At 44.1% G+C, this 288,358-nt stretch overlaps 2 protein-coding genes across 4 annotated transcripts; one reads left to right on the top strand and one right to left on the bottom strand.

The window, feature by feature from the left end:
- Positions 1–84,231: 84,231 nt before the first annotated feature.
- Positions 84,232–175,098, bottom strand: REDIC1 (regulator of DNA class I crossover intermediates 1). 3 transcript variants are annotated; one of them, XM_083182941.1, is made up of 6 exons: positions 174,924–175,098; positions 153,144–153,183; positions 141,022–141,154; positions 133,172–133,295; positions 87,341–87,407; positions 84,232–86,190 (listed from the first exon to the last, which is right to left on the bottom strand). In XM_083182941.1, the coding sequence occupies exons 1-6, from the start codon at positions 175,061–175,063 to the stop codon at positions 85,789–85,791; spliced, it is 906 nt and encodes a 301-aa protein (XP_083039067.1). In that variant the 5' UTR covers positions 175,064–175,098; the 3' UTR covers positions 84,232–85,788. The 3 variants fall into 3 exon arrangements, with proteins under 3 accessions (XP_083039067.1, XP_083039068.1, XP_083039069.1); XM_083182942.1 differs by lacking the exon at positions 174,924–175,098 and adding an exon at positions 157,774–158,130; XM_083182943.1 differs by lacking the exons at positions 84,232–86,190; positions 87,341–87,407 and adding an exon at positions 131,604–132,061.
- Positions 172,346–273,516, top strand: ABCD2 (ATP binding cassette subfamily D member 2). Its single transcript, XM_083182940.1, has 10 exons — positions 172,346–173,481; positions 178,892–179,072; positions 186,165–186,286; positions 188,151–188,316; positions 189,547–189,641; positions 202,665–202,810; positions 237,730–237,875; positions 242,746–242,830; positions 249,931–250,056; positions 270,116–273,516. The coding sequence occupies exons 1-10, from the start codon at positions 172,567–172,569 to the stop codon at positions 270,324–270,326; spliced, it is 2,193 nt and encodes a 730-aa protein (XP_083039066.1). The 5' UTR covers positions 172,346–172,566; the 3' UTR covers positions 270,327–273,516.
- Positions 273,517–288,358: the final 14,842 nt, after the last annotated feature.

Genomic DNA, 288,358 nt, shown 5'->3' with positions numbered 1-288,358 from the left:
ATAAAGCAAACGCTTTATCTTTATAAATTGTTCAGTGTGTATGCTACATATTGTTCATGCTGTAGCACTGGGAAGTTTAAGGAAAATCATTACAGATATTGCTATACTGTATATACAATTCCTCTAGGTGCTTAGGGATACATCTACTTAAGACCAAACACTAAAATGTTAAGTCAAATAGAAGTGCAAAACATAGGTGCACAATCATATATGACCAAATACACCATTAATTTGTCAAAATAGTTGTGAAAATTGCCAGGCAAACAAATTTTTATTCATCATACTGACCTGTAATGATTAACCAATATAGGAAATATAATCTTTTTACACAACATTTTTTATTTTAATTTATAAAACAAATGTTAGCGACATTGATATTTTTAGCAGATACTTCTTTGTACATCTCTCACAGAGATGTAGGCACTCAAAGGGTTAAACTAGTGGATTTCACAGAGACATTCATGAAACACAAAAAATGACTTAGATATAGCCATGCTCATCAAAGCTGAGTTATGGGCGCTAGTGTCCACTTGGCAAAGCAAGTTGCTTTTCAAGGAGTCACAGGATTGACATTGATGCATGAGCGTGACGGCGGGTCCACACCTTTTGCCAAGTATGCCGCACCTGTTGCATTGTGGAGCTCCGATTGAGCATGGCTACATCTGTACAGTTGTTTCTGCAAACATGCAGAAAAGTTGACCTCTATTCATTTTGTGGTTTTCTATTATGTGAGGTTCCCACAATATGCTGCTATGAGGCTTTCTCCCCATAGCAGCGTATAGTGACTAATGATTGGCAGCTGCGTTTGGCCAATCAGGAGCGGCACATACTTGGCGCTCCACGACTGGCTGCTTATTCCTTTAGTGAAAGTCACATAGAGGCTGGCATTGAGGAAAGGGAATATATATGTGTGTAAACACAGACCCCCCCCCCCCAAATCCTCTGGGAATAGGGTAATATCTTTATTTTTTTACACCTGGATGACTACTTGGACTGAAGAGGACCAATCTACACTAAATACTGTAGGTCAGGATTTTTTTTTTTTAACAGGTGATCTGGATTTTTACTGGAGAAGAGGAATGAGATGTCAATGGGTGATGTAAGTAGGTATGTGTGTGTGGATGTATGCATTAAGTTGTACTTTGTTTGCTGTGTGTGTGTGTGTGTATTGCAATATCTCTTACAGGGGTAATAACCCTACCCTTGATCCTAACACCCATTCCAACTACCGTCCGATCTCTCTATTCTACCTTTTGCGTCCAAACTCCTTAAGCGCATTGTCTAGCACTGCCTTTATTTTATCCAACTCCCTGCTTGATCCATTTGAGTCTGGTGTCCGTCCTCTCTACTCCACTGAAACTGCCCACACAAAAGTCTGCGATGATCTTTATGCTGCCAAATCTAAGGTCCAATCTCTCTGCTTATTCTTCTTGACCTATCTTCTGCTTTTGACACTGTGGACCACCCTCTCCTTCTCCAAATCCTTCACTCGCTTGGTCTGTGTTATCCTGCTCTCTCTTGGCTTTCTTCCTACCTCTCTGACCGATCCTTCTGTCTCTCATGACCACCAATCCTGTACTTCTAATGACATTAGGTGCCCCCCCCCCAAGGCTCTGTTCTTAGTCCTCTACTTTTCTCTCTGTATGTCCTCTTTAGATGAGATCATTTGATCAATATCACCTCTATGATGATACTCATATCTAACTCTCCTGATGTCTCTACCTTTCTCCTCACTCATATTTCCAACTGTCTCTCTATCTCTTCTTGAAAGTCCCAGCACTTTCTTAAACTTATCATGTCGAAGACTGAGCTAATCATCTTCCCACCCTCCTGCATAGCCTTGCCTCCCACAATTTCAGTTTCTATTGATGGAACAACTATCTCTTATTGCACCAAAATATACAAATTAACAACTCTCAAAATCCTGTTGTCTCCACCACGAAAAAAAAAATCCAGGAGAAGACACTTTCTCAGGAAGGGTGCTCGAAAGACCCTCCTCCACTCACTGGTCATATCCAGACTGGACTACTGTAATCTCCTTCTTTCTTGCCTTTCTAACAAACACCTATTTCCACTCTAATCTATCCTCAATGCTGCTGCCTGGCTCATCTTCCTCTCCATATGTACAATTACCACCTCTCCTCTCTAACATGTCCTATACGGACTCCTCTTTCTCTTCAGAATACAATTCAAGGGCCTCACAATAACTTACAATGCCATCACCCATTCCTCTCACACCTTCATATCTGACCTAATCTCTTTACACTCCCTTCCACTCTATTCGCTCCACAAATGCACGCCACCTGTTTTGCCTTTTACTTCCTCCCATTCCTGCCTTCAAGACGTTGGCTGTTGTGCTCCTTATCTCTGGAGTTCTCTACCCCTCTTTATCAGACTCTCCACCTCGCTACAAAACTCTAAGCAGTCTGTCAAGACCCACTTCTTCATTAAACCCAGCCATTTATCATCCTAACCTTCTGTTTATGCTTACTTCTACCCCTTCTATGTCACTCCTGTCTGTCTGCTCCTCCCCTATAGAATGTAAGCGAGATGAGAAGGTCCCTTTCTCCTCATGTGCTTTTCTTAAAATATACAGTATATATCTCTGCCACCCTAATAATTGCTTCAGTGTCCAGTCCCCAGATAGACTGTTCTTTATTTAACATGTGCTTGTCCTAAGTTGCCAGTTTAAGATTCAAAAGTCAATGTCCTCCCTGCCCCAGATCACTAATGAAGAGCTAAGGCCACTGTAACATAGTAATTAAGGCTGAAAAAAGACATTAATCCATCTTTGACTGAAGACTTTGTTATATGGATCCACTATTGACCACTAAAGGTTTTTTTTTTGGTCAGGAAACAATTACATACATTTCACACACACACACACACACAGACAGACACAAAACACACTCAAATGAACTAATAGATTGGAATAACCAGGCATCAATTCAAAATTCTCTAGTCACAAGAATTGACAGGGATACTCCCATATATATATATATATATATATATATATATATATATATATATATATATATATATATATATATATATATATATTATAGCAGAGGTTGGGGTCCGGCACTCCACCTAGAAGTCAATTACCGCGGTGCCTTCCACAGGGTAGTCAAATAGCAGGTATATGTACCAAGGTACAGGGGCGGCACTCGACGGACTTCACTTAGAACGAATGAACTGCACACCACACTGCAGTGAGTTCTAACGTTTCGATAATTTAATATCGTTTTCAAAACGATATTAAATTATCGAAACGTTAGAACTCACTGCAGTGTGGTGTGCAGTTCATTCGTTCTAAGTGAAGTCCGTCGAGTGCCGCCCCTGTACCTTGGTACATATACCTGCTATATATATATATATATATATATATATATATATATATATATATATATATAGTATGTCAGGAGATACTTTATTGGACTAAATATAAACTGTCTAAAAGAAGCTAGAGGAGAACCTTACACTAAGCTCTTTCCTGCTAACTAATCTAATCTTTTTGACCGTTTATATTTAGTCCAATAAATAATCTCCTGACATACTATTTATCAGGGGAGTATCCCAGACAATTCTTGTGACTAGAGAATTTTGCATTGATACCTGGTTATTCCAATCTATTAGTCCAATTAAGTGTGTTTATGTGTTTTGTGTCTGTTTGTGAAATTTATATAATTGTTTCCTGCCCCCCCCCCCCCCCCCCCCCCCCCAAAAAAAAATTGTACTGGTCAATTTTTTAGGACTTTATATTATTGAATTAAAATTAAAAGTTAAGTTTTAATATAAATACATTTCTCTTTCCTCCACTAGGTGACACTGGAGAGTTACAGTGGGGAATAGAAGGCGACCACAGGGAGCTTGGGCACTTTAGAATAAATTAAGAGTGACTAACTCCTCCCCTTCTACTTCCTCTCCTAGGCAGTCTTAGCATGTGCCCTGCGGGAGCTGGGTGCGTTCAAGGCTCACTCCTGAGCTATATATATTTTTATTGTAAAATGATGCTACAATCAGCAAGAGGACAGGCAGGTAGCTCCCTGTCCCTACCTGCCTGCGACGAGGGCGCTGTCGGCGGGTCCGGTCGCAGCTGCATGCAGCTTGCCTCCGGTACCCGGCTGCAGGATCCACAGATCCTGAGGTCCCGTCGCCGCTGCTTGCAGCGCGCCTCGAGGACCAGTCAGCACGCCGCACCCGACAGCCATGGCAGGGGTAAGTATAGCGCTGATCTCCCGTTAGCGGGGGATTCAGTGTAAAAAGCCGCGGCAGCGCACTTTTTAAATACAGCGCCATTCCTGAGGAGCGAGAGCGCGGCATGCTGGGTACTTCCGCTTCCTCCTTCTTTGTGGGAGCGGCAGCCATTGAAGCAGCAGCGTGATCCGCGGCTCCCTCGAGGCATCTGAAGTGCCGGTGACCCTGGTGCAGTGAGTCACAGCGGGACATAGGAGGTCAGGGCGGCTTGGACTGTGTCCAAAAAGGTCCCTTAGCCGGCGCAAGTTATATTTATATACAGTGCGCGTATCGGGCTTGTGGCAGACTCTCGCCTTTTTTCTATACCTCCTCTCCTGTCCGGTATTTCCATCTTTCTCTCCTCTCTGTGAAAGATTGCTGAGTGTATGATGGCTGGTAAAAAGATTGCGTGCCAAAAGTGCAGCAATAAGTTCGCGCCACACGCGGAGGGCGCCATTTTATGTCCCTCATGTGCTGCATCCCCAGCCCCCAATCCATCGACATCGGGGCAGGATACGCCTGTATGGGCTTCCCAGTTGTCTGTAGTGATTTCTCAGCTAGCTTCTGAGTTATCTTCGGCCAGACAAGATAGGGATGCAGCCAGGGATCAGCAGGCAGAGTTAACCTCTGCTGTGGAGAGTCTGTCTAGAGCATTGCAGGCAGAAACCTCTACACCCCCTCCCCCTAGACTGGCTTCTGCTAATAGGATGTTTCCTCAGGTCCCTCTGTTAGACGATACAGATGATGACATGCCAGCTCTAGAGGAGGGTGAATTTCATGACCCTGATGCTGAGCCTGATGCTCCGCTTATACAGGACACTGATGTCCCTTCTCAGGGTTTAGAGGACTTAATACAAGCAGTCCGGTTAACCCTCAATGTCACAGAGGAGGTGAGACCGGCTGCGCGTCCCTCAGTGTTTGCTAAAAAGCAGAAACAGTCTGCATATTTCCCAGCCTCAGAGGAGCTGGATGAACACTTGCAGAAAGCCTGGTTACACCCAGACAAAAAGTTTCAGGTGTCCCAGAGATTTTTCACTGCCTATCCTTTTCCTAAGGATGCTAGAAAGTCTTGTGAGACGCCACCTGCTGTTGATTCTTCGGTATCACGCTTGTCCAAAAAGACAGTGTTACTCATTCCAGGAGCCTCTACCCTTAAGGATGTGTCTGATAGGCGGTTAGAGAGTGCTCTGAAGAATATTTATACAGCCGCTGGTCTTTTACAACGTCCAGCACAAGTGGGTTGTTGGGTCAATAGGGCCATGGAGGTATGGGCATCCCAGGTGGCCTCCTCTCTAGACCCAGGGGCAAGTGATATGTTGCTCTTAGTGGAACACATACGGGAGGCTGCAGGTTATTTGGTTGAAGCCTCTTCAGATGTTTGTATGCTTGCGGCTCGTATCTCTGCCCTCTCAGTTTCTGCTCGCCGTACTCTTTGGTTGAGACAGTGGAATGCAGATGCCGACTCCAAGAAGGCGTTGGAAGCATTACCCTTTGCCGGTGAGGCCCTCTTTGGTCCTGAGCTGGACAAAATGATTTCACAGGCTACAGGGGGTAAGTCTCAGTTCCTGCCCACTGCAGCCCCTCCCCCACGTAGGTCATTTCCTACTACTGGAGGCCAGTCCTTTCGGTCATTTCGGCCCACCCCCAGATTCAGGGGTAGGTCTAGGGGAGCGGCTACTAGCTCCAGAGGCTTCCGAGGAAGAGGCAGAGGTTGAGCCAGTGCTCCAATCCTGGATGCAAAGGTTACCTCAAAGCCCTCGGCATGACTCCCCCAGCTCCTGTCCAGATCACAGGGTGGGAGGCCGGCTGCTGTTTTATCATCAGGTATGGGCCAGTTCATGTCAGGATGCATGGGTAAAGGACCTGGTAGCAGTAGGCTACAAGATAGATTTCTTGTTGCCTCCTCCTCAACGTTTTTTTCCCACAGGTTTGCCAGCTTCACAGGAGAAAGGCAGGGCTTTGCAGGCCGCCATTCAAAAGCTCAGGGACCTAGGGGTGGTTATCCCGGTCCCGGAACAGGAAAAGGCAAAGGGATTCTATTCCAGCCTTTTTCTGGTTCCCAAGCCGGACGGCTCGGTAAGACCCATCTTGAACTTGAAGCAGCTCAATCCCTTCTTGCGGTTCACTCGCTTCAAGATGGAGTCACTACAGTCTGTCATTGCAGGCCTGGAACCAGGGGAGTTTCTTGTATCCATCGATATCAAAGATGCATACCTGCATATCCCCATCTGGCCCCCTCACCAGGCATACTTGCGGTTTGCTGTCCAGAACTGTCACCTGCAGTTCCGAGCCCTCCCATTCGGCCTCTCCTCTGCGCCCCGGGTGTTTACCAAAGTGATGGCTGTCATGATGGAAATACTCAGGGCTCAAGGAGTTACAATTGTCCCTTACTTGGACGACCTTCTGTTGAAGGCTCCGTCCAAGAAGGTTCTTCTGCACAACATCCACCTGACACGTCGGACTCTGGAGTCCCATGGTTGGATGCTCAACATCCAGAAGTCACAGCTGACCCCATCGCAGAGGATCCTGTTCCTAGGGATGACTCTGGACACGGTCCAGAGAAGGGTGTTCCTCCCCATGGACAAGATCTTGTCCCTGCAGGAAGCGGTTCGACTGGTGCTGCAGCATCGAACAGTCACAGTTCTCCTTTGCACAAGGCTGCTGGGAAGGATGGTGGCCACGATCGAGGTGGTGCAGTACGGGCGGTTTCGATCTCGCCCCTTCCACCTGTGTCTGCTCCGCCAGTGGACAGGCTCACACCTGTTTCTACAGCAGCGGATCTCTCTCTCCCATCAGGCTCGAGCATTACTGGCGTGGTGGCTCAACTCCAGCAACCTGCAGGAGGGGCGGAGGTTCGCCATACACAATTGGATGCTCCTCACCACGGACGCCAGCCTCAGGGGCTGGGGAGCGGTCACGCTGGGCCTCCACTTCCAGGGACTGTGGACCCCGGAGGAAGCACAGATGTCCATCAATGTGCTGGAGCTGCGAGCAGTGTATTATGCCCTGCTCCAGGCGGAATTGGTCCTCTGGAACAAGGACATCAGGGTGCAGTCGGACAATGCCACGGCTGTGGCTTACATAAACAAGCAGGGAGGCACCCGCAGCCGTGCAGCGATGAGAGAGGTGAAGAGGATTCTGTGCTGGGTGCAGGAGCACGCAGGGGCCGTGTCTGCCATTTTCATTCCAGGCGTGGAAAACTGGGAGGCAGACTACCTCAGCCGCCGAGACGTCCACCACGGAGAGTGGTGTCTGAACCCTCAGGTCTTCCAGACCTTGACCCGTCGGTGGGGTTGTCCGCAGATAGACATGATGGCCTCCAGACACAACCACCAGTTGCCCCGGTACTGCGCCCGGACAAGAGATCCTCAGGCAGTGGCAGTGGACGCTCTCACGGCACCCTGGACGGATCAGTTTCTTTACATCTTTCCTCCAGTGCCTCTCATCCCTCGGGTTCTGCAGAGAATCCGACGGGAGTCGGTGACAGTGCTGTTCATCGCCCCAGACTGGCCTCGCCGGTCGTGGTACACGGTCCTAACAGGCCTGTTAGTAGACGAGCCATGGCCTCTGCCTCTCTGCGAAGACCTGCTAACACAGGGTCCGTTCGCCTGTCCCAACTTACAGCATCTTCATTTGACGGCATGGCTGTTGAGAGGTCCATCCTGAGGAAGGCAGGGATCCCGCAGGCGGTGATTCCAACCATGATAGGAGCCAGAAAGCAGGTTACCTCGGTGCATTACCACCGCATCTGGAGGGCTTATGTGGCCTGGTGCGAATCCAGGAGGGTCTCTCCGGTGAACTTCAAGTTGGCCAGATTGCTGCTGTTCTTGCAAAAAGGCTTGGCCTCAGGACTCCGGCTGGGGTCCTTGAAGGTTCAAGTATCCGCCCTCTCCATTTTTTTCCAGAAGAAGCTAGCTCTTCTTCCTCAGGTACAGACCTTCTTCCAAGGGGTGTTGCGGCTGCAACCTCCCTTCAGACCTCCTACTGCTCCATGGGACCTGGATGTGGTACTGGCTTTTCTCCAGTCCTCTGTATTTGAGCCTATGGAGGAGGTGGAACTGAAATATGTCACTTGGAAGACTGTCCTACTATTGGCTTTGGCTTCAGCTAGAAGGGTGTCGGAGCTCAGTGCTCTTTCTTGTAAGGCACCCTTCTTATGTTTCCACGAGGATAGAGCGGAGCTGCGCACCTCTAGTGTGTTTCTCCCAAAGGTGGTCTCGGCATTCCACATTAACCAACCTATTGTGGTGCCGGCCTTTCGGGAGGACTCACAGGAGTCTAGGGCGTTGGACGTGGTCCGGGCCTTGCGTATTTACGTGGCCAGAACAGAGTCTGTACGTAAGTCAGATGCCTTGTTTGTCCTCTATGACTCCTTGCGTCCTGGTTGGCCCGCCTCCAAGCAGGCCCTGGCCAGGTGGATCAGATTGACAATTCGTCAAGCTTATGTGGCCTCCTCTAGGGTGCCACCTTCTTCTATTTCCGCCCATTCCACAAGGTCGGTGGGTACCTCCTGGGCGGCTGCCCGTGGAGTTTCTATACAGGATCTATGTAGAGCGGCTACGTGGTCTGGTCAGAAGACCTTTGTCCGCTTTTACAAGTTTGACACTTTTGCGGCAGCTGCTTCGCGGTTTGGCCGTTCTGTGTTAGGGGGCTCTCAGCGTCATCCCACCCGTGTTGGGAGCTCTGGGACGTCCCCACTGTAACTCTCCAGTGTCACCTAGTGGAGGAAAGAGAAAAGGGGATTTTGTACTTACTGTTAAATCCTTTTCTCAGACTCCATAGGTGACACTGGACGCCCACCTGACGCTGTCTCTCCTGGTTACTGTTTGCTTTCAGGTTGGGTTAATTACCTGCTGTTAAAGAGACTGTTATACTTAGTCTAAGTTCTAAGTTTTACCAAGTTTTCATGAATGAGTTCATTCTGTTATGACTGCTGTTCTTTGAAATATATTTTCACTCTATGTGAGTGTGTGTGTGACTTGTTATGTTATGTTTGACCTCCTCTCGGAAGTGTGTTGTTTTCCTTTCTTCCAGCTCCCTCCGGGCACATACCTAGACTGCCTAGGAGAGGAAGTAGAAGGGGAGGAGTTAGTCACTCTTTAATTTTCTAAAGTGCCCAAGCTCCCTGTGGTCGCCTTCTATTCCCCACTGTAACTCTCCAGTGTCACCTATGGAGTCTGAGAAAAGGATTTAACAGTAAGTACAAAATCCCCTTTTTGATCAACACCATTCTCAGTGCCCCCAACAAAAGTCTTCTTTTCTTGTGTAAATTTATACTATTGGGAGCACCTCCAACCCTGTAATTAGCAAATCTTGCTCATATAAATAAATGGGAATTGGAGTCTTTTATTGCCTAGAACAATTTACTCTCCTATATTACTAATAGGTACAACTGGCAAAATTTACAGTGCGAAATCATACAAAAAATACTTCTAGTTCCATAGATTGGTCAACAAATTTGGAATGAATCTCTCTGCCTTAAGTCAGATATGCGGTCTGCCCCAAACACCTAAAGCATTTTAAAGCCCCAGGCCCTGGCTGTTGACCTAGGGAATGCTACAATATATTGATTGGATATTGACACTGTGTAATGTTTATAATGCTATTATTACTGAAAAGAGGCTTCTTTTATATTACTGTAATTTCTCTTAAATATTGTCTGACACTCAAACTAATATTGCCCAGTGTGAACATTAGGATCGAACATGCTTGTTTGCTGCATGACATTCGGTTGTTAACATTTGCAGAGTTAGATTCTCCCTCACACCACAAAAACATACTTGTAGGTGAAATAAATTCTTGTGTGGGCTCTTATATTGGAGAATTTAAACTATAAGCTCTACAGGCTTTACCGACATCGTTCTTCAAGGCACACTAACAGTGCAGGTTTTGGTGATATCTAGACTTCAACACAGATGTTTAAATCAAAATAACTGCGATACTCGTGTAGTCACCTCTGTTCAAGCATGGATATCACTAAAACCTGCACTGTTAATGTGCCTTGAGGACAGAGGTTGGGAATACCTGTTTAAAGGTGGGAGACTGATATGACTGATGAACATTCTCTGCACAGTGCTTCATAAATTGAATACATTATATAAATTAATGATAATATACACCAACATTTATCATACACATTGTTCAGAAATAAGAAAAAAAAATTTTTTTGAGTCCTACAACTTTGTCCATTATATCCTAAATTACACAAAAAAATATGGTATGGTATTATGCTTTAGATAATCAACCTGAATCAAAAGAATACTGAGTCTCATGAGTTTTAAGTTTAGTCATTGAGATTCACAAATTCAAATCACTAGTTGAAAGGCTGCTTATTAAATGCTAGCCTGTATTAATTTCCCAAGAGTTCTACTGGCCTCGTTCTGCCATACATTTATAAAGCCACTGGTAGCAAGGGTGTTACGGTTCTGTAGGTGGTCAGAAGACCTGCTCCCTGACTCTGTTGCCCCAGCCTGACGTCCATGAGATACGTGCGGAGCTAGTCTTCTCCTGTACCCGTCTCGGCTGAAGGGCGAATTATGTCCGCCCCACTCCGCTACAGGCAGGTTTTATGTTCAGGACAACGTATCTGAGGAGGCAGACCAGCAGCAAAAGGACCTCTAACTAAACCTGACGTGCAGGACTGAGACCCCTACAGGGATGGCAACAATGCCCAAATGGTGTAATATAACAAAATATAAATGGCAACAATGCTCAACGATGGAATATAATGAATACAATACTGCAAAGCACAAGGGTAACTGGCAGGGTGCACCTCTGACTTATCTGCAATGAATGCTGACAGCGGGTTCAGGCTAGGACACTGCAGGCTGGATGAAGCAGGTACTGCGGACTGAGGTGACCAAGGACCAGGTACACGCAGACTGAGGCACAAACAAAGCTGGCACACACAGGACGCTGGATACAAGGTGCTGGGATCGGGAACACTCTGGAAACGAGGGCTGGCAGCAGGTTCTGGCAAGGACACTGCAGGTACTGAGGACTGAGGCACAAACGAAGCTGGCACACAGGACGCTGTACACAAGGTGCTGGGACCGGGAAGACTCTGGAGCTCAAACATAGAGGGAATACCCGGCAGGATACACAAAGCTATCAGTAAGCTATAACCGGCAGTGACTGCATGCTGAGAACCTCACTAAATCACCTTGCATGCAGCCACACCCAAGCAGCAGGGAATGCAAGAAACTGAGGAAGCTGGATCCACAAAACCCGGAGTACAGATCCAGGGAAAACATACAAACTGCAAACAGAATATGAAAAACTGCACATTTACATCGATCCGCTGGAGGCGGATCGTAACAGTACCCCCCCTTGAAGAGGGGTCAAGGGACCCCGATACCAGGTTCTCCAAAACCCTGGCAAGTGGGTACAAACAAACAAAAACAGGAACAAGCTGTGGCTGCAGCTTGTAACAGTGCCCCCTCTCAAAGGTGGCCTTCGGACACAACATGACCAGACAAACAGATAAGACAAACAGGACAAAGCACAAGGTCAGTGCATATACTTCTTTTTCCTTCTCTTAGAATGTTTGGTACGAGAAGATGTCCCTGGTTTTAAACAGGCTTCTTCATAAACCATAGGGCCTGTATACACCGGATACCCATCAATCTCAGACACAAATTCTGAGTCTGAATCTGAGAAAGCATCAAACCTGGATTCCAAAGCTCTAGATGGTAATAATTCAGGAAGATCTCTGTAAGAGGGAGACAGAAAGGCACACCCAGTGGAAATAGCTATGGGCTGGGCCTTTTGCACTGACTGGCTCGAGTGCTTCACTGGGGTAATGGCACCAGTAACCTCACATGAGACCCTTGAGGCTGTGACTTTAGGGACCCCCTTAGAGATTATGGCCTTCAGTATCTCTTGTAGTTCTAAGACCAGTGAGAGCCTTTCTGAAATAGTGGCCTTAGGGACCTCGGCAGAGGCAGCGACAAACTGAGGCTGTGGGCCCCCACTTGGGGCTACAAACTGAGGCTGTGGGCCCCCACTCGGGGCTACAAACTGAGGCTGTGGGCCCCCACTCGGGGCTACAAACTGAGGCTGTGGGCCCCCACTCGGGGCTACAAACTGAGGCTGTGGGCCCCCACTCGGGGCTACAAACTGAGGCTGTGGGCCCCCACTCGGGGCTACAAACTGAGGCTGTGGGCCCCCACTCGGGGCTACAAACTGAGGCTGTGGGCCCCCACTCTGGGCTACAAACTGAGGCTGTGGGCCCCCACTCGGGGCTACAAACTGAGGCTGTGGGCCCCCACTCGGGGCTACAAACTGAGGCTGTGGGCCCCCACTCGGGGCTACAAACTGAGGCTGTGGGCCCCCACTCGGGGCTACAAACTGAGGCTGTGGGCCCCCACTCGGGGCTACAAACTGAGGCTGTGGGCCCCCACTCGGGGCTACAAACTGAGGATGTGGGCCCCCACTCGGGGCTACAAACTGAGGATGTGGGCCCCCACTCGGGGCTACAAACTGAGGCTGTGGGCCCCCACTCGGGGCTACAAACTGAGGCTGTGGGCCCCCACTCGGGGCTACAAACTGAGGCTGTGGGCCCCCACTCGGGGCTACAAACTGAGGCTGTGGGCCCCCACTCGGGGCTACAAACTGAGGCTGTGGGCCCCCACTCGGGGCTACAAACTGAGGCTGTGGGCCCCCACTCGGGGCTACAAACTGAGGCTGTGGGCCCCCACTCGGGGCTACAAACTGAGGCTGTGGGCCCCCACTCGGGGCTACAAACTGAGGCTGTGGGCCCCCACTCGGTGCTACAAACTGAGGCTGTGGGCCCCCACTCGGTGCTACAAACTGAGGCTGTGGACCCCCACTCGGGGCTACAAACTGAGGCTGTGGGCCCCCACTCGGGGCAACACCAACTTGAACCCCTTCTGGGGCAACACCAACTTGAACCCCTTCTGGGGCAACACCAACTTGAACCCCACTCGGGGCTGCGGCCTTCGGGACCCCACTCGGGGCTGCGGCCTTCGGGACCCCAACATCAGACTCGCTCGGCGGGCTGCCAGAAACTGAGTCACACAGCGGACCCCCGGTACCTGAGTCGCTCGGCGGGCCCCCGGCGTCAGACCAGCTCGGCGGGCCCCCGGCGTCAGACCGGCTCGGCGTCTGAGAAGTCTCCTGGGGTAGACAACTCAAACGACGTTTTAGCAGCTACAGGACTTGAGGCTTCCCCTAGGGAGATAACATCAGGGATCTCCCTGGCGCTGAAGGAGTTACACTCCTTCAGTTGGTTCCCAATATTTATCTTGGGGCTCCGGGTCATGGGACCCCAGTTATAAACTAGGCCCACTTGGGAACCTTTGATACCTTTTGTGGAAGAAGGGGTGCTTGGAAGCACTGTCTGAGGTGACTTATCAGACAGTACCTCAGGACCAGAAGCATCACTTCTTCCTGACCTGCGGAGAGAACAATCCTTAATTAAGTGAGTAGCACATCCGCAGTACATACAGAGACCGTCCTTCTTTCGTCTCAGGTGTTCTGCCTCAGAAAGTTTAGGACGCAGGATACTCCGAAACCTTCCCTGAGATAATGGAGTAGGAATCACCTTAGAATTAAATAATTCTAACCCTGCTATCTTCTCTGCTTTAGAGAAATGTAAATCACCTCCAACTACGGTAGTCAGCTGACTTTTGTCAGAGGGTGATTTTGAGAACTGCTCAGCCACAGTCTGCATAACTACTGATTGCTCAGGACTCTGATTCCTGGCAAACACAGAAGGTGGAGAGCAGTCATTCTTAAAGGTGCCATTACCTCTTTTTTGCATGATTGGCAAAACTTTGATTTGTCCAAAAACTCTTCTCCTTTAATAGAAGTTTGCTGCTGCAGAGAATCCACTCTAATGGACAGCCCCAGGAAGGCTTGTAATATGAGGTTCTGCATGTCCTCATAGGATTTCAGTCTGCTTGACAGGACAATAACAGAATCCCCCTCCATTCTCTGACTGGAACCAGAAAACTGGACTGAATTATGCGGAGCAGGAATCATGCATATGGACTTTAGCAATGGCTGGACTGGACTGACAAGGAAAGCTCCAGAAATCTTTTGTTTGGCCAGTTATAATGTTACGGTTCTGTAGGTGGTCAGAAGACTGACTCTGTTGCCCCAGCCTGACGTCCACGAGATACGTGCGGAGCTAGTCTTCTCCTGTACCAGTCTCGGCTGAAGGGCGAATTATGTCCGCCCCACTCCGCTACAGGCAGGTTTTATGTTCAGGACAACGTATCTGAGGAGGCAGACCAGCAGCAAAAGGACCTCTAACTAAACCTGACGTGCAGGACTGAGACCCCTACAGGGATGGCAACAATGCCCAAATGGTGTAATATAACAAAATATAAATGGCAACAATGCTCAACGATGGAATATAATAAATACAATACTGCAAAGCACAAGGGTAACTGGCAGGGTGCACCCCTGACTTATCTGCAACGAATGCTGACAGCAGGTTCAGGCTAGGACACTGCAGGCTGGATGAAGCAGATACTGCGGACTGAGGTGACCAAGGACCAGGTACACGCAGACTGAGGCACAAACAAAGCTGGCACACAGGACGCTGGATACAAGGTGCTGGGACCGGGAACACTCTGGAAACGAGGGCTGGCAGCAGGTTCTGTCAAGGATACTGCAGGTACTGAGGACTGAGGCACAAACGAAGCTGGCACACAGGACGCTGTACACAAGGTGCTGGGACCGGGAAGACTCTGGAGCTCAAACATAGAGGGAATACCTGGCAGGATACACAAAGCTATCAGTAAGCTATAACCGGCAGTGACTGCATGCTGAGAACCTCACTAAATCACCTTGCATGCAGCCACACCCAAGCATCAGGGAATGCAAGAAACTGAGGAAGCTGGATCCACAAAACTGGAGTACAGATCCAGGGAAAACATACAAACTGCAAACAGAATATGAAAAACTGCACATTTACACCGAAAGGGCACCATAAAATACACTTATATACCACTTATATACCCCCCCTCACAAATGTGCATGTGTCTACTCAAACGGTCAGAAACAGACCCACTGCAGCTCTTAAACCGTAAATTTACATTTTTTTTAGCCTTCTTAAACAGGTAGAGCTGCAGTGGGAAAGCTCCAGGTTGCTTTACTTGTTTAACAAGTAATGGGTAAAAAGCAGTGTTTTACCCATTTTAGAGCCATTTTTTTGCCAGTGGGAAAGGCTCTTAAACTGTATATAGGACTCAGGCAGTAGCTTTGAGAGTGCAGTGCATATGTAATGAGCCACTCATTACATGTGCATATGTAATGAGGGGCTCATTACATATGCACTACGCTGTCTTATAGCTACTGTCTGTCCTGCTTTCACACTGCAAACCTGCTTGAGACCCGGCATTTATGTGCAGTGTGAAAGGGGTTTAAAACGGTAATATACCGTTTTAAATACCGTTTCAAAATACAAGGGTCTCAAACGTTTAGGCAATGTGAAAGCAGCAATAAATGTATTACCGTAACCTCCTTTTGAATGGTCAAAGTTATATGACAAGTAATAGTAGATTATTCTTAACCATAATGGGTACTTGTTTATTTTCACGGCGGCCGATATATCGGATGCGATATCGGCCGATGCGATACGATTTTTTTACCTGTTCATAACCCCACTATCCACTACGCATGGAGTTGATTTTATATAGTGTGGCGAGCCCGAAGCATCATGAGCATACGTGGATTACTGCTCTCGCCACACTATATAAAATCAACTCCATGCCTAGTGGATAGTGGGGTTATGAACAGGTAAAAAATCAGATTGCATCGAATCGGTCGATATATATCGGCCAATATCTTATCCGATATATCGGCCGCTGTGAAACTAAACAAGTACCCCATAATGGTATGTTATAGTTCAATTAAAATAAGTATAATGTTCTGTTATTGAAACAAACATCCTTTAATGAAAGTGCCTCTTCATGCATATGCTTTATCTATCTGTTTAAACTACATTGTATTGAGAACATCTTTATTTATGTACAAAGCGCGTAGTGATATAAAACAAAAGGTAGAAATCTTCATGCACAAATAAGTTTGCAATTTCATACATTTCTAACTTTATTTTTTGCATAAAGCCTTACAAAGTCAAAGTTATACATATAATAATCATTATTATTATTAATTATTATAACATTTTATTTATGGAATGGAATCATTCGTCAGACTGCATTTAGGTCTACAAGCATTAGGTCTACACCATTAGGTCGACTTGCATTTAGGTCGACAGGGTCATTAGGTTGACCGGGTCATTAGGTCGACAGTGAAAAAGTCAATTTTTTTTTCAAGCGTCGACAGAGTCAACATAGCACTGCGTCCCCTCGCATGGCTCGCCATGCTTCGGGCACACTATTTTATCCTCCCACCACGCCCTAGTGGATGGAAGGGCATGAAATACCGCCTGTCGGCACATGTCGACTCATAAAACAGTCAAATGACCCCATGTCGACATTTTGCCTGTCGACCTTCCCCATGTCGACCTAATGACCCTTTCGACCTTCAGTCATGTCGACCTAAATGAAGGTCGACCTAGTGGTGTACACCTAATGCTTGTAGACTTAAATGCTGTAGACAGTATGACCGTATCCCTTATTTATAAGGCGCTACAAGTGGTTCGCAGCGCCGTACATATGGCACACATAATACAGGATAAACGGAACTAAACCTTACAGGAAATGAAAAATAAGGAATTTGGTACTCACCGATAATTCCCTTTCTCCAAGGCAGCAGGGGACACTGCAGAGTCATGACGTATGGGATAGCGTTGGTGCTGTGGAGTCAGCACTTTAAGATACTTTTGAAGTGGCTGGCTCCTCCCCCCTCTATCCCCACCAAGCCCCAGTCTTAGTAAAACTGTGACCGAGAGAGGAAGAGAAAAAAGGCAAGAAGAACTAGAAGGAGGAGGATACAAGACATGACATAAAACATAAATCATGTAATATTTAATCAGATGAACAATCTGAGCGTTAGTAAGGTATAGATAACAGAATCACCCAACGTAACTACAACAGGTATGATACACACTTGGCAAACTGTGTCTTCCTGCGGAAAGACCAACTTGTAGGAACATGGTAGTTACCTATATAACCTGGCAGGAAAAACAGCGCTGGGAGGGCGTGCAGTGTCCCCTGCTGCCTTGGAGAAAGGGAATTATCGGTGAGTACCAAATTCCTTATTTCTCCCTCGGCCAGCAGGGGACACTGCAGAGTCATGACGTATGGGAAGAATACCAAAGCACTACTCCCGGGTGGGAGAGCGCTAAGATTCCCCCAAAACAGCTCTGCCAAAGGATGCCTCAGCTTTGGCAAAAGCGTCGAATTTGTAGAACCGGGCAAAGGTGTTTGCACTAGCCCAGGTCGCAGCTCTGCACACCTGGGAGAGGGACACCCCTCTTGCCAGGGCCCATGACGTGCTAACTGACCTTGTCGAATGAGCCGTAATGGCTGAAGGTACATTCCTGTTTGCATGTCTGTAGGCCTCTTTAATGGTGAGGCACATCAAACGAGCCAACGTTCTTTTGGATGCAGGCCACCCCCTGCGTGCATGACAATAGAGAACAAAAAGACTGTCAGTCTTCTGCAGTGCTGACGTTTTTTCTAAGTATATTCGCAATGCCCTTACAGCATCTAGAGAAGCAGAGTCTTTGGTAAAAGCTGGAATGATAATCGGCTGGTTTAGATGGAAAGATGAAACCACCTTAGGGAGAAAAGAACTATTAGTCCTTAATTCCGCCCTGTCAGTGTAGAACTGCAAGAAAGGGGGGCGACAGGATAAGGCCCCAAGTTCCGATACACGACGAGCTGACGCTAATGCAACTAGCATAACTGTCTTCCAAGTGACATATTTCAGATGTACCGATTCTAACGGTTCAAAAAGGTCCGACTGCAAGTATCGCAAAACCACTGATAAGTCCCAGGGTTCAGTGGGCGATTTGAAGGGAGGTTGAAGCCTCAACACCCCCTTTAAAAGCGTCTGTATCTCTGGAATGATCGCCACCCTGCGGTGAAAAAAGACAGATAATGCCGCCAGTTGGACCTTCAGAGAGGCTAAACGAAGACCTTTCTCCAGCCCTTCCTGGAGAAATTCTAGTAACCTAGGTAGGTTAACCCCTTCCTGACACAGCCAGTTTTTGCCTTCCTGACAGAGCCCTTTTTTTCAAATCTGACATGTATCACTTAAGTGGGGATAACTTTTTTTGCTTTTACTTATCCCAGTGATTTTGAGATTGTTTTCTCGTGACACATTGTACTTCAAATTAGTGGTAAATTTGGGTCGATACAGTCTGTGTTTTTTTGTGAAAAATACCAAAATGTCGTAAAAAAATGGAAAATTTAGCAATTTGCAAAATGTTAAATTTTCTGCTTGTGAGACAAATAATCATACCACTCAAAATAGTTAATAACTAACATAGACCATATGTCTACTTTATGTTTCCATCATTATTTCAACTTCCTTTTAATTTTTTTGGACACTAGGAGGCTTACAATATGAATAGCAAATTCTCAAATTTTCAAGAAAATTTCAAACACTGATTTTTTTAGGGACCAGTTCAGTTCTGATGTGACTTTGAGGGACTTGTATGTGAGACACCCCCATAAATGATGCCATTTCAAAAACTGCACCCCTCACAGTATTCAAAACAGCATTTTGGAAGTTTGTTAACCCTTTAGGTGTTTCACAGGAATTAAAACAAAGTGTAGGTGAAATTTCAAAATTTCATTTTTTTTGCAGATTTGCAATTTTAATACATTTTTCTAAGGAACACAGTAGATTTTACTAGAGAAATGTGACTAAAAATTGATTCCCCCAATTCTTTTGTTTTCATAAATATCCTATATGTGGCCCTAGTGTGCACGTTGACCAAACCACAGGCTTCATAATAGAAGGAGCACCTACTTGATTTTGGAGCCTCCTTTTTATGAGATTATTTTTTAGGCACCATGTAGGTTTCTAGGCACCATAAGATGCTAAAATTTAGGAACCCCCCCACAAGTGACCCCATTTTGCAAACTACACCCCTCAGAAAATTCATCTAGGGGTATAGTGTACATTTCAAACCCCCAGGGGTTTCACCAATTGTGGTACAACTGTGCAGTGAAAATGAAAAATTAAATTTTTTACACAAAAATGCAGTTCTGGCTCAAAATTTTTCATTTTCACAAGGAATGAAGGAGACAAAGCACCCCAAAATCTGTGCCCCAATTTCTCCCGAGTACGGCAATGCCTCACATGTGACCGAAAAATACCACTTGGGTGCATGGCAGGACTCAGAAGGGAAGGAGTGATTTTTGGATTTTGCAGCTCAGATTCTGGTGGAATGTTGGTGGGTGCTATGTCGCATTAGCAAGACCCCCCAAGCACCAATACAGTGGAACCCCCCCACAAGTGACCCCATTTTGCAAACTACACCCCTCAGGGAATTCATCTAGGGGTATAGTGTACATTTCAAACCCCAGGGGTTTCACCAATTTTGATACAACTGGGCTGTGCAAATGAAAAATTACATTTTTTACACAAAAATGCAGTTCTGGCTCAAAATTTTTCATTTTCACAAGGAATGAAGGAGACAAAGCACCCCAAAATCTGTGCCCCAATTTCTCCCGAGTACGGCAATGCCTCACATGTGACCAAAAAATACCATTTGGGTGCATGGCAGGACTCAGAAGGGAAGGAGTGATTTTTGGATTTTGCAGCTCAGATTCTGTTGGAATGTTGGTGGGTGCTATGTCGCATTAGCAAGACCCCCCAAGCACCAATACAGTGGAACCCCCCACAAGTGACACCATTTTGCAAACTACACCCCTCAGGGAATTTATCTAGGGGTATAGTGTACATTTCAAACCCCCAGGGGTTTCACCAATTTTGATACAACTGGGCTGTGCAAATGAAAAAATACATTTTTTACACAAAAATTCAGTTCTGGCTCAAAATTTTTCATTTTCACAAGGAATGAAGGAGAAAAAGCACCCCAAAATCTGTGCCCCAATTTCTCCCGAGTACGGCAATGTCTCACATGTGACCAAAAAATACCATTTGGGTGCATGGCAGGACTCAGAAGGGAAGGAGTGATTTTTGGATTTTGCAGCACAGATTCTGGTGGAATGTTGGTGGGTGCTATGTCGCATTAGCAAGACCCCCAAAGCACCAATACAGTGGAACCCCCCCACAAGTGACCCCATTTTGCAAACTACACCCCTCAGGGAATTCATCTAGGGGTATAGTGTACATTTCAAACCCCCAGGGGTTTCACCAATTTTGATACAACTGGGCAGTGAAAATGAAAAATTACATTTTTTTACACAAAAATGCAGTTCTGGCTCAAAATTTTTCATTTTCAGAAGGTATGAAGGAGAAAAAGCACCCCAAAATCTGTGCCCCAATTTCTCCCGAGTACGGCAATGCCTCATGTGTGACCAAAAAATACCATTTGGGTGCATGGCAGGACTCAGAAGGGAAGGAGTGATTTTTGGATTTTGCAGCACAGATTCTGGTGGAATGTTGGTGGGTGCTATGTCGCATTAGCAAGACCCCCCAAGCACCAATACAGTGGAACCCCCCCCACAAGTGACCCCATTTTGCAAACTACACCCCTCAGGGAATTCATCTAGGGGTATAGTGTACATTTCAAACCCCCAGGGGTTTCACCAATTTTGATACAACTGGGCAGTGAAAATGAAAAATTACATTTTTTTACACAAAAATGCAGTTCTGGCTCAAAATTTTTCATTTTCACAAGGAATGAAGGAGACAAAGCACCCCAAAATCTGTGCCCCAATTTCTCCCGAGTACGGCAATGCCTCACATGTGACCAAAAAATACCATTTGGGTGCATGGCAGGACTCAGAAGGGAAGGAGTGATTTTTGGATTTTGCAGCTCAGATTCTGTTGGAATGTTGGTGGGTGCTATGTCGCATTAGCAAGACCCCCCAAGCACCAATACAGTGGAACCCCCCACAAGTGACACCATTTTGCAAACTACACCCCTCAGGGAATTTATCTAGGGGTATAGTGTACATTTCAAACCCCCAGGGGTTTCACCAATTTTGATACAACTGGGCTGTGCAAATGAAAAAATACATTTTTTACACAAAAATTCAGTTCTGGCTCAAAATTTTTCATTTTCACAAGGAATGAAGGAGAAAAAGCACCCCAAAATCTGTGCCCCAATTTCTCCCGAGTACGGCAATGTCTCACATGTGACCAAAAAATACCATTTGGGTGCATGGCAGGACTCAGAAGGGAAGGAGTGATTTTTGGATTTTGCAGCACAGATTCTGGTGGAATGTTGGTGGGTGCTATGTCGCATTAGCAAGACCCCCAAAGCACCAATACAGTGGAACCCCCCCACAAGTGACCCCATTTTGCAAACTACACCCCTCAGGGAATTCATCTAGGGGTATAGTGTACATTTCAAACCCCCAGGGGTTTCACCAATTTTGATACAACTGGGCAGTGAAAATGAAAAATTACATTTTTTTACACAAAAATGCAGTTCTGGCTCAAAATTTTTCATTTTCAGAAGGTATGAAGGAGAAAAAGCACCCCAAAATCTGTGCCCCAATTTCTCCCGAGTACGGCAATGCCTCATGTGTGACCAAAAAATACCATTTGGGTGCATGGCAGGACTCAGAAGGGAAGGAGTGATTTTTGGATTTTGCAGCACAGATTCTGGTGGAATGTTGGTGGGTGCTATGTCGCATTAGCAAGACCCCCCAAGCACCAATACAGTGGAACCCCCCCCACAAGTGACCCCATTTTGCAAACTACACCCCTCAGGGAATTCATCTAGGGGTATAGTGTACATTTCAAACCCCCAGGGGTTTCACCAATTTTGATACAACTGGGCAGTGAAAATGAAAAATTACATTTTTTTACACAAAAATGCAGTTCTGGCTCAAAATTTTTCATTTTCAGAAGGTATGAAGGAGAAAAAGCACCCCAAAATCTGTGCCCCAATTTCTCCCGAGTATGGCAATGCCTCATATGTGACCAAAAAATACCAGTTGGGTGCATGGCAGGACTCAGAAGGGAAGGAGTGATTTTTGGATTTTGCAGCTCAGATTCTGGTGGAATGAATGGTGGGTGCTATGTGGCATTAGCAAGACCCCCGAAGCACGGTGAAATGATGAACCTAATAATCCATAGATGTGTGGTATATTTTAAAACACTCCTTTATACATAGGCCGGGTTTGTCGGGGCAAGTTTCACAGTGGAAAATAGTTTCCTTTCTTATTCCCTTTTTATAGCAAACTTTGCACCTTTTTTGTGTCCTGCCCTTTCTTGCAGTGGAGGGGATTTCGTTAGGAAAATGCTGCCCTGGTACAATACGGGGGCCAGTACTAGAAGTACTGGGGCCCTCTGCCTGCTGGTTCCCAAATATTAGGCCCTTTATGACTTCCTCTTGAAAGTGCATAAATGTCCCCCTCTGGCTGGTAGAACGGAATAGCACGTAAGCGTTATACAGTGCCATCTGGATGATATACACGGCCAGCTTCTTGTACCAGATTTTTGTTTTCCGCAGGGCACTGTACGGCTTCAGTACCTGATCTGAAAGATCCACTCCGCCCATGTACCTATTGTAATCTAGGATACAATTAGGTTTTGAGGTGTGGGTACTGGTACCTCGTACAGGGATGGAGGTGGTACTGTCTCCATAAATTGTTGTCAGTATAAGGACATCCCTCTTGTCCTTATATTTGACCAACAACATATTTTCGGTGCATATTCCCCTGCTTTCACCCCTTCTCATTACTTGGGCAATGTGCGTTTTTGGGAGGCCTCTTTGGTTCTTACGCACAGTACCGCAAGCTGCTGTACCTCTTGAACCAAGGGCCTTAAACAGGGGGATGCTAGTGTAAAAGTTATCCACATAGAGGTGATAACCTTTATCCAGGAAGGGGTGCACTAAATCCCAGACAATTTTTCCACTAACACCTACGAGGGAGGGGGGGCATTCTGGCGGTTCAATTCTTGAATCCTTCCCTTCATATACCCTAAACCTGTGGGTGTACCCTGAGGTGCTTTCACACAGCTTATACATTTTTATGCCATACCTTGCCCTCTTACTGGGAAGGTACTGGCGGAATTTAACCCTTCCTTTAAAATGTATAAGGGACTCGTCAATACAAATAAATTTTTCAGGGATGTACATCTCTGCAAATTTGGCACTGAAATGATCAATGACCGGCCTGACTTTGAATAGCCGGTCAAAGGTGGGATCATCTCTGGGTGGGCACAGTGTATTATCGGTGTAATGTAAAAATTTAAGGATTATCTCAAAACGAGCCCGAGTCATGGCCATACGGTAAAATGGGGTGCTGTACAGAACATCTGTACTCCAATATTGCCTAATTTCTGGCTTTTTTACTATGCCCATATGTAACACCAGACCCCAAAACGTCATCATCTCTACTGCATCTACAGGGGTCCACCTAGCAAATGATGACGTGGGGTTTTGAGCAAAAACTGCTGGGCATATAAATTAGTTTGGTCCACCATTAAATTTATACAATCATCATAGAAAAATAATTTGAAAAAGTCAATTTCTCTGAGACCTGCTGAATCAAATTGGATTCCTGGGATGGCCAAAAACTCAGGAACCTGGGGCTCAAAATTGTCTGGTGGTGGGGTCCATACGGGATCAATCATTTGGGGGGGGGTCTCAGCTGCTCTACGGGGGCATCTTTGAGGGGGTCCCTCATCAGCAGAGGAGGAAGAGGAGCTTAAGGCGAATCCTTCAAATTCCCCGCTTGCATCACTGGCTGTGTCAGAGTCAGAGGCAAGCATGGCATATGCCTCCTCCGCTGAATACATTCTTCTGGATGACTGGGATGACATTTGGGATGCCATTTTTATTTTTGTGTTTCTGTAAGTGTAATGTTTCAACACGTGTATAGTGTAGGGGGGGTACAAACTTTATTTCAACACGGGGGGTATGTAGTGTGTATGTAGTGCAGAAAAAAAAAATACTTTATACAGGAATTTGATCCCAATAAAAAAAAAAAATTGAAGGGGTTAAAAAAAAAAAAAAAAGGTCCTGCGCCAAAAATTGAGCACAGATGTTGGTCAGTAACGTCCGTCACTGAACAGCGCTCAAAGGCAACAGGAATTTGATAAAAAAAAAAAAAAATAGATCAACCCTGTGCCGAAAAAGCTGATCAGTGATGTACGTCACTGATCAGCGCACAGTGGCCACAGGACACCCACAAAATCACAGTGTGTGTAAAAAAAAAAATCAAAAAAGACCCCACAGCACCCTCAAAAAAAAAAAAAAAAAAAAGGTGATCAGTGATGCGACACTGATTACCAGTGAGGGGCAGCAGGTGCACAACCTTTGGTGCAACTGACAGTGCAACTGGCAGCAACTGACAGGTATATATTAAAAAAAAACCCTGCACCCCCAAAAAGTTGCTGATCAGCACAGATATACTGATCAGCACAAAAGGGGGGGTAGCAGACACAAATTATAGCACTCTCTATCACTCTCTGTCACTATCTCTCTCTATCTCTCACTCTCTGTCACTCTCTGTCACTCTCTGTCACTATCTGTCACTATCTGTCCCTATCTCTCACGATCTGTGACTCTATGACACTGCTGCAGCAGCACACACAGAAGTCACAAGATCCAGGAAGTATCCAGCTGCTGGCAGCACGCTACCAGCGGTGATCAGCGGTGATCAGGTAAGTTTCAGGCAAGGATCAGGTATGTATCACGACAGATTGGCACGGTGACCGCTCTGCACGCAATTCCAGACCGGAATGGCGTCTGCAGCGCAGTCACCGTTAGTTTAAATCACGCGCCTTGGCTGTGATTGGTCCGTGGGTCCCACGGACCAATCACAGCCTTGGGGGCAGGTGGGGTGAGGTGTCGTCGTCACCGATGACCCCCTCATGCCCCCTGATGCCCGGCGGTGATTGACACCTGTGTTACCGAGCGTCTGATTCGCCAGTAACACAGGAAAACGCTGTGAATGGCTGTTCACACTGAACAGCCAATCACAGCGATCGCCGACGGGGGGGGCGGCATCGCAGCCCCCCCTGGGCATGCAGGGACATGTCTGCTGTCAGGGACAGCAGACATCGTCCCTCTGTCACTGCGTCTCGAGACGCAGTGGCACTTTGAAGTCATGACGTATATATACGTCATGTGTCGGGAAGTACATCCCGGCCATGACGTATATATACGTCAAATGTCGGGAAGGGGTTAAACAACGCCTTAGGATACCCGAGCCTTTCGCACAAGGAAATGTAGGACTTCCAAATTCTGTGGTAATGGGCCGAAGTTACACTCTTTCTTTTTTTTTTACTTTTCTTTTTTACATTTTAATATTTTTATTTTTTCATATAAAAGAGCAGAATATTTATAGCGAACTCCATAACTGTATGCAAACAGCGTGTAGAGTTAATTTTGTCACTTGAAAATCCATTCTGCCTTGACACACAAATAAAATAACAATTACATACAAAATTCACATACTAACATGTACAACATATATGAACAGTGAAGTGCCTGATTCATTAACCTCTATTTGCCAGATTATTAATGCAACCGTATCGCAGTTGCCTTAAGCCCCGTATACCTGCTGATAGAACTCCCACTGGTTCTCATAACGGCTTGTCTTACAGTGTAAACTACCCACATATATTCTCTGTATTATCATGAGGGTATCTATATGACAAAGTAACCAACCTTTTACTTATACATTTCTACTTATATCCTTGCCGCACATTACCACATACATTTTAATCTAAATCTTATACTACAACCATGTGCCTTTTACTATCTTTTGTGAAACTAATTGTTTATATTGCTTTTGTCCATTCGCATATACTGTGTCAGAAAACAATTACACGTGTTACTTATTAGTACATTATATAATAAAGACGAGTACTTTCTTCTATGCTGTGTTTTGCTGTTTTGCCAGCTGAAATTCACCCCCTACATTTACTACTTAATTGTGTTACTGTGCAAGAAAACCTGATGGCATATGCCCAGAGTTATGCTATCTGTGCCATATTTTTATATATATTTTTATTTTTTTGCCCCCCCCCCGTAGATATATATATTTCTCGTGCATAACCGTAGAGTTCACTATTGGTATGAATGCAGCAAATTCTGGACCTTCCTTTGCTAGCCAGGACCTGGCTATCAATAATTTAGCCAATGCACATATACTGGTTACGTATATTTTATCATACTTGTCTACTATCCCGCCTGAACAGATGTTTAATATACAACATTTGGGGCTTAACACATTACTAGGTATTCCAGTACTAATCAGGACCCTTTTTACCTTGTCCCAAAACTTAACCAGGATTGAACACTCCCAAATTAAGTGCCAAAATGTACCTGGCAAACATTTACATTTAGGGCATAATGATGATGTTCTGCTTCCCATTTTCACCAACCTTGTAGTCGATAAATATGACCTATGCAAGATATACAGTTGCACTTGTTGTACCTTTATAGAGTTAGTGGCCAATTGTATTGAAGCCATTGCCATACCCCATTCATCATCTACCATGGTACCGATGTCTACTGCCCATTTTAGACGAAGTTTACTTAGCCCGTCTTCACTCTTTGCGTCTTGTAACAAGTTGTATAGCCTAGAGACCCCTTTTTTCTTACTTTCATCTTGTAAAACTTTTTTTATGGGTGATATTGAAAAGCTGGGAACTGCGTTGTTAAATTGGGCCTTTAAGGCAGTCCGTAGCTGTAAAAATCTAAAAAAAAATGACCTGGGAAGCATAAACTCATCAGTTGCATATATGACTTCAACCCACCAGAGTCGTACAGCTGACTTGAGGAATCAATCCCATATTGTCCCCATACCATCTCTAGCTGTAGTTCTTTAAGTGCGTTAAAACGTTTATAATCCGGCATAGGATGATCCATTTCTATGTCAAAAAATTTAATTATATTATTAGCCTCCCGCCATACTTTTATCGCTTGCACTACCAATGATGGGTCATCTTTCGATATAACACCCTTCAGTAAATATTGCAATAATGTACATTTAGACTCTGATTAACCAACAGCCTAACCAGATTATTTTCTTTATCATTGTTTACCCAATCTCTCAAGTGTATTAACTGTCCCGCTATGTAGTACTGTCTAAAGTTTGGGAGAGCAATCCCACCCTGCCCCTTTTTCCTCATTAAAGTATGCAGCTGTATTTTAGCTCTTTTATTATCCCATACAAATGAAGAGATTAAACTGTTTAGTTTCTGGAAAAGGGCTAGCGGTAAATATACTGGTGCCTGTTGTAGAACATACAGGAATTTCGGTAGTACGACCATCTTTAGTAGGTTAACCCTCCCCGTCATAGTGATTAGTAATCTACTCCATGATTTAAGTTTTACAATAAGGTCATCTATTAGTGGTTGTATATTAAGCTGGACAAATTCAAATGGGTCATTTGAGATCCATATTCCAAGATATTTAAATGTCTTGGTCCATTTGACCTTCAATGTCACTCTGGGGACAGATAACTCCTGCTCCTTCAGAGCTAGCACGCTAGATTTATTTAAATTCACTTCAAAGCCAGAAAAGCTACCATGTATTTCTATCAAATAAAATATAGATGGAGCGGACTTAGTATAATCTGACAGAAATATTAGCAGGTCATCTGCGTATAAAGCGACCGTATCCCTGGATTGCCCAACATCAAACCCACCGATTTCTGGGTGCGCTCTTATTGCACACGCCAGGGGTTCGATGGCTAATGAAAATAAACTCGGGGATAGGGGACATCCCTGTCTTGTCCCCCTAGATAGGGGAAAGGCAGTAGAGGTCCAACCAATAACTGACACTCTGGCTGTTGGATTCGTATATATAACAACTGTACCCATTTTAGATAGTTAGGCCCAAATCCGAATGCTTTCATTATGCCCCATAAATATTCCCATTCCACTGCATCGAATGCTTTCACTGCATCCAATGACATTATTGCTGGATTATTCGCCCTGTCCTGAGGCACCTGTAAATGTCTAAACACCTTCCTTATGTTAATTGAGGTCGACTTGCCAGGCATAAATCCCGTTTGGTTTGGATGAATAATTTTTTCTATATGCCTATTTAGCCTTGTTACTAATATTTTGGCCAATATCTTAGCCTCCGAAGGAAGCAACGATATTGGCCTATAGGCTTCAAGGTCTGTAGGGTCCTTGCCTGGTTTAGAAAGAAGAATAATTTTCGCCTCCATCATGGTGCTCGGACATACACCGGCCTCAAAACAGGATGAAAACATTTCTAACAGCATTGGAGCCAGGACCTCTATATATTTTTTGTATATGTCAATGGGGATACCATCTAATCCTGGGGCTTTTCCCCCTGGCAGGGTTTTAATTGCCCATACTATCTCTTCCAACCCTATGGGGGCCTCAAGATCCTGACTATCCTCTGCTGTAAGGGACGGAAGATCTATTTTATTTATATACTCCTATATTTGGGCTTCATTATGTGGTGATCTTGATTCGTACAGCTTGCTAAAATACTCCCTGAATGTTGTTCCTATGTCTGTTGTCCTACACTGAAGTATTCCATCCTTATTCATGATCTTAGTTATAGAGTTTATGGGTTTGTCTGCCTGGGCCAAATATGCTAAATAGCTACCGGACTTGTCTGAATTTGCATAAAAATATTGTGAGCTATAATTCATAGCCTTTACATTTTCTGCTTTAATGTAATCTAGCCAAGTTTCTTTGGCATTATCCCAGGTTCTTTTGGCTTCTATAGTTTTTTCAGTAAGATATTTAGCTTCACTAAGGTTACAGGCCTTTTCTAGATCTGATATTTTTTGCTTCTTTGCTCGTTTAATTTTCCCCGTCTTTTTTTTTAGTGTACCTCTTATAAATGCCTTGAAGGCATCCCAGATTATAGCGTCAGAAGATGATCCTCTGTTCACTGCCCAGAACTCGTTCCATTGATCCGACAGTATACCTGTATCACCTAGGCTGGCTAACCAGGAGATATCAAATTTCCAGAATATACACCCTTTGTCAATAGACTCTGAAAATTCTATTACTAATGGGGAGTGATCTGAAATACCCCTTGTTTTATACCCTACTTCTGATACCTGCGGTAGCAGCTTCCTAGATATTAATACCATGTCTATTCTAGAAAATGCAGTATAAGACGTCGAAAAACAGGAAAACTGAATTAATTTGGGATTATTTTCCCTCCAGGGATCCACCCAGCCCATGTCTTTTATAAAATTTGCAAAGCCCTTACTACCGCTATTACATTTACTGCTACCCTGATCTTTTTTCCATCTATCTAACCGGTGGTCTAATACGTTGTTAAAATCGCCCAAGCAAACAACCGGGACATCTGGTGATAATGTTACAAAGTCTGCTGCCTTTACCAATATATCGAAAGAAAACGGGGGTGGTATATAGACCACAAGAAGATGAATATGCAACTTATTGATAATACAATCTAAGAATATATACCGCCCTCCTGGATCGATCTTGACTTTGTTACAGACGAATGTTACTGACTTTTTAATAAGTATGGATATACCCCGTGCTAAAGAAGTGAAGGGGGCGTGGTACACATGGCCCACCCAAGCCTTTTTAAGTGTCTGCAATTTTGCTCCTGTCAGGTGAGTTTCTGTTAAGCACACTATATCTGCACCACTTTGCCTGATCTGTCTTATGACAAGTGAACGCTTTATTTTATCATTCATACCCCTAGTGTTCCAGGTTAGAATATGAACCATTTGTTACTTAAGCAATCTATTTTTAATGTATACCAGGCCCCCCACACTCCCCCTTTTGGGGAAACAAATATTATAATATTCAGGCACCGCACTGTTCTCTTGACTAACAATACATGAAATACACTACATTTACCCCCCTCCCCCCTCCCTGTATACCATCCCTCCCTCGGCATACCTATACAACACCCCCCCCCCCCTTTCCCTTACACAATTGCACCAACAACACTGAGATACTTTGCTAAAGATACAATGCTGAGGCTGTTTACCCCTAGACCACGTAACCTGAGGAGACAGTTGTAAACCTCCCCGGCAGAGCTAAGAAAAAAAAATGTAAATTTTTACAGGATACATATTTATGGAACTAATTGACGTTTAGCTGGAGCTGTTTTATCTAACCATTCTCCTGCCTCTCTTGGAGTAGGGAAAAATACTGCTTCCCCATCTACTATAACCTTTAACCGTGCAGGAAACATCATGTAATACTTTAGACCGAGGTCCCTTAGTCGTTTCTTAATCTCAGAGAATTTTGTCCTGCTTTTTTGAACCTCCAATGCAAAATCGGGAAAGGCTGACATTTTAGTCCCCTTATAATCCAGTTGTCCTTTTATGCGTGACAACCGCAAAATTGTGTCCCGATCCTGATAATTCAGCATTTTAAAGATCATAGTGCAGGGTGGAGCCCCTGGTGGAGGAGGCTTAGCTGGCACCCTATGTGCCCTTTCAACTGCGAACTGTTTTGAGAAGGAGGTGGCATTATAGTTATCACATAACAACTGTTCCACAAATTTTGCCCCTTCATTCCCTTCTGCTCTCTCCGGAAGCCCCACCAGCCTGATGTTGTTTCGTCGCAATCTCCCTTCTGCATCAGATAATTTATACTGTATATCACGGATTTGTCCCGCCATCACATCTACTGTGCTTTGCATCTTAATAGTGAAATCCTCCAGTTTGGATACCCGGCTTTCTGCCTCTTTCATCCTGTCTTTCACTGTTTTAACATCTTGCTTGATTTGAGCTATGTCAGCCTGCACATCATTTATCTTTTCTGTCAGACGTGATTCACTGCTACTTATTGCTTCAAGAATCTGCTGCAATGTTATATCAGGGGTGCCGGCAGGGTTGGAACCTTTTGCAGGTGTGGTTTGGGGGGTGGTGAGTGCAGATTGAGATGTATTGCCTGCTTGTGTTCTGGCGTATTTTTCCAAGCGGGCTGCCGCTGCTGTATTGCCAGTTTTGCCCATTGTATTTACAGCAATTATGCTTGTGTATGGATTTATCAAGTCACTTAGCACGCACACTCCTGGAAACCAACTACACTTTTATTGTACCTTGCCACGTGCAGCTTTAACATGGGTTGCATACAGACACTATTTATCACAAAGATCTTGTACTTTATCCTGCCGTATATAGCACTGAAGAGTCTGTCCCATGCACTTATACACAGTCCTGCAATTTAACTGTGTTACTGCAGCACAGTCCGCTGGCTGCCAGTATTCCCAATAAGCAACCCCACTCACCACCACCGTGCTCCACCAGTCTCAGTCAGCTTTTTTCCTTCTTTACAGTCTGGACCAGGTTTGGCATCCACTCCCTTGCTCAACCGCCCTTCTCACCTGGCGGGAGCACGCCGGATCTTTACCCCTGATTTCCAGCTGACAGGGTACCGCACACTACCACGGAGGCTTACACCTCCGACCACCAAGCCTGACGCTGCCGGCCCCCTCCTCGTCACCAGATATCTTTTGTCACGCTGCAGCCGCCGGGAGACAAGCCGCGAGCAAAGGCTTCACCTGCCGCAGACGGAGACCTTTTTTTTTTTTACAGCCGCCAATCAGTCCATACGGAGGACGCCGGGGAGCAGCTACCTCGCTCACTCTCCTGCTTCCCGCTCAGCCATGGCCCCGCCCCTCGAAGTTACACTCTTTCTAGCATGTAGCATTGTTGGAATAACCCTGGATGGGATACCTCTGCGTTTCAGCAATTCGGCCTCAACAACCATGCCGTTAAATGCAGAAGACGTAAGTTTTGGAAGGTGAATGGTCCTTGGAGAAGTAGGTCTTCTCTTTGAGGTAGAAGCCAAGGGCTGTCTATTGACATTAGTTTTAGATCCGAGTACCATGCCCTCCTTGGCCAGTTCGGAGCAATTAAGATGGCTGTTGTTGTTTCTCTTTTCAGTTTCTTCAGGACTCTTGGAATCAACGGGAATGGTGGAAATATGTATATCAGTTGGTAATGCCATGGTATCGATAGGGCGTCGACTGCCACCGCTCCTGGATCCAGGGACCTGGCACAGTATAGAGGAACCTGATGATTCAATCTGGAAGCCATCAGGTCTATGTCGGGGGTCCCCCACCGAAGTGTCATTTGATGGAAGACCTCCGGGTGAAGGGACCACTACCCTGGAAGAAAGGTCTGGCGACTTAGATAGTCCGCCTGCCAATTTTCCACTCCCGGAATAAATATTGCTGAAAAGGCCTTGGCATGGGCTTCTGCCCATTCTAGGATGGGACGAACTTCTCGCATGGCTGCCCTGCTCTTGGTGCCCCCCTGTCGATTTATATATGCGACCGCGGTCACGTTGTCTGATTGTATCCTGATCTGTAGACCTCTAAGCAGGCTGTGAGCCTGCATTAGAGTTAGTCTGATGGCTCTCAATTCCAAAATATTGATCGGGAGCTTTGCCTCCTGCAGCGACCAGCGTCCTTGGAACCGGTGGCCTAAGGCGACTGCTCCCCAGCCCTTGAGGCTGGCGTCTGTTGTGACGACTGTCCATGTGCAAGGGCTAAAACTGCGTCCCTGAAGCAGATTTGGGGAGTGAAGCCACCAAAAAAGGGATGAGCGAGCCTTCTAAAACAGGATGATACGCTTGTGAATCTGCAGGTGTGAGCCCGACCATTGTGATAGTAGGTTTTCTTGGAAAGTTCGAGAATGGAAGCGACCGTATGGAACCGCCTCGAACGCAGCTACCATCAGACCTAAGAGTTGAGTGCACAGATGTGCTGAGGGTTTTTGCTGATGCAGAACCTGTCTGACTTTTGATTGTAGAGCTGTGATCTTGTCCAGTGGTAGGAAAATCCTTTCCTCTACTGTGTCCAATATGAGGCCCAGAAATTGTAGGCGTTGCGATGGGTTGAGTTGGGATTTTTTGAAGTTTACAATCCACCCATTTTTCACTAAAAAGCTGCAGGTTGTCATGGCATCTGCCATGAGCTTTTCCCGAGTTGGAGCTTTGAGGAGGAGGTCGTCTAAGTAGGGGATAATAGTTATCCCCTGCAGACGAAGGGCCCTGGTCATACAGGCCATTATTTTTGTAAAAACCCGAGGAGCGGAAGAAAGTCCGAAGGGTAGTCCCCTGAACTGGCAATGACGATCCTGCAGAGCGAATCTCAAGAATCGCTGATGAGGTTCCCAGATTGGGACGTGCAGGTACGCGTCCTTTAGGTCTAGTGATAGGAGGAATTCTCCTTTTTCCAAAGATGCAATACTTGACCGAATCGATTCCATCTTGAATCTGTGGTATAGAACAAATTCGTTCAGGGGTTTCAAATTTAGAATGGGTCGGGCAGATCCGTCTGGCTTTGGGACCACGAAAATGCTTGAATAGTATCCCGTGCACTGCTGATGTACTGGCACCGGAATAATTACTCCCGACTCGAGCAGAGTTTGTATAGCTCCGTATAGGCTCCGACCTGCCTCTACTGATGGAGGACGACCTATTGGAAAGAATCTGTTTGGAGGCTGTGTGGCGAATTCCAGTTTGTACCCCTGGGAGACAATCTGGAGAACCCACGCGTCGGTGCAATGAGACCTCCATTCCTCCGCGAACAGTAACAATCTGGCGCCCACCTTGGGATCCCCCAAGTGAGCCGGGAGGCCGTCATGCCACTGGTTTATCTGTGGCCTTAGGGTTGAGAGAGAGATTGGCAGAGGTCTGGGGGGCTCTGGCCCCTCTGCCTCGGCGGCCCCTGAAGGAAGAAAAACCTCCTCTGGCTCGCCCCCTGAAGCCCGCATTACCCCGAAAGGAGCGAAAGGAAGGACTTACAAATTGCCTCTTCGGAGCAGGAGCCGAAGAGGGCAAAAAAATGCGACTTCCCCCCAGTGGCCTGAGAAATGAGCTTGTCCAATTCAGGCCCGAAAAGCATATCTCCTGAGAAGGGGAGGGCTTCCACTGCTTTTTTAATTTCTGTCTCAGCCTGCCAAGAGCGTAGCCACACAGTGTGTCTAGCCAGGACGGCAGAAGCTGAAGCCTTTGCTGCTAAAACGGAAACATCAGAATCTGCTTCTCCAACATAAGTAGAAGCGTCCCTGATACATTCTGCCAAGGGTAGTAATTCTTCCTTGGGAGTATCCTGTTCCAGGCCCCTGATCAAATCAGCGGCCCAGGTCTCCATTGCCCTGGCCACCCATGAGGAGGCGAGAGCTGGACGTAAAATGACACCTACGGTAGTATAAATATTTTTGAGAGCACTGTCAAGACATTTATCTGGTGCTTCTTTAAGCGATACCGCTCCCGGAATGGGGAGGGTGGTTTTCTTTGATAAACGTGACAATGAAGCATCCGGAGTGGGAGGAGTCTCCCACCTAGCTCTAGACTCGGCCGAAAATGGGTATAAAGAATGAAATCTTTTAGACATCTGAAACTTTTTGTCAGGTGTCTTCCAGATTTTAACTAAGGGGTTATCTAATTCCTCAGAATCTGGAAAAGTTAGCGGTTGTTTCTGAACCCTGCCAAAAATGGATACCTGAGACGGGGTAGGCGAGTCAGCAATATTAAGAGTAGATCTGATCTCTCTTATGAGACCCTCAATGCCTTGAGCATCCTGATCATCTAGATCATCAGCAGGTGCTTTCTGATAGGGTTCGTCTATGTAGTCAGGGTCCAGTTGGGTATCATCATCTGGGACAAAAACCACTGAAGTAGCCTTCCTCTTCCCAGTTCCCGGAGAGGATGGCCTAACCTGTACTGAGGCAGTCACAGACTGCTGCAGTGAATCCACTGTGGAGGAGATTTGAGTCAATTGGGACTGAAAAACCTCCCTATCCCGCTTTGATGCCGCTAGTTCGGCTGTGAGGTTAGCCAGAATAGCCTGCCAAGCCTCTGGGGACTGTAAGGGAGACTGAGGTAAAGGAGAATGGCTCACACTGGTTCCCTGCTTAGAGGCATAGCGTGACTCACAAAGGGATACTCCCTTTACATGTTGAGTGTACTGACCCTTGCAAGCCTTACAGGTGTAAACCTTTTGGGCTGCCTTAGAAGAAGTGGTCCTGTCAGCCATGACAAACAGTATATAACAAATACCACACACTCACACAGAAGTAGAAAGTACAGGACAGCTGAAGCTTGTGCTTCGATAGGGAGAGAGGAGCCACAACCCTCCCAATAAAGGCTACCAATATATATAATGGTGCCCCAAAATACCCCCTTAAGACACAGTGTCCCTGTGATCGTCGGGGAGAGCGCTGACAACCGCAGATGCTGGAAAACCAGGTGCTGCAGGTCACAATACACAGACGTGCAGGAGACTTGCTGCTTGTTCCGAACAATGGCGCCGCCGGAGAGAGGAAGAGTAAACTCCACCCCTCTTCTGGCGCGTCCTTCCCGCGCCGATTCAGTGGCGTCAATTTTAAAAATAGCAGTAATGGAGAACGCCGCGAGCACTATAAGCTGCGGCTGTCTCCGTCTCCGTCGCGGCTGACGCGCTCACGTCAGCCGGCCCCCTGCTAATGGCGCTCTGCGCCGCTTACCCGTAGGCAGCTCCTGGAGTGCGGGGGAGAAGCCTTGGACCCGTCTTGCTAAGCTGCGTGCAGCCGCTACGGGTCCCCAGAGCGGTGGCTCTGGTGGCCTGGGTACCGGAGGAAACACTGCGTGCAGTGTCGACCGGACCCCTCCAGGTCCCACGTAGCAGGCAGATGCCTGTCCTCAGTTGAAAAATAAAAGTTAAAAATCCATTTCTTAGATAAAAAACTGAGTCTCCTTAAGGAGACTCCCACGCAGTGACCGACTCCATCAGGCACTTTTACTAAGACTGGGGCTTGGTGGGGATAGAGGGGGGAGGAGCCAGCCACTTCAAAAGTATCTTAAAGTGCCGACTCCACAGCACCAACGCTATCCCATACGTCATGACTCAGTGATGCAGTGTCCCCTGCTGGCCGAGGGAGAAAGAGCACATGTAACAATTAGCAGCACAATTCTAAGCAAACAATACAATGGAAATGTAGGGCAGCAGAGTTGTCCTCTTACTACCAGGGGCAGGTTGTCATTGGTACAGATGAATAAACAAAAGTGAGAAGAGATCAGAGTATAGATGGTAGGTACGAGAGTTATAATTGAAATACAAGAGGGCCCTGCTCTACAGTCTAGAGGGAGGGATAGACAGACAGGCAGCAGGAAGTGCAGGCAAGGAGGCCTGAAGGCAAGAAGTGAGCATGGCAGGACATGAGACTGCAGGTAGGGAGAGCAGCCATGGTATTAGGTTATGCAGGAGGGTATGCGAAGAGTCTAATAATGCAAGGGAGTTCATTCCAGGGAAGGGGGCAGTGCGGCAAAAAAATCTTGGAAAAGCACATGCGATCCATTGACTAGTGTAGAGGAGAGGCAACAGTCATTCATTGGTCAATGAAAAAAGGGATTTTTGTAAGAACTTACCGTTCAAATCCCTTTCTCTGATATGATCCTGGTGACACAGCTCACATTGGGATGAAGGAGGGTCCGGAGAAGCCAGGCACCTATGCTAAAAGCTTTGAGAGGTAGGCTCCTCCCACTGCATCCCAGAATCCTCAGTTCAACTTCCAAATCCGACTGGAATACATTAACTCAGTACAACGCCTGAACATATTATATGCATAACATTAACATAACCATTATAACATGACATATCATGAAAACAGCAATACTTACTGAGCATAAGGGAGGGATCGCTGTGTCACCAGGACCATATCAGAGAAAGGGATTAGAATGGTAAGTTCTTACAAAAATCCATTTTTCTCTTTCGATGGTCCTGGTGACACAGCTCACATTGGGACGTTCAAGAGCCGATCCTTTGGGAGGGTAAGCTCAGGTTTGCAGTACTCATCACTACTCGCCCAAATGATGAGTCCTCCGACGCAAACTCATGGAACCTATAGAATTTGGTAAAAGTGTGAACAGATGACCATGTGGCAGCCCTGCATACTTGCTCAGCTGTAGCTCCATGGCGCACCGCCCAAGAGGCAGCAACCGACCTGGTGTTATGTGCGTTTATCCTGGCTTGTACTGGCCTACCAACTTTAGTATATGCAAAAGCAATCCCTGATCTAAGCAACCTAGCAATGGTCTGTTTTGAAGCGGGCTAGCCTCTTTTTGTGTACGTCGTACACCAGCAAAGAATCCGTCTTATGGAAACCCTTAACTCTGTCCACATAAATACGCAAAGCGCGAAAAACATCCAAACTCTTTAATTTGTCCCTCTTCCTGGACCCCTCAGGGGGTTGAAATTATGGAAGAACAATAACCTGGTTTAAAAAGCAGAAACCACTTTTGGCAAAAACTTAGGGACAGCCCTATAATCATGAAAAATCAGGAATGGAGGCTTACAAGACAATGCTCCCAACTCTGAAACCCTCTTATTCAGAGGAAATCGCTATCAAAAAAGTTAATTTCCAAGTAAGAAATTTTAGGTCAACCGACCTTAACGGTTCAAACTGAGGTTTTTGAGGACCTGCCAGCACCAAAGATAAATCCCATGGTGCTACAGGTTGTTTGTATGGAGGTTTTAATCTGTTAACCCCTTGCAGGAAAGTTTGTACCTCCGGAATCATAGCCACTCTTTTCTGAAAGAAAATAGATAATGCCGAAATCTAAACCTTTAGAGACTGAAGACTCAGTCCTGAAGAAAAACCGTCCTGTAGGAATTCAAGCAACTTAGACAACTTGAATCTAGCAGTGTGTGAGCCTTTGCCACTCACACCATGGAATATAAGTCTTCCAGACCCTATAATAATTTGTTGAAGATACCGGCTTCCTAGCCTAAATCATAGTACTTATAACCACCTCTGAAAATCCTTTTTTTCTTTAAGATGGCGGTTTTAATAGCCAGGCCGTCAAAGTTAACCGAGCTATATCCTGATGAAAGAACGGGCCTTGTCTTAGAAGGTCTGGTTGCAGAGGTAGGCGCCACGACTCTTTGGCCAATCCGGCCCTATCATTATGACCACAATTCCATGGGACTTGAATCTCTTCAGTACCCTGGCAATCATAGGAAACAGAGGAAAGATGTATGCCAGTCTCCCTTTCCACGGTACTGTCATAGCATCTACTGCTGTCGCCAGTGGATCCCTGGTCCTGGAAAAGAACCTGGGCACTTTACGATTGAATATGGACGACATTAAGTCCACCTCCGGGAGACCCCAACGAGCCACAATCTCCTGGAACACCTGTGGATTCAGGGCCCATTCTCCTTCCAGAAACTTCCACGTTCCGTAAACCTGGAATGAACACTGCCGATAAGGCCGGAACATTCTTTTCTGCCCATTTCAGTATCTGGGACACTTTGAGCATTGCCATCTTGCTGCGTGTGCCCCCTTAATGATTCAAGTATGCCACCGCCGTGACATTGTCCGACTGGATTCTTAAAGGTCAACCATTTAATCTGTCTTCCGCCTGGGACAACGTCTTCCAGACTGCCCGAAGCTCTAGCACATTGATAGGGAGAGCTGACTCCTCCCTGGACGACAGGCCATGAAGTCTCAAATCCAGCACTACCGCTCCTCAGCCCCTGAGACTGGCATCGGTGGTGACCACCAGCCAGTCCCATGTCTGAAGGGACCGGCCCCATTGAAGGGAGTCCACCTCTGTCCACCATAGCAATGAGGACCTTGTTTCTGACGTTGGTTTCACTGATTCTGTCTTCATGGTCTTTGAGGTCCCCGACCAACCAGCCAATATTTTCACCTGAAACGCTTGAGAATGGAACCTGGCGTATTGAAGAGTCTCGAAAGTTACCACCATTTTGCCCAGCAACTTCAAACCGATGGATCTGGCAATTCCAGAATTGATGCCACCAGATGACAAATGTCCCTGGCCTTTGATTCCGGGAGAAACACTCAATGTAAATGAGTGTCCAGTATGACTCCCAGGAACTGAATCCTCTGGGAAGGGACCAACTGGGACTTCTGAAGCAGACAGCCGTGATTCTGTAAAAACAGAATAGCCTCTGCCAAGTCCTGCTGCAATTTTTCCACGGACTCTGCTTTGAACAACAGATCATCCAAATAAGGGATAACTATTATTCCTTTTAATCTGAGAACGGCTACCATCACAGACATGATTTTTGTAAATACCCTCGGAGCCGTGGCAAGTCAAAAGGGTAGAGCCTGAAACTGGAAATGTAAGTCTCCTATTGCGAAACGTAGTAAAGACTGATGTTCCCTGCAGATGGGGGACTAGTAAGTATGCGTCCTGGATGTCCATTGATGCCAAAAAATCTCCTTGGTCCAGAAACGACCTCAGTGACTCCATTTTGAAATGATCCACCCACAGGTGAAGATTTAAAGACTTTAAATTCAGAATGGGTCTGAAAGATCCGTCTGGTTTGGGGACTAGGAAAAGAATGGAGTAAAATCCCTTCTTTCTCTCCTTCCACGCTACAGGAACCACCACACCTTTTTCTTGATGAGACTGAGTAGCCCCCAAAAGGGCTTTTCTGTGACGTGCCTCTTTTCTTAATGGTGTAGGTAAGAACCTTGTTGATAAGGTGATAAGTTTATCTTGTATCCGAGAGAAACTACCTCCAGGACCCAAGGATCCTGTTCCAATAAGGCCCAAGTGTCCCGATATTGCAGGAGGCAACCCCCCACTCTGAAGACAGATAGGAGAGTCTCCTGGTTGTCATGCTGAGGATATATCCTCACCTTTTCTTATTGAAAGCACCAAAGCGGGACTTTGGGCCTTCCCCTTTCCCGACTGGAATTGTCCTCTGTAGGATTGTCCTTTAACCCCTTCCCGACATTTGACGTACATTTACGTCATGGCTTGTAACTGTCACCGCGTCTATAGACGCGGTGACAGTTTCAACATGTCTGCTGTCCCTGACAGCAGATATGTCCCTGCATGCCCAGGGGGGGCTGCGATGCCGCCCCCCCGTCGGCGATCGCTGTGATTGGCTGTTCAGTGTGAACAGCCATTCACATCGTTTTCTGTGTCACCGGCGAATAACGTTCGCCGGTGACACGCGATCGGAGGTGATTGGTGCTGTAAAGTACAGCACCAATCACCGCGGGGTGTAAGGGTGACACTGGTGTCACCCCACCTCACCCCGCCCGCCCCCAAAGGCCGTGATTGGTTCGTCGGACCGACGGACCAATCACAGCCATGGAGGGGGGTTTAAACTAACGGTGACTGCACTGCAGACGCCATTCCGGTCTGGAATTGCGTGCAGTGCGGTCACCGTGCCTAGCTGCCGCAGTATACTGACCTGAACCGAGCAAAATACTTACCTGATCACTGCTTCATCACTGCTTGTAGTGTGCTGGATGCTTCCTGGATCCTGTTACTACTTGTGACTTCCTGTGTTGTGAACTTGTGCTGCTGCAGTGTAATAGCGTTAGATAGAGAGAGATAGATAGAGAGAGATAGAGAGATAGAGAGAGATAGTGTCAGAGAGTGCTATATTTTGTGCTGCTGCAGTGTGATATAGTTATAGATAGAGAGAGAGAGAGAGAGATAGAGAGATAGTGACAGATTGTGCTATATATTTTTTATATAACTGACTGCTGCCCCCCCTTTTGTGCTGATCAGTATAAATTAACTGATCAGCAACTTTTTGGGGGCGCAGGTTTTTTTTATATATATATATATATATATACCTGTCAGTGCTGCTGCTGCAGTGTCATAGAGTGATAGATAGTGAGAGATAGAGAGATAGAGAGAGATAGTGACAGAGAGTGATAGAGACTGCTATATTTTGTGTCTGCTGCCCCCCTTTTGTGCACCCCCAGCAACTTTTTGGGGGTGCAGGGGTTATTTTTCATATATATAACTGTCAGTGCTGCTGCTGCAGTGTCATAGAGTGATAGATAGTGAGAGATAGAGAGATAGAGAGAGATAGTGACAGAGAGTGATAGAGAGTGCTAAATTTTGTGTCTGCTGCCCCCGCCTTTTGTGCTGATCACTATATCTGAGGTGATCAGCAACTTTTTGGGGGTGCAGAGGTTTTTTTTTTATATATATACCTGTCAGTTGCTGCCAGTTGCACTGTCAGTTGCACCAAAGGTTGTGCACCTGCTGCCCCTCACTGGTAATCAGTGTCGCATCACTGATCACCTTTTTTTTTTTTGTGGGTGCTGTGGGGTCTTTTTTTAATTTTTTTTTTTACACACACTGTGATTTTGTGGGTGTCCTGTGGCTACTGTGCGCTGATCAGTGACGTACATCGCTGATCAGCTTTTTCGGCACAGGGTTGATCTATTTTTTTTTTGTTTTGATCAAATTCCTGTTGCCTTTGAGCGCTGTTCAGTGACGGACGTTACTGACCAACATCTGTGCTCAATTTTTGGCGCAGGACCTTTTTTTTTTTTTTTTAACCCCTTCAATTTTTTTTTTTTTAACCCCTTCAATTTTTTTTTTTTGTATAAAGTATTTTTTTTTTTTTTCTGCACTACATACACACTACACACTACATACCCCCCGGGTTGAAATAAAGTTTGTACCCCCCCCTACACTATACACGTGTTGAAACATTTCACTACCAGTAACACAAAAATAAAAATGGCATCCCAAATGTCATCCCAGTCATCCAGAAGAATGTATTCAGCGGAGGAGGCATATGCCATGCTTGCCTCTGACTCTGACACAGCCAGTGATGCAAGCGGGGAATTTGAAGGATTCGTCTTAAGCTCCTCTTCCTCCTCTGGTGATGAGGGACCCCCTCAAAGACGCCCCCGTAGAGCAGCTGAGACCCCCCCCCCAATAATTGATCTCGTATGGACCCCACCACCAGACAATTTTGAGCCCCAGGTTCCTGAGTTTTTGGCCATGCCAGGAATCCAATTTGATTCCACAGGTCTCAGAGAAATTGACTTTCAAATTATTTTTCTCTGATGATTTTATAAATTTAATGGTGGACCAAACTAATTTATATGCCCAGCAGTTTATTGCTCAAAACCCCACGTCATCATTTGCTAGGTGGACCCCTGTAGATGCAGTAGAGATGATGACGTTTTGGGGTCTGGTGTTTCATATGGGCATAGTAAAAAAAACAGAAATTAGGCAATATTGGAGTACAGATGTTCTGTACAGCACCCCATTTTACCGTATGGCCATGCCCCGGGCTCGATTTGAGACGATCCTTAAATTTTTGCATTACAACGATAATGCACAGTGCCCACCCAGAGATGATCCCACCTTTGACCGGCTATTCAAAGTCAGGCCGGTCATTGATCATTTCAGTGCCAAATTTGAAGAGATGTACATCCCAGATAAATTCATTTGCATAGACGAGTCCCTTATACATTTTAAAGGAAGGGTTAAATTCCGCCAGTACCTTCCCAGTAAGAGGGCAAGGTATGGCATAAAAATGTATAAGCTGTGTGAAAGCACCTCAGGGTACACTCACAGGTTTAGGGTATATGAAGGGAAGGATTCAAGAATTGAACCGCCAGAATGCCCCCCCTCCCTCGTAGGTGTTAGTGGAAAAATTGTCTGGGATTTAGTGCACCCCTTCCTGGATAAAGGTTATCACCTCTATGTGGATAACTTTTACACTAGCATCCCCCTGTTTAAGGCCCTTGGTTCAAGAGGTACAGCAGCTTGCGGTACTGTGCGCAAGAACCAAAGAGGCCTCCCAAAAACGCACATTGCCCAAGTAATGAGAAGGGGTGAAAGCAGGGGAATATGCACCGAAAATATGTTGTTGGTCAAATATAAGGACAAGAGGGATGTCCTTATACTGACAACAATTCACGGAGACAGTACCACCTCCGTCCCTGTACGAGGTACCAGTACCCACACCTCAAAACCTAATTGTATCCTGGATTACAATAGGTACATGGGCGGAGTGGATCTTTCAGATCAGGTACTGAAGCCGTACAGTGCCCTGCGGAAAACAAAAATCTGGTACTAGAAGCTGGCCGTGTATATCATCCAGATGGCACTGTATAACGCTTACGTGCTATTCCGTTCTACCGGCCAGAGGGGGACATTTATGCACTTTCAAGAGGAAGTCATAAAGGGCCTAATATTTGGGAACCAGCAGGCAGAGGGCCCCAGTACTTCTAGTACTGGCCCCCGTATTGTACCAGGGCAGCATTTTCCTGATGAAATCCCCTCCACTGGAAAAAAGGGCAGGACACAAAAAAGGTGCAAAGTTTGCTATAAAAAGGGAATAAGAAAGCAAACTATTTTCCAGTGTGACACTCGCCCCGACAAACCCGGCCTATGTATAAAGGAGTGTTTTAAATTATACCACACATCTATGGATTATTAGGTTCATAATTTCACCGTGCTTCGGGGGTCTTGCTAATGCCACATAGCACCCACCATTCATTCCACCAGAATCTGAGCCGCAAAATCCAAAAATCACTCCTTCCCTTCTGAGTCCTGCCATGCACCCAACTGGTATTTTTTGGTCACATGTGAGGCATTGCCGTACTCGGGAGAAATTGGGGCACAGATTTTGGGGTGCTTTTTCTCCTTCATACCTTCTGAAAATAAAAATTTTTGAGCCAGAACTGCATTTTTGTGTAAAAAAATGTAATTTTTCATTTTCACTGCCCAGTTGTATCAAAATTGGTGAAACCCCTGGGGGTTTGAAATGTACACTATACCCCTAGATGAATTCCCTGAGGGGTGTAGTTTGCAAAATGGGGTCACTTGTGGGGTGGTTCCACTGTATTGGTGCTTTGGGGGTCTTGCTAATGCGACATAGCACCCACCAACATTCCACCAGAATTTGTGCTGCAAAATCCAAATATCACTCCTTCCCTTCTGAGTCCTGCCACTTTTTGGTCACACATGAGGCATTGCCGTACTCGGGAGAAATTGGGGCACAGATTTTGGGGTGCTTTTTCTCCTTCATACCTTCTGAAAATGAAAAATTTTGAGCCAGAACTGCATTTTTGTGTAAAAAAATGTAATTTTTCATTTTCACTGCCCAGTTGTATCTAAATTGGTGAAACCCCTGGGGGTTTGAAATGTACACTATACCCCTAGATGAATTCCCTGAGGGGTGTAGTTTGCAAAATGGGGTCACTTGTGGGGGGGTTCCACTGTATTGGTGCTTTGGGGGTCTTGCTAATGCGACATAGCACCCACCAACATTCCACCACCAAAAATCACTCCTTCCCTTCTGAGTCCTGCCATGCACCCAACTGGTATTTTTTGGTCACATATGAGGCATTGCCATACTCGGGAGAAATTGGGGCACAGATTTTGGGGTGCTTTTTCTCCTTCATACCTTATGAAAATGAAAAATTTTGAGCCAGAACTGCATTTTTGTGTAAAAAAATGTAATTTTTCATTTTCACTGCCCAGTTGTATCAAAATTGGTGAAACCCCTGGGGGTTTGACATGTACACTATACCCCTAGATGAATTCCCTGAGGGGTGTAGTTTGCAAAATGGGGTCACTTGTGGGGGGTTCCACTGTATTGGTGCTTGGGGGGTCTTGCTAATGCAACATAGCACCCACCAAAATTCCACCAGAATCTGAGCTGCAAAATCCAAAAATCACTCCTTCCTTTCTGAGTCCTGCCATGCACCCAAATGGTATTTTTTGGTCACATGTGAGGCATTGCCGTACTCGGGAGAAATTGGGGCACAGATTTTGGGGTGCTTTGTCTCCTTCATTCCTTGTGAAAATGAAAATTTTTGAGCCAGAACTGCATTTTTGTGTAAAAAATGTAATTTTGCATTTGCACAGCCCAGTTGTATCAAAATTGGTGAAACCCCTGGGGGTTTGAAATGTACACTATACCCCTAGATGAATTCCCTGAGGGGTGTAGTTTGCAAAATGGGGTCACTTGTGGGGGGGTTCCACTGTATTGGTGCTTTGGGGGTCTTGCTAATGCGACATAGCACCCACCAACATTCCACCACCAAAAATCACTCCTTCCCTTCTGAGTCCTGCCATGCACCCAACTGGTATTTTTTGGTCACATATGAGGCATTGCCATACTCGGGAGAAATTGGGGCACAGATTTTGGGGTGCTTTTTCTCCTTCATACCTTATGAAAATGAAAAATTTTGAGCCAGAACTGCATTTTTGTGTAAAAAAATGTAATTTTTCATTTTCACTGCCCAGTTGTATCAAAATTGGTGAAACCCCTGGGGGTTTGAAATGTACACTATACCCCTAGATGAATTCCCTGAGGGGTGTAGTTTGCAAAATGGGGTCACTTGTGGGGGGGTTCCACTGTATTGGTGCTTGGGGGGTCTTGCTAATGCAACATAGCACCCACCAACATTCCACCAGAATCTGAGCTGCAAAATCCAAAAATCACTCCTTCCTTTCTGAGTCCTGCCATGCATCCAAATGGTATTTTTTGGTCACATGTGAGGCATTGCCGTACTCGGGAGAAATTGGGGCACAGATTTTGGGGTGCTTTTTCTCCTTCATACCTTCTGAAAATGAAAAATTTTGAGCCAGAACTGCATTTTTGTGTAAAAAATTTAATTTTTCATTTTCACTGCCCAGTTGTACCACAATTGGTGAAACCCCTGGGGGTTTGAAATGTACACTATACCCCTAGATGAATTCCCTGAGGGGTGTAGTTTGCAAAATGGGGTCACTTGTGGGGGGGTTCCTAAAATTTTAGCATCTTATGGTGCCTAGAAACCTACATGGTGCCTAAAAAATAATCTCATAAAAAGGAGGCTCCAAAATCAAGTAGGTGCTCCTTCTATTATGAAGCCTGTGGTTTGGTCAACGTGCACACTAGGGCCACATATAGGATATTTATGAAAACAAAAGAATTGGGGGAATCAATTTTTAGTCACATTTCTCTAGTAAAATGTACTGTGTTCCTTAGAAAAATGTATTAAAATTGCAAATCTGCAAAAAAAATGAAATTTTGAAATTTCACCTACACTTTGTTTTAATTCCTGTGAAACACCTAAAGGGTTAACAAACTTCCAAAATGCTGTTTTGAATACTGTGAGGGGTGCAGTTTTTGAAATGGTATCATTTATGGGGGTGTCTCACATACAAGTCCCTCAAAGTCACATCAGAACTGAACTGGTCCCTAAAAAAATCAGTGTTTGAAATTTTCTTGAAAATTTGAGAATTTGCTATTCATATTGTAAGCCTCCTAGTGTCCAAAAAAATTAAAAGGAAGTTGAAATAATGATGGAAACATAAAGTAGACATATGGTCTATGTTAGTTATTAACTATTTTGAGTGGTATGATTATTTGTCTCACAAGCAGAAAATTTAACATTTTGCAAATTGCTAAATTTTCCATTTTTTTACGACATTTTGGTATTTTTCACAAAAAAACACAGACTGTATCGACCCAAATTTACCACTAATTTGAAGTACAATGTGTCACGAAAAAACAATCTCAAAATCACTGGGATAAGTAAAAGCAAAAAAAAGTTATCCCCACTTAAGTGATACATGTCAGATTTGAAAAAAAGGGCTCTGTCAGGAACGCAAAAACTGGCTCTGTCAGGAAGGGGTTAAAGGATGCACCTCCTCTAGGGGAGGGACGAAAGGATGGCCGAAAGGACGAAAATCTTGAGTTCTGCTTAGTGGCAGGGGTGAGCAGAAAGGTACTTTCCCCCATGTAGCCTGTTTAATTAGGTCTTCTAATTTGGAACCAAATAAAAGGTTCCCTTTTAAAAGCCAATGCTTCTAAGGACTTTTTGGACTCATTGTCCGCCTCCCAGGCCTTGAACCACAGAACTCTCCTAGCATTCAGACACAGCAGAAACTCTGGAAGCCATTTTGAGTGCCTCTTCTCCAGCCTCCAAATTATACTCTGCCGCAGCCTTTAATTTTTCAGCCAGAATTAAGGCCTCTGAGTCTGAATGTACCAATGCACACATAGCATTTGCCAATATAATCACAGCCTTTGATACCCATGCAGAAGCAATAATAGGTCTAAGGGTAAACCCACGCCTTTAAAAACTGGTTTAAGATTCCCTTCCAGTTTTTTTTCTCTACCGGGTCTTTCAATGCAGCACCCCTTGAAAGGGAAGCACAGTATCTTTTAATAGCCTAGCCACCGGTGCGTCAACCAAAGGGACCTTTTCCCAAAGATTTACGTGCTCATCTGGCATAGGGTAAAGGTTTAAAAACCTCTTTGGCATCTGGAGTCTCTTATCGGGCGTTTTCCAAGCCCCCTCCAACAGGTCTTGCAAACCTTCATCTGATGGAAAAGTAACAACCTCTCTGCGCTGTCTCTTAAACACCCCCTTTGAAGGAATCTTGCCATCATCAGATAAGCTTAAATCTTGTTTTACAGCCAAGATCAAATCTTCCGCACCAGAGACAGATCTATCCTCATCACCCTGCTCCTAGGGTAAATCAGAACAGCACTCCCCCTCCTCCCCTGAATATTCTAAGACAGGAGGAGAGGAATAGGAATGCTTAAAAGCAACCTCAGGATCTGTGTCCAGCTTATCCAAAAGTGCATTAAATCTGTTAATACCCTTGGCTGTATCCTGCATCACTTGTAGCAAAACTGGTTCTACCTGTGTTAATGGGAAGGAGCCAGCAGAATGTTGAGAGGATGACACCATTTCATCCCTCTGTTTATCCAACAACTGCACTAAAGCAGTGACCAACCTGCCTAGGGCCACAGCCCACGCTGGTTCTGTCTGTTCTACCCTCTGAGCTGTAGCACCCATGGGTCTCACAGCTGCGCAAACAGGGCCCATATCCCCTTGAGTCTGTTCAGGGGTTAATGGTAGTGCACAAACTTTGCACGCGCTCAATCTGTTAAGGGCTCCCTCCCCCAAGGCTGCAGACTGCCTTTCTGTCCTGATTAATAATCACACAGTGCAAAATGACAGGCGTATAGTACTCAGTCAATGTATAGCCAGTACTTATCTTGTCTGAAGCCTCCGGAAACTTCCTCCGGATAGTGGGGGGGTAGCGATGCCCAGGAGAATCAATCACTCTGCAGGATACAGCGTTTCAGCTCCGCATTCAGTTACTCCCAAAATGGCACCAAGCAGAGTGAGGGAAGAGACCATCTGTCCCAGCTACAGCGGGGTCTGTGGTTAAATGGCGCCAAACAACCCCCTGTAGCTGCTCCTAGTATGCAGATTCTCCTAACTCAAGTGTTTCCCCTCCGTTTTGGGACCACTTGGATTTGCCCGCAGGCCCTGTCGCAAGCTGCTATCTCTATGGAGAATTCAGCTTGCAAGCCCTGTGTAAAATGGCCCACGCCATCACAGAGCGCCCGTCCCCCATGATACCTCATGCGAGGAGCCGGTTCAGGGACAATCCAGGGCCCAGGTAGCCTCTCCAAAGCGGCTGAGAAGCACTGCACAAAGAGCCCAGACAGTGACTGTCTGTGCACAGGGAGCTGACAGGACGCGCTTCTGTCAGCCCCTGCTGCGCTGACAGTGTGTGGATTCTAATAGAATCCTCACACTGTTTCCTACCTGACTAAGTGTAAAATTAATAAAATAAAAAACGCCTAACTGTCTCTAAATCTTCTGGCTGCCCTGCAGCCCTTACAGCATAGCACCCACTCTCCGGTGGGCACCTAAAACTGAGGATTCTGGGATGCAGAGGGACCCTCCTACATCCCAATGTGAGCTGTGTCACCAGGACCATTGAAAGAGAAATATATTTTGGGAAATATAACCTTCATCAACCTAAAGTAATCTAAGCATCAACACTACCAACTTAGACTTATACCAGTAATTGCATAAGGTTAAACAGAGTGGGTCTTGCTGCAGTAGATGCAGCAATTGATATAATCTAATGGGGTGCTGCTGTCAGAGGGCCTTATTCTAGCTCACTCTCTGACAAATTCCTTCTTAGATGGACAAAACCATGTGCACTGCAGGGAGGAGATGTAAAATGTGCAGAGAGAATTAGATTTGGGGGAGTTATTTTCTTTCTGTGCAGGGTAAATATCTCTCTGCACAAGTAACATCTGCCCCACCTGCAGTGCACATGGGCCCTTATTCTGATCGGTGCGGATATTCCCGAATTCTTACGGTGCGGGCCGCACGCCACGCTGTGCGGCAGCGTGCGGGCATCGTCCGTAGAAACGCCCACGTGTCCTCCGCATTCGGACGGACTCACTCTTTAAGAACAGGGCGCGTGTACGGACGACATACAAACCATGCGTGTGCGGGGGAAACACTCCGATTCTGCACGGTCTGACCGCGTATGCACGGCCTTCCCGCGTCAGAACGGACGCGAACCGGCCACTACGCACAGATGCGGTGTACTTACGCAAACAACAAGACTACTGTTATCTGAGTTCCCAAATAGATCACATGACACACTTATGCAATTATCAAACCACTTTGAGAACAGATTGTTGCTCCTGGTCATCTGTTATTTAGCTAATTGATCCTTAAACACTTACAAGCACTATACATTAACCCTAACATTCCCTATGTGGATAAAAATGTTATCTACCCTTTTGCTGTGTACATATCTAAACATCCACATGGTTGTGTTTTAAATGCTTTTTATACTTTTAATGTTAAATACTAAAATAACACACAGACCACTTCTTAAACAACGGCAAACTTTTATTCAAACAAATAAAACAAATGGACCACCATCACTCGTCCAGCAGCAGGACACAGAGGTCCTCCACATGAGCGGTCATCCCCCTAAGGTCCTCCCTTAAGCTCATGAGAGCCCCTCTTACTCACTGGGGTGGCTCCTGGTAATCTGTGTGCATGAGAAAGGGGGTACAACATTAATTATGCTACTCACGTACACCTTGTACAGTCAATCCTAAGTACCTACACCACAGGTCTTCAACCTGTGGCCCTCCAGATGTTGTGGAACTACATGTCCCAGCATGCCCTGAGGTTTTTTGGCATGCTCTTATAGGAAAAAATGTGGCAATGCATGTTGGAACATGTAGTTTCACAACATCTGGAGGGCCAAAGGTTGAAGACCCATGACCTACACCATGAGAAATCAAACATACAAAAAAAGCCTTATCCACTCTTGTATGTTATGTCATCAAATATATGATCATGATGCTGCCACCACACACACACACACTTGTGTGACATATACATTTCACAATCTATATATCAAAAACACAACCACACTTGAGGATCACTCACACTTCTCCTGGCCAAAGACTCCTCACTCATACACCCACAAAACATACACCCACTACAACATGCCACATTGACCCATACATATGGGTCACATGTTACTGCTTAATAGCTAAACTGCATGATAGATATATCGAATAGATAGAATAGATACCACAGGAAAATGCTAGGCTACTCCCTCTTCCCATTACTTCATGATTCCTTGTCACATTTGCCACATAGATGAAAGTGCAGCACTAATCCGCTTCCATACACCAAACAATATCTAAGGTCAATCCATCATACATAATACCTTACAAAAATACATGACAACAACACGGGCACACTGGCTAGAGGGGGGCCCATGCAAACTGCCCACATGGGACTCCAGTATAAATCAGGCCTGTTCATATTCCATTGATGTTTTATTGTTGCTTCTATACAAAGAGCATCCATAAATTAAGACTCATCACCTACATGAGCATCCAGATTGCACGTTTGCAGCATGGGCCTATAAGACCAAAGTGTGTCTGTTGTTTTCCATTTTTTGGGACTACTCTTTACTATATTATAGGAAAATTGAATCAGCTGTGCGACATAACAACCTGTACCTAACTCAGTAATGAAGCATTATGTCTACTTACCCCTGCCAGGCAGCTCCACCAGGTCCTCATCCTCCACATTGGGAGGTGGTGGCACATCGTCCAGGGGTAGGGGCACCTCCTCCTCCTCCACTTCGACCTCCTGGCCGACCTCCTGTGCCTCCTCCGTGTCCTCCTCTGTCACGTAACTGTGGGCCTGTGACTCCTCCTCAATGGCCACCTCCTGTCTGGCCTCCTCAATGGGCACCTCCTGGGAGTCCTCCTCATTGCCCACCTCCTGTCTGGCCTCCGCACTGCCCACCTCCTGGGCCTCCTGACGGGCCTGTCTGGCTCTCTCCCGCGCTGTGGGTTAAACAAACAAAATGGGTGAGTGTCATTTCACATTTAAATTACTCTAACAAGTACATCTCATAACCACATTATATATGTGTTATATATCACACATATAGTATATGGCTTTTCTATGTCATAAACACCCAATTGACCTTATGTAATATTAATATTAAATAATGTTAAAATGCAAACACTCACAGGCCTAGATGCACTAGCCTTCAAAAGTGATACAATGTAGAGTGATAAACACGCAGCCAATCAGATCCTTCCGGTCATGTCACAGACTGTAGTTGTAAAATGCCAGGTAGGAGCTGATTGGCTGCCTGTTTGTTACTCTCCATTTTAACACTTTTGAAGCAGACCGAATCCTGGCCACTGTAATTTATAGGTATTTGGCGAAAATACTTACAGCGTTGCAGACGCCGCCTCAGAGCCTGCAGACGATCCGGCTCCCTCCTCCGCACATGAGTGCGGGCGAATATGCGGCGCCGGGCCGCAACATATGCCCGGCGCTTATCCCTATTGGAGATGAAGGGGCCTGCCTGCCCCAGTCTCCGCTCCATCACTCCCACCAGCGCCAGTAGCTCCGCAGTGGAGAAGGGTTCTGCACGCTGGTAGGCAGCCATTTTAGGAGTGGCACTAATCAAACAATCATGTGCTGTCATTGGTTGGTTAGAGTGATATTTGGTATTAACTTTATTGTTCATTTTTACACTAACAGCGTGTATGCGCCCGAACATACGGCTAACCCATTGCATCGCACCCCCATCCTAAACACACAGTCTAAACTAAGATGTAAACACATTATATATAATCTATAACATTCACCAAACATGGGTATAAGCACCAGGTGAAATAGTCTGCATCACTAGACACTTACACCTAACTCAACAAGGTACTAAACAGCTATTTTATAATGAAAGCTATGCAACAGAAACATAGCAAATAGTGGCAGACCTTTTCCCAAAATTACGCCATGGTGCCATGTGTACACTTACCTTCTACTGGGCCATACTACAGAGGTGGAATGAAAAGTAGCTAGCATCCAGCCTGAATTTGGAGTGCTTTCACATGTGATTTGGATGCTAGCACTGATTACTTGTGGCTAAGTGGTGGACTGGATTGACATATGGAATGGGTAGTGTCAGTTGTACTACATAGAAAACAAGTGCACAGTACAGAAGTACATTCAAATATACATGTCATGTCTGACCTCAGTTGTATTTGGTCATTGGTGTTTGAATCTGCATTTAGCTAATAAATCAGACTTACTGAGTTTGCCAGGTTTTTTGTAAATATTTTTCAACACCAAGGGGCGGCCCGTATGCGCCGCACGGTTGACGCTGGCGTACGAGACGCGGCCGTACGGAACGCAGGTTGCAGCTGATTAACGCCAATTACAGAAATAGTATTTAAAGTAGTCCTAGAAAGGCAAACACTTGTTGCAAACATGCCAGGCTCAGAGTCAGAGGAAGACCAGGTGGTGCAGAATCTGTTGTCCCGCATGGAGGCCAACACCACCTATGTCCCCCTCAACCCAGAGGACCCAGATGGCCCATCAACATCAGGCCAATCAGCAGCTGGGCCATCCTCAGCTTCAGCAGAATCATTGGGAACACAGCAGGTGGCTTCCCAACAGAGTAGCCAGCCCAGCACTTCAGGTACAGCAACCGGTGGCCGTGGCAGTGCCAGTGCCCGTGCCCGTGGCCGCAGTGGGGCAACACGGGAACCAACAACACGAAACATGGCATATGAACCGCGGGAGCTTGACATCCTGGTGACCCGGGCACGTGATTTAATAGAGTGTCCAGCGGTGAAGTTGAGACACACAAGGAGATGGTAGATCTGGGAGGAGATAACGGCAGAGATTAATGCAGTGGCTCCACAAGTTCGTCAGACGGAGCATGTTAAGAAGAGGCAAGTACATGTGTGTTACATTAGAGTAGTACAAGTCCAGTAATGTTTACATTCAATATTAGATGGAGTTGGGCAATGGGTGTTCACGTTGCTTGGAGGCACAGACATGTTGGCCATGACATTGAATTGATAGTTATTGGAGGGTGACTGTTTTTGTATCTTCTAAGGGTTGGTATGAAAAATGAATATAATGTAAGTTTGGTGTCAGTAGGCACATGTTGTATTATGTTTCAGATTGCAATGGGTGCTACAGCAAACATGAGGAGTTACATGTATTAATATGTACACTTTGATTGCAGGTGGCACGACTTCAAAGGCAACCTCAAGAAGAAATTGACCGAGCGGTGGCCACACAGCCAGACCTCTGGGGCTGGCCCCATGCCATCCAAGCTGGAGCTCACCCCCCTGGAAGAGATGGCCCAGTGCTGTATTGCAGTGGAGGAGGTCCGGGGGGTGAGCACTATAGACAGCGAGTCCCCAGCGGAAGTGATGGCTTCTACTTTTGAAGGTAATTATTTGCCAGGCCATAAGTAGATGTTTTAAATTTGGCATGGAATGTGTGGTAATTGGTAATTTCTCGTTCAACAGCATCGCCACCGCTTGGTCAAGATTCTCTTGAGGAGGTTGTGGAGTCTGTGCCACCTGGCCCCAGTAGCAGGCCCGTGCAAGCTATTGCTGGTAGCCTGCAGGTGCTGGCTGATCAAGCCCTGCGGCAAAACGACCTCCTCCTCCACCATAATGAACTTATGGTGGAGCTAGTTAACAGCAATAGGGCCCTAATGTCACCCGCTTCGGGTGCATTACCAACCTCATCACTCCCTGCTGCCAGAGGGGGAAGAAGATCCACCCCCTCACCAGCATGTGCTCCACATGAGCCACCATCGGACTCTGGCCGTGGACGAGGCAGAAGAGCTGCTGCACGTGGCAAGGAGCCTGCCAGGGGCAAACGTGCTCGCAAATGAACTTGTGTCCCCATTAATCTCCTCCGTTATGTCTTCCCAAATCTTCCATTGAGCTGTGTGTGTCAGCATCCTGTGTCCAAATCCGTGCCCAGGGTCACCACTTTTGCCCGCGGTTCAAATGTCATGTTTGGTTCACCTGTTGCCCTGTTTCGGCTACCATTACTGTGTGCTGTACTTGAAGTGTTGGTGCTGTACTTTTGTTGTGAAGCCACCTGATGTGTTCCCAATGATTCTGCTGTGGCTATTTATTATATATTATGTCATTTTTGTCCTGGTATGGTACCATTTGTTTTGTTATGGTTTTGAAATTTGTACCAAAGTTTCTTTAATAAATTTTATGTTGGCCCCCCAAATGTCTGTATTAATTAATACATGCACAAGTGCCATGTGTATTAGTATTATTAATATTAAGTTGTGTGCATTATTTGCAGTGTAAAAGTGTGTGACAAGTGCAGCATGTAAAGTTCCCTTTAAGCTGCAATGCTTCCAATTGTAGCAGTGAGAAGCGTGTAATTAACAAGTAATGGGTAAAGTATGTGATTGTATTGTGTTCAGGTGACATTGGTTGAGGTGCGTTCGTCCTGATTAGGCGTTCCGATTGCCTAGCGCATGACCGAGTGGTGTCCGCAAAGCAAGAGTAACCTTTTGGACACCGCACATTTCTTCCCTTTTTGCTCGCATGCATTCGGCGTGCTGTCCGAATGCACGCCTACCAAAATGTGTGTACTCCCCCGTGTCCGCCCATGTTTCCGCCCAGTTTAGCCCACTTTGAAACTACGCCCCTGTGTCATTCCGCATGACGCCCATAACACACCCATATTGCCCGAATGATTGCGGTGCACATTTCTGTACGGTATTAGTGAGAACAAGTACGGAGACCATGCGTGGCACATGCGCGTAGCGTTCTCCACGCATGCGCAGACGGCTAAAAAACGCCATCCGAAAGAATTCGGGAATATCCGCACCGATCAGAATAAGGGCCATGGTTTTGTCCATCTAAGAAGGATTTTGTCAGAAAGAGTGAGTGAAATAGAATAAGGCCCATAATGTCACATGGGCCTGATCAATTTGGAGCTGAACTCCCTTGGGTACTTGGACCTGTGAAAAAATGCTGCTGCCTTCTCATGATAATCAAGCAACCCTCTGCCAAAATATTGGCACATTATGGTGTAAGTATGGGCAGTCTGCAGACTGCACTTACACTTGCTGTAGAGCATGGGTCTTCAACCTATGGCCCTCCAGATGTTGTGAAACTACATGTTCCAACATGCATTGCCACATTGTTTCCTATAACAGCATGCCAAAACTGTCAGGGCATGCTGGGACATGTAGTTCCACAACATCTGGAGGGCCACAGGTTGAAAACCTGTGCTGTAGAGGCTACCGGTGACTAACATAACAACATGTAATTGCTCTGCACAGAACAATGTAGATACAAGCACTCTATCACGATTCCAGTAATAGGCTCAGCAGAAAAAAGTAGCAGAAGTGACCAAATTTAATAGCCCCGAGTTCGGCGGCCGCTTGGGATGCCGGACGAACTGAATGTTTTTTTTTAAAGGGGCAATCATTTACAATGTGTGATTTTGCCTTTTAACTGTCTGCCCCATTAAAAAAAATGGCCGTGGACCGCTGAACTCTGAGGCTATTACATTTGTCCGAAAGTGTCTGTAGAAACAGGCAGCAGTGCTGTGAAATGCGTAACATAGTTTATGCATCTTATAACATGCTTTACCAGATGATCAAGACCTTTTGTATTGATTTCATACTATGGAGGAAATTTACTAAAATGGGAGTTCTATTTCACATGCAATGTTGCTATGGGAATCTACTACTTATTTATGAAGTACACTCTAGGAGATATTAGAAAGAATCTGATTGGTTGCCTATAGCAACATCCCATATGAAATAAAACACCCATCTTAGTAAATTTCCCTCAATGAATCTTTAAAAAACTATTCAGAAATGATACTAAATATTCAGTTGGAAGTACTTGTACCAGAATGGTTTGTACCAGTTTTATATGTAAATCCCTGCCGAGTTGTGATGTCAGCCACAACACATCAGGCCGATATTTGGTAAGTGTGTATACACTTAAGAGAGCTTCAGATTGATTGGTCAATCGGTTGATCTGCCAACCTATCAGTCTAGTGTGTAGTGAACTACCAGCAACTGGATTCTATAACAAAGTCTCTGCCTGCTGATCCGCACATACACAAGGGCAGTCAGATGTACAGTCATATACTGGGTCACATGTTGCCTATGTCCTGTTCCTCACACTGAACACTAGGGGGTTAATTCAATTAGGGGAGAGAAACTTGCATACAACCCAGCAATGTATACACCCAAGATCTACTTTGATATGCCAATTCACAATACCTTGATAGTTATATACTGTAATTCGTTTTTTTTCTACAAAAAAGCGACCTTGACGCCGTTTATGAAAAAGTGGGGAACCATCCAGGACCCAAAAAAGTGGCAACTGAGATAGTCAAAATACATTATAGAAGGTTTTGAGTGCACAAAAGGAAAAGTTACTGTTTTTTTTTTTTTTTCTTTAAGGTGTCAAATGGCTGATTTGGGCATGTTTTCTTAATGGTGGTAAAATGCTCGCAGGTTTTTTCATCAAATTAAACTCCAGCACTTTGGGGCACGAAAGAAAATCTATAAAACTTAATTTATTTTTTTGTGATTTAATACTATTTTAATAAAAAACTTATTTTAACCTTGGCAAATTACATGTAATCAGTCACTATAATGTCTAAAATCTATTACAGCTAACACACTTATTATTTTCTGTACATTTTATTGGAATACAAATTTGCAACAGTAAAGTAAATTTTTTTCACATAATTTAAAAATATTGTGCAATAGAAACAGTTACATACTCTAGATAGATGTAGGCATTGTGAGTATATTCTTCTAATGGGTATTTTGTATTATTATGCATATTGAATTGAATGTAAATACAGTAGTAAAAGTCCACATTTGTGGACATTTAGCACTCATGGGTATTTTTGTGTCGCTGTATATTCTAAATGTTTTTTTTTTTTGCCAGTGCCCATGCAGTTAACTGAGTGTGGAACTGTGACATTTCTGTGTGGCGTTATAGCTAGCTGCTGTTGCAGGGGTAAAGGCTGTGCTCTGAGAAAATGTACAATGCCAATCACCCTAGCACAGGGGTTCCCAAACTTTTTTGAATCACGGCACCCTAGAGTTTCAGATTTTTTTTCACGGCACCCCTAGGCCAAAAATAAATTAATTAGATTGGGTTTATATGCGATTTTTAGGGTAAGTTATGTGGTAAATGGTAGGATTTGCTTCTGTTTGTACACATTTTATGATTGGCAGCCACCAGCACTGGTTTTGCTCATAAATAACTAGCCATTAATAATTTGAGCTAGTCCTGGTCCACCAACCCAGGGCACCCCTGCATGTGTCCCGAGGCACCCCAGGGAGCCACGGCACACAGTTTGGGAACCTCTGCCCTAGCAATTTTCTCTTTTGCCTAGCAGCATCCTAGAGAGGGGAGAGTCCAAGCCAAATTTTTGGCTGCCAACATCAACAGGCAATGTGACAGTTCTACAGCGGGCAGACAATAATGTTGAAACAGATGTGTCCAATTATGTTGTTGCAGACAGCGTGGCACAACATTCAATTTTCCACGCCCGCACCCTCTCGTGTACCCCTTTTTCCAGGCATAAGTGCTGCAGCGTGCCACAGCGCAAGCAAAGGTGTAAAAGGACACATCTGTATGAACTCTATGTATGCAGAAATAGAACCACAAAATTTAGTCTCCAGATGGGACAGAGAACAAAAGGCGTGCATGGGGCGACCGGTGCCGCAGTATGGCATACTGTGGGGCATGTGCACAGAAATTTTCATGCTGTGCTGCACTGCAAGCCAAGATATAAAAATACACATCTGTATGCACCAGTAACAAGGCCATTTACGGTCAACCAAAACAATAAGTTTATGGTGGGAGTAGATAAATGCCATATGATTACGTAGTAATGTTTCTAGAGTAAACACATGAATATTTTTCAAATATGGTGAGGAAACAAACATGAGATTACTTGGATTCTAAGCGAGAATTGCAACAACATTCATTGAAATGGGCAAAAACACCAAAAAGAGGGAAGACCTAACTCTAATATGGAAACACCACTTAAAGTAGCAAATTATTCGCAGAATGTTGTACATGCAATAAGATTGGATGGAGGTCGACATTATAACCGAAAAATTGTTAAATTCTCCTTAATGCCACAACAAAAATTGTACCAGACACAAGTGCTACATTTGTGGAAAATGAAAAGATTCAGTGTGGACAATCGGCCGTATTGGGTGAGCCGCAATACAAATGTCTACGAACGGGGTCGAAAGTATATTTTCAGTCCTCTTTGGTCCGTGGTAGGCATCCAAGGGGTTATATAAAAATAAACTCAAGTACCTGAACCACCGGAATGCCAAATCAGGCTGACGGCAAAGTCAATTGAGGTCAACCACAAAGATGACCCCAATTGACTTTGCGGTCAGGCTTATTTGCCGGTTCCCACCATAAATGTCCATGTTAAATTCTCAACAAAGACTTCTATGTTGAGAACCTGCCATAAATGCACATGTTAAATTTATAACGCCCATCTGTGGAGAAGAGCACAGCCTATCAGGCGCCGAGCTCTGCTGGAGCTTGCACCTGATAGGCTGAGGGGTGAGTCCCACTGATTGACAGGGAGGAGCTGCATGTGTAAAAATGCAGCTCCTCATATCCGGTGGTCGTGTTCGTACATATCTTTATTTCATCCTTTAAGATGCCTCCTATGGACTAAAGAGGACGCAAACTACACTAAAAGAGGTAAGTGTTTTTTTTCTCCACACAGGTCAGCCATGGATTTCTATTGGACAAGTAGATTAAACCTAGGGGGTCAATATACCATCAACATACCATCACGAATAATATACAATAAATAAAGTTTTATACTTGTGTGTGTTTTACTAAAGTATTGGTCTTGCTGCAGAATTACAAGTCCCAGCGGGCCTATTAATGCCCGCATGCTGGAACTTGTGGTTCTCCAAGTCCCTGCATGCGGGAGATTTGCTGGGAATTGTTTTTCTACAGCAGAACCTAATACTTTATTCTTTTTATTTCACACTTCAGCTGCTATCCTCCACCCACCACACAGGGGTGCCGGCAAAAACTGAAGCACTAGGCATGACTTCAGCCTCCACAGAAGTGCTGTGGAATGCAAACAAGCACTGTTGAAGTGCCAAGCCAGTCATTCCTTTTATTATTCTCTCTCTTGCCTACCCTTTATGAGAAATTCAACAACTATCCCTTGTGATTGGATCCTGATGTACCTAGAGGGTCTGGAGAAAGAACATTACTTGTAGCCAAATAGGATTCCAGCTCCTGCACACCATTGTTTTTGTATTCCATTATAACTGTTTGGGGTGTTTGTGATGATCTCCACTTCAAATGTGTGGCAGCAAGAATCAAGAACGCACCTTGGGACTATCTTGTTTTGTTTGAGTTTTTTTACCCATATCAAAGTCTTAGGCTGCAGTCATGATTGTGCATTGTGCTAACTGCCAGAAACTTAATGTGGTTTCAACAGAAAACACAGAACCCATTAAGATTTTGGATGATAATGTCCAAATTAGAAACCATATTATGAAAAGAAAATCGGTTGTGGTGTGAGATAGTATCTCTTGAAAAATAAATATCAGCCAAACTAATACCTAAGGGGTTACAGATAACCAAAAATGTATAATTTAATAATGCTTCAGACACTTTTATTAAAAGATGTAAGCATACTTTGTAATCCTGTTCCATTACTCTAATGGAAATTATTATTTGTGAAAGGAAAAATTAGAAACTAGAAGATGAAATTTAAAAAAAAAACTTGAACCTTTTTTAGAGACCAGAAACTTTTCAAAGAGCTGGAAGATAGAGTAAATCATAAGAAAAAAAATAATTAAACATAAACAAAAAAAATTCAGAGGGAACTTGCTTTAAGCACAGCAAACCATGGGAATGAGGATGCTAGGAGACCCCGACCAGGGCCGCTTGATGTCGCTTCCCAAGTGACCCTCAGAGCTCACGCATCATTCCCTCAAAATCTATGTAAAATAGAAAAAAGAATAAGATCATATATTCAGATATAGTGCTCTCTGACACCTCACATACCATCACGAATAATAATAAAAAAGTACAACCATTTGTTCCACCAAGAACACAATCAGTTATGAATTTCAATAATGGGAGAAAACCCATTGATAACCACCGTTTAACCTACAACAACCCTAATACCTCCAAAAATGGATGAAACCTAGGGAGCAGGAACCTAGATATGATTGGGAAAGGAGACGAAATCTCCAGGTATATCCTGAAAGGCAATCCGATACCCGATACGGTACGCTGACTCGGTTATAGGAGAACAGATTCAGAGAGCACTGAATTTAATTTAGATAATAGATCTGCTCCTTTGGAACAGTTCCAGGAGGATTTTTTTAGTCAGGAGACAGATGTCATGGAGAAATGTATAATGAAAATAAGAGGCAATCGAGGTGGTATCCATAAACGTATCAGGAAGAAAAAACGTTACCTCAAACTAACTACCAGTCCATGTACCCAGTAATAACATTTTTAACCTAAGTGATCATAATTTAACTCCTGACGAGACATTGGTACTAGAAAAGGGTTTAAAATGTTTCCCTAGTAATCAAATAAACTTATTTTTAACTTTTTATAGAAATACAAAAATTCATCAAATGATCATTAAAAAAAAAAACCTACCATAGAACCCGATGCCTCGGAGAGAAACCCTTTTAAGAAAGCATATTTCTTTAATCCGAGTAATATAGAAGATTATTTTATTGGTATGCAGTCATTAGATCTACAGTGTTTAGATCGACAGTCAAAAGGTTGACATGATTTTTTTTTTTTTGACAAAATTTTGAGCCGACAGGCGGTATTTCAATGTCCAACCCCTGGTACTGAATAACAGATCGCATTTAAGGTACAAAAGACGTTCTTAATACAATTAAAAGCATAGAATAGAAAGAATGACCAGAGGAAGCAAATGACTTTTGCTAATTGTTAGTGCAGTTGCGCGTGATGCCATCCTGCAGACATGGATCGACGCTACCCCCCCCCCCTTCCTTGCAGCTGTTCAGGACCAAGTTATTTCATGTTTTCAACATGGAATGGATTGAGTGTCTACTGAACAAAGAACTCCATAAAAAGAAATTATTTGACACATGGGAGAGTTATACAACAGTGCTCCCATTGGAAATAAGGACAAAACTTCATAACTCTTTTAAAAATACCCAATGGTACTTGTTGAGAATTATTTCCGGGGTTGCCCCGGTGGTTTTGGATTATTAGCCGTAAGATATTCTTGCACAATTTCTGAAATGTGTCAGCCCTGGGCCATATTGGTTGACTGTACTGTATACTTAATAATAAGAAACGAAGCAGACACATCTTTTATTTTTCCATTGCACTTCTTTATTGCTGACCATATATGTTTACATTTGTAACTTTGAACAACAATGTCAATGCCCAATGCCCATGCTGACTCTGTTAAAATCATTTTATTTGTAAACGAATTGTAAATGGTTATTTACGGTGTTTCAATAAAAAATGTAAATAAAAAAAAAAAGGTACTTGTGTAGTTTCACGGCGCCAGTAAATCGCATACGATTTGCATGCGATTCGATGTGTGATAAGATTTATTACCTGTTCATACCCCCACTATCAGCTACGGCATGGAGTTGATTTTATATAGTGTTGCGAGGCCACCAAGCCCGAAGCGCGGCGAGCGGACACGGATTACTTGACATGTATTGCACGGCCGCTCGCCACGCTTCAGGTTTAGTGAATACATGTCAAGTAAGCAGTGTCCCCTCGCGGGGCTCACAACCCTTCAGACTTGGTGGCTCGCTGTGCTCGCCACACTATATAATGCACACACTATATAATATCGACTCCATGCCGTAGTGAATAGTGGGGGTAAGAACAGGTAATAAATCGAATCACATGGGATATCGCACTACACAAGTACCAAAAAAAAAACAGAATGGAAGTTAAACGTCTGTACAGCAGATGTAACTTCGCTGTACACCGTCATTAACCACCAGGATGGTTTAGAAGCTATCAGAGAAACTGTGAACTCCACTAATATGGAACCTAATCTTCAAAATCTTATAATTGAAGGCATTATCTTAATTTACATTTTCATGGTACATTTTATTGTCGGGAAGTAATGGGGATAAGGTTTGCCCCAGTTACGGTAACATTTTCATGACCCGCTGAGAAGACAAAATGGTCTGACGTGGCCATGAGTTGGGCAAACCTGGTACAGTGGTGGAGGAACATAGATGTATTTTTTTTTTATCTGGTGCCGAGACAGACTGATTTTAAATTATTTTTGTTCATTTAAAAAAATTCAAACTACAGTATCTGTTATGATTTAGAGGATCCGGAAACACAGTTGTGCTTGCCAAGTGATCCTAAAACCTCCTGCTCCTACACTCAAAAGCTTCACCTATAGCAGCTGCCTTTCCCAGGAGAATTAGGTCCTCCCGGTACTCAGATGTCCCCAGGTTTTAATATAGACAATAGGTAACCACTGTCACAGGGACAGATTTTTACAGGCGCTACATTAGGGTTTTTTCTCAAAAAAATGCAGCAGATAGGTAAAGGGATAGTCAGTCTCTTATAACAAAAAAAGATAGCAAAGTGTATCTGCGCTTGGAGGAATTACTGATAAGTGCCTCGCTATGCTCGGCACACTATTTTATTCTCCCTCTATGGGTGTCGTGGACACCCATAGAGGGAGAAAGTGCCAGCATTGCTGCGGTCGAGATTCCGTTGTTGGTATTTCGACCATCGGGAATTTGACCGCATCCCATTTTAAAAACATATACACATACAAACAATATAAAAATGGAAAAAATGAATAAAATGCACAATTCGTGCTTTGATTAGATTTGAATAAAGGGGTAGGCATCCCTATTTTCTTCCTATTCGGGATCCTGTTCCTATATCGGGGCTGTGATGATGGAACTTGAGCAGTTTTTTGTTTTGTACCACTCACGATTTTGGGTAATGAGTCCTTCGCTGAATTGCAGATTTCTTTGGAGAAAACCCTTTGGAGTGGTGACAACAGCTCTATATCCTGCTGTGCAGGTTCTGCTCCTTAGATGGAAAAATCAGTCCTGGTTCAGGGATCCTTATTTCTAATTCCCCTTGGGTTCTTTGAGGAAAGGGGTGTCTGTGTCTGACATGTTTCGCTAGGAGGGTTCCCAGCTTTTTTGTTTTTTTTAAAAGCTGGGAACCCTCCTAGTGAAACACGTCAGCCACAGACACCCCTTTCCTCAAAGAACCCAAGTGGAATACAAAGATAACTTAGCTTTAGCAAGGCTTGCAACCTTCAGAAAAGCAGACTGCCCGGCTTCAGGCAAGGGGACCGGTGGGACTGTAGGCTTTAGCAAGGTAACAGGAACAATGCAGGGAATGTCACAAACAGGAAAGGAAAACCTATAACTGGCGCCTGAGGTAAAGACTAAAGGAAATATATAGGGAAACCCTGTCCCATGAAGCTCTGGGCAGTAATCAAGGTAATTGGAAAAGTGTGCTAATCAGCCGGGATACAGTGTAAATCCCGGCGGTCGGGATCCCGGCGTTCAGAATCCCGACGCTGGAATCCCGACACTTTCTCCCTCCGGGGGTGTCCACGACACCCCCGGAGGGAGAATAAATTAGTGTGCCCGCTGCGTGGCGAGCGCAGCGAGCCCGCAATGGGGGGTGATCCACGTCCCCCCCTTGTCGGGATTTCGGCGGTCGGGATTCTGAACGCCGGGATTTAATACTGAATCCAATCAGCCGCCACTCAGAACTTTCAGCCTTTTACACAGACTTTCTGTTGTCCAGGCAACCTTGAAGCGGAAAGCAACAGGATTGATTTGCTTAATGATAAGGAAAGGATCTATAAAGCAGGGTCCTAATTTTTGTGAAGGCTGTTGTAACTTAATGTTTCTTGTAGACAACTGCACCAAATCCCCGTTTTTGAAGGTACATGGTTTCTTGTTCCAATCAAAAAAAATTTTTTTATTTGAATGAATCTGAATGTAACGCCTGATGGACCTTTTTCCAGAACCTGCTCTGATGAAAAACAAAAGAAGAAAATCCTGCCTCCAACACAGCGGGTTCAAATGAGTTGACCTTCGGATGAAATCAATAAAAGGGTGAAACTTTAGTTTCAGCATGGAAGGCATTATTGTAGGAAAATTTGGCTAGCGGAAGATGATCTGCCCATTCACTAGGAGTTTTAGAGATGCAGGTATTGCTCCAGTGATTAACACGTTCAGTCTGCCCATTAGACTGTGGGTGATAGCCAGAAGATAAACTTAAATTAATATTTAAAGAATTACAGCAGGATCTCAAGAATTTAGCTATAATCTGTACTCTCCTGTCAGAGACAATATCTGTAGGTAACCCATGAAGGTGGAAGATATGTTCAATGAATAATAGCACTAATATTTTAGCTGAAGGCAATCCGTCAAAAGGAACAAAATGTGCCATTTTGCTGAACCGGTCCACTACCACCCAAATAGTATTGAAGCCTGAGGACCTGGGAAGGTCCAGGATAAAGTCCATAGATAGATGGGACCATGGTATTGTTGGAATGGCTAATTGAAGCAGCGGATGCCTAGTGGTCAGGATGCCTCATGGTGTCTTATTCTTGTTGCATATCTCGCACTCCAGGATGAAATCTTTGATAATGGTCGGTCACCAGACTGCCTGGGACATTAACATTAGAGTTTTAGAGATTTACAGTTGCCCAGCAGTCTTGCAGAAATTAAACTCAGAAAAAAAATTGCGAAACATCTTGGGAATAAACAGAACTCCATCGGGAGTCTTGGAAGGAGCTTGATCCTGAACCTTTAAAACCACAGATAAAAATCTTATGTAATTGTGGCAGAGATCAGAGAAGCCAAAATAATGGATATGTCTCTGAGGTCCTGGATAGGAGAAAGACTATGGGATAAAGCATTAGCTTTGGTGTTCTAAGAGCCAGGGTGAAAATAAATAAGAAAATTAAACAGAGCAAAAAATTATCCCCAACGTGCTTGCTTGGCATTCAGATAGTTGGTGGACTCCAGGTATGCCAGGTTCTTATGGTCAGTAAAAATGGTAACACCGGTATTTGGCCCCCTCCAACCAATGCCTCATTCCTCCAAGGCACATTTAATGGATAACAACTCTTGATAGCCTACATCATAGTTAGCCTCCGTAGACAAGAATTTTCTGGAATAAAAAGCAAGGGATGAAGCTTATTGTCAAGTTTGTCTTCTTGAGAAAGAATAGTTCTGATGCTAATTTAGCGGCGTCCCGCTGTTTTGGTTTCTAATAGTTTTTAAAGTTATTTGTCTTACTACCTCTTTACTCCATTGGTGGTCAGCGGGTGTGCTTTCTGGGATGGAGTACTATTGGTGACCCTGCTACGTGAGTAACACCGCTCTTCGTGCTGCAGTAACCTCGATGCGTCACTCTCTGTCTATAGGGGTTTCTGCGGACCGTCGCTCCGGGCTCTCCACGGGCCCGTTACGGTGACTGCACGTATCCCACTCTCCTCCTCCCATACCCTCAGTGGATCTCGATGTCCGGGGGGGGGTCAGCGCTGATCTTCTCCGGCTTCCATTCAGCGTGTGCACATGCTTGCTGTATGTGTTCTGGAACTCTGGTAGTAGTTCTTCCGTTTCTTACTGGGTTGGATAAAAGAGGTTGTCTGGATTGGTGGTGTGCAGCGGTCTTCCACCAACGTGTTTCGGCTTTTGCCTTTTTTAGGGAGATACATGCTTGCTGATTCTTCTGAGTTTAAATAACCCTCCATTTCCATGTGGCTTGATTCGAATTTGCTAGTTGTTCCTTTTCATGATTGGATTTCCTGGTTGTCTATCAAGATGGCAGTGTTTGGTTCAATCTCACTTCTTGTCACATTTTTGCAGTGTATGTGATACTGGGATTGTCTCACTTATCATAGCTGAATGGTTTTGCAAGCTGCAATTTTTTTTTGCCCATAATGATTTCAGCATGTATACTTAAGGTACTTGTGTAGTTTCACGGCGGCAGGCTACACTACGTTGTGACTCTGCGGCAGCCCTGCCTAGTCAGCGTAGTGTCCCCGTCAGCTAGTCACTGTACTGTCCTCGGGAGCTGCAGCTCTGTCCCCGGTGTCCCTGGCAAGCCTAGTGAGTGCCTCTCACACAGCGCCGGTAACCGCTAGATCCCCTGTGTTGGCGGACACCGGCAGAGGGGATCATGCGGGCGCTGGCGGAGAGGCGCTCCATGTGTCTGAGACACAGGAGCATTTCAGACGCTTGTGCGTCTCAGTAATTATTGTCTCAGGGTACGGCAACCCTACCTGTGTCCGCTTCAGGGAGACAGACACGGTTAGGGGTTCGGTAGTGCATGCGTCTCCTGCACAAAAGGGGGGGGCGTGCAGTGCGCAAGTGCGTCTCATGTACAATAAAGGACTTTGCCACTGCTCCATGTTACATACTGTAAATGCCTCCATTTCAAACCCCCACTATCCACGCCAGCTCTAAGCATGGCGAGCAGACGCAGTATGCATCCTCCCGACTTGTTCATACCCCCACTATCCACGTCGGCGTGGAGTTGATTCTTATAAAGTGTGGTAAGCGCAGTAAGCGGACACGGATTATTTGACGTGTATTCCACTGTGCTCACCAAGCTCCAGGCTCAGTGGCTCACAACACTTTATACAATCAACTCCATGCCGACGTGGATTATGGGGGTATGAACAGGTCAGGAGGACAAGTACAGCTTCCATGCTTCGGGCTGGCGTGGATAGTGGGGGTGTTTCAGGAACACATTCACACCTGTCATGTCAGGCAGGTTAAAATGGTCAATGGTTCCCACACAATGTAATAAGCGCTGACTGACTACGCTAACTATGTAAGCTCCAGTTGGCCACGAACGGGAGGGAACATGACGCTGATATTGACAGGGACGCCTGACTATGCTAACGACGTAAGTTCCGGCTAGCCGCGAACAGGTGGAAACACTACGTGGATACTGACAGGGACGCTGACTACACTGGCCACGGGAACACTACGCTGATTCTGACGGGGACGCTACACTAACTACGTAACTGCCGCCGTGAACTACTCAAGAACCGAACTTAATATGCAATCAGTAAAAAAATGCTTCCATAATATCTTTATGTATAATGATATCAATGTCTGTGTTCATTATACATTGGCATTAATGCATCCATAATCTCTTTATGTATAATGCTAGAAATGTCTCCGTGTAAATTATACATTGGCATTATTGCTTTTAGGACTATTTCTTTGTATCTCAATCTTTATATAAAACATACAATCTTATTGAGGTCTCTGATGCTGGTAATTCCCTATATCTTTGCATAATTGAAAAATATTGCCTTCACCTCATCTAAATTTAGACCTTGTGGTCTTAAGGTTTTTAACTTGTACATCCATTTTAATTCTAGTTTGTTAATTTTTGCTGAACTTCATGAATGCCTATAAATCGCAATGATCTTGGATCCCCACTGTGGCAGTCATTAAAATGTTTGGATAGGGGGGGTCGGTGGCCTGGACATTGAAGCAGCAGGACGTGCTTCACCTGGGCTCCTGCCTATCTCACCTTTGGTGCCTCTTCTTTGCCCCACTTACCGACGCTACACCCCCAGCATCTGGCCCTTCTGTCCCTGCACATCTGGGGGATGCCTGGGGACCGAGCTGTGGAGCCAGAGAGTGCATAGGTTGCAGCCTTCCTCGCTCCCCAAGTCGGAGACTGCCGTTAGGGGGCACCGAACATGACTGCTTCCCAGATATGCAGCGCCCCTCTGCTTACGTGAGTGGCTCCTACTCCGGCTGGACCCTACTCGCTCTCTCCTCGCTGGCACATGGACCACGGTGGCCAGGAGTCTGGTGAGGAAGGGATCCTGGATCCCTCGTGTGGCAGCCATCTTGGAGGCCCCGGCTTTGCTCAGGTGCCAGGGGAACAGCTGCCTGCCACCCTGCAGCCCGGCACTTCCCCGAGTGGCTCGGCGCAGGAAGGGTCTCACTTCCACATGGCAGCAGCTATCTTGGAGGCCCCTGCCGCGACCGGCGGGGGGGCCGTGACTGGCTAGGACCCGAGTTAACCCTGCGCCTGTACGTGGCTGCTGGGTGGGACCGGTGCTGGCGAACCTGACCGCTGGTTGGTGGGTAGTCTCCAACCGCCTAGTGGATTTTCAGCTGCAGATGCTGCTGCCTCCTGTGCAGCCCTGCATCATTGCGATGCTGTCTGGGGGCTGTTGATTGCCTCACCTCTCAGCTCCACTCCCTCTGTGCCCTTCTGAACCAGGTACGGTGTGTGGGGGGTGTAAAGGGGCCCCCCACTCATACAATTCAGTGTGCTGCCTATACAGGGGTGTAATCCATGGCTTAGAGTGGTTGTCTGCTGGCTCTGGAGCTCCACTGGTCTCTGGGACATTCCCACTTCCCTGCTCTTATCTTCCACCTACACTGCAGCACAATCTTGTGGCCATAAGGTGTACATTCATTCATTTATATTGGTGACACATCCAAGCTCCCTCACCCACAAAGGCCTGTGTTTCCCCTCCTGCTGGACCCTGCAGGACAACAGAATGGTATAAAATGGCCATGATGTAACACACTGCCCATACGCCATGCCTGCTTGACTGCATCCGGTGAGCCTGTTATGACACTCTAGATTGGCACTACACTGGCACAGTATTACATATCTCTACTTTGTCTAATATAGCGTGGGACTACCCACTCATCTATGGGTGTGATGCCTCCCAAACGCTATAAGAGCTCCACTACAGTTCCCCCGGTGAGCTTCTTCAAGCAATCCTCCCCATCTCAAGGCAATACAAGTAAACCTCCTTCTAATACAACATGGAACCCTCCTAATTCTACTAATAACCTGACTAGTTCTGCCACTTCGACCCCTCTAGCAAAGCCCAAGATGGCAGACGACGCTCCACTGACTATTAGCACTATGAAACTGCTATTTGCTTCATTCAAGTCAGAAGTCTCACAAGAGTTTAAACTGGCCCTGCAAAGCTGCAAACACTCCATTGATGCTCTAGGACAATGCACTGATCACCTAGAGAACAAGCTGAATGAGGTGGTCAAATCCCACAATAAGCTCATCTCACTCCATGACTATCTCCAAATGGAATTCCGGACTCCTTGTCAAACTCTGAGTTGACACAGTTTGTTCCCGACGTCTTCACGAAACTGCTCCCAACAGTTAATTTGTCTGATTTTCTTCTGGACCGAATCCAAAAAAAAGATGCACCCAGAGATACCCTTATGCGTCTTCACTATTACCACATTAAAGAACGGATTCGTCAAGCGGCCAGAACAGCGGACAATGTAGAATCTATAACTGGCGACTTCCAGATCTTCGGGGACCTGTCTGCCACTACATTGGCCCTGAGACAGTCCTTCACTCAAGTCACGAATATACAATATCGTTGGGCTTTCCTACTCGTCTGATAATCAGGCATGATGGACTCACCACAACCGTCTCCCCCCCTGCTGAGGGTTCCCAATTGCTGTCCTCCTGGAATCTGAATATGACATCTGATGATACGCCGTCCATGCCAAAACTAGCCCAGGAATGATGCGACCTGAGTAATAATATCCTTTGAACTGTATATTTCTCAACACCACTTCTGTTGGGGCCCTCTGATATGTGGGCCCATATATAGTGGCCTACGATAGGGGATTTTTGTAAGAACTTACCGTTAGAACCCCTTTCTCTGAGTCCATCCTGGTGACACAGCTTGAGCAAAGGCACCTATGCTGACTTCTTTTGGTAGCAGGCTCCTCCCTTCTGCATCCCAGGATACTTAGGGGGAAATTTACTAAAGAAAATTTGTAAAAAAATAGGTGTATTTGTATCCAGAAATACACTCATTTTTGACATTTACTATCCCGAAAATACAGCAATTCGTATTCGTAGTGATGTACTATCAATACGAATATGAATTTCCGTATTTTCGGTGTAGTAAATGTCAAAAATAAGTGTATTTCTGGATACAAATACACCTATTTTTTACAAATTTCCTTTAGTAAATTTCCCCCTTAAGTTCAACTTTTAAAGCACACTAGGATACATAACTCAATGCAACGCCTGAAGATCTTATATGCACAATACATATAACCCAGAGGTTCCCAAACTGTGTGCCACGGCTCCCTGGGGTGCCTCAGGAAACTTTCAGGGGTGTCCTGGGTTAATGGTCCAGGACCAATTCAAATTATTTATGATCAATTATTTATGGACAAAACCAATGCTGGTGGCAGTCAATCATGAAATATGTGTGCAATCAGAAGCAAATCCTGCTCATTAACACATAACTGAACCTAAGATGCACATATAAACACAATTTACTTAATGGTATATATATATATATATATATATATATATATATATATATATATATATATATATATATATATATATATATATATATATATATATATATTTGGACCTAGGGGTGCCGTGGAAAAATTCTGATACTCTAGGCCAGTGGTTCTCAACCTTGGTCCTCAGGGACCCCCAACAGTGCACGTTTTCCAGGTCTCCAAACAGAATCACAGGTGAAATAATTAGCTCCACTTGTGATCTATTAAAATGTGCCAGTGAGTAATTAGTGCACCTGTGTATCTGTGAGGTGACCTGAAAAAAACATGCACCGTTGGGGGTCCCTGAGGACAGAGGTTGAGAACCACTGCTCTAGGGTGCTGTGATTCGAAAAAGCTTAGGAACCCCTGATATAACCAATAACATGACAAAACATGAACGGTATAATTCACTGAGCGTATGGGAGGGATCACTGTGTCACCAGGATGGACTCCAGAGAAAGGGGTTTGAAAGGTAAGTTCTTACAAAAATCCCCTTTTCTCTTTCATCCATCCTGGTGACACAGCTTGACCTTGGGACGTTCAAGAGCCGGTTCAGTAAAGGTATGAACAGAGGACCAAGTGGCAGCCCTGCATAACTGTTCCGCCCCATGACGCACAGCCCAAGAGGAAGCAACTGACCTGGTGGTATGGGACTGACCTGGTCTACCTATTTTAGTGTAGGCAAAAGCAATTACTGATCATAACCACCTTGCGATGGTCTGTTTTGAAGCAGACCACCCTCTCATGTACATCATACAGAACTAAAAGCAAATCTGTTTTGCGGATATCCTTTGCCCTTTCAACGTATATTCGCAAGGCGCAAACAACATCCAACTTTTTCAACTTGTTCCTATTCCTGGCCCCTTCAGGAGGGGAAAACACCGGGAGTACAATGTCCTGATTTAAATGAAAAGAAGACACTACCTTAGGCACTGTTCGAAGGACAGTCCTATCTTCATGTAAAATCTAAAACAGAGCCTTGCATGACAATGCTCCAAATTCTGAAACACGTCTGGCAGAGGCAATAGCCAGCAAAAAGGCAAGTTTCCAAGAAACAAATTTAAGGTCTTCTGACCTTTAATGGTTCAAAAGGAGGGTTTTGTAACACCAACAAAACCAAAGACAAATCCCACGGTGCCACCGGCTGCCTATATGTGGGTTTAATCCTCATAACTCCCTGTAAAAAAGTGTGAACTTCAGATAACAGGGCTACCCTCTTCTGAAAGAAAATAGACAACGCAGAAAGTTGCACCTTTAAGGACTGCAAAACTGAGCCCTGCAGAAAAACCATCTTGGAGAAAATCCAACAGCCTTGAAAACTTGAACCTGGAAGTGTGTACTCTCTGACGCTCACACCACCTGATATAGATCTTCCAGACCCGATGGTACCGGCTTTCGAGCCCTAAGCATTGTCTGGATGACCGCTTCTGAAAAACATTTTCTTCTTAAAAGGGAGGAGGTTTCATAAGCCAGGCCGTCAAATTGAGACGAGCTAGGTCCAGGTGTAGAAATGGTCCTTGTCTGAGTAAGTCCGGCCGAAGAGGAAGGCGCCAAGAGACAACCTCCGTATGTCCGAATACCACGAACTCCTGGGCCAGTCTGGTGCAATCAGTATGGTTTGTACTTTCTGGGATCTTACTCTCTTCAGTACCCTCGGAATTAAATGTATGTTGAACGGTGGAAACACGTAAACAAGGTTGAAATGCCATGGCACTGTCATGGCATCCACTGCCCAAGCTGTCTGATCCCTGGTCCAAGAGCAGAACCTGGACACCTGACAATTGTTCCTGGACGCCATCAGTTCTATCTCTGTCAGCCCCCAGCGAGACACTAACTCCTGAAAGACTTCCGGATGAAGCGCCCATTCCCCCTCCAGCAGTTCCTCCCTGCTGAGAAAATCCGCTTCTATGTTCCGGATCCACAGAATGAACACGGCTGATAGGGCAGGAATGGTCACCTCTGCCCACCTGAAAATCCTCGAAACTTCCAGTATTGCCAACTTGCTGCGAGTTCCACCTTGGTGATTTAAATAAGCAACGTGGCATTGTCCGACTGTACTCGCACTGGAGATCCTTTAAGGAGATCTTCTGCCTTCAGCAAGGTGTTCCAAACAGCAAGAAGTTCCAGTATATTGATTGTTAGACTGGATTCTTCTCTGGACCAAAGACCCTGTAGTCTCAAATGCAAGACCACCGCCCCCCAGCCTTTGAGACTGGCATGTCGTCACAACCAGCCACTCCCACGAGCAAAGGAAACGTCCCAACTGCAGCATCTCTAGATCCGTCCACCAAATCAGTGACTCCCTTGTCTCCTAAAACAGTAACAACCTTTCTTGTTTCATGGTCTTTGGGGTCCCTGACCAACACGAGAGAATGTTCCACTGAAAAATTCTTGAGTGGAACCTCGCAAACTGCAGAGACTCAAAAGTTGCTACCATCTTTCCTAAAAATTTCACTCCCTGACAAACAGTGGGGTTTGGAGACTGCAGAATCAACCTTACCAGATGACGAATGTCCACCGCCTTGGATTCTGGTAGAAACACACAGTGCAAGTGTGTGTCCAAAATTATCCCCAGAAACTGAAGTCTCTGAGTGGGAATCAAATGGGACTTCGGTAAATTTAGTAACCAGTCTTGATCCCGAAGAAACTTTGTCGCAACCGCCAAATTATCCTGTAATCTCTCAGCTGACTCTGCCTTGAATAGAAGGTCATTGAGGTAAGGGATAATTACAATTTCTTTCAGCCGGAGGGCCACTGCCATGACCGCCATCACTTTTGTGAAGACCCTCGGCACTGTGGCTAGACCAAACGGCAGAGCCGGGAACTGCAAATAGGTTTCCCCTATAGCGAACCGTGGTAACACCTGATGTTCTTTGAAGATAGGTACATGCAAATAGGCATCTTGGATGTCCACCGATGCCAGAAACTCTCCTGGTTCCATGCTTAACAGCACTGACTGAAGAGACTCCATGCGAAAATGATCCACCCAGAGATGCAGATTTAAAGATTTTAAATTTAGAATAGGTCGGAAGGATCCGTCTGGTTTGGGGACCAGGAAAATAATTGAATAGAATCCTTTCTTCCTCTCCTCCTGAGGTACCGGGACCACAACCCCTTTCTCTAGAAGGGACACTGTGGCTCCCAATACAGCCTGTCGCATGCAGGCTTCTCGCGGCAAAGGAGTAGGGAGAAATCTTCTTAGAGGGAAACCCTTGAAATGTATCTTGTAACCCTGGGAAATTATGGTATAAACCCAGGGATCTGAAGTGGCAAGGCTCCACTTTTCCTGAAACTGCAGGAGGCGACCCCCCCACTCTGAGCCCAGAATGGGGAGCCTCCACCACGTCATGCAGAGGACTTATCCTCTCCCTTGGATCCCTGTTTCTTGGCGAAAGCCCCAAAATGGGATCTGGGAGCCCTTCCTTAACTGGCTGGGAACTTACCTCTCCCAGCCTGTCCTCTGTTAGCGACCCCCGCTCGAAAGGAGGAGCGAAAGGATGGCTTTAAAACCCCAAACTTGGTTCCTGAATGTTTTGAAGTAGTGGGAAGGAAAGTACTCTTCCCACCTGTGGCCTGTTTAATGATGGTTTCGAGCTCTGATCCAAACAGAAGCTCTCCCTTGAAAGCCAATGTCTCAAGAGACTTCTTGGATTTGCTGTCTGCCTCCCAAGCTTTAAGCCAGAGGGCTTTCTTGCAAATACAGTATAGAAGTGGCTGATGCCATCCTAGCCCCTTCTTCCCCAACCTTGCAGATATATTCCGCCACACCTGAGCTTCTCTGCAAGTGTGAAAGCTTCCGAATCAGGCTGGAGCTGACTTCCTAAGGCCCATTTGCTCATAGCCTTGGAGACCCAAGCAGAAGCAATAATGGGGCGAAGAGTAAAACCCACCCCTTCAAATATTGCCTTAAGGCATCCTTCTACCTTTTTATCCATCGGATCTTTAAAGGCCGCACCGCCTTGGACTGGTAATGCTGTGGCCAGGCTTTCAAAGGGGATTTTTTCCCATAATGTTACATGTTCTTCCGGCATTGGATACATGTCAGAAAACTTCTTTGACATAAGAAGCTTCTTGTCAGGAGACTTCCAAGCCTCACCTAGCAAAGAAACCATACCCTCATCCGAGGGAAACGTCACAGTATCCCGACGAACCTTCTTAAAAACACGATGTGTAGGAACCTTATCCTCCTCAGACAAGTTTAACGTCTGCTGAACTGCATTAATCAAACCCTCAAATCCAGGAACAGCAGATTCGAATTCCTCTGACTGGTACCAAGTGGCATCCTCTGTATACACTCCCTCATCTGTCTCAATATTTAACAGCGGAGGTGTGGATAAAGGGTGTCTAGGAGAAATATCTTTAGAGGACTTGGTAAACTGCTGCATTTAATTTATGGATACCCTGAGCAGTGTCCTGCATGACTTGCAACATCAACGGGTCCCCCTGAGATGGGGCCACAGATCCCCCAGACGTCTGTGAGGGTGAAAACTGACCAGGAGATTTTAATAGGTCATCTCTCTGTCTATCTAAAGCCTTAACTAAGGCATTCATAGACCTTCCCAACTCGGCTGCCCACGCAGGTTCAGACTGCTCAGGCCTCTGGGGCTGCGCTCCACTGGGGACAGACTCACATGAGACACAAATCCCCTTGGTCCATCTGTTCACATGTACATTTTACACCACAATACCTGCAGTGAACTAACAAAACAGGCGCTCTCCCACACAGCAGCAGGACTACACCCCTCAGTCATGATAAAATCACAGTGCACAATGTCAGGCAAATTGCACAAAGTAATATATATAGTGTACTTATCTGCTGCAGAGATCTCAGCGATCAGCTGGGACAGCGCTGTCCAAATGGAGAAACTTTTTCCTTCTGTACTGTGAAAAGATAGCTTTCAGCCTTGTCTCAGCTCCGCACCAGCAAGGAGGAATGGCGCCAGTACCAGGAGCAGATCAATTTCTTGCTTCTGCGGGGGAAACAGTCAAAAAGACGCCTTTTCATCCTTCAGCCATGCCCCCTGGTGTTTCTCCTACCTCCTGTGCCTCCCCTTCTTATAGGGATCACTTGAAGGGGTCCAGCAAAGTCTGTAATGAGCTTCACCTCCCTTATAGGGATTTCAGCTCATAAGCCTTTCAAGATGGTGGCTGCCATCGCAGGGGGTCCGTCCCATATGATCCCCCATTGTAGGGAGCCAGTTGTAAACCCCCCAGAGCCCAGGAGAACCTCTCTTCAGCTGAGGTTAAGCGCTGTGCAGAGGGAACAGCCCACAGAGCGGTGACAAGACGCAATTCTGTCAGCCTCTGCTGCGCTCTCAGTATGTAGGGACTTCTAACAGAAGTCCCACACTGGCAAAAAACCTGCACTAACTATTGTTAATAAAATAAAGAGGAACCTAACTATCTTAAGCCAGAAAAAAAAACAGCTTTCAGCACAGCACCCACTCCTGTGGGCACCTAAAATGAACTGAAGTATCCTGGGATGCAGAAGGGAGGAGCCTACTACCAAAAGAAGTCAGCATAGGTGCCTTTGCTCTTGGAGATCCTCCTACATCCCAAGGTCCATCCCACCAGGATGGACTAAAGAGAAACCTATTTTGTCACTGTAGGAGTTTTCTCATCCTAATATGTGAATTATATGCTATAGAAATATGTGTCTTTATATATGTTTAATAATATGTTCGGTTTCCAGTTTACTGCCTCGCTACAATACTTAATACAGGCCCTACTGCTCCCGTTGTATGGGTTACTATAATTTTTGGGCCAAGTTATACCCCATGGTACTACCCCCGGTATTCCCATTTATAGCTACAGTTCAATATACTACGGGTAGCGTGGTAGGTACATATATATATATATATATATATATATATGGGTTGTAGTGGTACTAGCGCTGTTTTCTCCCCACTTCTTGGATTTAAAAGCCGTCCTTAATGATACACTGTCTGGTACACTCCCCCTATCTTATTTCGGGGTGGCAGCTCCTTCTCCTGTGGGTTCCTGTTTCCTGGAGCCCCGTGTGTAGGATCTAGAAAAAAGAGAGTGAGAAGGGCGCCTCCTAGTGTAGTATTATAATTCTCAGTATCCCTTCACCACAGGTAAAGACGTACAGGCACCCCAATGTTAAAAGGTGTACCGTAATCAGTGGCCTTTCACCACTTCTTATGAGCGAATTCCCAGTTTTTTTCACAGGGTATTTTCTAACACCAAAACTGCTTTCCCTCTGGTTTTCTTCTCCCTGGTGACTCACACCGTGGTCCAAATGCATAAAGGATATAAAGAGCAGAAAAAGAGGAACAAACTAGTGTAATATAGTTTACACTTTTAATGGTTACCGCAAATGATACAATAAAAACTCGTACAATAAAACAGAAATATGAGGCTTATCTGATGTTGCTCTATACAATCATCCTCTCAAGGTCTGGAACTGTGTCCCCTCAACGCGTTTCATCCCTTTAGGACTTTCTCAGGAGTGGGTTTAGGTTAGCTCCATACCCTCTATTTATAGCAAGGGGACTGATTCAATAATCAGCCCCATTTCCCGCTTTTTTTCAAACTAATTTCCTGTTCCTGTACTTGGAATGCATGAAATGACGTCATTTGGAACGCATACTTCCTGTTTCTAAGATTCCACAACTTCCGTTTTTTTTTCCTTTTATTTAGGCCTCTACAGACGTATATAACGTCTGTGGCTTCTATCTTAAAGGAGCGCATACATGCCTCCTCCTAGAGGTCCATATTAATATGCCCGAAGTTTTACTTTACTTCAGATGGATTCCGCCGCGCTTCATATGCGGCTTCCGGAATTTGGAACGCAAGTTCCGCCCGCGGGTGGAACGCAGGGCTCTTCCGGATTGTTTTGAGTGGATGGATCACGCCGCACTTCATACGCGGCTTCCGGGCTTTGGAACGCAAGTTCCGCCCGCGGGTGGGATGCAAGCTCCCTCCAGGTTACTCCTTCGTGTATCCTGTCTATTGATTGTGTTGTCATAGCGACAACACAACAAATCTGATCCTCACTTTGCATGGTTTTTAATATACAACGGATGATGCTACTTAGTATAACATTGGAGACTGTTTTCACCAGTCCCTAATTAGCATTAATATACCGATCCCCATTATCTTAGGTTCCGGGATTGCAGGTTCGTGCGTTACAGACTTTACGGTTACAATGCCAGATCTGAGAACCGCATTTCCCCCGCATTCCTTTCCCTATATAGGTTGCCCACCCTCATATTGCACTATAAATTTCATAAATATGGGGCTAAGGTACCAAAATACAATACAATATACAAACATCAAAAAGAATTTTCAAGGATCTGTCATATAAAAAAATAGTGAAAAACATGATAAAAAATGATTAAAAAATATAATAAAATGTGTCCCTAAAAAAATCACCCCTGCAAGTATTCGTTTAGAACTGCTGGCATTTTTTAGGGACACATTTTATTATATTTTTTAATCATTTTTAATCATGTTTTTCACTATTTTTTTATATGACAGATCCTTAAAAATTCTTTTTGATGTGGGAATTCGCTCATAAGAAGTGGTGAAAGGCCACTGATTACGGTACACCTTTTAACATTGGGGTGCCTGTACGTCTTTACCTGTGGTGAAGGGATACTGAGAATTATAATACTACACTAGAAGGCGCCCTTCTCACTCTCTTTTTATATATATATATATATATATATATATATATATATATATATATATATAATTTCAAGTGTTCTCTCTTCCCCTTTAGTAATTTGTGGAGTAGGGGGTGGCGGGTCTTGCTGCCACTTTCCCCCAATATGTCGCAGATTTTGGCGGTCCAAAGTCGCTCCTAAATGGTGCATGATTTTGTTCTCGCCCTGACGGACATCTCGCCCTGACGGAGATCCACAGAAATGTATTTTGTTTGAAGCAAAGGTATTAGACCCAAGGTGACAGGGTGGGTAGATTATTAGCTAGGAAGTTGAGAGCAAAAACGGCAAGGGATCGAGTAAATGTGGTAACCAACCATCATGGGATGAAGGTATCTGACCCCGCGGATATTGCATCCGCCTTCACCAAGTACTACTCATAGCTGTATAACCTAAAATATGATGCTATACCCCACAACCCCCTACCCTGACTAAAAACCACAGATCTCCATAAATTAGATCTTCCCTGGTCAGAGAAAGAACTCCTCCAAGTTATCAAGTCTCTCCCACAGGACAAGGCCCCAGGCCCAGATGGGTTTATTAACAAATTTTACACTAGCTTTCAAGAGGTTTTGTCCCCAGTGCTGCTGCCGGTTTTTAATGAAGCTTCGGCAGCGGTCTCATTCCCCGCTGAAATGTTGGAGGCCAGAATAGTTCCCCAAGCAGGGTAATTATCGTCCGATAGCCCTCCTGAACATAGATGTGAAGATCTATGGCAAATTAATAGCTAGCAGACTAAATCCTTTACTCCCCTCCTTGGTCTCTCGAGATCAGGTGGGATTCATCCTTGGTAGACGGTCTCCGGACAATACCGGGAGACTCATCAATGTCCTGGATGCCTTCTCTGCATCTACGGAACTGCTCCTACTGCTTTCGCTGGACACAGAGAAGGCTTTTTGTTGGTTGCATTGGGGCTATCTCAATGCAGTGTTGGGGAAATTAGGCACTCTCCTCTATTTCAGCTATATATTCCAACCTCACCACTAGAGTATATGTGAATGGCGTCCTGTCCTCCCCTTTTCAAATTTCCAACAGTACTCGACAGGGGTGTCCATTATCCCCATTGGTTTTTGCTTTGGTGATAGAACTCCTTAAAGGAAGCTATTCGATCCGATGAGATGATCCAGGGACCTACCGTATTCAACAGGGAATACAATATTAATTATATTAGTGGATCCAGACATTTCACTACACCATTTGCATTTGACTCTGACGGAGTATTCTGCTGTCATATTATAAATTAAACACCACCAAGACAGAAGCCCTACCGATAAACTTCCCCACTGATCTCCTTCAATCTGTGAAAATCCAGTATTCTTGGCAGGATAGGAGCCTAAAACATCTTGGGATCCATTTTACCCCGAAAGTCTCAGACTTAATATCCGCCAACTACCTCCCTCTCCTTCATAAAATCTCCTTATACTATCTGATTGGACGATGCACCATATATCGTGGGTTGACCGCATTGCTTCATTGTAAATGATGGTTCTCCCCAAATTGATGTAATGTTTCGCACGATCCCTATCTTACTCTCTAAAGCTATGATCTCTAAATGTAATGCATCCCTCATAAAATGTCTGGAGAGGGAAAAAACCTAGGCTGGCTCGCTCTACAATGTCGCTCCCTACATTTAAGGGAGGTCTAGCCTTCCCCGACTTAAGTGTATCCTCTCCCCTCTTAGTGCTTGGTTTGTAGACAATGACCCCAAACCGTGGGTCCAACTGGAAATGGGCCTAGTCGCACCTCTCCCATTGGCTGATGTCCTTTGGCTCCAGAACCAGAGGGTCATCGTCTCATGGCTCAGTCGGTAGTGGTTCATTCAGCGCGGAGGGCATTGCAGGAATTAGTCTCTAAAATAGATAACGCTCCCCTTCCTTCCCCTAACCTGTCGATGACTTTTAGTACCCATGATCCCTGACTTGAACTTGGACTCTTGGGTATCGGGTGGCCTGGTTTCACTTAACGAGGCGACCACTGATGGATGCCTCATGCCGCTCAACCAACTCCAATCCCGTTTCACCCTGCCACATAGGGACTTCTATAAATACCTACAAATCCGCCATGGGCTAACCAGTGTAACTCAACCCCCTCATAAAATTGTTGCATCTCCAAATTACATGAGACTTATTACATAGAGTGGATAGTAAAGGGGGAATTAGTAAGTGGTATAACTACATCATAGACCTCTATTTTCCCTCAAAATTGAATGCCATGGCTGTGTGGGAATCTGATCTTTCCTGCTCATTATCAGATGAAGACTGGCAGGGGGTGTACAATATATGCTTTAATGTATCTAAATGTATATCTCATGTGGAGCATTTCTATAAATTGCTCCATCGTCTATACCTTACCCCTGCCAGACTCCATGGTATCTGGCTATCTCAATCCAATGCATGCTGGCACAACTGTGGGGGTTGTTGGTACATTATATCATATTTTTTGGTCCTTCCAATGCCCTTGCTTCCCTCTGGACAGCGGTTTTTGCCCTTATATCCAACAACCTAGGCTACCATGTACTCCCTCTACCTAAATTTGCACTTCTACATATTTATGTTGATGCTCTCTCCCCGAGTGATAGATATGTGATGGGCCATATATTAATATCAACTAGGTTAATAATTGCACGACAGTGGTGCACCGCCCAAGTCCCCACTCTAGCAGCGGTAGAACAAGCAATTCAATCTCACTATGAATACGAAACTGCGGGCCTACTTTTCTCCGGTGGCCCATCCAATCATGCCCTCCGTTGGTCTTCGTGGTGTACATATAGGTCCCTCCACCCATAGGGCCATTATGTTTGCAGTCCTATTATATACCCCTTGAAGTGAGTTTCTAGATAAGTTAAAAACCCCCGGCTGTCAATGCCCTAAACTGAAACAGTTTCTCTATTCCTATGACCAGCACATGTATGTGAATAACTGTTTGGATATATTTATATATTGTCTGCTTGCAATGTTATGTATTATCTCTTTGTCTCCTGATAATGTATTGTGAACCAATGACTATGTCCTCCTTCCCCCATTGTCCCATTAAAAAAATCTAATTTAAAAAAAAATGTTTTTATAAATTTTGCTCTTCGTGTTTTTTCTTTATATTTCGTATGTGCTCACTTATCCTTGATTTTAGCGGTCTTATTGTTCGTCCTACATACTGTTTTTGACACCCACATTCCATCAAATAAAAAACGCCCTTACCATTGCATTCATGCTGATGTATAATGGACACTAAGACATTTCTAGCATTATACATAAAGATATTATGGATGCATTTTTTCACATATTGTATATAAAGTTCTTATACGTGCAGAAATTCTTATGGACAAAAAGAGAAGATTAGCGCTAACCCGACATCGAGTTCCACAGAGGTGAGTACAGGATGAGGAGAGTGGGATGTGTGCCGGGGGACCTGCAAGGAGGCAAGCAGTCACCGCAACAGGCCCATAGAGAGCCCGGAGCGACGGTTCACAGAAACCCTCTATGGACGGAGAGCAACGCATCAAGTTTACCGCAGCACGGACAGCGGTGTTACTCACACAGCTCCCGGTGCGAGCGGACCAGAGGCACAGCTCAGTAGTCCAGGACCAACTGCGTAGGGTCACCAATAGTACTCCATCCCAGAAAGCACACCCACTGACCAAAAATGGAGTAAAGAGGTACCTGACGACTAAACAAGTAACTTTAAAACTATAGAAACCAAAACAGCGGGACGCCGCTGAATTGGTTTTACAAGAGAGAGACAAAACATTGCTAGGAGGGTTGCACCCTAGCTTAATGACATTTAATGCTGAAGTGAAGTGAAATTCCGCTCCCTTCACTCATTTGTTTTATATGTTTTTCATTTTTTTGCATATCTTTTTGCTTATTTGTTTGATATAATTTATCCCTGTGTATACATATTCATTAATTGATTCGTGTTAAGTGCACGCAGAACCCAGTTATCACTTGCAGAAGGTATTTGCATAAGATATTATTGTGCCACTACTGTATACAGTGAAACAACCAAAAAGTAAATTAAGTGTTTTTAAAGAACTCTTGCTCATGTATTAAATTTAGGTTATAACACACAGTACTTTACTGAAAAACACTGCAAATAAAATTATTGGGAAAATTGAATTGTCTCTACACAAACACGCAACGTAAATCCCCACAAATAGGCAGAGCGCAAACCAAATTTACTGAGGTGCTAATTACTGTAAGTCACCTGTGGCCAAGCATGGATAAACTTAAGATCTGCTGCCAAACGTAATAGCCTCCAAGTTCAGCGGCCTTGTGGGATGCTGGGTGAACTCGGAGATATCTTTAAAGGGGCAGCAGTTATAAAGCAAAACCGTGCCTGGTAAATGATTGCCCCTTTTGGAGGCTATTACATTGGGCCACTGGATCTTTTGGGTGCTTAAAGGTCACGTATGAAATCCTACAAACTATGGGGATTTATTAACAGCAGTATGAATTTTTTATATATATTTATATTTTTGTGATTTATTTTTTTTTTTTTTTTCAAATCAAATATTGGCTTTTTTGAGAAAATCAAACTTTTGCTGAGCTGCAGATAAAATTAGAAAAAAATGTTAATAGCAAATTTGGTATTAAAACATTGATACTTTAAAGGCATATAACTTGAAGACCGTTGGACATACTGTATGAGCCTAAGATTTGGGGGTTTTATAAAAATCTGAAACCTGTTTATTTTGGCGTGGAATAACCCTAATATTTATTTCATAAGCTTATGTAACTAATCTTTTTTTATTAGTTTCATGTCAAATGCCCTTGAATGCTGGCAAGGCTATAGTGCAAATGAGTTCAAAAAGAATGGGCAGTGTACCTAGTTGTGGCTTGGCTTACTAAATCACACCCATTGCTCAGCACAGCACTTGTGCCCTGGGGGCCAATTTGAATGCATGCACATTTTAATGCTGGGCAGTGGCTGAGCACCCGCTCAGACGCTGCCCGGCTTCTCCCGTCTACAGCTGTGTGGGTTTGCGCTGCGTGACGTGTTCAGAGTCCACCACCGATCCCAGTAGAACTGCCACTTCGCTCCCAGCCGCACCTCACACGTGAGTAACTGAGCAGTGCGAGGGTGGGTTTCTTTTATAAGGGAGGCCAATCCCAATTCCTGGGATTGAAAAAATGTCCCGTATATTGCATTCCTATTTGAGCCGATGTGATGGGTAACATCAGTATTCCCATGTATATGGAGAGATATTTTATGTTGTATTTGGCTGTTGTATTTACTTTCTCAATTGATGCCTCACTGTTTTGCTCTAGTTAATCTTCTTGGTGACAGTCTCTTATGTTATATTTATGATCGTGCAATCTGACATCACTTATTTGTAAATATGGATGTACAGATGGAGTCACGCTTGTTTATACCGCCGGAACGCCATAGCTTAACATCTTGTGCAAGTGTCTCGCATACTCATGCGTCCATTGCTGCTAATGGGGCATGCAAGCATCTCCCGTGCACCCCATTCTGGTGTGCCTCGCCAAATGGTGCACCAAGAGCGGCATATATAAAGGTGGTTCCATCTGTACAGGTAGAATTGTAAAGTTGAAGGAGAACAACAGATCATTGCTATGAGTTACAATGCATTTATGGCATGTTCCAGGGGAAGGAAAAGCCAATAAGAAGCAGAGTAACAATGTAGCAGGTGCACTTAATGCCAAAAGCAACTTTAATCCATGTAATACAGATACACAGAAAAGCAACCAGCTGGATTTAATTAGATTTGGAGAATAGACCTGTCCGTAGATAGATTTTAATTCTCACCTCTGTGGTAATCTTTAAACCACCAATTCCAGGTAGGATTGCAAAGCTTAATAATTTTGTTAGTTAGCCGGCATGAAATGCCAAGGAAATTTGTGATCAAACTGCTCACTGATATGGGCAAAATTAAATACTATTTAGAAAAATAAAGAACAGTTGCTATTAAAAATGTAAACTACAGTATAATCTTTAATTTATTAAATACACTGACATTCTGAGAAAAAACTGCATCGTTAAACAGTCTGTTACATTTCTATGGTGCCATGAAATAATTCATAAAATATAGCTGAACCTTTGTTCAGTAGTTTAGTCTTTATTACAATACAGATAGTATTTGAGGCCATTCTTTAAAACTAAGATTGTAGATTAAAACAATAACCATCTCAAACAATGAGCAAACCGCATATTGTATACATTTCATAGTAAATACAACATTGCCTATCACTCAACAAACTGCACAAAGAAATCAGACTTTTTGTGACACAAGTGAGTGAAATATAACATCCTAGGTAGAAGGACACAAGGAGCCAAATGTAACAGCCCAGGATTTGCTGAAGCCACTTAATGACTATCTCGCCAAAATCATCGCCACTGTCATAAATTAAGATTTGTTACATTTGACTCATATAAAAAAAAAAAGTTGGAAGAGTAACAAGACATAGAAATGTAAACCTGAAACTGAACATAGATAACAATAAAATAAAACAGTGGTTCTCAAACTCCGTCCTCAAGGAGCACTAAAGGTCCATACACACCGGGCAATTTTGTCCAGTGTGTATGGATGCTATGGAAAGCTGTCCACCCTATCGTTCGTCTGCTAGTAATACCAACAGATGTGCGGTGGGACCATCGATGATGCGGGAGCGTGCATCAGCATTCACCGTTGCCCTGTACACTCTGGATGGCTCTTAAACTCAAAGCAGCTCAAGACAAAACTTAGCTGCTTTCAGCTCAAAGTCGCCCAGTGTGTATGGGCCTTTACAGTTCATGTTTACCAGGTTATCTGGCAAGTGTACTGTGTATCACAAATTGGGCCACATGTACCATGTATCAAAAAATGGAGAATGATAAACAACTAGCCAATCAGCACTTGTCATGTTACCAACTGGGTTGGAAAAATGACAGTTATGAGATGATTGGCTGGTTGTTTATCACTCTTCATTTTATCACTTTTTTAAGCTTGATTCTTTTGGCCCTAAAGGTGCCCATACACAGTAAGATTTTTCCCATGCATTTTGAACTTTATCGCATCGCATGCGATTTGCGTGTGATGCAATACGATCAGAAGACAGTACAAAAAACTATCTGCAGCACATACTTTTTGTACTGTGTCATGAGATGCCCGTGGGAGCGCGAATCACAAAGCACGGTGCAAACACACCGTGTATGCGCACCTTTAGTCTCCTTTTAAAAATCCAAAAGTGACCTGGAAAATGAACAGTTAGTACTCCTTGAGGAACTGTTAGTGCTCCTTGAGGACCAAGTTTGGAAACACCTTTACTACACCAAGTCAGTTCACATCTCCCCAAACTTAACAGCAGCAACAAACTTTTATGTTTAATCAATGAGAACAGGACTGGTACATAAGCAAGTTCTTCTCATTGATCCCGAACGTATGGCTATTCTCGTTATCGTAAGGTGAAAACTGTTTCTTCTGAGTTTGGTGATCATGTTAGAATCAATTAGTGTGTTTAATGCAACACTAAGCTAACAAAGACTACCTTAAATAACCACAGCTATTCAAAGATAACATTACCGTTTCCCTTGAATAGTACAATTTCTTTATGGATGTATATATTAGGTTTTGAATATTTTCAATTTTGTGGTCTGCTCTGCCTCCCAGTGGTCTTTAGTTGCAGTAATATGATGAATTAGTATAGCAGTCAGAAAAACATACTGTGCATCTGCATTCCTGTGCAATAGTGCACTGAATAGACATGTCACAATTTCCACTGTTACATAATTCACTGTTATTTTGAGAGCAAAGTTCCTGATTTTCAAACATGCCCATTTTTGTTTCATGTAATTTACTGCACTGCAAAGACAATGGATTCATTTTTATTTCTAGGACATGTTCAATGTTGTCTTTTGGCAAACTAACACCAGTATCATTTTCACATTTACCATACATACAACATTGTGGCGCAGGTATTGTTTCCGAATTGGTTTGTTTTTTATTTAATTTAGTGTCAAATGCTTGTCTCATATTAGCTTCACCGGTTATGTCTCCCTTCTCTTCATAGTTTGATTCCTGCAATAGATGTGTTTGTCAATAGTACCAATAACAATACATTATTTAAAATTCAAAAAATTCTTGGAATAAACCTTAGATTGCTCACTATACATCTTATTCTGGGTACATACCTAGCCAACTTATTTGACGACCAATAAACCTGCTGGAAGAGTGGCTGATATGCTCAACAAGCAATATATCGCCAAGTGTGTACCCAGCATTACTCAAAAGTCTAAGAATTAAGTGCATTTAATATACATTTAAAACAGTTAAGGCACATACACACTGTGAGACTTTCAGCTGAGTTTACTCGTTTGAGCGGCATTCAGCTTGAAAGCCGTCCAGTGTGTACAGGGCAGCAATGAGGATTGATGCACACTCCCGAATAATCGCCGGCCCAGCCGTTCATCTGCTGGCATTACCAGAGAGAGGTAGTGGACGGCTTTCCATAGTGTCCCACTATAGGAAGCCACCCACCCTGGGGAAACTTGCAAAAGCAGTCGAAAAACACTAAGTGTGTATGCACTGAGCATTTTTCAGACCAGCGTTTTTCCCCATAGGTAGTAAAACATCTACTGTAGCTGATTAAACTGAATTTTTATACTTACTGCAATTTTAAGATTTATTGTTGACAGTATTTTTATTTATATTGCTGAAAGAAAATGATGTTTTTCTGGAACTAAAGCGTTATATACAATTGTATGTTGTATATAAAATTTTAGCCGTCACATTTAAATACAGATTATTAAAAGCTCAAATTTGATTCATTTATCAAACCTTTGATTTTCAGCGTAAATTTTAAGTATTAGTTCTTAAAAATCTAAAAGCTCTCAAATGTCCAAAACAATGTTTAGAAAAGTATTACAATGTCTATATCACAGCCATTATACTAAATATGTCCATGTATCATATATAATAAAAGGCTAATGCTGCTCCTTACCTCTATGGGGGAATGCACATGATTTATGTACCGGCGGCAGCTAGATGGGGCCAATTCAAAGCAATTCAAGTGTTGCTCCTTTAAGCAGCACACAGCCGCTGGCGCTAACATTACTGTTATGTTGTTATATTTAAAAATAAAAAAACAGCAAAACAGTTGACTACATTTGCACCCAGAAAATAACAGAATTTGAGATATGATAATTAATGAATAATCATTATCATGTACCTGGCTGGATGGACCATTCATTGTGTTAGGATTAATTCTGCAATCTATGTTTGGCATCTGTGATGATCTAAACAAGGAAAGTGACATTTAATTATTTTTTTTTTTAAGTACACAAAATAATCACACAACAAAGACGTGATTTCTCTTGATTTTAATATATGTACCTTCAATAGTAATTAATTTTCTGGGACTTTTAGAAGTCACACAAACACATACTTATATTAAGCGTTTCCTGCAGAATGCCAAATCTAGTCCAGTTACAGAAACCAGGAAATGAGACTGAAGAACAAATATTTATTATTTATTTATTTATTAACAGTTTCTTATATAGCGCAGCATATTCCGTTGGAAGAAGGAAGAATTCATAAGTGGAACAATTTGAGATAGAGTATATAAATGTATAGCAGCTTATCACCACAGTATTGGTACTATAGTGATGCAAAAGAAAGGATCTTAAGTTAAATATAAATCTAGAAAACAGATGTCCTTAAGGGCCTTATTTTGGTTCATTCTTTCTGACAAAATCCTTCTTAGATGGGCAAAACCATGTGCACTGCAGGGGGGGCAGATGTAACATGTGCAGAGAGAATTAGATTTGGGTGAGTAATTTTGTTTCTGTGCAGGGAAAATACTGACTGCTTTATTTTTACACTGCAATATAGATCTCACTTTGAAGTAAAACCCCACCCAAATCTAATTCTCTCTGCACATGTTACATCTGCCCCACCTGCAGTGCACATGGTTTTGCCCATCTAAGAAGGATTTTGTCAGAAAGAATGAACCAAAATAAGGCCCCAAGTGAGATATGAACATTTATTTAAACATCAAATTCTATAATGGTGCCATACGAAAGGAAACATACTGTGTTTCCCACACTTGCGAAGTAAAGGTGCATACACACTGTACGATTTTTATGAGAAATATCATTGTTTTTAGTCCTTATGAACGATATTGGGCAAAAAATTGTACAGTGTGTATGGGGAGAGCCGACGAGCAACGAACGACGATGCACATGCCTGCCGGTCGGTCATCACCCGCGTTCATCGCCAGTGCAGGCAGGTCAATTTTTACCTGCTCTGTCATCGTTTGCCGGGTGGATGCGGCAGATGATTGATGCACTGGGAGACAGTCGTCGGAAGCCACGCCTCCTGAACTCCGCCATCACACAGCGCTGACAGTGGACTGGAGAGTGCATTGCTGGACTGGAGAGCATGCTGCCAGGAGGGCACTCACCAAGGATAGCGGTGAGTATGTACAGTTTTTGATTTTAAAGAAACCACTGACCACCAATGTTTTTAAAAATAAAACTTCCACCCCACTGGCTACCCATGGTTTTATTTTTCAAATCTAAGCATACACTGACCACCAATGGACAATTTATTATCAGCCTGGCACCCACTGCCAACGGGTGCCTGGGACAGCCCCGGGAGTCAACCCTGCCCGGGGGGGGGTTGCCTTTGAAGGGGGGACACCTATATTGGGGGTGTACCTACTCTTGCAGGGAACCAGGCAGGGTTGACCAGCCAGGGTGTTATGTGATGGCCGGGGGAGCTTGTATAAAAAGTCCCCCCGGCTGTGGCAGTACACCGCTGGCTGTTGGAGCCTGGTGCTGGTTCTAAAATACGGGGGACCCCTACACTTTTTGTCCCCCATAATGTTGGAACCAGGACCGGTCCAAGAACCTGGTGCTGATTCTTAAAATACAGGGGACCCCTATTCATTTTGTCCCCTGTATAAGAGCCCAGGCTGATTATACTTGGGAGGAGAGACACCTCGCTAATTAAAAAAAAATATATATTTTTTTTTATTCTTCTACAAACATACAGTGAAATTTAATAAAGCTGTTTACACACTGGGCGATATGCTCACTGAACAATTATCACTCAGTGGGCATATAGCCCAGTGTCTCGTTTTCATCAGTGATTAGCTGATGAAAATGACACTCTGCCGGGGGAAGCCGCTGGTTGCAGGAGCATGCTCCTGTGACCAGCGATCACGCCCCATACACACACTAGCCACCAATCAGGTGTCGGCTTATCGAAAGCGGACTCCGGTTTGGCCACAAGGCGACCAATTGTGCCATTCAGAGTTAGAATCGCTGAATGTAAACACTACATTCAGTGTTTCTCGCTGTTCGTTCTGGCATCGGGTACCAGCGGTTTGTTTTTTTGCCAAGTACCTGGATGCCTACATGGAACGAAGAGGATGTGATAAACGCCAAAGGGGCTGGTAAGTATAATTTCCTTCAACAGGTACCAAAATGGATTATCTTTAGGACCAGCGGACGGACATGACTACATGTCAAGGTAATTAAGTATCAGTGTGTATGGGATATATGTAATAAAGTTATCCTTTACTGGGGTGTCAGTGTGTGTTTGATTAACTATTTGTACTGTTGTGTAACTATAATTTCCAGCAGGCCCTTTAATGCCCCACATCCTGGGATTGGTTCCAAGTCACTGCTTGCGGTGCAGGCTTGCTGGGTCTCAGTTCCACAACAATACATAATACTTTTATTTCTATTTTTGAAACCATTTCCATCAGCCTCGTGCCAACAAAACAGGGGCTCCGGGCTTCAGCCTGGGCAGGGTTAATCCTGGATTGGCGTACCCCTTTATTGGAGGGGTCCCCACTCCCCCCCAGGTTCCCTGCCGGGGATGTCCGGTCAGGGGGTATAATGCTTCAGCTGCGGGAACTTATATAATTAGTGTCCCCCGGCTGTGGCATTACCCTGCTAGCTGGTTGGGCCTGGTGCTGGTTCTTAAAATACAGGGAACCCTTTTTTGTCCCATGATTTTTTTAAGCCAGGACCAGCTCTTTGAGACCGGGGCTGATTGGGGGCTTTTTTTATTTATTTTATTCAGCCTGAACGGATCTGACTGATCTGTGCAGGCTGCTGACTCGTATTTGTATTTAGTGGCCGTGTATACATTTTAAAATGTTTTAATGCCTGCTTGCACCATGTATATTTGCCCCCACACTGCCCAGTAATAATCATATTTATAATTGGACAACCTTTTACATTGGGTACAAGGGGATAACTTGTGTGTCTAAAGGATTAATGTCAGTGTGGTATTTGGTGTTTGTTGTAGTTTACTTTGTGTATTATGAGTTTTTGTTTATGGGGGTGTTTTTAACAATTTTTTTGTATAACAATGTTTATTACAGAAATGTTAAGTGACAACCAAAAAAAAGAATTCTGGACTGGATTCATCAATCTTTACCAAGCTAATGATTGTCTTTGGAGAGTAAATAGCAAATACTACAGCAACAACCATAAGAAGGAAACAGCATTCCAACAACTTGTCACATACAATAAAAGCCAATACAATGATGCTAACATCATCTGGGTCAAGAAGAGGATTCAGAATTTGCAAACAGTTTTCAAGAAGGAGCACAATAGAGTGGAGGATTCCCAATGTTCGGGAGCAGGGACGGCTCAAGTTCACAAGCCATCACTGTGGTATTATAACCAACTCTGCTTCACCGTGGACAAGACCCCAAAAGAAAGTCGACATGCACACAGAAGCCAGGACTGCCCGAGGGTTTAGAGGATAAGCAGTCGGGCAGTGATGAACTGGTATGTAAATATAGATACGTGTGTGTGTGTGTGTGTGTGTGTGTGTGTGTGTGTGTGTGTGTGTGTATATATATATATATATATATATATATATATATATATATATATATATATATATATATATATATATATATATATAGAGAGAGAGAGAGAGAGAGAGAGAGAGAGAGAGAGAGAGAGAGAGAGAGAGAGAGAGAGAGAGAGAGAGTGTATTTCAAATGGCAGCACCCAGCTGATTTTGCAGCAAACAGACATAACTTTTGGCACATGTCTCCATGAGTTTCATTTTGCTGCAATATCCGCTAGGTGCCACCGTTTGGAACACATATACATATATATATATATATATATATATATATATATATATATAAATATATATATATATATATATATATATATCTTGCTGGGCATGGCAACTCGGTAGCTATTATTTGGAGGGTGCTAACCATTGGACTAGTGTCCTTGAGTCTCCAAAACAATGTCATCTGCAGGCAGAGAGTGAAAATACATCTCATTTTCACACATGCACAAACACAGAAGTTAGCAGACTAGTTTTCAAAGCTTTTTTACTAGTATGTACATATATACAGTACATACATTTTATGAGCAAACTTTAGACTGGAGAAGTATTCTAGTGGACACTTTGCTATGGATTTATCTAGTCATGTGCAACTTGGAATTAATTATAATGTACCTGTTCAACGTTCCTTCAATCTAAACCATGGATATTTGCCATATCGTCACATTTTCACTTGCACACCTTCCATTTTTGACAAATATGGTCTTTCTACAGGCTATGTTTTTGGTTTAAAAATATAAATTGTTTTGATATATATATATTTAACTCATTCTAGCTAGTTTTCTGGGACTTGGAAATGGACCCTGACATCAGTGCTCTGACAGACCAGGAAGTTACTAAGGTCGACATGCCACCTCATTAACCTGCTTTCAAGAAGAGATTATTTTCTTAAACATGCAGAGGAGGTCCTTAGGAAACCCCCGGAAGAATTCATGGTTTTCCATGAATGTTGGGTTCGAGATGCAAAAAATGAATCCCGTCCAGGCACGAAGATTCAAACAGATTGTATATGATGCAATGGCATGTGCACTCGATGACCAACTACCCGAGCACCTGGTGCTACCGTTACATAGAATACTGCAGCCCTCTGCCCCAGCCACCACCAATTACCCTTCATATCTGGCGTTTCCCCCTACAATGTACACACAGGGGGCGATTCACACATGTTTGATGCAATTCAATTTAGCTCCCCTAAACAATGCTGGGGGTTTGCGCACATAGCACTTTGAAAGAAGAGCATTTCATGCTACTACAAATTCATGATCTCCATTAAATATTACCCCATATGTACACATAAGATATATGTTATTAAATGGACACCACCCTGTTTTGTTTTTAATAAAAAGCACATTTTTAAATAGATTTTTTTTTTTTTTTAAGTAGAAAAATATCTCAATTTGGTAATTTATGAAAGATTAGTTTAATTTATAAGTTCTTCCTGCCATGTCACTGTCCACTCTCAAATAAAATATTGCATGTAGTCAATTGAACTCCCTTAATGCGCCATGGAAGCAGGGTGAGATCCAGTCAGCCATTAAAACATTGCCCCGCAATAAGGCCCCAGGCCCAGATGGGTTTATTACTGACTTCTACATTACATTTAGTGACCTGTTGACCCCATACTTGACAGACCTCTTTAATGAACTTTCTACAACGGGCTCTTCCCCTCCGGAATTAGTGGAAGCCCGTATAGTGACGATACCCAAACCAGGAAAAGATCCAGCCTTATGTCAAAATTACCGCCCCATAGCACTGCTAAACTGTGATATTAAATTGTTCGCCAAGTTGATGGCACTTCGCATCAACCAAATCCTGTCGTTGCTGGTGCACCCGGACCAGACAGGGTTTGTGCCTGGAAGACAGGCTTCGGATAACACCAGAAGGGTATTCAATTTAATTGACTCTCTCTCTGATGTCAATTAGACGCTGAAAAAGCATTTGATAGGCTGAACTGGCAGTATATGCAAGAAGTGTTGTCCCGCTTCGGCTTCAAAAATCGAATTCTTACATCGATCCTGACTCTGTATAGCTCCCCCTCGGCCCGGGTGTTCAGCAACGGTTTCCTATCTGACCCCTTTGTGATATCAAATGGTACCAGGCAGGGGTGCCCCTTATCCCCTTTAATCTTTGTCCTCTCTATAGAACCATTAGCCATATCTATTCGCAATGACCCTAACTTCCCAGGTCTGCAAATAGGCCCCCTTTGTCATAAACTCAGTCTCTTTGCTGATGACGTATTGCTATTTGTAACTAATCCCACCAGAACCCTTCCCTTCCTTCACGACACACTGGCCTCCTATAGCACTGCTTCCTATTATAAACTTAACACCACAAAAACTGACGCCCTCCCGATCAACCTCACCAAATCATTACCCCAATTACAGTCAACCTACAAATATAACTGGCAAACAGATTCGATAAAATATTTAGGTATACATATCCCCCTAACACAAGAAATGATTTCAATGTCAATTTCTCCCCACTACTCAACACTCTATCCAACTTAACCAGTTCCTGGTTGACTTATGACATTTCCTGGATGGGGCGTATGGCAGCATTCAAGATGTCACTACTCCCTAAATTAATTTTCAAGAAAAAAGGTTTTACAAATAACCAGCGCTAAGTAGATAATAAATGAAAATTATCTTCAATGTGGTATCTCTATTTTCTGCGTGTGATTCTTCCTGGTATAATATGGAAGTGAACTTACAATGCACTTCAATCAGGTGTGCCCGTAACGGTTTCTTTAAAGTAGACTTCACAATGCAGGAAATATCAACATGAACTCAATTTACATGGAAATTCAATCTCGCATGCACATCAATGGTTTCTTTGTCAATTGACGGTCGTAGACATCAGGGGACAGGTAAAGTAAGAAGAATTTATTACACAATGATCCACGGATCTACACGACAAACATAGGTAAAAGGTGTCCAAGTTAAAGCAGTGCTGATGAGCGGGTGCCGGCGGCTTCTCCCTCCGTGCTAGGCGTGCTGCAGACAACGCCGGGTAACGAGGGTGGTAGTGACGCTGCCGGGGTCCGTCCCGCTACTCCTGCTGACTGATATTGCGGCCCGATCAACGCGTTTCGGATATTAAGTATATCCTTTTTCAAGATGTGCCGCCTGGATTGCAGGGAGGTGCTTTTAACACCGGCCTGCTCCGTCACATGATGTTCAGCCGGCCAATGAAGTTTAACCTATGTCCGGCTCTAATCTATTCACTCTATCTTAGTATATTGCACACATAATTGAATATGTTTAAAATACCTAATTAAAAGATGCATGATTAATAAAAATACAATAAAATTGATCTAAAGCATTAACATAAAAAGTTGACATAAAAATCGACATTAAAAAAGCCGACATAAAAGCTCCATGGATTACAAAAATTGCACATTATACAGAATTGATTCAGCAGTTTATAGAATTAATTTAGCAGCATATACAAACAATGTTTAGCGACTTAACTGACTAATAACTCATTATAAACCGGACATTTATGAGAAGGAACATAATGACTTTTGTGTGTATCTAAATAATAATGATCAAAATATAGAATTGACATACACCATCAGTCCATCCTCTGTCAATTTCCTTGATCTAACCATTTTTATTGAAGATCTTAAAATTTGCACAAAAAATTATATGAAGCCGACAGACTGCTGCTCTTATATAAGCAGCGAGAGTAACCATCACGCTAATTGGATAAAGAGCATTCCATCCAGTCAATTTTATAGGCTTAGACGGAATTGCACCAACACCAGCGATTATGAGATCCAAGCAGGTGAAATGAGAGAAAATTTCAATCAAAAAGGGTACAATCAGATTTGGGTAGATGAGGCATATAATAAAACTTTGGATGCTGTTCCCATTACTAAAAATAAAATTACTAAACCGGAAAATACGGTTTATTACTAAATACACCTCCCAGCATAAACAACTGGAGAAGCTTATAAATAAGCATTGGGGAGTCCTTACTAAGGATCCCCTTCTTAAAGAATATGTGGGACATCGTCCTAAATTTGTATACCGCAGGGCGGACAATTTGAGTAACATTCTGGTTAGGAGTGCTCAAACCATCCCTAAAAGAACAACCAGAGTGTTATCCCAGGGGTTCTACCGCTGTGGTATCTGTCCAATGTTTAAAGTATGCAAATTTGCACCTAAAATTACAGAATATAAGTCGAATGTAAATAATGAAAAATTTACTATCAATGACTTCATTACATGTAACTCAAAGAACGTTGTGTATCTGTTGTAGTGCCACTGTGGAGAGCAGTATGTTGGGCGAACCAGCAGACACCTTAAAGACCACTTAGCCGAACATGCCCGTAATATTAGAAAAGGCTATGAACTGCATAACGTGTCTTTGCACTTTAAGGAGAAACATGATTGCGATATGAGAGGGTTAAAGTCATTTTGTGGAATCAAAATTTATAAGTCCAGTTGGAGAAAAAATTATGTTGAGGAACGTTTAGCCAAATTAGAAATGAAATGTATATTCACTCTCAATACCATGGTCCCTAAAGGACTCAATGTGGACTATGAATACAAATGGCTTATATGAAAAATAAGGGGGGTGGTATGGTGTTACCAATATACCACTAACTATGTTTTTTCTGTTTTCTCCCCTTGTTTCCCCTTCTCATAAATGTCCGGCTTATAATGAGTTCTTAGTCAGTTAAGTCACTAAACATTGTTTGTTTATGCTGCTAAATTAATTCTATAAGCTGCTGAATCAATTCTGTATAATGTGCAATTTTTGTAATCCATGGAGCTTTTATGTCTGCTTTTTTTATGTCGATTTTTATGTCAACTTTTTATATTAATGCTTTAGGTCAATTTTATTGTATTTTTAACATGTATTTTTATTAATTATGCATCTTTTAATTAGGTATTTTAAACTTATTCAATTATGTGTGCACTATACTAAGATAGAGTGAATAGACTAGAGTCGGATATAGGTTAAACTTCATTGGCCGGCTGAACATCATGTGACGGAGCAGGCCGGTGTTAAAAGCACCTCCCTGCAATCCAGGTGGCACATCTTGAAAAAGGATATACTTAATATCCGAAACGCGTTGATCGGGCCGCAATATCAGTCAGCAGGAGCAGCGGGACGGACCCCGGCAGCGTCACTACCACCCTCGTTACCCGGCGTTGTCTGCAGCACGCCTAGCACGGAGGGAGAAGCCGCCGACACCCGCTCATCAGCACTGCTTTAACTTGGACACCTTTTACCTATGTTTGTCGTGTGGATCAGTGGATCATTGTGTATTAAATTCTTCTTACCTGTCCCCTGATGTCTACGACCGTCAATTGACAAAGAAACCATTGATGGGTATGCGAGGTTGAATTTCCATGTAAGTTGAGTTCATGTTGATATTTCCTGCATTGTGAAGTCTACTTTAAAGAAACCGTTACGGGCACACCTGATTGAAGTGCATTGTAAGTTCACTTCCATATTATACCAGGAAGAATCACACGCAGAAAAAAGAAATACCACATTGAAGATCATTTTTATTTATTATCTACTTAGCGCTGGTTATTTGTAAAACCTTTTTTCTTGTATATTCCTATTGGGTTAGGGCGTTAACCCCTTACAAACTACCAGCTGCACCAGTTTATTCAGCGCTGGGTACACACCTATCCTGCTTACCCTAAATGAATGTATTTGTTCCGCACCATCCCCTACATTTTTCCCAAGAGATCCCTACAACTAGCTTCCTCCATGTTGACAAAATACGTCTGGTCAACCAAACCCCCAGCAATGGCTCGCTCCAAGCTATTGCTCCCTAGAGCCTTCGGTGGACTGGATCTCCCCGACTTATTCCACTACCAGTCAGCATGCCTCTTAGCCTCAATTAAATATTACACTGAATCTGACCTTCCTACAGCGCGGATGAGCATTGAACAATCTCGAACCCCCAATATACCATTATCAGATTTAATTAGGATTCCGAAGTATGCCAGACCTGCTCAACCAAACCTGCTCCCATCAACGAAAGTGACTTTGCATGCATAGGATCAGATACTGACCACTCTCCCTGCCCCGACAGCTTCGGTGTCTAACATATCCATCCAAACTATAGCAAAACTCATACCCAATCTAAATGTAAACATATGGAAAACCAATGGTGTCCTCTCTCTAGGAGACATTCTAGGCACCCGCTCCCTACTTCCCTTCTCTTCCCTACAACACCAATTCTCAATACCTACATCGGAATGCTTCCACTACCTACAACTAGCACATTGGTGGAAAGCCCACTTCGCTACCTACTCCCCTTCGGATGCCTCTTCCCAGATGGTTCACTCTAGGCCTTTTTTGTTAAATACGAGAGGAGACATTTCTTTCTGGTATAAAACTTTACTAACCCCTACTAGTTTCTCCAAGACGTCCTCCCATGTAAAATGGGAGTCCGATTTGGGGAAATCATTTACTTCCTCACAGTGGCGTCAGATCTTCCTTTCCTCCTACACAATGTCTCGTTGCCTAAACCACACTGAGATGCACATCAAGCTTATTAACAGACTCTACCTGATCCCAGATCGTCTACACACCTTCTGGCCGTCCTGCTCCAACCAATGTTGGAGACTGTGTGGATGTGTGGGAAACACATATTTTGGTCTTGCCCTAAAATTCTACAGTATTGGACTGAAGTCTTTAACTTACTTGCAATTGTTCTTAAGACCGTTATTACCCCTGACCCTTCCATTGCCCTATTCCATATCTACCCCCAAGAAATCCCACCGGAGAAAAGATATGTCCTAGGACATATACTCATTGCAGCACGTGCACACCTGGCTCAGCTGTGGAAACAACCTTCCCCCCCATCCTCAGTACAAGTTATTCTGAAAACGAACCAGCATTTTCTTATGGAGACTAACTTTCTTCCATTCTCACCCTCACTCTCTTCCCCCACACTCTCGCTGGCTTCCATGGCACACATACATTACGGAAGGTGAAGGTGCTTCACTCTTCCCCTCCACCCCTTCATCAAACATGCCACAGCCTAGCCTGATTGAATCCCTGGACGCTCAACAATGATAGGATTACCCACGGATACCTGTACACCCTGAGGGATAGGATTATTTGAGTTGTACTCTATGCTATGTTTAGCAATGACTGTGTTTCCTTTTCTAATTGTTTCTAATTGTTATGCTATTGATCGCTCTGCGAAGCGACATACTATATACTGTTATGTATTTTGATTCTACTTGTGTCCATCTCCCCCCCCCCCTCCCCCCTATTGTTCCCTTTTTCTTTTTTGTACCCCATGCAAAATCTGTACCAATAAAAATTTATTGATGGAAAAAAAAAATATTGCACGTAGTCTTCCCTGACTTTTTTGGCTTCAACAGGGGCCACTTCAGGAACCCATGCTCGGTGGACAGATGTAAAGCTTTCTGCATCTATGTTGTCTGAGACATCAGGCAGTGCTGCAGTGGGTTTTTGGTGTGCTTGACGTGTTCGGTGTCTCAAAAACTTTATAAAGTGCACAACATGCCAAGAAAACTATTTTGTCCACTCTAAAGTTTATTGCAGTGTGAAAAATATGGAAGCGGTTGCTTAAAATGCCAAACACATTCTCCTGTATGCCCCTCTGGAAAGGCGATAATTAGAGATTCTCCTCTCTCTGGTCAAACCTGTTTGAGCAACACAGATAGGGTTTGCAGGTGCACTATCCAGTCATTACTGCTAACATATATTCCTTTTATATTTCATTCATGAGGTTGTTAGCATACACTTGGCCAAAGATATGTACCTGTCCACCACATTAAGGTCACCTCTTTCGAGCAGGTCCCTAGTACTATGGGGTTCATGCCTGGGGGGCAGGGCACCCCCAAACCAGTTCAACAAAACCACCCCAGGGCATCACATAAATAAAATATAGCTTTGAAGTGTAATAGAGTGTAAAGTGTCATAGAATGTAGAGTATGTGTAAGCAACTAATAGTTTTAAAGGGTGTTTCAAAAGTAAAAAAATGTGGGAAAATATATGTGAAAAAATACACATTAAAAAAAAATATGTTTATGTGAGTCTATGTGTAAAGTAGCAATGTCCTGAAGTGGTCCAGCCAGACAAACCTGTTTGAGCATTGGGTTTAAGGATATGCTCCTGTAATGCAAAGACCTAATCTGCCACAGTCACATTATTAAGGCCATGTTTGCGACGTTTGCAATTTGAGGCAGAAGGGAGATTGAGGCTTTTGGAGATGAGCCTCTTATAAAGAGGGTTTCCTTCAAAGATCCACCATCTGATGAACGGCCATTTTTCCCCACGTCTACATTCATGAACTCATAGTTAGCATCAACTATGGCCTACATATGTTATGTTGGCAGCAACCAGAACAAGGTATGCCTATAAATATAACCATAAATAATTTGAAATGGTCCCGGACCATCAAGCCAAGGCACCCCTACAAGTTTCCACAGCACCCAGGCTGCCACGGCACACAATTTGGGAACCACAGGCTTAATACTTGCTTTTAATCAAATGACACTTGGGGCCATAAATAGGGTGTAAAGCAACACACCATTAGGGAGACAGCAATTTAAAATTAGTGGGTATACAGTGGTGAGCAGCATATAGCAATATGAAACTTCAATAAAGTTCTTACCTTGAAGTACTGCTGCCTGAGTACAGAATAAATCGCTTTGCAGGTCTCTGGTATAATGAGCCCCAAATCCTGTGGTGAGATGATAGACCCGAACTTCAAGTCCTACAAGGATCTGGCAGTGCCAGGAATCACAGGGTTACGATCAGCCTCTCCTTAGCAGGTATGGCCCTCTGCAGCCTAGTATTCTGCCTCTGGATTCAAGACCTCACTAGACCCAACAACTCACTGAAGGTGGTGTCGTCCATGTGCAAGAAGTTCCTGTAGTCATTTGGGTTATTTTCACGGAGCTCATGAACAAGCAGCACCATGTGAGAGAATCCCTCCGCAAGAGCTACTCCATTGTCCAGCAAGATCGAATCCTTCGCTTCTGTGACCTCTCCCAATTGTGTACCAGCGCAACTCCAGCATATGCAGTCATCATTTGGTAACAAAAGAGATCCATCACAAAATAGCAATGCAACAGCGTTTACTAGGTAATATCCACACCAAACTGGCCACAGACCACAAATGCAAGAGTAAAAATGGCCGACACTATACCCTCTAGAAGTTGTGCCCACCCCCCTGTAAGCCGACCCAGTATTTAAATTAGTCTCCTCATTCATCTTTCAAGAAAATCTTTCATCTGTCAAGAACATTTTTCAAGTACATGTACCATCTGTATTGTAAACAACTCTGGGAAGATTGTACAGTGTGTATGCACCTTAAGTAAATAACCTTGCATTACTTCATACAAAAACAATTCCAAATATAGTAACCCATCCTGAGAAGATTGGGACAAAGATTAACTGGGTATTGAAAAAAAAAATGCTAAAAGAAGCAAAAGATGCCCAATGCTAGAAGCTACTCACACGACTGGGGTGCCAAGACTACTATTTAGTTTGGCATGACTGCAGCAAAGATGTATGAGGACATACAGTATCTGTAACTTAGCCACTGAATACACTTTCAAATGGTCATAAAGACTATATGGAAAAAAGTACTATTTGCTAAAAGTGCACAGGGAATACCGAAACGGTTTTACATATTTTGTAATAATCACTAAGCTTTGCACATGCATCACTACAGTGCAGTAATTAGCCCTTCTGAGGCTGCAGAGTAATATAACTGAAAAGTAGGCTACACTTTCTGCTTGAATATTGCACATGGGGCCTTATTCTAGTTCACTCTTTCTGACAAAATCCTTCTTAGATGGACAAAACCATGTGCACTGCAGGGGGGCAGATGTAAAATGTGCAGAGAATTAGATTTGGGTGAGTTATTTTGTTTCTGTGCAGGGTAAATACTGGCTGCTTTATTTTTACACTGCAATGTAGATCTCACTTTGAAGTAAAACCCCACCCAAATCTAATTCTCTCTGCACAAGTAACATCTGCCCCACCTGCAGTGCACATGGTTTTGTCCATCTAAGAAGGATTTTGTCAGAAAGAGTGAACTAGAATAAGGCCCATGATATGGACTGTGCCCAGCACTGAGATTTATGTTCCTGAAAGACGCATTTGTCAAAAATCGCCTTTCCAAAGCAAACTGGGTGCAATATTAGTGCGCAAGATTGCAGTACAGGATACAGTTTTACATTCTGGATGTATAAATTTACACAAGCATGAAAAGGGGGTCTTAAATGATAGGTGCACTGAATGCTGCTGCGGCTATTGCGTGGTACCGCAGAGCGCACATGCGCAGAGGCCAATGATGGGGTTGGTTCCAGGAAAACCTGAATAACTTTGCAAAGTACAGCCCATAGTCTACAATTGACTACCTTTTTGTCGATCTATAGAGTAATTGTCATACAATGTCCTCTTCCTTCTTAGGGAGTTTAAACATCCTTTTAGTTTTTTGCTTGTTCTTAAATTCTCACTACTTTGGTAGAAATATCTATAGTTATGTGTGTATGGGGTAAAAGGTTGACTTATTCATTTCTTTAGGGGATCATCAGTTTTTGGTTCTGCTTTGTTAGTTTTTCCTTTTTGGTCTCTTTCAAAGTGAATGTTTTAAGTGTTATTTCCCTTAAAAAGTTATAGATATCCAAATACTTTGCTAACTGATCCATACTGTATGTAATGTTGGGGAATATTTCAGTTCTTTGTTCAGGACTTTTCCCTCCTCATTAGTTAGTACATAGTTTCTTAAATTGAAAATGTGACTTCTTTCTTTAGTCTCCTGATAGAATTTCTAGATTTATTTTTCATATTTTCTGTTTCTTATGATTTTTTTAGTTTATTCCAGATCTACAGCCCCTTTTTGTGTAGGTGGGTTCTTTTCTCTTAGTCATTTAAGTTTAACCCCTTCATGACAGAGCCAGTTTGTGCCTTCATGACAGAGCCCTTTTTTTCAAATCTGACATGTCTCACTTAAGTGGGGATAACTTTTTTTTGCTTTTACTTATCCCAGTGATTTTGAGATTGTTTTCTCGTGACACATTGTACTTCAAGTTAGTGGTAAATTTTGGTCGATACAGTCTGTGTTTTTTTGTGAAAAATACCAAAATATCGTGAAAAAATGGAAAATTTAGCAATATGCAAAATGCTAAATTTTCTGCTTGTGAGACAAATAATCATACCACTCAAAATAGTTAATAACTAACATAGACCATATGTCTACTTTATGTTGCCATCATTATTTCAACCCCCTTTTCATTTTTTTGGACACTAGGAGGCTTCAAATATGACTAGCAAATTCTCAAATTTTCAAGAAAATTTCAAACACTGATTTTTTTAGGGACCAGTTCAGTTCTGATGTGACTTTGAGGGACTTGTATGTGAGACACCCTTATAAATGATGCCATTTCAAAAACTGCACCCCTCACAGCATTCAAAACAGCATTTTGGAAGTTTGTTAACCCTTTAGGTGTTTCACAGGAATTAAAACAAAGTGCAGAGTTTCAATTTTAATACATTTTTCTAACAAATACAGTAGATTTTACTAGAGAAATGTGACTAAAAATTGATTCCCCCAATTCTTGTGTTTTCAAAAATATCCTATATGTGGCCCTAGTGTGCACGTTGACCAAACCACAGGCTTCATAATAGAAGGAGCACCTACTTGATTTTGGAGCCTCCTTTTTATGAGATTTTTTTTTAGGCACCATGTAGGTTTCTAGGCACCATAAGTGCTAAAAGTTAGGAACCTTCCCCACAAGTCACCCCATTTTGCAATCTACACCCCTCAGGGAATTCATCTAGGGGTATAGTGTACATTTCAAACCCCCAGGGGTTTCACCAATTTTGGTACAACTGGGATGTGAAAATGGAAAATTACATTTTTTTACACAAACATGCAGTTCTGGCTCAAAATTTTTCATTTTCACAAGGAATGAAGGAGACAAAGCACCCCAAAATCTGTGCCCCAATTTCTCCCGAGTACGGCAATGCCTCACATGTGACCAAAAAATACCAGTGGGGCGCATAGCAGGACTCAGAAGGGAAGGAGTGATTTTTGGATTTGGCAGCACAGATTTTGGTGGAATGAATGGTGGGTGCCATGTTGCATTAGCAAGACTCCCAAAGCACCAATACAGTGGAACCCCCCCACAAGTCACCCCATTTTGCAAAGTACACCCCTCAGGGAATTCATCTAGGGGTATAGTGTACATTTCAAACCCCCAGGGGTTTCACCAATTTTGATACAACTGGGATGTGAAAATGGAAAATTACATTTTTTTACACAAACATGCAGTTATGGCTCAAAATTTTTCATTTTCACAAGGAATGAAGGAGACAAAGCACCCCAAAATCTGTGCCCCAATTTCTCCCGAGTACGGCAATGCCTCACATGTGACCAAAAAATACCAGTTGGGTGCATGGCAGGACTCAGAAGGGAAGGAGTGATTTTTGGATTTTGCAGCACAGATTTTGGTGGAATGAATGGTGGGTGCTATGTTGCACCAATACAGTGGAACCCCCCCACAAGTCACCCCATTTTGCAAAGTACACCCCTCAGGGAATTCATCTAGGGGTATAGTGTACATTTCAAACCCCCAGGGGTTTCACCAATTTTGGTACAACTGGGATGTGAAAATGGAAAATTACATTTTTTTACACAAACATGCAGTTCTGGCTCAAAATTTTTCATTTTCACAAGGAATGAAGGAGACAAAGCACCCCAAAATCTGTGCCCCAATTTCTCCCGAGTACGGCAATGCCTCACATGTGACCAAAAAATACCAGTGGGGCGCATAGCAGGACTCAGAAGGGAAGGAGTGATTTTTGGATTTGGCAGCACAGATTTTGGTGGAATGAATGGTGGGTGCCATGTTGCATTAGCAAGACTCCCAAAGCACCAATACAGTGGAACCCCCCCACAAGTCACCCCATTTTGCAAAGTACACCCCTCAGGGAATTCATCTAGGGGTATAGTGTACATTTCAAACCCCCAGGGGTTTCACCAATTTTGATACAACTGGGCAGTGAAAATGAAAAATTACATTTTTTTACACAAAAATGCAGTTCTGGCTCAAAATTTTTCATTTTCACAAGGAATGAAGGAGACAAAGCACCCCAAAATCTGTGCCCCAATTTCTCCCGAGTACGGCAATGCCTCACATGTGACCAAAAAATACCAGTTGGGCGCATGGCAGGACTCAGAAGGGAAGGAGTGATTTTTGGATTTTGCAGCACAGATTTTGGTGGAATGAATGGTGGGTGCTATGTTGCATTACCAATACAGTGGAACCCCCCCACAAGTGACCCCATTTTGCAAACTACACCCCTCAGGGAATTCATCTAGGGGTATAGTGTACATTTCAAACCCCCAGGGGTTTCACCAATTTTGGTACAACTGGGCTGTGAAAATGAAAAATTACATTTTTTTACACAAAAATGTACTTCTGGCTCAAAATTTTTCATTTTCACAAGGAATGAAGGAGACAAAGCACCCCAAAATCTGTGCCCCCATTTCTCCAGAGTACGGCAATGCCTCACATGTGACCAAAAAATACCAGTTGGGTGCATGGCAGGACTCAGAAGGGAAGGAGTGATTTTTGGATTTTGCAGCTCAGATTCTGGTGGAATGAATGGTGGGTGCTATGTGGCATTAGCAAGACCCCCGATGCACGGTGAAATGATGAACCTAATAATCCATCGATGTGTGGTATATTTTGAAACACTCCTTTATACATAGGCCGGGTTTGTCGGGGCAAGTTTCACAGTGGAAAATAGTTTCCTTTCTTATTCCCTTTTTATAGCAAACTTTGCACCTTTTTTGTGTCCTGCCCTTTCTTGCAGTGGAGGGGATTTCGTTGGGAAAATGCTGCCCTGGTACAATACGGGGGCCAGTACTAGAAGTACTGGGGCCCTCTGCCTGCTGGTTCCCAAATATTAGGCCCTTTATGACTTCCTCTTGAAAGTGCATAAATGTCCCCCTCTGGCCGGTAGAACGGAATAGCACGTAAGCGTTATACAGTGCCATCTGGATGATATACACGGCCAGCTTCTTGTACCAGATATTTGTTTTCCGCAGGGCACTGTACGGCTTCAGTACCTGATCTGAAAGATCCACTCCGCCCATGTACTTATTGTAATCTAGGATACAATTTGGTTTTGAGGTGTGGGTACTGGTACCTCGTACAGGGATGGAGGTGGTACTGTCTCCATGAATTGTTGTCAGTATAAGGACATCCCTCTTGTCCTTATATTTGACCAACAACATATTTTCGGTGCATATTCCCCTGCTTTCACCCCTTCTCATTACTTGGGCAATGTGCGTTTTGGGGAGGCCTCTTTGGTTCTTGCGCACAGTACCGCAAGCTGCTGTACCTCTTGAACCAAGGGCCTTAAACAGGGGGATGCTGGTGTAAAAGTTATCCACATAGAGGTGATAACCCTTATCCAGGAAGGGGTGCATTAAATCCCAGACAATTTTGCCACTAACACCTACGAGGGAGGGGGGGCATTCTGGCGGTTCAATTCTTGAATCCTTCCCTTCATATACCCTAAACTTGTGGGTGTACCCTGTGGTGCTTTCACACAGCTTATACATTTTTATGCCATACCTTGCCCTCTTACTGGGAAGGTACTGGCGGAATTTAACCCTTCCTTTAAAATGTATAAGGGACTCGTCAATACAAATAAATTTTTCAGGGATGTATAGCTCTGCAAATTTGGCACTGAAATGATCAATGACCGGCCTGACTTTGAATAGCCGGTCAAAGGTGGGATCATCTCTGGGTGGGCACTGTGCATTATCGGTGTAATGTATAAATTTATGGATTGCCTCAAAACGAGTCCGAGTCATGGCCATACGGTAAAATGGGGTGCTGTACAGAACATCTGTACTCCAATATTGCCTAATTTGTGGCTTTTTTACTATGCCCATATGAAACACCAGACCCCAAAACGTCATCATCTCTACTGCATCTACAGGGGTCCACCTAGCAAATGATGACGTGGGGTTTTGAGCAATAAACTGCTGGGCATATAAATTAGTTTGGTCCACCATTAAATTTATAAAATCATCAGAGAAAAATAATTTGAAAAAGTCAATTTCTCTGAGACCTGTGGAATCAAATTGGATTCCTGGCATGGCCAAAAACTCAGGAACCTGGGGCTCAAAATTGTCTGGTGGTGGGGTCCATACGAGATCAATTATTGGGGGGGGGGTCTCAGCTGCTCTACGGGGGCGTCTTTGAGGGGGTCCCTCATCACCAGAGGAGGAAGAGGAGCTTAAGACGAATCCTTCAAATTCCCCGCTTGCCTCACTGGCTGTGTCAGAATCAGAGGCAAGCATGGCATATGCCTCCTCCACTGAATACATTCTTCTGGATGACTGGGATGACATTTGGGATGACATTTGGGATGACATTTTTATTTTTGTGTTACTGGTAGTGAAATGTTTCAACACGTGTATAGTGTAGGGGGGGGTACAAACTTTATTTCAACCCGGGGGGTATGTAGTGTGTTGTGTGTATGTAGTGCAGAACAAAAAAAATACTTTATACAAAAAAAAAAAAATGAAGGGGTTAAAAAAAAAAAAATTGAAGGGGTTAAAAAAAAAAAAATTGAAGGGGTTAAAAAAACAAAAAAAAAGGTCCTGCACCAAAAATTGAGCACAGATGTTGGTCAGTAACGTCTGTCACTGAACAGCGCTCAAAGGCAACAGGAATTTGATCAAAAAAAAAAAAAATAGATCAACCCTGTGCCGAAAAAGCTGATCAGTGATGTACGTCACTGATCAGCGCACAGTGGCCACAGGACACCCACAAAATCACAGTGTGTGTAAAAAAAAAATTAAAAAAAGACCACACAGCACCCACAAAAAAAAAAAAAAGGTGATCAGTGATGCGACACTGATTACCAGTGAGGGGCAGCAGGTGCACAACCTTTGGTGCAACTGGCAGCAACTGACAGGTATATATAAAAAAAAAAAACCTCTGCACCCCCAAAAAGTTGCTGATCACCTCAGATATAGTGATCAGCACAAAAGGCGGGGGTAGCAGACACAAAATATACACTCTCTATCACTCTCTGTCACTATCTCTCTCTATCTCTCACTATCTATCACTATCTATCACTATCTATCACACTGCAGCAGCAGCACTGACAGTTATATGTATAAAAAAAAACCTGCACCCCCAAAAAGGGGGGGTAGCAGACACAAAATATACACTCTCTATCACTCTCTGTCACTATCTCTCTCTATCTCTCTATCTCTCACTATCTATCACTATCTATCACTATGACACTGCAGCAGCAGCACTGACAGTTATATATATAAAAACAAAAACCTGAACCCCCAAAAAAGGGGGGGTAGCAGACACAAATCTCTCTATCTCTCACTATCTATTACTATCTATCACTATCTCTCACTATCTATCACTATCTATCACTATGACACTGCAGCAGCAGCGACAGTTATTTATATATAAAAAACCCCTGCACCCCCAAAAAGGGGGGGTAGCAGACACAAAATATAGCTCTCTCTGTCACTATCTCTCTATCTCTCTCTCTCTATCTCTCTATCACACTGCAGCAGCAGCAGCAGGAAGTCTCAGGAAGTCAGATCCAGGAAGCGTCCAGCACGCTACAAGCAGTGATCAAGTGATCAGGTAAGGTATTTGCAAGGATCAGGTAAGTATTAGCAAGGATCAGGTCAGTATCACGGCAGATAGGCACGGTGACCGCTCTGCACGCTACTCCAGACCGGAATGGCGTCTGCAGCGCAGTCACCGTTAGTTTAAATGTCGCGCCTTGGCTGTGATTGGTCCGTGGGTCCCACGGACCAATCACAGCCTTGGGGGCAGGTGGGGTGAGGGTGGGGTGAGGTGTCATCGTCACCGATGACCCCCTCATGCCCCCTGACGCCCGGCGGTGATTGACACCTGTGTTACCAAGCGTCTGATTCGCTGGTAACACAGGAAAACGCTGTGAATGGCTGTTCACACTGAACAGCCAATCACAGCGATCGCCGACGGGGGGGCGACATCGCAGCCCCCCCTGGGCATGCAGGGACATGTCTGCTGTCAGGGACAGCAGACATCGTCCCTCTGTCACTGCGTCTCGAGACGCAGTGACAGTTTAAAGTCATGACGTATATATACGTCATGTGTCGGGAAGTACTTCCCGGCCATGACGTATATATACGTCAAATGTCGTGAAGGGGTTAATCTTTTTGTTGCTCATGGGCTCCTTCTATAGCAATTCTTAAGATGACAATGTCAAAGAAGCATATATATGGTTGTACAGCAAAATGAAAGCAAATCAACCGACTCAAGGAAAAATTCCAAAAGCTAGAAGATTAATATCTCATTAAGGGAGGAATATGATTTTATCCACATACAGTAGGAGATTCCATTATTCCACCAATATATGTACTACCATCGATTCCTAAGAATATTACTAACCCACCTCGCAGACCTATGATTGCCAAGACAGACCGATTTATCTTCATTAATTGACTGTATACCCTTACACTTGAAAGATACAGTAGACACTCTTGCTAAGATCAAAGATAGATGATCGATGGCTAGTCAATAAGAATCAACCAGGGCTGGCTGCTGCAGACTGGTTCCATCGCAATCTACTGTTCGCATGTCCATGGTCAACCAGTTGATTGCGATCAAACTTTTGGTCACCTTTGGTCAAGAGCAGCGGTTCCCAACTTTTTATCTCTTACATACCCCTTGATTAGACTTTTTATTTATGAGTAACACCATCCCTTAATTTGATATGAACACTACTTACGAGTGGGAGTGATGTGTGTGTCCTTATGTAGAAACTTCTATTAAGGAGTAGTGGAGTAGTGTGCGGTCAGGAATCGGGTCCCTGTTCTGGTGGCTGATTTTGTACTGTATCCGGGGTTCCCGCTAATGCCTATAGGTTTAATGCTGCTGCTTCCGCCCCCCTGTGTCAGTGCAGAGCAGATGATCGCTAATGTCTGAGGGCAGCGTGGGTAGTTCCCAGTAGATTGTGGGTCGGGAACCGGAAGTGACGGGATGTGATTAGTCCCAATGGCAAACTTCTTCCACCATTACCAATATTATTTTCAAGTACCACAAACTGGTCTGTAGTGTACTCTAGAGGGATCCTGCAAGGTATATCCTGGAAAGTAGTATCTCCCCTGTTTACAATCAATATTTAAACAACTTTTACCTAAACTCCATCTGTGGTTTAGGAACTGATACGCAGCGCTTTACAGAGAATTTTTTTTAAATTAACATTTACATCAGTCCCTGCCAAAGTGGAGCTTACAATCTGTATTCCCTACCACATGTACACGCACATAGACATACTAGGGTTAATTTTGTTGGGCGCCAATTAGCCTACCAGTATATTTTTGGATTGTGGGAGGAAACCGGAGTGCCTGGAGGAAACCCACGCAAGTACGGGGAGAATATACAAACTCTGCACAGTAAGAGCCATGGCGGGAATTGAACCCATGACCTCAGCGCTGTGAGGTAGTAATGTTAACCACTACGTATCACTGTCTCCTTTGTAAAGTGTAACGGAATATGCTGCGCTATATAAGAAACTGTTAATAAATAATAATAATTAATAAACTCCTGTGGGATCGCACATTTTTCGTACCGTACACACTCGGTGACATTTTAAGCAATGTTGCTCAGAAGGGCCAAAATGAGCTTTATCATTTAAAATAAAATATTTATTTTCTTGAGTACTGGTATGCAGCACTACATATTTTGCTAAAGAAACAGTTATGCCCTTTATTCAGATTTTTTAAGTGTAAGTGAGGTACTGTATGCTACCTCCAAATTGCATTCAAATTTATATGCTACCCTAAAAATATACAGTCAAGTCACATTATTATGACCACTTACTACAGTTGGCAGCATGTGGCCCATGGAGAACATCACATGTCCTGCACTGGTTTGGTGGGTAAATAAGGTGTGCAACAGGCTGTCTGCATGCATATCACTCACACGGAGTTAAAAAAGGGCTGATTATCGGCTTTCGGGCAGTATTTGTGAAACAGCAGGGTTTGTGAACTGATCGCGTGCTGTTGTGGTGAAGGTATTGTGACTGGACAAAATGCACCATTGCAAAAAAAACTATGTAATGGATTGATATGAGAGGTGAATGTTGGCAAACCCTGCTGTGTGTGGGGCTCTGAAGCAAATAAATGGTCCCTGCAAGTATGCTAACAGGTGTATTTTCAGAAAAGCGTGCTGTTGTGGTGAAGGTATTGTGACTGGACAAAATGCACCATTGCAAAAAAAACTATGTAATGGATTGATATGAGAGGTGAATGTTGGCAAACCCTGCTGTGTGTGGGGCTCTGAAGCAAATAAATGGTCCCTGCAAGTATACTAACAGGTGTATTTTCAGAAAAAGCTTAAATTTGCATGAAGATATCGGAATTGGACCACCGCTAATTTGCAAAGGGTTGCCTTCTCCGATTAGTCTCATTTTCTGCTGCATCAATTGGGGAAGCGGTCATTTGGTCTACAACATTAAGGTCGACAGTGATTAGGTCGACATGGTAAATGGTCGACATGGTTCTAGGTCGAAAGGTCATTAGTTCGACAGGTCATTAGTTCGACATTGTCTAGGTCAGAGGTTCCCAAACTGTGCGCCGCGGCTCCCTGCGACGCTGTGACAGAGGAGCCGCGGCGTCAGAGTCCCTACAGGCAGCCGCACGGAGAGTGAGAGCCATGCGGGGAGAGACACACGGGGAGCGATTGAGAGGTGCCATCAGTGAGTGACAGGCAGTTCCTCTTGCTCTTAGCATGCGCCGGACTGGTGCAGGGTTGAGAGCGTGGCGGCGGGGGGGGGGGATTCTGCCTGCGCTCACCTCCTCAAGATTGGCTCCCTATAGGGTGTCAATAAATTAGGCAGCCACTGCGTGGTAAAGTGGGGGGGGGTCTAGGAGGTTTGTAAAACTGAGTGCTGGGCTGTGTGCCAGGCCCATAGCAGGTGTAATGTCCCTGCTGTCCTTGTCCCTGTCCCCAGTGGCGTAACTTCAAATATTGCGCCCCCCCCCCCCCCACCAAAGGTTCTGGTGCCCCCACCCTCCCCGCACGACAGCCACCCATATACTTACTTACTCAGCAGAGTCCGGCTGTCAGCGATGCGGGTGGGAGCCGGGATGCCTGTCAGCGCTGCGGTGGTCCCGGCTCCCGTCCTGGCTTCATTCTGATATGAAAAATGGACCATCACAAAATGTCCGCCCCCATACAGCAGACAGTGTCAGAGAACTGTCTGCTATATGGGGGCGGACATTTTATGATGGTCTGTCTCCATAGGCTCAGAATTTAGTCAGGACGGGAGCCGTGACCACCGCAGCGCTGACAGGTAAAGCTGCGGGGCATGGGGGGGCATTACAATAGCACCGCAGCCCCCCCGGCGCCCGCACTTACACTGCGGGGCTATTGTTACGCCACTGCCTGTCCCTATTGTTCATCTGTGTCCCTACTGTAACTCTCTGTCCCTGCTGTCCTAGTCCCTCTTGGTATCGCTGCCGTGACCACCGCAGCGCTGACAGGTAAAGCTGCGGGGCATGGGGGGGGGCATTACAATAGCACCGCAGCCCCCCCGGCGCCCGCACTTACACTGCGGTGCTATTGTTACGCCACTGCCTGTCCCTATTGTTCATCTGTGTCCCTACTGTAACTCTCTGTCCCTGCTGTCCTAGTCCCTCTTGGTATCGCTGCCATCCCACTGCCTCTCCCCGCCGTCATTCTGACTGTCCCTGCTGTGTAAAAGCCACACAGTTGATTTAAGTGCTATAGTAGGGGGGGGGGTCTAGGAGGTTTGTAAAAGCCACACTGTGAGTGCTGGGCTGTGTGCCAGGCCCACAGCAGATGTGATGTCCCTGCTGTCCTAGTCCCTTTTGGTGTCCCCGCCGTCCCACTGCCTGTCCCCGCCATCACTCTGACTGTCCATGCTGTGTAAAAGCCACACAGTTGATTTAAGTGCTATAGTGGGGGGGGTCTAGGAGGTTTGTAAAAGCCACACTGTGAGTGCTGGGCTGTGTGCTAGGCCTACAGCAGGTGTGATGTCCCTGCTGTCCTTGTCCCTGTTGTTCATCTGTGCCCCTACTGTAACTCTCTGTCCCTGCTGTCCTAGTCCCTCTTGGTGTCCCTGCCATCCCACTGCCTGTCCCCGCCGTCATTTTGACTGTCCCCGCCATCACTCTGACTGTCCATGCTGTCACTCTCTCTGTCCTGACCAGAGCCTCCTTTGCACAGCTGCAGAAGCTAATCACAGACTTTTCCACACCACCGCTGACCACAGCTTCCTCCTCCACACTACCCGCCACTGAACCCAGTCTCCTGCTCTGCAAGGTATTATACATGTGGGGCATAACATGTAATGGGCATTACGGTGTGGTGTCATGTAATAGGTATTATGGTGTGTGGCATCATGTGTAATGGGCATTACGCTCCTATTGTCATGTAGCTACTCCTTTAGCGTTGTGTCACCACACTCCCCTCATGCCATGTTTCCACACCTTCCGCACTGCAGGTGGGGCAGATGTAACATGTGCAGAGAGATTTACATTTGGGTGAGTTATTTTGTTTGTGTACAGAGTAAACACTGGCTGCTTTATTTTTACACTGCAATATAGTTCATATTTTGAAGTAAAACCCCACCCAAATCTAATTCTCTCTGCACAAGTTACATCTGCCCCTCCTGCAGTGCCCATGGTTTTGTCCATTTGAGAAGGAATTTGCCTTTGCGAGTAAACTAGAATAAGGGCCGGTGTCCGAAACCCCCCCAATGTGAGCTCACTTGATCATTACTTATCACGAGCTAACACGGTTCGGTTCCATTTTCTCCAATCATGAGGCAAATGTAACGTGTAGACCAGGGGTCCTAAAACGACGGCCTGCAGGCCACATGAATTGTTGTCTGGCTGCAATGAGGCGGTGCAGGCGGTGAGAGGAACCAACTACAACTCATCTCCCAGGATTCAGAGGAAGCCAGGGCATTTAGGAGGGCTGCCTGAGCGGTGACTTGTGGGCAGTGAAGGTCGGAAGCGGGAGCGCGAAGAGCGGGAGAGAGAATGCGGGAAATGGAGGCATCACAGCGCAGAGGCAGCTAGGAGGAAGTTGGGAGCATTATTACCCCCTGAAGAGGTGAGTCCTATGGTCACTACTTGGGCTACGCTGGTGAGCATTAATTGGGCTGCGCTTGACTGGCTCTCCCTCAAAAACCATTGATTGCATTCCCAAACAAAACATGTGTGGATTCACTGGAAAAATTGCAAAAGGAGTTCCAATTTATCTTTAAAGAGCTTCATCTCCATGAACAGGACATACAGCTTTTCCGTAACCCATTTTCTATTGACATTGAAAATGTAGATACAATTTACCAAATGGAACTGGCTGAACTGCAGAATTGTGACTCTCTGAAAGACGCATTCAAGTCAAGCAGCCTTCATAATTTCTATGCATCTCTCCCCTCTGAGACATATCCTCATCTCAGGAACCATGCACTCAAAATGGCAACCATCTTTGGCAGCACTTATGTCTGTGAACAGACTTTTTTTAGAATGAAACATTTGAAATCTCCAACCAGTCAAGACTAACGGATGCACACTTGCATCACTTGTTACGACTAGCAGTGACAAATATGGAATCAGACATTGACCATCTCATTAGCCAAAAGCAGGTCCATAGTTCCCATTGAAATACTGGTAAGTTTGTTGATTTTACTTTACTTCATTTTAAATATTGTATTTGTTCCCGTTTTGTTTCTTCACTTCAAAATAAGATATATGCAGTGTGCATATGAATTTGTGGTACTTATGTAGTATCTGGGCTGCCGATTTCTAAATCGGGTCGGATCGGGAGATCGCATCGCATCGCATGCGACCATGCGATTCGATGCGATGCGATGCGATGACCCGATTTTTCCATAGGAATCAATGTTAAAATGGACTGAGTCCATTTTAACATAGAATTCAATGGGAAAAATGGGTCCATTTCATACCCCTACTATCCAAGTGGGCATGGAGTTGGATATAAACCTGTGGCGAGCGTAGCGAGCCACCGAGCCCGAAGCGTGGCGAGCGAAGCGAGCCCCGCGAGGGGACGAATACCGTCCCCTCGCGGGGCTCGCTTCGCTCGCCACGCTTCGGGCTCGGTGGCTCGCTACGCTCGCCACAGGTTTATATCCAACTCCATGCCCACTTGGATAGTAGGGGTATGAAAAGGACCCATTTTTCCATAGGAATCATTTTAACATTGATTCCTATGGAAAAATCGGGTCATCGCATCCGATATCGGATGCGATGCGATGCGATGCGATATCGCATCGCATCTGATTGTATGCCTTAACTTAAGGCATACAATCAAAAAATCGGCAGCCCAGATACTACATAAGTACCGAATTTGTTCATAGTTTTTGTTTTTACTACAGTCCGGCCCTCCAACGGTCTGAGGGACAGTGAACTGGCCCCCTGTTTAAAAAGTTTGAGGACCCCTGGTGTAGACAGAGTTAGATTTGGGTGAGTTATTTTGTTTTAGTGCAGGGTAAATACTGTCTGCTTTAATTTAAACTGGAATTTATGGTACTTGTGTAGTTTCACAGCGGCAGCCTAAGCTATGTTGTCAGCGTAGCCCAGCGGCTGCCTAGCGTAGTGTCTCCACGGCAGCCCTGCATAGTTAGCATAGTCAGCGTAGTGTTCCCGTGGCAGCCCTAGTCACCGTATTGTCAGGCAGCGTAGTCACCGTACTGTAACCGTGAGCTGCAACTCTGTCCCCGGTGAGCCTAGAGTGCGCCTCTCGCACAACGCAGGTAACCGCCAGATCCCCTGCAATGGCGGAGAGGGGATCATGCGGGCGACGGTGGAGAGGCTCTCAGACGGCATCTCAGACGCTTGTGCATCTCAGTAATTTTTGCAACAGGGTACAGCAACCCTGCCGGAGTCCGTTTCAGGGAGACGCAAGTGCGTCTCATTGCACAATAATGGAGGCATTTGCCAGTGCTCCATGTTACATACTGGCAAATGCCTCCCTCCAGAGGCCAGGGCTTCCTTCCCCGGGTAGAGTGGGGGAGAACAATAAAGAAGAAAAACAATGAACAATGTACAATAATATCAAATAAGTCCAAGAAACTATAAAAACAGTCATTTTTCACTTTCTGCATTTCCTTGAAATGCAGTTGATGTTGACGCAGCTGCTTCTGCATTTGTGTCGGATGATTTGTCGGCCGTTGGGATCAGAGTTAGTGCATGTAAAATGCGCAGGAAAGCAATCTCTGCACCAAATGTTTTGTGCCAAATAAACTCCTGCAGGTAGGAGTCAAGGAATTGGCGTGCAGTGCCCCTCTGTCTCTTGTTCATCCACTTGCATGACCCCCAGAGCCTGTCAATGTTTTGGGTATGAACCCCAGTGTCTGGGTCCACGAAATTGGACCACGGTGGTTGACACGCGCATGATGGTACTCCGCCTGCTCAAGTTGTTGAGTGTTGTTTGCAACGCACGCCAACAGTCAGAGTATATAGTGGTACCCGGTTCAATATGTGCCTGAATGGCAGACATCAGGGTTTTGGCATCACGACTGGCCATCGGTGTTACGAAACATTAACCTGTCTCACGGGATATACCACCAAACAGCCACTGCTGAGGCAGGATGCGACCATCATGATTTTTTTCTCTGGACAAATAAACTTTCATCCACCTCAACTGTTTTGCCAGTCCCGCAAATCCGGCGTTGGGGCTGAGACAGCAAATCCAGGGTACACGCCTCCCACATAAGGTTGTTGGGTACTTGTGTACAATCACGGCTCCCACGATGGGCATCGTACAGGGAAAAAAATCGCATCGCATGCGATCGCATGCGATCTCATGCGATGCAATGTCATTTTTCACAGAAATTATGGACATGAGTTGAAATCATGTAAAATGCACCCCAAATGTAATTTTTCACACTGTACCACCCCCACTATCAACGCCAACCCGAAGCGTGGCGAGCGCAGCGATAGTGGGGGTGGTACAGTGTGAAAAATGACATTTGGGGTGCATTTTACATGATTTCAACTCATGTCCAAATTTCAGTGAAAAATGACATCGCATCAGATCGCATGCGATCTCATGCGATTTTTACCAAAAATGCATAAAACCACTGTAAAATCGCATCGCATCGCATGCCATCGCATGCCACTACATATGGCATGCGATGGCATGCGATGGGAGCCGAGAAAGTACACAAGTACCGGTTGTTGTAAATCACTGCGTTTTTTATGGGGGAAATCATAAGGAGGCGCTCACAAAATGTAATGCTTGTTAGCAACTCCGCCCAATACAATATGAAGCGTAGAAGGGTCATAAATGTCAGGTGACAACCTCGAAACCATTGAGCGGCCCGGAGACTAACCTTTTTGCCACATCTTCTTATGTGGCAGCGCCACATCCACTCCTTTATATTAAGCCTCATAGGATGCCTGTTGACACAGATCTGTCTCTGGCAGCAAGTGGTGGCGTTGTAAAAACTCCGACTCCTCCTCCATCTGCGACATGTTAAAGATGCTTCGGCAGCCAAAACTGACACAATGAAATTAGTGGTGACAGAATGCTGACTGACTACTCTAACTGCGCAACGCTGACTGACTACGCTAACTACGTAAGCTGCACTATGGTTCGCTGAATCTGACAGGGACACTGCTAACTATGCATTCCACGAGAACACTATGGGAACACACTCTATTAACTACGCTAACTACTTAAGCGGCTGCAGGAACACTACGCAGATTCTGACAGGGACACTGACTATGCTGGCCGCGGGAACACTACGTTGATTCTGACAGGGACACTGCACTGACTACGTAACTGCTGCCGTGAAACTACAGAAGTACCAAATGTATTTTTCAGTTTGAACACACCCCACCCAAATCTGCAGTGCATATGGATTTGTCCATTCGAGGAAGATTTTGCTTTTGTGATCAACTGTGAACCAGGACCCTTGTCACTTACCATGTAACTGAACCTAAAAGTGACCTATAAACACAATTTACTCCAATTTTTGGCTTAGTGATGCCGTGAAAAAAAAATCTGATACTCCAAGGCACTGTGGTTTTAAAAAGTTTGGGAACCACTGTCATATGACCTTACTGCGGATTTAGGATTATACTTGTTATGTCACTGCACAGCTCACTACATTTGACTGAAGTAACACATGCTAAGTTTATAGTTAAACAGAACTTAAAAAATGTTCAACAAGCCACATATATCTCCAGATACCAAAAATTTGGTATCAACACTTGGCATAGCCAATTTCCTCACTTCCAGATTTTATTGATTTTGGATCCCCATTCAACTTCTATTAGCAACAATGTAAAAATGGACTAAAGGTTTGTACACACTATACAAGATTTTTTAACGGCATTGTTAACAATATTATAGTGCATATTATCTAGTGTTTACACACTATGGGGCATATTCAATCTTGAAAAAAAACAGTGAAGATTTGCCTTTCAGTATTCAATCACATTTTTGAGTACATAGTTACATAGTATGCAACATGTTGCTGAATAAAGACTTGCGTACATCTAGTTCAACCTATGTTTATAATAGTTTATCCCTTGTTGTATAGTATGTTCTGATATTTTAAAGACATTATGTTACTTATTCATACCCATGGATGTTTTTAACCAATAAATGTTTATCCAATCTTAATTTAAATGTATTTATAGTGTCTGCCGACACACTTCTCCAGGATGAGTTCCAAAGTTTGACTGCCCTGACTGTAAAGAATTTTTTTCTTCTAGATAAGGGCTGGGCAACACCGGCCCTCCAGATGTTGATGAACTACACATCCCAGCACACCTTGCATCAGTTTCAGCATAGAGAAATCAATATTGAGGTCCGGCTTGTTCAACTCCCTTAGTAAACACTGATGGGAAGAACTCATTTAACAGTTCTGCTTTTCCCTTATCCTCCGTAAAACTTTTTCCAGTGATATCGGTTAGTGGGCCTATATTGTCCTTAATTATAAGTTTACTATTTATGTATTTGAAAAACTTCTTGGGGTTAGTTTTGCTTTCAGTGGCTATGTACGCTTCATAATCCCTTTTAGCTACTTTGATTGCCCCATTGCAAATTTTGTTGGATTCTTTGTATTTGGTGAACGCCTTCTCATTTAAGTTATTTTTATAGAATTCAAATGCTCATGTTTTATTGATTGCTAACCTAACTTTTTTGTCCAACCATGGTGGCTTTTTTTTTACTGAATTTACCCTTATTTATTTAAGGAATGTATGTATTAGTTAATGATTCGAGTACATTTTTTAGAGTATCCCACATTTCCTCAGCATTTTTCCCCTCAAAAACCGTTTCCCACACAATTCTTTTTAGGGCTTCTCTGAATAATTAGAAGTTAGCTTTTCTGAAGTTTAGTATTTTTGCCGAGCCTTTATGATGTAATTTACTGATGTTGATTTCCAGTGAAACCATATTGTGGTTACTGTTCCCTAGATGTACATTTTTGCCCATGCCATTTCACTTTTTTGGGGGGAGCAAAAACGGCAGCGAAGACAGCCACAAATTCGCCCAAACCATGGGAAATTGTGGCGATTTCAACAATACATACGGTTTTCGCCAATACTGAATTTTTCGCCCAGATGAAAAATCAGCACTGGGATTGAATAGGGCCATTCGAATTTGCCCAAAAAACATTTGAAAACTGCTGATATTTCGCCTGGCGGGATATGGCCTATATGGTTAACGATGTGCACTCCCGTGGCTCATTAATGACCTCCACTGTCATCTGTATATGCAGTCAAATTCTGATTAGTCAGCGAGCGCATGCTCCTGAAAGTGGCTGCTGAACAATATCGTTCAGTGTGTATGAATTGTATCGCTTGTCCAGGAGCATAGACCATTCAAGGGAAAATCATTAGCGATATTATAATAAAAGTCTAATGCTACTCCTCACCTCTATTGGGGGAATTCATGTGCTGTGCACTAGTAGCCTCTATATGATGCCCGATGGAGCAATCCAAGTGTTGCTTCTTTCAGATGTGCACAGCTGCCACCACTGATATTACTATTACTGTATGTTGTTCTGCAATTATGATGGGCTGGTAACTAGTACACTTATATTTGCAATAGCCAAAAAATACATCTCATAGTGCTGGTTAATTGTCTCACAACTATCGCTGGCTTTATTTAAAGAAAACATCTTTTAAATGTAATATAAGAGGTTACAATTTTAAAAAGTTTGAGACCTGCTTCGACAATCAAGATGAAATTTAAAAAACTATTTCTATATAGAGAATAAAGAAACTGATATACAAAATGCAAGATGCTCAATTATTTGCTTATGCAGGTGCTTGTAAAAGGTGAAAAGAAGTTACAGTATATAGAGGAAAACAAAACTCTTTCCCCCTAAAACACTATTAGCCAATAAAATTATCCAGTATTCCACATAAAATTCAAAGCAGAAAAAGTTGGTTAAAGATAATAACTATCATTCAATGCTGTCATTAAGAAGGGTTTCTCGGCAGAACGAGCCCGACTACACAAGCTGTCGGGCTCGTTCTGCTGAGAACGACCGGGAAGTGACAAGCTGCCGGCTGCAGATCGGCTCTTCCGGGCCGCAACTCACGGCCACGCCTCCTTCTCATCCCACTGCAGGCGGGACATTGAATCCTACCTACATGTTCTCGGTCGAGCTGACCGAGAATAGGACAGGGTCACGGCGGTCGAGCAAGCTTGACCGCCGTGACCTACACATTAAATACCCCCCCTATATCATTAACATGCACACTCCCACAGGTTGTTAGTGATATCCTCCGACATCTGTACAAGACAACAAAGGATTTCCCTAATGAGGGCCATGCTGCAGAATGTAGTTAACTATATCGTTAGAATACAAAAGATAATGAGCGCTGATTAGGATATTCTACACTGCAGCTGTACCAAAAGGGGAAATTACCTAAACCCCTTAAAGTAGATCAAGCAAAAAGAAAAGAAAGAATATGGTACAGCGCTGTGTTGAATATAAATGTAATTTATTTAAAAAGTATACAATTTCATGGCCACAATAGACAGACAAGACTCACAATACATATAGATCTGTTAGTCCATTCCCATCTCAACCCAACTGGTTAGTAATCTGCTGCATGCATGCCAGTATTTATTAGTTGTATATCCAAAGCTTAGTGTGATTATAGCTTGAAAGTTAGTTTTTGTTATGCATATGCAAAAATATAAAGTAAACTTAGATTTGTCACCAGTCTTTGAGGCAGGGATGGGGTGTTTCCTTAGGCTTCTTTTCAGAACCCACGATGTTGTCTCCGACCGTTGGTATAATCCTTATTATGCGGTCATATCAAAGAGCAGGTTGGTGTCTGGTTGTAGCCAAAAAGATGTCCCCTCAAACCTCTACGCGTTTCTCCGCCTCGGCACTCGTATCAGCGGCTTCCTCAGGAGTGGGATGGTGCTGTTAGGTGACTTCCGCCTTTTATGACGGATTTTCGTAATCTGCGCATGCGCCCGCTGTGCGGGTCAAGCCTCTGTTTCATTTCAGTCCTTATTGCCGCGTTACTTGCGGCTCTCTCGTGCCGCGTCATTTCCAGCCACGTCATCACGGCTATAGCCGCTTATCATACACACGTAGCCAGCCTTTATTTACGCAGCGTTTACTTCCTTGTATCCCCACGGTTGTCACGGTAACGGGATTTGTCCGTATTACACCGTGATCTCCATAGGTGGGTATATTCTCCGTTTTATAAGGAGATAAACATCGCAGATATGTTGTTTATTATTTGAATCACCAATCAGTCCATTTATGGTGGGGAATTTTAACATTTAACATATAACACATAACATATATTAAAAAAACATATATTAAAAAACATACTCAAACATTATTAATCATCTTTTAAATAGAGCGAGATATGACCATAATTCAATTTCATCTAATAGATTCCAAAGGGCAACTTTAAGCATAAAAATACGTTAATCAATATACATCATTTCCTCCATCCATATATTCATGGGGAGAATATACATAGACATTGATAAAGTGCAAAAGATAAATGGATCAGTCGATCGATACATCGACAGTTTATCGAGTTTGAATCAAAAGATACACAAACGGAATCAAGTTTTATATACCTATTCTGTGTACATAAAATTTATTTCATAAAACTAAAACAGAGATAAACTCAGAACAAGCTAAAAAATAATAATAATAAAGTGAAGAGAGAGCGAGAGATTCTTCTATTTCATGATATAGATTTAGTTCTTTATTTTCTATTAATTCGTATATTATTTTAAACTAAAAAAGTGAAAATTTTATCGGAACTATGTATTTAATGGGTACTTAGTTTACCTTATCCTCCCTCTTTCTTCCCTCCCCCCACCCCTCCCACCCCCAATGACAAACATATGTCCCCACCCACCCCTCCCCCTGGCCCGCAGAGTAGAGACAGCAGTAGATGTTTTTTAGATATTATTTAACTCTATCGTGTCATTTAGACCTTTCGGCACCATAGTATTGAGGCGAAAGATCCAATAGGCTTCTCTGCCACATAGCCTATTGAACCTGTCGCCCCCCCTACTGGTGCTTACCACTTGTTCAATAGCTTTGACCTCTACATTTCTGAGTGAGGTTCCTTGACAGCTTAAGACATGTCTAGAGAGGGGGTGGTTTTTAAGGCCACCGAGAATGTTACGCCTATGTTCAAGATACCTAACGTTTAAGCAGCGTATGGTGCGACCTACATACTGCAGGCCGCACCCACATTCAATAACATAAATAATCAACGTCGTTCTGCAATTCAGAAAACTCTTAATTTGAAACACTTCACCCGTTGTAAATGATTTGAAGTCTACACTTTTCTTTTGCTTTAATCCTACACATGTCATGCATTTATGGTTTCCACATTTGTGGAACCCAAATGGTTTCTCAGGAATCCAATTACCAGGGTTGCTTTTTAAGTTAGTTTCTTTATTTTTAATTTCAAAATGGCTATGAACCAACTGGTTTTTTAGATTCTGGCCTTTTCTAAAGATAATTCCCCCATTGGGTTCAACAATGTCCTTTAGCAGTTCATCCTGTAGCAATAATGTTGTATTGTTTTTTATTATATTTTTAATCTCTCGAGAGCATTCATTAAATTGTGTTACGAATTGAGTTGTTCTATTCTTTTGATCCTGTTTCCTAATTTTAGGTCTTGTGACTGCATTCAGTAGAGTTGTTCTTTCTATTACTTCAACCTTTTCTGTTGCTTTTTGAATTATTTCAGGTGGGTATTTTTGTTCTTTGAAGGAGGAAATAATCCCCTTAGCCTGCCTCTGATAGGACTCATTTGTGGAACAGTTTCTTTTGACACGAATAAGTTGCCCCTTAGGGATATTATCCTTCCAAACTTTGTTGTGGGCACTTTCATAATCTAGGTATCTATTTTGATCTACCTGTTTCTGATATGTCTCCGTCTCTAGTTTGCCATTTCTAACTGATAGCGCTATGTCCAAAAAATTAATTTGTGTTAAATAAACTGTGAGTGCTCGTGAATTTTAAACCAAAATTATTATTATTTAAACTATCAGTGAAAACTTGTAGACTGCTAATATCCCCTTTCCAAATAATAAATAAATCATCAATAAATCTGCCATAGAGGACCAGGTCCGCCCCGAACCCCCCTCCCCACACATGTTGGTCCTCAAAGGACCCCATGTATAGGTTGGCGAAGCTCGGAGCGAACCTGGTCCCCATGGCAGTCCCCCGTGTCTGTAAATAATAACGTGAGTTAAACAAAAAATAATTGTGTTTTAATATAAAATTAATAGAATGTGAAATTAAGCCACGCAGTGATTCTGAGAGGTCGGTGTTATTTCTCAAATAATGCTCCATCACTTTTACTCCCTGATCTTGTGGGATATTAGAATATAGTGCTTCAACATCGCACGTAAGGAGGATGTAATCATCTCTCCATTCCACCTGATTTATCATGTTCAGAAAGTGTTTGGTATCACGAATATAAGATCTCAGTTTCACCACGTGGCTTTGTAAATAATAATCTACAAAAAGTGACAAATTATTAGTGAGGGACCCTACACCAGAAATAATTGGTCGCCCAGGTGGATTGTGAAGTGTTTTGTGAATTTTAGGTAAAAAATAAAAAGTGGGGGTGATGGGATGTGCAATATAAAGAAAATTAAAAATATCCTTGGAAATAGCGCCATCCTCCATGGCCTGCTCAAGCATTCCTTTGAGTTCCCTCTGATATAGGGCGGTGGGATTGCCGTCAAGGACACTGTAAAACTCTCTATCATTTAACTGTCTGTAAGATTCTTTAATATAGTCAACAGTGTCCATGATAACAATCCCACCGCCCTTGTCAGCCGGTTTTATTGTCACACTATTATCATTATATAGACATCGTAGTGCTTTTCTCTCCCCTCCTTTTAAATTGTCCTTCCAGATTCTGTCCTTCCTTTTTCCGTTTTTTTCACACATGGACTTAAATTGTTCCAATGTTGTTTTATAAAAACATTCGACATGGGGCCCTTTGTACTGAAGGGGGTAGAATTCTGATTTGTTTCTAAATTTCTTTTCCCTCTGTATATCAAATATTTTAAGCTGATCACTATTGGAAGATTCCTCCTCTAGTGATTCAAGGATCTCAATCATATCATCATCCTCTTTATTCAGTACAATAGGGTCTGCTGTCAGATGGTTATTTTTCAGAGCCTTCATTGCGAAGAATCTCTTCCTACTAAGGGTTCTGACATATCGATTTAAATCAACAAACAATTTGAACAGGTCTGGTTTAGATTTTGGGGCAAAGTTAAGGCCTCTTTCTAATAATTTCACTTCATTTTCAGTTAAAGTTTTAGAAGAAATATTAAAAATACCCTTCCCTAAGGATTTTTTCTCATGCAACGATTTTTTGCGAATCTGTATTCTACTCCCTCCTCTGTTTCCTCTCTTTCTTTTCCCCTTGGTCTTTTTTGGGGTGTCTTTCCTGGGGATCTTGGGCCTGTTGCCCCCCCTAAAAAATGAGGGTTACTTCTAGGTGAATCCCATTCCTCTTCTGTTTCAGAGGGAATTCTAACAGTTTTTCTATATTTATTTTGAGGTGATGAATACTCTCTTAGTACTTTAAATCTGTTTTTATGACTGAAATCTCTTTCCCGTCTATAGGGTGAATCATTTCCATTATAGAAATTATTTCTTGTGTCTCTTTTATAGTTTCTATTTTTATATGCTGGTTTGTCATAGTTATTATATTTGCTGAATTGTACCCTTCTCTCTGGTCTATTTTCAAAGAAGTGTTGATTTTCCTTTTGATAATGTGGCTTTCTCTCGTTTGATGATATCCCCCTAAAATTTCCCTGCTGTCTCCCCCCCCTATTATAATTATGAATTTCTCCCTTTTCATAATCCTTAGCATCTCTCTCCATTTTAGACTCCTTTTTTGAAATTAGCTCCTGCTCGAACTCTTTAATGTTATTGTTAACCTGGATATCTCTATCCTTATAATCCTGTGTCTTTTCGAATCCTTTTAATAGGGTATAGGTCTCCTCGATCTCTTTTTGTATCTCGTGAACTTTTTGTTCTCTATATTTTATTAACAATTTCATTAGGTCCTTTGAGCAAGAGTCTAAGATTCCATTCCAATCTCTACTAAAAACATCATCCTCTTTAAAAGTAGAGGATTTTAAAATCCTTAAACCTCTTGGTATTAGTTGTGCATCTAAATATATTTGTAAGGATACCTGATCCCACCAATGTCTAGTCTCTGACATGCATAGATTCTCCAATTTATTGAACAATCCATGCATGTCAGCATTGCCTTCATTCGGCATCTGTGCATCTCTCTTAAATCCATTTTTCAGATAAGAGCTCCTTCTCTCCATTCTCTCAGACATACACAATAAAGTTGTCATATCTCGCTCTATTAGTAATCCGCAGCTCAAATATCAGGTAATTTAGAACAACCCAACAGGAACAAAGAATACAAAAGATAATGAGCGCTGATTAGGATATTCTACACTGCAGCTGTACCAAAAGGGGAAATTACCTAAACCCCTTAAAGTAGATCAAGCAAAAAGAAAAGAAAGAATATGGTACAGCGCTGTGTTGAATATAAATGTAATTTATTTAAAAAGTATACAATTTCATGGCCACAATAGACAGACAAGACTCACAATACATATAGATCTGTTAGTCCATTCCCATCTCAACCCAACTGGTTAGTAATCTGCTGCATGCATGCCAGTATTTATTAGTTGTATATCCAAAGCTTAGTGTGATTATAGCTTGAAAGTTAGTTTTTGTTATGCATATGCAAAAATATAAAGTAAACTTAGATTTGTCACCAGTCTTTGAGGCAGGGATGGGGTGTTTCCTTAGGCTTCTTTTCAGAACCCACAATGTTGTCTCCGACCGTTGGTATAATCCTTATTATGCGGTCATATCAAAGAGCAGGTTGGTGTCTGGTTGTAGCCAAAAAGATGTCCCCTCAAACCTCTACGCGTTTCTCCGCCTCGGCACTCGTATCAGCGGCTTCCTCAGGAGTGGAATGGTGCTGTTAGGTGACTTCCGCCTTTTATGACGGATTTTCGTAATCTGCGCATGCGCCCGCTGTGCGGGTCAAGCCTCTGTTTCATTTCAGTCCTTATTGCCGCGTTACTTGCGGCTCTCTCGTGCCGCGTCATTTCCAGCCACGTCATCACGGCTATAGCCGCTTATCATACACACGTAGCCAGCCTTTATTTACGCAGCGTTTACTTCCTTGTATCCCCACGGTTGTCACGGTAACGGGATTTGTCCGTATTACACCGTGATCTCCATAGGTGGGTATATTCTCCGTTTTATAAGGAGATAAACATCGCAGATATGTTGTTTATTATTTGAATCACCAATCAGTCCATTTATGGTGGGGAATTTTAACATTTAACATATAACACATAACATATATTAAAAAAAACATATATTAAAAAACATACTCAAACATTATTAATCATCTTTTAAATAGAGCGAGATATGACCATAATTCAATTTCATCTAATAGATTCCAAAGGGCAACTTTAAGCATAAAAATACGTTAATCAATATACATCATTTCCTCCATCCATATATTCATGGGGAGAATATACATAGACATTGATAAAGTGCAAAAGATAAATGGATCAGTCGATCGATACATCGACAGTTTATCGAGTTTGAATCAAAAGATACACAAACGGAATCAAGTTTTATATACCTATTCTGTGTACATAAAATTTATTTCATAAAACTAAAACAGAGATAAACTCAGAACAAGCTAAAAAATAATAATAATAAAGTGAAGAGAGAGCGAGAGATTCTTCTATTTCATGATATAGATTTAGTTCTTTATTTTCTATTAATTCGTATATTATTTTAAACTAAAAAAGTGAAAATTTTATCGGAACTATGTATTTAATGGGTACTTAGTTTACCTTATCCTCCCTCTTTCTTCCCTCCCCCCACCCCTCCCACCCCCAATGACAAACATATGTCCCCACCCACCCCTCCCCCTGGCCCGCAGAGTAGAGACAGCAGTAGATGTTTTTTAGATATTATTTAACTCTATCGTGTCATTTAGACCTTTCGGCACCATAGTATTGAGGCGAAAGATCCAATAGGCTTCTCTGCCACATAGCCTATTGAACCTGTCGCCCCCCCTACTGGTGCTTACCACTTGTTCAATAGCTTTGACCTCTACATTTATGAGTGAGGTTCCTTGACAGCTTAAGACATGTCTAGAGAGGGGGTGGTTTTTAAGGCCACCGAGAATGTTACGCCTATGTTCAAGATACCTAACGTTTAAGCAGCGTATGGTGCGACCTACATACTGCAGGCCGCACCCACATTCAATAACATAAATAATCAACGTCGTTCTGCAATTCAGAAAACTCTTAATTTGAAACACTTCACCCGTTGTAAATGATTTGAAGTCTACACTTTTCTTTTGCTTTAATCCTACACATGTCATGCATTTATGGTTTCCACATTTGTGGAACCCAAATGGTTTCTCAGGAATCCAATTACCAGGGTTGCTTTTTAAGTTAGTTTCTTTATTTTTAATTTCAAAATGGCTATGAACCAACTGGTTTTTTAGATTCTGGCCTTTTCTAAAGATAATTCCCCCATTGGGTTCAACAATGTCCTTTAGCAGTTCATCCTGTAGCAATAATGTTGTATTGTTTTTTATTATATTTTTAATCTCTCGAGAGCATTCATTAAATTGTGTTACGAATTGAGTTGTTCTATTCTTTTGATCCTGTTTCCTAATTTTAGGTCTTGTGACTGCATTCAGTAGAGTTGTTCTTTCTATTACTTCAACCTTTTCTGTTGCTTTTTGAATTATTTCAGGTGGGTATTTTTGTTCTTTGAAGGAGGAAATAATCCCCTTAGCCTGCCTCTGATAGGACTCATTTGTGGAACAGTTTCTTTTGACACGAATAAGTTGCCCCTTAGGGATATTATCCTTCCAAACTTTGTTGTGGGCACTTTCATAATCTAGGTATCTATTTTGATCTACCTGTTTCTGATATGTCTCCGTCTCTAGTTTGCCATTTCTAACTGATAGCGCTATGTCCAAAAAATTAATTTGTGTTAAACTGTGAGTGCTCGTGAATTTTAAACCAAAATTATTATTATTTAAACTATCAGTGAAAACTTGTAGACTGCTAATATCCCCTTTCCAAATAATAAATAAATCATCAATAAATCTGCCATAGAGGACCAGGTCCGCCCCGAACCCCCCTCCCCACACATGTTGGTCCTCAAAGGACCCCATGTATAGGTTGGCGAAGCTCGGAGCGAACCTGGTCCCCATGGCAGTCCCCCGTGTCTGTAAATAATAACGTGAGTTAAACAAAAAATAATTGTGTTTTAATATAAAATTAATAGAATGTGAAATTAAGCCACGCAGTGATTCTGAGAGGTCGGTGTTATTTCTCAAATAATGCTCCATCACTTTTACTCCCTGATCTTGTGGGATATTAGAATATAGTGCTTCAACATCGCACGTAAGGAGGATGTAATCATCTCTCCATTCCACCTGATTTATCATGTTCAGAAAGTGTTTGGTATCACGAATATAAGATCTCAGTTTCACCACGTGGCTTTGTAAATAATAATCTACAAAAAGTGACAAATTTTTAGTGAGGGACCCTACACCAGAAATAATTGGTCGCCCAGGTGGATTGTGAAGTGTTTTGTGAATTTTAGGTAAAAAATAAAAAGTGGGGGTGATGGGATGTGCAATATAAAGAAAATTAAAAATATCCTTGGAAATAGCGCCATCCTCCATGGCCTGCTCAAGCATTCCTTTGAGTTCCCTCTGATATAGGGCGGTGGGATTGCCGTCAAGGACACTGTAAAACTCTCTATCATTTAACTGTCTGTAAGATTCTTTAATATAGTCAACAGTGTCCATGATAACAATCCCACCGCCCTTGTCAGCCGGTTTTATTGTCACACTATTATCATTATATAGACATCGTAGTGCTTTTCTCTCCCCTCCTTTTAAATTGTCCTTCCAGATTCTGTCCTTCCTTTTTCCGTTTTTTTCACACATGGACTTAAATTGTTCCAATGTTGTTTTATAAAAACATTCGACATGGGGCCCTTTGTACTGAAGGGGGTAGAATTCTGATTTGTTTCTAAATTTCTTTTCCCTCTGTATATCAAATATTTTAAGCTGATCACTATTGGAAGATTCCTCCTCTAGTGATTCAAGGATCTCAATCATATCATCATCCTCTTTATTCAGTACAATAGGGTCTGCTGTCAGATGGTTATTTTTCAGAGCCTTCATTGCGAAGAATCTCTTCCTACTAAGGGTTCTGACATATCGATTTAAATCAACAAACAATTTGAACAGGTCTGGTTTAGATTTTGGGGCAAAGTTAAGGCCTCTTTCTAATAATTTCACTTCATTTTCAGTTAAAGTTTTAGAAGAAATATTAAAAATACCCTTCCCTAACCAGTTGGGTTGAGATGGGAATGGACTAACAGATCTATATGTATTGTGAGTCTTGTCTGTCTATTGTGGCCATGAAATTGTATACTTTTTAAATAAATTACATTTATATTCAACACAGCGCTGTACCATATTCTTTCTTTTCTTTTTGCTTGATCAACTATATCGTTAGTGCCACTAGTCAAACCAAATTGAGTGTACACAGTGAATGATTGTGGTAAACGATATCGTTCAGTGACATCAACGGTACATGCGTGTTCAGCAGACAGAGGGGGTTGTTAAGGATGAGCAGGAACTTGCATCATTAGCTATATTAACTGTACACACTCGATGCTTTTTAAAAAGATATTGCTCAGGAGGGCCTCTCTGAGCTATATCTTTTAATTTCAAGTCTAGTGTGTATGGGGCTTAACTCATTACTTGGAATGTAGTGAAAAATGTTTAAACAGTTTAGTTTTCTATAGTCATAAAGCTATCTACACATCTTATAAATGAGAAAAGCTGGATTTTTTTTTCTGATTGAGATAAACTCCAACACCACTAAACCAATTGCAATATTATTTTCACCATTGTGTAGCTAACATTCCAAGTCAGGTTATAGGTTTAAATATCATGATCGGTTGTCATGAGGCTGTGTGTGCTGTCCATACACTTGTGAGATATTGTATACAATCCTTCGATTTCGACCTCATCTGGCTGAGAAATCTAATGACTATGCACAAAATGTGTACCATTCAACGCGATGTGCGGACACGGCTCTCGAATGTCGCGTCTCGCGGCCTTATGTGCTGCACATAATATTTCTCGAATTGTACGTACGGTCGAATGCTGTTTTGTGCGCATGCGATTTTTCTAAACTGCAACGTGCAATTCTTGAAGAGTTGTGGTCACTTACTGGCCACTCCTCTTCCACCCACTGTGCACATGACTGGAAAGGAGGCTGGATGCACGCTGCTGGGCTCCCAGGCTGCAGGGGAACAGGTAGGCCGGCTACACCACTGACCACCAATGTTTTTAATAGTTTTCAAACAACACTGCACACCATTTATACTGTATACTTTAATGCTGCACCAGTGCAAGTTGCTGGCCGCGCAGGCCCATGTGCACATTATTATACTGCCCACCATTATACTGCCCCACTTGCCACCATTATACTGCAGCAGGCCCATGTGCACACTGTTTTATACTGCTCCACTGTCCACCATTATGCTGCAGCAGGCGAATGTGCACACTGTTTTATACTGCCCCACTGCCCATGTGCACACCATTTGTTGCTGCACCCCGCACGTCAATGTATTATCATAAACACCTCACCAAATTTTAACTAACAAACTTTATATTACAACACTAACTATAATACAAATTTTAAATATCAATAAATGCAACTATAATACACAAATGTTATTTCTCAACAATATTTAAATCTGTTTTGTATTTTAAATTCTGCAGATGTCGCATGAAACACAGGACTTCCTGTTTGGCTTTATCTGCCTTTACCATAAGGAGTGTTTGTGGCTGAAGTCATCCTGACTACAGCAATAAAAAGAACCGCATGGTGGAGTACTCGAAGCCCACATACTTTGCCGCCTCGGTGACATGGGTGCGCAAAAAAAAAAATCACAAACATTCAAAGAAAACACAAAGATAGGGGAGTCCAAGAGGTCGGGGGCAGGTGCAAACAAGGTGTACGTTCTGCAGCCGTGGTACTACAAGGAGCTCAACTTCCTTTTGGAGAAGCGGACACCAAGGGAGTCGCTCTTAGTGATGGCAGAGTCCATGGAGGGAAGTCAGGATGCGGAGGAGAGTGGGGTAAGTTGATTTTTTTTTTTTTTTTTTTAGCTGATAGATTACTCCTACCATGACACAGCTCCCTCCCCATTGAAAAAAGCATTGTAGCTTTCACGGACCTGTTTGGCCCTAGCAGAGCCATGTGAGGATACTGCAGGAGCTGACACAGATGAAATCTGCACTTGCTCCATTGGCTGGTTCGGGTCTTCGGGTCCTGCTGGGAGCAAAGTCATTCTGCTGGTAGCCTTGCGATGGAGCATGTTGAGCTGTTACTTCATAGTATATTTTGTCCATCCGCATGTTGATGGGTCTGTGGAAGATCCTGAACCGGTAACTGAGAATGCCAAATGCATTAAAAAAAACACTGCATGCCCTAGAATGCGGGTAATTAAATATGCACCTCTCATGGTTCAGGACTCTTTGGGGGTAGGGCTTCATTATGTGTTTGTGCAGTGCGAAGACCTCATCTGCCATGAACACAAATCCCAGGCCATTCTTTGTTTGATCGGCAGGTAAATGCAGTTGGTGGTCAGCTGATCGTAGAAGCGGGTGTTACTTAGGGACCCGCCATCTGAGCATCGGCCATTTTTTCCCACATCCAGGAAAATAAATTCATGGTTAGCGTTGACCACCACCATGAGAACAACGCTGAAGTAGCCCATATAATTGAAGTAATCAGATGGTAATACGGTTGGTATTGCGCATGTTTCCCATCTATGGTACCACCGCAGTTTGGGAAATTCCAGCGCCTGTCAAATTCCTCTGCGATGGCTTGCCATTCTTCAACGGTTGTAGGGAATTGTAAAAAAAAAAACCATGTTTTCAATGACATTTTAGTGTTTTCCACTACAGTCACAAGATCTATTTCAATCACCTAAAGACGTTGGCCGTACCCCTGACCTTCACAAACTATCTGTTGAGGAGACAACGTCGCCCGCACAACATGTTACCAGGAAGAAGCCTGCACAGAGATGCGTGTCCCATACTTCAGGTCCTCAAAGGACTGCCAAGTAGCCAGGAACTGCAGGGTCTCCTGCTTCACAATATAGGGGGTCACAAGACCCAGCAATTCCTGGAAGGTGTCATCATCCATTCGTAGAAAATTTCTGAAATCATCCGGATTATTTTCTCGGATATGAGCCAGGAGGGGCATGTAGGAGTGATCAGGCCTTTGCAGTAACCAGGCCCTCATCCAGCATGATCTCTCTCTTCTCCTTTGCTGGGCCCTATCTCCTCTCAGCTTCAGCACAGCGTAGTTTATCAGAGCTTGAAATCTGGCAGAATCCATCTCTAGACAGAGCAGGATAGAAGCACTTTGTAATGCCAGGCAGAAAGAAGCAGTGCACAGTAGTTAGCAATGTGGTACGAGCAGCAGGTATAAACCAAACTTCTCTAGTCACAAAGCAAACAGGAGTGCATGGAGTTAAAATGGCTGCCTGTTTATATATCCCCCCCCAGATAGGCCAGCCCTCTACTTAAATATTAAAGATCTGTTGGATAATCTGGTGTTTTTTAACGCATTTGATGCAATCGCATTCAATATTGCGATCCCGACAATTTTTTTTTATCAAACAGTGCATTCAATACATTGCATGATCAAATGCAAAATTGAAAGCATTAAAATGCATTTTTCATGCGATTTATCAAATGGTGAGCTTTTAAGGAAATCGAGCCCGAGATCGCATCGAATGCAATCACACATGTGTAGTAGCAGCATATGACAAACTTTATTATTTGTAACAACTACAAAAAAAAATTGATATTAGAAAGTATATAGTACCCCACAGACAGACAAAAAGCAGTTTTATAATCTAGGACAGCAATTCCCAACTTTTTTCTCTCGTACCCCTTGATAAGTCTTTTCATTTATGAATTTGAAATATCCACAGCACTTAAAAGTGGAGTGGAAGTGGGCGGTATGCATATCTTTATGAGTGTCCTTACATTAAGAAGTCGTGGAGGAGTGGTGTGCGGTCAGGAATCAGATTCCTCTGTGCCTGTCCGCTGGCTGTCTACTATCTCCGTGGTTCCCGTTAGCGCCTGCAGGATAAATGCCACTGCTTCCTCCACCAGTGTCAGTGCAGGAAAAAAGATGAATGCTGAGGTCTGAGGGCAGCTCCCAGTGGATTGCTGGTCAAGCAAAAGCACAAGGAGATGCTGATGTCCATCAGATGGACCAGAAGTTACACTAAGTGGTCCATCTCCATGGCAATGGGAGACTTCTTCTGCCATCGGTAGACTTCTTCCTTGTCTTCTGCCATTACCAATAATATTTTTATGTACCCCCAACCCGTCCGCAGTGTACCCCAAGGGGTACAATCATCCCAGGTTGGAAACCACTGGTCTAGGAGATATTAGTTATAATAACATGAATGTGAAATATATATGTGCAATACCTACATCATTTCTGATTCCTCCAAACATATTTTAGATGGAACAGTGATGGGTGACATTGGCAATTCTGCATTATTTCTTCCAGTTAAACATTTAGTATTGCAGATATCAACATGTTGTGGTTTCTGATCTAAAAAGGAAAATAGAAAAGGAACATTGAACAAAGATTAACTTATGTTATGGCTCCTGTCAATTATGTTTTAAGTAATATAAATAAACAAAGCAGAAAATAATGTATCTATATACATATGCATGCCGATTAGGTCTCATTTTTGATAGTCTGAACGGAATATATATTTAACATAAAGAATTTCACTACGTACTAAAGTACCATTTTCACATGTATTTGCATAAAGGCAAAACTAGTGAAGTTAATAATTATACACCACAAAGTTGTTGTTATCAACAATGTTTTTGTGTGACTGAATTAAATTATCATCTTATGTGGCAAATGGATTTACATACTACTTTAACATTTCAACAATGGGAAGCATTTTATTTGAAGGCACACAAACTGTCTTAATGGAATTCTATTGTTAGCATGCTGGCAGCTAGTAGATGGCACCGAAAAAAAAGTGGTGTTCAATTGTTGCTGCATTGGAGCACGGTTGGCTGCCAGCACGAAACGTTACCAGTGTGAATGCTAAAACTGTACTTTGTGTCACAACTATTCATTCGGTTGAAAAACCAAAATGACAGGTGATACGTGGCGCACTGCAGCCTTAAATCACAATCCCTGAAGATACACCCTTACTTCAGAATACAAAATGGAAAAAAATGGGATATAGACAAAAGGCGCAATAGTATACTTCAAGATAAATACTTTCAGACTTCTCCTTTATCGAAGTGAGGTCGTTTCTCAAACAGGTGTCGGTTGACAAGTCGTGATGTTCAAGAAATAATAAACATAAAAAATAAAAAATTATTATGTGGTTGTCTCTGTATCAGACAAAACAAATACGTAGTGTTTCAAAATGTGACAGTAGGTGTAGTTTCATGAGGCGTACCAGAACTCACGTTGGTTAAGATAGTATCCCTCGCATCAAGGTTTCTTTGGTACAGTCTCAGGGAACCCCACTCTTCATTAATCAGTGAATAATTCCTTGTATATAGTGGAACCGGAATATTTTCAAACGTGCTCACTTACGTTTTAATAAAGGTGAAAAACACATATAGAGGTTTCTTTAAAGAAGGGCGTACCCCTACTCACGATGTGATCTGGGATTTTCAAACCTATAAAGGTTTCTTTATGTCTCCTCCTTATATATTCAACTAGTTTGGAGAACTTTGAAGACTGGTATGTACCACTACTGGCCCGATACCTCCAGTATTCCAGTGTGCATAAAACGTAAAAGAAAACTCAATGTAATAAGGTGCGACAAATTATGCACTTAACCAAATGGTTCAGGTACCGTATATATTTTTGCGCACCTTACTCACCCCTTCTAATAGGGGGCAAACGCACGTAGTGGTTTATTTATCCAAAAGAGGCTCAAGTGAGTGATGTTATCAAAAGGGACCAGGACACCAGGTTGATGAAAAAGGTATATCCCCAATGTTTTTAATCCAAGAAAAAATCTTTTTACAAGTCCCAAAGGCAAATCATGTGGGGTAAAGCCACAAGATACAAAAATTCCCAAAACATCAATACAATTTAAAAAAGGTTAAAAGTAATACATACATCCGGAAGTTCGTTTAAAAAGTGTGTGGCTGTTCACTCTCCTCCAACAAATTTGTTGGAGGAGAGTGAACAGCCACACACTTTTAAACAAACTTCCGGATGTATGTATTACTTTTAAACTTTTTAAAATTGTATTGATGTTTTGGGAAATTTTTGTATCTTGTGGCTTTACCCCACATGATTTGCCTTTGGGACTTGTAAAAAGATTTTTTCTTGGATTAAAAACATTGGGGATATACCTTTTTCATCAACCTGGTGTCCTGGTCCCTTTTGATAACATCACACACTTGAGCCTCTTTTGGATAAAGAAACCGCTACGGGCGTTTGCCCCCTATTAGAAGGGGTGAGTAAGGTGCGCAAAAATATATACGGTACCTGAACCATTTGGTTAAGTGCATAATTTGTCGCACCTTATTACATTGAGTTTTTTCTTACGTTTTATGCACACTGGAATACTGGAGGTATCGGGCCAGTAGTGGTACATACCAGTCTTCAAAGTTCTCCAAACTAGTTGAATATATAAGGAGGAGACATAAAGAAACCTTTATAGGTTTGAAAATCCCAGATCACATCGTGAGTAGGGGTACGCCCTTCTTTAAAGAAACCTCTATATGTGTTTTTCACCTTTATTAAAACGTAAGTGAGCACGTTTGAAAATATTCCGGTTCCACTATATACAAGGAATTCTTCCCTGATTAATGAAGAGTGGGGTTCCCTGAGACTGTACCAAAGAAACCTTGATGCGAGGGATACTATCTTAACCAACATGAGTTCTGGTACTGTCACACCTACTGTCACATTTTTAAACACTACGTATTTGTTTTGTCTGATCAAGAGACAACCACATAATCATTTTTTATTTTTTTATGTTTATTCTTTTCTTGAACATCACGACTTGTCAACCGACACCTGTTTGAGAAACGACCTCACTTCGATAAAGGAGAAGTCTGAAAGTATTTAACTTGAAGTATACTATTGCGCCTTTTGTCTATATCCCATTTTTTTCCATTTTGTATTCATTCGGTGGAGTTTAGCTGCTATGCACGACTAAACCCATCCATAATTACCTTGATCAGTGTGATCAAAATGATAAATTGAATATCGCCCTGCGATCTCCCGTCACTTTAGACAGGAGATTGGTGGGTGATAAACAACTGAACACCTCCTAAGTGCCATAACCACTTAAAACTGCCAATACAAAATCCTTCATTATTTATATTAGATCATATTGCATTCCGTATGGCCAACCCAATCAAAATTCTGCTTGTGTAATTGCTTAAAAGTGGGTGACATATTATATTTGGGGGGGGTGTCCTTGTCTTTAGTCCTTATGGACTGTTGTATTTGAGATGGTATATAAGGTATTATATGATCATATACAGCCATCTCCGGTGCTTGCTCTTCTCAATGATTACCAGTCAGTTATGCATGACAGCTATATTATGGACCATATTTTCATAGCTACCAAAATAACTATAGCGCTCATCCCTTGTCCATTTACAAAATTGTTCATAATGGGGCTTTATGTATGAAAGGTCGATATGGGGGAGAAGGGGTAATTTGGGTAGTTTCTGTTGTCATTATGATTTAAAAAGAGTAAACACAGTTGTTTGACAATAAATGGCGTCACCCAACCACTAACCATGAGTGAAAGAAAAGTTTGTGAGTTATCATTCATATTCTCTGACAAATGCCTGGAAAATCACAAATTCTGCTAGGGTATGTAAACTTATGAGCACAACTGTATACACACAAGCATGCACTAGTAAGCCCGCTAGAAGCAAATGCTTCAGAAGATAGTCTGCTACCTTGTCTGTGTTTGTTCATGTGAGAGAGAGAGAGAGAGAGAGAGAGAGAGAGAGAGAGAGAGAGAGAGAGAGAGAGAGAGAAAGAGATGTTTCACTCGCTGCCAAACGATGGCAGTGTTTTGGAGACACATAATCAGCCACTAGACATGTAAATAGATGACCAGCAAACCCACTCAAAGCAAACGCTTCCACAGCTAGTCTGCTACCTTCTGAGTTTGCGCATGTTTGAGAAAGAGATGTAGTTTCATACTCTGCCAGCAGATAGCTGAGTTTCGGAGACTCACAGACACTAGATATATATATATATATGAGAGAGAGAGAGAGAGAGAGAGAGATGATATATTATATAAGGCAGTACACAGGCTACCAAATGTGCTTAGAAAGCACTATTACCCAACCAGACCCCCTTGTAACAGCGTTGGTTGCAGAGAAACGGAGGGCAGACAGCATCCCTGCAGCACAGCATGTGTCTGCACCAGCATGCTAAGCTCCACCCCATATGCTCATACAATGTCACTCGTGATAGCTCCATGGTGCCGTGTCAGCATATCCTGACATAACCCCCCCCCCGCCACAGAACCCACTGTGGCCGGACAGGGTTGGTAGTCTGCAAGAGGAGAGAGTGCCCAAAGTGGTGCCTCTCCTCCCCACTGCCTCTGTACTGCTGCCACAAGACCCATAAGTGCTGCTAACCATGGACAAGGAATTATATACTGTCGACGTCTTCTGCCTGGCTGCCGGTGGCTATCACTGCTGGGGCTCCACCCACACTGCTGTATGTGAGGTTCCAAGGGACTCCAAACCCAGCAGGGTGGGACCGAGCTCCCAAGGAGCTCGAGGAAGTGACCAGCTCTCCCAGATTCATTTCTAAAGCTGAACAAAAAGACTGACCTTGGTCAATCTTATTAGAGCGCCTTTATATGAGTAAGGTTCCTTACAGAGCAGCCGATTCAGGGGGTGGTTAGTTCCCCAAATAAAACCTGAAAAACAGAAAAAACAAAGAGAATCGGCGCTCAAAAATAATACAAGTGCTGGCATCAATTTGATATTATTTAATAAAAGTAATCACATATATAACACATATATTCTAAAAGGTAATAAAAACTGATATAATCAATTAATGGACCCGTTTGGATGAGATAGATATAATCATAGTCACCAATTGGTGACTATGATTATATCTATCTCATCCAAACGGGTCCATTAATTGATTATATCAGTTTTTATTACCTTTTAGAATATATGTGTTATATATGTGATTACTTTTATTAAATAATATCAAATTGATGCCAGCACTTGAATTGTATTATTTTTGAGCGCCGATTCTCTTTGTTTTTTCTGTTTTTCATTTCTAAAGCTGGTCTGGGGGGGGGGGGGAGGAGCCAGTTACACATTAACAGATTTAAACTGCCTGGCTCCACTAAACACCCATCTATAACCCATCATTATGATTCCCAGCATACCCTAGAGATGAAAGAGAAAGACTCCAGCGGCTTTGATCCCTTTTTAATAAAGCTAGTAACATGTCTGCCCACACATAGATTTAATTAGTTTACTTCATATGCATTCCACCAAACTTCCACCTGATCTGACCGACAACCCACTAATCTCCATGCCTTGTCACACCTGGAGAGTCCTTAGGAAAAAAAAAGCTTCACCTCAGTTTCCACTCCCTATTTTTGTCATACAGATGTAGCACCGCTCATCCAGTGCCAGGGCTCGCCAGACCACCCCCACTGGTGAGCGGACGCTACAATGCAAGGAGGTGGGGGAAGGCATTGGGGACCAGCGCGAGGACCCGGGGGAGCTCCGTTGTAAGGGGGTGCGTGCCCTTCCAAATTCTGGCGGGGGATGGTGGCTGGCAAATCTACCGCCATCCCCTGCCTGAATGAGGGATGCTCCATCTGTACAATGCTGGGTTTCCTATGGTGTGGTAATGTATTGGCATTTCCAGGGATTATGTTTTGTGTACTAATTTCCAGTTCGCAATTGCCAAGTCAATTAATTGAAGTTTAGTTAAATATTCCACTTAAAAAAAAGAACAGTCGCTGTGAGCAAGGCTGGCATTTTAGCAGATATTTTGAGGATCTCTCACAGCAATGTTGGCACTCAAAGGGTGAACTAATCTTTAACTGTTATTTGCACTTATCCTAGTAAAGGATAAAAACTAATAAACTTTATGCAATTACTTGCTATAACCATTGGTTATCAGTGGATTGGGACAATGAGACCGATTCTGGTTCAAAAGTAGTGAACCGAATTAGGCCCCTGTCCCGATGGTCAGGGTTTGCACCTGCACATTTCTGTGGCGATTTACAATATCGCCGGGCCGTTCATACAGAGTGGTGCAGGCCAGGGTCGTGTGGTGGTGGGCTCGGGGGTTGCCCAGGGGAACGTCCAGTATCTCCACTGACTTATATTTTTGCGAAGGCAGGAGAAATCATTCTATGGTCGGCGACCATCAAATGATTTCTCCTGCTGTGGGCACATGTGAGGGGATGTGGCTTCGTGAAACATCCCTTCACATGGTTGCCAGGGGAAACGGCAGCGGGGCATTCCTGATTTGCCTGAGGCAAAATGTATATCCAGCAAAGAGTGCTGCCAACTGTAGTTGGTAGAATAAAATCTCAACACCTCCAGAGATACTGTATTTGCTTTGCATATAATTTAAATCAGGGGTTCTCTAATTATTTTGCAATGGGATCCCGTCAGATAATAAAATTATTACAGGACCGCAGCAAGTTACAGCATGTGTGGTCAGCAGACAAATGCACAACAGCATTTTTGAGGCACAAAACGTATGTGAAGTAACCGCTAATGCGACACTTAATTACACAATTGCAGAGATAAGCTCATTTTGGAGTACATGTCCTGTATGTGTTTTTTTAAATATTCATGTGAATATCTAAGCTTATATTATGCACTGCCTCGGTGCTTTGGGGATGGCAGGGAGGCAGTGGATGACAGGGGGCGGCAGAGGATGGCAGGAAGCCTGCCTTATGACTCCTCAGATCTTTTAGCCAGTGATGTGAGGAGTCTGCGCTAATAATATGATAGTATGAATTATATGGAAAAATATATAATACACAATTTTAATAAACATAAATTACACAGAATTATAATTGCATGTTTATAAATAAATGGCTAATATAGTATACATCACAAAGGCACCTTTTTTTATACAAGCACCCGTACCTTCAGGTCCTGAATTTAGACCAGGCATGTCCAACGTTGGCCCTCCATATGTTGTGAAACTACACATCCCAGCATGCTTTGCCACAGTTTTGCTATAAGAGAATGCTAAAACTATTGTAAAGCATGCTGGGATGTGTAGTTTCAAAACATCTGGAGGGCCAACGTTGGACATGCCTGATTTAGACCAACTGTCCCCAAAGAATATTAAATCTAAGTTCCTCCAGATTGTTAGTAACGGAGGGGTGCAGGTACCTCAATGCATGCTGGTGAGGTGGCTTTCCTCTGGTGAGACGGTAGATAGCGGTGTGGTTTTTGCAAGCTGGATATACGTATCTCCATTTGTGACAATTGTCCAGTGAAGGCAAGACCTGGATATAACTTAATATCCACAGTGGTAGCACAATAATGGGTGAAGCTCAAAATAGTAAATAATTTTAATCAGTGACATGGTGTAGATAAAATTAAAGCTAGCACCACCCGACGCATTTTGATGTTTACCATACAGTTTTTTCAAGGTCACTGACTGAGAGATTAGAGAAGTAATCAGCCTGACAGTCAGCATTATGGAGCCGCTACCCCATGTTTAGATGGTCAGAAACCACTTTTAGGGTTCAGGACCAACAGTTTGAGAACCGCTGCTTTAAATAAATTATGCTTAGTTGTTGGTTGTTGATTAAACATTCCTTCTGCATCAGGAACACACCAAGGCTATTCTTATGTATAGTGCCAGACAGGTGCTTTAAACTAGCAGTAAGATGCAGTAGAATATAGTTGTGAGGAATTCTGTAGACCTCTCACACCATAGTGATAACAGTCAATATACTACATGGGGACCTTTGAAATCTGGTCAAAGGGGACCTGTAAAACCCATTTTACTTACTGTGTTTTTCTAGAAAATGTGAATACTCCAATGCAATATTGCTGCATGATTGTATTTTCATGCATGATTAAAATGGATTAGGGGGGAGGAGATAATGCACTAAAAGATTAAAAAGACAGAGTGTGGAAAATTAACCATAATGATAATGCACTAAAAGAGTATAGACAGTGTGGAAAATTAACCATATGTTCAAATCTGAATACAGTAGTTTCCCAATTAGGAAAATAAGCCAAAAAAAGAAGAAAAAAATAAAAAAGTATTAATATGCAAGACAAGGCAAAAGTTAACTTACTAATTTCTTTCTTTCTGGACACTCGATTCACAACATATAAACTAAGCAGATCTAAGCTGATGGATGCTTTTTGGGGAGATTCCTGTTCTAACAGCTCCAATTTTGATTTCAGCTTCTTTTTTTCAAAGAAATCCTGTATAGATAAAGGGTTTAAAGTAGTTCCAATTCTTGAAACAGCTGTCAGTGACAATGCAAACACACCTAACTATGGGCCTTATTCTGGTTGGTGCGGCCGGGCCGTACGCGTACGTTCCGGGGTTTTTCATGATCTGCGCATGCGTACATTCGCTAATGCGCAGGCGCGAACACTCCACAACGCTTACGGACGGGTCTCTCCGTGCGAAAAAACCTGTACGCGAGAGTACGGCCATTGGGGGCGGCATAGGGGCGTGTTGAGGGGAGCGGCCGAAATAATGAGGGAAAATGGGCGTAAATATGGGCGTACACGGGGGTGTGCACCAAAAATGAGCGGTGCTACTACCGCACGATCGCCTAAAGCACCGTTCATTTCGGACACAAAACAGGCGGCCGCCAACCGCCAGCTCAGACCACCCCTACAGATACCGCATGCCTGCGTGCGCCTGGGTTTGCTAATTTACGCTGATTACTACTCAAACACATACACCTGAATGTAATAAGCAATGCTGCAGTCTATTAAGTCCAAACCATGATTTTACTACCTGCAAGCCACACACAGCACTCAAACACATTAAAAGCTTATCTTTCTATACTTCTCTACATTTAAAGGTTTGTTTAATTTAAGGTAAGAATCTTTTTAAGACCTGCTTATATATGCTAAGGTAGGTATTTGTTAAACAGTTAGACACATTCACTACGTGCTTTCATAGACTTTACACAGTAGCACACTCAATCTACACAAGTCGACATGTGTCAACGTGTTCACTCTAATACAAACATAGGTTTTGTATTTATGATACAATAACATAAACCACATCTAACACCTACAAAGTATGTTTCAGCAATGTTTTAAGCCCATGCCCACTATTTTGCACACAATCTTTGTATAGTACCCAAAATACAGAACTGTACCACTATCTGATCTGCTATGAATTGGATTTTACTACACTCTGGATGTAAGATGCCACCAATCACATTATTGCACTCACATCTCTCTAACAAAGGATTCCTACATCTGCTTATGACACTGTAAAATCATATATATTTAAAAAGTTATACATGTTTGTTCACAAGCAATTTTCTCATGTTTGGCCGATTCACACATCTTTTTTTAGGGAGGACACATATGCATTCCTACACAAATGTACCTTTTGACCCTTGTTTGTCTGCCTCACCCACTCCATGAGGAAAGCATTGTTCTGGACCTGCTTTTACCTACTACTGTAGGAGCTACCTCACCTGCACACAAACTGCTTTCTCACCTATTAAGTTGCTCTGCACATGTGCTGACACAAACTAATTAGCAGGGAAAAGTTGGATAGGAACATGGGAATGGCCATGGAGAGGGTTACACATGGGAAACTTCTACCACACTTCAACAAATGTTCAAAAATACCCTGGTCAGTAAGTACACATAAATGTAGTATTTGTTTCAAGAAATTACACATACAACAATTTTGTTTTAATTGGTAAAATAAATTTATTTGCTGTTCAGCATCACAGCTTATTTGACACTTTAATGTCATAAATCAAATAAACAAATAAAATAGACACAAAAATAAAAAAAACAGCCAGAACAAGAGGTTGCATATCTCCAAACATGTGTTACCCTGCAAATGCAATGGTGAAAGAAATGGGGACACCAGAATACGTACTGCAACAACCAGGGTGAATACTAAGCAAGATACACACCACCAAAAATTTATCCTGCATTTTTAGAGGTCAAAATAAGAACTTTAATGCCCATGGCACGAAAATGGATCGATGGCCAACTCAGGAAGTGGATGTCCAGTGCAATTTAAACATTTGGGGTCCAACCACAGAGGAAGTGAACCAGGTCTCATTATTTGGGCCCTTTTTTCCCTCTTTTAGATGGGGCCTTGGGGACAGGGGCCTTTGGCTCAGATGGCTTGCGGCGTCTTCCCCTAGTGGACACAGGAGGGTCAGCAGAGGTGGAAGGTTGGGGAGCAGCTTGGGGTGGGCCAGCAGATGGGGGATTGTCCCTTAGGGACCTGGCGGTGGTCAGCAGCTCCGCAAGAATTTCATTCTGGCGGCTGAGGTGTTGGCCAATGCTTTGCATGCCAGCCGCCAGAGTGTCATTCATGCGGTTGAAGGCCTCACACTGCTGCCTGTTTGTGGCCTTCCAATCCGCCAGAAATTCCCCAATCTGCTGCTGACGGATCGCAGCATCCACCCCTTGCTGCTCGATCCTCTCCAGCATCACCATCACGCTCTCATCCCATGTCTCCTGTGGCTGGGGGTGTCGTCTTGGTGGAGGCTGGACCACTTGCTCCACCTGTGGCTCTGCAGAGGAAGATGCTGCCGGTTCATTCTGGGTTTCTGCTTCTTCTAGGATAATAATTGAAAACAATGTCACCATCACATACGCACAAAAAAATATCTTTCAAAATACAATGCATTACTGTGACTTACCATCAAAAGCAGCAGCAAAGACCTCCGCCGGGAGCTCACTATCCATATTGGATATCCCCCTGACCTCGGCCACATCAATGACGTCCAAGGCGTCCTGCTCCAGGGGGGTATACTCCAAATTATCTGGCATAGGCCCTCTCCCGGTGGACATGCTGTGGTTGTACCGGTCAGTCATCTTCCTCTTCAGTGTCGTTTTGAAGTCTGTCCACCTACAAGTTTAAAAATACAAATATCACCATGAGATATGTGCACCACTGTGCTACGTGACATTTCCTAGTGTGGGTGATCTTATGTTTTTTAGCCATATGTGTCCCACACACACATTAATGTCTCCATTAGGAGGCATTTCAGTGTCTCATCTCATTCATTAGGCCACTAAATGCACATACATAGTTCACTTTGCAGAAATGACATCATCCATGGCCAAATTATGCACCTCCACCTGTTGTGAAACTACACATTCCACCATAGCTTGACAGTGTGGTTATTATGGAGTAATTTAACTATGGGATGGCATACTGGGATGTGTAGTTTCTCACCAGCTACATGTGCACAGTTTGGTCATTCTTGTTTCAGTAGCATCATATGGAACATGTTACAACAACTCTTTCAAAAACACACTTTCTCTTGTCCCATCACATACTTCACATGAGCAGAACTGTGCCAATAACCTCACATCACACCAATGGTGCATGTTTCATATATCAATGTGGGTTATTAGACATGGTTGTGTTCACATGTGACATTGAAGTGTAGCACTATCTACAAACACACCTTTCTATTATTCTCAAAACATACATGTAACATATGTACACACATATGACATTATCAGGGGGACAAACACACTTGCCTTTTCTTCACCGCTAGCCAATCTCTGACCACTGGTGACACCTGGTTCACTTCCTCTGTGATCTTGTCCCAAAGGTTTCTCCTTGCACTGGCACCCGGCTTCCTGGTTGGCAATTCGATCCATTCGCGTGCTCTGGGCACTAAAATTCTTAATTCTGCCTCTACAAATGCAGGGTTTCTCTTTTTGGTGGTGGTATCCTGCTCAGTCCTCACCCTAGATGTTGCAGCTCGTTTTCTGGTGGCCCCAGTTCTCTCACCATGCGCCTGCTGGGTCACACCTGTTTGGAGAGATGCAACCTCTTGTTCTGGCTGGTTGCTTGGCCCTTGTGGAGCTGGTGGAGGTTGAACAGGGCCTGTTAGTGAGGGGCCCGCTTGGTCTTGCAGGCTACTTCTCTCTTGAGCCCTCCTTCTCCGCTCCTGTTCCCTCTTCTGCAAAGCTTCAAGCAGGGATTCTGCTGTAGCTCTCTGTAGAGCGTCCTCAGCTGCGGAATCGTCTGAGCTAGACATGTTTGCAGCAATTCTGGCCTGCATCTGACTGAATATTTATATGTTAATCTCCCGCCATGAACAAGGGGTCGTATATTTTTCCCCGCAATGTAGTTGCTAATTTACGCCGATATTTCCCGCCGATAATTGCCGCTTAAATTACGCAGGTCTCAACGCACCTGATCAATCACCTGTATATGCACATACACAGGTTGTGGAGCATTGTGTGCTACATCGTGAAATGTGTGCACCTCTCATTCCAATGATGAGTGTTGTCAGCTGGTATCTGTTGGAGTTCGTGTATGCTTTGTGAGTCACATTTCAAAACATCACGTTATAATGCTTTCCTTACATATGTAATGAGTATGAAATTGTCATACACCAACATGTTGCATTGTGCCCCTTTTAGCAGCGTATTTATTAGTAGACGGTTGCGTGTATTCTTTTCCGCACACTGTATATACAGTACGTCTCTCCATGGAAATCGGTGTATTGTGCCCCTTTTAGCAGCGTATTTATTAGTAGACGGTTGCGTGTATTCTTTTACGCACACTGTATATACAGTTCCTCTCTATACATTGAATGCATGCTGTTGGTTATGGTGTGTGTATATCGGAACGGTCCGCGTAAGTTTCTATTCGCATCCAGTTTGTTAATGTAAGAAGGATTAATAAAGTTAATACTAAACAAACAATTTTTTACACCAATCAGCAAGCACCAAAAGTGATATATGTACCTGCAATTAATAACTGCGCCATTGCCACTATGACTTCAACCAGGGCTCGCGCGTTTTCGACCCAGGAGCTGCTGGCCTTGGTTGAGGTCATGGACCGTCGGCTGGGGCCCAGGGGCCCATATGTGTCCAACATGGACAAGCGGCGGGCGTATAATGCTGCCCGCCGCCTAATATACACCCGGACCGGCGTCCGCAGAAGCCTGGCACAGGTGGAGCGCCGCTGGTCTGACCTGCGCCGGCGGCAGCCAGTGTTACTTTGCTCTATTCGCCGCCATATTGCCCGATGTAAGTTTTTATTTACTAGTATGTCTGCGTTTTTTTGCAATGTTTTCTGTACTTTTTATAAATATGTTCCTGAGTATGTGGGTGTATATGGGTGTATAGGGGGTGTATAGGGGGTGTATAGGGGGTGTATAGGGGGGGTTTAAGTAGTTGCTCAGTTTTTGGGTGTAGCATATCAATTAGTTTGCATGATAAATGTCTGAAATATAACAGCAATGATAATTTGGAAGGTTATGAGCATGACTAATGTGAATTTTTCTTTCCCCCTTTTTTATGAAACCCAATCTTCGATTTCTATGCCATCAACATGAACATTTCAGCACGGGCAAGAGCACGCATAGAAGCCCGGGAGCAGGCAGCCCGGGAGCAGGCAGCCCAGGAGCAGCCAGACGAGGAGGAAGAGGAGAAGGAAGAGGAGGAGGAGGAAGAGGAGGAGACAATGGGTCCAGCTGGGGCCCACCAAATTTCGCCATCCCCTTCCACCAGCCCCTCCCCAACCCCCGCCCCCTCCCCAACCCCCACCCCTACCCACTCCCCCTCCCCAACCCCCACCCCCTCCCCAACTCCCACCCACACCCCTACCCCCACCCCACCCCATTTCCAACCCCCCTACACCTCTCCACCACCCACCCCCAAACCTCTCCAATCCCCACTCCAACCCACTACCAGTATCCCAAGTCCTATCCCATCCCCCTTGCTCCTGACCCCCCCCAACCACCCCACACCCAACCAGCGGCGAGCAGGATGGCTCAACTAGCCGTAAGTAAATAATGTGTCTAATGTTTACCTACACATTTCTACACATAAACAATCACAACAACCACATATGTGTATCCAACATCAACATTAGTTGCAACATATCACTGCAGGGCGACCATGAGGTGTGGCCTGTCCTTCTCCAGGAACAAGGGTCCCCTTGGTGTTTTTTTTTTAGTGTGGCCATGCCTCACCCCTTGAATAATTGACATAACAGTACATCCAATGACATATCCGACATTAGTGGTGTTGTAGTTATGTGGATCCAGGTGTTGTGTAACTCCACTTCCCAGCATGATGTGCAACATAAATTTATAGATTGTTTTGTTAATAGTGTGTGAGGCCATGCGGATGCATGCTTTACAAACATAGCTTTAGGCCTATAATTTGTACAGCAATGTCCTAAATTTTAAATAGTAAGGAGTGCTTAAGCCACAACAATGTCATAACCCTTAAATATCACAGCCTAATTGTGAGGTTAGAGGCGAGTCCCCCAAAACAAAACTACCAATTGGGATACAGCATACATTCATCCAAGAAGGAGGAATCTATTTAATGTTATGTAATATGTACAGTATGTGTGTGTTAACATATTAGTTTTTAGTACTGTGTTTACAGCATACCCTTCTTCAATGTAGTTGAAAAATTTATGTGGCCTTCACACTTAACTCACAACTTCTTATTATGTACAAATACAACAAACATTTGTGTATATGATATATTAAATATAATGTTTTTTTTTCCCTTCACTACAGACACTGAACAGCACCAGGAGGAGGTGGCAGCGATAATTCGGGAGATCTTCCTGACCCTCCTGTATTTGAACATCCTTTTTGCCCAACTGGAGGCCCGCATTTAAGTTTAGACCAAAAGTTTTTATGTTTGTATGTTAAAATTAAAAATTTCGGTACAGAGAGAAGTTGCCTGTGTTGTTAATCAAAAATATGTTTGCAGGTTTGTAAGGGCAGGTACATACAGATGTGTAATGTAAGTTATATTTGTATTTTGATGTGAGGGGCAACGATTGCTGTGTGAATGTGTGTGTTTTTGAGTTAAATAACACATAGTGAAAATGCATGAATGTTTAATGTTGTTCGATTAAAACATCACACATAACATCAGGGTAGGTATACATGTTACACATTTTGGACAAACTAATTATGGACATAATTTAGTACATACACACAAACACCAACATAAATTTATTTAAAAGTAAAAGCAATGTGGGGACACATAGATAGTGATTAAAATGCCACATTAGAACATAACAAATATACATGTAATGAGGGTTAAAATGTTGTTTTATTAGGGTCTTTATTAAGGTAGACAATTGAGTTAATAGAAAACAATAATTGAATAACAATTAGAATAATTAATTATTTGTCAGAATTTTAGTTGAAAGGCAAGATTTGCAGGTCCATACATGTGAAGGGTATGCCAGCGTACACGGACGTACGCTCACTCTCACGAGCGGTGACATAAGCTGAGTTTTCCATTGAAAACAATAGCGACCCGTCCGTGCAAGCTGGCGTACGCTCAGATTTCCGCAAGAAGTCGGTGGGAAGACGGACGAGAGACGTCCGTAAACGGTGGCGTACGCTCTGTTGTACGCCAGTTGTCGGAGTGTAAGGGCTGGGCCGTCCGTGTACGTTGGCGTACGCTCAATTGTACGCCACTCCCCTTTGACGTTGTTTCTGGCCGTACGTATGCGGCTGAGTTGTGGGTGGACTTAACCTCAACGGCCGCGTACGGAGAGCGTACGCTAATATGGAACGTACGCACGTTTGGCCGCTCCGATCAGAATAACCTCCTATATCTTTTAACCAGAACCATTATCTTTACTATTACAATTTGTCAACATTTTTTAATAAAGTGACATTAATGCAGGATGCCAGGCACAGAGGAAATGTAAGCAGAACTCCCATGTGACGCTTTGTTGAGTCCTGTTGGAGACAGTGCGCTATATAAATGAAACTTACTTAGTTGCTAAACATTTTCGAATCTGAATTTATTTTCCAGAATTAAAATTTTGGTAAAATACATCTGGATTTACAGAATTAGAAAATAATCATAGCATTTCTACTGTATGTGTATTTAATAAAAGAAACAAGGGGTATTTATGGATTGTGTACTTTATATTGTATAATGAAGTACACAAATCAGGAATCTAAGGGTCCTAGACTGAAAGCTGAGGGTCCCCTCTTTCCATGGGTACAAGAATTTAAAAAATCGGCCCTGGGGTACCAGAGATATCTGACTTCAAAGCAGTGGACCCCATCCAAGACTGTTAATTGCTGTTCCCAGTCAGATATTTCAGGTTCTGTCTGACTTAAGAGTGTTTCTGAGGGTAAATTCCAAAAGCTGGGACTCTCCCCACTTTGATGAACACTAGGAGCTTGTCTCTACTATGCCCAGAACCAGATATATCAGCCTTCCAGCAGCTGGTTACTGCTCCAGCTCCACACACCTGGTATGTAGTTTTATATTCTCGTTGGCAGATTGCTCTGCCTCCTGAACTCTGATCCCCTAGTCCCCAATACCATTTGGTAGTTTTTAATTCCATTAAAAGCTAAGAAATCTATTTCTGGGAACAGGAGATATCTGCAGTCAAGCAAGCTGTCCTCCCACCAGAAAATTATGAATAATAAGCCCACTTCACTATACACCCTTACTCTGCATAATAAACATGCTGGGTGGTAGACCGTGGAAGTTATGTATCAGGGCCCCTTCATTCAGCCCAATGCCCCCTTCTCCCACCCCATCTCCCACCATCTGTGCAGTAAAGGGGTAATTAGTGGAAATTACTGATCCAGGCCCTACATGCTGAGAGGTTGATATAATACCCCCTACCACCCGTGGTACATCAAAGCTTCCGCTCATAGAACCCCCCACCCCTACCGCTGGAGGATAGTTAGGGGCCCCAATACATAGCTAGGGGTCTACACTTCTGTTATATATGTGTGTGTGTGTGTGTGTGTGTGTGTGTGTGTGTGTGTGTGTGTGTGTGTGTGTGTGTATTATTATTATTTATATACATTTGGTCTATCTATAATACTTTAACTGACCCGGCATATAATGGGTCACACCTGTGTCCATCTCTGTGCTTTGCTCTGCCCCTCTCTGGAAACCCCCTTCTGAAAATCCTGCGTTTGCCCCTGGAGTGTCCTGGTTTTCTGTTAATTTATACTATATTTTTAAAAATATACAACCTGGGGGCACCAGAGCACTGCAGTCTCTAGTTGTATAAAACCTCTCCATGGTGTGCTGAGCGATCGGTCTATGGATGTCGCTTTGAACGCAGCCACCATCTTTCCTAGAAGGCGGGTGCAGAGATGGACTGAGACCTGTTTGTGCTGCAGTACCTGACGGACTAGCGACTGAAGGTACTGAACCTTGTCCAGAGGCAAGAAGACTCTCTGGATGGATGTGTCCATAATCATCCCCAGAAATAGCAACCTCTGAGAGGGCCAAAGCTGTGACTTTTGAAAATTGAGCATCCACCCATGATATATCAGGGTACTCTGATCAACCGAATGTTGTTCGACAGAATCTCTGGTGTGGCCGCCTTTAACAGGAGGTCCAAGCAGGCTATTATCATGACCCCCTGCGAACAAAGTAACTTCATCATCACTGCCATGACCTTTGTGAATATTCGGGGTGCTGATGATAGGTCAAAGGGCAAGGCCCAAAACTGTAGGTGCTGATCCCGAACAGCAAATCTTAGGAATGCCTGGTAAGGTGGCCAAATAGGGATGTGTAAGTATACATCCCTGATGTCCAAGGACACCAAGAATACTGCATTCTCCAGACCCGCTATAACGGATTGGAGAGACTCCATCCTGAACTTGACGGCCTTCAAGAAAGGACTGAGATGCTTCAGGTGGACAATGGGCCTGGCCGGACCGTCCGGAAACATACAGGAGTAGAACCTGTTTCTGCTGATCTTGTGGTACAGGAGTGACCACCCCCGCATTCAGTCGTTTGTTAGTAGCTTCCTCCGACACAATGCGCTTGTCTGGAGAACCGGTTGTAAAAAAACGGTTGGAGGGTGATGTCTGGAAGTTCATCTTGTAACCTGAAACAACTAAAACCCTCAACCAGGCATCCTGACAAGAGTGGACTCAAGCGTCCACAAAGAGCAGAAGACATGCCCCTACCTTGGGATCCCCTAAGTGAGTTAGAAGCAAGTCATGCTGAAGGTTTGGATGTGGGTTTAGGGTCAATATGGCCGGTGGAGAAGGCTCCCCGGCCATGGCATCTGATTACTCTAGTGGCCACCCCGAGGATGGCCTCGAAATCTACTGGCCAGGTGAAAAGGACCAAAATGACGGCCCCTGAAAGGTTCTACAAAGGGGCAGAGGAGCTGCTGTAGGCAGAAAAGGAGATATACCCTGTGTTGTCTGAGATCCATTTGTCCAGTTCTGGACCGAACAGAACCTCTCCATTGAAAGCCAAAGCATCTACAGCTCACTCAGATTCAGCATCGGCCTGCCACGAACATAGCCAAAGTGCTCTACATGCTGAGACTGATAAGGTTTATATTCGTGCTGCCGCAATACACATATCTGTAGACGCTTCGGTGAGATAAGCGGCTGCCTCACAAACATGGTCATCTAGAATCACCACTTCTCCCACAGCAGGATTTGATTTCAAATCTCTGGAAATCTGACAGCCCAGATCTCCATAGCTTTGGAAACCCAGCAGCCCACCTGTGCTAGGTGTTGCAAAACACCGGCAACAGTGTAGTTAGTTTTTAATGTTGTCTCTAATTTTCTGTCAGAGTGTTAATAAAGAGAAGAGGCCCCTGGGACAGGAAGCAAAAGCTTCTTTGAGAGTCTGGATACCGAAGGGTCAACAGCCAGTGGTGTCTCACTCAACTTTATACTATGAGAAGGTTAAGAATATGAGGACAAAAATCTTTGTGATATTTAAAAAAAATTTTAAGGGTATTTCCGTGCAGCCTGTAAGTGAATATCTAGCTCCTCAGAGACAGGAAAGGTCGACGCCTATTTCTGTCTCTTACCAAACATAGTAGATCAGTATGGGGCTTGATCCTCATCCTGTATCTTAAGTGTTAATTTGACCTTGTCAATTAAATTACACTTCATGCAGGTTACCTTCTTAGAAGTACCTCCTGCCGAGTAGCTCAGCCACGGCTGGCCCTGTCCCCTTACAATGACACCTGTTTTAAAAAGCCCGCTTTAATGGCCGTCTGAGTGTGTAGCGTGGAGCCAGGGTGATACTCCCCACTACCCAGCTGCCGACGGCGGTCATGCCAGCGGAGGACCCCAACATGCGCCGAACGCAGAGGCATCTGGATCTCACTGTAAGAGGATACAGCAGCGGGTACTCTGGCGTGCACCGCAAGCTGTGGCAACAGAGACCCCCCCCCCAATACAAAAAAATATGGCTGAAGGGTGCGCAATTAAACCAAAGTGCTGCTAAACACAAATCCACGGAGTAGAAACACCTTAGACTACTCAATACGTGATACAATGGTGAAAAGAAGTGAATCTGTAAGATAGCGCTCAAAGGTAACCAGATATAAGGTGAATAAACCTTATCAAGTTAAAAATATGCAAAATATACAAAACCAAATAATACTCATCAGAGATCAACAGGATAAGTATACAATAGGCGGAATGAATGATCCAGAGTATTTAGTCAGATTCTCCCCTTAAAGTGGTGACTTGTATAAAAGCATAAAACAGTGGGTCCAACGCAAACAGCAGGCATATAGATGTCAGGAGAAGTCCTTCAGTCTGGGTCCCTTGGTCCGGAAGCAAGGGGGGCTCAGTCCAGGATACTCCACTGCCACAAACTTTGACCAGAAGACCACGCTGTCCATGTAGTGCAGGATACACGCTTACTGTAACGCATTTCGGAAATGAGTTCCTTCGTCAGAGGGGAGTTCCTATTATAAACAATATTTTTGTACATATCGTCTAATGTGTACACACTATATCGTACATGTGGGCTCCTTAGCGATGTTCTCCATCATCTATACAAACATGAATGCTGCATGCACCCTTACAACCCTCCCTCCCCTCCATCACTCTGGCATTGGCAAGTGTGTATGCACTTGCCAATGGCAGCACCATTGCTAGGTCTTGTCGCTGTGTACACAGTGGGCATAATTCAATGCTCTTTTGCGAGCTGTGATGGCGAACAGTGCTGATCGCTCGCCGTCACAGTTCCCGGTTCAGTATTCAACTGATCCCCCCTGTACACGCCGTTTCCACCTCGCTGAATAGGGTGAGCGTCCAGCGCGGGGGTTAAACGGCTAAGGGTGCTTGTTTTCGGCGATCCTCGCCATTTAATCCCCTCGCTGGCCACATTGAATACGGCCCATTGTGTAATGTGTTCTAAGCTGTACTTTACAATTGGAGTACATAGGAGAGCTAGTATTAAAATCAATAAAATTTGAATTTATTGCAGTTACTTTTTGTTTCTGTCTTTCCCGTTTGAAAATGATTCTGTTCCTGTAGACAAAGAAAAATAAAGAAATTTGCATCACACCATAACCAGGAAACCTAATGCATTAATAGGCCTATTGCTTAAAGTATATTTGCGACATACAGTATCTCCTTACTCAAGATGTAACAGGGAGAGACTGCAGGTAATACAGATATATATTTTTGGTACTCTTTACTTAGTTGGGCGCCCGTCGTGGTGATCGCGGGTACATTTATGTCTGGCCGCGACGCGACCGACGCGATGCCCGCGATTTCCCATTGAAACCCATGTTAAACATGGAAATCGTGTCGGTCGCGTCGCGGCCGGCCATAAATGTACCCGCGATGCCTGCGACGCGATGCTCCCGATTTGCCATAGGAATCAATGTTAAAAGGCCCGATGGACACGATTTTACTGTTAAATGCCTCAATGGACCCGATTTGGCCATAGGAATCAATGTTAAATGGGCCACAGAGCCCAAATAAGCACAATTAACCCTTAAATGTCCCCCCAAATTTTTAACGCCACCCCACGATCCACGCCAACCCGAAGCGTGGCGAGCGCAGCGAGCCCGTGAGGGGCGGCGGTACGCATCCTCTGACCTTTTCATGCCCTACTATCCACTAGGGCGTGGAGTGAGAATAGAATAGTGTGGCGAGCGCAGCGAGCCACCGAGCCCGAAGCGTGGCAAGCGCAGCGAGCCCCGCGAGGGGACGCGGATACCTTCACAGTTATACGCGTCCCCTCGCGGGCTTCACAGGTGTCCGTGGCGACGCGGAGACCTGTGAAGCCCGCGAGGGGACGCGTCTACCTGTGAAGGTATCCGCGTGCGCTCGCCACGCTTTGGGCTCAGTGGCTCGCTGCGCTCGCCACACTATTCTATTCTCACTCCACGCCCTAGTGGATAGTAGGGCATGAAAAGGTCGGAGGACGCGTACCGCTGCGCTCGCCACGCTTCGGGTTGCCGTGGATCGTGGGGTGGCGTTAAAAATTTGGGGCAACATTTAAGGGTTAATTGTGGCTATTTGGGCTCTGTGGCCCATTTAACATTGATTCCTATGGCCAAATCGCGGGCATTGAGGCATTTTACATAAAAATCGCGCTCAATCAGCCTTTTTAACATTGTTCCCTATGGGAAAATCGCGGTCATCGCGGGTAGCAGATTTTTATGTACCCGCGATTTACCCGCGATGCCCGCGATTTTTACCCCCGACGCCCGCGATTTCAATCGCGGGCGCCCTTTTAGGTAAAGAGTACCATATTTTTATTTATTTATTTACAGTCTCTTATATAGGCAGCCAATTACTATGCGTTTTAACAACAATGAAAAAAAAAAAACTGTCATTACAGACAGTCAAAGGGTAGGAAAGCCCTGCTCGCAAGCTTACAATCTATAGCCACACTCTCCGAGCACCTGCCATATCACACTTGCAGCTCACTGAAAAGCATTAGCTGCGCATGGCGCAGCGTAATGTATCTGAGTTCTGGGTGTGACTTGCTGCGCTATGTGGGCACTAGCATCCATATCGATAAGCGTGGCTATATTAATATCTGCCGTAGTCCATCCATTTCCAACAGCAAAAGCCCCCGTAGGCTACTAATGCCATCTTCATTTAATATTAGCCTATAGTAACCTGTGGGCTACTTTTTGTGTGGCATTGGTGCATGCATAGTAGCAGCACTGAAGGAGGGAAAGAGGAAGCAATGTGATTGCATTACTTCTCACTGATCCTAACAGAACCCCTGTCATGGTGACTCAGAAATGAGGACCCCCTTATATCGCCGTCTAATTATTGGGGGCAGACTAAAAATGACAATAATTAGGACCCTTAATAAGAGAACAACTTTTTTATTTGAAACAAGATGGGGGAGATCTGACCATTTGCAGGCTGTTTATGAAAAATGACAGGAGCTGGTTTGCTGGTAGTCTAGGCCCCATTTATTAATGCATTTGATGTATTATAAACTCGTAAATGTTATTTGCAGTTTGCAGCTATTTATCATTGTAGATAGCGCTATTTTAAAGCAGCACAATTTACACTCAATATGCCCATTATAAAAAGTACGATGGTACTTAGCAGTCATTTTAATTTACATTGCGGAATTTTGTTAGTCAGCGCTCACAACACTGTTGCCCTGGTGTCCCCCTCCGGTGTCTGGGCTATACCCATGTCTGGCAGTGGCTGCCATGGTTTCAACAGACTAAATACAATAAGTGTTTTCAGTTAACTGAGGCTGTAATTGCGCTCTTCGGTCATGACTGATAGACTGCACATGTGCAGGAAAGAGAGAAGACAGAGCATGAACCAATTTCAGAAACAGAATAATGGCTTAAATCAACTTGATAAACATAATTTTTGGGTCTTTTAATGCTACCTCTTGCTGGCAAAAGCATCAAGTTGAATAAGCTGTTGCTGCTGCTAGCTTCTCCAGTGGCTATCTAATTTGCCCTGATGCTATGCACTCCTCCACTGATGCTGGGCACTTATCAAGGATTATGCTTCTGATGCACCTAAAGCACAATCTGCGAAAAACTGATCCCATGTGTTAAGCTGGCCATACACCTACAGATTTATCTTCAGATCTGGCTGGTTGGAACAAAAACACGGTTATGGATGAGAGCAAATGCTTGGAAATGCTGGAAAACTGACAAACTGTCATTCAGAAATTACCAGATTTTTGTTCCAACCAGCCAGATCTGAAGATAAATCTTTAGGTACCTTTACGCCACGATCACGGGTCCTTTTTCAGCTGATAAATACAACCTCTAATTCGTGACTGAGATAATGACTATCGGACATAAATCACAATATAAGGAATTTTATTAGATACCCCCTTAGTATATCTGCTGCTATATCTCTTTAAAACTCACAAATGCATATACAAGAAAAGCCCCAAGGTACAAATAATTCACTTGTGCACATGATCACCAGTTACTGAATGACATACATTTATCATCTAAAGGAAAAATCCACTATTTTAAATGAAGGTGCCCCAAGTTAGCGATGGACATCAGAAGCCCACCATCAAATCATTGCTGGGCATCCACCATCAAATCTTGCGATGGTAACTGATCATCGCATTAAAAGGGGTATGGGTGAAAACCGGACCAGGACAAAACCCCCGGACCGGACATCAAACTCTGCATTTTGTAGCTTGTAGCCTCCGGTCCGGGGGGTGTCCTGTCCGGGGGTGTCCTGTACGGGGGGGCTGCCTGTCACACCTGTCACCAGGTAGAGGAGGAGGGGTAGAATAAAGCCTCCCTGTTTGGTCCGGGCATGTAACAAAAACCGGACGGTCCGGACCACACGGGGAGGCTGTAATCTCCCCTTCCCGATATCCCTGGTGATAGCTATCAACGGTATCCCCCCGGACAACGGTATCCCCCCGGACAAGACACCCCCGGACAGGACACCCCCCGGGCCGGACTCTACAAGCTCCAGACTGCAGATTTTGATGTCCTGTCCGGCGGTCCGGAGTCTAGTCCGGTCCGGTTTTTACATAGTCCCCATTAAAAGAATTTGGTAGTAAAAAAATTCATATGTTTGCGCCTGCATGCATGGGACTGGGGACAAAACCATTGCACCATCAAATGTTTACCATTAGATAGCGGCAAATGTCAGAATGCCGCAATTACATGGTAAACCCACTGACATCACAACAAATACATTGATAGTTGCGAATCGTAGAAATTCCATCCCTACCCCAAGTCAATGCGTCAATGTCAGCATTGAGGAGATTGGGCACATCCTTTGCCCAGAGACTGATTCAGTAAGCAATGCATACCCTCCAACTGTACCGAATAAGCCGGTACAGTACCGTTTTTTATCGGTCTGTACCGGCTAAAAAAAAAAGTACCGATTGTACCGTTTTCTGGCCATTCCTCAGGTCCTCAGACTCCGCGCTGGTGATGCATAGTCTTGAATGGGCCCCGGCTGGTGTAAAGCTGAAATCTAAGCCAATGCACCCATTCCCAGGGGTGCATTGCGGTCTGTGCAGCGTGCGCCGTGTCATGACGTCACGCAGCCCTCGGAACTGCAGCTCTGTCACTCTGGGGCTGTCCACTGTGCCGTCTCAGACGCCCCTGGCGCATGCGCTTTTTGAAATTGTGGGCGCCACACACACAGAGCAGCCTTGACTTGAGGGGATTCTGGAGCGGCCGGGCCACGCAGCCTCTCAGTGAGTTGTTCATTTCATTTTAAATTATCGGGACTACAATTAAACACAGCGCCTTTGGGTTGCTATGTGGAGGGTGGGAGGCAAAACATTCTCAGTACATATTTGAAAAGGGGGTATGACCACGCCCACTTTACCCGTGGCCACGCCCCCTTCTCGCATGTGTACCGATTTTTACCCTTCATATGTTGGAGGGTATGAGCAATGTTGTCCTGTTCCTGTCTAAAATGCCCACAGGATGCGAGATGCACTGTTGTGCTATGTGATTGCCACAAAACGTCCTTCTAGTAGGCACCTGAAAATGACGTGACCATCTCTTTGCTTGTATAATACGACAATGGTGCAATAAACAACTCTACACATAGCGCTTCCCAGGTTAGGCATAGATACGACAAACAGCACTACGGCATTACACAGGAGGCAGGCAAGAGTACACTTACCGGGAGCCACCGACCCAATTCATGGTGCGTAGTGTTTGGGCAACGCCAAAAGCAGTCTGTAAGTTGAGAGAAGCCCCGCGGCGTGCCTGAGGTAACAGTAACGGCTGTGATATGCCACGTGACCTAGCCGCGCGGTAATAAGACCCGCCGTGTCCTCCTGGTCTCCTGTCATGTGAGCTAACCGCGCGGACTGCCTCAGTCACCGGCGCGCGGCTAGCTCAGCCCAGCGGAGGAATACATCTCTCAGGCTCAGCTCGCTGCTATGCTGCTGCGTAGGCTGCTGGGAGCGGCCGGGAACTGGTCTGGTGTTGCGATCATTAACTTCTTATTAGGCTCCTGGCTGCATTATTGTTCTCCTACCTCCTCGGTTAGTATAAAATACCCAAGAACTCATGGGTGAGATTTAATAGGATGAGATATTCAGAAAGTGAGAGATTTGGGCAGAAATCTCCACATTTTTTTTAAAGCGGCAATCATTTACACTGCAAAATCAAACTGGTTTTGCAGTGTAAATGATTGCCACTTTAAAAAAAAAGTGGAGATTTCTTCCCAAATCTCTCACTTTTTGAATCTCTCATCCTATTAAATCTCACCCCATATGTTATACATCCTATTGTACCAATAGTTCCTGGCTGAATACGCACTATTGTTACGCTGTCATGCATAAGCCTTTTATATGCTTAATGCATATACTTGTTGTTGTACCATTTTCTTTTCTCAATAAAAATACAATTAAAAAAAAAAAAATACCCAAGACATACATTCAATTTCAACACACTTGTTCCTTCCCCAAAGCAAGATCTACAGTAATCTGATGTACTGCAAGCCTAAATAGTTATTGTTATATAGCCACAGCTTGCATGTCTGACCACTGACACGGGCAGCCTTCTGGCAACAGGGAATGGGATTGCATGCAAATCGGCCAAATGCAATCCCATACCTTTCAACTTTCAGGTACAGAGAAGAAGGACGTATACGCAGGGCCGGTGCAAGGTTTCTTGGCACCCTAGGCAAAACTTTTGCCTACTCTCCCCCACCCATGGCAGCTGGGGGAGGAGGTGAGGGTGGTAGTAGTAGTAAGGACTGGGTGGGGGGTAGTTATAGTGGCACAAGGTAGCTGGGGGAGGTGGTGAGGGTAGTAGTAGTAGGGACTGGGAGGGGGGTAGTTATAGTGGCACAAGGGAGCTGGTGAGGGTAGTAGTAGTAGGGACAGGGAGGGGGTAGTTATAGTGTCACAAGGTAGCTGGGGAGGTGAGGGTGGTAGTAGTAGCAGGGACTGGGAAGGGGGTAGTTATAGTGGCACAAGGTAGCTGGGGGAGGTGGTGAGGGTAGTAGTAGTAGTGACTGGGAGGGGGGTAGTTATAGTGGCACAAGGTAGCTGGGGAAGGTGGTGAGGGTAGTAGTAGTAAGGACTGGGAGGGGGATAGTTATAGCGGCACAAGGTAGCTGGGGGAGGAGGTGAGGGTAGTAGTAGTAGGGATTGGGAGGGGGTAGTTATAGTGGCACAAGGGAACTGGTGAGGGTAGTAGTAGTAGGGACTGGGTGGGGGTAGTTATAGTGGCACAAGGGAGCTGGTGAGGGTAGTAGTAGTAGGGACCAGAGGCGTAGCTACGGTGGAGCCGGCGGAGCGCTTGCTCCGGGCGCAGTAATGTCACCTGGCGCCGGAGCTTGCACTCTGCCGCCGGCTCCACTGCCCTGCTCGCCCGCTCCCTGCCCTGAGAAAGAAAAAAACCCGGCCAGCGCTCTCATTGCGCATGCGCCGGTTTGGGAGCTATGGGGGAGAGAGACAGCAGCGTCTGCAGTGCTGACTGCGGAATACACCCGCGCGCTCAGCTCGGCTCCCTCTCCTAAGTCCAGGACCCAGCCCCCCGCCTGCCTGCACTGTATAGTGCACTAGTAGCACTTCAAGACGGAGCTGCTGCCGTCAGAACACACCGCAAGACGATGCAGCTCCGCAGAAAGCGGCAGGCTGGCAGCAGCTAGAGGTCAGAGGGGGTAATTTTACAATATCAAGCATGCACTGGGGGTGTTTAACAGTGCTGGCAGTGTGAACCTGCACATTGTCCGGTCACTGACTAATAGGCCCAGCGACAGGGGGGGTCTACAGTTTTATCACTCCCCCCCTCTCTCCTGCCTCACTCCCTGCCATGTCTTCCTCCCTGCTCTGTACTGGCCTACCCCCTTTTATGTTTTATGCAATGTCCTGCTCCAACACCAGTCCCATTCTGCCTGCCACTCTGTACCACCCCCCTCCCTACTGCAAATATACTTACCCTTCCTCTCTGGCCAGGGTCTGTCTGGTCCTGTAGCAGTGAAAGTAATTGGAGGGGCAGAGCATTGAGGACCTATTTTATATACCCCCGATGCCCGCCCAGGATCGCATTGTAATATGCAATAGTATCTTGGGGGATGTATCTTCACTGAAAGGAACCCACTGTGCGATGTGCACAGCCATATGCATATACACATATGTGTGCACATGTATGGTCAGTGCTGATCCCCCCGGGTAGGGGGGGGGGGCGCGAAACATGCCCTTGCTCCGTGCACCATTGCACCTAGCTACACCGCTGGTAGGGACTGGGAGGGGGTAGTTATAGTGGCACAAGGTAGCTGGGGGAGGTGGGGAGGGGAGGGTGGGAGATGTAGAAGATACTGGGTGGGAGTAGTAGTGGGGACACAGATCATCTGGATTTAGCATAGGCTAAAGGGACACACTCACAGTGTGATAGAGGCACCCACCTAAATCCAGAACTCACCATACAGCACATTCATCATTCTTATTTTTCTGTCTTGCTACTAGTACTGGCGTTCTCCTGGTCATAGAGGTCTTAGGAACTCTGGGAGTAAGGGGTAGTCTGTAAAGTACATGCCACTATTCAAGTGTATTCAACACTATTTGAATACACTTGAAAAGGGATATATATAGTTTACATACTGTCCCTGGCTCCCGTGTGATCTAAAACACTTATCTGTCTGACTGCAGCATGAGGGGTAGGGAGAAGCACGGATGATTTCTGTCCCTGCCTGCCTATACTGGGGCATGCTGAACATACGTGTTTCTATATTGAACAATAGGAGGAAAAAGCAGCACTATAATGAAGAGGGGGTGCCCTGTTTACCCTGAAGATTGCTAAAGTTTGGCCAATGGCCACAGCTTTTTGCCTGACAGCCGTGGAGTCAGCAGAGGAGCTTACCCGGCTGTCAGGATCAGCATACTACAGTGAGCACAGGCAGACCTTGTCCCCGCGCTGCTGCTGCTGCCCAGCCCACCACACTGGCTGCGTTACAATAAAAAAAACAAATAGCATTTTACCGATGACCGGGTTTTAGTGAGGGGTTACTGCTCCCTGCTGCTACGGTCTATTTATGTCACCTGGTTACTGTTCCCCAGCCTGCTGCTCAGCTGCTGCTGAGAGACTGCTGCAGGCAAGGAGGTACTGCTCCCTGTGGCTGCTGTCATCTGTATAGCGCTGCTCCTGGTGAGAGATAGGCTTCTTGTTGGGCTGAACAAGGGGCACCCTCCAGCGGCCAGCGCCCTAGGCAGCTGCCTAATCCTCCCTAGTGGTAGCACCGGCCCTGCGTATACGTCTGCCCGGAATTAGGGTGTGTCCTATAATGGCATCATCCCATGAGACCACGCCCCCGTTTTGACGCTGTAGGTAGGGATGGCAATAGTGCAACTGGCCATCGATAGTGTTAAAATATGCAATGAATGACCATTGATATTTGTAACTATTGATGCTCATTCATTGTGTTTGAATGATTGGCCTGTGGGCCAATCAAAACACGGGGCTTAGTGGGTGACGGGGGCGGAGCTATGCTCTGTGCCCCAACACTTTGATAAAAAAAATAAGCAAAACATTGTTTTGCTGTAGAAAAGAAAGAAGAATGGTGGTGGAGCACTAAATATACTGTGAATTCAGTTTAAAAATGAAGTGATAAATTGATCAATTGCGTATCACATATAAAAAGATTTATTCAATCTAACATACAGTTAGCTAATGATAAAGATGCATGTTATAAACAAGTTTAAAATATAAAAAAATGCCCTCAATATTGTGGAATATTTCAAGGAAAATGGGAGGTATACATAGGGGGATATTCAATCTCCGTCGAGCATCTCCCGTGGGGGAGATGCTCGACGGGCCCTATTCAATGCTGTCTTCCCCGACAGCATTGAACAGGGTTTCCTGCCAGAACGAGCCCGACATCTCTAGCTGTCGGGCTCGTTCTGCCGAGAACAGCCGGGAAGTGACGAGCTGCCGGCTGCAGCTCGTCACTTCCCGGCCGCAACTCGCGGCCACGCCCCCTTCTCGCCCCGCTGCAGGCGGGACATTGAATCCCGCCTGCGTGTTCTCGGTCGAGCTGACCGAGAACGGGACTGGGTCACGGCAGGCGAGCAAGCTCGCCTGCCGTGACCTGAAGATTGAATATCCCCCTTAGTGAGAGTCCCGCTTGTTCCTATAATGCTCCCCTGCTGAGGGTTAGTCCCCCAAAGGTGGTGTCTATGTGAAAACTGGTATGGTGGGTGTCCATAAACCTGACTGGATGCTCAGGCTACACTCTCTGTTGGATATTGGACTTATTTACTGTTATCCCACTTGGACCAGCACCCCATGCCAACCCCACCTTCCTGCTCTTCATCTATCACCCATTATCCAATTCAACTGGAATATTGAATCGGGACATCACCACCTGCTTATTATTGGGGCCCACCTTTCCGTGAACCAGGACCAACTGACACCAGGCACGACTGAATCAAGGCATAAGGCATCCAGTCAGGTTTATGGACACCACCTTTGGGGACTACTAACTCTCAGCAGGGGAGCATCATAGGAACAAGCGGGACTCTCACTAAGTATACCTTCCATTGTCCTTCAAATATTCCACAATATTGAGTGCATTTTTTATTATTTTAAACTTGTTTATAACTTGCATCTTTATCATTAGCTAACCGTATTTTAGATTGAAGAAATCTTTTTGGTACTTGTTTCCTAGCACGGCCACAACGATCATAATCGCGGTCATCGGGGGTAAAATCGGGGCCATCGCGGGCATCGCATGCGCAAAAAAATCGGGTGCGATGGGCCAGACGCGATGCCCGCGATTTCCCCATAGAGAACAATGTTAAATGCCTCAATTTACCCGCGATGACCACGATTTCCCATAGGAAACAATGTGAAATGGCTCAATTTACCCAAATTATCATAGGAACAATGGTAAATGGGCCAAAAACACCCCTGAACATTGAAATGTCCCCCCAAAAGTAGTTTACGCCACGACGTGATCAACGTGAACCCGAAGCGTGGCGAGCGCAGCGAGCCCGCGAGGGGCGGCGGTACGCGTCCTCCGACCTTTTCATACCCCTACTATCCACTAGGGCGTGGAGTGAGAATAGAATAGTGTGGCGAGCGCAGCGAGCCACCGAGCCCGAAGCGTGGCGAGCGCAGCGAGCCCCGCGAGGGGACGCGGATACCTGTGAAGCCCGCGAAGGGACGCGTTTACCTGTGAAGGTATCCGCGTCCCCTCGCGGGGCTCGCTGCGCTCGCCACGCTCCGGGCTCGGTGGCTCGCTGCGCTCGCCACACTATTCTATTCTCACTCCACGCCCTAGTGGATAGTAGGGGTATGAAAAGGTCGGAGGACGCGTACCGCCGCCCCTCGCGGACTCGCTGCGCTCGCCACGCTTCGGGTTCACGTTCATCGCGGGGTGGCGTGAACTACTTTTGGGGGGACATTTCACTGGTCAGGGGGGTTTTTTAGGCTTTCTGGCCCATTTACCATTCTTCCCTATGATGATTTGGGTAAATTGACCCATTTAACATTGTTTCCTATGGGAAATCGGGGTCATCGCGGGTAAATTGAGGCATTTAACATTGGTCCCTATGGGGAAATCGCGGCCATCGCGGGTGGACCATTTAAGCATTTTTAGGCGCACACGACGCGACCGACCCGATTTTTCACTGTTTTCAATGCATTTCAATGGAAAAATCGGGGGCATCGCGTCGGTCGCGTCGCAGGCCACTCAAATTACCCCCGATGGCCAAGATTTGTGGCCTGCTAGGAAACAAGTACCATCTTTTTTATATGTGATACCCAATTGATCAATTTGTCACTTAATTTTTAAACTGCATTTGCAGTATATTTAGCGCTCCACCACCATTCTTCTTTCTTTTCTATATTTAATTTTGAGAGCTGACCTTCCCAGTGTGTGAGCAGCTGGCTCAACACAGAAACCAAATTTTTCAAACAGAGATATTCTGGCGCTTATATAAATTAGTACTTCCCTTTATGTGGGTACTTTTTCAAGAATAGGTCCTCTGATGTTTTAGATCCAATTCTTTACAGATGAATTATCGTATTGACGAATTCTCGTATTTGGATATAAGAAAGGAATACATAAAACAGAACAATAGTGAGGAATGTCCAAATAAAAAATGACAAGTATAGAATCTTGATCTATTCTTCACCCGTGTACTTGGGCCTACAGGGCTTGTGCTGATTGACCCTTCACCAGTATGTAAGGGTTCCGTACCCGACTCACATGAATGGTGGGTATAAAACACCTATCAAGGTATCTTTATATAGAATTGTTCCCAGATGATATCTCTACGAATCAGATGATATGAATGAGGTGCTTACCCCAACTCACTCAGCAAGATGTAAGTACATTCCCATCAAGGTATCTTTAAGGAGACCAAAACTATGGTTATTTACATGGATCATCCAACAACAGGATACACCATAAAACAAACAATAAAAAGGTAGTGAGTACTACAAAAGGTTCCAGACGTGTTGAGATAGGCAGATGTTGAAAAGCAAAGTCTACAACCTGAAGTGGTGTCCGGACTCGCATCCCAGGTATGTCTGACTTTGGGCCGTAATCTCCAATCTGGATCCAAGTGCTGTCCTCCTTCTCTGGCTCAACACCCCACCCCATAAGCGCCTGTAATATTTACCTTTGGGTGAATATCTTCTTTCTAATCGTTTTGCTGTGCCATCAATGGAGCCCAGAAACCATTGATGATGTGAGCATCTAAATTATACACAGCAGCTGATTGGTTGCCAAAGGTCACTTCTTCTCTGGCTCACTTATGACTGCGTCATACATCTACCCCTATGTGCCTGACTATCTGCAACAGGGAAGACTGATGTCGGGCCCCTTCCCTTCTCACTGCCACTGGTAGTACCACTTAAATGCATAATGCCTACAGTATTAGTGCCTCTTACATATAATGCCAACATTAGCAGTACTGCTTATACACAGAGGGCCTGATTCTGGTTGATTTGTTTGTGCACATACTTGCACGCACATATACACAGAGCGACCATTCGCACGCAATCAAACACATCACCGCGCCAGAACGAAAGCATTCCCAATGGAACACAAAGGGAGTGGACAAATGGTCACCACACACTTGCGTATTCGTACATTCACGTGCGAAGGTTACTGCACATGCTCATTCTGATATTTGTGTTCGGTTGTCTAACGCAGTGAACCTACTACTTCATTTAAAAGATGAAGTCAATCACTATAGTTAATGAAATCAATGCCTCAGATATATACACACATATATATATATATATATATAATATATCAAGCATGAGACTTACAAATGTGTTGGCTAACAACTGTCTTTGCTGTGCCCCTGCATCCACTACATATACTTAGCTAATTGCTTAATGAGAGTTACTTCTATGGTGCATGGCTCAGTAAAGTGTGCAGCTGTGTGTAATTTAGCTATTGACTCAGTGTTGATTGCTGCTGCGAGCAGCTTGCCATTTTGTTGTAGGCACACGATACCCGGGAGTCACTTAGTTTTGCGATCGTCTATCATTCGCAGCACTCACAATGTATGCGTATGTTTAGGAAATCACCACCCTGCTCTTTTTGTATACTCTCCCTGTCAATATCCCCTTGTAGCATTCAAAAAATATACTATTACAGCGACCCAGTGTCACTGACTCGGTGCTGCTGCCCTCTTCTCCGCAGTCTGTGTGACTGAGGGGCGCTTCCAGTGCATACATTTGAGCAGGAAGACTGTATGCGTGGTACGGCATACCTTTAAAAAATATGTTGCCGGTACACCATACCACCCCGCATCCCCTGCTGCGCACTGCCACATTTGATACTTCCCCCACCCCTCTGGCATCCACCGCCAATGAGAGGAGGAAGAGAGCATGCCGCAGGCTTCCCCCACCCCTCCGGCAGCTCCTGAGACAATCAGAGCTTGCGTACCAGCAGCCATGTTGATTGGCTACCGGGCCCCGAGCTCCGATTGGCTCACTAGTAGGTGCCATATTTGAAATGGCCGAGCGCCACCGTAGGGGTGAGGGAAGCATTTGGCGCTGTTCTCCGCTCTCATGCTCGCAGCAGCGGAGGATGCCCGTGACTACAGTGGTGAGTCAGCACCAAAGGGGACATTAAGCAGTGGCACTACAGGGGGCACTAAAATGCCATGGGGGGTGCAAAATGTACAATCATGTCACTGCTTGTATAGCGTTACCCAGAAATGCTGGGAACACTGGTGCCGCCAAGAGAGGTTGCAAAAAGCGGCATCTTTTGCCATGAAACCCCTAGCAGCGAGAAATTAAAAGCCTTACTGCGAGGCCTAATATTTAATGGGCATTAGGGTGTGTGGTATAATGGGGGTTATTCTGGTTTACTCGCAAAGGCAAATCCACTCCCTAATGGACAAAACCATGTGCACTGCAGGTGGGGCAGATGTAACATGTGTAGAAAGAGTTAGATTTGGGTGGGGTTTGTACTTTAAACCAGGGTTGCCTACCCTCCCGGAATGGCCGGGAGGGTCCCGAAAATCGGGTCCCCCTCCCGGCCCCCCGGAAAGGTGGGCAATCCTCCCGGAATCCTGGGCACCCCCGCTTAGCCCCCTGATTGCCGCTACCTCCATCCTGCTGCCCTTAGCGTTTACAATACATAACCCTATCTGCCGATCTGTGCTGAGGGGGCGGGGCTAACGCGTCACAAACGTGTCATTATAGCCCCGCCCCCTCCACGAAGATAGACAAAACGGGTTATTTCCCATCATGGGGGCGGGGCTTAATGATGTCACACTCAAGCCCCCCCCCCCCCCCCCCCCGAAGTCATGCTGAAAGTCTCCTCTCCGGGCTGCCTTCTCCCGGAGAGGCGACTTCAAAAGTCGGCAACATCTACTGTATATGGCAGTGTAAAAATAAAGCAGCCAATATTTACCCTGCACAGAAACAAAATAACACCCAAATCTCTAACACTCTGCTCATTACATCAGCCCACCTGCAGTGCACATGGTTTTGTCCATTAGAGAGTGAATTTGCCTTTGCGTGTGAACCACGCCACGCTTCGGGCTCGGTGGCTCGCTGCGCTCGCCACACTATATAAGATCAACTCCACGCCGATGTGTATAGTGGGGGTATGAAAAGGTCGCGTACGCGTTGATGCAATGGGGGTGGGGGAAGCTGGGAAGAGAGGGTACTGACAGTCTGATGGGGACATATATATGAAAATAGAGGGAAAGGACACACAAAAATGCTTTACATTTTTTATATAAAAAAGGCTATCATCATGCAATGATATAAAACACACACACACATTTCATTGATCCTTATTTAAAAATGACAAATCTACGAATGTAACTATATTATATTAACTATGTTCAAATATAGTTCAATTTTTTTCTACACCGAAACCACTATTCTCCACAAACACATCAACAACAGCTAATTTGTTTATTCAAAACTTGACAGCACTAGCAGTTTACAGTGTACCAACTTGGCAGCATAGTGTTTATAAAATTATGAGTGCTACATACAATACTTCCTTCCTGTATTGAAACCTCTAACCTGCTTACACTGACGTTATATACAGTGCTTCAAGTGGGCCAGTATACACTGTGCTATTCATGCATCAATTGGAGCTCTGGAACCGTAGCCAATCAGGAGCAGCTACTCCTGATTGGCTGCTGGTCTGCAGCAGATTACAAATTACAGTGACCATAGGCGGATTGGACACCAGGAGGCCTGACAGCCGCACCGCAGGCCACAGCCTGCATTTTCATATGTACCCACTGCTGCAGGCCACAGCTGCCTCTGCAACTGTCGCTGCCTGCGCATGACCAGAGAGTCCTCCACACCGCCACAGTCCACAGCCTCCTCTGTACCAGCTGCCACCTACACAGACCACGGTCTCCTTTAGACCTTCCGAAAGGCCACAGCCTCGTCCGCACCCGTTGCAGACCACAGCCCCCTCACAGCTGCTCATTAGGTATCTTATAGGCACATTTATCAAGATCGCATTTACAATGCGATCTGGGCGGAATATTACCGGCCAGGATCGCATTGTAAAATGCGATCATATCACCTGAATGTATGTAGTTTTGTGGCGCAGTGACAGGGCTCCGAAAGGAGCCTGTCCCTGCGATACCCGGAGCCGGAAGCCCGGGGGTCTGCGCATGCGCGGTTACGCGCTGACCCCCCCCCGCGACCTCGCTGCGATATTTAGCCATATTACCACATTAGAATGGCGATAGCCCAGGGCTGCGATGCCGGGCTGCCCGATGTTGATACATCGGGCAGCTTCGCATCCCCCATAGAAACCTATGGGGGATGCGGCCGGCGGCGCGGCAGGGGGGATCGCAGCAGGGATCGGAGATCCCTGCTTCGGTCCCCCTTTAATATATTTAGGTGATACTTACTATTTGCGGTTAACCCCCGAAAACCGGTGTTTTCGGTGATTTAGCCACAAATATTACTTCATAAATGGGCCCCTTAACCTGCTGTCCCTTTCTCTGTCACTCTATCTGTTGTTATGCCTTAGATTACTAGTTTCATTCTCTGGGCCAGATTCTGGTTCACTCTCAAAAGCAAGTTCTCTCTCTCTAATGGACAAAACCATGTGCACTGCTGGGGGGGTGGGTTCGCGATCTATATACTGATTTCAGTACTTGTTTCCTAGCACAGCGCCCATCTTATGCCATCGCATACCACTAATTAAAGTATGCGATGGGACCCGATTTTTGGGTCCTAAGAGCCGCACTGTACAATTTTAATGTCGCATCGCATGCCATTACAATGGCATGCGATGTGATGCGATGCGATTGTAATTGTACAGGCACCCTGATGGGTGATTACTATGTTAAATGCACCCCCATTGTTAACAGCACCCCCACTTTCAACGCCAACCCGAAGCATGACAAGCGCAGCGAGCCCGCAAGGGGCGGCGGTACGCATCCTCCGACCTTTTCATACCCCCACTATACACATCAGTGTGGAGTTGATTTTATATAGTGTGGCGAGCGCAGCAAGCCACCGAGCCAGAAGCGTGGCGAGCGGATGCGGAATACATGTGAAGTAATCCACGTCCACTGTGCTCGCCGCGCTTCGGGCTTGGTGGCTCGCTGTACTCGCCACATTATATAGAATCAACTCCACCCTGATGTGGATAGTGGGGGTATGAAAAGGTCGGAGGAAGCGTACCGCCGCCCCTCGCGGGCTCGTTGCGCTCACCACGCTTCAGGTTGGCGTTCATAGTGGGGGTGGCGTTAACAATGGGGGTGCATATAACATAGTAATCTCCCATCAGGGTGCCTGTACAATTTTAAAAAAATGTGATCGCATCGATCACATCACATGCGATCTGGTCGCATGCAATGCGATTTGATCGATGCGTTCAAAATTATGGCATAAGATGAAAATCGTGGGCGCCGTGCTAGGAAACAAGTACCCTGATTTCTATATGCAGTGTAAAAAAGCAGCCAATATTTTTCCTGCACAGAAACAAAATAATTAATCCAAATCTAATTCTCTCTGCACGTTACATCTGCTCCCCTGCAGTACACATGGTTTTGTCCATTAGAAAGGGAATTTGCTTTTGCAAGTGAACCAGAATCAGGCCCTCTGTTGTCCCTGCTGTCACTCTATCTGTCCTTATGTCCCTGCAGTCACTCATCATGTGACTACTACTGTCACTCTCTGTCCCTATGTCCCTGTTGGCACTCTCTTTGTCCCTGAATGTTGGCTAATTCTGTGTGGCATAATGTGAATTTTGGCTCATACCATGTGGCATAATGTGAATTTTGGCTTATTATGTTTGAGGTAATGTGAATTTTGGCTCATATCATGTGAATTTTGGCTCATACTGTGTGGCATAATGTGAATTTTGGATTGCTCAGTGTGGTATAATGCAAATGTTGGCTCATTTTGTGTGGCATAATGTGAATTTTGGCTCATACCATGTGGCATAATGTGAATTTTGGCTTATTATATTTGACATAATGTGAATTTTGGCTCATATCATGTGAATTTTGGCTCATACTGTGTGGCATAATGTGAATTTTGGATTGCTCGGTGTGGTATAATTCAAATGTTGGCTCATTTTGTGTGGCATAATGGCCCTTATTCTGATCGGTGCGGTAATATCCGCGTGCGTTCGTGCCGCCGATGTTTTGTGTCTGCGCATTTGCAGAGGCGTCTCTGCACATGTACGAGCGGGGCGTACGGCCAAATCCCGCATGAAATGTGAACACTCCGAACAGGGGGTGGAGAGGGGCGTGAAGGGCTATTTGGGCTCATTACCATATGCATACGCCCCGCGTTTCATGGGCGTTCCCATGCAAACGCTGGGCGTACGTATGGTAATGCGTCCGTGACGCACGTGTAGGGGGCGGACATATGACATCGCCGGATGTCAGCTGCCCGCCCAGATCCCTGCTTTTGCACGGAAAAATGTCCGTGTGGTCTGAGGTTGCGGGAGCTGGTGGACCACTCGGTCCTGCATTCGATGGTCTGCGACCATCGAATGATGGGGGAGGTCCCCTGAGATGGAGGAGGCGTATTCCGTGAAAAATACACGTGCAGTCCGTTCGGCCAGCTTCTTACCGCGTACGGACGGAGTTGGCGATCCGTATGGAAGGCGGGGTTTCGCACGCACGGTCCTGGACGCATATTCGGATCCGGCCGCACCGATCAGAATAAGGGCCAATGTGTCAATGCGTAAGGGGCACTAGTACTAGATAGTATAAGGGGTCTTACTATTGTGGTGTATAAGGGTTGGGTATGGCAGAAAACAAGAGGGTCACATGCAAGTGACCACCCTCTGTTGATTTTAGGTGTCAAATTAGTGGGCCAGAATTGTTAACCCTTGCAAAAACATATAAAAAATTGTAAATTATAGTGTATGTGCCCACTTTGCCAGCATATTTAATGTGCGAACCACATTAAATGGGCCAGGCAACATACACGTGGGTCATATGCAAGGGAACACCATCTGTTGATTTCAGGTGTCAAATTTGTGGCCCAAGACTTGTTAACCCTTTTTCAAAATGTAAATTAAAATATGGTGTATGTGCCCACTTTGTCAACATATTTCATGCCCAAACCAGTGTTGGGCTAGGTGAAATACAAGTGGGTCACATGCAAGTGACCACCTTCTGTTGATTTCAGGTTTCAAATTTGTGGCTCAAGACCTTTGCAAAACTGCAGCTACCTGTTCAAAACGGCAAATTGTAGTTTGGTGAATTTGCCCACTTTGCCAGCGTATTTCATGCTCACATGAGTGTTGGGCCAGGCAAAATATATGTGTGTCATATGTAGGTGACCACTCTGTTGATATCAGGTGTGAAATGTGTGGACCAAGACTTGTTAACCCTTTTAAAACTCCATTATATAAATAAGAAGCTGAAATTTTAATAAAAAAAACGAATAAAAAGCTGGAAAATGAATAAGAATTGAATAAGAAGCTGATCGAATAAATACCCCATTCACACCAGAAGCAAATTACCGGGTTAAAGCTTTTCAACCTGGGAATTTGATGAATAACGTGGGTTTTTCTTTTGTGTGAAAGAAACCCGGGTCTTAATTCCAGGTCACTGACCCTGCTCGTTATCAGGGCCGGTGACCTGGGAATTAAGACCCGGGTTGACCCTTTCACACCCGGGTTTTCCTGCATATTTACGGGTTGAAAGGCTTTAACCCGGTAATTTACTTCCGGTGTAAATTCGGGTCAGACTGGACTCGGCACTCAAAAAGTCCAGGTAATTGCCGGGTCGTGGTATGAAAGGGGTATAAGAAGCTAACTTTAACCTCATACATTTAATTTACTTGTAATACTTATACTGTATACTATTTTATGTGGTTTATATATATTGAGCAGTTAACCCTTTCAAGTCCAATGTCTAGTCAGGCTCAACAGCGCTAGCGCTAGTAGCAGATCCACTTTAAAAAAAAAAGAACCTTAACATCATTCAAAATTCACTGTAGACAATTTTTTAATAATAAAAATTTAATAATTTAAACAATTAAACCAGACTGAATTGCAAAAAATATATTTTATATATATATATATATATATATATATATATATATATATATGGACTGCAAAAGGTTTTTACGTTCATAACTAGGGGGGGACACACAGCATTTGCTTGCTCCTTACCCTGCAGCAAACACATACAGCATGAGTAGTGCACCCTAGCATAGGCTGGAAGCCAGAGTGCTTCATCTCTGGCACAAGTGACAGACAGCATGAAGCTTTATCCCTCTGCACCCAGTGAGGCATTGGCAGGGGCGGGACTAGCCATATGATTAGTGCTGCATGTATCGAGATACTCGATACAAGACAGATGTCTCCATTCTTGTGGTCCTGTCATAATGCGAACAGCTTCACAGCTTTCTTCCAAATAGATTCCTGCATCGATCCAAATGATGCAGCCCCAGTGTGTTCCTAGCACAACGCTTGTGAGCTGAGTGGGGATCGAGACTGACAGTATTATTATCTGACTTTAGCTAAGGGCTGGGGAAAATGTCACATATGCTGCAGGCAGCAGAGCGGGTAAGATGGAGCAAGGAGACAGCTCTGAAAAGAGTCGCTTTCCTGCTCGCTGCAGCGTACGGAGCGAAGACCCTGTACCCCATCCTCTGCAGGCAGCTCCGGCGGAAGGACAGCAGCCCGTGCCGGCGCCCGCTCAGCACCGGGGACAGCGGCTGCCACGCTCCCTCTTCCTCCTCCCCGGCCATCAATGCGGAATTCTACCGGCAGCTGCTGGTGCTCGGCAAAATCCTCTTCCCCAAATTAGTGAGCAAGGAGCTTGGGCTTCTGTCGGTGCACTCGCTGGCTCTCATTTCCAGGACGTTCCTATCTGTTTACGTTGCGGGACTGGATGGGAAGATAGTAAAAACCATCGTGGAGAAGAAACCGAGGAGCTTCTTGATCCAGCTTATGAAATGGCTTCTCATCGCCATCCCAGCCACTTTTGTAAATAGTGCAATCCGCTACTTGGAAGGCAAGCTGGCGCTGGCACTGCGCACTCGCCTGGTGGACCATGCCTACGAGACCTATTTTGCGGACCAGACTTATTATAAAGTCATTAATATGGACGGGAGACTTGCCAACCCCGACCAGTCCCTTACTGAGGATATCATGATGTTCTCACAGTCCATAGCACATTTGTATTCCAACCTCACCAAGCCCATATTGGATGTGGTGCTGACGTCTTACACTCTCATCCAGACTGCTAGATCTAGAGGAGCTAATCCCCTGGGGCCTACCCTGCTAGCTGGGCTAGTGGTTTATGCAACAGCTACGGTGCTGAAAGCATGCTCGCCCAAATTTGGCAAGCTTGTGGCAGAAGAAGCCCACAGGAAGGGATACCTGCGGTATGTGCATTCCAGAATTATAGCTAATGTGGAAGAAATTGCGTTCTACAGAGGTCATAAGGTAAGGCAGCCAGCAGGATCAATGGGTGAAATGTGAGAGGCCCTGGGAAGATGCTGCTATTGTGATGCTGATGTCCCCATCCCCCTCTATTTGCTTCAGTTTCCTCACGAAATGTAAAACGTCCCTGTTACTCCTATCCCTAGTGCAAGACAGTATACAGTACATCATGGGCCCACAATAATGCTGCTTACACATAATGCCGAGAGTAGTGCAGGTTACACATAATTCCCACAGTAATGCCCCTTAAGGTCCATACACACAGTGTGTATGGACAGCGATGAGGCCAATCATCGCTGCGGGGAAAGCCGCTCAGTGCATACACACTGAGCGACTTTTCCCCTGCCCGGCGCCGACGGAGGGGGAGGATACGGTGTTGCATAGCGCAGCACATGAACGGCTTTCCCAGCGATGATGCAGGAGTGCGCAGCACCGCTCACCAATCATCGCTGGGTGGCTTTGAGCTGAAAGCCGCTCAAACTGGGTGTTTTGAGCAACTTTCAGCTCAAAGTTGCCCAGTGTGTATAAGGCACATAGTAGTGCCATTTACGCATAATGCACACAGTAGTGTCCCATACACAGAATGTACATAGTAATGCAGCTGACAGACATACAGCACAGAGCAGTGGTATTTACACATTGGGCGGGATTCACTAATAACCCCCGCTGCACATCGCCGGCATTCGCATTGTTAATAATCGCATATGCACTAACATATGCGATTATTAACTCAAATGTGATGGCCGGCGGTGTGCAGCGGGTCCCCCTCCCTGCCTGCACCCTTACACGGCTTAAGGGCTCCGTTTCCTCCTCCCTGCACTCGGAAGAGGTGCAGGGAGGAGGTGGTCACTGGTCCGGGCAGCACAGCAGGAGGCTGCCCGGACACAGGGGAGGGGGGTGCATCGCGGGGCGGCGGGGGACGCGAAGGGAAGCCCATAGGCTTCCATGGGGTTACGCCATCTAGGACTGGTGGGGCTTTGCTGCATATAAAAATGCGGTAAAACCCCCGAAAACGGGGTTTTTACGGCATTTTCAGTTTGGTGAATCTCGCCCATAATGTCCACAGTAGTGACCCTTACACATAATGAAAATAGTAATGCCACTTGCAAACAGTGCACACATCAATGGCACTTATACATAATGCCCAGAGCAGCACTGCTTATACATACTGCCCAAAGTAGCTTCGTTTACACATAATGCCCACAGTAGTGCCACTCCCCCATAGTTCCCAAAGTAGCAACGCTTACACATAATGTTCACAGTCGCGCCACATGCACATAATGCCCACAGTAGTGCCACTCACACACAATGCCCACGCTATTGCCCCATACAATGCCCAGAGTAGTGGCGCTTACACATAGTGCACATAGTAGTGACCTTTACACATAATGCTTCTCTTCTACTCTATAATGTGCAGCCTGCCCCCTCCCCTAGTAGTTTGTTACCTGCTCTCACATGTTTCTCCCAGCAGCTCCTCTACCAGTCTCACCCTCTCTGCAGCAGCCGCTTGTGCCCCTGGCTGATAAGTGACTGCAGCCACGGCTGCCCTCGGTAAGGCCCAGTATTCCTGGCTGGCCGCAGGCATAATGTAATGGCAGCATCATGTCAGGGGCAGCTCTGTGATGCTGCACTTTGGAAGCAATTGCTGTGCGGTGCCCTAACCCCTCTGACAGCACTGCTGCCTGTCATTTATTTACATTTCTGCTCACTATATGGCAGCATACAGTACAGGTCCACTCACTAAATGGCAGCATACAGTACTGGTCGACTCACTATATGGCAGCTTACAGTACATGCTCCTCAGTTTAACATAGCATACATTCCATGCCTGTTCAGTATAAGGCAACATACTGTACATGTATGCTCAGTATAAAGTAGCATACATTACATGCATTCTCAGAAAAAGGAGGCATACAGTAAATGCCAACTCAGTATAAGGCAGGATACAGTACACTTTGCTCACTATATGGCAGCATATATAAAATGTACAGTATGCTCAGTATAATACAGCATATAGTTCATACCCGACCAGCACTGGCGTAACTATAAGGCCGCAGCCCCCGCGGTGGCGGGGAGGCGCCAGGGGTCTGCGGGCGCTATTTTTTCTCTGCCAGCTCCCCACTGCTTGTGGGTGCAGCGGGGAGCTGGCAGGGGGGTCCGTGCGGCGCGGAGGTACCTGTATTCAGGGAGAGCCTGGAGGTCCCTGTGCCGCTGAGTATGATGTTGCCGCCGCCGGGGTCCCTGCAGTGAAGTGGAAATAACGCGCTATGGGGCAGATGTATCATAGCAGCGCTTATCGCGCTGCTATGATACTTCCTGCTTCGCCTCAATAGCGAGGCGAAGCAGGAAGGGACATCGACAAGATGTATTAACATCTTGTCTGCCGAAGCGGGGGAGCGTTAACTCCCCCCTTCAGCGATGTCCCTTTCTGGAGATAGCGCATCAGTTAATACTGATGCGCTGTCTCCTGTCCCCTGGCCGGCCGCACTGGGCATGCGCGGGATCTCGCTGTTCACGCGAGATCCCCAGCGCAGCCCAGACCTAACAGCAGGGACAGCGCTGTCCCTGCTGTTTAGATAGGGCTTCGCCAGCCTGATGCTGGCGAAGCCAAACCCGGCTTCGTGCGGAACGGTCAGCGATGCTGACCGTTCATACATTCGGCCTGCTATCATTTTGATAGCAGCGCCGATATGGACAGGGGCGCATAGCGCCCCTGTCCATTACCGCATCCCGGCACGATCATACATGGGGGAGAAGCGGTATCAGTGCACATAACGTGCGCTGATACCCCTTCTCCCCCATAACGACGGATCATACATCTGCCCCTATCTCCGCCGGAGATAGCGCGTTATTTCCACTTCACTGCAGGGACCCCGGCAACATCATACTCAGCGCCGCAGGCGCAGGGACCTTCAGGCTCTCCCTCAATACAGGTACCTCCGCGCCGCACGGACCCCCCTGCCAGCTCCCCAGGGGGGGTCTTTTAACGGGGGGCAGCGGCTAAATTGGGGGGGGGGGCGGCGAAATTGTCCCGGCGGGGGGAGCAAAATTTTTCGTTACGCCACTGCTGACCAGTATAAGGCAGCATACAGTACATGCTTGCTCAGGGTAAGGCCACATAAACTACATGGCCGCTCAGTTAAGGCAGCATACAGAGCATGCCTGCTCAGTATAAGGCAGCATACAGTGCATGCCTACTCAGTATAAGGGAGCTTACAGTACATGTGTTTTCAGAATATGGCAGCATACAGTACATGCCCACTCAGTATAAAGCAGGATACTGTACATGTCACTCACTATATGGCAGCATACATTCCATGTATGCTCAGTATAAGGCAGCATAAGTATGTATAAGGCAGAATATAAGTACATTCCTGCTCAGTATTAGGCAGCATACAGTACATACCCGGAGCTGCATAAAGTTCATGGCCGCTCAGTATAAGGCAGCATAGTATACATGGCTGCTCAGCATAAAGCAGCATACAGAACATTCTCACTCAGTATAAAGTAGGGTACAATACACATCGCTCATTATATAGCTGCATATGGGGCCAATTTATGAATAATCAATGATTTGGGTGTAATATTAGTACACAAGGGCCTAATTCCCTATGGATCGCTAATTAGAGAATTATCGGACGACTATGCATGCATACCATATTAATTGCTTGAGGGGAGTTAACATCTGACAATGCGTATGAATCGCAAACGCAATTAAGCCACAGTTTGACAGGAAGCCAGCGCTTGGGTGTGGATAACTTTCAATGCTCAGGCATTTCTGAGGAGGGTCTCTGACGTCAGCATTGACCACCTCCAGCTTGTCTCAGTTACAAATTAGTAGAAGCCTCAGACTTATTCACATTTATACGGCCTACACACATGCCGATATTAAGGCATTTTCAAAGCGATTTTGCTTAGTTTGGCAAAGTCGCTTAGCAAATGCCCTCACATCGGTGTATGTGTGGGGGCTATATCAGCAGCAGTGCACGTCCCTGCGCGTCTTTATCGCTGGCCGAGATTGATGGACAGTGTCCATCAATCTCGGCATCGGCAGGGTTCTCCCACCGGAGAACACTGGCGCTGTCTGCTCGCTTAGCACACAGAGCTGACAGCTCGCTCTGTGTGTGGGCTGTCAGCTCTGTGTGCTATGCGATAGCGGCGCAGCACAGCCCGACCTAGCATAGCTAGGTAGCCCTGCACACATCACTATGTGTGTAGGGCCCACAGAGATGGCAAATTCTCTTAGATGTTTTGGGAAATGGATGGTGGTTAGTGATCCATTCGCAATTCATTCTCAAATTTGCACGGGGGGTTTTATTTTTCTGTCTTTTTTAGTTATACTAAATACAATCATCTTTGAAATACAGAATTTCTGCAATTGATTTCTAATGTACAGACCCTATGGCACTATAATGGAAACTACTGAGGAAGAGAGGGATCTAGGTGTCACTATTTCAGGGGACTTAAAAGCAGGTAGGCAATGTAACAAAGCAATGAAGAAGGCAAGTCAGATGCTTGGTTGCATAGGGAGAGGTATCAGCAGTAGAAAGAAAGAAGTAATAATGCCACTGTATAGGTCATTGGTACGACCTCACCTAGAGTATTGTGTTCAGTTCTGGAGGCCATATCTCCAGAAGGATATAAATACATTAGAGACTGTACAAAGAAGGGCAACTAAAATGGTGCATGGCCTACATCACAAAACGTACCAGGAAAGACTAAAAGATCTTAATACTGTATGTATACTTTAGAGCAGAGAAGGGAAAGGGGGGACATGATAGAAACTTTCAAATATATCAAGGGTTTTAACAAGGTACAGGTGGGAGACATTCTTCACAGGAAGAGGAGCAACAGAACACGAGGACATGCACTTAAACTAGAGGGAGGAAGATTCAGGGGAAATGTGAGGAAGAATTACTTCACAGAAAGAGTAGTAGATAAGTGGAATAGCCTACCATCAGAGGTGGTAGAAGCAAATACAGTAGTACAATTTAAATATGCTTGGGATAGGCATATTTATATCCTTACAAATAAATAAGGATCAAATATGGTTTGAGGTAACATGTTTAAAAAAGGGGCAGACTAGATGGGCCAAGTGGTTCTTATCTGCCATCAAATTCTATGTTTCTATTAGATTTAGATGTTCCCTTGCTTAAGCTGATAAGCTCTCTAAAGCTATGTTATTTTGTCAAATACATTAGTTACAATTGTAAATAGTTTCATATTACAAACCAGTGTTACCTTGGAAGTTCACATTCATGGTATGGTATAAAGAACTTTTTTATGTAAATAAAGACAAACTGCCATAAGCAATTAGTGTAAATGTTGAACATTTTGTTACTGTTTTTATAGATGTTTTGGTTGGTATACTCTGATATGTATTCTCTTTTATTAATTTTTTTTTCTTTTTTAGGTAGAAATGACTAAGCTACAGAAGAGTTATATGGCATTGGCGGAGCAAATTAATCTTATTCTGTCTAAACGTTTGTGGTATGTTATGATAGAGCAGTTCTTGATGAAATATGTCTGGAGTGGGAGTGGACTAGTTATGGTTGCTGTTCCCATCATCACAGCAACAGGATTTGCAGATGGAGGTAAAAAATATTGCTATGGTAATTATTTTGAAGGCGGGAGGAACTGATATGCTGTTTTTTTTTATCATTTATCACTTGATACATCTGGCCCGGTACACAGATAATATTGTCAAAATTTTCTGTATTGAAATGACATATCATGCACATGTATACCCGTGATTACGGGATCCCAAAACCTCATGTGGCATCTTTTGGTTGGGCATGTTACACAGTCAACTGGAAAGTATTCTGTGCAACCCAGTGCAGTGTAATGAAAGACCGAGCAAGATGTCATTCTGTTGCTCATTACATTACTATGGGGGTTATTCTGGTTGAATCGGTCCACTACGTGTGCGGACGGAACACTTTTTTTCCCACTGCATATGCGTACCTTAAGGAACTCACCGATCAAAAAGACGATCACTGCCAGACAAGTGGATGTATTGTGAGTGTTTTCATGGGAGAGGCTACAAAACAGAACGTATCCCTGGGCGTACACTGGGGCTGTACCCAAACTGCACGGAGGTGCATCCGCTTGGCTCGGCGAGCGGTCGGGACACTTTTGCCTCTAAACCATCAGTCCGGCAAAAACTGCTCCATAGCACTCTTAGACCATACGGCTGAGTAGGGCCGCAATTGGTCGGCTAATTAACACGTACCACACCTAAAATACTGACACCTGAACTCAATACTAAGCAATGCTGCTGGCAATTTACTATAATTACCCAGTTGAGTACCTGTAAGCCATACACACATCAAAACACATTGGAAGGTTCACTTTCTACACTTGCCACCGTTCCATGGTAGGATTGTTTGCATTATTTGGGAGCCCAAATACACATGCTGGAATATGTGGAATTAGGTCTCTTTTAAACATCTACACCCTTATTGCAAGTGTGCCTGTCATGTTAGGACAACAGGACACACAAATCACAGGAGTCGACATGTGTCAACACTCACACTTGCACCTAAACATACACTTCACATCATTAAATTACACACCTCTATCACGTCTAACAACACCACTGATGTGTTTCTAACCCTCTTTTCCTTTCAATGTTTTAGAAATAGGTGCCTTTACTCTGTCCTGCTCATGCACACATTATGGGACACAAGTACCAAGCTTACAAATTGTTAACTGGGACACTGATAATCAACCAGCCAATCTTCTCTTAACTGTCTTTTTCTAACTCTGGGGCAGATGTATTAAGCCTTAACAAGAGATAAATGCAAGGATGATAAAGAGAGAAAAACGTCCAGCCAATCAGCTCCTTGCTGACTTTTTTCAAACACAGCCTGTAACATGGCAGTTGGCAGGTGATTGGCTGGACATTTATCTCTCTTTATCACCCTTGCATTTATCTCTTGTTAAGGCTTAATACATCTGCCCCACTGTATGTAACATGGCAGGTAAGACCTGATTGCCACCACCTATCTCTGGTTAAGGCTTCCTACATCTGCCCACCACTCTGTAACATGGAATTTGGGAGCTTTTTAGCTGACTGTGTACCACTCTCCATTTTTACTCTTTTGGAGGAAACAGACATCTGGCCCTCTACCACTCTCTCTCATAAACGAAAACATCTGAGACACAACAGCTGCGTGCTGAAATGAAAGTCCACCCCAGCATAGGATCTGCATCATCCAGGAATTATGCTAGGCAGGATACACAACATAAAAACAAGACCTTACATTTCCAGAGTGTAAACTTGGGATTTTGGTACCCCTTTCACGGGAATAGAAAGCGTTTGCCCACAGGAAGTGGCCCTCCACAGCAAAGGCCAAGATTTGGGACAAAACCACAGACAAAGTCAATAAGTTGGCACCACATTATTTCTTCCGGTCTTGTTTGCCCTTGGGTGGTGGTGACTTGGGGCAGGCCGTTCTGCGCCCTCGTCGAACCATGGCCTGAGGCTGCTCAGCTGCTGAGGAAGGGGGTGGTGGGGGGGGGTCCCTTCTGGCAGCACGGGGTGGGGCAGCAGGTGGATTGGCTGCCTGGGCTGCTACAAGTGCCCTGGTGGCACTGGCAATATCCGCCAGAATCTCATTCTGACGGCTGGTCTACTGCACCAGATTGGTAAGCGCAGCAGCCACCTTGTCCAGCACCACCAATTGGCGCTCTGGACGCTCGCCAGATTCTACCCCAAGATGCCTAATGTCCCTCAGCAGCTGGGTTCTGATGTCCTCCTCAGGCTGCGTGGTGCGCTGCTCTTCGTGTGGCCCTGAATTGGAAGCTAATGGTGACAGTGGAGGCTCCTCCTCAGCTGTGAAAAGAAAAAAACATTGTCACCATCACATCAAAATACAATGTATGTTAACAACAAGGCAATTGCCACATTTACCTGCTAACTCTGTAGCAAAAACCTCCACCGGGAGCTCACTATCCATGTTAGCTACCCCCTGATCTCAACCTTATCAATGACGTCTTGCGCCAGATGATCCAGGGGGGTCAGCTCCAGGTCTGATGGTAAGGGTCCACTCCCGGTGGTCATGCTGTGCCTCCACTGGTCAGTAAGCTTCCTCTTCAGGAGTCCTGCCACCTTAAATGTACAAAATAGAAACAGGTAAATCTAGTACATATGTAATGGTCTCTGCTACCACACACCATTACTAGTGAAAAGTTCACATTGTGGTTGGTATGATATAAATCAATATAAGTTTACAGCTTCCTGATTGTGGACTCCATAACACAGCACAAAACTATCACATATTGCAACCCATTGAAGGGAAACAACATCCACATGTTTAATGGCCACAGTTTTGGACATGTTACAGTAAGGTGAGTTAGGCCACACATTTTTTATCCCTCTTTTTGGGACACACAATTATGGCTGTACCATCACATACAGCACAGGAACCCAAATGCGGTCCTCAAGGCACCCCATCGGTCCAGGTTATAGGTATATTCATGGCTCAGCACAGATGGTTCAATCAGACTGACTGAGTTACTAATTAAGTCACCTGTGGCCAAGCATGGATATACTTCATTCCCAGAAAGTTGGGCTGCCTTGAGGATCGCGTTTGGGAACCTATGACATCTAGAATTATTGTCCATGGGGCAAGGTGTCATAATCACACCACCTGGACAGCACCCCCCTCTATAAATGTGCTCACATGTGTAAATGAACTAACAAAATATCAACAAACTCACCTTTGTCCTAAAAGGTCTATCCAATTTTTGTTTTCCTTACACAAACAACTATATATCAGTTAAAACAACACACTTGCCTTTTTTGCACAGACTTCACATCCCTGTGCAGTGGTACCACCTTATTGATTTCATCTGCAATTTCGCCCCAAATCTTGTCCTTCGCAGAGGGGCTCAGCTTCCTGGTGGTTAACTCAATCCATTCCCGTGCTCGGGGTACCAAAATCTGTAGTTTACGCTCCAGAAATGCAGGGTTCTTGTGTTTTTTGTTGGAATCCCACCTACACCATTTCCTAGATGATGCAGACCCATTGCTGGGGTGGGCAGTCACGTCAGCACCCAACTGCTGGGTCCCAGGTGTCTCAAGTAATGGCACATCTTGTTCTGCCTGGTTGCTTGGCCCCTGTTCTGCATCAGAACTTGGGCCTGCTTCTGGGTGTGAGGTTGCCCCTTGCTCTGACTGGGAGCTTTGGCCTTGCCTCTCTCTCCTCCTCCTCCGCTCCCCTGCCTTCCTGCGGACATTCTCTGTCATAGAGATGAGTTTGGCTAATATCATCTCAGGGTCTGAGGTCCCTCCAGCTGAAGCTGAGTCAGACATGTTAGCAGCAAGTTTTCCTTCTAGGCGGTGACCTATATATTGCTACATACCGCCCTTTTTTCCCCACAAAATTCCTGCCGAAAATACGGCGTAAATTACACGACGCAACGCACGTGTGCATGTGACAGACCACACACAGGCTGAGTTGAATGTGTGGTCCATGGCCCACTCTGTTGAAGTGTCGTTCCTTGGAGTTTCTGTAAATGTGTTTGTATGTTTTAGTGTTATATTGCCATGCCACACTTTACCGAAATGGTAACCAGAACAGGTATCATTAGGTGATATGTAAATATATATTTGTAGATATGATTGTATGCGGATAAATAGGAACATAATAATTATTAACATTATTTACAGCATGCACACAAAAATAAAAAACATTGGGAGACACATAGATAGTGAGGGAAGTGGAACATTAGAACACAAGAAATATACATGTCATGAAGGTTCAATTGTAGTTTAAGGGAGACAAATGAGGTAATACAAAGCAATAAAAAAATCAAACACTTAGGATAATTGGTAAATTGTTAGAAGGTAACTTCAAAGGGAATCATTGCTGGACCATATATGTGAAGTGTACGCTACCGTGCTCGGTCGTGCTCTTCTTCCTACGATCAGAGAAACACGCTCAGTCCCCGAGCAAAAAGGATAAGATCCGTCTGAGCACGGTAGAGTATACTCATATGCACGCCACTCCCCTTTGTTGGCTTATCCCACCGTCCATGTGCGGATGTTCTCTGGGCGGACTCATGCTCCCCAAAAGGGTGAGTGCTGCGATCAGACCACCACGTCCCCACGCGTGTTCGTCCAATTCAACCAGAATAAGGTCCCTAGTGTGTACTAGCAATCTGGCATGGTCAAAAGGAAATTATCCCGGTCATCGGCAAGTCCATCTACTGTGTACCCAGCCTAACTGCTTTTTCATTCTCTGGCCACCTACTATTGTCGAAGTGCTAGACAATGTCATAATTTATAAAGGCAATTAGAGAGAGAGGTTGCGGTGATGGATGTTGCACCACATCTGGTAGGCTTGTAGGTTAGAAGACGTCATAGATTGCTGGATGGAAGGTAAATAAACCAGCTGAATCTGAGATAAGAAAATAGAAATTATGATAGATATTATGATAGATAAAATGAATAGAAAATATGATCTATTATGAACAAATGAAAGAAAACATGGAAAGTATAGCATAACAGGCAGAATGTAATAGGTAAGTGGCTTGTGCTAACTTATAAGAGGTCACAAATTTCTGCAATGTTCCAGCAAGTTGTCCACTTACTTGCAGACTGTGAGGACCTTATTCTGATTTACTCTCAAAACAAAAGAAGGAATTGCAGTGCTCTTTTAATGATGCAATAGGGTAATGTTACAAAACAAATTTATTAATAACATGCAATGAATAAAGAATAATATATATATATAGTGTGGCAATATAAAAAAGGGGAAAGAAATTCTGTATTGTAGGGACCTGTCAATGGAGAAGAAAAGATATACAATTGTATGATGTATAACCTGCTCTGGTCACTCGTAAAGTCCCGGCACTGGTGTAGGAGGATGGAGTCCAGTAATTTGTAATCCAAGCAACTGCTGGAGGTGTCACAGTCCTTTTTGGGGGGCTGTAAGTTTGGGGGATCCTCTCTAGAATGTTGCTGTCCTCCTTGAAAAAGCTGTCCTTGAAGTGACAGCGAAACGCGTTGGTGTCACCTCAGGGACCTGTGAGAGACCTGTTATCACCATCCTGCTTAATTATCTGGATTTGCACAATACCCCCCTGACATTGGACATTATTCCTCCAGCACCTTGCGCTTTAAAGAGGACTCCCTCTACAATCCAGTCCATGGGGACTGTGACTCCTCTAGAGAGAGACTAGGAGAGCATTATTCCGGAGCACCACCAACAAGCACAGCAACGTTCTAGAGAGGATCCCCCAAACTTACAGCCCCCCAAAAAGGACTGGGACACCTCCAGCAGTTGCTTGGATTACAAATTACTGGACTCCATCCTCCTTCCTCCTAAACCAGTGCCGGGACTTTACGAGTGACCAGAGCAGGTTATACATCATACAATTGTATATCTTTTCTTCTCCATTGACAGGTCCCTACAATACAGAATTTCTTTCCCCTTTTTTTATATTGCCACACTAATATATATTGTATTCTTTATTCATTGCATTTTATTAATAAATATGTTTTGCAACACTACCCTATTGCATCATTAAAAGAGCGCTGCAATTCCTCCTTTTATTCTGTAATCTTTAAAGGGATTTGACTAACCCCTCTTGCAGCAGCTCACATTGGGTTAACAGCCCTGATCAGCGCTCTATACAGTTTACTGTATTTCTTGATTTACTCTCAAGGCTGCAAAATTCGCAAACGCACGGAGGACCAAATCCATCTGAATAAGGTCCAGCGTTTCCAAGCTTCAGGTGATGGGAGCTGGGTTAAAATCCTTACATTGCCTGTATTCACACATGTTTTTTTAATTTATTTTTTAAAATACGTGTGTATCTCCTGCACCCAAAAACATTCTTGGGTACTTCCTCATTTTTGCGGCCACCGCTTACGCCAATTACATTATCCGTTTTTAGAATAGCATCTACGTACCCTTGCAAGCTCTCTTCGCTCACCACGCTTCTGGCTCGGTGGCTCGCTCCCCTCTTCTTCGCTCAACACAACTTTACTAAAGGTAATAGAAACAGGAGGGTGGTGTGGTCCCAGGCTGGTGGCATGGTATGCAAAGATTCCTATGTAAGTTTCGTAGTGTAATCATTGGCCACAGATATGAGGAAGTACCCATTTTTGTTTACACACACAAATGCGAACACACACACTTTAAAAGGTGTCTAGGATGGTAGTAGAAAATCTCAGACATCCCTATCTCTGTCTTTGTCCTCTGACCCGAATGTTTTTGTCTGGTGAAACCTCCACCGGCTTCTCCCTCGGTATCTGTTGCAGCCGCTGTCTGTCTGCTTTATGGATCCAGGAGGCGCTGTTAGGGGGCTGGCAATGGATGGAATCTAGAAGCAGTAGCAGGTAGTGCAGCAGTCACTGCCATGTTTCTGTTGCGCCAGCTGAGTAGGTCTTGGGCTATGCACAGACTACACACAGTGTGAAAATCATTCAATAAAGAGTGAGTTGTGTATGGATTTGCAGCAGATTGGAGGCCTGCAATATATTCGCAGGCCATTCACAGGCTTGCACAAGGCTTTATTCACCTCAGACTGTGCAGCAGCTATCTAATCGCAGGGTGATTGCAGGGCACTGCTAAATCACACCTCAACAATTAGGTCTGAATAACCCCCTATGTTATATGTAGAAATGGTGAATGAATTAAGGATATGAGAAGACCTGTCTGATTTTTCGGTAGATTTAGAAGATGGTCAGAAACAAGGAATGGTGAGTGAGCGTACTGAAGCCTTCACCACAGCAAGAAACTTGTTGGCTTCTGGAGCTGATGCCATTGAAAGAATTATGTCTTCATATAAAGAGGTACCATCAATTCAATTATTTACACTGTGTAAATGCATACATGCATAGGAAGTCTCCTACAATATCTTCTGGACACCCTTTCTCCCCCTTGTTTCAGAGCATGGAACCTTTAAGTATATGTTTTATTACTTTATATTGGTTAAGATACATTTATTTCAACTATGTGCTAATATAAACCGGAATTTTTTGGGGGGCAGAACATTTTTACCCCCTTAGGAGTTGAATTTAGAAAATTCCTTGTTTAAGGTGCATACACACTGGGCATTTTTGCCCATAAGCAATGCTGTGAGAATCGCTGACCGATAAATCACTCAGTGCATACACACGGGGGGGTAGATTTATTAAGCTTGGTGAAGTGATAAACTGTCTGGTTTTTATCACCGGCCAATCAGCTCCTACCTCTCATTTTTCAAACCAAGCTCGTAACTATACAGGTAGGAGCTGATTGGCCGGTGATAAAAACCAGATACTTTATCACTTCACCGAGCTTAATAAATCTACCATTGAGTGATTTTCACTCAGCCCAGTGATTTTCAAAGGGGTGAACCACTTTCCATAATAGGAGACTATGAAAAGTGGTTCAATTAAACCAATTACAAAGCCAATTTTTTGGGGGGGGGAAATCTACTGACCAAAGGCCTGATTCAGCATGAGTTTTGCAAAGATTACAGTGCTAGCATGTGGGGGGCAGCCTTACACAGGGCAAGGCTGCCCCACATGACTGGTCCTACAACCCTGCTAACATGTAAATTGCTTAGCTATACAGCATAGACATCGCATGCTAAGGGTAGCCCCTTGTGTGTGCTGAGCTGCAAAGGTAATTGCCAGGCCGTAATGTTTAGGAATGCAGCGACTGCATGCTATGTCACGCAACCACCACTGCCTGCCCCGGAAGAGGTTTGGACATGCTTCTGCTGTCCGGACCATGCCCCCACAACATCACGTCGACCAGTTTCTGATTGCCAAAAATCAATAAGCAGCAATTTTTGGCAATCAGCCTTTGAAGCTGAATAAGGCCCCAATCACTATCATTTAGTAATATTCCACTAATAAATGCCACTAATAAAAATCGTTCTTACTATTTAGATTCAGATATAACTAAGCTAATTGTTACTGCACAATGGCCACTTGTGCCTATTTGGAGCACCAATGTCGCAACAGCGAATCTGAATCAATATGCATGCTAATGGTGACGGGATTGTGGCAGCGATGAGTGTGGCTACATATGTCATTGATGTGCCAGGTTTAAACCATGCAAATGTTTGCTGGGTGGAACAATTTACCCCTTTTCACCCCTTTGATAGTCGAATTTTAAAACAATCTCTGCTTAGTGGGTGGTTGCAAATAACTGTAATTCTGTCTACAACAATGTAAATGCAGCAGGAATTTTTTTTTTGAAATAGACATCTCCTGCATTGCATTTTTGATGCAAATACAGCGTCTTTAAACAGGCAACATACCCCCCATTTCAAGGAACGCTTTCCAGGAATGCCCCTTTCTGCCTCCCAAACTCCATAGCTTGTCAATTAAGCTGTGTCTGAGAGATGGATGGAGGGCAGCACATGTGCAGGACACATCCTGCGCATGCTTAATCCTGCCCTCATCAGAGGTGTGCTCTAACCATCGGGTTAATGTACATCTCTGAATCAGGCCCTTAGTGCAGAATGCCTTTCTGTCTGCGATTAGGATATATATACTGTGCGGGAGCCATGGTCACCTGCCTTACTGTAATTGTCAATGTGCAATCATTGTTCCCTTTAATTTTTTTAGCGGCACGAAGATACATATATAAGTAATTCTGAAGGCCTGTGTTCTGCCTTGTTGTCACTGGCAAAAGCATAAAACATGTAATTTTATTTTATAGGTCACAGAACTAGCGGGGTACACGGCGAGGGTTTACAATATGTTTTCCGTTTTTAATGAAGTAAAGACAGGAATATACAAAAAAACCTTAATTCAGGAGATCCCTAACCAAATAAAAAATGGAGAAAAAGAAGGATTTCACATTGATGGACCTCTGGAAATTAAAGGTAATTGTTATGTTTAATTTGTTCCTCTCTTTTCTTGGGTAAAACAAAATAGCTTCAATAGGTCATTTATGTGGCTGTTAGCTAAGTAATGTCTTTGTTGTGTAACTTTGGCCAAATGTTTATAAAGGGTCACATTGCTTTCTCTGTATAAAGGTCTGCAAATCAGAGGCTTGCTTAAACCTCTACCCTGTGGCCTATAATTCTTAAAATGTTTTTTTCACACAGCCAGTACTACAGTGACCAAATGCTTAAGCAGTCCCAGATTGTGAAATTGGAGTAGTTCCCAGAAGTTAGTTTATACTGAGAGAGGAGATTACTTCATGTCTTGTTTACATGCAGTTACACAATTCTAGGATTTGTTTTTTACAGAGGAGTCCTCATACACCTAGCCTAGCCTCAATATACAATATGGCTTAAGACACCCAACATGACAGTCATTCTGAGAGGTGTAGTGTACTGTCTTTTCTTTATCATTTGCATCTTATTTGCATTGTGGACACAGTATAACACAACTCACAGTGTACTACAGATGCTGGGCTGTGACTTTAACTGTGCAGAAATAAGGTTTAAACAGGAACAAAGTCACAGATGGAGCATAGCAGAACTTTGCGTGTGACAAGATGTTTGTCCTGCATGGCAGCACTTTGTATACAGGGCCTGATTCAGATCAGATAGAGTGAAATCTAGGGATGGCTATTGACCATCGATGATTCAAAATCATTGATGGTTCATGGCCGATGTTGAATACTTTTGCCATCGATGGGGAAGAACCAGATGGTTTCCCTCCATTGATGGAACAGCAAAACAATGTTTTGCTTTTTATTTTTTTCAAATTCCTGGGACACGGAGCATAGCTCCCCCCCCCCCCCCCCCCCCCGACACCCGTGAAGCCCCGCCCCCGTGTTTTTTATTGGCCCACAGGGTGAGATAGTTTATATTTTAATATATGGACAACATGCATAGTGACATAAAATATTGAATGTCGAAGTCTATGGTAGTGGCTAGGGGAAAACAGAGAACAGACTCTTTTCAGGAACTTAAATACTGATCAAATGACAAAAATATATATATATTTTTTTTTAATAAATACTATGCTATAGTGTTCCAATTATGCCAACTTTATTTGTAAAACAGAAAATAAAGTTATAGTGTCCTTTTAATGCACAATGGAGCATAAATTACATAAAAATAAAGAAATGTTTCCTTTTATCACTACATTTTCTGTCACAGGCAAAGTAATCGATGTTGATCATGGAATCATCTGTGAAAATGTTCCTATCATTACACCAAATGGAGATGTTGTGGTTTCTAAGTTGAATATAGAAGTAAGTAAAGTGTCCATATATTAATATCAATACTACAATTTTTTTACATGACTTTTAGGTGTCATATTTCGCCTTAGATCACAGGTTCTTAAACTTGGTCCTCGGGGCCCCAGACAGTTCATATATTCTGGATTTCTTCTCAGAAGAATAAGTAAAATAATTAGCTGCACCTGTGGATCTTTTTCAAAATACGTCAGGGAGTAGTGAATACACCTGTGCACATGCTAGGTGACCAGGAAAATGTGATATGCCTGAGGACCAAGGTATATCCAGGGGTGCACTTAGTTGAGAGAATGAAAGTTAGTAGCAATAATCTGTACACTGTGCAGACACAGCCCAGTAGAATCCTTACTACACATTGCTATTAGTTGAGACAGCATATGCGTTCTATGGACTGGTTAGGTGGACACCAAAAGTGACATAAAGTATTTGAAAAAAAGAGTAGGTGACATGGGCGTGTTATTGGGGGTGTATCTGCACTCCCCATTGTAGCATAACATAAAGACTGTATCTTAAGAAAGGTATAAGGGAGGCTCTGCGCAGACAAGAGCTACTCAAGGATGCTGCAATTGATGGTGTATTAAGGATGGAGAGATCAGATGCACTAGTGCACTTGAGCAATGCTCAGACAATGCATCAATGATGTAGTGATGAGATCTACTAACGCACTTGAGCAATGTTAAGATAATAAATACATCAATGAGGAAAAGATTCAGAACCACTTGTGCAATTGAGCAATTATCAGATAATGAATGCATCATTGATGTAGAGATTGGAACCACTATCACACTTGAACAATTCTTAGATAACTCATCAATGATGGAGCGATTATAACTATTAGCACATTTTCATAATGCATAAATAATGCAAGGATCAGATCCAGCATGGCACTTGGGCAATGCTCAGTTAAAGAATGTTGGCTTTACAGGGTTTGCTCAGTCCACAACACAGAAGTAAAAAAAAGGAGTACTGAAGCTGGCATTTGCATATTTATGCACTTGATAATCCGTGCAGCCGCGCATGCACTGCATGCACCACTGAATCAGGCCCAGGCTCACTGTTTACACAAAGGAGTAGACTTATTGGAATTTTTTGGTACTTGTTTCCTAGCACGGCGCCACCGATTTTAATTGTATGCAATGGGGGTTGCAAAAATCGGGTCAATCGACGACCCGATTTTTTACATTGGAACCAATGTTAAATGGTCCCTGAGACCCGATTTTACATTGGCCCCAATGTTAAATGCCCCCCAGACCCTATTTTTCATTGTATGCCGGGTTGGCGTTCATCGTGGATGTTGCACGCCGCCGTCCGGGTTTCCCTGCACCCGGACGGACGGCGAGTACAGCATCATCTGACGCTGCGGGCGCAGCGTCATCTGACGCGGCGGGGGACGTTGCCGGGCAGCGTCCCAAGCCTCACTCTGAGGCTAAGCGTCGGGGCGTTGCTAGGCAACGTCCCCGAGCTTCCGCCCGGCGGCCAGGGACGCGCGCGCCTGACGTCAGTCAGGCGGCGCGAGATTTAAATAAATAGCCGGCGTCTGCTGGGCACAGACGCCGGTTATAGCTTTTGCTTTTCTAAGCAGTGTGCTTTGCTCCCCGGTCCCCTGGGTCCTTGGTCCCAGTATCCTTTACAGGTTATTCCTTGCCACAGTCCTCCTGGTCTCCCAGCCTGTCAGCTGGTGTCTGCCCTTGGATTCCAGTGTCCCTGCATTTCCCTGGACTCCTCTGCTATATTCCATCTTCAGCCTGTGAGCCTGCAGTGGACCCACAGCCTCCATCTTCCGTGGGTCACGTAAGTGCTCCAGTGTAGCCCAGGTCTTTTCCTTCTGTGGTTCCCTGGCCCTCCGTGGCCTCGCCCCTCCGTGGGATTGTCCTTTGTTATCCTCTTTTGTCTCTTTGTCCCTGTCTTTTGGTCGTTGTTCCCTTGCCCCCTACTGTCATTAGTGTTCCGGTTAGGCAGGAGTGTCACCGTTTATCCTCATCCCTGCTTTGGGAGTCACGGTCCCTTTGGGGTGTTTTTGGGGACTCCCTTCTATCCACTGGTGTCTGCGACTTGGTCGCACTCCCCGTCTTGGCCTGGTGCCGGCAGTCAGGGGCCCATTACCAGTCAGGTCCATTAGTCAGCTTATCCTCTTGAGATTCCCCGTGGCGATCGCTTACCCCTTGTCACCACATACTGTAAGACCTGGCTGCATCAGGGTCGGAGCGGGCCTAACTCGCTCCTTCGAACGCGGCGGCCACAGGTGAAGCCTAGCTCCGCAGGGGTTTGCCATCTGCCTCGGGGACTCAACAGAGAGAGTGTAGGATCCGCTGTGGCCGTCCTAACCGGCGGTCCCGGCTGTGGGCTCACGCCCTGTTATCTCTCCGTCTGGAACCTGTGTTGTCCCTGGTGCCCAGGCCAGGGCAGCGTAACAGTGGAGTGCCGTTAACAATGGGGGGGCATTTCACATAGAAATTACCCATCAGGGTGGGTATACAATATACAAAAAATTGGGTATGGGGTCAATTTAACATTGGTTCCTATGTAAAATCGGGTCCATCGCATTGGTCGCATTGTATGCCATTATAATGGCATACAATGGACCCGATTTTACATAGGAATGTAACATTACATACAATGCTTACAATGTAAAATCGGGTCGGTCGCGTCGGTCACATCGCATGCCATTATAATGGCATGCGATGGACCCGATTTTACATTTGACGGGAAACCTCAAAAAAAGCCAGAAAATCAGGTCCGTCGGGTCCCATCGCATACCTTAAGTTAAGGTATGCGATGGGACCTGATGGGCGCCGTGCTAGGAAACAAGTACCAAATTTTTCATCCAAACTTAAACCTGTGCACTGGTCTCCCCCACTTCCCTTCCCCCTCTTGCAATACACACAGGAGTTCCCTGCACTACTCAGATCATATAAGCAATTCAACACAGTTTTTTTTTTTCTTTATATGTTGCTAAATGTTATCAATGCAAATACTACCATTTTGTCACATATACAAATGTTCTATTGAGACAGACAAACAAAAGATGTGTTGTTTGGGGACACATATACAGATCAGGTGACACCTCAACTTTCCAGACATGTAAATTAGTTCTTCTCATCAGTGGTTACTAGGGGAGAGCAGATAGTGGAACACACAGGTACCACAAATGGGACGAACAAGCCTGATCTTAATATTGCTTGCATGACCAATGAGATAATATTGCGGCTCAGCAAAATTAAAACAAACAAATCACCAGGGCCAGATGGGATTCATCCTAGGTTACTAATGGATTTAAGGGAGCAATTAGCGGCCCCTTTGCATTACAGTTTTGGTAACTCACTTTCATCAGTTAAGGCACCAAAAGACTGGAGAATAGCAGAGGTAGTGCCAATATTCAAAAAAGGAAAAAGGGATGACCCAGCTAATTACGGGTCTGTGAGCTAAACATCAATAGTGGGTAAAATATTTGAAGGATTTGTAAGGGATGGTATCCAGGAATCTTTAGACATTCATAGTTTACTTAGTATTAACCAGCATGAAAAAATCGATCATGCCAAACAAATTTACTAGGCTTCTATGAGGATGTCCTTGATAATGGAAATGCTGTAGATGTGGTCTTCCTAGATTTTGCTAAAGCTTTTGATACATGTGCCACACAAGAGGTTGATAAATAAAATGGAGGACCTGGGATTAGGGGTAAGAATCTGTAGATGGGTAGGGAACTGGCTGTGTAATAGAGAACAGAGAGTGGTTGTGAACAGTGCATTCTCATATATGATACCAGTACTAAATGGAGTGCCACAGGGTTCGGTACTAGGGCCCATTTTATTTAACATATTTATTAACGATATTGGGCTGGGAATACTCAGCAATGTATCCATCTTTGCTGATGACACAAAACTGAGTAGAGTTATTAAATCGACCGAGGATGTCAGCTCTTCAGAACGATCTTAACAAACTAGATGAGTGGGCAAAAAAAGTGGAAGATGAGGTTCAATGTGGATAAATGCAAGGTTATGCACCTTGGGAGACATAACCAGTGTGCTAGTTATAACCTAAGCAGGGAGGCATTGGGTTATTCAGTACATGAAAAGGATCTAGGAGTCCAAATACTGTAGATAACAAACTGGAGTGTAGTGCTCAATGTCACATAGCAATAAAAACGGGCAACAGAATTCTAGCATGTATAAAAAGGGGCATGGAAACTAGGGACTCAAAAGTACATATGCCAATGTACAAAGCATTGGTTAGACCACACCTTGAATATGGAGTACAATTCTGGGCTCCACACTATAAAAATGACATCATAGAACTGTAAAAAACCCAAAGAAGAGCAACAAAGCTACAAGGATAGACTGAGCAAATTGGGACTGTTTACACTAGAGAAGAGACGTTTAAGAGGGGACATGCTCAACATGTACAAATATATCAAGGGCCAATATAAGGAACTGTCAAGCACCCTTTTTACTGCAAGGAAGGAGACAAGGACACGTGGGCACGAATTTAGATTAGAAAAAATAAGATTTTGTTCCCTTAGAAGAAAGAATTTCTTTACGGTCAGGGCAGTCAAACTATGGAACTCTCTTCCTGGAGAAGTGGTGTCGGCTGACACAATAAATACATTTAAAATAAGGTTGGACAGACATTTATTGGTTAAAAACAGCCAAGGGTACAAATAAGAATCATAATCTGTCTTTAAAAATATCAGAATATACTATATAACGAGGGATAAGCTATTAAAACCTAGATTGAACTCGATGGACGCAAGTCTTCATTCAGCCTTATCTACTATGTTACTATGTAATACATCCAGTCGGAGGCCCTGACCTTTGTACACCTCCTGTATGCACAGCCTTAAAAATAATGTAACAGTTTTTACCTTTTAAATGGTTACTGGCTCAAATATACATTGACAACATTGCAATTGTGGGGTCATGTGGAATTGGTTGTATTGTTTTTTTCGGTACTTGTTTCCTATCTGGGCGCCCAGGTTTTCTACGTACGGCACCGTAATGAAATCGGATCGCATCGCATCGGATTTGGTACTCGATGATGTACGATGGCATACGATGCTATCCGATCCGATCCGATTTCATTTTAAATCGGATCGCATCGCATGCGGTGACGCGATCAACCAGATTTTTACATTGGAATCAATGTTAAATGGTCCCTGTGACCCGATTTTACATTGATTTCAATGTAATAACCCCGCAAACCCACGATTTGTATAGGAAACCCCCCCTGATGGTTTAAAATGCGCCTCCATTGTTAACGCCACCCCAGTATTGACGTCAACCCGAAGCGTGGCGAGCGAAGCGTGGCGAGCGGCGGCGGTACGCGTCCTCCGACTTTTTCATACCCCCACTATCCACGTCGGCGTGGAGTTGAGAATAGAAAGTGTGGCGAGCGCAGCGAGCCACCGAGCCCGAAGCGTGGCGAGCGCAGCGAGCCCCGCGAGGGGACGCGGATACCTGTGAAGCCCGCGAGGGGACACGGATACCTGTGAAGTATCCGCGTCCCCTCGCGGGGCTCGCTGCGCTCGCCACGCTTCGGGCTCGGTGGCTCGCTGCGCTCGCCACACTTTCTATTCTCAACTCCACGCCGACGTGGATAGTGGGGGTATGAAAAAGTCGGAGGACGCGTACCGCCGCCGCTCGCCACGCTTCGGGTTGACGTCAATACTGTGTTTCTGTGCAGATGTGACAAGGGGAGGGCTTTGAAGGGTAAATAAATACAGTAGTGTTACAGATGGGCCATCCTATGGGCCAACCATAAAAGCGGGAACGAAATCGGATCGCATCGTTCAATATCGTGTATGTGCATTTGTGGTATCCGATGCGATCCGATTTTTATACGGAGAATAGCATGGTGCGCAATTAACGTAGCGGGCGCCCAGATAGGAAACAAGTACCTTTTTTTCTTTCCCCTTTTTTTTTGGAAGGGGGGGGGGGGGTACTTCTGTATGCAGATTCATTCACATCATACTCTTATGGCTCCTTTAACTTAAAGATACAGTACTAAAGTTCGCTTTTACAAAAGTAGACATTGCCAATAGCAACATATCAAATTCTAGATAATTTTTTAGAATGTATCTGATAAATGATAGCAACTAATCAGATTCTAATTATTTTTTAGAATGTACCAGATAAATGACTGATATTTACTTAATTAGGTATTGGCTTTACATTTCGTTTATTTTGGTGGTGACCTGAGTCAGTCTGCAGGTAGACTGTTGGAGTACTACAGTGAAAGTTCTGCATTTTGATGATTAAAAGCTAAATATGCACTGCGACCGTAAATAAAGCTGGCTTAGCATACAAGCCTGCTTGTGAGTAGCTTTTTTACATTAAAGTCCCAAAAATAGTTGGAATATGGCCCTAACAAATTTCTTTACTCTTAAACATTTTACGTTTAGTAATTCTGGTTGCATAACAAAGATCTAAAAAAGCAAATAAATCAAGAGCAGAATACAGTAGCCTAAATTGAATATATATTGTATTTTGCAATAACCAAGGCCAAATCCTCCCATTTTCAAGGTAGTAGCGTAACAGCCCAAAAATATCAGACGTGTAAAGAGAAATAAATCAAAATACCTCTAAACTAATGTGTGAGATTAATCAACAAGAAACGTTTAGCAACTGCTAAAATAAGTGCCACAGCATAATAAATTCAAAGATTTCCACAGGTTTGTCAGCGGAAAATTAATATTGGATAAATGAGTTCAATAAAAGCATTACAGGTAATAAACAAATTACAAAATGAAATGCTTGAATACAGATACATTTGTTTTTCAAGCTTTAGCAGACATTTATACAGTCCCAGTATGGTTAAGGGCACTTGATAAAATACATTTTACTTGTTACTATTTCCAAAACCAATGGGTGTCTTCAGAACATAATTACAGGGTAACCAAATGAGATGACACATAATTAGAATACATTTACATATAATTTTCATTTAGATAGCTGATTCCAATCGAATGTGCTAATTAGTATTTAATTTAGCATGTTACCCAAATATCACAGTGGGCTTTGGAACACAGATGTAGCTTTCACATCACACTTTTAAAACAGTATATTGACGTTTTTTTTGCCTTTTAAAACGTTTAAGGCTGCAGTGTGAAAGTGTCATAGTTGAAATACCATTTAAAGTTAACTGGTATTTCAACACGTTTAAAAAGCAGAGTCCTACCCGTTTTAAAGCCAATTCAGAGCCGTTTTTTGTGCTGTCTGAATGGCACTGGTATTTGGTAAAAAATAAAGGTTAGAGCACTGTGATAGGCTGTCCCTTGTCTTGTGTCCCTTCCCTGAACCAGGAAATAAGCTGTGGGTAGAAACGTGTTCAGAGGTTAAACGGCTTGACTGGTGATGTGAATTGTACTTAAACGGTATTTTTAAATGGTAATCTGCTGCAATATGAACACTAGACCCGTTTAAAATACCATTTAAAATTACAGTTTTTCAAAATGTTTCAAAATGTTTTATGTGATGTGAAAGCTACAGAGTAAGCCTCTGATATTGATAAAACCTCATGTTAATAATAATAATAACAACACTTCATCGTGTGCTAAATATACCTACTGGAAAAGTAGAATTCTAGAGGTTGCAAAGGCATATATGGTGCCTATTTGTAGGATGCTGGTAGTTGCAAGCTGTGTATTTTTTTTTATATCTCTAGCAGTCACTGTGCATGTGAGCATTTATAGTGTAACATCCTCCTATGTATAGGAATATGCAGGGGCTGGCTGGCAGATTTTAGCCTGGGGGGCAAGTCCAGAGCACTGGCCCATAAGTAACAGCACATTGTTGAAGGAGGCAGAGCTGCTTGCCTATGGCAGTGAGGGTGGCCACAGCTGCCACACTGACAGCCTCCTACAGCCAGCCTAATATATGATGCAGGGGAGCTAGTGACACTGCCCCCTCGCCTAGCACGCCATTGTCGTGTGGCTCTGGGTTAACTGAGCTTCTGCGCATGCGCAGAAGCTCCAATTGTGGCAGCCAAGGTTTGGTAGGAGAACGGCCACTGAGAGGGGTGCGGGACACGGCACAGTGGAAATTTGCCCAGCTTCCCAATCCGCCCCAGCCACGGGCTGTTTACCTGCATAAAAAAAAAGAAGAAGAGGACACCACGGGCTGCTCTTCTGTGCATAAATAAAGAACAGGACACTACAGGCTGCTCCCTTGCACAAAGAACAGGACATCACAGGCTGCTCCCTTGCGTAAAAAAACAGAGCACCACAGGCTGCTCCCTTGCGTAAAGAGCAGGACACCCCTTGCATAAATAAAGAACAGGGCACCACAGGCTGCTCCCTTGCGTAAAGAACAGGGCACCACAGGCTGCTCTCTTGCGTAAAGAACAGGACACCCCTTGCATAAATAAAGAACAGGACACCACAGGCTGCTCCCTCTGTATAATAATAATGCAATGACACCACAGGCTGCTCCCTCTGTATAATAATAATGCCATGATGCCACAGGCTGCTCCCCCTGTATAATAATTTGTGTCATGTTATTATTATTATTATTATTATTATTATTATTATTATTATATTATACAGAGGGAGCAGCCTGTGGGGTCATGGCATTACTTTTATATTATACAGGGGGAGCAGCCTGTGGTGTCATTTCATTATTATTATACAGGTGGAACAGCCTGTGGTGTCATGGTGTCATGGCATTACTTTTATATTATACAGGGGGAGCAGCCTGTGGTGTCAGGGCATTATTATTATACAGAGGGAGCAGCCTGTGGTGTCATTGCATTATTATTATACAGAGGGAGTAGCCTGTGGTGTCCTCTTCTTCTATTTATGCAAGGGGTGTCCTGTTCTTTACGCATACATACATACATTTATACACCGCCACCCTCATACATACATTTACAACACCACCCCCCATACATACATAAATTTATACACCGCCATCCTCATACATGCATACATTTACACCGCCACCCTCATACATACATACATACATACATTTATACACCGCCACCCTCATAATACATTTACAACGCCACCCTCATACATTTATACACAACCACCCTCATACATGCATACATTTATACACCGCCACCGTCATACGCACATACATTTACACCGCCACCCTCATACATACATTTATACACGCCAACCTCATACATACATACATTTATACACCGCCACCCTTATACATACATACATACATTTATACACCGCCACCGTCATATGCACATACATTTACACCGCCACCCTCATACATACATATATTTATACACCGCCACCCTCATACATACATACATACATACATTTATACACCACCACCGTCATACGCACATACATTTACACCGCCACCCTCATACATACATTTATACACGCCACCCTCATACATTTATACACCGCCACCCTCATACATACATACATTTATACACCGCCACTCTCATACATACATTTATACACCGCCACCCTCATACATACATTTACGCTGCCACCCTCATACATACATTTATACACCACCACCCTCATACATACATTTATACACCGCCACCCTCATACATACATTTATACACCGCCACCCTCATACATACATTTATACACAGCCACCCTCATACAAACATACATTTATACACCGCCACCCTCATACATACATTTATACACAGCCACCCTCATACAAACATACATTTATACACCGCCCCCCTCATACATACATACATACAAACATACATTTATACACCGCCACCCTCATACAAACATACATTTATACACCGCCACCCTCATACATACATACATTTATACACCGCCACCGTCATACGCACATACATTTACACCGCCACCCTCATACATACATGTATACACCGCCACCCTCATACATACATACATTTATACACCGCCACCCTCATACAAACATACATTTATACACCGCCACCGTCATGCATACATACATCACCACTCTCATACATGCATACATTTATACACCGCCTCCCTCATACATACATTTATACACCGCCCTATGTACATTCAGTACATACACCACCACTCTCATCCATACACTGCCTCCAACGCTATATATATATATATATATATATATATACAAACTCTACCCCCACAACATAGTGCAGCTACATAGATATATACACCCCCCCTCCCCCGCAGCTTTCCTGCGGCTACATTATCCACACGTTTCAAATTATCCTCTCCCCCCAACGCAACCCCCTGCTACCCTGCGACATGGCCAGCTAAAAAAGGGTAACTTACTGACTACTTTCTGACTGGCCACTTTCAACTCTGCCGCGGGCTCTGTTGTCGGTGGTCCTGCTGCATCTGGGAGGGGAGGAGGATGCCGTGCATTGACCGCACGCTGTGCAGGTACGGGGGGGGGGGGGGCGGGCGTCCTCTAAATGTTGAGAGGGGGGGGTGCCTTGCAGGCTGCGGCCAGCCCGCTATGCACCAACAAACTGTGTGGGGAGGCATGGGCTTCCCGATCACTGCTGCCCACAGTGATCGGGAAGAAGCGCGCACTGCTTCTGCGACGGGGGAAGTGAGGGAGGGTCAGGTGATCGAAGGGTCGCAGCTCAATAAGGAGACTGGAGGGAGCCGCAGATTGGCCACCCCAGCTCTATGCAGTCAGAGGAGGCGGGGCCGCCCAGGGACACGGGCTCTGGCTGCCGCCTGCCGCTGAGCTATACAGTGTGTAATGATGATGAGGGACCCAGCCGAATTGTGTGGGCGGCACCAGCCTGCAGGGAACAGGCGGCCGGGTCCTCCTCCACGTAGCCGTGGAGGCCGGCGGCCATGTTCCTGTGGCCGCAAACTCAGACATCTTTTAAAAGACTACAGGAACATGGCTGCCGGCAGTGCAAAACGGTAGGCGGCAGCGGATACGGCCGCGGCCCGCAGCACACCTGCCAGAGCGGCCTGGGGGGCAGATGGCACCCTGCCCCCCGGCCCAGCCCGCCCCCGGGAATATGCCTTGGTGCCTAAATCAATAAAGCGATATACTTCCCAGAAAATGGTTTATTTAACCATCATCAGGCAGACATGATACATATGTATGTATCATGCCTGACAACAGTTAAATAAAGCCAAAACATAGCAGTTAAGGTATTGTCTGCATTCATTAACTTACTATACAAGTGAGTTTAGAATTTGCATTTTTTCTGGATATATGTCAATATATGTGTGTGTGTGTGTGTGTGTGTGTGTGTGTGTGTGTGTGTGTGTGTGTGTGTGTGTGTGTGTGTGTGTGTGTGTGTGTGTGTGTGTGTTTTTCTTTTCCTTATCCTTATTGGTATGAAAATTCAAGCTGCTGTTTTGTTCTACACCGAGGCTGGGAAGGGTATGAGTTGGTGTTGCAGAGCTGTGAAGACGCCGGCAACGGAAATACATTTTGCACCCCTCTAAGCAGAATCTTACACCAAAATTACACAATTTTTTATGCACCCCAATGGCCCTAAAAATAAAATGATATGAGTCTGGGTTGCCGTAAAGTGTGGCTATTGCTGCACTAACTTGTGTGTTCGAGAACCTCGGACGCAATTGAATTTCCCCAACGACTTTATATATCAGTCGTACAGTCAACAAATTATATATCGCTAAGTGCATCAGTTTGTGTTTATCGCTGATATGTCTGTGAACAATGTTGTTCACTGACATATAACATTGGGCCGGTGACTGAGGGGGGTCAAAGTGGAAACCCGTAGTGGGCCCCAAAGTTCCGAGGGGCTCAGGGGGCCGTAAGCATAGCCATGGCAGGGCAGTGACTAGCAATGGTTTATAAAGGTAGTGGCCATCCACCCAGACATGATAAGGCCCATCTGAAATTCCTAGAAGGGAGTTAAGGATGTGCACACACGGTGCAATATATTGCTCAGTGTCCCATTTTCATCAACGACCAGAGATGGTCGCTGATGAAAAGGAGACTCTGCTGGGGGAGCCGCAGGGGGAAATAGCTGATCGCAGGAGCATGCTCCTGCAACCAGCGACCATTAGGGGCTGAACATGGGAGCACGCACCCAGCAATTTATCTCCCACAGCACATACAAATCACTGGCAATATGGTCGTTCAGTGACCATATTGCCAGTGATATGTGCTTAAAATTGCTCTGTGTGTACACAGCTTTCCTCTTACCCTCTCTGGCAATCTTCCCTGGGTCTGGCCACCTGTCCAGACACTCATACTAATGAGTTTAGTGACATCACTCAATGCACTGAACTGCAGGATACACAAAGCTGCGCACTCAAATCTGCTTTTCCCTGTTCTGTCCCTGCAGTAGCGACAGTCTATTCACCTAGGAAGAGCGGGACTACAGAAGAAATGGGATTGGTTCTAAATCCCGGCGTTCAAAATCCCTTCGCCGGAATCCCGGCGAAGGGACGTGGATCGCCACCCCTTGCCGGCTTGCTGCGCTCGCCACACAGCGGGCCTGGTGCCTCGCTGCGCTTGGCACACTAATTTAGTCTCCCTCTATGGGTGTCGGGAATTCGGCGGTCGGGGTTACGGCGTTGGGTTTTTAAGACGCCGGGATTCGACCGCCGGGATTGTAACTGCATCCTGAAGAAACACAGGTAGTGTGGTCTGGACCTTGGTAAAAATTACAGTGCTGTCATTTATAAACCACCCCCCACTGATAATTATATACGCAATGTTAATGTAATTTGAAAGCATAGGTGTTATAATAGTACACTGTTCCTAGCAGTAGTGCAGAAAAAATGTATTACATTGCATAATAAATAATTATCTGGTTTTTTTTTGTAACAATAAAAAACACATTCAGTGTGCAATGTAATACAAATCCACTGCTTGAAAAGGGCGAGGCTTGAGGGGCAGAGATAAAGGTGAATGCCAAAATATCTTGCAAATATATTTGTATGCCTGTGCGTATATGCTATCTACTGGCCAACCCTTTTCTGACAATGTTAGCTGGATGGGCAAATTTAAATGCTACCCATAGCCGATTATTATAAGTATTGTGATTTGGCAGTTTGGCTAATAGTAAATGCTTTAACTACTGCATTGAACACATTTCACAAATGAGCGAATTTGACTTGGTTTTTTTGTTTAGGTGAAGAAAGGGATGCATCTTCTCATTACTGGCCCCAATGGTTGTGGAAAAAGTTCCTTGTTCAGAATTTTAGGTGGATTGTGGCCCGTTTATGAAGGAGTTCTATTCAAACCTCCACCAGATAAGATGTTTTATATTCCTCAAAGGTATGTCAAAAGATTATGTTTTGCATTAGTGTTGTTATTAGGTGAATGTTTTTTGTAAAATAATGGATATCTTAATGTTTACATTCGATGTTTGAATCAAGAATTTCTAGCTAGTAACAAACAGAGGGATGCTATTTTTATACAGTCTTCTACATATAATGTTACGAAGGAATATGGGAGACGTTAGCTCATTATATGTAAGGGCAATCCATTCTTATTTGGACTATATCTGTTCTATAACACAGGAGTTGCTTGTTTGCTAGAAACATGTTGGGGGAAATTTACTAAGAATACGAATATGACTCAGTCATATTCGGATTTTTAATGCATCAGAATACGACTGGCATCGGTCGTATTTTGTCCAAAATATGAATTGTAAATAGCGTAGATTTACTAATCTGCCGTATTTACAGATTCTTATTCTACCAATGACATAGGCTGTCGTATTCTTTCGTATTTAGTGGCCATACTTTGTTGTTTTAATTATTTATTTATTTTAATATATTTTTTACACTGAAACCTGCACGGACATGACTGATCCATTCAGGATTCTGCCAAATATGCCTGGGAAATTACCTGTATTTTCCAGGCTTATTTTACTGGCAATTAGCGGCTGTATACCGCTAATTAGCAGCCGTACATTACATACGGCCACTTCGTAAATTAGGAATAAATATTCGAATGAATGGTGATTCCTAGTCGTATTCTTTCTATGGCATATACATTCGTATTCGTAAATATGAATGTGCCATGTATACAAATATGAATTGTCATATGTTCGGCACTTACTATGTAACATACTTTAGAAAATGCCAAAAATACAAATACGCCTAAAATAGGCGTATTTATTCATACGAATACGCCTATTTTAGGCATATTTAGCTTAGTAAATTTCCCCCGTTATCTTTTCAGCTGTATGGTCTCTCTAATCATAGAATAGGGCACTGAGCAATAAGCACATATTTCATATCCTTGACTCACATGACTTGAATATCAGAGTCCTAAATTCACTTTGCTGGGAGTTATTTCTTAAACCACTATGACAATAAACTGTATTTGGCAAATGTTATTACTTATATTCAGGGCTATTTTTCATCAGGCTCCAGCCGGAACTGAGGCACTTATTCAAGTTCACTCTTTCTGACAAAATATTTCTTAGATGGACAAAACCATGTGCACTGCAGGTGAGGCAGGTGTTACTTGTGGAGAGATAATTAGATTTGGGTGTGGTTTTACACCTGCCTCACCTGCAGTGCACATGGTTTTGTCCATCTAAGAAATATTTTGTCAGAGTGAACTAGAATAAGGGCCTCAGTTCCTGCTGGAGCCTGCTGAAAAATAGCCCTGCTTATATTCTTCTGGCACTTCTTGTTTAGTCTGCTAATAATCATCTGGGCAAATGAGTTACTGCAGAAGTCAATAAACAATGTGTAGGCACAGCATGCAAGCAGGGCTGGCAACAGAAATCTTGGGGCCCGGTACACTGATATCTCTGCCCCCCCAACATCATCCCCTTGAGCAAAGCATTTTTAGTATACTGCATATTAAATGTGTTTTTTTATTATTACTAAAGAAACATAATTCATAATCACTAATACTGGAGGGGGGTCCGGGTAAGTACCCTTACACAAATTCAGGCTGTTGCCTTTATAAACCATTGCTAGGCACTACACTGCAGCAGCAATGCTTGCAGCCCCTGAGCCAAGCAAAACTTTGGGGCCCCTCACAAGCTTGGGGCCTGGAACAGGTGTCCCCTTTGACCCCCCCTGTCGCCTGCCCTGCATGCAAGCATGAACATTGACATTTTATGATTACTTATCAAGTGCTGTGGGACCTATGTACTTAACCTTGGAGAGAGATATACTACCAATCAGCCCCTAATTGCCATTTTCCATACACAGCCTATATCTTCGCATCTATGAGCTGATTGGCTCATATTGGCTCTACTTTATCTCTCTGTCAGGCTTCACCAATGCGGTCTGTAATAGGGGTTCATCAATTCTATGTAAAGTATATGAGGGTCACTGATGCTGTCTGTAGTATATGGCACTAACTAATGTTGCCTATAGTAAATGGGGGTCACCAATGCTGTGTAGTATATGGTGGTTCCCAATGCTGTGTCTAATATGTAGGGGTCACTAATGCTGCCTGAAGTATATGGGGTAATGATGTTGTTTGTCATATATGGGGGTTACCAATGCTATCTCTGGTATTTAGGTAGCACCAATACTGTCTGTAGTATATGACAGTTGCTAATGCTGTCTGAAGAATATTCTGAAATAGTTTAGAGCCTACTACCGGAATTTTATTGGTCTAAAGGTGCCCATACACTAGTAAGATTTATCTTCAGATCTGACTGGTTGGAACAAAAACATGGTTATGGATGATTGACAGTTTGTCAGTTTTCCAGCATTTCCAAGCAAACGGTCAACTGTCATTTGCTCTCATCCATAACCATGTTTTTGTTCCAACCAGACAGATCTGCAGATAAATCTGCGTGTGTATGGCCACCTTAAGACATCAGAAAAAGCTAAGTAAAAATTGTAGACTTTTTAAATAGAGTCATTGGCGAATACGCAATAACTAAAATAACAGAAGGAGAAAATTAAAAGTTTACTAGCAACATATGATTCAAAGGGAGCAGGTTCTGCTCTGTTCAAAATTAAATATTATTAGATTTATAAACAGTAATTAATTCCCCATATTCTTTAGTAATATGAGATTTGGGAAGCCTTCACCAATTGACATAACACATGCAAGAATTAGTATGAAACTATTGCAGGGGCAAATGCAGGATTTCTAAGGGGGGTTTCCATGTGCGCACATCCCGGTGGTCAGGATGCCGGTGTTAAATATACCTACGTTGGCATCCCAACTACCGCCAGAATCCCCAAATCAACTATGATGCCAGTGCCAAAATCCTGACTGCCAGCATGTAGGTTTAGGCACTAGTGGGGGAACTTAGGGTAAGGCTATGGGAAGGGGAGGGATAGGGTTAGGCACTTAGAAGGGTCGTTAGGTTTAGGCGGTGGGGTGTGGGGGTTAAGATTAGGTACTAGTGTAGCAAAGGAAGGTTAGGTTTTGGGGGGTGGCAGTGGTAGGGCAAGTATACTTATCTGAAACATTTCAGGATTCCTTCCTTCGGGATGCCAGAATCAGTTATCCCCACCGCCAGTCACACACTTGAAGCCGGGCTTATTCAGCACCGTTCACTGAGACGGGGGCGCCGCAAATGGGGTGCACGAGCATCTCACAAACACACTATATTCTTGGTGCACTGAGAGCGGTATGGATAATGGTGGCTCCATCTGTGTCCATCAAGAGAGAGATGGTAGGTAGATAGATAGATAAATAAAACACACAAATAATACACAGTATTAATACTAACCTGCACTGTAGGATTCCAGCTGCTGAGTGTAAATCCCCTGAGTCAGGTCTCTCCACCCACATTGCCTGCTCCTTCCTCTGAGCTGCTGCATTTCCATCCCTCTGTCAGCACAGCAGCTTTACTTTCACTTTGTGCTCTTACTGCTCAAGCAGGGCACCTGGCAGTACTGCCGTCAACAGTGATCGTGACGGACAGCAGTACTCATTGTTGGAGAATGGAGTCTTTGCGGGCCAACACTGATCAGTGGGGGCTTCTGGGTACTCAGAAACCCCACCCTGCGTGCACTACTGTATATATTGTACATATAAATATAATAGTCCTAGACCTATTAGTTTGATTACCAATGTTATAAAGATTAAATTGTCTATACTTGCTTCAAGAAGAAGCAAAATTTTACCATTAATAATAATATAACTGGTTCTCTTTAGAAGGCAAAGAGGAGCCTTATCAGATCAAGCACATTAAATGTAATAAACTTAGCAAACATAATGAACCAAGCAACTATGATTTATATAGAAGGCCTTCAATTTGGCCATATCTGTTGATTAAGTTTGCCCAAGAGAAAAATGTATTTTGATCCCTATGATAATATATCTTAAAATTAATGGAGTATCAGCTCCAGCCTATGCAGAGAATTCATCACGGCTCTTATTATCTCTCTTGGATTTCTTTTTTTTTCAATAATAAGTTTTTATTAAGTCTTGCACATGAACAAAATAAGAAGAGACACATTTTACAATAAATCGTAATGCCCAGAAACGGGCAATTAAAAGGCAAAACATGTAACAACCGAGTTTAATCTGTGAAGAATTTGGCTATATCTCAATCAACACTTTTGTTGGTAAGCTGCTCAATCAGAGGTGTGTCACTCAGGTGCCAAAAGGGAGGGGTAATTCTGTCTAGAAAAAAACATTTGGTATCCCAATTGCACACTGAGTGAAACATAACTACATAATAATCAGATAACACAGAGATTTTGGTTGCGTATAGCTGCAGATATAGGGCTAAGCCCCCAGGCCGTACGTCAAGGCATCTCTGTCACTGGGGGTCCCTAATACTGGGTATGGGTCTGGGGTGTGGGCCCCCAACATTCCGACACAGGCTGAGTACTCCAGGGCAGCACACAAATGAAAATTAGTAGGGGTTAATAAGAAGCACATAAGTTCTATGTAGGGAAGTGAAGGTGTGATTAAAATACAAAATATATACAATGTGATAAGAAAAAAAGTGTTAATAAAGTGTTAGGGTGTGCCAACCTGGAGCAGACCAGCCCTACCAACACAGGGGGCACCACACTCCCAAACCCATCCCATTAGCAGTAACATATATGTCTGGGCTTAATAGCCCAGTGTAAGGCCACATGATAATGGCTTAATCAAGTATATCTCAATCAAGTAAGCAAGACCAGTATTTATTATAGAAGAGAAGAGGGGAAGAAAAGAAGAAGAGGGCGGACAAAAGAGGGAAGGGAGAGGATAGGGAAATATGGGTGGCCTCAATGTGTGAACCCTGCAAAGACCCCAAAAGGGGGTACGCACACCTAAAATTGAGTTATTCAGCCGAGGAATGTGGAGGTGAAGAAAGGCCCATTAGGTCTGGGGATTCATTGTAGAATATTGATAGGCCCCGTGATCTCTCTTGGTTTTCTAATATTTAGAAACCACTTTCTAAATCATTTAGAATAGACATTTCCATTTACATGATTGTAGCAAGAGAAACTTATGTACAGAAGATATTAGTGTGTGGTTTTAAACATGCCAGGACCCCTTTAGTTAGAGGAGTAATAGTTTATACTTACTACCACAAAAGGATTGGTACCTTATCCAGTTTTAGGGGGGTATGCAATCTGCCACCGATATTTCAATATCAATGCTGCCTTTAGCGTCAGCATCAAAGCTGGATCACGGCAGAACGTGCCTAACTTTAGAAGCTGTCTGGCCCGTTCTGCCATTAACGGACGTGGATTGTCATGATCCCGGCTGCAGATCGCCAATCCACACCCTTTTTTGCGGCCACGCCCCCTTTGCGCTGATCGGCTTGAGGGACATTGAATCCCGCCTGTCGATCTGCAGTCAATCAGACCACAAACAGGCCATGATCTCGGCTGTCGGGAGGGATCGACAGCTGTGATCCTGAAATGCATACCCCCCTTAGTCAGTGCAGTAGTCATTTATAATATACTGGATACAACTGGATAAATAATCCTACAGTGCAGCAAGCAGGAGGAGGAGTTTGCAGGTGCACACTAAATATAAATGCTAGACCTTTTAATAACTTTGCTATATTGCATTGGAGGTTATTAGCATAATGATGGCCATTATTATCGGCTTGTCCACCACGTCCAGGTTACCTCAATAGGACAAGTCCCTAACACTACTCTGAGACAGGTCCAGGGCACAGGACCCCCCAGGCCAGCCCAGCAGAGCCACCCCATGGCATCACATTAGTGTGAAATTGAAGTGAAAGTAAAAGGGATAGGGGAAATTATATGTGATAAGACTTACCTAAGTAAGAGGTAATAATAAATGTGAAGGGTGCTACATATATATTAAACAAACTAAAGGGGTGACGGAAAGTGTACGATATGATACCACGGAGCAGCCCAGCAACAGCAGCCCAAAGAGCCCTGCGCCCCAAACACAGTCCCACAGACTAACACTCAGCATATATGTATAGTAGGACTTACCCTCATAGTGCCAAGCTGAGGTGTGCAGTCTTGAATGTTGGGACTCCAACCTGATTAAAATCAAATTTGGGACAGGTGGGTGGGGTGCTAGTTAAGGAGGAAGGCGTCTCTAGTTCCTTCCAGTGTGTATGAATACACAATATATAGTACATAGGGGGAGGGGCCCTAAACTGCACACCCTGGACATATGAGGTGCTACCTGCTGAGACCTGTAGTGCAGGGTTATGCGGGGTAGGCTTGCTGGGACTCATAGTTCTACAGTATAAGACAATAGTTTTTATTCTTTTTATTTACACTTTTCATCAGCCCGATGCCCACCGCCCAGGGGCATCAGGGACAGCCCCGGACTTTCAGCATGGGCTGGTAAGTCCTGGAGGAGGGGACCCCTTCATTGGGGGGGTCCCCACTTCCCCAGGACCCCTGCCCATGCTGACCAGCCACGGGGATAATGCTTTGGCCGCGGGACCTTATATAATAAGTGTCCCCCGGCTGTGGCATTACCCTGCTGGCTGGATGGGTCTGGTGCTGGTTCTTAAAATACGGGGGACCCCTAGTCATTTTGTCCCCCGTATTTTGGGAACCAGCGCTGGACCTTGAGCCTGGTGCTGGTTTCATTAAATCAAGGGAACCCCTATTTGTTTGTCCCTCTGATTTTATGATACCAGCACCGGCTTTTTGAGCCCGGGGCCGGTTATGCTTAGGAGGGGGGACCGCACGCAGTTTTTTTTTTTTTCCAACACACCGCACATTACTGAAAATGTGCAGATTTTCATGACTAAAAATCACACATTTTCAGGACTTAAAAATCGCACAAAATCGCACTTTATTGCGCTATTTTGCCACGAAATCGCATCTCATTAAATATGCGAAAATCGGCCCAATAACGCGATTTTAAAAAGTGCGATTTTGTGCGATTTTTATACATGCTTAAAAATCGCATGTCATTAAATTTCACCCAATATGTCTTAATTGTAGGTAAGCCCAGAAGCAACTAGAAGGTAGGTCAAAGGTCTGAGTCAGTCCAGTATAGGAATGGAGATCAATGGGGCCTATAAGGTGTGACAATCTTGTAATACTGGCCTTGGCCCTCGCAAAGAGAGATGACTTTTGAGGTAAATCTGGGTAATGAAAATTTTGGGCTAAAGGTTGGTAAAAGTTTATACATTTTCCAACAATGCAAAGTTGGGTCCAGATTTGGGTGTTTGAGACGTGGCATTTTAGTATGTGAGGGCTAGCGTTTGCAGTGACCTGTAAACAGTGGCCATCGTTTTTTTTTTGTTTTGTTTTTTTCAATAACTTTTTTATTAGAGCACTGTATTGGGTATCACGGATGGTGTAATGGTTAGCATTACTGCCTCACAGCGCTGAGGTCATGGGTTCAATACCCATGTATATTCTCCCTGTAATTGTATGGGTTTACTCCAGGTTCTCAGGTATCCTCCCACAATCCAAAAATATAGTGGTAAGTCAATTGGCTTCCAACAAAGTTAACCCTAGAATGTCTGTCTGTGCGTGTTCATGTTGTAGGGAATATAGATTGTAAGCTCCACTGGGGCAGGGACTGATATGAATGTTCAACTATACTAAGTAAAGTGCTGCAGAATATGTGTGCGCTATATAAGAAACTGTTAAAAAATAATAATAAATAAATTTCTAGTATACATTTACACTTATTGGTACAGTACAATAAGGTATTACATTGAGAGAACAGTAATAACAAGATTAATGAATACTGTATACAATGAAAAGTTTGTTTGTTGTACAGTACAGTTGTGAGTGTATAATCACAATAAAGTTGAAATAAAGTACAATGTAGAAAATAAATGCGTTTTTCTCTAAATAAGATATTCAATTTTGTAGGGCCCGGAGCTTGTGTACAAGGGGACACAAGCCAAATCCAATTTTAATGATTTAAAACAATGAGGGGGGGGGGGTTCTTAATTTCATACCATTCAGTGCTTTTAAGTGTAGTTTCAATTATTTTCTGATATTCCAAAGGAAGGGTAGACACATAACTCTCCCATGTCCAAAAAAATTGTGAGGTATATTTCTCCTTATCTAAAGTTGTCTCAAGCCAGTCCATTTGAAAAACACAGTGGCCATTGTTTAATAGCATGGTAACGTGACATTTCAATTATTCTGGCGAGATGCGATGCATGGTAATAACTGACAAAATGTGGGAGTTGTAGACCCCCATCTTCAAGTCTTCTGATTAATATTGATTTAGCCAGTCTATGATCAGTCATACCCCAGCCTGAAGCTCTCAATAGGTAGAGCCTGAAGAAGGTACAGGACCTTTGGTAATACGTTCATTTTTACAATGTTAACTCTACAGCCAAGACAGTTTGAGAGCTGACCACTAATTAAAATCAGTCTTAAGCTTATGTAGTTATCAGAGGAGGCTCCTGCTATAGGGCTGCAGCCCCTCCCGTCAAAATCCCAACACCAGAGACACAGACAGACAGCACCAGAGCTCCAGTGCCCCCCCCCCCCCCCCCACCTCCGGAGCTCTGGTGCTTGCTGGCTGTGTCTCTGACATGCTGGTAACCTCCTCTCACCAGGCTCCATGAAGCAGCTGTGCAGACACCGCAACAGCCCAACCCTGTGGGGAGGAGTTCAGCATGTACAGCTACTATTGGAATCTCCAGAGCTACAGTGCTTCTATGGGCTGCTGTCTGTGCAGCCCAGCAGAAGCAAATCCTCTGCAGTGAGCATGCCCAGACTTCAGTGAGTCAGTGTGATGCAGCTGAAGGAAGGTATGCATTGTACCAGAGAGGTGCATGGAAGTTTGTCTTATTTTAATAATATTTGTGTGTAGATCTTTATTAAGAGTATCATTTTGTGTACTTTAATTAATATTAAAGTCATTAAAAGTGTGTCTTTTTCTCTGTACCTGTGTATATGTGCATATTATGCGTACATCATTTATTTACAGTAATTGCATACAAGCACTTGTACAGCGCAAATCAAACTAATAACCTGCAAATAATTAATGACTGTTTGCAATGAGCAGTACCCAGGAAATTGCAGCCCCCCTTAAGTCTAAAGGCAGGAGCCACCACTGGTAGTAATGGAAGGAGTTATGTCTATTGTCTGCAACATCATGGGACAGAAGAACCCCTAAATATTTGAAATGCGTAGGGTGCCAAGTAAATGGAAAGGATCCCTTTTATCACATGCGACGGGGTAGATACAGTACATTCAATGGTGAACAAAGATGGGGTTGGAGATCCGCACAGACTGAAAATCTGTATATACTTAAAGAACCAACTTGAGAAACTACACTTATTGATGAATTCTGGTAGTTAAGGGGGTTGGTGGTGCGCCCAGCGTTTAAATATCAATGATTGGACACTGGGTTTTTATTTGTCAGGAAGAGAGATCCGACAAAAAAAAGGAAAGAAAAACGCTTTTTGGGCGCACTCTTTTGTAATGATTAAATTAGATAATTAATACATAACTTTTATTTTAGACTTAATTTAAAATAGGGTGGCACAAGGGATTAATTAGAATTAAAGATATTAAATGTAGTGTGATCCTTGTACTGGTTTAGTTCAAGGAAAATTCGCAGATTGGTCACACCTTTAATATGTCATTTAAGCACTGCTTTTATCAGAGGTACAGTTACCAATGATAGTAGGCAGTGAAATGATTGGGTTCTCCTCTCATATGCAGTAATTAATGCTTAATAGCGTTGGATAGTATACCTAAATGGTAGTATGAGGAGAGAAAAAGTTACACAGCCTCAAAATGTAAATCTATTTATTGATAATAAACACTCACTCCGGCAGTCATGGTTGCAGGTATTTTATTTGATATTTGATGCGGCGGCCCTTACCCCTAATCACGATGTTGCCACACCGGGGCTTCCCCGGGGGTCTCCCACCTGGGTACTGACCTGGCCCTCCACTGCTTGGCTTCCAAGTTCGGAGAGGGTTTGGGCAGACCAGTGGGGTATGGTGGTAAATCTTAGGGTTCAGTATTCAATCAAATGTAGCCTGTAGGGCTGCAAGAGGGGATCACTTCACTAGGCGCAACAAGTGATTTTTGGCAAAAAAACTGTATATATATGGACAATTATCGAATGGGGGATTGAGGGTCCCTAAATAATCGGGCTTTTAGCCAAGATGGATGCTAGATTTATCCTAAGAGTGTTAATTAGGTGGAGAAAGAAAAGAGCACAGAAACCAGTGATCAAGCAAAACTTAAGTAATAATTAGCTGTCTGCTAGTAGCAGAAATTTAGAGTTTCTCTGAAGAAATGTTTCTGGATATACAGTCATATGCAATAATTGCACCAATTGAGGATTTATTCTTAAAAATAAAGTCCCATGCAATAATTGCATCAATTGAGATATTGCCACACACCATGCGATTTAGGAACGATAATTGCACTGTTTGAGGTGAAATTTATACACTATACAGTAACAAATTGAAGAATCAAGTTGCCAAAGGTATTCAGACAGTTAGTCGCAATATTATAGGAAAAGCCTGGATATTTTGTTGCATTCGAGTAAAGAACAAGGCATGTAAGCAGAGATTGATCAGTGAGTGAGACGTGCGCCCCGCTGCTACAGGCAGTTGGGGAGCGTCTCTCTAACCTGTTGCCGCTGCCTAAGTTAGCGGCTGGTGTGGAAGGGGTAGGAGTCCCGTACTGGTGTTAGCGCACAGGGAGGTGACCCGCTGACCGCTGGGTGACGGAGCCGGAGATGGAACGCTGATGCCGTCAGACTGGCTGCTTTACTGTGCCGGAGCTCGCTGGTGAGAGTACGGGCGGCAACGTGTGGGAGCCGGAGGCTGCCGCTGGTGTACTTGCTTGGTGGCCGGAGGAGTTGGAGGCTGGAACTGACAGTTGGACACGTGTTTCGCCTAACGGGCTTCTTCCTGCAGTGCCATTTTGAATGAGGGCAAATGCCCTTGCTTTTATTCTCTCTCAAGTTGATGGACAGCCATTTGGACCTATCAGGTATTACTATGGCTATGGAGACAAATTAACGCTGTTTGTATCCCTTCTTTATATTGTTTTGGGTTAAACATCGCTGTTTGTATCACTTCTTTATATTGCTTTGGGTTAAACATCGTGGTATTGGAAAAAAAAATTTGATAATAAAATTTTTTTATAATAATAAAAATGGTAAAAGATTGAGAAAGGAGATATTTTTGGGAAACTATAATTTGAAGACAAAAAGAAAGATTGTACCTATATATGCGCATATATATAGAGAGAGATAAGAGATGTGTTCATGCACTTATATACACATATGTACACACGTTACTGTTACCGCCTTAAATAGCGGGTGGGTCAGGACGTGGAGATTATTGTTGCGCTGGAAGTTAATACCTTGAAAAGGAGGGGTATGGTTTTGAAGTGTGGGCTATTTTCTAGGCCCGTGAAGGGTTGTGGCTTTGTTGTGCCGGTGTTGAGGGGGATTAATTCCCTGTGGCTTGCTCTAGGGGAAAAAAGGGTGATAAGTGAGGATGACAGCAAATCTAACACGGTGCAAGGTGCTTGTGACATGGGGGAATAGGGACCCCTAAATGTGCAGGATAAGAACAATATTAATGCACGAGGATAAATGTTACAAATGATAATTAAAATATGGTAGTGGGCAGGGATGAATATTGAAGGAGACTCAAAGTGAGTGGGGTGCCTAGGCACCAGGATAGTCCTCCTATGCAATAGGAGGAGTGATGGGGTAGTGAGTCTTAGTAATGGTTCTGTGTGGGTGAACAGGGGTTTAGGTATAAATTAACCGGGAATACAGTATGAGATCCTCATGATGTAGTTTGTTAAAGGTCATTGTTTCAAGAAGGATCCATATTTGATGTCTTCATTAAGGCCGTCGGGGGCCAGGGATCCTAAATTGAAGATCCATTTACTTTCTTTTTGCAGAAGTACCTGGTTAATGTCCCCACCCCTTAGTCCTAGGTGGATCTGTTCCAAACCGCGTATCTGGAACCCAGTTGGTTTTCCTTCATGCATTTTAAGAAAATGTCGAGCTACTGTAGTCAGTTTTTTCATTTTTATGACATCTGATGGAGCATTTCGAATATTGCCCAGGTGTTCAAGGGCTCGCTGTTTAAGCATCCTTGTAGTTAGTCCCACGTACTTCATATTGCATTGGCATGTTATGCAGTAAATCACGTTTTTACTCTTACAGTTGAAAAAGTCCTTGATGGTGATGATGTTGTCATATTTATCATTGATGGTATTGGCCTTGTTAACAAAAGGGCAGATTTTGCAGCCGCCGCAGGGATGAGTACCTTTAAGGAGTGAGGATTTGATGGTTTTATTTGTGAAATGGCTGTGTACCAATTGGTCTTTCAAGTTAGGAGCACGCCTCCAACTCATATCAACTCGTGGTTTCACTTTTGCAGCCAGATCACTGTCGCTAAAGATAATGGGCCAGTGGTTTTGGATGATGTTCTTTATTTCCTTCCATTCTGTGCAGTAGTTACCTACGAATCTGATGGTGTTATCCGTAGGTTTAGATGGAGATCCTTTCTCCTGGAATAGCATTCTTGATCTGTCTGTGGAAGTCACGGTCCTTTCAGCTTTTTCAATTGCCCTGTTAGAATATCCTCTCTCCTTTAACCTGTTGGTAAGGTCTTTGCAATTAGATTTGAAGGTTTCATCGTTGGAGCAGTTCCTACGAAGTCTTAGGAATTCTCCTTTAGGAATATTGTTCACAGTTGGCGGAAAGTGTGCACTTGATTGATGGAGGAGACTATTGGTCGCAGTTGTCTTGCGGAATAATTCTGTTTCTATCAAGTTTTGGGCTCCTCTATAGATTTTCAGGTCCAAAAATGAAATGCTGGCACGATCGTGGGTATATGTTAGCTTGAGGTTCAATGTATTGGTATTCAGATGATCGATGAATTCTTTGAGCTGTTGTTCGCTACCTCTCCAAATCATAAAGATATCATCTATGTAGCGCATCCATGTTGTGATGCAACTATCATAGATCTGATTGGATTCGTTGAATACAACCTCGCGTTCCCACCACCCAAGGAAGAGGTTGGCATATGTGGGGGCACACGCCGCCCCCATTGCTGTCCCCCTCCCTTGGATGTAGTAGCGGTTGTTGAACGTGAAATAGTTCTTGCGGAGGACAAAATTGAGTAGGTCCAAAAGAAACAGTTGAAAGTCTCCGATGTTTTCCATTTCAAGGAAGTATTTAACTGCCATGATGCCCAAATCATGGCTAATGCACGTATAGAGCGCCTCAACGTCTATACTGACCAATATTTCATTTTCATCAAGATAGACGTCATGTAATTTTTTCAGGACATCTGCGGTGTCTTGCGTGTAGGAGGGCAGTGATGTAACATGTTGTCTGAGATGTGTGTCTAAAAAGATACAGGCTTTCTCTATTAAGGCTCCATTCCCTGACACTATCGGACGTCCGGGAGGTTCACTCAGTTTTTTGTGAACCTTAGGTAACAAATAGAAGGTTGCTACACGTGGGTTGGGAGTTTGTAGAAACTGATGTTCGTTTTTGGTGATGATCTGATCTTTCAGTGCTCCATCTATAAGACGGTTGTATGCATTTTGGAAATTTGATTTAAACATGGTTTTGGTGTAGCAGGTGATGTCATCCAACTGCCTGTTAGCTTCTTGCAGATACAAGGAATGGGGCCATATCACGATATTACCTCCTTTATCGGAGGGTTTGATTTGGACATCCTTCCATTCTTTTAGTTCCTTGATAGCTTTCCTTTCATCTTTATTAGTATTGCCAATGTATGTGTGATGTTTCCTTTTTTTGTGAAGTTTGTCAAAGTCTTGGGCGACCATCTTAGTGAAGACTTGTACTTCAGGACAGATATTTGGTGGGGGGAAGAAGGTTGAACGCTTCTTACATACCGGTCTTTTTTCCTCAGGTTCGGTGATGGTGGCATTGTCATCTAGTTCCTCTAGGGCTTGTAAGGCTTCCAACTCTTGGTTGGTCCATGTGCCGCTAAAGGAAGTGTTGTCATCTTTCTTGGCATGGAACTTGGTGAGCAGTAATTTTCTGCTAAAGAGTTGAAGATTGGTTTCCCACTGGAACCTGTCAAAAGAGGATGTGGGGCAGAATGTTAATCCCTTTTTTAGAACTTGTTCTTGTATGGCTGTTAGGGTATGTTCAGATAGGTTTATTATCTGAAGTTGTGATATGCCTGTTCCGGTGTCTCCGTGCCCCTCAGGGGATAACGGTTGGGTATGTGTGGCCCCCATCTGGATGCGTTTCTTCTTCCTCTTCTTTTTGCTGCGTCTGGTCTTTCGTTTTGCTTGGGACCCCGGCCTCTGCTGTACTCTAAAAAAGGTTCCGGTGTGGATTGAGTTGCTCCGCTGGATTGTGAGTGATAAAAGTGGTTAGTGGGTCTCCTTGGTATTGGGTCCTCCCGTTGATGGCTATCTTCACTTAAGTCGTCTGTACTGGAGTAATCAGTCTCGGATGTTGACGGTTGATAGCGGTTCGGATCCCTTTGTTGGTTTCGCCTGGTCCAACGGAAAATTCGTCCTGTATGGAAGTCGGTTTGATCTCGATGAAATTTATTTTTCTTTCTTTCAATTATGACTTTTTCATATTCCTCCAAATCTTTTTTATTTTTTTCAAAGTGGAGTTGGAAAGTGGTGGTAGATTCCCATGATTCTAGTTTTTTGCCCAGGGCGTCTATTTCTTTGGAGATCGATTCTAATACAAGATGATTATGTTGGATTAGGATTCCCATTAATTCCTGGGAGCACTTCAGGAGACTGTTTTCCCAGTCTTTTTTTAGGTTTTCGGTACACAGCTCGAAAGCCGGGAAGGTTCTTGGTCTCAGACCACGTGGAGTAATTTTGAATTTACAATAGTTTTCTAGACTTGTGAGGTCCCAGTTAGTTCTAATTTGTTTTTGTAATATAAATTTTAGTTTAGTTAGATCGTCATTCCAGTTGGAATCTGGCGTAGTCTCATTGATGGAGGAAGGAAAAATGTTATCCAGATTATCAGTCCTTCTTTTGGGTAGTAATTCATTCCTCAGACTGAAGGTTGACATCAATTAGTGTGGATGAGAAGGGATGGGTGAAGAGGTTTGAGAGAGAATACAAGGTAAATTATATGCAAAAAAAGTCTATATGGTGCCAATACCAAGTTGTCGTGCTGAATCTCGGAGCTGAGAAAGGCCTCAGAAGTTTATGGTGAACAAAGATGGGGTTGGAGATCCGCACAGACTGAAAATCTGTATATACTTAAAGAACCAACTTGAGAAACTACACTTATTGATGAATTCTGGTAGTTAAGGGGGTTGGTGGTGCGCCCAGCGTTTAAATATCAATGATTGGACACTGGGTTTTTATTTGTCAGGAAGAGAGATCCGACAAAAAAAAAGGAAAGAAAAACGCTTTTTGGGCGCACTCTTTTGTAATGATTAAATTAGATAATTAATACATAACTTTTATTTTAGACTTAATTTAAAATAGGGTGACACAAGGGATTAATTAGAATTAAAGATATTAAATGTAGTGTGATCCTTGTACTGGTTTAGTTCAAGGAAAATTCGCAGATTGGTCACACCTTTAATATGTCATTTAAGCACTGTTTTTATCAGAGGTACAGTTACCAATGATAGTAGGCAGTGAAATGATTGGGTTCTCCTCTCATATGCAGTAATTAATGCTTAATAGCGTTGGATAGTATACCTAAATGGTAGTATGAGGAGAGAAAAAGTACACCAAAACCATGTTTAACCCAACATCAAATTTCCAAAATGCATACAACCGTCTTATAGATGGAGCACTGAAAGATCAGATCATCACCAAAAACGAACATCAGTTTCTACAAACTCCCAACCCACGTGTAGCAACCTTCTATTTGTTACCTAAGGTTCACAAAAAACTGAGTGAACCTCCTGGACGTCCGATAGTGTCAGGGAACGGAGCCTTAATAGAGAAAGCCTGTATCTTTTTAGACACACATCTCAGACAACATGTTACATCACTGCCCTCCTACACGCAAGACACCGCAGATGTCCTGAAAAAATTACATGACGTCTATCTTGATGAAAATGAAATATTGGTCAGTATGGACGTTGAGGCGCTCTATACGTGCATTAGCCATGATTTGGGCATCATGGCAGTTAAATACTTCCTTGAAATGGAAAACATCGGAGACTTTCAACTGTTTCTTTTGGACCTACTCAATTTTGTCCTCCGCAAGAACTATTTCACGTTCAACAACCGCTACTACATCCAAGGGAGGGGGACAGCAATGGGGGCGGCGTGTGCCCCCACATATGCCAACCTCTTCCTTGGGTGGTGGGAACGCGAGGTTGTATTCAACGAATCCAATCAGATCTATGATAGTTGCATCACAACATGGATGCGCTACATAGATGATATCTTTATGATTTGGAGAGGTAGCGAACAACAGCTCAAAGAATTCATCGATCATCTGAATACCAATACATTGAACCTCAAGCTAACATATACCCACGATCGTGCCAGCATTTCATTTTTGGACCTGAAAATCTATAGAGGAGCCCAAAACTTGATAGAAACAGAATTATTCCGCAAGACAACTGCGACCAATAGTCTTCTCCATCAATCAAGTGCACACTTTCCGCCAACTGTGAACAATATTCCTAAAGGAGAATTCCTAAGACTTCGTAGGAACTGCTCCAACGATGAAACCTTCAAATCTAATTGCAAAGACCTTACCAACAGGTTAAAGGAGAGAGGATATTCTAACAGGGCAATTGAAAAAGCTGAAAGGACCGTGACTTCCACAGACAGATCAAGAATGCTATTCCAGGAGAAAGGATCTCCATCTAAACCTACGGATAACACCATCAGATTCGTAGGTAACTACTGCACAGAATGGAAGGAAATAAAGAACATCATCCAAAACCACTGGCCCATTATCCTCAGCGACAGTGATCTGGCTGCAAAAGTGAAACCACGAGTTGATATGAGTTGGAGGCGTGCTCCTAACTTGAAAGACCAATTGGTACACAGCCATTTCACAAATAAAACCATCAAATCCTCACTCCTTAAAGGTACTCATCCCTGCGGCGGCTGCAAAATCTGCCCTTTTGTTAACAAGGCCAATACCATCAATGATAAATATGACAACATCATCACCATCAAGGACTTTTTCAACTGTAAGAGTAAAAACGTGATTTACTGCATAACATGCCAATGCAATATGAAGTACGTGGGACTAACTACAAGGATGCTTAAACAGCGAGCCCTTGAACACCTGGGCAATATTCGAAATGCTCCATCAGATGTCATAAAAATGAAAAAACTGACTACAGTAGCTCGACATTTTCTTAAAATGCATGAAGGAAAACCAACTGGGTTCCAGATACGCGGTTTGGAACAGATCCACCTAGGACTAAGGGGTGGGGACATTAACCAGGTACTTCTGCAAAAAGAAAGTAAATGGATCTTTAATTTAGGATCCCTGGCCCCCAACGGCCTTAATGAAGACATCAAATATGGATCCTTCTTGAAACAATGACCTTTAACAAACTACATCATGAGGATCTCATACTGTATTCCCGGTTAATTTATACCTAAACCCCTGTTCACCCACACAGAACCATTACTAAGACTCACTACCCCATCACTCCTCCTATTGCATAGGAGGACTATCCTGGTGCCTAGGCACCCCACTCACTTTGAGTCTCCTTCAATATTCATCCCTGCCCACTACCATATTTTAATTATCATTTGTAACATTTATCCTCGTGCATTAATATTGTTCTTATCCTGCACATTTAGGGGTCCCTATTCCCCCATGTCACAAGCACCTTGCACCGTGTTAGATTTGCTGTCATCCTCACTTATCACCCTTTTTTCCCCTAGAGCAAGCCACAGGGAATTAATCCCCCTCAACACCGGCACAACAAAGCCACAACCCTTCACGGGCCTAGAAAATAGCCCACACTTCAAAACCATACCCCCCCTTTTCAAGGTATTAACTTCCAGCGCAACAATAATCTCCACGTCCTGACCCACCCGCTATTTAAGGCGGTAACAGTAACGTGTGTACATATGTGTATATAAGTGCATGAACACGTCTCTTATCTCTCTCTATATATATGCGCATATATAGGTACAATCTTTCTTTTTGTCTTCAAATTATAGTTTCCCAAAAATATCTCCTTTCTCAATCTTTTACCATTTTTATTATTATAAAAAAATTTTATTATCAAAATTTTTTTTCCAATACCACGATGTTTAACCCAAAGCAATATAAAGAAGTGATACAAACAGCGATGTTTAACCCAAAACAATATAAAGAAGGGATACAAACAGCGTTAATTTGTCTCCATAGCCATAGTAATACCTGATAGGTCCAAATGGCTGTCCATCAACTTGAGAGAGAATAAAAGCAAGGGCATTTGCCCTCATTCAAAATGGCACTGCAGGAAGAAGCCCGTTAGGCGAAACACGTGTCCAACTGTCAGTTCCAGCCTCCAACTCCTCCGGCCACCAAGCAAGTACACCAGTGGCAGCCTCCGGCTCCCACACGTTGCCGCCCGTACTCTCACCAGCGAGCTCCGGCGCAGTAAAGCAGCCAGTCTGACGGCATCAGCGTTCCATCTCCGGCTCCGTCACGCAGCGGTCAGCGGGTCACCTCCCTGTGCGCTAACACCAGTACGGGACTCCTACCCCTTCCACACCAGCCGCTAACTTAGGCAGCGGCAACAGGTTAGAGAGACGCTCCCCAACTGCCTGTAGCAGCGGGGCGCACGTCTCACTCACTGATCAATCTCTGCTTACATGCCTTGTTCTTTACTCGAATGCAACAAAATATCCAGGCTTTTCCTATAATATTGCGACTAACTGTCTGAATACCTTTGGCAACTTGATTCTTCAATTTGTTACTGTATAGTGTATAAATTTCACCTCAAACAGTGCAATTATCGTTCCTAAATCGCATGGTGTGTGGCAATATCTCAATTGATGCAATTATTGCATGGGACTTTATTTTTAAGAATAAATCCTCAATTGGTGCAATTATTGCATATGACTGTATATCCAGAAACATTTCTTCAGAGAAACTCTAAATTTCTGCTACTAGCAGACAGCTAATTATTACTTAAGTTTTGCTTGATCACTGGTTTCTGTGCTCTTTTCTTTCTCCACCTAATTAACACTCTTAGGATAAATCTAGCATCCATCTTGGCTAAAAGCCCGATTATTTAGGGACCCTCAATCCCCCATTCGATAATTGTCCATATATATACAGTTTTTTTGCCAAAAATCACTTGTTGCGCCTAGTGAAGTGATCCCCTCTTGCAGCCCTACAGGCTACATTTGATTGAATACTGAACCCTAAGATTTACCACCATACCCCACTGGTCTGCCCAAACCCTCTCCGAACTTGGAAGCCAAGCAGTGGAGGGCCAGGTCAGTACCCAGGTGGGAGACCCCCGGGGAAGCCCCGGTGTGGCAACATCGTGATTAGGGGTAAGGGCCGCCGTATCAAATATCAAATAAAATACCTGCAACCATGACTGCCGGAGTGAGTGTTTATTATCAATAAATAGATTTACAATTTGAGGCTGTGTAACTTTTTCTCTCCTCATACTACCATTTAGGTATACTATCCAACGCTATTAAGCATTAATTACTGCATATGAGAGGAGAACCCAATCATTTCACTGCCTACTATCATTGGTAACTGTACCTCTGATAAAAATAGTGCTTAAATGACACCCTATTTTAAATTAAGTCTAAAATAAAAGTTATGTATTAATTATCTAATTTAATCATTACAAAAGAGTGCGCCCAAAAAGCGTTTTTCTTTCCTTTTTTTTGTCGGATCTCTCTTCCTGACAAATAAAAACCCAGTGTCCAATCACAGTACATTCAATGCAACAGATTTAGGGGCACATTTATCATGATCGCATTTACAATGCGATCTGGGCGGAATATTACCGCCCAGGATTGCATTGTAAAATGCGATCATATCAGGGCAATGTATCAATGTTAGGGCGCAGGGACAGGGTTCCGAAAGGAGCCCGTCCCTGCAAAGCCCTGACCCGGAAGCCGGGGGGGGGGGGGCAGTGCATGCCCGGTTATGCGCTGACCCCATATTAGAATGGCGATAGCCCAGGGGTGTGATGCCGGGCTGCCCGATGTTGATACATCGGGCAGCGTCGCATCCCCCAAAGAAACCTATGGGGGATGCGGCCGGCGGCGCTGCAGGGGGGATCGCAGCAGGGATCGGAGATTCCTGCTGCGACTCCCTATGATACATTTAGGGGATACTTAATATTTGCGGCTAAACCCCGAAAACTGTGTTTTTGGGGATTTAGCCGCAAATATGGTTTGATAAATGGGCCCCTAAGTGTAATTAATCTTGAAATTAGAGAGGGCATTAACTCTCGTGAATTCAGAAATAAGTGCTAGGAGTGAGGTGACAGGGTCCAAATAGTGGCTAGGTGGTCGTCGGCATATAATACACCATGGATGTTTTTGTTGGCTCTAATTGCTCTGGCTAGGGCAAAGCACAAAAATTAGTGGAGAGAGAGGACAGTCCTGTCTCGTCCCATTTTTCTATTACAGAAGAAGATTCCATTTACTTTAGCTGCAGGGGAGCTATATAATGCCAGTATACGCTAAACCTAAATGGCTAAGGACACTTTCTATGAAATGCCAATTGACTCTGTTGAAGGCCTTCTCAGCATCTGTGGACAGGTAGACCAAGCAGCATGAGGTCAATGATTTTGGATGTGTTGTCTTTAATTCCTGGCCAGGGACAAAGCCCACCTGGTCACCATGCACCACATCGGGAAGAAGAGGGCCTAGTCAGTTTGCTAGCATCGTAGCGTATCATTTTACATCACAATTCAATAGAGAAATAGGCCAATAACTTGAACATTGAGCGGGGTCCTTACACTCTTTGGGTATTACAGAAATATCGCCCTCCAGTGTTTGGGTAGGAAAAAAACATTATCTATCGATACTGAGGTACAAGCCTTTAACAACAAGGCAATAAGGAGGATTTAAACAGTAACAGACTGGGAAGCCGGTACATGTGAATTATCCGGGCTGCCGATTTTGTCCTTAAGTTTAGTTAACTTAAGGACACCCGACCGACGCGATGCCCGTGATTTAACCCCAAATCACGGGCATCGCGTCGGTCGCGGCTGTTATAAGGGGCCGCGACGCGACCGACGCGATGCCCGCGATTTCCCATAGACATTAATGTTAAAAGACGCGATGGACCCGATTTCCCATAGACAGCAATGTTAAAATTATTACAGTAATGTTAAATGATGTGCAAAATAAAATGACAATGTGAAATGGGCCAATATGGCCATTTCACATTGGATATGTTTTAAAAAAAAAAAGTTTCATGGCCCCCCACCACCGTTAACGCCACCCCGCTATTGACGCCAACCCGAGGGGCGGTGGTACGCGTCCTCCGACCTTTTCATACCCCTACTATCCACGTCGGAAGCGTGGCGAGCGCAGCGAGCCCCGCGCGGGGCCGCGGATACCTTCACAGGTATCCGCGTCCCCTCGTGGGCTTCACACGTCGGAAGCGTGGCGAGCGCAGCGAGCCCCGCGCGGGGCCGCGGATACCTTCACAGGTATCCGCGGCCCCTCGCGGGCTTCACAGGTGTCCGCGTCCCCTCGCGGGGCTCGCTGCGCTCGCCACGCTTCGGGCTCGGTGGCACGCTGCGCTCGCCACACTTTCTATTCTCAACTCCACGCCGGCGTGGATAGTAGGGGTATGAAAAGGTCGGAGGACGCGTACCGCCGCCCCTCGCAGGCTCGCTGCGCTCGCAACGCTTCGGGTTGGCGTTAATAGCGGGGTGGCGTTAACGGGGCCATGAAACATTTTTTTTTAAAACATATCCAATGTGAAATGGCCATATTGGCCCATTTCACATTGTCATTTTATTTTGCACATCATTTAACATTACTGTAATAATTTTAACATTGCTGTCTATGGGAAATCGGGTCCATCGCGTCTTTTAACATTACTTTTAACATTACTGTCTATGGGAAATCGCGGGCATCGCGTCGGTCGCGTCGCGGCCCCTTATAATGGCCGCGATTTTTCGGGCGCGATGAAAAAAATCGGCAGCCCGGATAACTCACAAGTACTGGGAAGCCATATGGGCCAGGGCTCTTACCCACTGGAGTGGCCATCAGGGCCGCCTTGAGTTCCTATATCATGAATAGTTTTTCTAGGGAATTCAGATCAATCTCTGAAAGTTTTGGGAAATGTATTTCATGTAAGTAATTTTTGACCAACTTTGGGTCAAGGGAGGGCAAAGAAGGCTGGTCAGTTCTTAAATTATAAAGGGCAGAGTAGTAACCTTGGAAAGATTCTGCTATTGGAGGAAGTGTATAAACCAGTTCCCCTCGGGGGCCTCGTATTGAGTGCGTCATAGTCATTGCTCCGACGTCAGGGGTGGCATTAAGGTCAATGTAATTTGTCACAGCAGTGATTCGTGGGTCTGGGGCTTAAGTGTAGGTGGAGACAATTTGACGGAGACAAAAACCGGTGTGTGATGTGACCAAGCTATCTGGCCAATCATACTAGTGGGGAAAAATTGTATGAATTTATGGTCTACAAGGAAATAGTCCAATCGAGAATACATATTGTGTGGGGCTGAGAAGAAAGTAAAATCCTTTACAGTAGGGTGGTGAATTCGCCACAAATCCACAACTTGGAATTTGTGCAGAAGTCTACGATAGTTCCTGTGATCACGTGTGAGTTAACGTGAGGGCAGGATCTAAAGACCAATTAAAGTCACCGCCTAATATCAAACAGCCTTCTCTAAGGGGTTCAATTAATTGTAGCATTTTACAGAGGATTGTTTTTGTCCCTGGTTTGGGGAGTGGATATTAACAAAAGTATATGACTGAGTGAATATTTGACATTTGAGGATGTGACATCTACCCTCAGCCAGCATCAAATGCTAAATATTTGTGAGAGGGAGGCGACGAGAGACAAGTATCGCAACTCCAAGAGATTTACCTAGAGGATTATCACTGCAATAGACTAAAGAGTAGTAATAGTTGCCCAATTTTGGGGAGGCTTGAAATATAAAATGTGTCTCTTGTATGAAGGCAATATCTGCATGTTCATGCCTGAGTTAGCGTAGTAGGGTGGACCTTTCCCCATGTTTTTAGGAGAAAAGTTTTCTAAAACCTACAGATGTGTCCTCATACATCTAGCCTCACCAATGCTTGTAGGAAGGATGGTTCTGAATACCCAGAAACTCCAGTGATGTATCATTTTTTTCAAAAACATTTTGTGTTCCTATGGATGATCTTCGAAGCCCTGCTTGATTCACGGGTCGGTGCTGAGAGGGCAGAGCCAATATGCTATAATTTTCATAGATTTGTATAATATTAGCCATGCACCGTCATTACTATTATTATTATCCTTTATTTATATCGCACCACAAGGAATCCACTGTGCCTAATTACAGAGTGCATAAACAAAAAAGCAAACACAGTGACTTCATGCTGCTTTCCCACTGCTGAAACGGGTCATTACCCGTTTTTTTAAACGGGTTTTTAAACGGCAAGAGCCATAAAGACCCTTTCCCACTGCAGCTTTTAAACTGTAAATTACCGTTTAAAAGCCGTTTTTGGCACATTTACACTGCCGTTTAAAAACCCGTTTAACCCATAAAAAATATGAGGGGGGGGGATTAAAAAAAAACAGCGTGGGGTCCCCCCCACAGCTGTAACCAGCACCAGGCTGAAAGAGCCGGGGCCGGTAATTAAAAATCAGGGAATAGGGGTTCCCCGATTTTTAACAACCAGCTCCAGGTCCGGGGCTGGTTCCAAAAATATGGGGGACAAAATTAGTAGGGGTCCCCCGTATTTTAAGAACCAGCCCCAGGCACAACCAGCCAGCAGGGTAATGCCACAGCCGGGGGGAGACTTTTTATACAAGTCCCCCCGGCCAAAGCATTCATCCCTACCGACCAGTCAGCCTGGCCAGGGGCCCTGGGGGAGTGGGGACCCCCCCAATAAACTGTGGAACTATGAGTCCCAGCAAGCCTCCCCCGCAAGCTGGGACTTGGAGAACCACAAGTCCCAGCCTGCGGGGCATTAAAGGGCCCGCTGGGTCTTGTAGTTCCACGTAAAAAAAATTGATAAATAAATACACACTGACACATTATAAAAATAAAAGTTACCGGGGAGGCTTGCTGGGACTCATAGTTCCACAGTTTAAAACAATAGGTTTTTCATCTATTTTTTTACACAATGATCAGCCCGGTGGCCACCGCACAGGGCCATCGGGGACAGCACCAGACTTCAGCCTGGTCAGGTAAGTCCTGGAGGGGGGACCCCTTTATTGTGGGGTCCCCACTCCCCCAGGGCCCCTGGCCAGGCTGACTGGTCGGTAGGGTTAATGTTTTGGCCGCGGGACCTTATATAATAAGTGTCCCCCGGCTGTGGCATTACCCTGCTGGCTGGTTTGGCCTGGGGCTGGTTCTTAAAATACGGGGGACCCCTACTCATTTTGTCCCCCGTATTTTGGGAACCAGCTCCGGCCCTTGAGCCTGGGGCTGGTTTTAAAAAATCAGCGAAGCCCTATTTGTCGGGTTTCCTGATTTTCTAATGCCTGGTGCTGGTAACGGCAGTGGGGGGGACCCCACGCCGATTTTTTTTTAAACTAAATAGCGTTTCAGAGGCATTCCCACTGCTTTTAAAACGGGTTGAAGTACCAGTTATCTTTAACCGGTATTTCAACTCTGGCACTTTCCCACTGCAGCCTTAAACGGTAAATTGCGCTGAAAAATCGTCAATTTACCGTTTTAGACCTGCAGTGGGAAAGGGGCATAAGATTACAATAGTATACAAGTGCAATGTACATAAACATAACCTGCATCAGCAGATGACACTGAAATAAGTATCAGGGTGGCAGTAAACCACAGAATTTAATGCCATTAAAAAATGGTTTAAGTAAAAGAAGGAAAAGTACATGAGGGAAGAGGGCCATGCTCATGAGAGCTTACATTCTAATGTAAATGCTACGTTACATATCTGTATATCACCCATGTAAAAATGAATTGCCCCAGAAAATCTAATAACTGATTGTGTTACTTTTAGCAGCAACAACTACAACCATCTTCAGATCACTGGAGATCAGTCTTTTATATCATAGTAGAGGAAGTTTGTCCCTCTTTTCTTTGCGGGGTTAGAAGGGGCCAAGAAATGTTTTCACGCAAGTGGGTATCCTGTGCAAAACTGTATGACATTTAGCGTAACTGTGACAAATATTTTGAAATATAACTAATTGAAATGGTTACTACTAGAAACAGATTTTATGCTTACAAGACTCAGCTGTGCAGCTAGCTGTTACAGCTGAGTAAAGAACAAACATTAACCATTTGAGTGTCAGGTGAATTTGCCAAAATTGTTGTGAAAATTGGCAAGCAAACGTTTTTATTCATCATAATGACCTGTAATGTTTACTTTATATAGGAAATATAATCTTTTGTTTTTACACATTTTTTTTTATTTTATTTACATAATAAATGTGAGTGATGCAGGCATTTTTAGCAGATATTTTGCACCTCTCACAGAGATGTTGGTACTTAAAGGGTTAAGTACATTTTAAATTACCAATTTGTACCTATCCTATATTATTCACATTTTACTTTAATGTTAGAAATTAATGCCAGAGTGTAATCCTGCCCCATGCAAGTCTGCTAATTGCTTTGCAGGGCTTGCGAAAGTCCATTCGCAAGCAGCTCACCATCAAATGATTTTTCCAGTGTGTGCAGTCAGTTCACAGCCCAGCAGAGGCGTAACTATAGCACCGCAGCCCCCCGCGGTCGTGGGGGGGGGGGGGGGGGGCGCTGTGCATGTGTGGGCGTCGGGGGCTGTGGTGCTATAGTTAGCCCCCTCCCGTCCGCCCATCTGCCGCCCGCCCATCCGCCGCCCGCAGCCTTACCTGACTTTAGTGGTCAGTGGTGGTCATTCTTCTGCTAGTGAGACGGACCACAATAAATTGTCCGCCCCATATAGCAGACAGTTCTTTAAAACTGTCTGCTGTATGGGGGCGGACATTTTGTGTTGGTCCGTCTCCATAGCAGAAGAATGAAGCCAGCAAGGGAGCCGGGACGGGACCAGCAAGACAGGTAAGGCTGCGGGCAGGGGATGGGGGAGACGGCGGGGGGCGCCCAATTCATAGTTACGCCACTGCAGCCCAGGACTTACTCAGCGGCTGCGATAAAAACAGTAAGATCATGGCCTGGGCATGCTTGTGTTTTCCCTGACACTCACAGAAAATGGCCTCCCCCAAGAGCCAGATTCCTGTGAATCAACTTCATACAGCCAGCGATAAAAAAAAAAAATAGCAGGATTTTATGGTAGGATGACCTTGTGCATGTGAGCTGCAATCTATACACATTCGCAATCTATCGATAATCGCCTAGCCTTAGAATTTGCAGTCATGCGATCAGGTCTAAACAGTGGTGTAAGTTCGTCCATGTCTCCCAGCGGCAAGAAAAAAAGTTAGTGCCCCCCCCCATAGATAGATAGCTAGAGAGAGGTAAGAGAGAGATAGGAAATAGATGCCCCCCCATAGATTAATAGCTATAGAGAGGAAAAAGAGAGATAGGAAATATGGAGAGTGAGTGTCAGAGAGAAAGAAAGAGTGTCAAGGAGAGAGGTGGGCATCAGAAAAAGCGAGGAAATGAGAGGGGAGAGCAAGAGAGTGTCAGAGGTAGAGGGTGTCAGGGATAGAAAGAGAGGGGAGAGAGAGGGTGTCAGGGATAGAGAGAAGGGTGTGAGAGGATTTAAGGGATAGAAAGAGGGGTGAGAGGGGAGGTCAGGCATAGAGAGGTGAGACAGGCTGGTCATGCAAACAGAGTTGGATGAGAGTGGGGTCAGGCAGAGAGAGGAATGGGGTGAGAGTGGGGTCAGGCAAAGAAAAGGGGTGCCAGGCAGAGAAAGTGAGGGGTCAGACAGAGAAAGAGAAAAAATAAAGTGGTGGGCACCAGCCTGGTGCTGCTACAGCCCGGATGCAGGCACTCAGAGCTATAGGAGGGAGGTGGGCGGCTGCACGAATGCTGCATGACCCACACAGGGCCCTATGGTGCTGATCCCTTCTGAGCTGTGCACATAAAGCAAAGGCCATCTGGGTGAGGTGACGAAGAGGGATGTGGGGGTGACAGGTACCTTTCATCTCCATGTCCTCGGGCTCACTAAGCTGCTGCTCCCCGAGCTTCTGCTGATGGTGCTTCATGTCTCTGGGTTTGGCCTCCAGGGTCTCAATCATTCCTGCTCGCTGTGCAGGCTTAGATATGGACTGTGGGCCTGGCTTAACAGGAGCAAAAAGCGGCGTTGGCAGGGCCTTTGCAGCTGCTGCAGCCTGAGCCTTCCTCGTGGGCAGTGGCAGATGCACTGCTGGGGAGAGAGCGGAGGGGGGCCGAGGCAGGGATATTTGCACAATTTTGACACCTTTGGGGGAAGGCGCAGTGGGGATGCTTCATCCTGGGGGCCCTCAACAGCTGCTGGTGACGGGAGGCTGGCTGAAACCAGGCCGCTGACACTTGCCGCACGGGGCTGAGCCTGGCCGCCATGAGCTTGTATGCTGTGTGCCACCTGTCCTGCACTGGCTGCTGAGTCTCCCGCTGAGTCTCCCACCTGCCCAACAAGGCGGAAGGGAGAGGGGGGCCGTGCTGCTGCATACACCAGGCAGTAACTCTACAAATGAGCAGTATATCGGGGGGCAATGGAGCCAGTGCCCACTTTAAGGCTGGCGCCCAGCGGAAGATGACTCCATTGACTCCGGTAGTTCTGACACTGGGTCTAGAATAGGTTGGTAACAATGTAGGGCTCCATTGTTAGAATAGGTTGGATAACTTTGGTTTCCTAAAGAGAGGTAACAAAATAGAACCAAAGAAATGGAAAGGAATTTTGATTGGCAAACAACATTGTTTATTAAAATTAAATAGCTACAATAAGCACAAGGTAACAATACTGTAAACGGTAAACAAATTGGAGAGGAACTTTATGGAAATGCTTGGTAGTGAGATTTAATATCATGGTAAACGTGTAATAAAATGAAAATTAAGCTAGCTTTTAAATACATTTAGTCTACCTTTAGATATAAAGATGTTTTTGTTAGTGATATATTTACCAGACTTGACCAACAGAACAGAAACCAGCTTATTCAGACCGCAAATCTTCTTTCTTCTGTTTAGGCCCTCATATGTTGCTTTCATTTCCCCATATGGATTAATGTGTGTTAAAATGTCAATCTATTTTGTAGCAGAGAGGATTAGAAATGAGGCCATCTGTCATGATTACTGTGTAGTTGAGGTTTTTTTTTTTTTTTAAATAAAATAAACCGGGTGCAGTATAATAGAAATGAAAGCAGTATATTAACTATCATATGTGGATTCTTTATTTTAAAACATACAAATATTTTATATTAGAAATTATATGCCTATTAAAATGACGGACACCAGGGCTGGATTATAGGAGGGAGGGACAGTCACTACTCAAACAGGAGTCGGCAGGTTTATGGAACTCCTGCTGCTTCAAGCCGAGGCTCCATCATGCTGAGGGGTGTGGATCGCATTGTCGACCCGATTTAGGTTGACAGTCACCGTTGTGTCGACAGACAGCAAGGTCGACAGGATTCTATGTCAACATGGGTGAAAGTCAACAGGTGTCTAGGTCAACATGGGTTTAGGTCATCATGGGTTCAGGTCTACAGGTCACGAGGCCGACATGGGTTTTTTCACTGTTTTTTACCCGAATGTCAACACAGCCGACATGGACACAGTTGGAAGTCAACAGCAGTGCATCGCTCGCGATGCTTCCGGCACGGTGCCTCGCTGCGCTTGGCACACTATTTTATTCTCCCACCACGCCCTAGTGGATGGTAGGGCATGAAATTCCGCCTGTCGGCACATGTCGGCTCAAAAAAACTGTGAAAAAACACATGTCGACCTGTCGACCTAACCCATGTCGACACAACACATTTGTCGACCTTAAACCATGTCAACCTTGTCCCATGTGGACCTAGACACCTGTCGACCTTCATCCATGTTGACCTTGTTGCCTGTCGACCCAACGGTGTCTACCTAATGACTGTCGACCTAAGTTGGGTCGACAATACGACCGTATCCCCATGCTGAGTGTGAAGATACTCAGCAGTGTGATACTCAGCAGTGTGTAGATGTAACGGGCAGCCTATAATAATATGTGTTACGTACTAAGACCAGGAAGGATTTTCAGTCTATGCACACAAAAAAAATCTAGGTTAATTACAAAGTTAACAAGGGCAGGGTTTCATTAAGGTCCTGTTGGAGCTTATAATACTGCAGAATCCATTATTGCATGTACATCCATTGTCATGTCAATTAGTTCTGCAAGTGCAAGCAGGCATGCCGAAGTGTCAGTGGTTTAGTTCCACAATAGTAAGTACGTTAATTATTTTGCTTATGGTTATGATAGCACCAATGTACAGGGTCAGTCTGCAAATCAGATTTCCTAGGGAATTCTGCCCCGTGCTGACCAGGAGGTTTCACATAATAACAGGAGACCTCCACACTCTCCCCCTGCTATAGTGAGACCACCCCAACCTGGTATACTTCAATCTCATTGTCCTGCTTTTTAGATCTAATCAGGCTGTATAAATAGATACACAATCAGAGAGCGCACTGAGGTAAAACACTGTTCTATTTTAATCAATATAAATCACATAACTAGGAATATTTTTCTATGCGATTTATACTACACCGGAGCGCGCATTGGGATCGAATCTGCATCCAATGTAGAAAAACCATTCAATGCCCATTCAATTTTCTGTTCGATTTTGCTTCTATAAGCAAAATCGCATAGAAAAATAGTGCATATATCACTGTGTGTACCCTCTATTACCCCAAACAGTCCAAGACAGACGGTATTGCCAGATGCTGATGGGAGAGCCCCCTTTTAGGGGTATACTGCTAGTAAAGCTGGGTACACATATATACAATCCCTGTTTCTTGCGACCGTACACCTGTCGGACTGTCCACAAACAACAAATCACGCTTGTACACACCTGTACAATTTTACTTGCGACGTCCGATGTACTCCCGTCCAAACAGTCGCAAGAGAAAGATTGGACAGCCCCGGACCAGCCCCCGGAACCAAGGCACCGGCAGCGGACCCAGGGACCTACCGACGGGCTCAAGTCAGTATGTGTGGGCTTTGGATGTATTAAAGTTTAATTTTTATTGTGTGTCAGTGTGTTTATTTTACTATTTTTTTTCTGTGGAACTACTTGTGCCAGCGGGCCCTTTAATGCCCCGCATGCTGGGACTTGTGGTTCTCCAAGTTCTCCAAGTCCCAGCATGCGGGGAAGGCTTGCTGGGACTCATAGTTCCACAGTAAAAGACAATAGTTTTTATTCTTTTTTTTTACACTTTTCATCAGCCCGATGCTTTCAGCATGGGCTGGTAAGTCAATCAGCCCTGTGACCACCGCACAGGGTAACCGGGGACATCACCAGGCTTCAGACTGGTCAGGCTACGTCCTGGAGGGGGGGCCCTTTATTGGGGGGGTCCCCACTCCCCCAGGGCCCCTGGCCAGGCTGACCGGTCAGAGGGCTGAATGCTTTGGCCGGGGGGACTTGCATAAAAAGTCTCCCCCCGGCTGTGGCATTACCCTGCTGGCTGGTTTGGCCTGGGGCTGGTTCTTAGTCATTTTGTCCCCCGTATTTTGGGAACCAGCCCCGGACCTGGAGCCTAGGGTTGGTTTTAAAAAATCAGCGAAGTCCTATTTGTCGGGTTTCCTGATTTTTTAATACCAGCCCAGGCTCTTCAGCCTGGTGCTGGTTACATCCGTGGGGGGGGGCGGGACCCCACGTCGTTTTTTTTAAAGGGTAAAAGGGTGACTAAAAGACTAAAATGTAGACCCTGCCGGCTGACTAAAGTTCTATATAGAAGGGACAAACAGGGAGTGACTTAATCCCAAAATAGGGATGCTGTCCTGTTTGTCTCTTCCATTTTTAAGAGGCCACACATCCTCTTTACTAAAGAAGCAGCAATCTTGCCTTGTTTCTGAATTTGAGGTACACACCACCTGATACAGTACCCCCCGCGCTCCTAGGTGCCCCTAGGGACACACTCTCTCTCTATATAGAAGGGTTTGCGTCTAAATTTTAGTCAGCCGGCAGGGTAAAAAATGAACAAACATTTTATTCATCCATATACAGCAATTTCCTTAAAATTGATTTGCGGCAATATTCAGTAAAAAAATAAAAAATAAAATTAACTTATCCCTGTGCTGCTCTCTTAGTGTGAAATGTCTGTTCGAGCATATAGACGGACGTTGGGATTATAATCCTCTTTTTATTTTTTACTGAATATTCCTGCAAATCGATTTTATGGAAATTGCTGTATAAGGATGAATAAAGTGTTTGCGCATTTTTATCTATAAGAAAAGGACTTTCATTTTTAAATCCACCCGAGTGCTTATTGTTCTAGGCTCCTAATACATAGGGGGATATTCAATGGCGTCGGCGAGCCTCTGATGGTGAGCTATACGGCAAGCAGTGCCAATAGCAGAGTATTCAGTGGCGTCCCCTTCATGCGACATTTCCACCTTGCTGGTTCTTTTCAGTGAGCTGGAACCGGCAAGTGTGGCAGTCAAAACGGCGGCCTTCGCCACAAAATGCAGCGGGTTTGCTGCATTTGTGGTGAACCTTGCCATTCTTGGGAATCCTCACCGTCTCCTTATGGCGAGAATTGCACCGGAACAGTGAATACAGTGAGCGGCCGCCTAGGGGGTTAGATGGCGAGGATGGCTTGTTTTCGGTGATCCTCGCGGAAAACAAGCTATCCTCGCTGCACAAACCCCCTTGCTGGTGACATTGAATACCGCCCATAGTCATAAGTTTATCGCCCGGCCTGTGAATTTGTAGCTGTGCAATCAGGTCTGAACAAACCCCCAAGTCCACCAATGTTGTCAGTATAATTCAAGTATATAGTATATTCCAGTATGTATTCATTGGAGATGTTTTAGGCACATGAACAAAGAATTCCCACTGGCTGGTGATGGACTGCTCAGCCACAGGGTGCAGCTTGTTTTCTGACTCTGGACCTAGTTACAGACATGATAATGGTAATTACCAGACAGCTACATGGTAGTATGATGATCCTAACAAACAAAAATCAGATTGTCAGCGCAATAGTGATTTATAAGTCAAGTCAGGATACAAATAATTATACTGTATGTTGTGAGCTAAATGATGTATGTACTGCAATAATCTATTCTGTATTTATTTTGTCCACCCTTTTCTTTGTTCTAAAGTTTGTTCCTTACCTATGTTATGGTTATGTTATGTTATGGTCCCTATCCATGTTACAGTTTGTTGCCGATCTTTTGTGGGGCGAGATGCACTAATGAATACCGCATTTTGATATGCAAGAAAACCCGCACGCCGGGCTTCTTAACACAATACAGTGCCACCCAGCACCGCATGGGCCCCCGCCGAACCATACTGGCCTCCGCAGACTCCCGCCGACCCCCCCCCCCCTCACCTGTGTTGGGGCAGCACAGTGCTGTGCTGCCCGGACCAGTGACCGCTTCCCCCCTGCAGTTTACATCCTTTTTCTGGGTGCAGGGAGGAGGAGGAGGTTTCGGAGCCTACCCGCAGCACCCAGCAGCTGGGTAAGGGAGGGAGGGGAAGCTTCTGGAGACCCGCTCACCCTCCGCTTCGCAATGGGCAGCTCTTATCGCGAGAGCTGCCCATTGCTATACTAATTGTATATGTTAGAGCATATGCAATTAGTATCGTTGCAGTAGCCGACAGAGGGGGGCGGTAACTGGCGGCATATAATAGAGCATCCCACCCATGGTCTTATATTGCCCAACTAGGAATTACACCCTCAAAAATGTCACATTCACCTGCAGTTTTTTCCTGCGATTGGGGCGATCAATCACAGGAAAAGAGCCCAAATTTTATGTGAAAGACAGCCGGTCCAAAGAGATGGGTGCTCCTGTGCACATCTTACCGGAGCCTGCGAGTCGCACAAGCTGCAGAAGCAATCTCCAGGCCCTTATTCTGGTTGACTTGCTGCTGCCCACAGAGATGCCCACCCCCCTCGCACAGCGCAACTACCAGCAGGCATTCGAATGGATGATTTGCATAATCATCCATTCGCAACCTTGAGTGCGGGCACAAAATCATTTGATGGTCGCCGACCATTGAATCATTTTTCAAGTGCTCACAAAGCTATGACGCCTCTTTGGTGTCTTACACCTGCGAACACGCAGGGGGGCAAGTGAACTTGGATAAGGCCCTAAATCTCTGGTCTCTAAGGGGTTAAGGATCTTTAAACTTTTATATTATTTTTGGTTTATTGTAGTATGTTGAACTTATAGATTGCAAGCTTCCTTCCAACTGTTTTGACTGTTTGTAGCTACCCAGTTTGTTGTATCCTTTGTTTTCAATTGTAAAGCAAAATGGAATTTGATGCACTATGTTAGAAACTGTTAATAAATAGCTGTCCACCTGCCGACTGCAGAGTCTGCCGTCTGCTTCCCAGGTTACAAAGAGGACAGGAGGGGAATCAACATTGCGGCTGAGGTTGCTTCCGGCATTGGCTCTAACTACAACGGAGCCACGCCGGTTGTAGCGACACGCAAACTTACACCTGTCATTCACCGCCTCCCTCCTGCCCGTGGTGTTAATCTATCTTCACTGGGGATTTGCTCAGAGTCGGGCTAAAGGAAATGTAATTGAACCATTTCAAATACTACTCAAAATCCAAGTTTATAATATATATATATATATATATATATATATTAAAAAAAGGCTTTAGTTGACACAAACTACCTTTGGATACAACTACTAATGTGTTGCCAATTAACCTGACCCAATATTATCTTTATTGGAGGCTCCTCACCTTTTGGACACACACAGGACTCAAGTGGGTAAGAGCATTGGAGAAAGTATATACATTAATATATGACTTTGGGATTAATTCATAAATAGGTGTGATATAAAGTTTGGATTTTTATTATATTTATTATTGATATTGTTTTAAATTGTGTCTTTTTATTACTTTCAAATGAATTAAAATACTTATAGATCAATATAGAGCGCTCTCTTTTCTATTGTAATAAATAAAAAGAACTTTAAAATGTTTTTGGTTATTCAGCACCACCTAGTGGAAAAAAAATGTACAATTTGGATGTGGTCATGTGCCTGAATTCTAAAATCAACTTTTCGCCTTGGAATTTCTTTTGTCATAATTGACAATGTAAATATGATTAGTTGCCATTCCTCCACAGCTATATTGAATGTATTCTACAGAACTGTTGGTAAGCAGGCCTTTTCGACCCAGGCAGGGGAGGCTGCCATTGTGCAGGTGCTGACCACCCACCCGCCCCCCTGCCGGTGCCCACCCATCACTGACCTACCCGCCCGCTGCTGACCCCCTCCCCACCAGTGACCATCCATAGCTGCCCCCCCTGCTGGTGCCTGCCTGCCCATCACTGACCCCGCCAGTCCTCACCTGCCGCTGACCTCCTAATGTTGCCGTCCCCACTGCTGCCCTGCTTTCCTGTGGAAAACAGGGCAGTGGAATCGGGGACCATGGAAGGGATCCACCAAAATCCTGGGTGTGTGACCCGGGATTTTGGTGGAAAAATGGTATAAGAGTAACCATCTGCTAGGGAAACCACTGTGACACAGAAAAAAACTGGGAAAGTGAAATTTGTGATTAAAATAAGTTTAATAATGGTAGAACAGCTTCTGCTGGGAAATGGTAAATGTCATTGTTTAGAACATTTTCTTCAATAGATTACACATTTGTCTTCTATCTATAAAAGCACATGGAATATACTGTAGTTAACCAAACAATTGTTTTACAGGCCATATATGTCTATTGGAACGTTAAGGGATCAAGTCATTTATCCTGATTCAATGGATGACATGCATGAAAAAGGATATCAAGACCAAGACCTTGAAAGTATTCTAGACATTGTACATCTTAATCATATCGTACAGAGAGAAGGAGGTAAATACTGCATTAATACTGTGCACTTTTATTTCCTCAACTGTATAAACGGTCATTGGGTCACCACCAAGTAGGTCGACAAGCATTAGGTCGACACCACTAGGTCGACATGACTCTAGGTCGACATGACTTTAGGTCGACACGGGTTAGGTCAACAGGGTCATTAGTCAACAGGGCATGGTGGGAGAATAAAATAGTGTGCCGAGCGTAGCAAGTCACCGTGCCTGAAGCATGGCGAGCGCAGCAAGCCATACGAGAAGATGCGGTGGTACGTTTCAGTGTCCATGTCAACACGACATGTGCCGACAGGTGGTATTTCATGCCCTATCATCCACTAGGGCATGGTGGGAGAATAAAATAGTTTGCAGAGCGTAGCGAGGCACTGTGCCCGATGCATGGTGAGCGTAGCGAAAGCGGTGCTACGTTTTAGTGTTTATGTTGACTGTGTCGACATTTGGGTGAAAAAAAGGCAACTTTTTCACGGTCGACCTTACCCATGTCAACCTAATTACCCTGTTGACCTTATGACCCTGTTGACCTTACCCATGTCGACCTAATGACCGTGTTGACCTAATGACCCTGTCGACCTAACGCATGTCAGCCTTTAGTCATGTCAAACTTTCTGCATGTCGACCTTAAGTCATGTCGATCTTAATACATGTTGACCTAGTGGTGTCAACCTAATGCTTGTCGACCTACTTGCTGGTAAACTAATGATCCATACCCGTATAAACATATACAGCAGTGGCGTAACAATGGAGGGTGCAGGGGGTGCAGTTGCTATGGGGCCCGGCCACTGGGGGGACCCGAGCCCAAGCTAGCAATCCCCTGCAACTTTTACATTTAATGCGGTGAGGAGACCCGGCGCGGAGGTTAGGAGACCCGGCGCAGGTGCAGCTTCCGGCACTTCTCATGTGCTTGGAGGTGAGGAGACCCAGCGCGCAGCTTCATGGCACTTATGTGCGGTGTCTAGACCCGGCAGTGCAGAGACCCGGCAGTGGAAGGAGAAGTAGCGTCATGAGGGAGGTCGGACACCTGTATTAAAATTAAAAGGTTCACAGCGGCACCTTAAAGGAAGGGAGTAAAGTAAGAAGCTGTACTGGTAGAGGTCTCCCTCCCTCTAACTTTAGCCCTGTCTCTCCCCAGTAACCTCTCTCTCTTGCTTGCCCTGTCTCTCACTGACACACTCTCTCCCCATCTCTTGCTGACACTCTCTCCCTTGCTCCCCTTTTTCTCTCTCCCTGATAATATCACTCCCACTCGCCCCCTCCCTTTCTCTCTTGATCCCTCTTTTCTCTCTCTTTCTCTCTCCCTCTTTTTCCATGAAGCCCCCTCCCCCTTTCTCTTCCCCCCTTAGTCTATTACTCTTTCTTCTACCCCCCCTCCAAAAATGGGCATTGTAGTGACAATGGGGGGGGGGGGCCCTGCCAAGATGTTGCTATGGGGCCCTCATCATTCCAGTTACGCCTCTGATATACAGTATTGCATTTGTCAACATTTTAAAATTAATTTTTCTGCAAAACAAAGCAATTTTCTCATAGGAAAAACAGTTTGAAGCAATTAAACTATTTAAACCCTTGTATAGCATATATAATAATAGCTATATTAAATACAAACTTTAGGTGTACAGTATCTTAGGGTCAGTATAAACAAAATGCCGATCACAAAAAAGGAAACTATAGCAACACTGAAGAGAGGCATAAATAAGTGTAAGCAGCTACAGGTTGAGTATCCCCTATCCGAAATGCTCGGGACCACGAGCATTCCGGATAGGGGAATTTTTCGTTTTTTGGAATATTTTTTTTAAAGCATACTTACCTGTCCCCTGATGGTGTCCGGTGGTCCCTCGGCGTCCACGCATTCACCGGGCGTCCACAGCAGGCCTCCGGCATCTTCTCCGGGTCTCCAGCGGTCCCAGGAATGCATTGCGCGAGTGCGTGCGCGCACCGGTGACGTCACCGGCGCGCGCGCACACTCGCGCAATGCATTCCTGGGACCACTGGAGACCCTGGAGAAGATGCCGGAGGCCTGCTGTGGACGCCCGGGGACTTGGTAAGTATGAAAAAAGGGTTAGGGGGGTTAAAAAAAAAATAATATTCGAATGATTCCAAAAACCACGGTTTTTGGAATCATTCGGATAAGGGATGTCCCGATACAGGATACTCAACCTGTATATCGTGCATTTAATCACTTTGGGGTAAATTTACTAAGATGGGAGTACTATCGAAGATGATTAAGTGTGTAACAACAATACATTTAGGGGGTGATTCTGATTGGTTTGCAAAAGCAGACTCCTTCGTTAATGGACAAAACCATGTGCACTATAGGGGGGGCAGATGTAACATGTGCTGAGAGAGTTTTGTGGCATGTGTTCAAACTGAAATCTAAATTGCAGTGTAAGAATAAAACAGCCGGTATTTACCCTGCACAGAAACAACATAACTCACCCGAATGTAACTTTCTCTGCACATGATAAATCTGCCCCACACATAAACATTTAGCCCCACATTCACCATCTGTTATCACAGAGATCAATGATCTCTTGATGGTTTTGCAAAAGTAAACACCAGAATCAGGTCCTTAATATATAGATCATTGATCTCTGTGATGGTGAATGTGGGGCTGAATGTTTATGTGTGTAAGCTGTATGGAGTAAATTTACAAAGATGGGAGTTCTATTGAAGATGAGATGTTGCTTATAGCAACCAATCAGATTCTACTTATTTATTTAGCACCTTCTAGTAGATAATATAATCTGATTGGTTGCTATAGGAAACATCCCATCATCAGCATAACTCCCATTTTAGTAAATTTACTCCATACAGCTTATACACATGAACATTCAGCCTTGCATTCACCATCTGTTATCACAGAGATCAATAATCAATATATTAAATGTATTGTTGCTACACACATGATACCTTTTATCCTTTCTAATGCACAGCTTCTGGTTGATAAAGCTAGTGCTTGACTAGGGCCTTTCTGCATTTTGTCCATAGCAAATATACCCATAAATCTATCTCAGTATGTAGAAAGTACATAGCGGCTGAAGCAGTGACGACAGCAAATTGGCCTGAACTACTCCTGCCAATAGCATATCTGTAATGGGTGCAAGGTGTGGGTGCACATGGGACTCTGGGTCCACACTACACACCATGCACTCATATATAGTTGTACTTACCTCTCCGCCATATCTGGAGTCCTGCGTCAGACTGCTGCCCGGTGATGCAGAGCAGCATTGCATGCATACTTACCGGTTGGCCATTGAAAATTGGATGGTCGTTTTTTTTATCCTCTGCCCTTATTTCTTCTGTTTATTTATTTTCTTCCCTTACCTTGCGTATGATGGTTATAAGCACTCAATTAAATACCAGGCAGCTATCAAGATTACATTTGAAGCTTAAATAAATGAGCACTGTACTACACCAGGTCTGCATGCTTCTACAGAGCTTTAATACTTTCGAGTAGTCAAAGCACATCTTGGTGTGCCATACTTCCTACATTGGGCAGTATTCAATGCAGCCGGATAGGGGGTTAAATAGCGGGGATCACCAAAAACAAGCTACCCTCCCCGTTTAACCCCCCTGCTGGTCGTTTACCCTATTTAACATTCCAGAGGAATCTTATATTTTCTCAGGATTTTTTTCTAAGGGTATAATGTGAATAATGTGAGGAGTAATGTACATAAAGTAAAGTGCTACTACTGTGTGATGTAACGTGAATAAGGGACACCATTGCATGATATTATGTGAATAAAGTTGCACTACTGTGTAGCATCATTTGAATTGGGGGTACTATTGTGTGGCTGTGCCCCTTCCCAGCAAGAACACACCCCTGTTTGGGCTGCGCACCGAATGTGTGCACTGTTTCTATTTAAAATATTGCGGGTAGGAGCACCAAAATGATGACTGCTATGATGAGGGTTAATGGTGCTGGGAAGGGGTCAGAGGCAGAACTAGTGGCAGTGCTAGAGGGCACCAGCCAAAATCTTGCCTAGGGCGTCATTTAGGCTAGGGCCAGCTCTGAATTTAACATAACTAAAGAGTCAAAGGGGTTCTGTATTTTATTACAGTTAATAAATTAAGTTGTGTTAAATATAGCATAATATAGTGGTAATATTGCAAGTACATAATATCCACCAATAAATGATACTCCTTCTGTGTCACTCCTGTCTGTCTGTCCCTCCCCTAGAGTGTTAGCTCTCAGGAGCATGGCCATTTCTCCTTTTCTTAGAATATATCTCTGCCACCCGAGTAATTATTTTAGTGACCTGTCCCCTGATGCAGCTGTCTTTACTTACCATGCACTTCTCCTAAATTTTCTTGTACTGTAATTTGTTATTTATTTGCTTATTTATGTATTGTTGGGCACTGCGGAATCCTTGTAGGGCCTTATAAATAAATGATAATAATTATCAAAAACAAAATCAACGGTGCATACTGTTAAAGGGCTGTCTATAAACACATTTAATGTGCTATAAAGTTGATCTCTCACATATGCAGTATATTTATGGCATCAGCACTTGTACACATGCTCATCCATCCTGTGATGCATATGCGACTAGTCTGCCCGAGAATGGGATGCACGCGTGCGTATGTACAAGCATTTCTATCTATAGACAGCCGCCTTGCTGTGACTTACCTAATCTCGCAGCTTGCAGCGATACATATGCTCATGCATGGCAATAATGACTCTGCCTATATTTGTATCCGTCATTTTGTAGATATCTCAACTACCACCTGAGTCTGTCAGTTAACTAATGGGAAAGTGACACTAGAGCCAAGCAGTTTCAATTTTATAATAATAGTACTGTAAATAACAATGTAATATTATTTTGAAATCTGAATTATTTTCTTGTATGTATGAACAGGCTGGCATGCAGTCACCGACTGGAAAGATGTATTATCTGGAGGAGAGAAGCAAAGAATGGGTATGGCCCGGATGTTCTACCACAAGTAAGAGTAATATACATTTATTAGTTGAAATCCTGAAATACATATGTTAAATATATATTTTACTTTATTATTCCTAGGAATGGGGCGCACTTCTGCACTCGCCATTCCCAGGTTAGGTTGCAGTGACATGTGACCACATTGCTTAGTATATGTTGCATTCACAGATGTAAAGAAGCTGCACCTACTGTACCTCTCATTTAGGCCCTTATTCTGATCGGTGCGGATATTCCCGCTTGCGTACGGGCCGCCGATGTTTATCGTCTGCGCATGTGCAGAGGTCACTCTGCGCATGTGCAGGCGATTTTGCCGCATGGATTCTTCATACGCCGCACAGGGGGCGTAGAGGGGCGTGAGGGGCTACTTATCCTCATTACCCTATGCATACGCCCCGCGTTTCATGGGCGTTCCCATGCAAACGCGGGGCGTATGCATGGTAATGAGGCCGTGACGCGTGGGTACGGGGCGGGCATCTGACATCGCCGGATGTCAGCTGCCCGCCCCCATACAAGATTTCACACGGACAAGTGTCCGTGTGGTCTTGTGTTGCGGGACCTGGTGGAGCGTGCGGCCCTGCATTCGATGTTCGGCGACCATCGAATGCAGGGGCTGCTCCCACCATGGAGGAGGCGTATCCCCGTCCACATTCATGCGGACCGCCACATATCCGCATACGGACGGAGGTGGCGATCCGTATGGAAGGCGGGGATTCGCAAAGACGGACATCACCGCATATTTCTGATCGGGCCGCACCGATCAGAATAAGGGCCTTAATCCTCTGTTAGTAAGGATCAGACAATAATATACAAATAAAAAAATTAAATAATTAGATAGAAGAGCAATAAAGTACTATGATAAGATTATTGGGTCATCTGTGTCTTTAATGCTGCTTTCCCACTGCCTACACGGGTAATGACCCGTTTTTTTTAAACGGGTCTTTAAACGGGTAAGAGCCATAAAGACCCTTTCCCACTGCAGCTTTTAAACGGTAAATTACCGTTTAAAAGCTGTTTTTGTCACATTCAAACCCGTTTAAGCAGTGTAAACATGGGGGGGGGGGATTTTAAAAAAAAATGGCGTGGGTTCCCCCCCACTGCCGTAACCAGCACCAGGCTGAAAGAGCCGGGGTCCCCCGTATTTTAAGAACTAGCCCCAGGCCAAACCAGCCAGCAGGGTAATGCCACAGCCGGGGGACACTTATGATATAAGTTCCCGCGGCCAAAGCATCACCCTACTGACCAGTCAGCCTGGCCAGGGGACCTGGGGGAGTGGGGACCCCCCAATGAAGGGGTCCCCCCCCTCCAGGACTTACCTGACCAGGCTGAAGCCTGGTGCTGTCCCCGATGCCCCTGTGCGGTGGGCATCGGGCTGATTAAAGTGTAAAAAAATAGAATAAACTATTGTCTAATACTGGGGAACTATGAGTCCCAGCAAGCCTCCCCCGCAAGCTGGGACTTGGAGAACCACAAGTCCCAGCCTGCGGGGCATTAAAGGGCCCGCTGGAACGTGTAGTTCCACAGTAAAAAAAATAGTACAATAAACACACTGACACACGTGAAAAATAAAAGTTTAATACATCCACGACCCACACATACTGATACTTACCTATCTTGAGCCCGTAGGTAGCCCTCGGTCCTGGTCCGGTGTCCTGGTCTGGGGGTCTGGGGGTCCAGGGGTCCGGTGTCCGCGGTCCGACGAAATCCATGGTGGAAGCTGTGGAAGGAAACTATACTCACCTGTCCCAGGGCGACGTAGTCCAGGGAAGGGGTCTTTGCAAAATAACAAACCGACACGCGAACCAAGCGAACAGCTGAGAGCCGCACAGTGTTTGTGTACATCGTGCGGCTCCGCCTCCCGAATGCCGCTATTGGCCGCCTTGCGGCCTAGCGGCCAATCAGGAGTCGCTAGGCCGCAAGGCGGCCAATAGCGGCATTCGGGAGGCGGAGCCGCACGATGTACACAAACACCGTGCGGCTCTCAGCTGTTCGCTTGGTTCGCGTGACGGTTTGTTATTTTGCAAAGACCCCTTCCCTGGACTACGTCGCCCTGGGACAGGTGAGTATAGTTTCCTTCCACAGCTGCCACCATGGATTTCGTCGGATCGCGGACACCGGACCCCCGGACCAGGACACCGGACCCCCGGACCAGGACAGAGGGCTACCTACGGGCTCAAGATAGGTAAGTATCAGTATGTGTGGGCTGTGGATGTATTAAACTTTTATTTTTCACATGTGTCAGTGTGTTTATTGTACTATTTCTTTTACTGTGGAACTACAAGTTCCAGCGGGCCCTTTAATGCCCTGCAGGCTGGGACTTGTGTTTCTTCAAGTCCCAGCCTGCGGGGGAGGATTGCTGGGACTCATAGTTCCCCAGTATTAGACAATAGTTTATTCTATTTTTTTACACTTTAATCAGCCCGATGCCCACCGCACAGGCTTCAGCCTGGTCAGGTAAGTCCTGGAGGGGGGGACCCCTTCATTGGGGGGGTCCCCACTCCCCCAGGGCCCCTGGCCAGGCTGACTGGTCAGTAGGGTGATGCTTTGGCCGTGGGAACTTATATCATAAGTGTCCCCCGGCTGTGGCATTACCCTGCTGGCTGGTTTGGCCTGGGGCTGGTTCTTAAAATACGGGGGACCCCTACTCATTTTGTCCCCCGTATTTTGGGAACAAACCCCGGACCTGGAGCCTGGGGCTGGTTGTAAAAAATCAGGGAACACCTATTTGTCGGGTTTCCTGATTTTTTTTTATACCAGTCCCGGCTCCTTCAGCCTGGTGCTGGTTACGGCAGTGGGAGGGGACCCCATGCTTTTTTTTTTTTAACGGGTAAAAGGGCTACCCCTTTTCCACTGCCGAAAAAACGGCTTTTAAGCGGGTAAAACACTGCGTTTTACCCGTTTAAAAAAACACGGTATTTTTAAACGGGTACAGCAACCTGGAGCTTTCCCACTGCAGCTGTACCCGTTTAAAAAGCCTAAAAAAACTGCAAATTACCGTGTAAAGGCTGCAGTGGGAAAGGGGCATAAGTCAATACTGTAATGCTGCATTTCATATGCAGGTACAGCAGCACAAATAATGTAGGCATGCTTCATATTATATTGCAAATAAGATACATTTTAATTTTGCATGCAAAGACGACCTGCATTAGCAAGTCATGCCGGGGGAAATCTACTAAGATGGGAGTCTTATTTCAGATGGGATGTTGCTTTGTCCACAGAGATGTGTGGAGGGGAAGAATTCCGGCACATATTTTGCATGAGCCTATTTAGAATGCTGGTATATATATCGGTACCGTGGGGAATGTCCACCACACCCTGAGGAAGGACACATTGGGTGAAATGTAATAGGGTGAGATATTCAGAAAGTGAGAGATTTGGTAAGAAATCTCCAGGTGTTTTTTAAAGCGGCAATCATTTACTCTGCACAGCCAGTTTGATTCTGAAGTGTAAATGATTACACTTCAAAATCAAACTGGCTGTGCAGAGTAAATAATTGCCGGTTTAAAAAACACCTGGAGATTTCTTACCAAATCTCTCACTTTCTGAATATCTCACCCTATTACATTTCACCCATTGTGTCAGAAACGCATACGTAGGTGGTGGAGGACATTTTACTGTCTGGTTCCGCTGACTCACAATAACATTCTGGGACACTTCCCTCATAAGATTCATTCCGGGTGAATCCTGTTGGGGTGAATGCTGTATTCTCGGTGGATTCCAACCAGCTGTTTTTAAAATTGTTTGAAATTGCATTTTCTGGATGGACTATCACTTGTAGTGATTTCTATGGAGGAATAAACGATTTGCTTTGATTATTGGAGCCTGTGTCTGGATATCTAGTAACTGGGAATCCCTGGAAAGATACCTTTACAGGAACATAGGGACCCTAATTGGGGTAAGGTCTGGGGAGGATAAGGTTAAGCACACCCACCCACGGTGCCTTATACAAAGAAACCTTTACGTGAACATCGTCCTCACCCACAAAAGTGAGGTGAGTCTTTGTTTTTTTTTTCCCACTGAAAAAGACCGTATTATTCAGTTCACTAACCCAGAATTCCTCTCTTTCTTTGTTGGGACCTTGGTTGGAGGAAAGAGAATCATTAAATCTGAACGCATAAAGTGAATATATCTTCTAACAAGACGGCGCTGCAGGGAACACTTATTTCTTGTGTTTCTGTATTGTAAGGGTTGGTACCCCTAAAGCTATGTACACACGGGGGCGATATATTGCTCAGCAATATATTGCTCAGTGTCTCCTTTTCATCAGTGACCAGAGATGGTCGCTGATGAAAGGGAACCTCTGCCGGGGGAGCTGCAGAGGGAATCAGCTGGTCGCAGGAGCAAGCTCTCGCGACCAGCGATCATAAGGGGGCTAAAAACGGGAGCGCACACCCAGCGATTTATCACCGGTGCACACTCCAATTGCTGTCAATATGGTCGCTCAGCGACCATATTGCCTGCGATATATGCTGAAATCGCCCCCGTGTATACACAGCTTTAGTGTTCCCTAGCTGCCATCTGGGGCGCAGGAGGTTACTGTATTCTCTGTTTATTAGAATCTATTTCTTATTTATTTAGCACTTTCTAGACGATAATACATAGTGACTGATTGGTTGCCCATAGAAACATCCCATGTTAATTAGAACTCCCAGCTTAGTGAATTTCCCCCTCCATGCGTGAATAGAAGGGCTGTTTCATGCACAAGGAGGTTTGATGTACCGTATTTGCCGGCGTATAAGACGACTGGGCGTATAAGACGACCCCCCAACATTTCCACTCAAAATATTAAGTTTGTTATATACTCGCCATATAAGACTACCCCCTCTTCCGAACACCTTCTTAAAGCACACTCTTGGCATACTCTTTAATGCTTTTTCATTTGATTTCCAGTCCCGAACTATCTTTTCTGTTACAACATATTGTCTTGCAGCAGCACAATTATTATGTTTAATGGCAAAGTTTACAACTTTAAGTTTAAAACTTGCATCATATTTATTTATTTTTGCTGGTGCCATGATAGGGTTGATAGGGTTTTGACTGCTGGACATTTTCTATGCTATACTGTACTGTACAATGGTGCAGTACTGTGGTTGGCTGTTGGCTGTATACAAAGCCTGACTGAATTGGTCCCTGCTCCCTGTCTGCCCTCCCTGTCTCCATGTCACTAGCAGCAGTCTGGTCCACCCTTGAATCCATATTATGGATAGTACCAGTATTAGTACCTACTTCTGAACTGATGCTGATTTTAGTTCTACCAGCTATACCCCTATTTATACTGTATTTTTCAACACACCCTGTACGTTACCTTGTAATTTGTTTTTTTTGTTTGCTATGTACGGCGCTGAGGACACTTTGCGGCGCCTTATAAATAAACGTACTACTACTACTACTATTGTAGGCATAGCTGCCCCAGGGGTACACTTTTATACATTTTGCGACTCTCCTCACCCTCCCCCCCCCCCCTTCTTATACCCCTTGAGTGGTGGGTTTTGCTGGGGCAGGACAAACCTATCAGGGCAGGTTTGTCCTGCCCCAGCAAAACCCACCACATAAAGTTGTAAGCCCCCCTCACCTCCGCCCCGGCGTTAGTACGCCAGAGCTTCCTTGCAGTGCTGCCGCTGTCCCCCCTGCCTAAGCCGCCTGTCACATTCAGCAGTGACGTCGGCGGCAGGCTGGGGGATGTTCGCGGCGGCTCGGGAGAACTCGGGTGCCTGAGCGCTCCCGAGTCCCCCCGAGCCGCGCCAACCATACCCGACCGAGCCTGCCGCCGACGTCACTGCTGAGAGTGACAGGCGGCTTAGGCAGGGGGGACAGCGGCAGCACTGCCAGGTCTCTTATATGACCTGATAAGAGATTTGGATAGGGAGTATCAAGGTATGCATAAGAAGGGGGGGAGGGGCGCGAGGAGAGAGTCGCAAAATGTATAAAAGTGTACCCCTGAGGCAGCTATGTCTATCCCAACGAAGTGCACCCGGCGTATAAGACGACCCCCCACTTGGAGGTATGTTTTTCAGGGGAAAAAAAATCGTCTTATACGCCGGCAAATACGGTACTTGTACACATCTGTACTTGCTCTTTATTTGTTTTATTCCCTGAAGTATGCTGTCATCACCTGTAGACTGACTCTGCTGAGCTGTCCGCTTCAGCACTACACATATTCATGGACATCTGCTTATCTACATTATACCATTTATTTTATAACTCATACATTTATCTATAAGATAACACCTCACATTAATGGATACCTCATCATATTCACAGGAACTGGTGGTAATAGAGATTGTTGCTATGACTATCATCTGTATCCTCTATTTAATAAACATTCTTATGAAGAGGAACTTGCTCAGACCTTTTCATTTTCTCCATATACACCCTCCAGCTGTAGAAACACCTTGGCCACTGTAACAAATCCAAACCAATCACAGAACCTGACAACTCTGTAGTTAGTTGTGAATTCATAGAATGTTTTTATCCTGCTGTGGTTCCCCTGTTCGTTGGACCCCCCGCCCAGCCCCCAGGCAAAATATATGAACACGTTTTACATAGTCACCATTAAAGCATGAGGAAATAAAGAGAAATGCATTCATATACTGTACATGTACTGTAGGAACAAGCATAATAAATCTGCCTGTGCTTGCACTGGGTCATTGGATCCTAATTACTTAAAGAAACAAATATAAAAAAACACATACAAAAAATATGATATGCTTAATGCTAGTAACCTCTGCATGAAATACGATGGTTAAATACAGTACAGTACAACTGAAATAACGGTACTTGTTTAGTGTCACGGCGGCAGCGTCTCAGACGCAGCAGTGTCTGTGTCCCCTTGCGGGGCTCGCTTCGCTCGCCCACGCTACGGAGTTGGTGGCTCGCTACGCTCGCCACGCTATCTAAAATCAACTCCATGCCAACGTGGATAGTGGGGGTATGAACCAATTCACGTTGGCATGGACTTTATTTTAGATAGTTTTCTGAGCGCCGAACCCAGAAGTAGCAGGCGGCCATGCTGCCACCGTGAAACTAAACAAGAACCGAAATAACACTAATTAAATACACATATAAAATAATTATTTGTATATATAAAATGTCAATTTTCCCAAACAGGCCACAATATGCACTGTTGGATGAATGCACTAGTGCTGTGAGTATAGATGTGGAAGGGAAGATCTTCCAAGCTGCAAAAGATGCTGGGATTAGCCTCCTTTCCATTACTCATCGGCCTTCTCTGTGGTAAGTAATTCATCTTCATGCAACATCAGAGGTATATATACGGCATATGTTTTAGGATACAATGTACATATAATAATACCAAAGTGTTGGACTGAAAAATGCAGTGTTATCTTCTATATAAATCCAGTTCTATGCCCCTACGGTGGTGCTGTAAATATTATAGTGTGTGTGTGTGTGTGTGTGTGTGTGTGTGTTTGTGTGTATATACACATTCCCTTATGAGCAGCACTCCAAGAGATTTCTAATAAATATGAACACAGTACTTCAATACAGCAACATTTCAGTGCCCAATATATAATGAGCGGCACTTTTGTCAGTGCTGCTGACCTGATGAAACTGCCGCTGATTATATATTGGGCACTGAAACATTGCCGTATTGAAGTCACTGTGTGCAGATTTATTACAAGTCCTTTGGAGTGATGCTTATGCTGGAATGTATCTTTGGAAGTTTGATTACCTGATGCGGGCACCTGGGGCAGTAATGTGGTCATTACAGGGAGAGACTGATCCTGGTATCTTATATATAAATACTGTGTATGAGTATATATATATATATATATATATATATATATATATATATATATATATATATATAGACGTATAGGGTATCTGGCACTCACCCGGCGTTGCAATGTTTTCTTTGATCCGGTGCCCTCACCTGAGGGTGTAGATAAGTGCAATATGTGTGCGGCACTCTCGGGTACTTGTAGAAATAAATGACACTTCGTGCAAGTGATGAAATCTACGTTTCGGTTTATTATCAAACCGTCAAACCTGATGACGGTTTGATAATAAACCGAAACGTAGATTTCATCACTTGCACGAAGTGTCATTTATTTCTACAAGTACCCGAGAGTGCCGCACACATATTGCACTTATATATATATATATATATATATATACAGTATTACTCTATTCTGTAATATGCTATTACATACATTATACATTGTATATGTCTGTCATTCATGTGATGTTATTAGTACCTTAATTCTTAAAGTCAGTACATCTGAAAGTATTCACAGCGCTTCATTTTTTCCACATTTTGTTATGTAACAGCTTTGCTCCAAAATGTAATAAATACATTTTTGCAGATTTATGAAACATAATAAAACTTATGCTGCTTTCCCACTGCCTACACGGGTAAAGACCCGTTTTTTTTAAACGGGTCTTTAAACGGGTAAGAGCCATAAAGACTCTTTCCCACTGCAGCTTTTAAACGGTAAATTACCGTTTAAAAGCTGTTTTTGTCACATTCACACTTACCCGTTTAAAAACCCGTTTAAGCAGTGTAAAGATAGGGGGGGGGGGGGAGAATTTAAAAAAAAAAAACGGCGTGGGGTCCCCCCCACTGCCGTAACCAGCACCAGGCTGAAAGAGCCGGGGCTGGTAATAAAAAATCAGGAAACCCGACAAATAGGGGTTCCCTGATTTTTTACAACCAGCCCCAGGCTCCAGGTCCGGGGCTGGTTCCCAAAATACGGGGGACAAAATGACTAGGGGTCCCCCGTATTTTAAGAACCAGCCCCAGGCACAACCAGCCAGCAGGGTAATGCCACAGCCGGGGGACACTTATGATATAAGTTCCCGCGGCCAAAGCATTAACCCTACCGACCAGTCAGCCTGGCCAGGGGCCCTGGGGGAGTGGGGACCCCCCCAATAAAGGGGTCCCCCCCCTCCAGGACTTACCTGACCAGGCTGAAGCCTGGTGCTGTCCCCGGTGACCCTGGAGCGGTGGTCACCGGGCTGATGGTATTGTGTAAAAAATAGAATAAAAACCATTGTCTTTTACTGGTGAACTATGAGTCCCAGCAAGCCTCCCCAGCAAGCTGGGACTTGGAGAACCACAAGTCCCAGCCTGCGGGGCATTAAAGGGCCCGCTGGGTCTTGTAGTTCCACAGTAAAAGAAAGAGTTAAATAAACACACTGACACACGTGAAAAATAAAAGTTTAATACATACATAACACATACATACTGATACTTACCTATCTTGAGCCCGTAGGTAGCCCTGGTCCTGATGTCCTGGTCCGTGTCGGCGTCTGTATCCAGTCGGCATCCCTGTCGGCGACGGCGTCGGCGGTCCGGAGTCCGAAGAAATCCATTTGGGAAGCTGTGGAAGGAAATCCTACTCACCTGTCCCAGCGCGACGTAGTCCAGGTAAGGTCTTTGCAAAAAAAACAAACCGACACCCGAACCAAGCGGACTGACGGAGACGCACGGTGTGTTTGTTTACATCGTGCGGCTCCGCCTCCCGAATGCCGCTATTGGCCGCCTTGCGGCCTAGCGGCTCCTGATTGGCCGCTAGGCCGCAAGGCGGCCAATAGCGGCATTCGGGGGCGGAGCCGCACGATGTAAACACCGTGCGGCTCTCAGCTGTGTCCGCTTGGTTCGGGTGTCGGTTTGTTTTTTTTGCAAAGACCTTACCTGGACTACGTCGCGCTGGGACAGGTGAGTAGGATTTCCTTCCACAGCTTCCCAAATGGATTTCTTCGGACTCCGGACCGCCGACGCCGTCGCCGACAGGGATGCCGACTGGATACAGACGCCGACACGGACCAGGACATCAGGACCAGGGCTACCTACGGGCTCAAGATAGGTAAGTATCAGTATGTATGTGTTATGTATGTATTAAACTTTTATTTTTCACGTGTGTCAGTGTGTTTATTTAACTCTTTCTTTTACTGTGGAACTACAAGACCCAGCGGGCCCTTTAATGCCCCGCAGGCTGGGACTTGTGGTTCTCCAAGTCCCAGCTTGCGGGGGAGGCTTGCTGGGACTCATAGTTCACCAGTAAAAGACAATGGTTTTTATTCTATTTTTTACACAATACCATCAGCCCGGTGACCACCGCTCCAGGGTCACCGGGGACAGCACCAGGCTTCAGCCTGGTCAGGTAAGTCCTGGAGGGGGGGGACCCCTTTATTGGGGGGGTCCCCACTCCCCCAGGGCCCCTGGCCAGGCTGACTGGTCGGTAGGGTTAATGCTTTGGCCGCGGGAACTTATATCATAAGTGTCCCCCGGCTGTGGCATTACCCTGCTGGCTGGTTGTGCCTGGGGCTGGTTCTTAAAATACGGGGGACCCCTAGTCATTTTGTCCCCCGTATTTTGGGAACCAGCCCCGGACCTGGAGCCTGGGGCTGGTTGTAAAAAATCAGGGAACCCCTATTTGTCGGGTTTCCTGAATTTTTATTACCAGCCCCGGCTCCTTCAGCCTGGTGCTGGTTTCGGCAGTGGGGGGGGACCCCATGCCGTTTTTTTTTTTAACGGGTAAAGGGCTACCCCTTTCCCACTGCCGAAAAAACGGCTATTACACGTTAAAAACACTGCTTTTTACACGGGTAACAAAAACCGGTATTTGTTACCCGTGTAAAGCAACCTGGAGCTTTCCCACTGCAGCTCTAGCCGTTTAAAAAGGCTAAAAAAACGGCATTTACACGTGTAAAGCCTGCAGTGGGAAAGGGGTATAAGTAATCGGTACTTGTGAGTTATCTGGGCGTCCGATTTTGGTACTAGATCGCATGCGATATCGCATGCGATATCGCATGCGATTTGCATGCGATTTAGCATGCGATTTGCATAAGATTTGCTATTCATTTCATTACCCCACTATCCCCAAAGTGTGTCTATCAACGTGAACCCGAAGCGTGGCGAGCGCAGCGAGCCCGCGAGGGGCGGCGGTACGCGTCCTCCGACCTTTTCATGCCCTACTATCCACTAGGGCGTGGAGTGAGAATAGAATAGTGTGGCGAGCGCAGCGAGCCACCGAGCCCGAAGCGTGGCGAGCGCAGCGAGCCCCGCGAGGGGACGCGGACACCTTCACAGGTATCCGCGTGCCCTTGCGGGCTTCACAGGTGTCCGCGTCCCCTCGCGGGGCTCGCTGCGCTCGCCACGCTTCGGGCTCGGTGGCTCGCTGCGCTCGCCACACTATTCTATTCTCACTCCACGCCCTAGTGGATAGTAGGGCATGAAAAGGTCGGAGGACGCGTACCGCCGCCCCTCGCGGGCTCGCTGCGCTCGCCACGCTTCGGGTTCACGTTGATAGACACACTTTGGGGATAGTGGGGTAATGAAATGAATAGCAAATCTTATGCAAATCGCATGCTAAATCGCATGCAAATCGCAAATCGCATGCGATATCGCATGCAAATCGCAAGTACCCAAAATCGGGAGCCCGGATAACTCACAAGTACCAAGTAATCTTATGTACATAAGTATTCAAAGCCTTTGCTCAATACTATGTTGATGCATTTTTGGCAGCAGTTACAGCCTCAAGTATTTTTGAATATGATGCCACAAGCTTGGCACATCTATCTTTGGGCAGTGTCACCCATTCCTCTTTGCAGCACCTCTCAAGCTCCATCAGTTTGGATGGGAATTGTTGGTGCACAGCTGTTTTCAGATCTCTCTAGATTTTCTATCGGATTCGAGTTTAGGTTCTGGCTGAGCCACTCAAGAACATTCACAAAGTTGTCCTGAAGCCACTCCTTTGATATCTTGGCTGTGTGTCATAATCCTGCTGAAAGATGAACCGTTGCACCAGTCTATGGTCAAGAGTGCTTTGGAGCAGGTTTTCATCTAGGATGTCTCTACATTGCTGCATTCATCTTTTCCTCTATCCTGACTAGGCTTCCAGTTGTTCCTGCAGCTGAAAAACATCCCCACAATAAGATGCTGCCACCACCATGCTTCACTGTAGGGATGGTATTGGCCTGGTGATGAGCGGTGCCTGGTTTCCTCCAAACATGATGGCTGGCATTCACGCCACAGAGTTCAGTCTTTGTCTCATCAGACCAGAGAATTTTGTTTCTCATGGTCTGAGTCCTTCAGATGCATTTTGGCAAACGCCGGGCGGGCTGTCATGTGCTTTTTACTAAGATAAGGCTTCCTTCTGGCCCACTACCATACAGGCCTGATGGTTGATTGCTGCTGAAATGATTGACCATTGGGTTCTTTCTCACCTCCTTGACTATGTCCCCTTCCCCCATCACTCAGTTTAGGCGGCCGGCAAGCTCTAGGAAGAGTCCTGGTGGTTCCAAACTTCTTCTATTTACGAATGATGGAAGCCACTGTGCTCATGTTGACCTTCTACACTTCCCCGGATTTGTGCCTCAAGACAACCCTGTCCCGGAGGTCTACAGGCAATTCCTTTGACTTCATGCTTGGTTTGTGCTCTGACATGCACTGTCAAGTGTGGGACATTATATAGACAGGTGTGTGTGCCTTTTCAAATCGTATCAATCAACTAAATTTACCACAGGTGGACTAGAATTAAGTTGTAGCAACATCTCAAGGATGATCAGTGGAAACAGGTTGCACCTGAGTTCAATTTTGAGCTTTTTGGCAAAGGTTGTGAATACTTATAGTAGGTACATATGATATTTGAGTAAATTAGCAAAAATCTCCCAAAAACATTTTGCACTGTCATTATGGAGTATTTTGGGTAGAATTGGTGGGTAGAGGGGAAAATATGAATGTACAGTATTCCATTTTGAAATAAGAAAAACAACAAATGTGACTGTGCGCTTATAGATCACTTTGTAAAACACAGGGGTGTTTTATTAATTCACAATCAAAATTGATGTTTTTTAGAAAGAATAACATCTTATATTTAAGCAGCAGTTTTATGTAGGTACTCTTACCACATATAAGACAAAGCAACATCAATAGCAGAGACTGCGCTAAAATAAAGACAGTTTTAATAAAAAAACAAATATTTCTAGATAAACAAAGTAATAAATGACACATTTAAAACATAAAAAGACAGAAAAACAACAAAAAAAAGGAAAAATTCTAACAAAAAATCACTAATCACTGTTGGTAGTCAGGTTAATATGGTAAGTCAAACAAATTCTCCTTAATGAAGCAAAAAAAACAGTTATTAATTAACAGAGATCTCTGTTGCTATATAGATGTTAATTTAATTAATTTATTATATCATGCAGTCTTCTTTGCAATGGAAAGTTCTCTTGTTTTAATTAGAATAAGAAAGGCATCGTAAAGGTTAAATGTTACAGTTCCTTATATTTACCACTTCTATTGCAGTGGGTGAAAAGTAGAGCTGACGTAGTAAAGGCACAATTGTGCACAGCTGCCACCTGAAGTATTAATCGATGTGACTGTTCTTTGGCTCGGTTAGCACTCCATCCAACCAGGAATCAAAGCACATCTGGGCATTTGGCAAAAACCCCAGGTGGCTTGTAAGCAGGATATCTGCTTAACCCCTTCCCGACAATTGACGTACATTTACGTCATGGTCGGGAAGTACTTCCCGACACATGGCGTAAATGTACGTCATGGCATTTAACTGTCACCGCGTCTATAGACGCGGTGACAGTTTCAACATGTCTGCTGTCCCTGACAGCAGACATGTCCGTGCATGCCCAGGGGGGGCTGCGATGCCGCCCCCCGTCGGCGATCGCTGTGATTGGCTGTTCAGTGTGAACAGCCAATTACAGCGTTTTCTGTGTCACCGGCGAATAACGTTCGCCGGTGACACGCGATCGGAGGTGATTGGTGCTGTAAAGTACAGCACCAATCACCGCGGGGTTGGTAGTCACCCCGCCCGCCCCCAAAGGCCGTGATTGGTCCGTCGGACCGACGGACCAATCACAGCCATGGAGGGGGGTTTAAACTAACGGTGACTGCACTGCAGACGCCATTCCGGTCTGGAATTGCGTGCAGTGCGGTCACCGTGCCTAGCTGCCGCGATATACTGACCAGAACCTTGCAAAATACTTACCTGATCCTTGCAAATATCTTGCCTGCTTCATCACTGCTTGTAGTGTGCTGGATGCTTCCTGGATCCTGTTACTTGTGACTTCCTGTGTTGTGAACTTGTGCTGCTGCAGTGTAATAGCGTTAGTTAGATAGAGAGAGATAGAGAGAGATAGTGTCAGAGAGTGCTATATTTTGTGCTGCTGCAGTGTGATATAGTTATAGAGAGAGAGATAGAGAGAGATAGAGAGAGATAGAGAGAGATAGAGAGAGATAGAGAGAGAGAGATAGAGAGGCCTAGTGACAGAGAGTGCTATATTTTGTGCTGCTGCAGTGTGATAGTTATAGATAGAGAGATAGAGAGAGATAGAGAGAGATAGAGAGATAGAGATAGTGACAGATTGTGCTATATATTTTTTATATAACTGACTGCTGCCCCCCCTTTTGTGCTGATCAGTATAAATTAACTGATCAGCAACTTTTTGGGGGCGCAGGTTTTTTTTTATATATATATATACCTGTCACTGCTGCTGCTGCTGCAGTGTCATAGAGTGTTAGATAGTGAGAGATAGAGAGATAGAGAGAGATAGTGACAGAGAGTGATAGAGAGTGCTAAATTTTGTGTCTGCTGCCCCCGCCTTTTGTGCTGATCACTATATCTGAGGTGATCAGCAACTTTTTGGGGGTGCAGAGGTTTTTTTTTTTTATATATACCTGCCAGTTGCACTGTCAGTTGCACCAAAGGTTGTGCACCTGCTGCCCCTCACTGGTAATCAGTGTCGCATCACTGATCACCTTTTTTTTTTTTGTGTGTGTGCTGTGGGGTCTTTTTTAATTTTTTTTTTACACACACTGTGATTTTGTGGGTGTCCTGTGGCCGCTGTGCGCTGATCAGTGACGTACATCACTAATCATCTTTTTCGGCACAGGGTTGATCTATTTTTTTTTTTTTTTTTGATCAAATTCCTGTTGCCTTTGAGCGCTGTTCAGTGACGGACGTTACTGACCAACATCTGTGCTCAATTTTTGGCGCAGGACCTTTTTTTTTTTTTTTTTTTAACCCCTTCAATTTTTTTTTTTTAACCCCTTCAATTTTTTTTTTAACCCCTTCAATTTTTTTTTTTTTTTAACCCCTTCAATTTTTTTTTTTTGTATAAAGTATTTTTTTTTTTCTGCACTACATACACACTACACACTACATACCCCCCGGGTTGAAATAAAGTTTGTACCCCCCCCTACACTATACACGTGTTGAAACATTTCACTACCAGTAACACAAAAATAAAAATGGCATCCCAAATGTCATCCCAGTCATCCAGAAGAATGTATTCAGCGGAGGAGGCATATGCCATGCTTGCTTCTGACTCTGACACAGCCAGTGATGCAAGCGGGGAATTTGAAGGATTCGCCTTAAGCTCCTCTTCCTCCTCTGGTGATGAGGGACCCCCTCAAAGACGCCCCCGTAGAGCAGCTGAGACCCCCCCCCCAATAATTGATCTCGTATGGACCCCACCACCAGACAATTTTGAGCCCCAGGTTCCTGAGTTTTTGGCCATGCCAGGAATCCAATTTGATTCCACAGGTCTCAGAGAAATTGACTTTTTCAAATTATTTTTCTCTGATGATTTTATAAATTTAATGGTGGACCAAACTAATTTATATGCCCAGCAGTTTATTGCTCAAAACCCCACGTCATCATTTGCTAGGTGGACCCCTGTAGATGCAGTAGAGATGAAGACGTTTTGGGGTCTGGTGTTTCATATGGGCATAGTAAAAAAGCCAGAAATTAGGCAATATTGGAGTACAGATGTTCTGTACAGCACCCCATTTTACCGTATGGCCATGCCCCGGGCTCGATTTGAGACGATCCTTACATTTTTGCATTACAACGATAATGCACAGTGCCCACCCAGAGATGATCCCACCTTTGACCGGCTATTCAAAGTCAGGCCGGTCATTGATCATTTCAGTGCCAAATTTGAAGACATGTACATCCCAGATAAATTCATTTGCATAGACGAGTCCCTTATACATTTTAAAGGAAGGGTTAAATTCCGCCAGTACCTTCCCAGTAAGAGGGCAAGGTATGGCATAAAAATGTATAAGCTGTGTGAAAGCACCTCAGGGTACACTCACAGGTTTAGGGTATATGAAGGGAAGGATTCAAGAATTGAACCGCCAGAATGCCCCCCCTCCCTCGTAAGTGTTAGTGGAAAAATTGTCTGGGATTTAGTGCACCCCTTCCTGGATAAAGGTTATCACCTATATGTGGATAACTTTTACACCAGCATCCCCCTGTTTAAGGCCCTTGGTTCAAGAGGTACAGCAGCTTGCGGTACTGTGCGCAAGAACCAAAGAGGCCTCCCAAAAACGCACATTGCCCAAGTAATGAGAAGGGGTGAAAGCAGGGGAATATGCACCGAAAATATGTTGTTGGTCAAATATAAGGACAAGAGGGATGTCCTTATACTGACAACAATTCACAGAGACAGTACCACCTCCGTCCCTGTACGAGGTACCAGTACCCACACCTCAAAACCTAATTGTATCCTGGATTACAATAGGTACATGGGCGGAGTGGATCTTTCAGATCAGGTACTGAAGCCGTACAGTGCCCTGCGGAAAACAAAAATCTGGTACAAGAAGCTGGCCGTGTATATCATCCAGATGGCACTGTATAACGCTTACGTGCTATTCCGTTCTAGCGGCCAGAGGGGGACATTTATGCACTTTCAAGAGGAAGTCATAAAGGGCCTAATATTTGGGAACCAGCAGGCAGAGGGCCCCAGTACTTCTAGTACTGGCCCCCGTATTGTACCAGGGCAGCATTTTCCTGATGAAATCCCCTCCACTGGAAAAAAGGGCAGGACACAAAAAAGGTGCAAAGTTTGCTATAAAAAGGGAATAAGAAAGCAAACTATTTTCCAGTGTGACACTTGCCCCGACAAACCCGGCCTATGTATAAAGGAGTGTTTTAAAATATACCACACATCTATGGATTATTAGGTTCATAATTTCACTGTGCTTCGGGGGTCTTGCTAATGCCACATAGCACCCACTATTCATTCCACCAGAATCTGAGCCGCAAAATCCAAAAATCACTCCTTCCCTTCTGAGTCCTGCCATGCACCCAACTGGTATTTTTCGGTCACATGTGAGGCATTGCCGTACTCGGGAGAAATTGGGGCACAGATTTTGGGGTGCTTTTTCTCCTTCATACCTTCTGAAAATGAAAAATTTTGAGCCAGAACTGCATTTTTGTGTAAAAAAATGTAATTTTTCATTTTCACTGCCCACTTGTATCAAAATTGGTGAAACCCCTGGGGGTTTGAAATGTACACTATACCCCTAGATGAATTCCCTGAGGGGTGTAGTTTGCAAAATGGGGTCACTTGTGGGGGGGTTCCACTGTATTGGTGCTTTGGGGGTCTTGCTAATGCGACATAGCACCCACCATCATTCCACCAGAATTTGTGCTGCAAAATCCAAATATCACTCCTTCCCTTCTGAGTCCTGCCACTTTTTGGTCACACATGAGGCATTGCCGTACTCGGGAGAAATTGGGGCACAGATTTTGGGGTGCTTTGTCTCCTTCATTCCTTCTGAAAATGAAAAATTTTGAGCCAGAACTGCATTTTTGTGTAAAAAAATGTATTTTTTCATTTTCACTGCCCACTTGTATCAAAATTGGTGAAACCCCTGGGGTTTTGAAATGTACACTATACCCCTAGATGAATTCCCTGAGGGGTGTAGTTTGCAAAATGGGGTCACTTGTGGGGGGGTTCCACTGTATTGGTGCTTTGGGGGTCTTGCTAATGCGACATAGCACCCACCATCATTCCACCAGAATTTGTGCTGCAAAATCCAAATATCACTCCTTCCCTTCTGAGTCCTGCCACTTTTTGGTCACACATGAGGCATTGCCGTACTCGGGAGAAATTGGGGCACAGATTTTGGGGTGCTTTGTCTCCTTCATTCCTTCTGAAAATGAAAAATTTTGAGCCAGAACTGCATTTTTGTGTAAAAAAATGTAATTTTTCATTTTCACTGCCCACTTGTATCAAAATTGGTGAAACCCCTGGGGGTTTGAAATGTACACTATACCCCTAGATGAATTCCCTGAGGGGTGTACTTTGCAAAATGGGGTGACTTGTGGGGGGGTTCCACTGTATTGGTGCAACATAGCACCCACCATTCATTCTACCAAAATCTGTGCTGCAAAATCCAAAAATCACTCCTTCCCTTCTGAGTCCTGCCATGCACCCAACTGGTATTTTTTGGTCACATGTGAGGCATTGCCGTACTCGGGAGAAATTGGGGCACAGGTTTTGGGGTGCTTTTTCTCCTTCATACCTTCTGAAAATGAAAAATTTTGAGCCAGAACTGCATTTTTGTGTAAAAAAATGTAATTTTTCATTTTCACTGCCCAGTTGTATCAAAATTGGTGAAACCCCTGGGGGTTTGAAATGTACACTATACCCCTAGATGAATTCCCTGAGGGGTGTAGTTTGCAAAATGGGGTCACTTGTGGGGGGGTTCCACTGTATTGGTGCTTGGGGGGTCTTGCTAATGCGACATAGCACCCACCAAAATTCCACCAGAATCTGAGCTGCAAAATCCAAAAATCACTCCTTCCCTTCTGAGTCCTGCCATGCACCCAAATGGTATTTTTTGGTCACATGTGAGGCATTGCCGTACTCGGGAGAAATTGGGGCACAGATTTTGGGGTGCTTTTTCTCCTTCATACCTTCTGAAAATGAAAAATTTTGAGCCAGAACTGCATTTTTGTGTAAAAAATGTAATTTTTCATTTTCACTGCCCACTTGTATCAAAATTGGTGAAACCCCTGGGGGTTTGAAATGTACACTATACCCCTAGATGAATTCCCTGAGGGGTGTAGTTTGCAAAATGGGGTCACTTGTGGGGGGGTTCCACTGTATTGGTGCTTGGGGGGTCTTGCTAATGCGACATAGCACCCACCAAAATTCCACCAGAATCTGAGCTGCAAAATCCAAATATCACTCCTTCCCTTCTGAGTCCTGCCATGCACCCAAATGGTATTTTTTGGTCACATGTGAGGCATTGCCGTACTCGGGAGAAATTGGGGCACATATTTTGGGGTGCTTTTTCTCCTTCATACCTTCTGAAAATGAAAAATTTTGAGCCAGAACTGCATTTTTGTGTAAAAAAATGTAATTTTTCATTTTCACTGCCCACTTGTATCAAAATTGGTGAAACCCCTGGGGGTTTGAAATGTACACTATACCCCTAGATGAATTCCCTGAGGGGTGTACTTTGCAAAATGGGGTGACTTGTGGGGGGGTTCCACTGTATTGGTGCAACATAGCACCCACCATTCATTCCACCAAAATCTGTGCTGCAAAATCCAAAAATCACTCCTTCCCTTCTGAGTCCTGCCATGCACCCAACTGGTATTTTTTGGTCACATGTGAGGCATTGCCGTACTCGGGAGAAATTGGGGCACAGATTTTGGGGTGCTTTTTCTCCTTCATACCTTCTGAAAATGAAAAATTTTGAGCCAGAACTGCATTTTTGTGTAAAAAAATGTAATTTTTCATTTTCACTGCCCAGTTGTATCAAAATTGGTGAAACCCCTGGGGGTTTGAAATGTACACTATACCCCTAGATGAATTCCCTGAGGGGTGTAGTTTGCAAAATGGGGTCACTTGTGGGGGGGTTCCACTGTATTGGTGCTTGGGGGGTCTTGCTAATGCGACATAGCACCCACCAAAATTCCACCAGAATCTGAGCTGCAAAATCCAAAAATCACTCCTTCCCTTCTGAGTCCTGCCATGCACCCAAATGGTATTTTTTGGTCACATGTGAGGCATTGCCGTACTCGGGAGAAATTGGGGCACAGATTTTGGGGTGCTTTTTCTCCTTCATACCTTCTGAAAATGAAAAATTTTGAGCCAGAACTGCATTTTTGTGTAAAAAATGTAATTTTTCATTTTCACTGCCCACTTGTATCAAAATTGGTGAAACCCCTGGGGGTTTGAAATGTACACTATACCCCTAGATGAATTCCCTGAGGGGTGTAGTTTGCAAAATGGGGTCACTTGTGGGGGGGTTCCACTGTATTGGTGCTTGGGGGGTCTTGCTAATGCGACATAGCACCCACCAAAATTCCACCAGAATCTGAGCTGCAAAATCCAAAAATCACTCCTTCCCTTCTGAGTCCTGCCATGCACCCAACTGGTATTTTTTGGTCACATGTGAGGCATTGCCGTACTCGGGAGAAATTGGGGCACATATTTTGGGGTGCTTTTTCTCCTTCATACCTTCTGAAAATGAAAAATTTTGAGCCAGAACTGCATTTTTGTGTAAAAAAATGTAATTTTTCATTTTCACTGCCCACTTGTATCAAAATTGGTGAAACCCCTGGGGGTTTGAAATGTACACTATACCCCTAGATGAATTCCCTGAGGGGTGTACTTTGCAAAATGGGGTGACTTGTGGGGGGGTTCCACTGTATTGGTGCAACATAGCACCCACCATTCATTCCACCAAAATCTGTGCTGCAAAATCCAAAAATCACTCCTTCCCTTCTGAGTCCTGCCATGCACCCAACTGGTATTTTTTGGTCACATGTGAGGCATTGCCGTACTCGGGAGAAATTGGGGCACAGATTTTGGGGTGCTTTTTCTCCTTCATACCTTCTGAAAATGAAAAATTTTGAGCCAGAACTGCATTTTTGTGTAAAAAAATGTAATTTTTCATTTTCACTGCCCACTTGTATCAAAATTGGTGAAACCCCTGGGGGTTTGAAATGTACACTATACCCCTAGATGAATTCCCTGAGGGGTGTAGTTTGCAAAATGGGGTCACTTGTGGGGGGGTTCCACTGTATTGGTGCTTGGGGGGTCTTGCTAATGCGACATAGCACCCACCAAAATTCCACCAGAATCTGAGCTGCAAAATCCAAAAATCACTCCTTCCCTTCTGAGTCCTGCCATGCACCCAAATGGTATTTTTTGGTCACATGTGAGGCATTGCCGTACTCGGGAGAAATTGGGGCACAGATTTTGGGGTGCTTTGTCTCCTTCATACCTTCTGAAAATGACAAATTTGGAGCCAGAACTGCATTTTTGTGTAAAAAAAATAATTTTTCATTTTCACTGCCCAGTTGTACCACAATTGGTGAAACCCCTGGGGGTTTGAAATGTACACTATACCCCTAGATGAATTCCCTGAGGGGTGTAGTTTGCAAAATGGGGTCACTTGTGGGGGGGTTCCTAACTTTTAGCATCTTATGGTGCCTAGAAACCTACATGGTGCCTAAAAAATAATCTCATAAAAAGGAGGCTCCAAAATCAAGTAGGTGCTCCTTCTATTATGAAGCCTGTGGTTTGGTCAACGTGCACACTAGGGCCACATATAGGATATTTATGAAAACAAAAGAATTGGGGGAATCAATTTTTAGTCACATTTCTCTAGTAAAATGTACTGTGTTCCTTAGAAAAATGTATTAAAATTGCAAATCTGCAAAAAAAATGAAATTTTGAAATTTCACCTACACTTTGTTTTAATTCCTGTGAAACACCTAAAGGGTTAACAAACTTCCAAAATGCTGTTTTGAATACTGTGAGGGGTGCAGTTTTTGAAATGGTATCATTTATGGGGGTGTCTCACATACAAGTCCCTCAAAGTCACATCAGAACTGAACTGGTCCCTAAAAAAATCAGTGTTTGAAATTTTCTTGAAAATTTGAGAATTTGCTATTCATATTGTAAGCCTCCTAGTGTCCAAAAAAATTAAAAGGAAGTTGAAATAATGATGGAAACATAAAGTAGACATATGGTCTATGTTAGTTATTAACTATTTTGAGTGGTATGATTATTTGTCTCACAAGCAGAAAATTTAACATTTTGCAAATTGCTAAATTTTCCATTTTTTTACGACATTTTGGTATTTTTCACAAAAAAACACAGACTGTATCGACCCAAATTTACCACTAATTTGAAGTACAATGTGTCACGAAAAAACAATCTCAAAATCACTGGGATAAGTAAAAGCAAAAAAAAGTTATCCCCACTTAAGTGAGACATGTCAGATTTGAAAAAAAGGGCTCTGTCAGGAACGCAAAAACTGGCTCTGTCAGGAAGGGGTTAATTAAGGAAAATGTATTCGACTTACCATACTAACTTGACTACCAACACTGATTAGTGATTTTTTTTTTGTTAGAATTTTTTTTTTCTGTCTTTTTATGCTTTAAATGTGTGATGTATTACCTTACTTATCTATATTTATTTTTTATTAAAACTGTCTTTATCATACTTGCCTACCTGACCCTCTCCATGCGGGAGAAAATGCTCTGCTCCTGGACTTCCCTGGTAATGTATGATTGCCATCACCTGTGGTGAAACACCTTTACCTAGCTCCCCACAGGTGATGGCAATCATACATTACCAGGGAAGTCCAGAAACAGAGCATTTTCTCCCACATGGAGAGGGTCAGGTAGGCAAGTATGGTCTTTATTTTAGCACATTTTGGAAAAAGGATGTAACATAACAAAATGTGGAAAAAGTGAAGCGCTGTGAACACTTTCCAGGTGCACTGTTAATCTATATGATCATTGTTTAAGGGAGTGAAATATCTAAAATGACATACTGTGTATTCCACTACTGTTGGTATCTTTTCTATCAGCAATGTATAAATATAAATATATCATATATACATCTAATATAAAACGTGGTACTGGTGCACAGGTTCTTTTCCCCAATTTACCCTTTCCCATATTGAAGCTATCAGCAATGGTCACTGGAATAATCTCCACACAGCATATAATAATCAGATGGAGCCGTGTTGTATTTCCTAGTCGCTCTTTGACAAATGTATGCAAATAAAAAGGTACAATTCACAAAGGACTAATCAATTGAAACATACTGTAGCATGTATTTGCATAATATTGTATTCACCCAAAAGTTCCAAATAAACATGCTCAGAGGGTAAGTTCATGCACATGAAGTCCGTCCCCAATAGGTACCTTTAGTATATAATGGAAAAGGCAAAGTGTATCCCTGGTACCTCAAACCCTTTGGGCTGTAATGGGGTGGCATTCTGCAATCATCAAGGAGATGTCCATGGGAAAAGAGTGAGGAGTAAAAATTCCTGGGGGAGATAGATTCTGTTATTTTGCTCATTGAGAGGGAAGCTTGCAGACTAAAGTGAAGCTTAATTACTTAAGTGACTTGTGAGTTGGAAACTGAAGCAGGTGAGTTAGAATACTGAAAAGGTGAGTTTGAACACAGTCTAAATTTTCATATTCTATTTTATTGTAATATATTCATCTTCTTTCTATCCTATTGTAACCTGTTGCTCAATTTTGACATTTAATTCATTTTATCTATATTTTTTTCCAACATTGTATTTCATTTTACTCATTCACTATTATTTTCTCTTATCTTTGCCACACATTTATTGCACTCTGTTTCCCTCTTCACGCCTGCTCACATTTGCCTCACTTCTGACCTTCTCTGTTCCCTTCATCCTCTCACTTGCTGTTGTTTCATACTTAATTGGATTACTCAGTCAACCTGATTTTACCCAATTGTCTCCTCTCTGACAGTAGTTCCTTGCCTGTTACCTTCTCTCTCACTCTGTTTTCTACCACATCCTCGCAAATCTACTACAGACGCTGTCTGTCCTCCCAAATCCCTCTGTCTGCTTTCACTAACCTACCCTCTCACCTTCGGTTCCTCATGGCTGTTAATCTCTCAACTTCACTTTCTCCAACTGCTCCTCCCCCTCCCATCCCATACCTATCCTAACCACTCGCCCCCGCACCCCCACCCTCCCAACGACCCCCCCTCATTTCTGCAATCCCAAAAACCTTATCCACATAAATACACAACCCACCCCCCCTCTTTCCTGTGCACTATGGAACGCCAGATCCATCTGCAACAAACTCCCTGCCATCCATGACCTATTCATCTCTAGAGCATTCCACCTCCTTGCTATCACCGAGACCTGGCTCTCCACCTCTGATTCTGTCTCTCCAGCTGCTCTCTCCCATGGTGGCCTCTCTTTCTCTCACACTCCCAGGCCTGACGGTCGCCAAGGTGGCGGTGTGGGTTTTCTCCTCTCAGCCTCATGCACCCACAGTGTCATTAAACCTGAACCCTCTCTTCTTTTCTCCTCCTTTGAGTCTCACTCTATCCGTCTGTACTACCCCTACCACCTCCGTGTCGCTGCAATCTACCGCCCCCCTGGCCCTATCTCCCAATTTCTTGACAACTTCGCCGCCTGGCTTCCACACTTCCTCTCCTCTGACCTGCCATCTGTCATTCTTGGTGACTTTAACATCCCCTTGGATAACCCCGCTGATCCTGGCACCTCCAAACTCCTCTCTCTCTCTCTGCTCCTCTCTTGGCCTATCTCAGTGGACTACCTCTCCCACCCACATCCAAGGACACTCCCTCGATCTCGTCTTCTCTCGCTCTTGTTCCCTTACTGACTACACTATCTCGGCTTTTCCTCTTTCTGACCATCACCTCATCTCCTTCTCCCTCACTGCTTCCCCCTCTCCCATCCCCCCTCCCAAGCGCATTGTCTCACGGCATAACGTCAACACACTTGATCTTGCTGCCTTCTCAAACACGCTGTGTCCTCTTCTCGCCCCAATCGCCCTCATGTCCTGCCCGAACCTCGCCGCCTCCCTCTATAATGACACCCTATCTTCGGCATTGGACTCTGCCTGCCCTCCCTCCTCTATCCCCCTTCGATGCTCCGACCCCCAACCGTGGCACTCGCCTATCACCCGATTCCTTAAAAAGTGCTCTCGCACTGCTGAGCGCTGCTGGAAGAAATCACGCTCCCTTGCAGATTATCTCCATTTCAAATTAATTCTTTCCTCCTTCAGCTCTGCCCTTGCTCTGGCCAAGGAATCCTACTTTAAGTCCCTCATCCTTTCCCAATCATCCAATCCCCGCAGGCTCTTCGCCACCTTCAACTCCTTGCTCTCCCCCCCTCCTCCAGCTCTTCCGTCCTCCATCGTAGCCACTGATTTTGCTACCTACTTTTCAACCAAAATCTCCTCTCTCAGGACTGCCATCACTGCTGCCATGACCTCACCCTCTCCCTCCTCCCCTCCTACATCTCCACTCCCCTCCTTCCAACCCCTGTCCTCATTTTACCCCACCACTGCTGCTGAAGTCCGCTCTATCCTTCAATCCGCTTCTCCCTCCACCTGCCCGCTCGATCCTATCCCCTCCAATATTATCCGTCGTCTCAGTCCGTCAGTCTGCTCTCACCTGGCTCACCTCTTTAATCTTTCCCTATCCTCTGGGATCTTCCCTTCCTCCTTCAAACACGCTCTTGTCTCCCCAATTCTCAAAAAAACAAATCTGGACCCCAACTCTCCATCCAACTACAGGCCCATCTCCCTCCTCCCTCCTCCCTTTTGCCTCCAAGCTCCTAGAACGTCTGACCTATAATCGTCTCCTAAGCCACCTTACTGCTAACTCCATTCTAGACCCCCTTCAATCCGGGTTCCGCCCTTTACATTCCACTGAAACTACCCTGACCAAAGTCACTAACGATCTACTATCGGCTAAATCCAAAGGCCTCTTCTCTATCCTCATCCAGCTTGATCTGTCGGCTGCCTTTGACACTGTTGACCACCCTCTCCTGCTCAACACCCTCCGCTCTTTTGGCATCACTGGCACGGTCTTCTCCTGGTTCACCTCATACCTCTCCGATCGCTCCTTCTCCGTCTCCACTCCGAGCTCCTCCTCTCCTACTACCCCGCAGCCAGTCGGTGTTCCCCAAGGGTCAGTCCTTGGCCCTCTCCTCTTCTCCCTCTACACCACCTCTCTGGGCACCCTCATCAGCTCCTATGGTTTTCATTACCACCTTTATGCTGATGATACCCTAATCTATCTCTCCTCTCCCGACTTATCCCCATCACTCCTGTCCAAGGTCTCCGAATGCCTCACGGCCATCTCAGCCTGGATGACTCAACGCTTCCTGAAACTAAACATGGCTAAAACTGAACTTCTAATCTTCCATCCCCCGAACATCCCCTCTTCTCCCACTATCTCCATCAGCATTGGTGAAACCGAGATCACGTCCACCAACCAAACGCGCTGCCCCGGTGTCATCATTGACTCCTCCCTCTCTTTCACCCCCCACATTCGTGCTCTCTCACAGTCTTGCCGCTTTCACCTACGCAACATCTCACGCATCAGACCATTCCTCTCCACTGACGCGACCAAAATTCTCATTCACTCTCTTGTCATCTCCCGCCTTGACTACTGCAACATCCTTCTCTCTGGGCTACCTCTCACCCGCCTCGCACCTCTCCAATCCATTCTTAATGCTGCTGCTAGGCTCATCTTCCTCTCCCGCCGCTCTACCTCCGCCTCCCCCCTCTGTCTATCTCTTCACTGGCTCCCCATTCCTTTCCGAGTTCTCTTTAAACTCCTCACCACCACCTACAAGGCTCTCTCATCCACAGCTCCCTACCTCTCTTCACTGATCTCTATCCACACTCCCTCCCGTCCTCTTCGCTCCATCGCTGACCGCCGACTGACCTCTCACCTAATCACCTCCTCCCACTCCCGTGTCCAAGACTTCTCTCGCGCTGCCCCCCGGCACTGGAACAACCTCCCGCCACCCATCAGGCTATCTGATTCCCTTACCTCCTTCAAGCGCTCCCTCAAAACCCACTTTTTTCGACTAGCCTATCCCTCCTCCTAACCTCTTTTTATCCTCCTATCCTTCCTCCGTTCCTACTTATCCTATTGTATTTCGTTCGTCCACCCACCTATTTTTAGTATGTTAACTCTTATGAGTAGGGTCCTCCTTCCTCACGTACTCACCCTACCTCTTTACCTCACCTGTCCTCCTGTCCTGTTCTACCCTTCCTCTACTTCATCTTCAGTCTCCTCGACAATTTTGACACCTACTTCTGAACTGATGCTGATTTTATTTCTACCAGCTATACCCCTATTTATACTGTATTTTTCAACACACCCTGTACGTTACCTTGTAGTTTGTTTTTTTGTTTGCTATGTACGGCGCTGCGGACACTTTGCGGCGCCTTATAAATAAACGTACTACTACTACTGTCCCTCGTGCTGGCAGGATGTAGGGTTGGTCCGGTTACAATAGGTTCAATGTTGGCACAATGATAGCATGGGGTTGTACAAATGGGTCCAAATGGGTGATATACTGACGCATTTCACTGCTTAACAGCAGCTTTTTCAAAAGGTGAAAAAAAGCACAACTCTTTCATAATGGAATCTTCATTAATTATTCATAGTAAACAAGTTATGTAATGTCTGTAGTTTCTCTCGGATCATTGTCCTGTTTCTATCTGCACAGGAAATATCACACACATTTGTTGCAATTTGATGGGGAAGGAGGTTGGCGCTTTGAACAACTGGACACTGCTACACGGATGTCATTAAGTGAAGAAAAGCAAAGACTGGAATCTCAGCTTGCTGGAATACCCAAGATGCAGCAGAGGTTGAATGAATTGTGTAAAATCCTCGGAGAAGATTCTGTACTTAAAACTATCTCTGAAGAGAAATAAATGTTTCATTTGACTATGTGCTGTCCAATCTCTACCTTCTTTCAGCATTTTACCCAGACTAAAGGTTATGATGTATAACATAATGAATGTACTCTATGCATGGATTCCTGTATATGGATCTGGGTTGAAAAAAATTGTAAAATAAATGACTGTACCGATAAATATCATTTGATGAATTAGATCTGCAGAATTTGTGCTTGCAAGGGATACAATTTTTTTTGGTGAACTCCTACAATGTATAAAGCTGACAACTATTGGTTGTAGAAAATACTTTTATTATTTATTTATCTTTTTTTAAATAATCATCTGAGTGGATGACAATTCATACAATGTAAGAAAATGTAACATTCTGATTGTTCTGGTAGCAATTTTTTTTGAACATAATCAGTTTAAATACTGTAGGGTCTATGGGCCTGATTCTGGCCAAGTTGTATTTTTGCTAAATTTTGTGAAAGTACAACTGGCGGCCAGTGCGTGATTGTCCAATAAGATGATTAGGCTGAAGCCTATGGCGCTAAAACTGGGGTGGGGGCATCTGGCAGGTGACAGCAAGGAAACAATTTACGGCCTAATTTATTCCTGCTTTTTGAGCTACCACCCGTCCTGGTGTACTATGGGGTAAAGTTCCTAAAGTGACTGCCAGATGGCTGTGCCAATGTAACTTACTGATGGAACCATTACTTTATATACATTGTGCTAAAGCGCCAGCTGGGCAGTCTAATGCCAAAGCCTCCTTCACACTCCACAAGAATTAGATCATACATGGCATATATAACCTCCATTGTATTGTATAACCTCCATTACATGCACATGCGCAGTATAAATGGCAAGCCCCTAAGAGCTCAAACACGTGTTATTAAAAACATGACAAGGGGAACCACATGTATTAGCCTAGGGCACCTGGAACATGCTGGGGAGGGGTGTCCTCCCCATGATGTTGCAAATGCGCAAGCGCTCCACAGCGAAGTGCAAACACATGACTAGAAGCCCTCTGGCTGCACAGCCTAGCTTCAAGGCCAGACGCAGGCCGGCCATGTTTAAGGTTGAAAAGCGATTGAAGTTTAAGTGTTTGCACAGGCACACTGGCATATGCATGCATGCGCAGATCTGTAATCATTGCTGAATAGTAATTTTTAGAGATCTGCAACTAGGACTCATGTAATGTACTAAGCCTTGGAGAGTAATAAAGTGGACAGAGGTAAAGTACCAGTCAATCAACTCCTAACTGCCATATTTCAGGCTGTATTTGGAAAATGAAAATAGGTAGTCAAAAGAGTGACTGAAGGAAACTAACAGGGTTACCATTAAAAGTTCATTTTTTAATTTCCTCATCATTTCTTTCACTATTGTCAATTAAAAGTGTGCCCCAAAACCCTGTTAGTTCCCTTCAGCCACTCTTTTGACTACCTATTTTCAGTTACGTTACTGAACTTTTTCTTGGGAGCACTGCCAACCATACAGTGTCTAAAAGTTATATATGATTGACAGTTCTCATGTTGGTCCTACCAGATATTTGATTTAATCACCTTATAACCAGTGCCAATCCATCCTCGTCTCAAAATGTATTGTATTTGGAAAATGACAGAAGCTGGGTACGTGGTATTTTATCCCTTACCACTTTATCTCTCTCCAAAGGCTTAATTCATAGTCCCGTGTTTTAGGATAATCTTCCACCACATGCTCTATTTACAAAAAAACTGTACATGAAAAATCTGCTACATTGCTAAAATTGTTCCATGAGTGTGTTAATGATAGTGTCAGTTCTTAAATTAATGGCCAGTAATACAATTGATCTTATACAAATCGAAAAAGTTGTAAGTCATGTAATATGGTATTATGTGGTATCATTCCATTAGTATGTTTTAAGATGATGTCATAACTGACATAACTGTAGCAATAGGTGAAGGTGCTGTAAGATGCGGTCTCACTCTGCCTTTTGTACAACTGGAAGAACAGAACAACACTTGGGAGATTGGGAGAACTGCCTCCAAGTATGCAGATAGATGTATCACTAGTAGCACTAGTAGCAGATGATGTTATCACACAGTCTGAGAGATGTATCAAATTTTCTAGGGAGATAATGTATAGAAGTTTTGTAGATTGTGCTAGAGAGATGACAGCTAAAAGCTGTTTGGTTACTATAGCAATATCTCTATCCCTCTCTCTCTCTCTATCCCTCTCTCTCTCTCTTCTTCCTTAATGTATTATCTTCTGGTCTGAGGGTAATCTAGTCAAAATATGTGAATGCAGACCTCTATTTTAAGTCAATTTAAGTAAGAGTTTAAAGTACTGTAAGATGAAATCATCTTCAGAAATTATACACTTTTAGTATCAAATTATTTTGTAAAGGCAAAGTGTAAAAGGTACAACAGCTATCAATGAAGATGACTATTGTTATTTTGTTTCCTTGAATAGAGGTTTAATAAAGGAACTCAACATTTTTAACCACATCACGTCTTGATGTCTGGTCTGCTATCTAAAATAAGATATGGAAAAAAAATATATGCCTTTATTTTCCTTTTATATATAACTATATATTGAGTAAGAAATATTTACTTATGTATACATTTTCACCAAAATTTAAATCCATGCATTAGCGCTGGCTAATAACTGCCCAAAATGTTGCAAGTTGTCAATTGTAGTTTATGTCTGAATACGTCTGAAACATGGAATATGTGTATTACCTTTTAGGTATTGGGTCAGTGGTAGAATGACTATTTGGCGCTCTGTGTCAATTATATCATGGCATATACTATACCTATCTGTGTGACATGAAGCACTACAGATAAGTAGTTGAATGAGCTTTGCTGCTAAATAAATATCTAAAAATTGTTTTCTGCTCTTATGTTCCACAGTACCATACTATAATTTTTGGTATACAGCAATTTTGACATAATGACCATTGGCCAGATGCACCAAGCTTCAAAAAGTGATAACATGGACAATAAAAAACTAGCAGCCAATCAGCTCCAAACTGCAATGTTTGTAAAATGATGGGCGCTGTTGTTGTCACACTCCATTTTATTATTTTCTGAAGCTTGGCTCATCTGGCCCCATATCTTTCTGATATAAAGGTTCCTTTAAATGTTTCATGCAATATATTGTGCGGGCCTAGTTCAACTCACTTCTAATATTCGTATAACTATGCAGTGGAGATTTTTTTTTCCAATAAACTACTGTAAAGCAGAAATTATTTCAATGATCTTGTTTATATAAGGTGAAATCTATAATACCTCATAAACAAACTTTCTGTTTTTGAACATGGTTGATAGGCGTGTTCAGTGGGCATAAGAATTGAATGTTACCATAATCTACCTATTATGCTATACATTACAATCATTTGTAAACTTATTGAGGAAGGAAATAACTTTGGGCAATGCTCGCCAAAGGCCTGTTTGGTTTTCTCAGTTTAGAACCACCTAGAATGTAACAGTGGATAATGCAGAACATTTTATTCTAAGCCTATTGAACAGCAGAACCTGTAGACTTGCAGTAGCAAGTTGGCAGTCAATTACTTTATGCACTGTAGATGCACAATATATAATTCATCATGATTTGCAATTGTGATGGCAATAATGGCATGATCAAAGAATAAGAAATGGCAAACAAGTTACATCAGTTTCCTATGGGGTTGGGATCATTTGGTCTACTGCATTATGGTAGAAAGTCATTAGGTCGAATCCATTAGGTCGACATGCTAAAAGGTCGACATGACTCTAGGTCGACATGGGAAAAGGTCGACATGATTCTAGTTCGAAAGGTCATTAGTTCGACAGGTCATTAGTTCGACAAGGTCATTAGTTCGACATTGTCTATGTCGACATTCACAAGGTCGACATGGGGTTTTTCACTGTTTTTTTACCTGAATGTCAACACAGTCGACATGGACACAGTTTAAAGTGCACTGCATCCCCTCGCATCGCTCGCTGCGCTCGCAATGCGTCGTGCACGGTGCCTCGCTACGCTCGGCACACTATTTTATTCTCCCACCACGCCCTAGTGGATGGTAGGGCATGAAATACCGCCTGTCGGCACATGTTGGCTCAAAAAACAGTGAAAAACTCCATGTCGACCTTGTGAATGTCGACATAGACAATGTCGAACTAATGACCTTGTCGAACTAATGACCTGTCGAACTAATGACCTTTCGAACTAGAATCATGTCGACCTTTTCCCATGTCGACCTAGAGTCATGTCGACCTTTTAGCATGTCGACCTAATGGATTCGACCTAATGACTTTCTACCATAATGCAGTAGACCAAATGACCGCATCCCTTCCTATGGTGTCACTGAAACTGAATTTCAAACATATCAGAAACAAATGCTAAATATGTAAAATAAATATTTTAATAAAATACATTAAAGCACACTATTTTGTCTACCTTCATTTCATGCACAATAATGCTATTGAAACCTGAATATGTACCCAATTCAGAGATATACATCACTAATGCATTCACAGCTGTGATCATATGCAGAGACTCTGTGAAAATATGTAGATTTCTTAGCCACCAGGATTTGCATGGAGATGCCCACAGATGGCTTGGCAGATCCAAGCATCTGGGTACATAAATGCATCATAAGTTACAGATTGTTCGATTATCGCAGTCCAGCGTAACCCAATGGTCACACAGCATAGCAGTGGGAATTGTGGTGCTAACACCATATTTTCTGTGTATGGCTTCACAGGTTGACAAGGCCCAAAATGGTCAGAATGCGTCTGCGTTTTTTTTTTTTTTTTTACATCAATATTTTTTTTATTGAAAACCCTGTTTAGGATTCGCTGCACAGTCGCCGCGTTCCGGAGGTGTGACATACCTTCTATGTGAAGGCACCCCGGCAGCCAATTATCTTCAGCAGCTGCGCCAGTCCCCAGCGTGTGTATATATATATATATATATATAGTAGATTTGAGGAACCGCACTCCATCCATTTTCTATGGACAACTTTGTGGTGCTCCGCTCTAGAGGAGAATATCCCAAATATAGCAATTTTGTGGAAGCAGGCACTCACCATAGACACCAAACGTAGTTGAAGCAAGGATTTATTGCATTGTATTGGTCGACGTTTCGGTCCTCACAGGGACCTTTGTCAAGACACAAATCTGTCACATCAAAGGACCAGGAACACCAGGCAGTGTACTAATGCAGCGTCTGAGACAACTATTTATGGCATCACAGATGTAATGGATAGCGACACCCACTTCCTGTTCCACAAAAAAACGGAAGTGTGCCCTAAGTGGTATATAGACCTAATTCAGAGGATCACTGACCAACTAAATGTGTTGTGCCCATAGCGTTATAGTCATAGAAAAATAGGCATATCAAAAAAATATATAGAAAGTCCAAATTTGCATCAAAACACTAAACTCCGTTAAACCGGAAGTAGCATGCGTTCCAGCACTGTGGAACGCACACCATACCGGAAGTAAGCGCCGTTTGGCGCGCAAAAACAACAAGGAAGTGATACAGGATGTGTTATGCGTTCCATACAGCTGGAACGCATAACACATCCTGTATCACTGTCAGCAACAGATGTCAGCGCTACACGATGAACACTGATGTTAACACATCATACTTAAATTGGCTCAAATAAAACATGCAAAGGCATAACCTGTCACTAGAGTATATTACAGCCAGTCCACAGGACACAGTAAGATAAATTCTAGATGTTGGTATCACACTGAGCTGGACTTATTTACAAAATCACTCGTTACTGATGGAGGTAGATTAACCCCGTCCTACGTGGGTTACTATGGTTACTCCAGGATACTCAGGGCCAGTAGATACACAATCATAAACACTATATATACAAAAAGAAAAGACAACATATATCACACATTCAAAAACAACCATGTAGTCATGGAGGCGCACTCCCCAGCAGGCCCGCTGGTTAGAGTCCACCAACTGAACACACGGCAAGCTTAGGGTCGTCTAGAGCCCAAGGTCACGCCCACATAATGCAATAATACTTTTCTCAACATGACTAACATAACCTGTACAATCTAAGTCAATTCAGGGAATCAGGCCCTTTAACTTGTGCATCAAGTGTCTTAAATGCAAAAGAAGAAATCTGTTTAATGATTCTTTTACCATTTGATAATGCATAATGCATATTGCTACATTCAAAAATAGCTTGCTCAATTTATAGCAAATAAATTACAGTGAGAAATATTAGTATAACACAACTGACTTTAGCCCTTTACACACCAGATGGCCCCCAACATGGGTGATATAGTAAATGAAACGGTATGGGGCCTGATTCTGGTTCACTGCAAATTTTCTCTCTAATGGACAAACCTATGTGCACTGCAGGGGGAGGGTGGGTGGCAATGTAACATGTGCAGAGAGGGTAAGATTTGCGTGTTATGTTTCTGTGCTGGGTCACTATTGGCTGCTTTATTTTTACACTGCAATATAGATCTCAGTTTAAAGTACAAGCCCCACCCAAATCTAACTCTCTCTGCACATGTTACTTCTGCCCCCCTGGAGTGCACATGGTTTTGTCCATTAGAGAGAGAGAATTTGCTTTTGAATTAGAAACAGGCCCATGGTTCAGTGACAACATCGGGACCGGCTGAACATGCAGGTCCTTGGCTATATAGCCAAAAGTTACCTGCATGTTCAGCTGATGAGGGATGGGGGGGGGGGGGGGGGCGCGGTTTGTTCATAATGTGCTAGATCGCACATCATTAGAGATATATTGAGTGTACACACTACACTTTAAAAAATAAATGAAAAAAAAGATAACACCCTTCTGATCAATATTTTATAAAAAGTCATATAGTGTGTTTGGGGCTTTACACTAGATGGCACTCACACATTATATAGTTTATACAATGGCAACATCTTAACACAAATATTGTTACATTTGGAATACCACAAATTTAAATTTGTAACGCATGCAGATTTCAGATGATACACATTAACAGTATATTGCTCCCCCATAAAACTACACCTTACCCAGAATGACAAGTTCAATGCTAAAGAAAATTGATCATTCAAAATAACTAAATAGAACATTTCCTGATTTCTGAACTTGAGTTCAAATGAACTCCTTCACTATTGAGGGGTTTCCCTCCTGTGTCCTGATTATCCTGGTTGTGTTCATCACATACCAACATCAAAAATGTTTTTCACCAGAACCATAGGCAAACGCAGGGGGGTTTCTGGTTGCCTGGAAACCCCTCTCCTCTTGGCAAGTGCCTTAGATTATGACATCAATAGCACTGGTATATAATATAATATAATCAATTGAGCTGCCACCACATCATGTAGTGTAAGGGACAGACCAGACCTGCTGCACATGCATAGTGCATTAGCTTCTTATACCCAGTGGCGCAGAGAGGGGGTACTAATTACCCCGGTCCAGATCTGATGGAGGGGCTTGTTTCTTGGCAGCAGCTCTTAGCAACCCAGCACATGCTGCTATGTCTTGACTGTAGTGTGGCCAGGGACGTGCTTAGTTTATATTTTCTCTTTATTTTATTCTAAGGGTACATGGCCACACCTCCCATGATTAGGTCATGCCCCCTGAGTACTGGGGCCAGGTCAGGCTTTCTACTGCCCTTCTTATACCATATTTACTGGTATGTATGGCTCTGAGTTCTCAAACGTCGCAAAGGACCAGAGAGTACCATGAAGTGGGAGATTGTACGCTTAGAAAAGCAGCACTGGTTCTATTTGGTATCATACAGTATCCTGTGTATAAACCAATTTTCAGGGCTGTTACCACTCCCCCGAAGTCCCATACTTACTCCAATGTGCTGCAGAGTGGGAGATTTTGTATTACATTTGGGAACCCCCCCTCTAAAAATCCTGTGTCTGTCACTGAGAACACTTTTCACAAACTGTGGGTCCTGACCCCAAAGTGGGTTACTACCTACTCTGCATGGGGTTATGACTCCAGGTTGCTGACTGCCAGATTGCTGACTTCTCTAATCTCTCAGTCAGTGACCCAAGAAGTTTGACAATTCAGTTGAATTGTCTGTTACTTCAGACTCCTCCCATCAATTTGTGCCTCCACAGTTGACCAGAGCCTAGCTTTACATACCCGATGTAAACATACCCGATCCAGTGTTGCTGGTCCCCTGGGCAGCAGAGTCTCCATTGTGGGTGCTGGTCAGCCCACCCTATGTTTACTCTTGGCTGTGTCATGATCCAGACCATTTAGAAGCACTTACCATTTAGAAGCACTTACTACCTTTTAAGTGCTCCTCCAGGCTTGATTTGCAGACTGTTTCCAATTGACCCCTGTGCTGTATTCACACAGCATGCTGTCTCATCATAGCTTCCTAGCTATTCCCTGTGGGTTTCCAAGACCATCATCGCACAATTGATTCACTAGCGATGCACCTTCGGTTCCAGATGATCTACAGTGACTCTCCAAGCTTTGTAGCTTCTCAGTGGTCATCTCCAAATCTTCTATTCACAATCAACTAACCATAGATTCATAATTGGATCCTCATATGCTTTTACCTGCACTGCTTACTCATCTGCTACCGCTCATCAACCAAGTATCATTCACTTTTACGTCTACAGTCAGAAAGTATCATCGATTTTAGCCACAATCGGTGCTCCAAATATGCATACACTATCATCATCATTGAATTCTGAGCCTGTGTTCGTGTTAGCAGCGCATTTGTGATGCACATCTTTTGTGTTTGGACTGTGTTAGTGGTACCTCCAGTGACCCAAGCTCACATGAAGTGTTCTTCTCCCCTTCTGATATTCCATTGATGTCCAACATCCGGGAACCCTATTACCGTATTGTAGTCATCTGCAATCCTTCAGTTCCAGCCGATTCCAGTCCTCTATTGGTTCAAAACAACTCCAATTCCCATCTGGTTCCAGTCCAGTTCTAGTTCTCTATCATATGTCACCATAGACTTAGTGTACACCCAGGCACATACTTACCTTTTCAGATCTCCAGTTTCCATAGCCATGCCTTCGGGCCCGGGACTCCAACTCAGACTGAGGGGCCTGCCCATTGATGTGGGCAAAGCTGATAAGGAATACCAACTTCCTCTATAACCCAGCTCCAGAGGTTTAACCTCCAACTAGCCAAGTTCAACCTTCAGATGTGACAGGCTGACTGTTGGCCTCTCTTGGGGGCAGCAGCATACTGAATAAGCTCATTTGGTGACCGCTGGCTCTCCCAGGACTTCCATGGATTTTTTCTTTCTTCTTTGCCTGGGGATTTGTCCTTTAAACGCTTTTGTATGACTGCCACCTATTCAGGACTTTCATTGCTTCAGCTTCATTCTTCAACTTGGGGGCAATGACCTTTAAGCTCTTTTGCATGGCTGACACTTATCCAGGACATCTTTTAACTTAAAGAACTCTTCAACACTCTACCATTGTATAAACAATAAAACAGATGTATAGCCATAGGTGTTTTGCGCTCACTGATATTTGTAGTGTACAGTAGAGATTTTCCTGTAGACACTCAGATTTTTCAGTTCCTCAATTATTCTCACCAATCATGATAACCAAATGACATAAATAATAAAAACAATGAATCAGAACCAAGCAATCAAAGCTATTAGAGATTAAAACAGTCTGGGCATGTGTAACCAGTTTTCCAATGCCTCTATATGTGGCACAAAATAGTTGACGATGAGACACACAAAGGTATTTTTAACACTATTGCTATGGATTCCCATCACCACATGCACAAAATTGCATACATTGTAGTGATGCTCACACTATGGCTTACTCGTAAACAGTAGAGGTCAAACGCATCTGGTTTCTTTGCGTCCTCATGACACAAATGTATATGGGAATGAATGAAAAAGAACTTCCCATGGGTCGTTATTCTGATTCACTCGGAAAGGCACAATCACTCTCTAATGGACAAAACCATGTGCATTGCAGGTGGGACTGATGTAACATGTGCAAAGAGAGTTAGATTTGGGTGTTATATTGTTACTGCGCAGGGAAAATACTGGCTGCTTTATTTTTACACTGCAATATAGATATCAGTTTGAAGTACACCCCCACCCAAATCTAACTCTCTCTGCAGATGTTACATCAGCCCCACCTGCAGTGCATATGGTTTTGTCCATTAGACAGTGATTGTGCCTTTCCGAGTGAATCAGAATAACCCCCATGGTGCAGTATGATCTAAATTTTTTAATATATATATATATATATATATATATATATATATATAGACTTTCTGCGGGGCTGGGCACTCCTCCTATAGATCAGTTGCTGCGTTGTGTGCCTTCAACAGGTAGAATATAGACTTGTAAAATGAAGCGGCACTCCAACCGATGTAGCAGTAAAAAGAAAAAGATAAAGAGCTTTTTCTTTTTACTGCTACATCGTTTGGAGTGCCGCTTCATTTTACAAGTATATATATATATATATATATATATGTGGCTAAGAGCCGGCACTCAACCAATCTGGGATGCAATTTGCCTTTGGGTGCCTTCCGCAATAATTGAGGTAGGTAGGCGAAGAAGCAGCGTCACTCCAAAGGGCTTAAATCAAACAGAATTTATTTTGTCATATGGTCGACACGTCCAGGTCGACGTTTCAATGCAATAGCATTTTTCTCAAGACAACGTGTAACCAGGTACATTAACAAGTAATAGGGAGAAATGAGGGGTACATATACTCACAGCTCCACATATGCGTCCGCCCGGCAGCCGGGTGTATTCAGACTCCCCCCACGTAGTGGGCGGTCGCCCTGATACTGACGTCATCATAGCCGCGCCCGTTGCTAGGAAACGCTCGGGACGCTAGATGCCGTCCCCGGCCGCCGGACCAAACGCTACAATGAAATGCAATATTAAACTTGTAACCAAAACACAGCACATATAAGTGATAAGTACTTTAAAAACTGCAAAGGCACGTCACATATGGAATGCATGAATGAAATATACAGATCACGCAGGACGCCAATTAGCCCAACGACCGGAATGGGTGTGTGATGATGTGATCAATTACATGAAAACGTTCCAATTTAACCGTTCATTAAGACCATGAGGTCTGGTAGTGTTCAATCTGTAGATCCATTTAGATTCTAATTTGAGTAGGATACCGTCCCGATCACCCCCACGTTTAAGAGGGGGAACATGGTCAATTAGAATGAACCTCATATCGTTGATGGAGTGGCCCGTTTCAAGCCAATGTCTGGCAATTGGTTGATCTGCAGATTTGGAGCGTAGGGCATTGTTAATAGCTGAGCGATGCAGAGCCATTCGCTCGCGGATGGTGCGGACAGTTTTCCCGACATAATGCATCTTGCACGGGCAAAATAGAAGGTAAATAACATGTGTCGTTAGACAAGTGATGACATGTTTAATGTTGATGACTGACGCGTCCATAGGATGTCTAAAATTACGGCATACCACTAAGTTTCTGCAGGTGGTGCAATTCAGGCACCGATAGCAGCCTGGGGGTCTTTGTAGGAAGGTTGAAGAGGCAGATACTTGTGGGGTATCAAAGCCGGTAATGTCTGTGTGAACGATCTGATCCTTGATGTTCCTTCCTCGCGTGTAGCAGGGCATGGGTCTTATATTCTTGAAACAAGGCAACGTTTTATCAGTTTTTACAATCGGCCACAGGGCCTGTGTGGCTCTCTGTACCACTGAGCTAGATGTTGAATATTCTTGTTTCCAAGGGATGACATCGCTTTTAATTTTTTGCTTGGGGATAAGCAATGTTTCTCTGGGGGTGGCCAACACCTCTGCTTGAAGATGTTTTAATTCGTTCAAATCATAACCCCTGGCTGCAAATCGGGCAACAATCTGGTTCGTGCTGTTTACAGCAGCTGTCCTAGTACTTGATATCCGGGCAACCCGAAGTAGTTGGGATTTAGGAAGTCCTCTTTTGAGGGGTTTTGGATGGTGACTTGATGACAGAAGCAGAGTGTTGCGATTCGTTGGTTTTGAAAACACAGATGTAGATATTGTGTTATCCTGGATGGAGACCTGAACATCCAAATAGTGAATACTGTCCTTCTGGATGGACATGGTGTATTTGATTGGGGATTCACCCAGATTAATGGTTGCAACATGTTGTTCCAGGAGTGGGATGGGGCCAGTCCACAAACAAAACAGGTCATCTATAAACCTCACATATAGCAAAATATGTTCCTTCAGGTCTGGGTGATCAAGGAAACTGTTTTTTTCCTCCGCAAACATAAAAATGTTTGCGAAGCTTGGCGCCACCGGACTCCCCATTGCGCACCCACTGGTCTGCAAGAAGTATTTCCCGTTGTAGAGAAAGTAATTGCGACTTAGAGTTAGTGTCAGGAGGCGTAGGAATAATGAATGGTCCATTTCAGAGACTTGGTTTAAGCGGATGAAATCGGCAACTGCCTCCACTCCTGCTTGCTGGGGTATGGAGGTATAAAGACTGCTCACGTCGAGGGTCACCAGGACCGTGGAGTCAGGAATAATAGGTAGATTTTGTAATCGGGTAAGAAAGGCCGTTGTGTCTTGGATAAATGTGGATTGTTTCTTGATGTAAGGTTGAAGAATGAGGTCCAAATATTTTGAAACAGGTTGATACAGAGAGTTGATGGCACTGATGATGGGGCGTCCCGGGGGTAGATGAATGGATTTGTGAATTTTTGGTACCGTATAGATGATGGGGGTAACTGGGTGTTTTTGAAATAATGCTTGAGCCAGGTCCAAATCTATAAGACGGTTGGATACTGCTTCTTGGAGGAGACTTTCTAGTTCAGCCTGAAATTGTTTCGTGGGGTCTTGTGCCAGGGGACTGTAAGTGTTAGTGTCCTTAAGTTGGGTCTCCAGTTCGTTTTTATAGTCCTGTAGATCCTGGAGAACTATCGCTCCCCCTTTGTCTGCGGGACGAATAATGATATGGCGATAATTGGATAAATCGATCAATGCTTTATGCTCCTCACGGGATAAATTCCGATGGAGAATTGGTGATGCCGCATTGTATTTACAAACCGCCTCATCGACCAGTCTGGTAAAGGTCGGAACGGATTTATTCGTCGAGGGGGGATCAAAGGTAGATTTGTTACGGGATCGGATAAAGTCCTGAGTGGCTGATCGTGGGGCAGACTCCTGATGGTACTGAAAGTGTTCACGGAGGCGTAGATTACGGTGGAAGCGATGCTGGTCAATCTGCCATTGGAGATTATTGTGTGGGTTGGTGGGGACGAAGCTGAGGCCTTTGTTTAACACTGTCAACTCAGGTTCAGTTAATATGTGGGAGGACAGGTTATAGATTAGGTTCTCAGGGCCTTTAGTTCGCGCAATCCGCGCGTTTTGACGCCCCCGGCGGGTGGACGCCCTCTTCCTCTGCCTTTTTTGGCCGCCTGCGCTTGGTCTTGATCTAAAGGGGGTAACCCCGATGATTGAGGGTCATCCGAGTCGTTTACACGAAAATCACTGTCGGAATTTGAGGTAGGAGCGTCTCTATTGCGATTTTCACGTCTCCTTCGGTAATTATTGGGACCACCGCGTTGAGGATATCTGGATTGGGGTTCTCCCCCCATTAGCCATCTGTATACCCGATTTTCTTCGTAATCACGGGAGACAATGTTCAGTTTGTTTGCTTTAAAGAGAAGTAATTCCTTTTTATATGTTGCAATTTTAAGTGAAAGACTTTGTTGCCATTCTGGGTTCTCCTCCATCAGTTTAGGCATATCATATTTGGTTTCCATGTCAGTGATCTTCTGTCTGACTATGGCCAGTTCCCGGGTGGACTCCTCAATAACCAGCAACATGAGATCGTTGCTGCATTTATTGAGTATGCCCACCCATTTTGCACAAAAGTCCGGATTAAATCGCCCAATTGTTGGCGTGTTCCTAATGCGGAAGCCTCTCGGGATCATCTGTGCCCGGAAATATTTGGAGAGCGAAGTACCATGTAGGTTGTAGTCTACTTCGCGTTTCCTTAGTTGAAAGAGTTGATGTGTGATCTCTTCTAAGGAGATCTCTGTGGGGGTATCGTCATCACCCGAGTCGCAGAGGATATCTTGTGCCTGCGCATCATTGTAGCTGTGAAGAAGGCCTTTGGTGGGTGGCATGGTGCGACACCCTGCTGTGGTGGGAGGTTGCATGTTCAGTGTAGTCGTGGAAAGGAGATCCAATATAGAGTAGAGGGGTGCCTTGGTCCGTGTGGACTGAAGGTAACAGTCCTGGAGATAGGTGGCTAAGAGCCGGCACTCAACCAATCTGGGATGCAATTTGCCTTTGGGTGCCTTCCGCAATAATTGAGGTAGGTAGGCGAAGAAGCAGCGTCACTCCAAAGGGCTTAAATCAAACAGAATTTATTTTGTCATATGGAGCTGTGAGTATATGTACCCCTCATTTCTCCCTATTACTTGTTAATGTACCTGGTTACACGTTGTCTTGAGAAAAATGCTATTGCATTGAAACGTCGACCTGGACGTGTCGACCATATGACAAAATAAATTCTGTTTGATTTAAGCCCTTTGGAGTGACGCTGCTTCTTCGCCTACCTATATATATATATATATATATATATATATATATATATATATATATATATATATATATATATATATTAGGGCGGAGTGAAAAAACTGAAATTGAGAAATTCAAAATCGGCTAGTGTGGGAAAGTTGTGACTTGACCTGAATAAGAAACGTGCAAAAGCATTTTGATCTGAGTCAACATCTTCTGTTCTGGCAAGAGGCCTGAAGTTTCACTTTTTTGTTGAAAATGACAAAAACTATGAAGATGCTCCGATATAGTTAAAATTATGTCAGGATGTCTTAGAGTGGTTCATTAATATACTTTAGCATAGTAAAAGAGAGTATGAGATTGTCCTAGTGCAAAGTGACTGACTTTGGTGGGAGAAAAAAATCCCTGATAATTGACCCATTTTCATGGTCACAATTGTGAATATTGTGTGTTTTCTCCTGAACGTGTTTATAATAGAAGAAGCACAAATACTCTAAATGGAATTTCAGCGACACTGTGTGAAATATAACACTGCATAATAGCCCTTAATCAGACCTGATCCCAGTACAAATTTGTTCTCAAAATGGGCAAAACAAATGCTGCATTGCAGGTGGGGCAGATGTAACGTGCTGAGAGAGTTAAATTTGGGTGGGGTGTGTTGAAACTGAAATCTAAATTGCAGTGTAAAAATAACGCAGCAGGTATTTACCCTGCACAGAAACAAAATAACTCAATACAAATCTAAAGGTGGCCATACAGATCGATTGTCAGATCTGGCTGGTTGGAACAAATACCTGGTAATATCTGAATGACAGTTTTTGGCAGTTTTCCAGCATTTCAAAGCAAAGTGCTCTCATCCATTACCAGTATTTTGTTCCAAACAGACAGATCGAACAATAAATCTGTAGATGTATGGCCACATTAATTCCCTCTGCACATGTTACATCTGCCCCACCTGCAGCTGCATAACAGCATATAATTATGCCAAAGATAAGCCAATATATTAACAGTTAAATACATTAAAGTGCATTATGCTGTAATAAGTATTGCTGATCAATCCTGCCTAGCATGGCTGTCTTTTTGTATGGGCTTAATGGGCACTTGCCCAGGGGCCCCAGGCGTATAAGGGCTCTATGTTGATAGCTGAGGATCCCCTTTTTCCAGGGATACCAGAATTTTGAAAATCGGCCCTGGGGAACTGCAGAGATCCAACTTCAAAGCAGCAGTCCACATCCGACCTGTTAATTACAATTTCCAGTCATATTTCTCAGGTTCTCTCTGACACTAGCGGCTTGTCTCTATCATGCCCAGAACCAGAGATATCAGCCTTCAAGCAGCCGGTCCCTGCTCCAGCCCCAAACGTCTGGTGTAGTTTTATATATTTGTCAATGGATTGCTCTGGCTCCTGATCTCTGATACCCAAGTTCCCAGCACCTCCTGAAAGTTGGGACTCTAGGTTTTTATACTAGGCTAAGAAATCGATTTCCAGATAATGGCGATATCTGCAGTCAAACAAGCTGCCCTTCCACCGGAAAATGACGAATATTAAGCCCACTCCATTATCCAACCGTCCCCTGTGTATAAAACACCCCCTACCTCCCTGGAAGTCATTTACAAGGGACCCTTCATACAGCTCAGTGCCCCCTTCCACACGTTAATGTTCACCCTCCCACCACCTGTGCAGTAAAGGAGTAATTAGCAGAAGTTACTGCTCCAGGTCCTACATGTTGAATGGAAGATAGAGCACCCCCTGCCACCCGTGGGACATCAAAGCTGCTGCTGATACCACCCCCCACCCCTAGGAGGGGAGAATGGGTAAGGGCCCCAGTGCATTGCTTTGCCCAGGTGCCCACACTGCTGTTAAGACGGCCCTGCTGCCTAGAAATGAACACAGTGATTGGCATATATGTACTGCTGGACACCACTCATAGAATGATTATTTTTTTAATCAATGTTCTTGTTTTTTTTTCCCCTTAACATTAGATGTATTTGTTTATTTATGTATTTACAGTTTCTTATATAGCTCAGCAGATTCCGTTGCGCTTTACAATAGTAGACAAACTGGGTAATGACAGACAGACTTGGGGGTTAGAGGGCCCTGCTGCAAGCTTACAATTTATTACATCATAATACACTTCAACGTATTTAACAGTTAATATATTGGCTTATCTTTGGCATAATTATATGCTGTAATGCAGCCCAATCATGTTCCCAGTATAAGGGATGCAACATTGTTTTTCTGTCAATAAACAGAAGTGATATGTTAAATGATACATTAGACAGTTTACACTTTGTAATACTTATTGTAACAGTTACTGTTTTTCAATAACAGACTGCAACAGTTATTTCTTATTTATATACACAGGATTGTCTATCTTTGTATATGCACTGCAAAGAGAGCAGCATAAATCCAATTTCATGTATTTCAGTGACACTGTGTGAAATATAACACTGCATAATGGCCCTTAATCAGACCTGATTGCAGTACAAATTTGTTCTCGAAATGGGCAAAAAAATGCTGGACTGCAGGTGGGGCAGATGTAACATGTGCAGAGAGATTTAAGGTGGCCATACATCTACAGATTTATTGTCCGATCTGTCTGGTTGGAACAAAATCCTGGTAAAAGATAAAAGCAAATGACAGTTGACCATTTGCTTTGAAATGCTGAAAAACTGTAATTCAGATATTACCAGCTGTTTATTCCAACCGGCCCAATCTGACAATCGATCTGTAGATGTATGGCCACCTTTAGATTTGTGTGAGTTATTTTGTTTCTGTGCAAGGTAAATACCTGCTGCATTATTTTTACACTGTAATTTAGATTTCAGTTTCAACACACCCCACCCAAATTTAACTCTCTTAGCACGTTACATCTGCCCCACCTGCAATGCAGCATTTGTTTTGCCCATTTTGAGAACAAATTTGTACTGGGATCAGGTCTGAATAAGGGCTATTATGCAGTGTTATATTTCACACAGTGTCACTGAAATTCCATTTAGAGTATTTGTGCTTCTTCTATTATAAACACGTTCAGGAGAAAACACACAATATTCACAATTGTGATCATGAAAATGGGTCAATTATTAGGGATTTTTTCTCCCACCAAAGTCAGTCATTTTGCACTAGGACAATCTCATACTCTCTTTTACTATGCTAAAGTATATTAATGAACCACTCTAAGACATCCGGACATAATTTTAACTAGATCGGAGCATCTTCATAGTTTTCATCATTTTCACCAAAAAAGTGAAACTTCAGGCCTCTTGCCAGAACAGAAGATGTTGACTCAGATCAAAATGCTTTTGCACGTTTCTTCTTCAGGTCAAGTCACAACTTTTCCACACTAGCCGATTTTGAATTTCTCAATTTCAGTTTTTTCACTCTGCCCTAATATATATATATATATATATATATATATATATATATATATATATATATATATATATATATATATATATATAACAATCCAAAAAAGTAAAAAGGGTAGGGATAACCTCATACCAGATAACAGGTGTCAAATATTTCACAGCAGACGTATGAATAATAAAACACGGGTGTTCATTAAAGCTGTAAGGTGTCCTTCCTTTTTATTGGTAATGCTGGTTTCCCTATAG

This window comes from Crinia signifera, chromosome 4, assembly GCF_055691185.1.
Source record: "Crinia signifera chromosome 4, ASM5569118v1, whole genome shotgun sequence".
NCBI lineage: Eukaryota > Metazoa > Chordata > Amphibia > Anura > Myobatrachidae > Crinia > Crinia signifera.
This window is presented reverse-complemented; position numbering and strand designations above follow the sequence as displayed.

What these genes read in the sequence shown, in the direction of transcription:
- ABCD2 (XM_083182940.1), top strand. Translation starts at nt 172,567, where the DNA reads ATGTCACATATGCTGCAGGCAGCAGAGCGGGTAAGATGGAGCAAGGAG. An exon ending in AACAGGATTTGCAGATGGAG is followed by an intron (nt 179,073 to 186,164) that starts GTAAAAAATATT and finishes ATTTTTCGGTAG; the next exon opens with ATTTAGAAGATGGTCAGAAA. An exon ending in TTTCTAAGTTGAATATAGAA is followed by an intron (nt 189,642 to 202,664) that starts GTAAGTAAAGTG and finishes TTTTTTGTTTAG; the next exon opens with GTGAAGAAAGGGATGCATCT.
- REDIC1 (XM_083182941.1), bottom strand. Translation starts at nt 175,063, where the DNA reads ATGCCTGCGGCCAGCCAGGAATACTGGGCCTTACCGAGGGCAGCCGTG. An exon ending in GTCCAGAAAGAAAGAAATTA is followed by an intron (nt 133,296 to 141,021) that starts GTAAGTTAACTT and finishes TTTCCTTTTTAG; the next exon opens with ATCAGAAACCACAACATGTT. An exon ending in TTGGAGGAATCAGAAATGAT is followed by an intron (nt 87,408 to 133,171) that starts GTAGGTATTGCA and finishes TTCCTTGTTTAG; the next exon opens with ATCATCACAGATGCCAAACA.